The 244,796-nt window shown below is 37.5% G+C and overlaps 3 protein-coding genes across 7 annotated transcripts; 1 reads left to right on the top strand and 2 right to left on the bottom strand.

Moving 5' to 3' along the window:
* Positions 1 to 27,172: 27,172 nt before the first annotated feature.
* Positions 27,173 to 45,566, bottom strand: RNLS (renalase, FAD dependent amine oxidase; the record flags this gene model as incomplete). The annotated part of the gene is made up of 5 exons (XM_080622000.1): positions 27,173 to 27,622; positions 43,783 to 43,944; positions 44,239 to 44,381; positions 45,271 to 45,376; positions 45,455 to 45,566. The coding sequence occupies 5 exons, from the start codon at positions 45,564 to 45,566 to the stop codon at positions 27,561 to 27,563; spliced, it is 585 nt and encodes a 194-aa protein (XP_080478126.1). The 3' UTR covers positions 27,173 to 27,560.
* Positions 45,567 to 48,445: 2,879 nt separating this feature from the next.
* Positions 48,446 to 69,607, bottom strand: MARCHF7 (membrane associated ring-CH-type finger 7). 5 transcript variants are annotated; one of them, XM_080621430.1, is made up of 11 exons: positions 69,498 to 69,607; positions 67,101 to 67,257; positions 63,277 to 63,435; positions 61,065 to 61,236; positions 59,342 to 59,509; positions 55,405 to 56,521; positions 54,999 to 55,168; positions 53,726 to 53,835; positions 52,188 to 52,301; positions 50,368 to 50,416; positions 48,446 to 48,604 (listed from the first exon to the last, which is right to left on the bottom strand). In XM_080621430.1, exons 1-11 carry the CDS (start codon positions 69,515 to 69,517, stop codon positions 48,579 to 48,581), a joined length of 2,262 nt encoding a protein of 753 aa, XP_080477556.1. In that variant the 5' UTR covers positions 69,518 to 69,607; the 3' UTR covers positions 48,446 to 48,578. The 5 variants fall into 5 exon arrangements, 3 of the variants coding, with proteins under 3 accessions (XP_080477556.1, XP_080477555.1, XP_080477557.1); XR_013957222.1 differs by lacking the exon at positions 50,368 to 50,416 and having other exon boundaries at positions 48,463 to 48,604; positions 53,703 to 53,835; positions 69,498 to 69,606; XM_080621429.1 differs by lacking the exon at positions 48,446 to 48,604 and having other exon boundaries at positions 48,613 to 50,416.
* Positions 69,608 to 106,492: 36,885 nt separating this feature from the next.
* On the top strand, positions 106,493 to 243,116 carry BAZ2B (bromodomain adjacent to zinc finger domain 2B; the record flags this gene model as incomplete). The annotated part of the gene is made up of 36 exons (XM_080621999.1): positions 106,493 to 107,116; positions 185,786 to 185,825; positions 187,161 to 187,322; positions 188,974 to 189,167; positions 192,320 to 192,526; positions 193,254 to 193,652; positions 195,964 to 196,144; positions 197,813 to 198,109; positions 200,238 to 200,298; positions 200,765 to 200,873; positions 201,137 to 201,238; positions 207,190 to 207,400; positions 208,328 to 208,420; positions 208,543 to 208,604; positions 209,288 to 209,353; positions 210,085 to 210,150; positions 210,855 to 210,899; positions 211,143 to 211,169; positions 212,365 to 212,430; positions 217,563 to 217,703; positions 218,464 to 218,736; positions 219,481 to 219,695; positions 221,254 to 221,328; positions 227,030 to 227,273; positions 229,162 to 229,224; positions 230,466 to 230,610; positions 232,665 to 233,329; positions 233,867 to 234,143; positions 234,330 to 234,485; positions 234,910 to 235,070; positions 235,992 to 236,302; positions 236,689 to 236,824; positions 238,194 to 238,340; positions 239,430 to 239,689; positions 240,435 to 240,578; positions 241,357 to 243,116. 36 exons carry the CDS (start codon positions 106,493 to 106,495, stop codon positions 241,508 to 241,510), a joined length of 6,579 nt encoding a protein of 2,192 aa, XP_080478125.1. The 3' UTR covers positions 241,511 to 243,116.
* Between the last annotated feature and the right edge of the window lie 1,680 nt (positions 243,117 to 244,796).

Below are 244,796 nucleotides of genomic sequence, written 5' to 3'. Positions count from 1 at the left end.
ATGTACTTGTCACTGTAAGTCACAGATGCTGGGTACAGGGAGAAACCATGTTCAGAACTGCAGGTAAAGGCAGATGCTACAACGTAAGATGCATTTCAAATAATACTTGCTTTGGAAAGCTTTGTTATTCCTAATTTTGTACTTCTAAAAGCTTGTGGATACTTACATCTTTCAAGTCACCACAAGATTTCAGAGCTCAGCTGGGATGCTTGCATCCAGCTCTCGCATGCACATAAGGATGTGTAGGCAAACTTCGGTAAACAAATTGAGATCCTGGTTTGAAAGACTTCCAGGAATGGGAGGGAAAATGCTCTTATATTGGTTCACCATCCAGTCCTGATGGTACAGAGGATGTTGTATCCTGACAACCAGCAGCTCCAAAAAAGACAACAAACAGCCAGATATAGCTGGTGTTTTAATGCACACATCTATCACCTGATATGTTCAAAATCACTTACTAGGTATGGCCAAGGTAACTGTAAATCTAGAACTACCTAGACTTTACCAGCCACTGAACACTGAGAAAATAAAACTTATAGCAGTACTTTAAAAGAATGGTAGTGCTATAGTAGCAAAATATGAGGATGCTGGACTTGCAGGTTTTTCTTTCAGGAAAAGACTGCCCTTTTTAGTCTTAACTTTTTTTATTGGAAGCTCCTAATTCTTCTGACAGCTTCAGCTTTGGTTGTAATAGCATTAGAGCCTGGCTTGAGCTTTATGAGTTTTCCAGAGTATCCTCCCAATTCACTGTAACTCCAGCTCCTCGTGGGCCTGCTTTCAGCACTTCCTTAAGACATTCCTAGCAAGCAGTCTGACACAGGTGTGTATGATGGTGCTAGTAGTTTCTGCTAAGCACAACAGCCCTGCTGGGGCTGTAAGAAATCAGAAAAAATGAAAATACTCTGAAGGATACTGTGATTTGTATCACGGGATGCCACATCCCTCTGCATCTGTCCACAAGGACTACAGGAGGGAAAAGGTTCTTCTACAGTCACCCTGCGTTCTTCCTCCCTGCTCCACTTTTAGCAAGCAAAAACTTCAGCTAAAGCTTTGCCAGTGACCGTCGCTTATGCAGTGCCTCAGAACCAGCTCCCACTTTGTCATATTTGAAAAGGAAATATTCCTTTCATCCCTAGAAATGTTCACCATCAAGGTTGGATGGCAAGAAGTCCCTACAACCTGGGAGGAAACCATCTTTTATCACTGCCCAGCCACCCCAGTTTTCAGGGCCTTTGCTTCCCCTTCTGAAAATAAAATGAGCCCTGTACAACTCCAAGTGCCCACCTGCCATGGGATGACACAAAGAGAAATAAAATGTCCTGCCCATTTCCTCTTGTTCTCTCTCCCACCTTCTGGAAAATTCCATCAGACACACGGATTTAAGAAAATCTGACAAATTCATGATGGATCGTGGTAGGTGTTGCTTATCTTCTAGCCGATGGACAAGCTGGTGCACAAGCCCCCCTTTAACTCCTAGTACTCAACTCAGCCTTTGACTAGGAAGGTTTCCCTCCACCTCCTTCATTTTTTCCATAACATATTTCTGTGACCACATGCTTCTCTCACAGCTACATTCTCAGTAACCCTGCCACTGACTTTACCCTCCCAAGGGTTTCATTATTTCCTTAGACTGCTTTGCTTAAGATTTTATTTGCAGCATCTGACAGTGACACGCTAAGAGCGAGTCTAAATGCATCAATCAGATGATGTTGGTGACACAGTATTTGTAAGTGGCTAGTGATCACCATGAATTAAAAGTTCAAGAGGAAACTGTGGTTAAACTGCAACAAAGATATTTTTAGCCTAGATATCAAGTTAAGAGATTTTAACAAGACTCTCGCCCAGCAGAATAGGCAGCTCGGCTAGGTACTTGGAGATACAGTTTACTGTCACAGCTGACAGAGGGCTGCCATAGCTTTGTTCAGGAGATGAATTATTCAGGATGTCACATTATCATAACCTTCATGTAACAAAGCCTCCTTGGATGACAACCTCTTTTTCCTTAGCTGTCTTGTGGAGGCCTTTTCTACTGTTCTCTTGGGCAAGGCGGCACTGCCCTGAGCTCTCTCTAGTTGAGTGGTGACAAAGGACAGATTTCTCAGGCAATCCCCCTCTGCACAGTCATCAACCCTGACACTGCACCACAACACTGGCCCTCTGCCACCGTACTGTCCATTTCAAGATGCAGACTGTTCCTGCTTCTGCCTTTGCGTAGGAGGGAGCAGAGGTTATGAGAAAGGCTTCAGTTTTAAGTCCAGCTTCCTCATCAAACAGCTCAGGATTATTTTAAAAAGCAGCATAACAGCTAAATGCAGCCATGCCTATACCTGCATTAAAATACTCACTAAAAAAAGTTACATGATATGTTACTTTTCCTTTGCTTATTATGCTCACTTTTGTTTGAATAATCCTGCCTGGATGCAATGTGATGCTCCCTCCTGTGTGTATGCAACATCCAAACTAAAATTTATTTCAAATCACTGCAGTCCTGGCTGACTTGGCACAAATCTTTATCTAAAGTTTGTCACACATGAAGGTAAGGTGTGTTTAGAAACACAAATGATTAACTGGAAAAGAAAGATGCTGGTGAAAAAAAGACAAGTAATTTTTTATGAAGTTTATGATTTTGAGAACTAAGCTTGAATACCTGTCCACCAGCAGCTCTTGACAAGATGATTAACAATTCACTATGACACTAAAACCTTCGTCAATTTTCACATGAAACATTTACATTAGTCTCCTACACCACCATACACTCTGTTCAAGTCAACTTTTGCTGTCATCAGAGAAATGAAACTGCACCATTACTAGAACTGGGGAAAAAGCTGGCATGAGGATAGAGTATCACCATGTCCAGCCTCCTGGATGAAGGGCACGTGAGAAAAGAGGAGAGATAAGGAACGAGGGAAGATCTTGGCCAAACACTGGACTGTGCTGCAGCTGCTGTGCTAACATTCATTTAGCAGTTCTGAAAGGGCCATCCTGCTCTAAGACCTGATGCATTTGGGTGTGTGCACCCTGCCATCACCTTAAAGGCCAAGCCCAGTGCCTGCCTCTCCCAATCCAAACTGGCAAATAACTTGGAGTTTTGTTGTAGGAGACTGGTATAGGAGCATGCTGCAAAGCTATCTTTGCTTTCTCTGCTTTAACTACTTCTGCTCAGGTTGCACTTTTTACAAAAACAACCAACCTTGGTCCAAAGCAGTATTTGGTTTTTACTTTTAATATAGAATTCAATTTTTAAATTTAACAGTCTTCTGTCCTCTTTCCTCAATTCCACAGCTTACTCTTAACCTGTATGCTCAAGCAGACACAGCTGAGAAGCTCCATGCTGTTCTCTTCAGCATATATTCTCAGCATCCAATTTGCAGATGGCTTTAATATGTATGTTGACATTAGATACACAATTTTTGTGATTTTATTTATGGAGAACTTTTCAGACTCATTATTTGGATGACTGGGTTGTGAGTGCAGAAGCTGACAACCAAAAATCTAGTAATTTCTTTGGTGATGCCATTGGAAGCAACATAGCCCCTGAAGATGTGTACAATGACAGCACATAACTTTTTAGTCTCATGAAATTGAAGCATACGCAATGCTCACACACAACACACCACAGAAATTACACTCACTGTTATTTATTGTACATATGGTTTTGATTCAAAATTAATGACATCTTGGTTTAAAATACGAATCTCTGTTAAGCTTCCACCTTGGGAAGAACAGGATATGACATTATAAGCAAATAAAACTAAAGGAGAAGACAATAACTGATTTTTCACAATCCAAACTCTTCTTACAGTTACACCACCACTGGGGAAAGACAGTCTCACAATGGTTCAAAATGCCTATATTTTAGCTGGGAAATTTCTTCCAGTTTTGACTGGGAGTGAGCAGAGATACCTGACAGACTGGATGGGTCAAGACAGACTGACTCCTTTCAACAAAGGAATAAAACCACCCAGGATTATCCAGGGGATTTTGGACATGCTTGGAAATTAGAATCCCTTAAAAAGAACCCTAACAAATTAATCAGTAAAGTCCAAATAAAATATATAACACTCATGTACACTCCAGTTTCTAGTTTGCAATCATTCATAGGTAATGCTATAGAATATATATGACATGCTGTCATATAATGCTCAGTAGCATGACTGCAAATAGTTTCCATACTATAGGCAGAGCAACATTTATTATGTGTTACTCTTTTGCAAAGCTTGCTAGTTTCTGTGACTGGCACTGAAGTCAACAGAAGCTGAAGGCATCTTTGACAAAATCTGATTTTATCCTGAGACCTCTGTATAGATTTAAGATCCAGTCTTTGAGCTAAGAGACTTGGAAAATCTTAGCTAAAAAATTAGTAAAGCTCATTGTCACATTTCCTCTGGATTAATTTGCAAATTAATTTGCAAAAGTTACTTTGTAACTTGATGTAGGAAGGAAGCTCTTCTAAGTCCTCTGTAATGACATGGCACAGCAGGAAGATGAATCTGGATTAATTTGCAAATTAATTAGGACTTAGAAGAGCTTCCTTCCTACATCAAGTTACAAAGTACTACACACAGTTCTGTTACTCTCTGGTGCCAAAACGTAAAAGCTCATTATTTACATGATCGGCATCATAAAACATTTAGCAAATAACTTATGCACCTACTGTACACAGCACTGAGCTGAATAATTAAGTTGAGAGGATATATTTTATTTAAATATGACACTAGTTGCCAAAACAGCACTAAAAGCTTTTCAAGACAACAAAGAAAGATGTTGACTTACTGCTCTGTGTTTTGACTCGGACAGAATAAACACATAAATAAATTGAATTAGATCTACCTGACCTTTCTGGCTATTGGGCTGCAGCTCCCCACTAACTACAGTGGAAGACCCTAAAGGCATGCAAAGCTAAAGTGTGGCAATTGGAGGCTCATCCACAAGGTCTCAGTAGAGACTGACTCCTTGCAATACTTCCCTATTACTAAACTGAAGTTAATACCTGTATTGCAGTACTAACCAGTGATAACGCACACTCACAGAATCAAAACGCAGCTTTACACTAACGGACAACACAGTTATTTCAATTTAAATAAGTACTAGATAAAATGCTCTCGTCTTAATTATTGAGGAAGGATTCAGCTGACCACTGGAAATTTCTACTTAAGACAAAAAAATTAACATATTTTTCTCTTTTGGAACACATCTACTTCATTACCAGGAAAAGGCAAAAGGCAAAAAACACAACCGCACACAATATCAAAATTGCAGACACATGAAGAACATACCTAGCAGCATCATGATATCCCCCTCTTCTGCCCTCTATTTATTTAATTCTTGTTTAACATTCAGTTTTCTTTCTCAGTCCTAGGGAGAGATAAGTTTATATCTTCATCAGATCTCAAGTTCTCACTGAAGCTGGTCAAATCAAATGTCTACATCAGATATAGGAAGTTAGGATTGTTCTTTTCAATCACTTTAAATATTTACACTTCTGATCATAAAATGAAAGGGGGACAGAAAAAACCACTACCCTTCGCAAATAAAAATAGAACACATTATAGAGACTAGCATCTTAAACAGCATCTGAAGGGAAATGGTGGATCATGGTGAGAAGCAGCAGTGTTGGAAGCAGTGCACTGACATGAATTTTGGTAATGAGTGGAAGAATACCTCCAGAAGATGCTCCAATCGACTTGCATCTTACTTGAGCAGGCCAACTAGACAATCACATAACCAAGAGAAAAACACTAGAGAAAGAAGTATCTCCCTTCCCATCCCTTCTGCTAACACTTACCTAGCTTTCTGTCACAAGGAAGACCCAATGTCAGCTCTGAGTGCATCCCAGCCCACCATCAGCACTTTTGCTGGAAGTTATTTTGGTACTGCAAGTTTAATAATACCTTGTATTTCCACACATTTAGGTAAGGAATACAAAAATAGGAGGTGCTCAGCCTAATGAAACCTGAACAGTAGCCTGAGTGTTCAGTTCTGGTCTACATCCTCAACCTTTGACAATGACCTGTCTTGGGCAAGTCATGCAAGCTTCTTATACTGAGGTTTTTTAGTTCTAAAATGAAAATAATTAGAATGATCTTTTTTCATAATGTTGTGGGAATTAATCAAATTCCTTCACTGACAGTAGATGTAGAGGAACTGAAGTAGATGTAGATAAGAAGTGGCTTGCTGCCACTCCCTTCACCTGTAATAGTACAGCTATAGTTTCCATGTTTTTTATTGGTAAGGAAAAATTGTGTTAAATACTGGTGGATCTGTCTACGGTTTTAACTATTTAAGAAAAATGGTTATTGGGGAACTAAATGACCTTACCTGTCTGCAGGGAATCTTTGGACATCTTTTACTAGAATTAATTCTCTGTATTGTTTTGTTTTCTCAATTAATCATAAATATTCACAATTTTTTAATATTATTAATGGCTATGAATTTCTATCTGCCACATAGTTTAGCTTAAATGTTTCCAAGCTGCTCCTCTTCAGTTCATTAGTTTGGCCTGAAGCTGCCTATATATTTTATAATCCTCAGATAGATTATCTAACACCTCTGCTAATTTCTACTCTCTTCTACTGCAATAAACCTGGACCTACTGACAAGAACCTCACTGCATACATCTCTTGTAAAGGAGAGTGTTGGACCTAGCAAGAATAGTGTTCCTGCAGAATTACTCTCCTGGCACATGCCTAGGCACATCTCCAACCACACTGACCTTGTGTGGTCACTTCACTAAAGAAAGGTGAATTGCACTGTATTCAGATTTTGCAATACCTTGAAGTTGGACACCTGACTTCTCTAAGAGATTTAAGCCATGATTGTACAGTCAAACATGTACATAACTATGAATATCATGTGGTATGGGTGGGTGGTTTGTGTTTTTTGGGGGTTTTCTGGTTGGGGTTTGTTTTGGTTTTTTTGATCTGCAAAGAATGATTCCCTTATGGAGCAAATAGGAACCAGCTGCCTAATCTATTCTGCTTCCACCACAACAAAGCTGAGACCAGTATTAAAGCAAAGAAGCAAACAAAAAGCAGCGTAGAACCAATCCCAAAGTGAAAAGGGATTCTGAAGTTAGTTTTAGTAAGACAAGTCCTGAAACATCTTAGATGGTTCTGTCCTTTCCCTTAGATTGGTGAGCTGAAAATCACTAAGCAAGAAATATCGAATCCTACTGTTCATGTCACCATATAATGAGGAAAGTATCCACTAATTAAAAAGCAAAAGGATCATGATCAGAAAGCTACCAGTGAGAAGCAGAAGAATGGCACTGGCACAGAGTAATGCCAGTATTGAGGTGTTAGAAAATTCATGACAAATCACATACAAATATTTGCAGAAAAAAAAGACTAAATTGTATTTGGAGGAAGTCTGTGATTTTCTACTGTTGGGATAAATCTTCTCATCACAAGCTTAAACACTGAATACATTTAAATGTAATTTAAGCTTCCAAGTCGATGTTTTCAAAGGCATACAAATTATTTCAAAGGATGGGCTTGTATTCCACTAAGACAAGACGGAGAAAACTGTGCTTGGTTTGTCATTACACTTACTTGTAAGGCAAACAGTAGGAAGATGAAATGAGTTTCAAGGGAAGAGAAGAAGACATAAGGTAGAAAGTGAGAGACATTCAGAAAGATGACACAAGTCAAAGACACTTGTTTCTCACCTCACCCTATGCACACACCTGTGTGTGTAAACACAACGCCCATACCAGGGCCTACACTACCCTGCACTAGTAGATTTCCGGTTATCAGCCTTTTGCCTAATCACATCGAAATGCCCCCTGTATCAGAGGACTTTTATGAAGCCTTTAATTCACCCAAAATACTTTTTAAAAGCAGCCAACAAATGCACCTGCCTACCTTATTAGTATTTTAGGGGACTGTGGGAAAGCAAAGAAAAGCTGAAACTTTATTCTTTCTAAAGGAAAATAAAACTTTCCTGAATACCAAGTTTATTATAAAACATATCTAATGGGAAAGTTTATTTTTAGAACCTGTCTGCACTGTAATAATTAGTTCAACAGAATCTGGGACAAGCAGTTTCAGGAATCCATATCCTGAGATAAAGCTACATAATACTGGAGTGTCACAGGGCTGGTGATCTTTATAAATATGTCATTAATATCTACAGATCCAAATTTAGACACAATTTAAAGCTTAATATTCACAATATTGTGTACAAAATGTAAAAAAAAAAAAAAAAATCAAATCTATTTATTTTAATTTGAGAACTATCTAAGCAGTCTTGAAGGATACAGAAAATCCACTTCCTCGGAAGAAGAATCACACAGATTGTGGCTATATTTCTTTCTGGTTTCTATTTTGCCTTTTTTTTTTTTTTTTCCCCCAGCAGCTGAATTAGTCATATATAAAATTTATGGGGCTTTCCTCCCAGAAGTTCTAATAAAGCAAAGACTGAAAAGTTGAAACAGTTTTATCCTTTTACTATTTATAGAAGCATATTTGAATTCTTACGTGCATATTTCAGTAACTAAAAGGGCAGGGGAGTGAAGAAAACATTGTTTCCGACGTGTTCCAGCACTGCAAATAGAAGACTTTGATGCAGTGGATAGAAAGGGATAGGAAGGAGAGAAAAGGGAAGAAACCAGGGCTGGATAAAGAAACGTAGAAGAGCAGATGACAATCAAGGTACCAGGCAGTACGTACAGAAGTAAAACAACATGAAATACAAGGCAATAGGGCCTGAGAAGACAAAAACATTTACAAACAAAAAAGTTTAAGGAAAATCACTTTTCAAAAAGCAAGCAAAGGATGAACCAAGATAAATGTGAACTAAATGAGAAAAACTTAGAACTGAAATTAAGACAGAGGCAGACCAGAATGAAGGCTCACAGCTGAGGTTAAAAGACACTTTTGTGCATTTCCATGGCAGATGTTTCATCTCCCTAAATTTAGAACAGACAATGTGATGAATCCTTTTACTGAATGGGCAGGGTATTTCATTTTTCATTATGCGGTTCAAGAATTAAAGTTGCCTTCACGGGTACTAAATGCCTAAAAGCCTCGACCATATTCTGGTACCTTCACTGTAGGCAATGTGGGGTTTTGAGATACTGCTTCTGCTAAATTAATTTTACTGTTTTCTTCTTCAGCTGTCCAGTGTTTTGCAGCACATGCCAGTTGGAGGGTCTGCGTACTTTCTTCAGGTCCAGACCTTAGCCACATAAATAGGCAAGCTGTTTCACACTGAAATTTAAACATAAATTTAACATTGAAACAAGGCACACAAAAGATGCACTGGTGGAATAAATCTAGTTTGTTGAACACTGCTGAGATTGTTATTGATAGGAGTCCATCCAAATGGAGACATTTAAGTGAGGTTTACAGATGCCACTGGTTCCTTAAGAAAAAAAGATGATTGGAACTTATTTTGCTTTTGCAGTTGTCTTAGTCTAAAAAATCCATAGCATTTGCTTTTAAAATTTCTCACATAATTCAGGCAAGTTCAGTTGACCCCAGTGGACTCAACATTTAATGCAGGATTGCCTGCAACTGCAGAAAACTAGACATCGTGCTTCCAGTGGACCACAGCAGCCCACGCTGCTACTGCTAACATCAGTGCGTCTGACAAGGATTGCTTTGCTTCCCCAGACAGTTTTTGCTGCATCGCTTCATGTTTTAGAGCTCAAATGGGAAATACGTTTATGGAGCTTTATACTGGATGTCTCTTACCAACCACAGTTTAGTGCAGCAGCTGTCATAGTTATCTTTATAGTTCAGGGTTAAAACCGATGACTGTCTTAACAAATTAAAGGTTTCTGCTTACTGACGTAAACTTTAGAGGAAACCTGCAGTCTGCAGTTACCGACACTTTACTGAAGCAAAGACAGCTACCATTTTATAAGATTAAATTTTTTAAAGATTACTCTCCATAACTTAGCATTTAGTTGCCAAATGTAAATTAAAATTTCCACCCACCCACCCACCCATCCTCCAACAGGGAATACCTCAGGTTCTAGGAGACATTGTCAGAACTTTAAAACACCTCTTTCAAGATTTCCACTGTAACTGCTGAAAAGAATAATCTAGGGAGCTGCTTTTATTCCCTCAGATATGTGACATGAGTTGTGATTTACTCTTCTGAACTGCAGAACCGTGCCAGAACAGATCTATCATAAAGTACCTTAAAAAAAAGAATTATATTCTGTAATTGAATGTACAGTACCAATACCAGACCCAAACAAGTTTCAGTTTCATTCTACAATTTCAGAAAACAAACCAAAAGGCTAAGAGAATAAACAAATAAACCTGAATAATGTTTGAGGCCCACCAGTAGATGCAGTGGTAAAATACACTAAAATACAACAAATGCAGAAATGTTCATTTGTATTATTGTCCAAATATAGAACAGGAAGAAGACTTGTATCACGTAAGGACAGATGACAACGCATCTTCAAATACAGAAATACAGTACTGAAAAAGCTATTACTATTACAAGGACTTGACTAGCAACAAATAATAGTGGCCTCTGATGTAGATTTTTAACTTACCCTGGAATTTTAGGGAAATCAGAGATGTGGAAGAGTTTGAATATCATGCCAAAAAGAAGGGACTCAGGTAAGGGGCAAAAGCTGACATCAGTCCTCAAGCATAGCGAGTGAAATCTGATAAGGAGCTCACTTATTAGAAACAATAGAATTAATGGCAACATGACTCCAAAATAGGTCTTCCTGAACAAACCTAATGTCTCTTTGGAGGGACTGCCCACTTGGTTGATTAAAATAAGTCCATACAGGCAATACATGAATCTCTGTAAGGTATACAACTTAGCCCTTATGTCATAATGCTTAAAAGAGAGCACCATAATACAATGATAAAGCACACGCTAAACGGGTTAGGAACTGGTGGGCTTGACAGGTCTTGAGAAGCAGCTGTCAGTGGATCTCTGCAGAGACTGGTAAGAAGCTTAAAAGTATACAAACAATTTAATTGTTGAAAAATTAATGGCAATGAAATTTGCTAATGGCACAAAGTCTGTCTGAGTGGGCAGTCATGCATGATCTGTATCACCATGCAGGAAGCTAAAGCCGCAAGTAGGAGGAGAGCCTACATGTGTGTACACACTTATCAGATGCATACTGAAATGCTGTGTCCAATTTTGATCTTTAAAAGGATCTGGAAGAAAAAGATGTCTTAGGTGGGATAATTAAAGAAGCTCAGCACTTCTCTAGAGTGAGAATTGCCATCACTAGGAAGATCTGCAGCCAGCCCCATAAAAACACTTCAAGAGGCAACAACTAGAAAGAAAAGTTTTCAAAAGCACAGTTGGTTAACTAACAGGTGCTCCATCTTTGACTGTTTCTGCAAACCCAGAATGCTGATGTGCCAGAGGGAAACTTAAGTATGCTTTATTGTCATCTGTGTTACTGAGCTTTATATATGAAGTATCTGGATGAAAGATGATTGTGACATACCAGCAAACAGACACTGATCTAATGATCTGCTTGATCCTTTCAGACTTTAAGCAACTCATGAGACCTGTCTGGTATCAATCTGCAGTTTTCAATGAGTTTGAAACAATTTAATGTTTACTCCTAGGTATAACCCGCTCCTCATCAAAGCAGGGAATGAATTGTGGAAGGGCAAGCACTCAAAGTCTGGCTTTCCTTCCAAAGGCTTGGTTGATTTATGCACTGGAAGCATATAAAATGTGCTCTCACAAAGAAAGGGAACTCAGACGAGGAGCAGAGGGGAGTTTGCTGCACGAGTCTTTTCAACCACACCTTTAGACAGGAGCTGCTTCCTTCACTCTACTGCATCAGCCCATATGACTCATGTAAGTCAAGATCAAAACATGACTTCCGCACATACAACAACTGACTTTGTACCAAAGATATTACCTGGTTCTTAGTGATTCTGGTTCTTCATACTGTATGCAGTCTAACAGAGGAAACCCAGTACTCAATTACTGGCTAGATCTAATAGCTGCTATTATTTAGCAAAACAGCTTTCAAGAACAGTTATCAAACAGTCTCTCATTTCAAGAGAGTAACTGTCTGGCATTACTGAATAATTCTTAATGAATGGGCAGGCCAAGGAAACTTTCCATTTTGGCAACAGAGCCTTAGCTGAAAAGAAATCTTAAGTTTGTATAAAACTGTGTAAGAAGTGGGAGGGGGAAAGATGGGAGGAAATACCTTTAAAAAAAAAACCAATCCCAAAACACCCAAGTGTATCTCAGATTGCCTGCTTGGTAAGAAAATGTCTTAGGCTGTGAAGAGAGGAGGTGAACAGCAACTGCCATCTACCTGTTGTAGCCCTGCCACTTACTTCAGCTTGGCCCAATAGCATTCCTGCAGCCTCACTGCCCGGACAGCATGGCTCTCTCTTCTTCACCAGGACTGATTCACACAGCCCTTCTGCCTTACCACTTGCGACCTGGATGAGTGGCTATGAGGGGCCAGCGTACAGCCGTGCGCACAAAGCACTGGTAGCACCGCCATCTGCTGCAAGAGAGCTGAACGTCAGCCAAAGGCATCGCTGAAACACAAAGCCGTACAAATCACCTTCAGTCCTTAGGCATGAATGGTCACGTAGGAAGGTATTAAAGGCAACTGTCTTTGCTGTGTGAAGCATCAAACTTCAGCACCTGCAGCTCCCCAGTCAGGCATTGAAATTAAGTACAGGGCTCTGCCTTTTTGCTGAGTCTTTTTTTTTGTTTGTTTGGTTTTGTTCGGTTTTGTGTTTTGTTTTGGTTTTCTTTTTGTGGGGTTTTTTTGTTTGCGTGTTTGTTTTTCCATATTTGAAACTTCTCTCACAAGTTACACAAAGTATAAAAATAAATTTTCAGACATGGTCCAAGTAGTTTAGGCTGTAAGGTCTTTAACTCTGGATTTAGAGAACAAACCAAACCCAAACCCCCCCGTATGTTGCAGAATAAACTTGATACTGCTGTAACCACAAGAAAAAAGTACTACCATGGTAGCTGCAAAAACAATATTTCTATTTCTCAATAGCTGCATGATACAATCAAACTTCTCTGCCAATAACTGCCAGAGAGAAAACTCTTGCCACCCCACGCTCCCCCCAACAAACTCATGACAGGGAGAAAAAAGTTAAAAATATTAGTAGAACTATGTTGGGAGTTTTAAAAAACAAAACAAAACAAACCCAACAAAACCCAAAAAACATCTTCTGTGGAGTAGAATTACATTTCAAAAAAAGACCAAGCTCTTGATCACGCACTACAAATTTGGGAACCAATATCTTGACTTAAAGCAAAAATACCATTGATGCCCATGAGAAGTCTATCTGGGCCAAACTGTTTACTGAAAAACTATCTAGGTTGCAAAGTAACCGTGGCAATATGCACCACTTCATTGGAAGATATGATACTGATCATTTCCTGGGCAACATTTAAAAATGCCCTTTTATTATGTGTTGCATCATTGTTAGTTCAGATCTAGTAAGGAACAAAGGTTAAAAGGCCTTCAATTAACACACTTAAAGCTGAATAAAACTGCCACTAGATCTTCAGGGTACTGTTCAGAAGGTTCGCTCTCAATCACTAGGATTGGAAATTACTTATTTTTGGCAAATCCCTTCATTCTGTGGAACATGAACTTACCACAAAAGCAACAAAAGCCCATTAAGTGAGTGGTCCAGGCTTTGTGGAGTATTATGTCCCTTTCCTGGATCAACTTGTGTATGTTCAAATGTAATCCAGAATAAGCAGCTAAGTGTTATCACATTAATAGTAAATAACAGCAGTGCTTTTCAATTTAAACAGACAACCCAAAACAGGAAACTTCTTTTTGAAGAATAAATAGCCAGGAAAACTTTGTTATGTTTCAGAGCATTCTGATGAAAACCTACTGGCACAGGTTCTTGTCCAACAAGAATCTTGGAACAACCAACTTACCACTGGAAACTGATCCAGTATTTTCTCACCTAACTAACCAGAAATCAGAAAGACAAACAAACAAAACCAACACCACCACAAAGAAAACCTCTCCCATTATGTGGAAGCAATTCTTTCCAAAAATCATGTAATCATGTCTTGGACATTAACAGATGGTCTGCCCTGTTGGTTCATACATAATGCACCTGCTTAATTAAAACACATTATTCTAGGTTTCCTACTTACATCTTTGGCTAAAAACAAAGCAGAGCAAGTACATCCTAAACATGTAGAAGTTTCAATTTATCACTCACGCTCATTTGCTTAGCATTAACGCATGCCCCTGCTCTGTTTTAATTTATGAGAAGGGTAGTAAAGTACAGGAACCATCTCTTCCGGTGTTTGAAATCAATCTAGCACCTAAGGTCCAAGTCCTAAATGAGGCTTTTTATACCATCACACAAACAAGAAAAGAGACTTCAGTATTCAAATTACATCAAACCACAGAATGACCATAATGGATATTTCATTATAAGAAATACCCTAAGCAACAGCCAGTATCAACCACTTAAATATGTATTGTTTATAAAATGGAAAACTCTTCTTTTTATAAATAAAATATTTACCTATATGATTGAAATTTCTTTACAGCCATACTTAAAAAAAAGCTTTTTAAGTTAAGAAAACACTTTAAAGTTGAAGCTTTCCTAGTCCAAGTCTCAGCCTGCAGCAGATTTTGCAGTTGAGTAATAAACCCTTTTAAAATATGGTTTATTACAGAAATACTATCAGAGCCTTAATTAAAAGTAGGCGCCACAACAGTAGAGCTGCTTACACAACAAATGGATTCTGCTAAGAACATCTGGCACACGCTGACCGCTGCAGTTAAGTGCTTTTATTTAAGCTCACCGTTTCAAATGGCACTGTCGGTACAGTCATCTGAATGAGATCACTCATACATCCCGTTGCACAGCCCATGGAGCACTTGACAGAAACGAGAGAGATGAAACGGTTGCTAATGTCACCAGCAGCAGTTTGAAACCATGAATGTGCATATGTCCCCCACAACAAACAGTGTCTGGAAAATGAGAAACAACCTTTAAACCACACTTTCAGGTCTGATACTTAATTCAACTTTGGCTCAGATCTGGTGCATAGGTCACAAAGAATTGTGCTCCCATGTCAACAATATTTATTTTATTAAATTCTCATAAAAGGTCAAATCCTGGCCTCACTGAAGTCACAGGAAATTTTGCTAATGGCTTTAAAGCCCGAGTTTTACCCAAAGTTAATCAGACAATCACCTGCTCATTAGAAAAATCAAGGCTTTTAAAAAAAGATGCTTTATGATAGAAATTCACAATATGATGATGAAATGGATGAAGACTGACAGAGTCTGATAAATGCAAAGATAACCTCAGCATCCTTCTATCAAAGAAGTTCAGAGTCTGACTGTAAAAGTGTGCCTGTCCCAGGCAAGAACGTTCTCAGAGCACAGTGCCTCCCATCTTACTACAGCCTTCATTGCAACATGCACACCATGTGTCTAGGTTTAATCCCACAGTTCCTTATCCTGAGGCAAACAGGATTCTTTCCCAGTCAATTATGTTAATTGCAAAAGAACTTGTCTGTCCCTAGGGAAACTGTGGGAAGATCACCGCATCACCACGCCAGTGATTCTGGCCACATCCTCAGTAGCACTATAAAACTGCAGGGAAAGAGAGAGAAAAAAGGGCTTTTGCTTCCAGGCTTAACTAACGCTGTCAGCTGTGCAAGCTGACTAGTTTGAGGAGGATGCAGAAGGTTGTCTGAATAGATGGTGTCCTAGGGCACAGGCTTTTTGTTTGTTTGTTGGGTTTTTTTTTCCAGGGTACAATGCAGGCACACAGTCTCCCCTCAATTTTTGCAAATGTCACTCAGGCATCAGTACAAGTGTCCCCATTGCCAAATTGCTTTTGTATTTGGTCTTCCCCAAAAAAAAGGTGTTAGGTGTGTACAGGACACCACAATCATTTAAAGCATGCCTTGACATTCAGGTTTATTCAGTGAAAGAAATGCAGTGCTAGTACATGAAAGAAGCCCTGTTTAGGAATATATGAAGGCACAGGATTGAAAACCATGTCTGCTAACGAAAAGCTCACAGACTGTGCTCTATCCAGCCCACAAAGAGTAGGCCAAGGAATAACTTAATCCCACTGGGATTGCATAAGCATGGGAAACAAACATTTAATAGAGGACTTTACACTTTGCCATACACTAGCCTAATAAGATCTAATGGGTAGTTAAATCTAGACTCATTTCAAGGTATGACATAAAGGGAGAAATAAATCAATCAAAGGAAAGGAAAGGAAGACCTCTTGCCATTCCCAAAAGCTGAAAAATCACAAGCCAGAGAAAACCCCACTAAAACATACCAAGCATTGTTCGGATCCTCCATCACTGAAAGTGTTTATTCCAAGATTGCATGATTGTTTCTAGACTGGCCCCAATTAAAACAGTATTATGGCCTGCAGGGGACTGTTTTATCTGGTCATAGAGGTCCTTCTGGGCTTTCTAATCTGTAATCTGATTTTCAGTCACAGAATGGCACTATTATACACTCTTCGTTGGCTCCATCCTTGGAAGTGCCATGCTGTGCAGGATGTGGCAAATAAAAAACACATAGCACTTATCTTTAAACCTGGCTGGGATGAGATACGGTGGAAAGACTATCTGTGGGCGATTTAAATAAATGTACTATATTTAATTCACAACATACAGCAGGTAACACAGCAAAAGGTGCATAACAGGATCAAACAATTAAGATTTACTGAGAAAATACACTAATTTTAGTTTTTTAGAAGGAGTAAAGATGGCCTGCCCCTCAGACAGCCACTAGATTTTCATTTTCCATTCATCAGTTTCCCTCCAAAGCCTGGGACTGAAATAGGTATTTATTCATGTTGGGTTTAGTGACATCACATTTAAGAACATACTCATTCTCTGTCACACTGACAAGTATTGGTGTGTGAAACAAGAACAGAACCAGAGAATAAACATATCTGAGTACAGCCTTTATGTTCAGCATTTAACCAGCTCCAGCTTGCTTCTGATTACTTTTAATTCTTTGTGGATCTGTCAGAATGGAAGTGGCCAACTGGCTCTTCTACCTGCCCAAGACTGCTATGCTGCTCACTATTTCAACACACTTCACACTTGGCACAATAGGGGCTGGGCCAGGTCTGCCAAATGCTTGGGTAGATTTTTACAATAAATAATAAGCCTACTTGGCCCAAGAATGCATTTTATTCAGTAAGTGCACTATTCTGTCTCCAATTCTCAATGTGATCAACACAAAAAAAACCCTCTTATCTTGTATTTTGCTTTGAAAAGAATGTCTGTAATTAGAAAGAAATTTAACTGGTACAAAGTTAGCCCAGTGGAAAACTGCAGGAATGGTAAAATGATCAAAGTCATTTGTAAAAACAGACAAAAATAAACATTTGCTTTGTTTATCCAATGGGGCTCCGGAAAAGACATATTAAAGAACATTTGAAGAGTACATTTCACAGCCTAAATAAGCATGGAAAAAATTTAATTCCAAATCTTGAACAACTTATCTTTTGTGTATAACTTAAAAGATTCATTACTGCTTTGAAATCTGTAGCCTCCTACTTCTTGTATGATAAGCAGATCCCTGTTTATTAAATATCAAGTAGCCAATTTTAATTTCACAGGAGTTGTATATACAATTACTTTAAGTTTTTCTGGAAGGCAGCACTGGAGTGCTCTCAACAGTCATTCTTTTAATCCATTGATGTCTGTACTTCACGAGCTTATGAGTGGGAGCTCCTTTAAAATTAACATGAAAGAACTATACACACATAAAAAGCATATTCACAGCCAGACAAACAATAAATAGCTCAATGAGGTCAGACTGTAATATTATAGCAAAGACTTGCCTAGCATGCGTGCATGTTATTTAAAAGTTTGAAAAGTCACACACATTTTTAACAAACTGAAAACATACATTATGACCTGATTACCGTCAAGTCTTTGGAGCAATAGCTTAGTGGACTGGAGTAATAACCCAACTTAAAGTTATGATGTCCCATGTTTTTTTCCGCCCTAAAGGTTTAAGTCCCATGCAGCTCTGTAACAAGACAACAATACCCACCCTTTACTTATTCAACCTAGGATTCCTCTATACGACAAACTTCCTCCATTGTAACTAAGAGAAACTAAAACCAAGAATTATGCAAATATCTCCCCAACACATATCTGTCTGAGAAAAAGGAAAATGAAAATAATTACTCCACTGTAGTTTAAATTTTACGTAATTATTTTCTCTCACTTCATTTAGCATGAGAGAAACAGGAACACTCTGACTGCTTTGTTGTTAAGTCTCAATGCATTTAGCAAATTTCCATGGTCCCTGCAGTAGATTTAAGGCTCTTGGGCTCTGTTTCACATTATATCAGAAATTCCACAGTTTTGAAAAAATTAGTAACTCCTCAACACAGAGAAGTGCAAATGTAGCTATTTAACCACCCTGACGCCTTGTTTAAAATGAATGTTTCATTAAGTAAAGAAGTAAAAACGCCAGCATCACCCTTACTACATTTCCTCCGGAGTGCTGTGTGTGGGGAGCATGTCAGCATGAAAACCACATAGCGTTGTCAGCCCACAGACAGAACTGTGGGTATTTGCACCTCCAAAACCTGGGACTTGTGCACAGGGCCAGGCCCATCCTGGGTAAGCCAACACAGGGGTGGTCCTGCTGTCCCCAGTTTCCTGGAAGCCTCACTGAAAAGGGAATTTTTTTGTTGTCAGTTTGCAGGATTTGGGAAAGACCCTGGAGGGGGATTCACCATCAGACTATGCTAAAATGTTGAACAACCTCCCATGGGAAACTCAGCTGGTTAGGGCTCGTTTTGTCCTTCTGTTTCACAGATTTCATGTTCCTGAGATTTTGACAAAGACTTCTACAGTACAATCCTGCTGGCGGCCTCACCTCCCCCCTCCTTGTGCCAGCTGCACCTCTCAAATAGCCCTTGAAAGCTGACCCACTAAAGCCATCCCTATAGGTAGCTAGGTGGCTGAACTTTTCACAGGAGGAGCAAGCATAATGAAACTCCCCTACATTTGCAAAGGAAAAGTACCACCAAAACACAGTACATCCTCTGGGCCTCCATGACAGAAGCAAATGAGGAAAAGTAGAAGCTAATTTTTGTTTCCCCTAGGGCACACCTTTGTGCCATCTCTGGGAGCACACTTGCAGCTCTACGCATATCCATACTATAATACCTTCTCTCAGAATCACTGAGATGGAAAAGGTCAAAAATACCTCAGTACTAACTCCAAAACAGGAGGAACATGCTCCTCATTGAACCAAGTATCTCTAATGAACAAAAGTACAAAACCAGCTCACTAATTTTAAACTGATACAGTTACCAGCTTCAAAATCAAATATATCTCCAAACAAAATAACTGCTCACTTTTATAAAACCATTCAGAGAAATGCCCAGTGGTGTCTCTGTAAGATACAGTTACCCGTGGCAGAAGAGGAACCTCTTAAAACAGTGTTGCATCCTGTGTTTCACCAGTTGAAATTACAGTGATTTTCATTTCCAAGGGACCTAATCTGTACCTGAATTTAGATGTGCTTTCTCTGCTTGCTTTATTGTTTAACTTTGAGCTGGTGACACCCCTTGGCACAGGACAGAGCCAGCCATAAAACTACTGTCTACCTGAGTAATAAATCACTGCTTGCAGTACTCTCTATCGCTGCCATTCCATTTAAATCATAATTGAATTTTTGAAAATTGTTATCGATAATCCAAGAATACCTCTGTCCTGCATCAGTGATGAGATGCAAAGAGCTGCCTTTGGTTAATGGTTGGACTCGATGATCTTAGTCTTTTCTAACCTACATGATTCACTCATTCTGGCAAGTCCCTGATACCACTGACTTCCTGCACAGATGCTTCAGGATGTCTCAGTCTAACAAGCATTTCAGCCCAATGGGCCTGCAAAGGTCTGTTTGAACAACCCCCAGCCTCCAGAAGCTCCAGGATGTCTGCCAGACAGAGAAGCTGTCTGTCAAGTCAAACTGCCAGCCTCACTGTAGTTTGGAGGCCACCACTTCACTGCTCCCTTAAAACACAGTAGATGTAGAGTTTTCTGCTTAATTGGTTTGAAGGGTTTGAAGTATTTTCACATGCCCCCTTATTTTCACCTATATAAAATATCTGCATTTAAAGAGCAATAAATTAAAAAAAAAAAAAAAAACAAAAACCACCACACACACTGATTTTAAGGTTTTTATAAAAACTTGTACTCTGTCCCTCGATTTGTAAAATGTACACTCACACAGAGGGTGCCAGCGGGAAAAGTCTCAAATAGTTCATGCATTCACATTAACCAATGACAAATACGACCACCACTTACTAGAATTCCTTTTACCTTAAAAGGGGTGGAATTTAAGATACAGTTTTCAAACTGGCTATGAACAGGACTGCAGAAACACAAAACCAGGTAACTAGGAAGTTGATTCAGGCTACCTGAAACACCATGAGCTTCCCTCAACAGTTCTTCATGCAACTGATGGTACTATCATCAACTGAAAATTAAGTTTAAGGCCTGCACTCACAGATAACATTGCTGCACCTCAGCTTTGGCACTATCAGACTGAACATGCCAGCTGGCAATATCTCATCTGAAAGATCACAGGCATCACAGATAATTTTCACGTTAAAATCAAGTTGTGTACACATGATGGATGGAACAGTGAGGCAGTTTAGAGTTCAAAGCACTTGCCCAAACAGGCCTGTATTTAAAAGCTGCATGAAAAAGTCTCATGTACTGTGACTAGCAGCTTCTAAAACGAAACCTCCATCGTGACAGGATCTGATCACTGTATTGTTTAACCAGTCACACTGGATTCACTCCAAAATTTCAGGCAGTCTGTTCAAAATTATCTAAATTGAAGCTTGCTATAATCACATCTGATTTAGCCTACAGCTGTGTTTCACCAACTTGATTAAAAGAATGAAAACAAACGCCCAGCGAAAACTAAAGCCACAGGTAGACCTCACCTTCAACATACTAAGCTCAGCATTGTTCTTGTGCTACCCAGCAAAAGTCACTAATGTTGCTCATTTTAACAAGGGCGGATGTTAAGGCAGGACTTCATTTAAAATAGCCTACAAATGAGAAGCAACAGTCAGTTAGTATCTATCTGATCTAGTGAACAGCAAAACGCAAAACACTGTAGCCAAAACAGCTCATCCCCTCTGAGGGCTGAAGTTATTGCAAGCCTTACTTGCAAAAAAGTAGTAGTAGTTCCCATATCAAAACATGCAATAAAAAATAAAATTACCCTCCCCCCCAAAAAAACAAATCCAACAAGCAAACAAACACAAAACCCCCACACAACCAAAAACCAAATCAAACCTTCAAGACTGAAAGAATGTCTGAAAACACAGAGACAACAGAGATGTCCACTCCCATGCTCACAAATAAAGACTACTGAAACATTTCTTTATTCCCAAACCCCTGATATACTACTGCCTGGACACAAGCATATGCAAATGATCCCCGAAACAAGAATAAGCAAAAAAACCCAACAAAAAAAAACAAAATCAAAAAACCCAACTCAAACCACCACCAAAAAAAAAAAAACAAAAACAACCAAAAAAAAAGAGAAATAACCAGAAATTTGTATTTGCCTATCTTCCAGAATGCGTAATGCCCTATTATGCTTGTGCACATGAAGAACACACAACATTCTCTTCATCATGATTCTAAAAACAGACGAAGTTTCAAATCACACAGTGAACATCTTCAAACCTTGCACAAGATCTCTAATCCTAATACAGCTGATGACTCATGATTTGTAGCCTCAGCAAGTGAAACTGCTGACACCAAAATCATTGCCAACTGTGAGCTGGCAAGATAATTATGTTCACTTAACTGTCAGCTAGCCAAATGTCTCTCAGAAATAGAACCAGAGATATGAGGTCTAATTAGACGTGTCTGAATTACCAGGGTTCCTGTGTTACTAACAAATTAATAAATAAATAATTGAGGAGAATTCAGCAGGTTTCCACTCCACTACAAGCATGCTAGCAAATTATTTTCTTTACAGTATTCAGAGTATTAAAACTCCAGTTTAACGACTGGGCCCGTGAAAAACTTCTTGCCTGGCAGTTTAGTCCTTTGTTCAGAGTGGAAGATATACAACTAACTTTATTTTTTACTAGATGCACTGCAACTAAAGCACATCTCACTCATTGATCACAATGATCAGACATCTATAAAGAGAAGATACATACTATAAACTGTATTGAGAGCTTTTGAAGTAAATCCACTGTAAGCCTCAGCTGATAATGAACTATTAATTACCGTGCATTTATAAAAACATTTAAAATTTAGGGCTGGTCAGATTACACATAACCATCCACTATGAAAATGCTTCTACCACATGTGTGCACTACTGGATTACTTCCTACACTATTAGAAAGCATCCTCAGAAAGTGCAGAATTATACGTGAAATTGTAGCCCATATGTAGATGAGTCTTGGAGGTCAACACAAATCCAAACTAACTCCTTCAGCAAGGACCTCATCTTGCATCTATGCACTGGAGCCTTCTGCATTAAAGATGTTTAATTTAATCTCCTTAGTTTTCTTACATCCTCAGGACTCCCATTTCCAAAAGTCCACATCCCTTCTGCTACTGCCTGTTTTGGACAGTAATTAACAAGGGCTTACAATAGCTGGATATCAGCTGTCATTTTCACTACTTTTTATAGTATCTTCAAATGCTCTAGGATGAGCTACAGTTTGCGAAACATCATCAAGGCAGTAGTTTCCACTGTGCTCTAGATGAGGTATTGCTGTTTAAGCAGGACAAAGGCCTTCTAACTCAGAGCTCTGGTCCCTCTCTTTATGGTCTCCTTGTTCTACACCCCACACTGCTGATGCTACCATGCTCCACACCCCATATTCCCATCATGCTTATTTCTCTGAACTTCTCCCACCTTCCTGCCATTTCTCCCATCACACTGTTTAAGCAGAAACTTCTGGCAAGACACCCAGGACTCATCCTGCAGACACCTGCATGCACAGCTTCACTTTATACAAAGACAGTAGAGATAAGGGAAAAGCAAAACCTTTCATTTCCTAAAGGTGCCTGTTACAGCAGCCACTGTGCAAAATTCAGCAAACTTCAGTGAGCCATTTAACACTGCCTTAGAGATCACTGTTCTCTACCATAAATATCACCACCTTTGAAAAAATTCTCATAAAGTGCTAAAACTTAGTCAAGCCACAGAAAGCAATATTTGCACCACACTGAAACAAACATGCCAAAATGAAGCATTTTTGGTACCAACTGGATCCCACAGAAAGGGAACACTCACTCCAATTTCCCTAAACAGAAAAAAAAAAGCAAGGAAAGACATTTTTAGATTGTACAAAAATACAAAGAACTGATATAACCAACACGGAAGTGTGGCTTGCGTGTAACACTATTAATCTAACTTGACTGAACAATATGTATTTTTTCATTTCATTCTTCCGCCTCCACTTTTTGTTTGCTGTTGAGGACAGATAAGTGCTACTGTCTTGGCACAGGCATTTCACTAAACAGTAGGTATTGTAATAGCAAAAAAAATCTTAGTCCCGCAGATTCTGCAGAACTTTACGTCAGGTCTATTTGACTGAAAGATCTCAGTTCCAGGTTGACTCTAGAAAAACAACTATTTACAGAACAGCACAAATATTTCCTCTGTAGAAGGTGGTAACCCAGTCATATGAAGTATTCTTAATTCTGATTAAATTCTATAAGCTTCTGCCAATCATGTACCATAAGTAGCAATAATAACTGAGACAAAGAATACCACTTCTGGAAATCAAGTGGCACGTACAATCAGAAGTACAGCTGGTTGAGCAAGGCATGTAAGGAGACCTAGCACAGAAACAAAAGCACTATGGTCAAGTTGAAAGACTGGTTATTAAGCTGAAGACTGCTTAATAACCACAAATAGAAAGTAGTTTTGATCCAGGCTAGCGTTTAGGAGCAGCACATTTAGTACAGAGACAGAAACATTAACTGTAATTTTGACACTGAACAACAAAATGTTAGTAGCAAAAGTTGATCACATTTTCTAACCATGGAATTTTTATTTGTCTTCGTCTTGTGGTGGTGTAAAAGTTATCAGACACACAAAAACTTTTAGTAAAAGTAAGGTGAAGCAGGTTCTGCATGGAGAGAAAAACAAGTCCTGTGACTGAAAATGCCAAGGCCAGGCTAAAGGAAGAACAGCAACATCACTCTTTATGGAAACCTAAGTGCAGAAGATGCATCTTCTCGTTACTCTGCTTTGCAAGAGACAACTCAAAGTACATGGGAACCATATCTCTTGGTGCAATGGTGGCAGAGATGAAGATCCGTAGAACAAGTGCCACACTGTGATTCCAACATTGGCAGGAATGGACAGAAGAGCAGATGAAAATCCCAAACCATTCTGTAAACATCAAGTCATGGTACCTCAGCAGTGAGAGCATCAAATTAACCCTGGAAAGGAGAGTGTTTTAACAATCACAACCACTCAGCAGTAGTCTACTCCTAGATGAAATGTAGATGGCTCAATCTTGCAGAGCTATACTTTAGACCTGACAAGAGTGGTGCCCAAGAAAGCAAGACTGACATGCGGATAAGGCCTCTGGCTAGCTTCATGAACTTGGGAAGTCTCAGTCAACCATAGCACTCCATAAAGGCAAGATGACAGACATCTTGCTGGAGATGTTTTAGTTAGTCTTCCCTTGGGTGAGGCTACACTGAAGACTGATGATAAGATTATGAAATGGATGGGGAGCTCTCCACTCACCAATGTGAAAAACAAAAAAAGCCAATAAGCAGCAGGTGACACATGAGGAGTTTGCCTATGGAAAAAGACAGAAGGGACCCATTTGTTCTAGTAATTATTCAGAATTATAGTGTGTATCTGTTCTTTTTTAAGGGATTTTTCAAAATCAGTTCACAGCTGTATGATCTTTTGAACCAGCTTTGTCAGGCTACTAAGGTAGCTTTTTCTATTTACTCTGAAGTGTCTTTTTAGGGAAGATTTAAAACTGAGGCAAGAAATAAAAATGCTAAGTCTTCTTAGACATGGAAGTGTCTTAAATAACTGTCACTGTGCCTTTGATCATTTAAGGGCATAAGTTTGACACAAGCTGTAGAGAGAAGTCACAGCCTCTATTATAGTTCAGCAGATACAGCACAATAAAAAGCAGACATACTTCCAAGGCTCACTAAACTTACCTGCTTTTATCAAGTCTGAAATAGAAGCTGTAATTGTCAAACTAAATACTAATAGAGAGCAGTTGTTCTGACTGTAACTTGATTATGCTAATCTAGTAATAGTTTAGGTTAAAAAAAAATAAATAAATTGATAATTATTTTTCCTTTCTGCAAGACTAACGCATGCATCATCTTCCTCTTTGCTAACATCCTTTTACTACACAGGCATCTACTACGCTTTCTTTCATATTGTTTGACTGAAATACAGCTGTGCCTCCTTAGGCAGGATGTTACATAGGCAACGTTCAGGTTTGGGTTTAATTTTTCTAGTGTTCGGCCTGTAACAAACACTACCAAGTTCTTCAAGGCAGCCTGGGGATTTCAAACATACTTTCCATAGTGCAAAGTGGATGAATCCTGTAAACGGCACCAAGTGCCTCAGTCACATCTGAATCTGAACGGGATAACACAGCCTCTGGGCTATAATTTAGCCATTTGTTTCCTAGGAAAAGTCAAAAGCTTTTGTTGTCCCCACCTTGAGCTGGATTTATCCCTTTCCTGTTCTCAGCAGTTCTGCAAAACTCATCTTCTTAATTTTTGGCTTTTTTAGATAAAAGAGGCAATTGCATCCTTCAGTACTCAATATGATTGAAGAATGCAACCAAGGCAAAATCTAGTAATGATTAAAGAGTCAACAGAAATTGTGCTATCAGCTTTGACCAGGATGAGTTGAACAAACCGTCAGATTCTGTTACCCTCTTTTTTGCTCATTATTAACTTGTCACAGTACTATTTTTAAAGTAAATTTAGTTTTTCTATGTACTTTTACAGGATTTTCTTACCTCTGATTTATCACAGTTCTGAGAAAGCAGGCATTACTGCATATTCATATAAATATCCACCATGTTCTGGTAACTCCTTCTGGGTTTTTTCAGATGCTCAAATTTTCCATCAATTTTAATAACCAGCATTTCTTCTGCTGACTGCTGCTCAGTTCTTCCTTCTTTTCCTGAGTTCAGAGATTCCACAATTTATTTCCTCTTTTTCTTTCTGTTGGGACTTTTTTTTGTGTGTGGACAGTTCCTGAATTTTGTATTTTTTACATTTACAAAAGTTCCCCCAAGATAATTACCTAAACCCAGAAATTCATACTCAGTGAGTATTGCCTCCTATCAATTTCACCTCAAACATTCCATGTACAATTAAGGCAATTCAGTTTAAAATTACTTTTTGAGTAAAACAAATACATGTATCTGAATTGCAGCTAAAGATGTACCAAACCTGGCAGTGCATTTTTTCAGTGAAGGACATGCTATAAAGTGTGAAGAGGTGACAAAGACATAAGGAAGAGACTCAAGATACCTTCCCACAGGAATACACATCCCAGTTCTTTCCTGCAGTCTCAAATACACCTTCTCTTCTGATTCCAAGTGTTTCAATCATCTTAGCCTATCAGTATCATGGAAAGCTAGCAGTAACTCTTATTAAACTCCACCAATAATTTTAATGGGGAAAAAAAAACTCTCAAAGTATAGATTTTCCTAGAGCTAAACACATACTATTATAAAGCTGCTGTAACAAAAACAGAGGTGCCAGAAGTTTCAAAAAGAAATTGATAAAGCCTTCAAAAGTCCACTAAAATCTGCCCTGGGAATAATCTGCAATCTGCTTTACTTCATGCAAACACTGGATTAAGCATCTGAGTGTAAAACATAATCTAGGATTTTGTTTCACTATGTATTTCCTTCCCCTCACTCCCCCCATTTCAAGTGATTCAGCAGAAGCACTTTCTTCACACTACCAGCAGCCCTGTTACTCTGCAGAAGAAGGATTTAACTGATCACAGCATCACACAGATTTCACATAAGCCTGTGATCCTGTTGCTAGCATCAGTGCGCACTGCTCTCTAAAACCAAAGTTCGGACTCTGCAGCTTTAACAGATGGCAGGTCCTCCTATCTCACTATTATTTGGTGCAAAAGTGAGATGACACCTACAGGGTCCTTCCTTTTCCCCTTCCTTCACTTCCATCCCTTTTCACAATATCACGTTTACACACTTTTCCAACCTACTGTCATTTTCACTGGCTTTAATGCTAGACATTCTCACAACTAATTTCTAGCAGCACTGCAAAAGATTCAAATGGCATTCGCTCATGATGGCTCCAGGCATATTATAACATCTATGTTATACAGCCTTTTTCATAGATCATATCCTGTTATTACCATAACATCCTATTGGCTGTAAACCTGCATTGCTCAAATATGTTTCAACGAGTTGTCAGCTGCATTTCAAAGCAATCAAAGAGTGAATGAGGCACCTCAAAAATAACAATTTATTATTACTCATCACCTTGGGAGAGGATATGCTTTGGACTCATGAAAGCTGATGACTGTCTTCCACTTCCCTCTTTCATAAAGCAGCTTTATGTGAAATAGACAAAACCTGCAGGCTGCTGACAGTCAATGGGATTGCTGTAACAAAAAGGGAGAAATACAGTAGCAGAGTTCTGAGAAAATACATGCAGGAACATGCATGCTAAGTAATACTGCAACACTACCATTAAAAAAAAAAAAAAAAAAATTTAAAAAAACCCCAAACAAACAAAAAAACCAAACCAAAACACACTACCAAAAAAAGAGAGAAGCAAGAAGCAAGTACAGTGGAGAACTTCAAAGTCAAAACTGGAACTGGAAACAAAGTGTACCAATTTTCTATAGCTGTCTATTGTTCTGGAGTGTGACTCAGCAGAACAAGGGCTTTTGTCTTCTTTTAGAGTCTATATTGCACAGGAAGTGGCAAAGATCTGCTGTCTGGAATGTGACCGCAGTTCCATTTGTTTTCATGGGGATGTATCCTGAAAAGTCCCTAGCTTTATAGAAACAACATCATGACCCTGTTCTACATGAGCTGATCAGATCAGGATAAGGTCCTCTAGAAAACTCTAGTTTTCCTGTAAGCATGGAGAAGCAGTCAATGGAAAATAGAAATTCATAGGAAAAAAAAAAGATGACTGTGATGGTCATAGCCAAGAGAATTCAATTTCTTTTTTGCATTTAATGAATCTGCAAATACCTGTATTTTTAAATTAAAATAGAAAGAACACTCCAAGGAGAACACAGGTACAGGACAAAGTCTGTGCTGTTACTACAATCCAACACTGCATAACAGTCATCATGAAAAAAATGCCAGCAGGTTTAAGACTAACACTTGTATTTGAAATATTTGTACTTCCCTTTTTATATCCTATCCATCACAGACATAAATGTTGAAGGCGGCTGAAATGGGAACATGAAAATCAAATAGTTTTGAAATCATAAAAAAAAAACAACAACACGAAAACAAAACAAAAAACCAAACAAACTTGCTTTAGCAGTGCCAAGACATGTTGTTACTCACTTGGATGTGATCAGACAAAGAAGCTGTAGTTTATTAGTGTGTTTAAGTCAAACATAGAATCATAGAATAGTTAGGGTTGGAAAGGACCTTGAGATCATCTAGTTCCAACCCCCCTGCCATGGGCAGGGACACCCCACACTAAACCATGTCACCCAAGGCCTCATCCAACCTGGCCTTGAACACCGCCAAGGATGGAGCATTCACAACCTCCCTGGGCAACCCATTCCAGTGCCTCACCACCCTCTCAGTAAAGAATTTCTTCCTTATATCCAACCTAAACTTCCCCTGTTTAAGTTTTAACCCGTCACCCCCTGTCCTGTCACTGCAGTCCCTGATGAAGAGTCCCCCCCCAGCATCCTTGTAGGCCCCCTTCAGACACAGGAAGGCTGCTATGAGGTCTCCATGCAGCCTTCTCTTCTCCAGGCTGCATCATGCAGCAGAAAATGCAAGCAAGCAATATGTTAATTTAAGGACAGATTTTTTTTTATGTTCATACACACAAACTGTATTATCTGTGTTTGGACTAGTCTCTATCACTCTTCCTTCTTCTCTAAGCATTCCCATATCAGTCATCAGTGAATTTTCTGATGAAAACACAGCATTATTCCACAAGCAGAAATTACTTGCTAAAATGCAAAGCAGCATACTGTCACTTAAGAAGGGCATGTTTTTTCCACTAATAAAAGTTCATTTTCTTTACCTTAGTGAAGTAATGTGCACCCTCAGTTTGACACAATAAAGCTCCATGTACTTTCATGCACTTTTTTCGTTGCCGTTCTTCTTAAAAATGTGACTGCCCGTATTAGAAGTTTTTGTTTGCTTGCAAAGTGAACGAGTGGGAGTTTGGTACACAAGAAAGCTCTATGAATGTCACATTTGTGATACATGTTAAAACCATATGCTCTTAGATGAAATTTCAATCCTTCCCTTTGGTGCCTGCTGAAGGATGTGCTGGAGTAGACCTCAACGCAAGAGTGAGGACCTGCAAACACACACATACTAAGCTTTGCAGAGAAACTGACAACAGAATAATTTCTCTAGTTGTTCTGCAGGGTGAGTACATCACACAATTTTAACAAGAATGATATGCTTCGGTTTCCTCTTATTTTCTCACTTGAAACAATTATGAAATGGTGTTAACTGGTACCTGTGATAGATGCCTGATGTTTTAGTATCTAGTACTTCAATGATTTTCAGAGCACGTACCTGATGATGCAGAGAGAAAAGCATCAATCCACTGTGCTTGTTAAAATAAGTGAATTAATACCAGATTTAAACCAGAACTGGTTCAGAATTTTTGTAGTTCGACCTACCAGATACAAACCTTAATGATGCCCTGTGTAGCACTCTGCAGAAAAACTATGAAACCCAACAAACCATTTTGTTAATTCCTTGTAACACTTTGCAAAATATGCCTCTGACATGCCATGGTAATGGTTTCTTTTACTGAAACCATGTTCTTCTTTTTCCTTCCTTTTTTTTAAATAGGTACTCTCGTGACAGAGGAAGACGAACAGCGAACATGGTCAACAAAGATAAACTAGCTCATTTCTCTCTTGTAACATGAGTTCTTTTAGTGATCTAAAACATGACAAAGGGGAAGTCACATAATTCCTTTCAATCTATTTAATTTTCAATTCTGAGTTATGCAACTATCTCTCCTGTGCGCAGTTTTCTTTCTTTGGCTAATATTACGTAATATGCAGACATATAAAGCTATGTGTTACCATCATGTCAAGTTTCCTTCTATCCTTTTGTATCTCACCTACTATTAAGGTTGCCCTCAATAAAAGGGGCAACAATAAAAGCAACACTTCATAAATGCTGCAGTCTAGTGATGGAAAAATTAATACTGAGAACACAAACAGGCAAGCCTAAAAAGTCAGATTATTCAAATATGTGAGAGAGGTAGCGTAAAACACCTCGAGTCTGACAACAGTCACAGCATTATACAGGGGAAAGATTAATACAAATATATTTAGAAAACACTGTATTTTTTACTAAACATTATGCTGCATCTCCATGCTCATTACCATCTATAACTGAGTTTGTCTGCAGAGCTAGAGAGCGGAAAAGCACCAGACAGGCTTTCTTGTCTCAAAATTGAGTCTTAATTGAACCTTCCTATCCTACCTTCTGTGTTTATCTGTGTGGTAAGCATTAACCTCTACTTGCACAGGTTGAGATACGAATAAAGAGAAGTTAAGCTTTCCTCAAAGCTGCAAACAGCACTGGCACACAAACCACATTCACACTACAGAGTTAACAAGTGTTGTCAGAACATGGACCTATGAAGACTACTGTTCCATTAATAAGTGCTTTTTTTTGTTTTTCAAGCAACTTCCTTGACTTACAGACAAATATATCTAAAATATAATCACTAACAGAAAAGAGCAAGAAATGGAAAAAAAAATAAAGCTGTGTACATTTTAACACTTCACCCACAATCAGTACATTGTTTCATGTGGCTTCAACCATATCACACGTTCTGGATGTCTTACCCATTTTATTTCTTTTGTTTTTTCACACATTGTTTTATTTTACATCCTGTGTCTCATCTCAGACTTTTCAAAGGATTTAGACATGCTATCAAACACACAACTTAAAAACCTGGTTACCCAGTCTCTTCTTTTACTTGTAAGGTTATTACTGCTATAAAGTATTAATGCTCAAAATGTAACAGTGGAAAAAAGAAACTGGTTCTGTAAAAGTTCTTGACAGTTCAGCTGCAACCAACAAGGGGATTAAAAAAAAAAAAAAAATCCACACAAAACAAGACGGAATTAAAAAAAGTTAAAACAAAATAAAATCCCTGCCATTACTACCTCATACCAAATGCTGTATTGAAAAGTCAAATTCCCCCATCCTCCTGCCACAACAAACCATTGACTGGAAAACTGTTCATACCTTTTTCAACTATTAATGGTGACTATCGATTCTAACATCTAAATCGGACAAAGACTGCTTCCCAGACTTATCTCCCTCCAAATCCCATTAAAAAAGAAAATGCAGGTACTCACTGAAAATTGGACCTTAAACCCCACAAACTGTATCTTGGCATTTGACTTTATAGCAAAACACAAGTACTGCCAGGGTGACATCAAATAAAAAAATTAAATAGGGAGGTAACATTTATGGATAAAGGCAAATGGCAGAAAAGAACAAACATGAATTTAAAAGAAACCAATTATGCATCTCATTGCCTATAAGCACATGCATATCAGCAGCAGTTTTATTACCAGCATATTCATGAGGGTTTAAAACATACAAAGCCAAAGCCCCTAAAATTGGTATCAATACAAAACCCAGCTCAGGCCAGCAAGCCACCCAAAATTTCTGCTTAGATGAGTTCCAAAACCCTAGGCTACTTTAACAAACCTCAAACTGAAGCTGTTCACAAGGAGCTACCAGACATCTTTCCCATGGGATTACAACAGCATTTTACCACCTCCTATGTGTTTAAAAAACAAAAACGAAACAACCACCAAACAAACAAACAAAAAAAAAAAAAACCACAAAAACAAATGTGTTACAGCCATTTTCCAAATACCTGATGGTGCTTCTACTTTTTCCACTGTATCCAAAGCAGAAAACATGGCATTGTGAGTTACCATCAGAGAGGAAAGAGCTAGAAAAAACACATGCTTCTAAAGAACGAAGGGGTAAAAACTTTGAGGTACTGAAGTTTAAAAAGTGCTATCTCCTTTGCTTGCTAAAATTATGACCTTCCACAGCGTTTTAAGCAGTACACAAATTAAGACTAAAATGCCTTCCTGGAAGCATTTTGACAGCACCACAAATACATAATTTATTAGTCTACCTTTTCCCAACCTTACAGATGCTAACCATGCCAGGGTACTGTAGCACAAGCATGATTCAAACAGACTTACACTGACATGTAAAGGTATCTGTTATGTGATGCCTTATAAATACGATTGGGGAGTGCTATATAAGTGCCTATAAAGTGCTAACAATACAGAGATTTAGAAATGTTAATTCTTATACCCAGGAGAAATTTTCTTTTCAAACATGAGATACTTTAAAAAGTTCAAGTTTCCACACCGTACCACAAAGAGACAATAGCCCTCTGTAAATGCAAGGCAATATTGACATACAGAATACTAAAAGTTACCAGAAAATTGTATTTCTGAAGTTTAAGCAAGGATTTACTTGGTAAATTTACATAAGCTGAAATACAAGTATGGGAAAAGACACTGAAACCCTAGGAATCTCAAATCAGTCAGTATTTAATTCTTCCAGTGATCCTTTGCAGATAAACTAAAAATATTCAAAACCCAAATTTGAGGCAACTTTCATGTTTGCATAAGAACTACATAGCATTTCCTTCAGAGTAGAATATTAAGCTTTTACTCAGGCGATTCTGTCTTACAGAAACAACCAACCTTTTCAATTGAGCTAGGCATTCTAAATTCTGAAAGTAGTTCAGCTATTTCAAAAACAAGTTTCAAAGTTATTTTTTTCCTGTTTCTAATTTGCCTTTGAGCGTAACACATTATAAAATGCCAAAGTTGGTTTCAAACTTGCTTGCAACAAGCATGCCTTAATCAGAATGGATGAAATGGGGTTTGATCAATGTTCCAAAATACACTTTCTACTGTGCTGGTGAGAAAAGGATATGCAAACAGTCAGCAGATCTATTTCTTTTATGCTTTACCAAGTCATACAACACTTTCTTGTTCTGCAGTCACCTACTGTCTGCAAGATGCTTAAACCACTTGCTAACTGCACATAGCGAAATTAATTAAAATTTACTTTGCTAAGATTTCCACAAGCAGCTACCCTGTTTCACTTCAACTATAAACCCCAATGAGCAGAGATCAAGTAATCCTTTACATAGAGGTATATACTTATCCTTTACATAGAGGTATATACTTATCCTCTTGTACCTGTCTTCACAGAGGAGCACCAATCATCCACATATCAGTCCAGTTGTATTTTCAAAGCATTACTTTTGGAAATAGACTTGGAAGCTACTATTGGCCTGTCCCTTATTCTTTTAAATAAATAAAGTGAAAGGACAGCTTTGATCCCTTTAAATAAGGCAGTGAGTTCTTTACATCTTTAATAATTTGCAGCGAGACCATTGCTATAATATAGGGTGCTTTATCAACTCAGTTAATGAAGTCAACCAATCATATCTTCTTTTCTCACCTAGCCCATTCCATTTCCTAAATTAAATAATCTCTGGGACTGCAAGACTGCCTGCTTACTCTGTTTGCACTAGAATGGGAAAACCATCTACACACATGATGCTTCCTGAAACACAACAAACATTCAAGCCCTCCCTAATCACCCTAACAGCAAATCCTGATCAGTGAAATCCAAACACAATGACTCACCAGACAACTGCTAGTAAGCTACTAACTAGTGTTTTAAATCTTTTTTCTCTCATCTGTCGTGAGATAACTCAGCATTTCAAAGATTAAAACTTCATTTCAATAAAATAAGGTACAAAAGTAAAGCTTAACTCATCCTTGGGGCAAACAGGGTATTTTTGAAGTTTATTATATTCAACTGCTATATTTTCAGTATGCAGTCCAGGCATTACAAGCTATATGAATTTAAAAAACAAAACAAAACAAAAGAACAAAAAAACACAACTCACACACACAAAAAAAATAACACCACAAAACTCAACAATAATAAAAAATTAAGCCGTACTTAGAGCCGTTCTGCAAACCCCATGTGAAAAAAATTCAACCCCTCAAAAAACCAGGAGATGAAGAACTGATGGCAGATAGTAAAACTGCTGCAAAGGAAAACAGAAATTCAGATTAATTTACTTAAGACCCAAAGATCTTTGGGAAGTCTCACATGTGATGTTTATTATAAAGCTCAGGCAACATTTATGGTTTTCAAACACATTGTTAAGGTATATGACAAACACAAGAACTTAAGGCACACCATTTGATACAGCATGCTCGTTCACAGACTTTAACCTCTGCTCTTGATCATCTTATCTAGGCACAAGTGAACACCCCTGGTCATCTGCTAGCTCTCAGGAAACCCACGTGGGTCGGAACAGCAGAGTGGGTCTTATGATTACAAGTCTTGGAACAAGGTTTATTCTGTCAAACATACCACCAACATGCACCAACTTTTTAAAGACAACTCATGTTACAAAATACTGGAAACAACAGTTAACCTAGCAGGGAACTCAAATCCTAAGGAAGAGCAAGGCACCCACAGTAAATGCAACCGCAGCAAATGCAATTCTAAGGCAATGCAGGTAACTCCAAAACACCACACAGCTAAAATACTAACAAGCTACGATAATATCCTGGATGGAAATTATGAAAGAAAAGGGCAACTGTTCTCAGCTTCTCTGACAACATAAGCCACTGCCAGTGCTGTCTGGTCTTTTCTGCTACTACACCCCCCAGCCTAATTTCAGTTGGGTTGACACAGTTGCTTGCTGGCCACGCAGGGAAGAGGATTAAGGATCTGACCCAGATTTTAAGCTGGTAATGAACAAAGAACAGGCAAAAAGAGAGGGGACAAAGGAAACATGCCTGTATCCTGCATTTCACAGTCAGCTTCAACTGATGCAACCGCAAATTGCTAAATAGAAGGGTGTTCACATCTCTCAGGTTTGCTCAGCTTTAGAGGCCCTCACAGCCACAGACTAAACTCGACTGACCTGCTGACACAAACTCTTTTAGCTGTGGAATTTTTCTCCTAGTGCTAGTTTTCAGCTACATCAGTGAGCTGACACATCTGACACCTTTAAGGCTGAAAATGTGCATTGCAATGCTTTTGCAAAGTAAAAACCTTTACTATCTACATCATCTCACCTGGGGGCACATGAAAAGAAACAGAACTTAGTTTCTACAAAAAGTGCCTGAGGGTAAATTATTGTCGAGGGTTTTTTTAATACAAGAGCATACCATATATTCTTGGAAGTTATGATGCCAAATGTGAAAAGCTGACTGCAAACTCAATGCAAATTTAATGTTTGACTAAATGGAGCCAAAATCTCGTTAAGTTTAAAATTAATATTAATTTCTTTTTCCTGCTCTAATCCAGTCATGGACTGCGAAAATAACTTACAAGTTTGCATATGTATCCATGGGAGGTAAAGATAATCTTTATAAAGAACAGTCTCAACTACAGTGATGTCAGTGGCCAGCAACAATTAAAAAACCCTAAAAATCCACAAAACCCCATCCAGTCTAGGGGCACTGCCTAAGCTATAAGAACATAGCATCAAAAAAATGCATTTCAGTGAAGACTTCTCTCTGCCTGTTTGATTGCAGCACTAATTAAAAAAAAATAAATGCCAAAGCAAGCAATGAAACGTTGAAGTTGTGTGCAAACCTGCACCAGATTTCTTAAAGGTTTTGAACTCTATGAAAAGAATAGTTGCATATTTCACATCAAAACAAAGGCTATAAAGTCAAAGTTAACCCACGGTCACCTTCACACATTTCTTTCCCAAGTATGCTGAGCAGGTGTGGTAACAGAAAAGGACAAAGAGCTTTTCTAAATGCATTTTCCCCATCTTCTCTCCCTGCCCCAAAAACAAAACAACAAACCCAAAACATACCAAAACACAAGGGCAGAAGTTAAAACAAAAAAGAGTTCTACTCAAAGGGAGAAGCAAAATGTACATTATTATTGTTTCCCCAAGATCAACCATCAAAACTAGTTTAGATTCTGGATCTAAAAATTTAAGTCTGATACAAATGACTTAAGACTTAATGAAGAGTAAGTTTTTAGTAGCACATCCAAGCTTCTTAGAACACAGAAACCATCAGCTCATTAAATGCTTTTCCCATGAGACACAAATAAAGACGTTTCAGAATTGCTCAGTTTGGTCACATTTTTTGGCAGGGAACTTACACCACCCCACCCCCCAACTCATGGCAAAAAGCAGCTTTGGAAAGATTTCTCCCTCTAAATACAGTCCTTGGACAGTACCAAAGACTGTGCTGTTGGGAAAAACTGAGAGGTATCTGTGTTTATTGTTGAGATAAGTAAATTTTAGAACATTTATTTGTTCTGTTCCAAGTATGTCCTGTGTTCAAATACCATCACCTTTATTATTTAGAAAAGAAACCTAACATGTGCATACACACATGGGCTCATGTCTAGCTGATCCAATATTCCCGTGGTCCCATTCTCTATTTTGAGACACACTACTGGAATAACATAATGAGACAATACAAGCATCAAAGTTCTGTGATCAAGTCCCCTCATATTGAAGCACTCTGCCAACCAGCACAGGCACTAGGGACAGGAAGAAAAGCATGCCCAGGTAGCCAGATTAGGCTGAATTAAACGTGTTAACCCAGAAAAGCAGCACTGCCTTACACATCAGAAGTTAATGTTTCTTAAAACTTGGTTTAGCTAAATCAGCACAATCTTCTGCCAGTTTAATGTGCAGGTGCTCTGAATCTCTCCTGGGACTACACAGGAAACCTAAGTTTAGAATTCAAACCACAGATTCATGAGCATTTCTTCTCTCATATGGCTCGATCACTTGCACAGTCCCTGTGCTACTCTCCTGCTCTTGCTGAAAAATGCATAACAATGTGTAATGTGCCACTATGTCTGTGGGCCACATGGTGAACCGATTATCACACCACTGATCCTGCTAAAAATAACTCCCTCGCATTTTGGGGGGAAGGGGACGAGGGAGCTGCATTATTGTAGTCCCACTTGCTGGAGATAGGGTAGCACAAGTAATAGGGACTGCTGGAAGAAACATTTCTGCAACATCACTAGGCACAGAAAAGGAAAAAAAATTAAATAGAGGCTGTGATAGAGAGAAGACCCCCCCCATCTACAAGGTTTCTTTTTAAGGTCATCCTGGTCTGGCCAAAAAATCTAATGTAGGTTCCCCCTGGAGTGGGAAGCAGCTGCCACACTCCCTCCAAGTCTTAAGACAAGGCAGAATACTTCAGTTTAACAGCAATGTATCTTGCTTTATATCTTCTGTTTTACTCTGAGATCTGTCAAATCAAAGTTTCAGCTTTCCACCAAGGGCAGGAAGAGTCGACTGACAATAAAATGCAAAGTAGCTCTTTTTATAATAAACGTTCTGTTTCATGCTCCTTTTCAAACTTCTTATGCTCACACACACCAGGTTTAATCCTCACACTTCTCAGACAAGGAGAGCCACTGGAATCAGTGTGGTAGCCTGATTTTTGAGAGGCTTTCAATGTGTTCAACTAACAACTGCAGAACAAGTCTATTATAAGCACTCTAGATACAAAGAAACGCCTCAAAATGGGATAAGTCAAACACACTTTCACAAATACACACGCCTACTTCGTTTTTTCTCTACAATTCCAGCTCCAGTAACCATTTAGAAAAAATACTTCCTTAGAAGGAAGGCTATACCTTAGCTGCAGAATGCTTCTCACACGTTAACAACTGCAGCTGCTTTAGAGACTGACATAGTGGTTTCAGTGCAACTGAACAGACAAGTGTGTGCTGCTCTTCTTCCTTAGACTCTCCTGTTCCCAGATGTGCAGTTCCACCCTCTCCTTTCTGCCTGCGTTCTCATGCCTGCGAGACCATTCCACAAGCTAATCCAACTGCTTGACTGAGCAAAAACACCCCCAGAGAGACAGAGGGAGAGAGAGAGAGATCCTTGCTGGATGTGTGCATCGAGTCAACTCACAGGAAGGTACAAAACACCGCAGTGGAAGGTTAGAGGTGGAGCAGACACCAGCAGTGCAAGGTAGGGACAGGATGCCATTCACTGAATCACAGGTGAAATTCACAGCTAGAAGCAAAACAGAGAACAGCTCATCATAACTGTAACAGCTCTCCCAGGAACACGGACAGAGGGTTTCACTACTAAGAAAGACAACCCAGGTTTCTGCTGCAGCACTGATAATCCAGAGTGTATTGCCCAAATTTACCAACACAGATCCTTCCAACATCACAACCTCAGTCAGTACCAGGATGCTTCCATGACAAATGAGTGACAGGTTTTTAAAGACCACATTAATATCAACAGCTAGTCTAATGCAAAGCTAATAACTTATTTCCAGAAATCACAAATATTTGCAGTGTGTGACCTCAGCTCCTAAGGTCTGATAAGTAACTAACAAATCAGTGTACATGCTTACACTAGACGTTTCAGATATGTTAGGTAATGAGAGCAAACTCAAAGCCTGGAAAAGCCGTGTTAAGATTGGAAATGGAACTACAAAATTCAGAATTTGTCATCATGCTATCCAAAACCAAACACATACACTCAGGAAGAACATGGGACTTGTGAAAAATTATCAGTTGTGCTTTCCTAATTCATATTATAAAGCCTCCCTATGTAAATAACAGTCCTGCTTTGCTTGTATCTTCTTGTCAGCTTGCATTATTTCAAACATGTGGGACTTTCACAGAGATGGAAAAAAAAATAGGTCAGGCTTGAAACAGAAGCCAAGCCATTCTGTTTCATTAGCAGATTAAACATGGAGAACGGTAATTTTAAATTCCAAGTAAAGCAACTTAATGAAAACATTCTGAACACAGATAAAAACTACTGTAAATTGCTGCAATCTTTATTAGCCATGTTGCCAAATGTCATACTAGAAACAGAACCAATAAAAAAAGTTTGTCAATCAGATTCCAAAATGCACAGAAAATACACTGTTTAGTGATCATAAGGAATCTGGTATATAAATCTAGGATTTTCCTAACATCAGCAGCCAACAGTCCAGTATGTCTGAAATACTACTAGATGATGAACATTAGCAAAATCTAGTCCTTTCGTTTGCAAAGATCCTACTTTGAAGCAAACCTACTCCTTTCCCAACACCAAATTTGCATTACAAAACTCAAACATTTTCCTTTTACCTTCTGTGTAATCACAATACTTACTACTAAATACAAACAAGTACACTAAATTTAATTTATTTATTCGAGCTAGATGTCCTAAACATCATTTGATTGCTGCCACCTATTGCTGTTCCAAACATGTTGCAAGGAGCTAACCCTCACCCTTCTCCCCTTCTGCCTCTATCCTATACCCGTACTCTGCTATTTTAAAAGCTTTAAAAGTTACTAACTCTTCACATGCAGCATGTCACCTAAAGAAATGAAAGTGGTGGAAAATTAATCCATTTCAAAAAGATTTTTTTTTTTATTAATTTTGTTTCGTAATTCTGCTGTAACTTCAAGTAAACACAGGGCAAACATGATTTCTAAATGAAAACCAACCAAATCAAACCAGTGAAGGGTAATTTCATCAGATACCAGTGTCAAAGAACCCTAAGAAAGCCTGTTTCACAGACTACCAGTTCAACAACTTTACTAGTTTAAGATATTTCAAAGCTTAGGACTTCCAGCAACTGATGAGTTTATTTGAGCACAACAGCTATAGAAGAAATGAATACAGGTTGAAAAAGAAGAATAAAGATAAATAAATCTAAAAAGACTGGCCACAATAGTAAGATGTCCTAAAGACACTGAAATAAAGATACAAGTTAGCATCTGCAAATGGAAGAACAAATCAGCCACCATACCCAAAGACAGCTACCTTAAGAAAACTCAATTGCTTTAATGCCTTTCTTGAAGTATCTAACTACAAATATAGGAGCCTAAATTTCAGAAGACATCTCTGAAAACATAGTCATAGGTGTCCAAACTGGTTTGTTATTGAAGAAACATACTGCATGTTTATGGCAATTATCTATGGGACCACTGCGTAGAAATATTCAACTATTTAAATATTCTCAAGTGAGGGACCAGTACCAGTATGACAGAATTAATCTGAAGGCTTAAACAGGAAAATGGTGAATTCCTGCAAGAGGTGAACTACCACTTCTGGCTAGTCATTTGAACTCTCCAACTCAGGTTCTTTTATGCACAAATACCAAAGCCAATGGATCAAAGCATCACCTACTCCACACAGCTGTTCCTTTGCACCTTCACTTATTTTACAGCCTTTATCTATACATTAACGCTAACAATCCCTCATCATAATCCATTTAAAACTTCATTTGGCGTTGAACTGATAGATCCAATTATACACCTAAGTGGCTAAAATGGAACCTGGCACAGGTCCACAGTTTATAGTTCAATCTCTAGTGTGCAGCAAAACTGACCTGAAAATGCATCTCAGAGAACAATCTCAGATAGGGAAAGCAGAGGAAAATTGTGGCAGATATGGAATGTCTTTAAACTAGCTGTCTCTAATTGAGAAGCTGTCAAAGTAAGGATGATACACTGAAGTAAAGGAGGGCATGTAGTAAAGACGTCACAGTCAAAAACAGACTGCTGGGGAAACAGACAAAGCCTGTTCCATTGACGCTGCTCGTCACAAACCACAGCAGTGACAGAGACTAACACTACCACAAGGCACCAAGCCACACCTCATTTAGCTTCAGCATCTGTCTTTTATATAATAAAGGCCTGCAAGATCAGCAATTAAGGTAGCTGTGCTCCTAAATCCTGCCCCTCCTTCACTTTAAGCCCCTTGCCTACAGTCTCTGGCTAGTTACACGTGACCTCTGAGCTAGCCACACAGGCTGCTGTTGCCAGACAGAGAAAGCCCTCCCCTTCCTGCAACTCCGCACATCCCTCATTTTAGCTGCAGCATGAGCACAGCAGCGAAATGATTCCTCCCACCCTGAAGTGACAGCAAGGGGGAAGTCTGCAACAAGGAGCAGGAACCTCCCCTTCCAGGAGCAGCTGGAATTGCTAGTTTGTATACAATGAATGCACAAATATGTTTTTTATTAGAAACACCATTTTTGTCTCTGGATTTGGAAGACCAGAGCATACAGATGACTAAATTGCTTTAAAAGCAAGGAAGCAGCCTCAGCATATGTGCAGGCTAATACTACCAACCAGGGAGTCACCTGACGAGCCAGATCAGCTTGCACAGCCAAGTGAAAACTAACATTTCATCTGCACCAGAGTCGGTTTTGGGTCAAAACAGGGCGCACATCTGACTCCCAGCGTGGTACCCACACAGTACTGCTGACAGAACAGGCAAAAGGACAGTGTCATTGTGGAGGGGAGAGGACAACTATTCCTTTCAGTAGCTGCCCACAGTTAATTACCTTAAGCTCAATGTGAAATCTTAAATTCTGAAAGAGGTGGATCCGTGAAAGCACGGTTCTCTGTCAGCAAAACTCAGCTCTTCAACATGCAATTAATATAGGGTTAAGATTTAGAGATACAGTGATGTACCCTGACCCTGTGTAAGTCAAAAAGGACCAGACACCTATACCCTTTTCAAGCTCTGAAACACCTTCCTCATGTTTTCTCCTCACCTACTGTCCCACTCCTTTTTCCCCTCAAAGGAACAGTAGTACAGAAGTCAATAGCTCCAATGGTAAGGAGTCCCTTAGGATGACTGGGGAATCAGCCCTGTTGCCCAAGATAAAGAATTAACAATTGGCTGGGAATCTGGAAGCCAGTCTCACACACGGTACAGGCAGAAAGAGGGAGAGAAAATGGGAGGAGAGGAGGAAAAGATAAAACTTGCTCAGTTCCCTCAGATAAAAGTTAACCCTGAAATTATACAGAAGAAAAGTATGTCATGAAAAGCACCTGCTAGTTCCAGCACTCCACGAGCAAGTGAAATGAACTGTTCACCTTAATTACATCTTCTGAAGGGAACCTGCCCACTTCTTGAACATGAAAGGACTTAATCAGCCCAAGTAAAATAATCTGCAAAGGTGTCAGCTGACTGAGGAAGGCCTTGAGATGCATACTACAGGAACCTCAGGAAGACTTGGAGAAAACAGTACTACACTACCTCTCATTTTCTTCTGTTCCCAGGACATTCACTACTGACCACTGCTAGAAAGGACAGGACGGGACAGAGCCACTCCCTCAGTCATTTACCCCAGTAATGACACCACTGAGCAATCAGCCACCTCATTACACCTGACCCCACGTGCTTGTACAGTTTGGGCTGTTGAGGTTTCCCATTTGCGCTGAGCTGATGTCTCTTGCAAACAGGGCAATGGCCCAACCCATTGTAGTTGTTATACACCACACTCCTCTTAGTTTCCAATGCCTGCAAAACCATGCTTCAGTTACTGACCAATGTTTTTAACATTAATTTACAGTATCTTCATGTAGTGGAACAGTACACACGTGGCTATCAAAAGGAAAAATATGTAATTATGGAAAGGGTACCTATACATTTACCCTGCTCACATGATTCAGAGTATGAAGTGAAAGAGCACACTCACCAACCAAGAAAATTCAGTGGTGATATTGTTACTTTCCATGGTAAAGGGACAAGAAAAATGGGAGATCTTAGAAAACAATGAATGGCAGAGAAGTCCTGTTTTTACAGGATATTCACCTATCTAGGCACAAAGCTTAAAATATGAGGCTGTAATGAAAATGCTTCTCTCCATTACCACAATTAGACATCAATTTTCCCTTTGCTACCATAACACACTGTGCTGCATACGGTTCAACATCTGACTACCATCTATCCTTCTCTTCCCCTCCATCCTCTTCTCTGGTACAGGTCCTGGTTACTATGAAGCAGCTTTAGATAGACCCTGCTAGTCGCAGTACACTTAAGCTAGTAAAACATACTCGGATCTGACACTTCTTTCTCAGCAATAAGCTGCTCTAAGCCTCCATGGCACTGTTATATATACACCCCAATAAATCACCAAAGGATAACTGAAATTTACTCACATCTGAGGAATACAACCCCCATGAGACAGTCAGAAACAGCAAACAAGCCACAGGGTCTGAGAGGCTTTCATCTTATAAACTAGAGACCAAGAGCTCCAATCCAAGCTTTTTACTGCCCTGCATTTCATATGCTTTTAGGCTAATTCACTACAATGCCCTCACAATTTTCCCTACAGCACAGCTGCTATTCAAGTCTTACTCTCTGGGTCACCCCTACTGCAGACATACCAAAGGGAGCACTGAAAATCAGCATAACATGTAAACAAAGAGATAGTGACAAGGAAAGCAACACATGGAGACTAGCTGAAGCCCTTGTCCAATTTACTAAATATTTTCAAGTTACAGAAAGACAAGTCCTGTTTTAGAAGTAAAAAAATTAAAGATTAGATTAAAAACTGACTCATCTATTTAGATATTTCTGCTATCAAACTCATGCACCAGATATACAACCTTGAAATTATCCACCTCCTATCATTTTCAGATTCACCCTATTGACAGATGGCTGAGACTGATAAGTGCTTCTTTGCTATACAAGATGCTCAATTGCCATTTTAGGTTAGATACCGGTGATTCTGAGGTATTAACTTACTGTTTACAATGTCACCTTGCAGGTGAAGAATTTGTGGAACAGGCATTGTGAGAATAACTATATCAAATAATTCTGGTGGTCCCGTTTTCCTGGAGACTTCCCATTTCCCATCCCGGAGAGAGATGTGAGTTACATGCTGTTCATAAAAGACATCTGCACCTGCTTGGAAAAAGAATAAGTTAAATACATGTAACAGGGAATTCCACAGAGAATTCGTATAGAGATGCTTATATGCCAGCAGTGCAGCCTAAGTCAGTGAAGTGCTTGCAGGACTTGGAAATTTACAGAGCTCCCAGACATGTTTGTCCATATCAGCAACATATTCAAGACATATATAAACAAAGAAGGAACTTGAACTGGTTTTTGTATTTAAATCGCAAATGAGAATGTTCAAGAATACCATTAAAACCAGTCATTAAAACCTTTCATTTCATACAATGGCATCTAAAAAATTACCTGACTGCTTTAAATAATACTTGACAACTGATGAGATCCCCTGGGGTGCCACATAACTGCACGAGCCTTTTTTCACTACCATTCCTTCAATGGGTGCAGTCAGCTGCTGCAAGATGCCGTGAGACAGAAGTTCCTCGTAGAAGCTTAAATGGAGCAAACGACACAGAGATGAAGATACACTGCATGTAAACCCATAGCAGCTGTCATTATTTTTCACAACTAAGTTTAGGGACAACCTAACTTTCAGATTTAGAGAACAGTTTTTAATGACCCCATGCAACCTGCATTTCAAGCCAGGCTATGCAAGAATAAGAACCATAGCTATAAAACAGCAAACTAACTTGCCATCTTATTAGGGGCTGACCTTTTACACAAGACCAAGACTACCTACCATGCCTGTAACAGAAACTGTTAGCAGTCCGACCTGAAGGTTTCAGGACTAATTGTGGCAGGAGCACAAACGACAAGTACTTAAAGCACTGAATATCAGTACAAACCGCACTGCCACCATGGCAAGCAGGAATATTCCAGCAGCTGGATACAGGTACCTGAAACACACCTCTTTTTCCCCGATTTCCGCAAAAATTTTGACGTTTTACACTGTAACATTGTTATATCACTCATCCCCTGCCCCAGCTTGAGGCAAACAAGCCTGCACACCCAGCGAGCACAAGCATGCCCCGCCAATACAACCTTTCCCTATCACCGCAGACAGCCACCGCTGCTCTCCGGGACAGAGACCTCACGCTTCTTTCATAGCTAGCCTTCCAACACAACGCTTAGACAACTCTTTGCTCTTGAAAGCAAAGAGTCTGCTCTAAATTTAAGCAGAGGGACCATCAGCACTTGCGCTCCCCACGGAGCAGATCTGCACCACAGGTGAAAACAGTCGAGTCGCGACACCTGCGAGCAGGGCAGGGCGCTTGGCCACCGAACCCGCCCGACCCCGCGTACCGGCCCTCGCTTCCCCCACCCCACTTTGCACTCGAGACGGACGGGGTGCGGTGGGAGGCAGCCCGAGCCGGGTCTCACCTGCGGCGCGGCTCCGCGTGCTCCGCCTCGAGGGTGATGTACTGCGCGCCCAGGTCGGCGGTGCAGGCAGCGTCCCGCGTGCCGCGGCTCGTGCTCATGCGGCCCCCTGCGCGACAGCCAGTCAGACACCGCGACGTCACGCCGAGCTCGTCCCCCCCCGTGTCCCGCCGCCCACCGGACCGACCTGCGCCCCTCGCCTTATCCCAGATCTCGACGCGGCCCAGCGCCGCCCCCCGCAGCAGCGCTGCGCAGGCGCCGCCCGTCAGCCCCGCGCCCACCACCAGCACCCGCGACATGGCCTGGCCTGGTCCGCCCCACCGCCCGCCCGGGGGCGTCACCTCTGCAACGCCACGCCCCCCCAGGGGACGTATCCCGGCCGTGGGCAGCGCGGACACGGGTAACTGCAAACACCGTGCACAGAGCGTGGTTTGGGGACAGGGAGGAAAGGGGTAGTCTCTAATTTCCCCAATTATTCCACATGCTCCAACCCCGTGACCATAGGCACTCAAAAGTCATAATGCTCAATCTGATGTAGGAACGTCTCGTACATATGCACTCAGCAGAGGACGTCAATCAATTGCTTAATAATAATTCAGACTTTAATAACCAATACAATCACCAGAATAAAGAGCAAAACAGACAGTGTCAGCAAAGTGACAGCAGGGTGAAGAATCCTGTTAGGAACCAGGACCGTCACGCTGCGGCAGCACAGGCCCTGCTGCGCTCCTGTGCGGAGCGGACGCTACAGTATCGCACTTCGGCCACGAGGCGGCAGCACCAGCCAGCACCCGGAGGGAGGCTCCAGCCCAGGGGCAGCACCGGCGCGGTTCTTTGCTTAGCGCGCTGAGCGCTCTCCGGTAGCGCGTACATGGGGCGACAACAGAGTTTCACCAGCGGGAGGCATCACCTCGTAGGCACGGCAGCATAGTGTTACCGTTACCGTCAGCGCGGAGCCTACTGCAGTACCTCGTTTCTTTCGCCAGGCGGCAGCAGTGAGCAGATACTGGCGCCACACCTCGCATGGGCGGAGACCGAGCTGCAGTACCGAATCTCGCGACAGCAGCGAGCGTGGCACTGTGCATGCGCTCTCCAGGCACGGCCTTGACACGTGTCGCGATTACAGCCCCTGCTGCGGGCGGCTGTTTCTGTTCAACTTACCTAGTTAAGCGAAAGGACTAGTGTATCTCGGTAACAGATGCTTGCACACATCCTAAAGGCAGCCACAGCTCTAAGGGCTCAGAATGGCACCAAGCACCACCCTTGGTCCACACCAACTCTAGGATGAGATAAGGCAATCCACACCAGAGCATTCCCAACAGCATCATGATGCCACACCTGGAGCTCTGGACACAGCCCTGAGGATAAGATACGCACATCTGAGAACAGCTAGACCCAGCAACAAACTGTAGCCGTGCCCTCTGTCTCCAAACCCAGTGAGAAAACATGGTGCAAGAAGGAGACAGCATCACCAGAGCACACAAATGCTTCCACCACACTATTCCCCAATGTTACTCCTTCATTCACACTGGAGCCCAACAACGCTACCACAGTTGCTCACACATCCAGGGAACACTATTTGTTATAAACACAGAAAAAAAATTAGAAATATCCTCCATCAATTCATTAGACTAGCAGAGCTCATGTTGTAACTCTAAATCTACAGAGTGCGTATGAAATACTGTCTGCTTCAGTGTATGGTTTTATTAAGCTATACCAACTGACTCAAGGGATTAAACATTTTACTTTTATTAGAAACCCAAATTCACTTCCTTCAGAAATAGAAACATTTTCACATATAACCAGACCTTCAGTTTTCAAATGAAGGTCTGAAACAGAGCTGTATTTCAGCTAATTGCTAGAATTATACTTCCACATGTTGGCACTGAACCTTAGCCAATGCCTAAGGTTACCAGAATGAGCACAGAAAGGTGCACTTTCCTTAGCATTTCATTTTCTTTCAAGTTTAACAGTGACAGACCATCTCATGTAATGCTAACAAAGTTAACTCTAAAAATCACATGAGCTCATTCAAGCTGCTGAGGCACATTGTTTCTTCCATATAAATTAGTTTCATATGCTGCGACAATGAATTGAAGGTTATTTCAACATACTGCGCTCTTTACAGAGACATTGTTACTGTAGTAATTAAAAACCCCCAACAAATATACATAGCAAAACCAACCCCAATACACATGACAATTTATTGTACCACCATTCATATAAAGCATTTCAATCCAAAATGGTCAGAAACAATCTTAAATATCTGCATAAGAATTTATAAACATTAGTAAAGATATACCACAGACTATAGCTTTCTAAGTTTTCAAGTGTAAGTTCTGGTAGATATCCATGTTTAAATAAAATGGACAATACCAGTAGAGATGCATACCTCTATCATCTTTATTTATAAAGAAGTGACAACACTAGAAAAAACACATTGATAGCCAGTGCTTTGAACAGTGAAGGTGGGATCTAAAAAAGTCTGATTAAACTGAACAACCTTAGGTCTTTATCAAGTTGCATATCTGCCAGGAATGCTGAAATGCAAGAGTTTACACCTGCAATATTCCATAATGGAACAGCCACATAATATCAAATATAGTCTCCAATTTCCAAACCAATACATAAAAAAAAAAAAAAAAAAAAAGCCATCACTAAGTATGAGAAGACCTCTGCAAGTTCTTATTGCTTTGAGTTAAATAATAATCTTCAAATAAAACAAAACCAAACAATCTCTACAGTATCTTGCTCATCCCCCTGTTCATTCATTAACACTGGAAGCAATCCGTTATTATATAATGCAGCAACACAGGCATTTAAAAAACAAAAAAAAAAACCAAACCCAAAACCAAACAAAACCTTATTTAAGTACATGAACATCCCCACCCTCCCTGCCCACCCTCACCCTGAAACCCACTATAACCACTTACTGCCTGGAGAGGAGCAAAACTCAGTAGACAAAACCAGAAATCTGACTACAGGAAGAAGGAAACAGAGGGAGATATAGCTTCCTTAAATACTCAAAATCTGATGTCTTCCAAAACAAAGCACATCATCCTCATCATTTAAAAAGGGAAGTTGCTTTATATCTAATCCTTGCACATGCTGAGTAGTTCTCTGAGTCCACTGAGTTCCACTGTGCAGCAGTCGATTTTGAATTCAACAATGCTTCAAAAACTACAGTAATATTCAACGCACTTTTTACTAAGGAGAGGAAAAAAGCAAATGCATGTTGATGTTGTTCTTGCCAATTCAGCATTTCTGCAGCAATTCCATTTGTCTCTTGCAGTATTAAAGTTCTAACAGCATCAGTCTTCAGAATCATCCTCAGAAGCTGTTGGAATAATACAGTATAATCAGAAGCCTTGACAAATGTGACTTTTTTTCACTACTTTGAGTGGTAGAAATAAAGGTAATTTTATAATATTAAATAGCAGATTATAATACCTGCCTAAACCTTGTGTAATTACACAGCTTAATTTTTAAACACATCTCATGTCTGAGAATTACAGCATTTTCAAATCAAATCTTGGCATTATGAAATGCAGCGTCCTCCTGCTGTTCTTCCTCAAAATGGAAGGAAGAAAACTTAATTACGCCAGAGATTCAAGTTTTATGTAGTGTTTACAGTGGCTAATTCCAACAGTAGAGGAGAATATATTCAATCCATGACAGCAGCACCCAACACAAGGGAAAGAAATGACTCAAAGTTAACAATTTGGATACTAAAATACCTACAAAGATTCAGCAGTCTAACCAAACTTTTTTTGCTGTTGTTTTAATGTATGTATACTGCTTAACACAATTAAGTCAGGCCCAGCTGCAAACAGCTCCTCTCTCCAACCCCATTCTTTCAGCATGTGCAAAATGAACATAAAGCCCACCTATGCACAGAATTTTGTTGCTGCAAGGTGACTTATAAAACATACTTAAAAATCAGCACACATCTACAATAGGCTTGTAACATGTTAAGCTTGTCTGTAACAGGAATTTAATGTCCTCTTAAGCAGATTCTGTAGGCAATAAATTATTTATATTCAAGTAACTTGATCCATCTCTGTACACAAAAAAAAGCAAGGTAATGTCTGTCTGCTCACTTCTCCAGTTCTTCAAAGAGAAATGTAACCATTTGTACCATCAATGATAAATCTAAACCTCAGTATTCCTCAACTGCAAGTTAGATAAAGCCTGAATCAAACATAGATTAAATTACTGTGTAAAATGGCACACAGTAACATTAATTTTTACTCTAACAAGGATGCACGTAACTCAGGAATAAATTCCGAACTCAAGTCCACCTTTGTCTGCTTTGAACGCAGAAATAATCTTCAAATCATCTTCTGCTCCTTGAACTAAAACTGAAGACACACACAATATCCCTTATCTAAATCCAATGCATTGAAAATTCACATACAAGCTTTGCATGTTTTCAAACATTCACATGCACACTAGGGAAAAAGAAAAAAAGCAAGCAAGCAAACAATGGCAGATCAACTAGCTACCCTTCTACTGCCTATTATTCATTGTGCCCAGCATATAGTTCTGAATTCAAACACACTGGAGAAGCTATTTGGCAAAAAGTAAACTAGCCCTTTGCCAAAACTGGCAACTGTTAAATTTCATTCCTGAAGTAGATAGGCCAGACCAAGGAATACATACAGCTGTAAAGTGTGGATAGAAAAAAAAAAAAAGGGGGGAAGAAGAGGAAATGGCAAGAGAAGTATGGTAATTTAAGTGCAGTGAAACTCAACTTTAAATGTTTCTTTTCTACTAGGACTCATGTAAATGGCTACAACCCGGAGGTCACCACCAGTTCCATAACTGTGTAATCCTAGAATTACAATAACCAAACTGTAACTAGTGAGGAATCTTGTTATCACTTGCAGAAAACGCTTCTGTGGTCCAAACAGAATGCTGTTGGGAAATTAATCATGGAGAATTAAAACCCCAGAATAATTCTACTGATAATGGAAAAAGCACTGCTGGGTAAAATCAAGTTTTCAGTAATTAAGTTCAGTATTATGAATCTTGGCAAGGAGGATTGCACTCATTTAGGTCTGAGTTGATCTAATGGGAGGGGAGAGGAAGAGCACCTACTTTCAATATCTTCCATATGTGCCTGAAGAGTTCTTGCAAGGTTAATAAACTAGAAACAAGGCAGAGAGAAAGTAGTTTAAAAGTTGCAAAGTTAGCTGCAGAAATTTGCAACAAGTTAACAAAGTTTTCTTCAAGTTTTCTTTACTTTTCACATCCCAAAAGTAAAAAAAAAAATTAAAAAAAAAAATCAATGCAAAATTTTATATAAATCCCCATACATTAGGCTTCAAATTGCTATTTAAGTTATTTCAGTTTCCACTCTATGTCAAATGTTTGTGGTAGCAGTTAGTGGCATCATCTTCGTGTTCTACAGTCTGTAAAATACATCAATTTTGAAAGTAAAATACATAAACAAGTGCCAGTGTTATGAAAACTGTTCCTAGAAATTTTAATGTAAAAATAAATAAATAAATAAATAAAAACAACCACATAACCTGTAAGGACTGCATTATTTGGATTCATTTCATTTACTTCACTATTAATATGGCAAAACAGAGGCCTCCGACTGAGATTAATGAAAAATGCATAAATACATTTAAGATTTTACCTGCAAATAAGAAGTTTAAGAGCACAATTACTATTGGACAATGGTGGCAGCTTAACCTTTGAAGGATGTGGTATCAAAATCAAAGCCAAAATCCCTAGGAACACAAGTGCTTCAGGCAATTTGAATGTCTCAGCCACACTGTTTTTGGTTTTTTGGGTTTTTTTTTTTGTAAGTGACAATCTACATCACAGTTTCACAGTGACAGTCCAGATGTTGAGACACAGCAAACAAAATGAAACAAGAATATAATGCTACAGTTCCCATAGCTCAAGTTGTATGTTTGGCATCAAACAGGCATCGGTGTTCTCACTAGTTTAAAAATGCAGTGTCATGCAACCTGCGTAATGCTGCCTCCGACCAGTAAAAACATCTTATTTCTACAGTACACTCAAGCTAATAACCTGCACAGGATGCTTGCTAATATTAGATTATAGATCTCTAAACCTGTAGCAGAGTAAAACTAGACATTTTGTTTGTGGATCATGGAATACAAGCTCTACGTTACATGTGCATGGAAAAGAGAACCACTGTTCTAATACAGTAAGAGATTAGAGCACAGCCCTGCCTCTACCCTAGAAGGCTAGTACCCGATAGCAGCCATTCCAATAAGCCTTGGACAAGCTAAATATTTTAATATTGTCACTTTGTATGTAATAAAAAAAAAACTAACAAAAAGAGAAAAAAAAAAATCCAGCTTCTCAGGAGCTCAGTTGGCAAAGGGTACCAAATAATTATCTAGAATCAAACAAACATGTATAATACAGGATTTCTGAATGAGTCACCATGCAACAATAACTTCCTACGATGATCTCTTACTGGTAAAATGTGTACTTACCATATTTCTAAGTCAAGTCATTTAAGTAACAAGAATCCAGTCAAATACAATCAATAAAAGTCTAGACCTTTGCAGTGTAGACTGGCATAATAAGAAAAAACAATCAAATAAGGTAGTCTAACATTCTCAACTGCATGTTTTGTACAGAGGAAGGTTAACCTCCCAGTTTTGCATAAATTCACAATAACCATGATTACAAGCAAAGCAACGAACTACCAATAACCTTGACAAAAATAATTTTGCAACATAGTAACTGCAGTAAAGTAGTACCCTCAGTTTAAAATCAAAACATGGTGTTACTGCATCAACAAACCCAGACGTAAATTTGTTAAATAAGCATGCTTCTTGGGTATCTAGTTTCTAGGTTGCTCAAGGTAACAATCTAGTTCCAAGTTCTCTTTACAAGCAATTCCAGCCATAAAAACACTGCATACTTACTCTAACACGTGTGCTGGCCTCACTTGCTGTTCCTAGCATATCAGAAAAGCGCTGCTCACATAAGTGTAACAACACTACAAGGTAGAGACCAGAGCTGATAAATTCATAGTCTGCCTTGAAGGAGATAAAAAGAAACATTCAGAATATCAATAATGTCTGCACAGAGTATTCAAGAAGTAGAACAAGAAATAAATTTTACTGGAAACTTTATATATTTGATCAAGCAGTTCCAGGAAATACTAAAAAAAAAAAAAAAAAAAAAAAAAAAAAAGGAAAATTAAAGTACTGAAAAGCTACTTACATTTCTGGTTTTTCCCACCCACCCCAGACCTAACATGTTATCCTTGAAGATTATTTTTCTATTTTTCTAGAACTTTTTCTATTCAAGTCTTATTAGCGTGATTAGTTCACACGAAGAAATCTGAAAATCCAAGTATTGTATCATTGGGGAAAATAACAGCAACAAACTTTGCTGGTTTCTTTTCAGTGTTCCCCACACTTTACAGAAAGCCAAATTAAGGGAAATATTGTAGGAACTTTATGATGTTATAAATGTTTTGACAAATTATTTCCCCTGTTCAGATCAGCTTTGAAAATGCCACTGCTGATCATTTAGAATCAATTCTTTAAGTAAAAGTTTCAAAGTTCTTTTTCTATTGAAATACAGTGACTGTAACAGTCTGCAGTGCTAAAAATTAAGATGGTGGCACTCTTGAGACAAGACTTTTCAGAGTCTAGCCCAAGTGCTGGGAACTAAAGCAGCAGGGTTAGAGCTTCTGCTAAAGAGTAAAAAAAAAAATAAATTAGAGATTGATGTTTGCCCTCAAAACTGGTGTCACTATTTTCTTTCAACTTCTGAGGTAGGTAAATTTCATTAGTCTTTCTATAGTCATAGGGTAACTCAGAGAATACGAAAAACTCTCTGAATAAACTTAATTAAAATAACACCAGCTTTTTGTCATTTGCTCGTTTTCAAATACTACACAACCCAGTAGTTCTAAGATAATGTATTTTATATGACAAGAGTAACACTAATGGGCCTTTGATTAGTTTAGGAAAGGACCTGAAGGAGCACAGCAAGAAGCTGTTAGTAAAGAGATCGGTTTCTACCACTAATGAAAAAAAAAAAAAAAAGTTTTTATGTGATGTTATGTTTAAAAAGTGGTATGTTTAAAACAATTACCAAGGTGTGCTAAAAAGCAGCTAAAACCAAAGACAATGACTTAATTTAAAATTCAATCTAATCATACTAGTACTCCCACTGCACCCATGTGGCAGACACACTGGACTGCAAAGCTAAATGACAGATCTGCAACCAAGAAAAGGATAAGATATATTACACTTACTGAAAGCTCAGCTATAGGAAGCACAGCAGGAAGACAGAATTTGTCTGAATATTAAGGAGAAAAATTTGTTCCATGTTGACATTACTTTATATGCATAACAGTCCTTCTGAAAAGGAGATGCATTTGCCTTCTCTAAAGAGCACCCTCCCAGCACTAAACCAACACTTACCAAATTAGGCAAAATATACTAACTTGTTCATTTGCATGTGCCCTATAGAGTTCATGAATGTCAAAGTCTTCCAGATTCAGATGCAACTTCTCCTTGCACAGTTCACAAGTTGTTACTGCTTCCAAAGAAGAACCTGGTGGGGAGGAGCAGGGAAAAGTCAGTATCAAGTTACAACAATCTATGACATATGACAGAATTATACAAGCATGACAAACTGTAATTAAATCTTGACTTAATTTTGCAGAGCGAGGTTACAAGAAAGCTTCTAATACAAATAGAGCTACTACCTGCTAATGTCCGAATTTAAAAGCTATAGCATGTTTACTCTGTATCCAGCTCCACATATTCTGTTTCATGTTCATGCCTCTTACTGAAAGTCTGGCATAAAATTGTTGCTTGAGCTGCTTGAATTCTACAGTGTAATCCAATACACAAAAGTAATAATACATATACTGGAATACCTTAAAGTTATGGCCAGAGTAGCATTTTGTCTTCAAAGACCCAGGTTTAAAGCAAGCTGATCCATAGGCAACAAGATGAATAAAACAAGTTTATGGTAGATTTCATGTCTTATAAAGTTAAATACTTCAAGCTAATCTCTCCTACAGGCTGAGCCTTTCAATATATCCCTACTCTGATGTGGGTCCTCTAATAACAAGTAAAAAAGTAGAAAGATGCTAGCACCTTCCTGTGGGAAAAATATTCCACGATCTTCATGCCTTCAACCAAGCCAACTTTTTTTAGATCTTAATATTATTACAGATAACTTACATTATAAACCGGTCAATTAATTTATTAAAAACATTTGTAATATGTGCAATTTGTGAAGTGTTTCTTAAAATTCTACATGCACTTTGAAGTCATTTTTTTATTTTTTTTTTAAACAGTTTTAAATTGCCTTGAACAGGAGGCAGTAACATTTTTGGATTGTCAAAGCCCCACCACTCTGCTAGTCAGCCTGGCTATAAGCCTTAACAACTAGAACCACATCCACGAGAGAGTGGGGAACAAACTCACACAAAGTTGTAGAGTAGCCCTAGAGCTACGCTTCTGCAATGTTATATTTTGTCTAATTTCTTAGTAGACAATCCCAAAAATGCAAATGTCTAAATGACAGTTATTGGATCTACTCACATGAGAAGCTGCATAGACATACAATAAGCCTGTATGTGCCACTCTGTTGTGTGTCCCCAACTGTTTGTTTTTCAAATAAATACCTCAATACTAGAAGAGTAATTCTCCTGATAAGCCTCCCAGTGTAACTGGAAGTCTGTCCTGGTCTTGAGTCTGCTTTACCTGAATTAATCTTGGACTGCAGCCATTTTTTCATGCACTCCTGGTGAACATACTGCAGACTTCCTGTGCACTTGCATGGCTCTATTAAAAGGTTGTCGGAACTTGAAGAGGACATCTGACAGATTCTGCATAAGTCACCCTCTTCATCTTCAGAATCTTCTAAAAGCAGGCTGAATAGGAGTATCAACAAATAATGTGACACATTGTATGTAAGACTTTTTATAATCACAATTCCATTCAAACTTTTCTCAAACCAACAAGGACTAAAACAAATTTCTCTAAAGACAAGTGAGAACACAGGTGACACAGGACCGAGTTACCACTTAAAGTTTCCTCTTAACAAGATTACAGAAAACTCATGTTAAGTCAGGTACATTTCATTATCTCAAAGAACATACTAATTTACCTCTCTTTAATTTTCTGGAGTCTTTCTGGATCTCTTGATGGTGGTATTTTAGATTTGCCACTTTCTTGTCCTTCAGACTGATTCCAGCCAGAGGGAATAATATCTACAGTTATCATAAGATTGTCAGACAGATTGTTTCCTAATGTTGGAGGCACTGCAAAGCGAAAGAGAGAACCAGGCAGAATTCCAGAACTTCTCCTACTATGGGTTGAATCTGGTGGGGAGGCAGTAGCTGTAGGAATACCAGATACTGCAGGTGTTGGTGGTCTGTTAACAGAAGCCCAAGGAGGGCTAACTGATGCTTCAAGAGAGGTCTCCTCACCTGACTCTCTTCTTCTGAAGATACGTTGTGATCTAGCAGTTGTATCAGAGGTCGAGATCCTTGCGGATTCATCTCTCCCTTCTCTTCTTCTTCTGGAAAAGAGCGGTGTACATCTATTCCTCAAAGATGAGGATAACCAGGATCCTGTACTCCTGCTTTCAGAGTCTGGTCTGTAACTTTCCCCATCTGAATCAGAGTTATGATTTTGTGAAACTCCTGATAAACCCCATCTTCGTCTAAGAAAACTAAATCCCTGAGAAGCTTCAGATGTCTGAAGTCCTGGAACTTCTGGAGTTGCAGCTCCATTACTGCTCGACAGAGTAGAAGCTTGAACTCTTGGGACTACTGTTGACTCTTCAGAGCCTAATGATCTGGTATGCAACGAGTCTTGGCTAGACCTTCGAGAGAAAAATGTAGATGACATACTAGATGCTAAACGAGACAGAAGCTGTCTGGTTGTGCGCCTCCCTTCTCCATCAGCTGCAGGCTCATTCAATGACCTCTGAGAAGATAAAACCCTTTCAGAACCACTTGAGGAAGAAGTTTCATCTCTAATGGCTGTAAGAGAAAATGCTGGCTGCATGCTCCTCTGGGGAGATTCCAATTCATTTCTCCTTTGCCTTGAGGAATAGCTGAATCTTGAAGAGCTCATGTTAGAGTCTCTGTTGAAAAGAGATGGCTGATGATCAGAAGGCAACTGGCGGTTCATGGATGCATTCAGCCTCAAAGTGCTTAATGAGCTCTCTTTTGGTCTTGCTCCCTCTGCATATGAAGAGGCAGGCCTGTCTTGAAGATCTGTTGCAGAAAAGCAGAGGAAAACAGTATGACAAGATGTGCTCTAATTGCTACATTCTAGATGGGTAACTCTGCAGAGTTCCAATTATTACATTCCAGATGGGTAACTCTAAAGCATAAACACAAAAGACAGATTTTGTGCTCCTTAATCAAAACTCCTTCAAATTTGGCAGGTAAGATACCAGAGTAATATTAAGTTTAAATTTACTTATCAGAATTCTGAACTGAAACCTAGACTTATTTTACTATGGTAAATCCATTTGGAATTTAATATCCCCTCAAATCTTCAGATTATCTCACTTTCTTATATGCAAATATGAAATTCTGACCATCTGTCAGAAGTTACATAAGAACAGCATACGAATTACGAACAGCAAACTATATATACACTACTATTTAAAACTTAAAGGTCCATTCTGCCTATAGACTGAGAAAGATAAATCAAAATCTCAGCAATGCAGCAGACATGAGAGCACCCGAAACAAACGCATGGATAAAGCCAAGTATATTCCTCATCTATTACAACAAGCTACCCTTACTCTTCTCATCATAAAATCATTAACAGCTGCAGTTAAACACTTCTTAAAGGTAGCAGAAAATTATTGGCTTTGGATAACAGAAACTGAATAGTATCTAAATTAGATGTGTATCTTACTATAATAATGTTTTAACCAAGAACGCAAAAATAAAAAGAACACCCTAGAAATACTGTAATTTCACTGCTCCAGTCTAAAAGGGTTATCTAACTTCTAGCAAAGAAATGTAACAACTAAGTTAGCTCCCATGTTCAGCTATGCAACTGGCTTAAGCACAATCAGACTTAACCATTCCAGATTAGTAATTTCATCTGCTCTCCCAGTAACTTTGATTATCTATACTCAACTAGATAACTATCACCACACTTTTGTGTCCTACCCTGCTTATTAAGTGTGGACTTATAAGACAGATTGAGAACAGACTTCTTTTAACACGGCCTGTAGCAACAAGACAAGGTGTAATGGTTGTAATCTTAAAGAGAGTAGATTCAGACTAGATGTAAGGAAGAAATGTTTTACAATGAAGCTTGCTGAACACTGGCATAGGTTTCCTGGAGAGGTGGTAGATGTCCCATTCCTGGAAACATTCAATGTCAGGTTGGACAGGACTCTAAATAACCTGACGTAGTTGATGTCCCTGTTTATTGCAGGGCATTTGGAACTAGATGATCTTTGAAGGCCCCTTCCAACCTAAACCATTCCATGATTCTTATAAGCATATTTTCCATAAATTCTGTTAAGTACCTCAACACACTGAGAAGAATTCTACTGTAGCTGAACTGTAGTCAACCTTACATGAAGCAGCTGAGCAGGCTAACATCAGCTAGTCTCCTTCCTCAAATGGCTAGATTGGGGTGCAGGCGGAAGGCAGGGAGGGAAGAAAGCATCTGAAGCCCACTGACCTCATTAGAAGAAAATACTTCAACATTTTAACTACATAACAAGCATAGATAGATTAAGACAGGACGCAGAAGATTTCTCTATGTACTTTGGAATTTAAACCTTTCATGTTTGTAGCTTTGGTGTCGTTGCTTTTTTTGGTCAGGAGGGAGGGGTTGTTTGGGTTTTCTGGTTGGGTTTTTTGGGGGGGCTTTTCTTTGGTTTTCCTTTTTGTTTTTTGTTTGTTTGTTTTTAAATGGGCTGTGCATTGCAATCACTATTTATTGTTGAAACTATGTGGCAGATTCTAACTAAAGAAACATCTGCACAGATGCCAGGCATCTGCTGTATGGTTTTGATTACACAGCAGGGAACACAGTTGGGAGTTATTTTTATAGCACTTCACAGTGTCACTACTGCTAGAAAGGCAGCATGGACAGCACAAAGCAAGGGTCTCCATCCATCCATCTCTCCCATCAGGCTCTACCATGTAAACTCCCAACTGTCCACTTAGTAAAGTAGCGTAGAGTATGATGACATTAAATCATACCTTTGTGGTAAGGCAACACTGCAGAATGAAATCTGGAACTAGTTTTTATCTTTTCTGCTTATCTCCTATAATTGTAGGAATATTTTGGGTATTTTGGGGGGTGTGGGGGGAGTGTTTTTTCTTGTTAGGTAGGTTTTGTTGGTTTGTTTGGTTTTTTGGGAGGAGTTGCATTGGGTTTTTTTTCTTTTACTTGTTGGTGGCTTACTGTTGGGTTTGGCTTTTTTTTTTTAAATGACACATTATGAAGTACCACTAATGCATCTGCAAAAGGAAGCAGATCAAGACAGACAACAAGCTTCCTCAAAGACAGCTCTGAAAGGCCACAGGACTGAACAGAAAGTGAAAATGACAGTAAAGAAGTCAATACTAGTTCTAGCAGTTACTGTGGAACAAGCCTCTAACCTATGTATGTGTTTATTCATTATTTTCAGTGTTCTAGCAGCTTCCTCTAATAACTACTCAAAGAGAACCCAAATGGAAAGATATCATGCAATATGGGCAGCTTCATTAAAACCCCTTCCTGAGTCAAATTAACATAATTTTTTTCCCCATATGTAAATACAAAGAAATCTTACGATTAACAAGAAGCTTTCTGACTACTCACACTGCTACAGTGGCAAGCACCAACAGCATTTTCTTATAACTGAATGCATCTACAAGCTAGAACATTCATACATCCTTTGATGGTTCAGCCAACCCACTGAAAGTAGCCAGCCAACTTCATTTAAAAGGGTACCCTAAAATTAAACAGATATTTTGGCTTTGTGCTTTGAATAAAATATTCAAAGAACACATGAAGAAGCTAACGAGCATGCAACCTATGGGTTTACAGGCTTACAGTTGTACAATACATACATGTTGCAGATGAAAAGTCACTGTTTCTGTAGCTGTGATCCACCAGGTTATTAACAGACAGATCTGTTCTTCTTTCCAGCTCTCTTCGTTCTCTCACCAGCTCAGTTCCAAGGGAGCCAAGCATCACTGATGAAGATCTAGGAATCCTACTGCACCTCCAAGAAGAATCTATAAAGAAAAAAGTAAGCAAATCTCATGTTTCTGTAATCATTTAAACACCAATTAAACCTGCGACTTAGACATGCATACTGGTTATACCATATCAGGTGCAAATTTACAATGCCACTAAGCTGATCAAATGGACAAGAGTAAACAGCACTTACTTAATCTTGCTGTGAGTTAGTTCTGAAAACTAAACAGGAAAAAAGTAGTAACATTTTTGTGAAGAGTCAGACCATTTAAAGCTCATACAGGAGAGGAGGAGGAAGAGAAACAGCATCTTGCTTCTAATGGTAGCTAGTTATTAAATAGGCTTCGCAATATGGCAAAACAGCAGCATGAGACTTAGTAAGTGCTGCCATTCTAATGCTTCTTCTAAAATTCTTTTTCCAGAAAGACAGCCAAAGCTTAAATGCAGCTTAGACACAACTATGACTAATACTGGTTTTGCTCTTATTGCAGAATAAACACTTCAAAGGGGCACCTGTTTTTTGCTAACAGCTCCAACAATTGAATAGTGACCTGTACTTACTTCGACTGTGAAAAAAACTCTTGCTCCAAAAGAAGCGTTCTTCAATGGCTCTGAAAAATCCACCTTGATTTTGTTGTACTAACTTATAAATCCAAATTTAAACATTCATTGGTCAGCAGTACAAGGACCAACCAATCTAAAAACAGAAAGACACTATGGTCCTATACCATTATAAGAAATGTTAATGGTTTCTTACTTTTGGCTAATGACCGCCATCAGTAATACTGGGTTTTGAGCAAGAATTTTTTATTTTTTGTGGGGGATAGCTGTGTGGTTCCATAGGTGAATATAAAAAAAGAATATCCATGCATCTTTACAAGGGTAATCTGAATGAACTGAACAGTCTGCTTAGAATTTCCAATTAAGTTTTTGACTGTTATTTCCTGACTTTTAGACTTTGGTTTGCATATTGTTTAACCCACATCTATCCAAGTATAGCATACTTATTTAGAGCTTTAATGAAAATCTCACGTTTTCCTGAAAGAGCGCCTGGTGTAGAATGTTTCTTTTCACCTGGCCTACAGAATGAGTTTAGGCCCTGTTAAAAAAAAAGAATTCTTTCTTCTCTGACCCCTAACAACAGCGCTCTAACCAGCCATGACACTGTGCTTCTTGGAACAGAGTGTTAAGTAAAGTTAAAATTTCCTTTCTGCTGTCCCCGGCACACGTAGCTTACCAACACCTTATTACTCATGAAATCACAGTAGCTACACTCATTCTTTCCTCGAAATCTTAACCCACTAAGATACATTTAAACCACGAAGTTCAGCTTTAGTGCAAATGGAATAGGTACAGGTAACAGTTTTGAAGGAACATGAGTACAATTGGGTTTTCAAAAGACCACATTAGCAGCATTCTCAGAACTTCGGATACTGCCATCAGTGTGAGTATACTCTTCTGTTAGGCACAGTGTTTTAATATTTAAGAAAACTAAAAGCATAATATTTCAAAGCAAGTTTTTAAAACTTGAGAAAACCTGATCTTACTAAAGATAATTTTTATGTAACTGTGCTCTAGTAAGCAACCTCTCACCTGAAAAGGCAGTCAAGCCATTATTTCTCACAGAAGAGGTAGATGTGCAAGATAGCTTAGGTCTCTTTGAATCACTATCTTGCTGCTGGCCATGGAGTCTTGAATATGCTCCCTGAGTTCTCTCAGACTCACCATAACACCCAGATGTGAAATGAGAGGAAGATGATGTAGACTGAAATAAAAAAATTGACACATTATTTCAGATGTACTTCTACTGAACAAAAGCATACATAATGCAAGATTCACAAAAATAGTAAAGAATAATTTTAAGATACAAAGCCTTTTTTTATCTATAACGTAGGATTTATGCTTGAGCATAAACCACTATCCCCACGTTTATGCAATACAGTCTTGCAAAAAAACCCAAAACTTGTTTCTATTATAATTAGCATTATTTTTCCTTTATGTGATTTGCAGGGGAAAAAGATACTGCTGACTTGTAAGATGCTATAAACATGATCAAATACAACTTTGCAGATCTCCAAGTAACCATAATTTTGCTGTCCAGAAACAGCAAAAACTGATCACCTTCATTATTTTAACAGCTTAACTAATCAAGCTTATTTTTTTGCCAATCCAAAATATACTTAGCTAAGGCGTCAGGTCTAACTTCTTATATGCTGTTTAAACCACATATATTTTTATTATATTAAGCTCAAGTGTAACTGAAACAGTTCAGGGTAAAGAATGGGTACAAAACAATTTTTGCAGTCTACAGCACTGAAAGAAGGTTGTTTGGTAACTAGTACTAAATAAATAGAAAAAAAATGGGCTAGCTGTCTGATTACTTGTAGTGGAACATTTATTTTCTATTTGAAATATTTTTTTTTTTTATATATATAAGATTTGAGCTCAAAAAGCTCAGTTGAACTGTTTGTCTTCCTAGATAGTATCTACAACCAAGATCTTTTAAGGATCAGCCAGATGAAGTGTTATAGTTGTGTCTTATTTTTATTTTGTTACAGTTTTTACCAAGCTTATGCCAAAACTTTTTAGTCCTTAAAAACTAAAAAGTATTTCTCTTATCTCATCATAAAAGACAGATTGGAAGACACAGAAACTACATCAGCAAGTAAAAAGCCAGGTTCATTTCTCTCTTGAACACATAACTTCTCTTTTAATAATTTGCTATTTGATAAGCAAAGATTTCAGAGTGTCTTCAGCAATGTTGATCTGCATTAGAATCGAAGAGAAAAAACTAACCTTAATGGTAAAAAAAAGTAGAATTTTGAAAATTCTACAGCATTAACGTAACTAGATACATAGGCCACTTGCAACCACACACTCCATCTGCATTTCATCTATAGAGACCTACTGTGACTTCCTCCTTTGAAAGCCATCATCTCCACACTAGTTCCTCCCTCCCCTTGCTTATTTCAAACTGTTACCTTTAAGTGACAGTAAGAAAACAAACAGGTATTTAAGGTGGTAGCACTTGCAAGTACCCAAATATCTTTTGCAGTTTGAAAGTGAGCAGAATTTTCACTTGTCCAGTCTTCCCACCAAGCATCTTCACAGTTGTCTGTTTCTCTCATTTTAGTATTCCTTCTACAACTGGAAGTAGTTTTAAGCTCTACAGTGCTTAAGCATGTCAAAGAATCAAGCTAATTTATTTTTGGAGTTATGAAGGTACATTCCAGAGCGCAGCTAAGACAAGCTGTTAAGGCCCGAGTCTTGGATCACAGGTGACAGTTAAGCCTCCATTTTCTTCCACAATATGCTGTAAAAGCAGCATCTAAATAAGCACAGTCAGACTATGAACTCCATAACTAAGTTTTCTAAAGCAGATCTCCAAAACCATGGACTTATGTTAACTCACAAAGCTGATAATATGAAAAAAAAAAAAAAACCAGAAAAAACAACCCACACCTCCTAGAAATACCTGATAGAACAACCTGAGCATAAACAGTATTAATTTTGCCATCCGTAGGACTATAACATGTATCAGATACTAATAAACCCCTCATTTTTTTAAATAGATACTTGCAGAGCCATTCTCACTTCAAATTTATTTATTATTTTCACTCTCTAAATAATTTCTTAACACCACTATCATCTTGTTTTTCCTATATCTTGACTTAGTAAAGACGTTCTTATCCAGAAAGATTACAGTGAGCCCCTGCTAGCAGGTTTGTAGATAGAAAGCACCAAGGTAAAACCTTGTAAAAGAATTTTAAAAAAATAAAAAGTATAATACATTAACAATTCTCACCAGTCTGCTTCTGCTTCCCAAAAATCTTCCAGAATGTGGATGATCAAGTGTCCCTGAGTAGTGAGTTGGAGAGGATGTTGCAAGCTTCCAAGGAGTTTCGCAGGTGTCTCTTTCTCCAATACCCCAATCTCTACTGGAACTATTCAATACACTGGATTCCTGAAGAACAACATACCTATCATACATAACTTATAACTCAAAACTAACTTAATATCCGATTTGAATATTGAAAACACAGGGAAGTGGAGGTAATCACAAATCTGGAAACCCTGCATGAGAAACCCCAAGGCATACCCAAGAGGAAATTAAAGTCTTAAGAGACAACCACTGGCAAAAGAAGAGGTTTTTTAAATTACTTCCTAGCAATTATCATCTCCTTTATCCATCCTCTCATTTGACTGCAGACAGTAAAAAGTTGAAGTGTAAGGCTTTTGAAGCATTACCCCAACTTAAGATACTCCAGCAACAGGGCAGAATTAAGGACTTAAGATTTCAAGTGTTAAGTAAAAAAACCTACATGTGTAGAAAATGATTCTCTGTGAGAGCAAAAGTGGCTACTAATGAAACCGGGAACCGTTTAACACAGAAATCTGTCTGTCCTTAAGAGAACCTCAAGGAATGAGGTTCTACACTACTAGTTTCACTGAAAGTCAATGAATAGATGATAATTAAGGAAACAGATTGCAATTTAATTTGCTCCACAGAATAATCCCTAAAATTGGTAAAATCAATAGATTTAACAGAAATCAAACCTTTTTATTTTTTTTACAGCTAAGCAGAGTTTGTAAGTGATTACTTGTCCATCCTCTTTCTAGGAACTATTAATACTACAACTACAGCAATTTCTGTCACCATTTAAAAAGTTGAAGAAATAGTAATTCTCATCATTCTCACAAGCAAAATTAAATCTGAAAATAAAAGTATCAGCCAGTAAGTTCTGTCATATTTCAGAGTCTCAGTGGGATTCATCAGGTTTCTAAACTATTTCATATATGCATAAACTGCCATGGGTACAAGACTACAAAACTTTAAGATAAAAATAAAGCTCTCATAAAACACTCTTAATACAAGCCATACCTGCACTTAAGTGCTCTTGAAATACTTTCCTTTTTCTGTATCTGTTAGATACTGAAGATTTGAGAATTTCATTTAATTTTACACATCTAGATCACCACAGTAAAGACCATCTACTGCTCCAATGCCAGCACAGCATTAGAGCTGTGACAGGTAGCTGTGACACCTCTGGACTGTGTTCATAATTTCTTTGACAGATGTTCCAAAGCCAAAACAGAAAACAAGCAACATACTGGGAATCAAAAAAGTGGCTTTAGGACAAAGTAATTGATCTGTCATGGTGTCAGGGAAGCTCAACCTAACTGCTATATCTGGGAAAAAAAAAAATATATATATACACACATATATACATAAAAATTTAAAAAGAAAAAAAATCTCCATTTGCTTTCGTCCTTCAGTTCATCTTAACACTATTTAACATCTCTTGTCAGACCTTCACTATTAAAGCAACACACCAGATAGTCTATTTTTGGTGTCTACTTTCAGTAGCAGAAAAATGTGTTCAGGAGAACATTTCTACACATTACATTTGACCCTATCACTCCACCTGAAAAAAAAAAAAAAAAAAGAAAAAAAACGCGAAAAAGAAAACCAACAAAATAACACAACCAACAAACCACCTTAATTGTCTTGCAAAATGGTTAACAATATTGAATAATCAAGCACAGGATCTTAGGGTTTTTTTCTACATACCATTACAGTATTTTTGTAATGTAACTTGCCTAGAAACAATGCTGTCATTCAGTATTCATCAGATTCATTTACAATTAGCTTGCTTATTATGCCTCCTCAGATGAGAGGCTACCACCTAGACTGATCTCAGAAATGTGTGACATAGACACACACACACTCAAAGTTTGACAGCAGTCTCAAAAATTGTTTTGAGTTAAGTGATTATCAGGTATGGTCTCCAGCAGCAGAAATTACTTTGCATTAAAAAGCCAAGTCCCTACATTCTCTTTCCTCTATATAACCAAAGCACTACTGACAACCATACAGGTTTCTTCTTCCAAATGACAAATCTTTTAAATTACTTGGAACTGAAGCAGCTCTTAAAATATTAAGGTAGCTTCTTAAAGGATTAATCAAGCAACAAGGCCCAACCATTTCACTCCTATCTGACTGGACTTAACTTTATTTAGACTATTTGTATCTTCTTGCCCTAGCCACCTGCAATCTTCAACAGCTCTGTAAGTACCAAAGGTTAGTCAAGAAAAGGAGCTTCCCTATGCATTTATCACTAAGCACTAGTCTTGTGTAACAAGCTCTCAGACTACTTTACGAATTAGAAGGAATACAACATAATCTAAAAATCATTTTCTCCTCCAATTTAACTCCAAGTGTTACAAAGATCATTCCTCAGATTAGAAATATTTTGCTCATTCAGAAATAAATACACAGTGCAGTGAACATACTGCAGTTCACGTAATAAGAGAGGTAAAGTACATAAGTCTCCTGTGTTATAATTTTGTAACAGCAGTAACACATCTAACTTCACAGCACCAATTCAGCTCATCTTCTGATGAGCAGCTTCCAGTATGATATGTACACTGTGTGGGCCTATACAACACTGTAAAAGAGTAGGACTCTCTGACTCAACTTTGCTGAGCAGACAGTCAGTGAAAAGCACACAGGAATCCAAACCACAAAAATGACTCAATATTACCCTTATGCACTCTCTATTGCCTATTCTACTAATGACCACATATATGCCTAGTATGGCAAAATATAACACATATACATGTAAACTATGCTAAAAATAATTAGTGCTCTATTACTTGTAAAACTATTTCTGGGAAAGGCATTACATAATACAATGTCCCAGATAGCTTGTCAGCTGGGACCAAACTCATAACTATTTTATTAAAAAATATGAACATTTAATCATGGAGTTAAGTTTCTACTGTTTCTAAGACCAAGATGGGGTTACATTTCCAGACTCAAAGCTGAGGTGAAACTTGCCAACAGGAGCAGAATAAGAGATTTGAGCCAAACTGCCATCTGTTGTTTCCCAGTGCCCAAAATAATTTTTCAAGTAGTTTAATCTCTATTTCCCATAATACTCTTCCAGTGTGAAAGTGTTAGCTCTTACTCTTGAGCATGGCTGTTCTCCCCATAAAAGCAATTTAGTTAGTGAAAAATGTTGCATGTGAAATAGTAAATGCCTTTAGCCCAAACCTGTTTATTGCACAGAAAGCCTGGCTATATCAGCATATTGACGTGACAGTATGATATAAAAGCCATATAAAAGGTCATCTTCTTGCCTACTGTCAATTCTTAGAACCACAACACATTACTGTAACTTTTGCATCATCCACAAAAGTGTAACACCCTATAGAGATCAAAGTTCAAACAAAATCCTCACTTCTCCACAACAGAAAACCCCATTCACCCAGGTTTAAGACTGCAGTGCATAATGCAAAATAGATCCATGGTATCAGAATGCCCTTCATTCATAAAACAGCTGATTTTTAAAGGTGCAGCTACAAAAGTCACAAATGGCAAGCCTAGAACTATGAATTCACACTGCAGAATATTTTTACTGGCCTGGTTATTAGATCCTTGCATTTTAGAATTAAACTAAATGCAAGGCCCTGCATGGGACTTTTTCCTTTTTTTGGTTTTGTCTTTTTGGGGGGGTTGGGGGTTTTTTTTCACTTTTTTTGTTTTGTCTGGGGTTTAGGGTTTTTCTTGGTGAAAAACAGAATTAAATTAATTTATACTTTACAGGAAGAGACACAACACATTACCTGGTATCCAGATTCTAATCTCCATGAAGGTTCCCTTGCACTATATGCACCAGCTAAACTGTTTCCAGTCAATGTTCTAGACCCTAGTGAAGAGCCAGAGGCCTGAAGAGAGATCCTTCGAGGAATTCTTGAGGGTTTTGACTCCATTCTTTGTATCCTGTAGAAGGACACACCGATTATTTTTTCTTTTAAAAACACGGACCCACATGCAAAACATTCACAAGTCATTCTGAGTGTATCATAAATATGATGCACACATACAAATATTTACACAGCCCTTTGGTATGACTATGCATCAGCAAAACAGGGAAATGAGTTCTTACTCTAGCTTTTGTAACCTTTTCTTTACATGTTGTCCCGTTCCATGGTAGAAAACTTACAAAAACAGCAAAAGAGGCTATGTTACATTAAACATATTCTTGCTATTCTATGAGAAGTAGGAAACCCTTAAGAATTCTGCCGCACTAGTATTAACACAAAACAGGTCAGGAGTCAGTGAAAGAGTCACACAAACACACACACAAATATCAGTAAAACAACATTTTCAGTCTACCTGCCTCAATGAAGTATCTAACTTTTCTGAGACAACTCCCATGAAATTAACATACACAAAAGACCACCTGGTGTCCCATATGTATATGTAAATCTACCTTTGAGACACTGAGTGTTTATTTGCTCTTTTGTTATCTCTAGGCATTTCAAGACAAATGCTGGTGCTTTTTCTCTGTGAGAAGTGATCCTGTAGAAATTCCTGTCCTCGAAAGAATATTCTGACTTATTGTTGCTCAGAAACTCCAGATAGTTCGCTAACTGGCTTGCTAACATCCCCAGATTCTTCCTCCTCAGCATGGTACTGCCAGAATCAGACCACAAAAGGTAACTTTTAAATAAAAAACTTAGTAGAACTGCAGTATCCTCAGTGGTGTGGTGTGGGAAGAGTAGCAACTCTGAAACAGATGGCAGAGAACTCCATTCGTACAAGGTGATTCGCAGAAGAGGTACAATCTGTTCTATTTAACCACTCTTAATTCTGGCCTAACCTTCTGGGAATGGGAATAAGCTATATCAGGGGGAAAAAAAAAAGAAAAAAAAAAAAGTCACTCAGTAAAGCACGTTTTTTCCAACACATCAGCCATGGTCATCAGTAACACAATCTGTGAAAAGCTGCTGCATCAACCCTGACATACCTCATGTTCGAATGCAGTTTCAAGTTGAGTTCACATACTTGGGACTTTTAATCTTAGCTGAAAGTCATACTACATTACATAATCTACCTGGTAAAAGCTAGTTTGTACAGAACCCCATTGATTAAAAGCTGAGGTTAATTTCCTTAATGGAAGGCTTTTTAAACAACTGTTCTGGTGCATGTTCCATTGTGGGCTGTGTTGTAGAGCTATCAACAAAGTAGCCTTAATACTCAATTTTTCTTGCAAATAGAAATTTTGTGGGTTTGGGGTTTCTTTGCTTGTTTTTTTACCAAATAACCACCACCCTCATTCCCAAAAAAAACAGAACATAAAGCATACCAGCTTTAAGTGAACATTTATATTATTGTACAAAAGACCTACTGGGTTGTATTATGAAGAAGCACACCAGTTTTTAGACCATGCTTCAGACTTTAGCAACCCATTCATTTCTGCCAGAGACATGCTTGAGCTCTTGATCACTATTCCCAAGTTTACTCAATATAGTCCTACCAACAAAAGCTGGTTTCTATTACAATCAGTTAAACAAGACCAATTCAGGATCTGAAAATTCTCACTTGCCTAACTTTGGATTAGGAACCTGAAATAATTAATTCATTAAATTTCCCAGATCACATTTAAACCTCTAAATGGATATTGAGCAACTGTATGCAATTATAAAAGTTGTTAATATAGCCATATTGATAAGAATGCTCTAAGCAGTGCTCCAAAGTACAGAAGAACACTGTTCCATCATGAAAGTCTAAAAGAAATTTGGTAAGGACAAGCCTAATAATCTAAGCCACGTCACTTCAAGTGGATCACGTGTGCAATAAAATGTGACAAACATACTTCTTCACATTTGTAACATTAGATAAGACACTATAATGATGGTTAATTTAAGCTTTAGAATAACCTGCCATAATATGCACTGCCAAGTCTAGTTCTCATCTGATGCTTCTCTAAGTGTGAAAAAAGTAACAATTGCAAAGTAAATTTAAATTTTATTAATTAAAAGTAAATTGCAAAGTAAAGTTGCAAACTGTGAAGCTAAATTAATGTCACACTTAACATAGACCAGAGTGTATGCTGGACAGGACAGCAGTCTTGATGAGATCTGACATTGGGAGTCAGATGTTCATCTACATTTTACCCTGACACAAAAAAAAAAAGGGATGGACACACAGAATAATAGATCAAATTTTTTAAGTACCTGACAAAAAGCAGCAGCATGACCACTTTTGTTACATATCGTTCCGGATCACTTTGCTTCAGACAGGTATGGAACCAGATAAATTAAATAACATCGATAAAAAGAGTGAGACACAGACATGTAGCATACACAAAGGTTCTAGAAGGGATGGAAGCTCCTACAAGTAGAAATTCATGGCCAGATGAACAGGGGGAAGAGACACATGTAGAAAGTTACAAGAACTTCAACACTAACTTAGAGATCATCTCGTACTAACAAAATTGCTTAGGAACCATGCACAGATGAGACAAATTAAGAGCATTCAGATAGGAAAAGACAAGGTGAAAGACTGTGGACACCAGAAAACTGTCTCTAAAATCTGAAATAAGAGTCCAAAGTTCATAAATTGCTTCTACAAACACACATGAAAAGGCACAAGAGTAATTTTCTCCTCCAGAGGTAACCCCAAGAGGACAATAATACTGATCAGCTTAATCTTTTACATTAGCACAGGTTGCTATTTTGACCCAAGTATGTTAGGATGATACCATCTATACATTATTTTCTTTATCCAAGGAAAGAAATCTTGCAGAAACTATACACAAAGATGTTCAGTTAAAGGCAGCATGTTAGAAAACGCAAAATTTAATATGTTAGTTTATGCCTTCATATTATGATTGATTTAACACAACCATACACTTTTCCTGCAGTCCTGGCCTCAGCCAGCAGATGAGGTGCTAAAAGGATGAATCAGAGTTGGGTAAGAACAGACATTTGACAAGAGGAGCCCTGCCTTGTTTGATGCAGAGGTGGAAAGGAACTGAAGGAGGGGAAAAAGAGGAGGAAGCCTTACGGTCTAATCAAAGAATTTCTGCTCAAGGAAACTGGATTTTATCTTTGCATTTCAACAAAGATTCAGCGGCATGAAGCATGTCATTCATTTTTTTAAAAAAACATATGGATTACACTGATCATGGTAACACACAGAGGTGGGTCAAGATGAACATAGAATCTTAAGCTATTACAGAACACCAAACAAGAGAGTGGTCTCAAAAAAAAAATAAAATTCTATTATTAAAACCACAATAATACTTGTCTGCAAGGGGAATACTGTATTTTTATAGGGTATTTCAGAATGAGAATGGTTCCCTTTTACAGCATCAGCACCTTAAGGAGTTTTTTTGAATGATCACAAAGACACACAAATTAAAACCTTGAACATTTTGTTTACTCACACGGGAATTCAAAAAATCCCAAATGGTAATTAACATGCTGTAATGAGTTCTATAACAACAAAGCAGCCACCTCAATTTACACAAAAGGTACTGAAACAAAAAAAAGCCAACAAAAAAAATCAACAAAATAACAAAAAAACCAAACAACCCTTAAATAACTTCTGAGCAACAAAAATAATAAGAGCAACAACAAAAAAAACAACACCCACACAACTAAATCACGTTGCAATCTTAACTGATTTAAAAGCCTGTTATTGCCACAAAAGAAAGGAACACCTTACTCAAATATGACACCTACTGTGTCCTTCACTGAGCAACCTTAACACACAATCCTGACAAAACACACTTCTGGCTTCATCCTTTTGATGCTACTCACTCTAGCATCCAACAAATGAGAAGGGGAACAGTAGGGTGAGAAACGCTCTTCTCAAGTGCCTTATTTCATCCATTCATGCCATGTTACACAACTTATCAACCAAAAACTCATGGAAAAATATGGAAACAACTCTTGTGTCTCCTGGAAAAAGTGATAATATAGGATGCCTCTCAAGAGTTGGTAAAAAAACCGAGTTCTGAAATCAAGCCTTTAAAATTTAAAGGTGTACCTGGAAAACACACTGCCAAGTTGTAACAGGAGGTGGAGCTGAACAGCCTATTTTGAGCACACAGCTCAAATGTCCTACCCTTCTTGATCTGTCATCCCTCCAAATATGATATAAAAGATCAACTAGGCCTAACATAGCCACAGATAGAGATAACAAGAGAAAAAAGTCCAAGAGGTCTTTGTGGGAAAGCACAGTAATGTCAGAAGGCAAAAATAACACAGACAGCAAATACATAAAATAAAAACCTCTCATCCCTCCTCTATTTTGCCCTGACCCTTTATACCAAAAATTGAGGGGCAATTTGAGGTAGTCATGTCTACCAGTAAGGAAAGCTTTAACTAACTTCAACTCTTCCAGTAGTAGGTGAAAGTATTCTTGTACTCTAAATCAGAAAGAAGCACACACTTCACTCCCAGCTTCTAAATTAAAGTTTTCTATCTCAGAGATACCCAATGACACCTTTACCTAAGACTTACACTTTCACGTTTACAGATTTTCGTATGGTTTGATATAAAACTGTTGGTAAGTCCCCCCACGCAACTTGCGATCACGTGTCCTCCTCAGTGTTTACTCACAATCATGATCTTATGACAAACAAGATGGAATGCAGGGACAAGTCTCTCAGCCTGCGCAATTCTTTGTTGAGGGTATTTTCTCAACCTTTAATCAAGGAAGGCTGACAAAAAAAACTCAGCAGCCTCTCAGGAGTGCCAAGAGCAAGAAAAATATTTACAAATGCCGATCGTCTGCCTACGGTGCTGCCCCTGATGCCAAGAATGCTGAGCTATTCCCCGTATTGGAGCTAGTAGGCTCAACGCAGCGGGTGCTCCGCAAAGCCACTGAAAAGGGCACCATACACCTCCTCGGTGGACTGGGAGAGGCTCTGCCACCAAGGCTTAGGCCCCTACCGGAGCTCTCGACCGCACCCGCGCTGCAGGCCCACACCAGGCCGAACAGAAGCACCGACCGCTCTGCCCCAGCCCCACAGGGCAAAAGGCTCCTCAACGGGAGGAAAGGCACGGGAGGGCACAGGGCATCATACAGCTCCGCGGCCAGAGAAGGAGCGGAGGAGTAAAGCCATCAGAGGTGCTTTGCAGAAAGAAGGGTGGCGGAGCCAGGCGCCTGCCCAGACACAAAATGGTTTCCTCCAACCCTGGCGCGGAGCCGCCGGCCCCAGCCCCGCACACAGGCACAAGCTGGGCCGTACGAAGCCATCCTCCCCTCGCCAACACCGTAAGCGGTCGCTACTCACTCTCACAGCACAACCCTCGCGACGCAGACAGCCAGAAACTAAGGATGCACTGGAAGGGCCAAACCGGACTGGGCCCGCAGGATGCCACACCAAGCCGAGCCAACCCAGCCGCCTCTCTCTGCAACACAATGGCGACACGGCCGAGGCTGCGCAGCCGTCAGTCACAGCCCACGCCCCGCCCGAGCCCAGCGCTCGCGAGAAATGCTGCAGGAGCAGCGTGGGGCGGGGCGGGGTGGAGGTGGGTTGTGTTATTTGGCCGGGGGTGAGGGAGGGAGGTGTTGAGGTGTTACGGGGTTCTTTCAGCCCATCTCAGCTCATGTGTTAGCGGGTACAGTTGCGGTACGTCGTGAAATGAAGGTGGTCTGAATAATCTTTACATTAAAGATATAATTCCTTCTCTTTTCGTGAAGAAACACCCCAATAGCCACAGTTCAACATTCGGCCTTAAGACTACAAGTAGAGGTTTGAATTTCTTTCCTATGCTCCCTACTCTTCCTAGTGTTAATATTGCTTTATAAATACATACACAGTATCTCGTGAGCAGCAGCAGGTAGCCAGGATATGATTGCAGTTCCCTGAAGGACACGGTGGGATGAGGGTGTTGGAGGAAGCTGCCTCAGCTGCACACCGGTGGAAGTGCCATTCAGTTCATTTCAATTATATTCATACTAGTTCTATCCTTTGGAGTGTAATGGATATTAGCAGACCTTTCTACTTGATGGGAAGATTTTACATGACTTATGAAATCAGAAACCTTCACAAAATCTCCGTCAATCCTGAACAAATGATAGTTTCCAGTGTCCCTACTCAGCATGGCATAGATCTCACTCAAAGCAGAGATCTCACTAAGTTTAGTGTTTTCTGAACTAGGCTATGAATGAGTTGTGCTATTACAATGGAGTCTAGGCCTCTGTCACTGCAGTCACAAGTCTCAGTATTTCACTGATCCAATATCTGTCATCACTACAGCAGGGCTTTCCGGAATCCCAATGTAACAGTGAGTGTCCTGGATTGCATTGTTGCATGTCAGATAAAGGGGTGTGAAGTAGTAGCAGGCTGGCCATTCTTTAAGGAAGCGAGGGGGAAAGAAAAAAAAGAAGAAGAAAAACAACCCCCAAAAACCAGAAAACATGACCAGCCACCCTGGCATAGGGCTACAACAGATACAAATTCAATGTGTGCATGTCTAATAGCTCTGACAGATCTGGAACACATGTAAGACCAGCCAGGCTAGTTAGAAGCTAGCCAGGTGGCATCCCTAAATTATAGGACAGCCATATATTTAGCAGTATCCTTGATTCTGTTTCACATTTACGCTTTTAAATGTGTTTTTCCATATGTGTTCGAATTGTGACAGGTTTTCTTCACTGGTTCTCTTCCATAGAGAAATGGTGGGCAAAGTACCAGGGGAGAAAAGGACAAAGGGCTGGCAAGAGCTGTAAACAGAGAGAGAAGCAATTGAACAAAAACTGGTAGGAGAGAAAGGCTGATGGGCATGTTGCCTTTCACCAGCATGCCCAAAGTGGTGCTTATTGGACTTTGAAAAATCTTGTCTATAGCAGCCAGAAGCAGGCTGCTGCCCCTGCCAATACCATTTATTTGGCATATCTGTCTCCAGGGAAAGAGGACAGCTGGGAATGGACTTCCTGAATGATTTCAGCAGTAGCAGCTGCCTTTTTTCCTGGTTAGCAAACAAGAACACTTATAGAAAGAGTTAGATCTACATTAAATTAATAAAGAAGGCTTTCTGTCTTTTAGGCAAGCACAAACCAACTGCAGTTCACAGATCAAGTAAAACTTGTGAATGTAGAGAGAGCATACAGCCCTCCTGCAGCCAGAACAGATCATGGCTACCACTAAGCAAGTCCATTATGCTTCTTTTAAAAAAAAAACAAGTTGAAAGGTAAGTAAGGTAAGCTGTATTTAATACAAAACTTCAGAGCTCTTCAACTCAGTCTCGCTGTCATCAGAAGAGGATATACTGGGCTTGCTAAGATGTTATACTGTTCACTACATTAGCCCTGTCCAATGCAAGGCACAATTTTTATTATTTGAGGGTCAATGCAATACCCTTTTGTTAGCAATCTATGAGCCATTTGCTGGCCATACTCTTGCCACAACTTTGTTCCTCTTAGAATAAAAATCCCACTATCATCTGAGCTCATAGGCTTCCTTTTTTTTTTAATCTGCATAGTCATCAAAGATCTACCGTGCAGTAATGCAATACTGCATAACTAAATTAATTAGAAATATAGAAAATGGGTAAAGGTTGAGATACAATGATCAATATTGCCACATTGAACAAAGACTTCTCTGCATTGTGAATCATTGCTAAAATGTGCTTGTAAATGGCAAAGCAGCAGGTTTAGAGGACATCTGCTTCCTCATGTCCTTTAATCACATCAACAACATGGAAATAAGCAGATTCCAGTCAGATAATTATTATCAGAGTTACTATCTCTAACTGACCATCCTTGCAGAAAAGCTGTTTTTCCACAAATGACTGAACTTTTCACACAGCATGTCCCTATCTTCAGTAGATCATAGTATGAAATTTTAAAGTGATCTGAAATTGGTGTTGTCAAGTAGTCTAGTTTTAATCTACCCATCTACTAAGTCACTCTTAAGTAAAATTCACTTCTAAAAACCATCTGGAGATAGACACTTTCCAAAGAGTTTTCATGACATTTCTGACCAGACTGCAAGAATTTTATTAGAGCACTATTTTTTTTTCTAATGCCATTTAGATTGCATCTTAAATATTCATTTGTTATGAAGGACTTCAGGCAATATCCTAAGAATTGTGACCTGCTCCTTTTAGTGAGAAATGACAGCAAAAAGGTCCCAAATCAAGAAAAGATTTTTGGATGTGGCATGTCTTCACACAGATGGTCCCAAGCATTACAGCAATCATTCACATTTATAAAGCAGGGCACAGGTGGGAGGAAGACCTCCATTGAGGGTAGACATTGTGACCTAGAAAATGGAAAATGTATCCTTGAGTCAAAAATCAGTCCATTCAACACTCACTCTGAAACACAGGTTTTGGAATACACTACCTGCGGTGTATGTGTAGCTTAGGTTGCGGAAAAGGAATAGGTTGAAGAACTTGCAGACAGACAAAACAGGGCAATCTCAAATAATGTTTCTAATGGTGGGGTTTTTTTTCTGCAGTGATGAGCTAGTTTAAGTTATATGTGAACTTATTCTTTCTATTGTATCAACTAAAACAAGTACTATGGAGATGGTTCCTGTAGTTTATACAGATTGCGAGGGCTATATTCAGTTAGTATAACCCTTGCTTTTTCTTCTTTGTATTGTACTTTACCAACAGGCTGTCATGCGCACTATAGTTATTGAGCATGACACTAAATGTACTTCAGGTTCCCTGGCTTCCAGCTGGCCAGGAGAACTTGTGACGGTGCCCCTTCTTGACTTGCTAAACAATAACACTGCACCATAGAAGTAACCATAAAACACGTTAAGAGAGAAAACTGGGATGTGAGGAAAAGCAAAGTTCATATTAGAATGTCTGTGGTAAACATTGCACATGAAAGATTTTTGAAAGTGGACTGTGAATTAGGAAGTTCTCCTCAGAGGACAAATCCAAATCATAGTCCACAGCTTAAACAAACCTTGTAAGTATGGTGACTATGAAAGGCTCATCCTAACCATCCAAAATGCCAAGTACACAGTAGAGATACGAAAAAAAAGAAAAAAAATATGTATATTGTAGAGACAAAAGACTTTAGAACAGATAAAGCCATAGAAAAATTACTGTATTACTGCCAGTGAGAAACATTGTATAATTCTTAAAGAAATAAATAATGCAACAAAATTACAATACAGGCATTTTAAAGATAGTATTTTTCTTAAGGCAAGGTCAAAATCACTGCTTTTAAACTACTTGATATAGGAAATATATAAATAAAAGCTAATTTTGATATGGGAAACTTTGAAACTAAAAGACTTTTTAACTTTATTGAAATCAAACTGAAATAATTCTGGCCCATACAGATTCCAGTTTTGTGAGATAAAACACTCTGGTACATGCCCATTTTAAAACAGTTTTCCTCTTGTTACTTTACCTTATAAATCTATTCTTCCTTTTCAGTATCCAGAAAAAAAAAAAAAAAATCGTTGTCCAGTGTTCCTGATAATTAATTTTTATTTTTTTTTTTGCATAAAAGTATTTACTTCATTCTGTTACCAATTTATTTTAATCAAGAAAGTTTTGTGTGTTGGCTGGTTTATATTTGTTCTTGCTTTAAAAGAGTGTAAAGTAGAAGCCAATTAGACCATATTGATAGATTAAACTTGTCAGGTATATAACACTGCAGGTAGGTGGACCAAGTTTGTACCCATATCTTCTTTTAAAATTGTCATTTTTGGCTACAGATACATTTTGCAAGTAAAATAATGCATCTTAAAAATTACAGAAATATTTTAGACTTGATAAAAATTACTTAGTTTTGTTTTATAAAGGTGGATAGTTCTTTTTTACTGCACTTAATATTTCTGGAATTTTAATATTATAGGAAGTGTCAATGTTTTAAAATCTTTGTATAAAGTCTGCTTCCTTCCACTGCATACTGCAACTCAGAAAGATGTCTAAAGCTCTATGAGACACAAAATTCAACTTTTAGTAATGTTTTATTCACCAAGAATTTCTTACAGCTCATTTGAATTAAAAACATTGATCAAAACACTTCTAATGGTTTGTCTTCACAGAATACCTGTATTCATATTCATTTACGTGGAATAACTAGTCTTCTTTCTAAAGCCCAGGCAAATATTAACCAGAGATATATAAACTTAAAAAAATAATTCAGAACTAACATATTCTTCAGCAGACAACAGGAATTGCAACTGTTTCTCCCCTTTCCAATAGCTTTTATGATATGCTTTAAAAAACAAACAAACAAAACCACAACAAAGCAAAATGAAAAATCCCTGTATATTTTTGTACTTTGTATACAAAAATCCTAATGAATAGGAAGAATTCTTCACCTGAAATCACATATATGGTTTGATTCGCATTTTTTAATATATGAAGCTAATAGTGAAAAGTCACAAATCATTTTAGAGAAATCAGAATGTTTAGACAGCAATATTCTCTTCTGTATTCCTACCCAGTGTGATGTCTTCAGTTTAGGGATAGTGCTTGCAGATTTCAGAATACCTGATCTCTGCAGATGCAGAAAACCCTAGGTGGCAGTTAATTATTTTTTTGCTTAACCCAGACTAGAGGAGTGGAAATTTCTCCTATGAAGATGAAAATGTCTTTACTAATTGTCATTTAGGGAGAAATTTTTGCTTCTGAAAACTTGGATAGCCTGAAGATACCTTTCTATGTGTCTAAGTTATAAGAATCAAATAATTGTACAAAACTAACACATATATATGCAAAACCATATGTGGTTAAAAAAGTTTTTGAACAAGATGTAAGGTTTTATTGAAATCTATCTGAGCTCTGTTACTGAGGATAGTATACAAGTGAGGGTGGGGAGCACAGTATGTTTTACTACTGTGTTGATGAGAATGTACTGGAATCCAGGAACAGCATAATTATTGTTATTGTGTTATTGTGACTAATTTAGTGTTAAAGCAGAGAAGGAAGTAGGAGGAGCAAAGCATCACAAATTATTAGTCGTGTGTACACACAACATGGTGGTCATTGTGCTTTTCCTGTATTTGAAATACAGGCAGGAGGGTTTTCTTTCTCTCTCTGCCTCTCAAAATAACAACTTTAACTTATTTATTTATTTGTTTTCTTCATTTATATTATGTCCATCACTTTTATGGGTAGGAACAAATGACTGATTAAAACAGAAAACTTTTTCAACTCTTGGTGAAACTACAACTCTGTTGGTCTTGCTATATGGTTGAAAAGATTAATATCCCTTTTTTTGAGGTTCGACTAAGAAAAAGTCAAAATGAATAATTGTGGTTTTCTGTGTACTTAGTAAGAACAGAGTAAATCTCTTTTTCTTGTGCCTAACACATACAAGAAAATAAATATCAAGAAGATTTGACTTAATAAATCAAGTGTAGTATGTACTGTTGTATGTACTTAGAATTGTATTTCACCTGTGGAAAAGCCACTCAGCTACTCCTTGACTGCCTGACTTCCTTCTGCTTTACAGTGCAGATGTGGTAGATAAAGTAATGTAATTTTTAAAAAACACATAATTATTGATTTAAAGCAAAGAGGTTTATACATAAATACAACAAAAGCCTTATCAGACTTTACCTGATAACAAGTGACTTGCACTAAAACCCCCATATTTTCTATGAGATAAAGATATCTTAAGCTTAAAAAGATAGCTTAAAATAAAGAAATTGGAAGGAGAAAAGAATATGTTTTTGTTTTGACCAAGGATGGGGAACCACCAGTCAGAGAGATGGGAAGAGAGAAGAGAGGAGTTGAAGCCACACATCTGCTTTTGGTGTAAGTTATTTTTGGAGGTTTTCATTGAGGAAGCCCCTGTGGGCCTGAGACAACATATCTTCACCCTTGCCTCCCAGAGAGAGGATTGGAAATAACAAGAGGACAACATGGACAATGCTGGAAACAGATCAGGGAGTAAAGGTGCTTTTTGACTCGGTGGGATATGGGACAACTGAGGCATTTTTGTTGCCTTTTGTTGAGTTTGTCTCTGATGTGATGTTACACACTATCAGTGTTTCACAGACTGATAATGGACACTCACTGTGTTTGTGGGAAGAGTCACCAGAAATCAGGCTTGCAGCCCAGAGCTGTATGTCAAAACCACCTTTTCAGTCTTCATTTTTATGATGACTGGTTATTTTATCTTCACAGATATAGACTGATGCTACAAGATAGCTGTTCTTTTTCAGGTGCCTTTAAAGGTCAAGCAAAAAACAGAACTGGTTTTAATGCCTCATGCCTTTTTTTCTGAGAACATGCTATAGGCAAGTTACCTGAAGCAGGTTCTGCATTCATCTAATTTGCAGGAACTCAGGGGGTTCTCAGACAGCACACGAAGCTGTGTACTCCTGAGTTCAGTGTGTAGTCCCAGGAAGCAGGTCCAGCCTTTCTTTCTGCACTCTGCTACTCTTAGTGTGCTGAATCACACTAAGCTGTTCTGACCTCCATATAAATGTTCTCATTTATTTTTATGTCTCCCACTGGAACAGACTGCCTATAGCATACTGCTATTATTATATGCTGACTTTCAGGATCTGCTTTTTGCCAGTGCTTTATGTGAGGTCAATGTAATTTGCTTGTATTTGGTAGGAGAAAAAAAATGTTTTCACACTATACAACTCTAAAATATTTCCATACCTTATAATTTGTCTGTTTTCTGCATTCATCACTCTTTGTGAGAAAGATCAGCTTTTCTGATCCTTTCCACAATCCCACACTCTCCCTCATCAGAGCCCAAAGCTGCGGGCTGCTGCATGACTGTTAAAAGAAATCTCAGGGAGAAGGAGCTGGGGGGGGGGGGGTGGTGGTGGTGTGGAGTGTGTGTGCATGTGTTGGAAAGGACATTTATAAATAAGAGACGTGAGTGTTAATACAGTGACTAATGAATGGGAAATACTAAGCAGCAGCATACCTGTGCAATTATGTTCCACATTGCCGTAACTGGTAAAGCCCAGTATGCTTTGCATGTGAGCAGAGCTACACTTTTATCTGTTTCTAAAAATGAGTATGACTGAAATAAAAATGCAGTGTGTGTCCTTGCCCTGGCACAATTAGGCATACAGTGCTGCAGGGCTGACCTGATAGTTTTGAACAAAACCAGCCTCTGGCATAGGTTCCCACAGTCATACTGTAATAATGGACTTAGTACTAAAGTCTATCTGAGCTCATCATGGGCATTAGCTTCTAGGTAAGGATGTGGTCTTACAAAGAGGTGTACTGCTAGTCTGATTTAGCACTGTCTCTGGATCTAACATTACACAAGGATAGTTAGATAGCCTGTCCCACCACCACTTGCAAGCTTTTGATAGTTTCCATATAAGTGGATTTTCAAGGATAAAAATGTAGGAGTTGGTGCTACTTCTATTATCATTCTTTTATATTTATGGTGTTCCAGCTGTACTATTCTTAATAGTTTGTCACTTTTTAAATCTTCTAAGTGTGTGAAGAAAGCAGAGGTGGTTATTGTCTCTGTCTTCACCTAAAAATCAGTGTAACTAAGAAGCAAAAAAAGCTTGCAGATCTTGCAGTTCTTCAGCATTACCCCAACATGGAGCACACACAAGGAATTTCTACACTAATTCCAGTAGAGAAACACGTGTAAGTAATGTTTCCAATGCTGTTGTTCATTTATGTTCTACACTTTTTTTTTTTTTTCTGAGAGAAAGAAATGCATGTGAGTGTGCAAGATGGGAAAGATTCCTACAAATTGAATATTAGACTGCTGACATACTGTGATCAATTACTTTTTAAAATATGCTAAACACAAGTCTTCCAAGGGCATAAGCAAGACTAAATAATTTAGCAAATAATTTTCTTATTGATTTAGTGTTAATAAAATGTTAGCTGTTAGCTCTATCATAGGTCCTATGTATGGTCCTGTGTTTTGGATTTGTGATGAAAATAGTGTTGATAACGAGAATGTTTTATTGCTGAATAGCGCAATCTCCATTCACCATCCCTCTTGCACTGCTCACAAGGGAGGAGATAAAGAGTCAGAACAAAAGAGTAAAGTTGAGTGTGGGAAGAATGGGGGTGGATGGAGGGTGATTTTGGTATTGTCTTTGTTTCTCACCATCCTGCTCAATTTTAAATTGGCAATAAATTAAAGTTAATCTTCCCCCAGTCAGTTCTGTGTTGCCCTGATGGTAATTAATAAATGATCTCCGTGTCCTTATCTCAAGCTATGAGCTTTTCCATCTTATTTTCTCCCTTTGAGCTGCTGAGGAGAGGGAGTGAGACAGCAGCTTGATGGGTGTCCGGTAGCCAGCAAAGGTAACCTACCATATAGACACTGTTGGAAACAGGATACTGGCCTGGATATGCTCATTTTCTGACCCTGGATAGGCAGATTTGTGTGTTTATTCATATTCTTTGAATGTCCCATAAGTAGGAAAGGTGTCAAACTAAATCTCTGCCCATTACTGAGTTGTTCCTTTCTTGTAGTGCAAGTTTGATAGCTTTACTGGCAAGATGGCTCTAAAGCAACCGGAGGTGAGGTCTCTTAATTAGACTGGGTAGTTATTTGACAGAAGGAGAGTTAGAGACAAATAACACATAGCTGTCATGTAGCAAATATTTTTACTGTTTTCACTATCTCTGAGGCTATACAGCCGTTGGATATTTCAGGACAGCAAGTTAAAAACAATAAGCTATGGAACATGATGAACTCAAAATTGCAACTAATTTTGCTCAGGTCCATGTATAGAAACATTTAGGTGCTGAAGTGGAATTTAATTTTGTACACCTGGGAGTAGGACTCAGAAAAGCAAAATCAAACCAAAAAAACCCCAGACAGCTAACCTCTGTTTCGTCTGTGCATGGCTGAGTCTCTCTTTTCCTCTGGCCTTTTGCACGCACTTGCTGTTCTGCCACTGTACGTATCTAAAAACGTTGCCACATGTCTCCAAGACTCTTTGCATGCACAAAATAGGCATTTTTAAGTCCTCTAATGATGAAGATTTGACAGCGTACCTAGCACACACACAATACATTCAGTATAGAGCACATTAACAATTTAATTCAGCTGGAGAGAGAGGTAGTGATCTCTACTGCTTACAAAACAGCCAAATGAATAGTTAACTTTATTACTGCCATGTATGTGCCCCTAAATAAATCTGAATCTGCCTGGAAGGACTGAAACCAAAATCAGGACCTATAGTTAGTGACATATGGCTTTTTCATTTAAGGCAAGCTTGTGTGAACTTTGTAAAGTCTGAAACCAATTAATTAGATTATTTCCTTCCTAATAGTGTATCTAAAAACCATTGGGTATCTCATATGTAGTGGCTGACGTAAGAAGGGATTCATTTGGTATCATACTGCCTTGATCCAGAAAAAGAGAATTTATATGTGTTAATTTCTGTTCCAGTTACTGTAGTACATCTAGCCTTTATCCACATGCATAAAGGAAGTGGCAGCTGTTAATATCCTCCCCTTCTTTCTTTTTATATGCAATCTCAAAGGTGATTTTTGTCCTCTCTGGCATGCCAGAACAAGTGTGTGATCTGGAGAGGTCTTAAAAGCTTTGACCTAGTGCCTGATCAATGGTAGACAGGGGAGAGGGATAGCAGGGTTATCCAGGATGCGCTGTTACATGTGAGGTAGCATGTTCCCACTCTGCAGATACCATTTTCTTGAAGGTTTTGTTGGTTTTTTGTTGTTTTTTTTTTTTTGGCCAAAGTCCTAGGAGAAATACAGTCTTTACTGAATACAGGGCTTATTGCTTATTGTGTTCCATTTAGAGTCACATGCTAGTCTCTCAGAGGTCTATGTTCATCCTGGAAATCAAGACCTAATATTCAGGAATAATTAAATGCAGGCTCTTCCTATTTGATCATGCATCTTAACTGTATAATTTGTTTTTCAGGAAAATAAGAATGTCTTTGTCTCCCGTACTGTAATGTAATTTATTTTTGTTTCTTTCTTCATTTTAAATGTCAAATACAATATAAAAGGCTTCCATTTTGATGCTTTCTACATTTTTCTGTGTTGTAAAAAATTGTTTTATCCAAGCTTTATAGCCTGAATAACAAATATATAACATCACATTCATAAGACAGAATAAGAAAAATTAGGTCTTACACTTTAAATCATATTCTAAATATAGTTCTTTAGCACTTCTTAACGTTTTCATTATTAGAGTTTAAGACTACTAACAAATCTATTGCTTACTAAAGAAGTCAGGGGCGGGTTTGGCCACAAAGTGTGAAAATAAGAAATTATCACAGCTAGGAGTATCTGCTTTCTTTGTAAATGTTTGTCGGGTATATGGGAACTAAAATGTTTGTGAAACAATCACATTTTTAGAACCACTATTCATAGTATTGTTACCATAAAAACCTTAAGTGTTTTGACTGCTGATTTAGCTGTACTTGGCAGAAAGTCATAGAAAGAAAATGCCTGGCAGCATATTAACATTTTTACTTCTCATTAAAGATGTGAAGAATAAAAAATCTAAAAATGCAACCAGCAGCATTTTACTCCTAAAACAATGAAATGTGGGAGAAAAGGCTTTTACAATGGGAGCTGCTCTTACACACTGAATAGCAGCTGGTAGAGGCCTATTTAGAAGACTTTTGTGTGAATACTATGCTGAACAAAATGTGGAATTTAGGCTGTTGTTAAATGCAGATAAAGGTCAGAGATCATGATCTCCAGAAACGATTGTCTGCAATATTTCTAACTTCCTTTATGCACAAGAGGGATGTGCAATGCAAAACTCTAGACAGATCACTGCAAAATAAGGTTTTCTTGGCAACCAGGAGGAATTTACTGCTCCTAACAAAGACCAGCATACAAATGGATTTGAAATTCAGACACAGACAACTGCTGAAAAAGAAATGCAGAATAGTATTTGTCTTGCATCAGCTGGCTGCTAGAAAAAGGTTGTAATCTTGTCTTTTTTTCTAGGAAGTTTCCCCTTGGTTGCAGGAGCTCCTTCTTATGAGTTCATACTCAGAATTTATAACTTCATTTTTATTTGTAACCATTTACAGATGTAAATAATGTTACAAAAACTGTAGTTAATACGTATTAACAGTCCTATCACATTTACTTTTATTATAAACATGTGCGTAAGCATTCCTACCCACACTGCTGCAGAAATGGAATAGCACTTACTATATACCATAATATATTTATCATCTTATCTATTAAAAAATGAATATAAATTATGTTTTGGGTTTGTGTGTTTGTTTGTTATTCATATATGCTCCAATGAATCACAGATACATGTTTTGGTTTTGACCTGTTGTCATGGTTTAACCCCAGCCAGCAACTAAGTACAGGCAGCTGTTTGCACACAGCCCCACACCTGGTGGGATGGGGAGGAGAATCAGTAAAGAAGGTAAAACCTGGGTTGAGATAAAAGCAGTTTAATAATTGAAATTAAATAAATTATTATTATTATAGCATAATAATAATATTTTTTTAATTAAAAGGGAGACAACAAAGAGAGAAATAAAACCCAAGAAAAACGTGATGCACAACACAATTGCTCATCACCCACTGACTGATGATCAGCTCATTCCCGAGCAGTGATCAGTGCCTTATGACCAACTCTCCCCAGTTTCTATATGATCTATGGTATGGAATATCTCTTTGCCTAGTTCAGGTGAGCTGTCCTGGCTGTGCTCCCTCCCGTCTTCTTGTGCCCTTTCTCACTGGCAGGGTATGAGATACTGAAAAGTCCTTGATTAGGGTACGTGCTACTTAGCAACAGCTAAAACATTGGTGTGTTATCAGCATACTTAGATCTCTAGCTTGATGATCAAGCAGCTGTCCTTATATGCTGTGTGTGTTATGGAACTTCTCACAGACCCTAAAGGTTAGCATATGCAAATCTTTGTGATGCTAGAGGTTAAGGATAGCAAACTATAAAATTTCATCAATACAGAGATACTGGCTGTACCAGCAATGTGTTCATAAGTTTGCAACAGGAATTTGGTCTTGGACACCACTGCCACATATTAAAAAGTATATTTTATAGTTTATTGAAAACATACTCTGTTTTCTCTGGAAGCCATTTTGTGATAGCAGTTTTAAATAGTTTGGAAATGTAGCCGTGTTTTTACTCAATGATTACCTTGAGACCTTGCCACCCTACTAGACTAACTACAGCAATTTTTTTTGTCTTGCAAAGACTGAGAAGTCTACTGAATTTCTCTTTTTTAGTAAGACCTGCGAAAAATGAGAAAGCAGTTTAATTTCCTTTTTTCAAGTGTACATAGTCTTAATGTGTTTGTATAAATGTACTGTTCTAATTAATATCCATCTAATATATTTATGATCAAGAAAAATCAAGGATTCTAAGGCATCTTAAATGTTTTCAAAGAAAGTCAAGCTGCATAAGATTAACTTATGATTGTTATCATAATTTAAATAATTTTTTAAGCTGAAAATGCACATAAGAAGAACTTGATGTATGGGCACGCATGGAAAGGCTTGCAAACATTTCTGGTTATATTGCTTGCCTATGGAGCACACAGTAAATGTATTATTTAGCATAAAAGGCCAATCATATCTACTGGTAGCAAAATTACATAGCTTATTTTGTGTTTCAGGGAAGACAGAATTCATCATGTAAGCTGTTTCAGAATAGATATGTTTTAGTACAGGGCTATTTTACCCATTTTCATCTATGTTGCAGCAACTTAGAATTCTGTTTCATGTTTCCCTTCCAATGAAGCTCCCTGTACCTGCAACATAATGGGCTTTCACATTAATCAAAATAGACAGAAAGAAAGAAATTTTTATTCCCCACAAGTTCAGTTTTCTGCCAGTGAAGCTTTTCTAGTTTAAGGCAGCTATACAATGAAAGAATTACAGAATGTAAACTTGTTTCAGCAAACTAGAAATTCACACCTCTATGCTGAGTTTTCCTTTAGGGTAATTTTCAAGACTGCATGGGGAAGCAGCGGATGATGCTAACATACTTTTGCCCTAGAACAAATAGGATGATCAGTTCATGGCAACTGATGCAGTTTTGCTGATCTACCAACTTCTGCATAGTAGTATTGGACTTAATAACAGATGAGATAAAGTATCAGCCAGGTAATAATAAAATGGTAGATATCTTCAAAAGATATTGTACAGCTAACTCAGCTAAAAGGTTTAGAACAGAATAGAATATTTCAGTTGTAAGAGACCTGCAGTGATCATCTAGTCCAACTGCCAGACCAGTTGACGTATTCAGGGCTGACCAAGCTAAAGCATGTTATTAAGGGCATTGTCCAAATGCCCCTTAAACACTGACAAGCTTGAGGCATCGACCCCTTCTCTAGGAAGCCAGTTCCAGGGTTTGACCATCCTTTTGATAAAGAAATGCTTCATAATGTCCAGTCTGAACGTCCTTTGATGCAGCTTTAAACCATTCACAGGCTTCCCATCATTGTATTCCAGGGAGAAGAGCTCAACACCTTCCTTCCACCATTCTCTAACAGTGAGGTCACCACTCAGCCTCCTTTACTCCAAACTATGCAAGCCTGAAGTCCTCAGCCACTTCTCACAGGACATTGCTTTCAGCCCTGTCACCAGCTTTGTTGCCCTCATCTGGACACATTCAAGAACCTTCACATCCTCCTTAAACTGTGGGGCCCAGCACTGCACGCAGTATTTAAGCTGAGGCCACAGCAATGCTGAATAGAGCAGGATAGTCACCTCTCTGGCCATCTGGTTCTGCTGTGTTTCATGCACTCCAGGACACAGTTTGCTTTCTTAGCTGCCAGGGCACACGACTGGCTCACACTGAGCTGCAGCTCATCAGCACTCCCAATTTGCATAAGGCCTTTGTGAATAGCTTTGAAAGTATAACATAGACATTTATGCTGGAATACAAGAAGTAAATGAAGAACTGCGAATACTCAGTTGTGAATTCGGGAAACGTGCTATTTAGGCTAAACAGAAAAATGCCTGATCAGTCTTAAATAATGTTAGGTCATCAAAAATGCAAACTATGACTTGGATCTATAAGAGGAGCTAGGTATATAATAAAAGAATTGCATCTCTTTGTGGTCAGCTGACCCCTTGCCTAGGAGAGGTAAAAATTAAGTTCAGTCTCCTGGAGAAACCCTCTCATATCTTATATGAAATGTCCTTACATTACACTATTGGCTAAACTGTATAGATGAGAAAATGAGGAGAGTGGGTTCTGTTATTGGAAGCTGTTATGCAGAGAAAGGTAAAAAAATTCATTGCCAATGAAATGAGGAAATGAGATTATCCCTTCCAAAACATTATTGCCTTTACCACTAATAATCAGACATACGCATAATTGGTTTGTTTTCACAGAAACAAATTATTCTTCTGGATGAAAACAATAACTTTTACATATAGATTTTCACATCCAAGACATTTAAAAATTAAAGGGTCTATTTGGGGGAAAAAAAAAAAAAGAAAAATAAGATGATCTTAACCCCATTAACATGTAAAGTAAGTAGACAGGAAACAGGACACTAGACAAGGAGAGCTTATTTCTCACTAGATGGATGGTGGTCTTAGCAAAAGGTGATCATGTATTTAAAGACTGAATCCTAAACCATATGTACAGGAGACCGATGTAAAGACGATTAACACACAAGTGCTCAAAGATTTCTAAATGTAAGATTCTCTTTATCGGGTTGTCCTGGAAAATAAATTGCTTATGTACAATGGCAATTCAGCAGATGGCACCCTTTCCTCTGAGGAGCTTAAGTACAAATATCCTGTATTGTAATGGGAGACAGTGTTCTTCTACAGGTGATAGGCTATTTGTTTCTCAGTTTGGATATAAAATCAAGATCCTTGGTGTATAAAATTACATATTCTAGATCATTATTTGCAAGAGCTAAAATAGTGATACTTGTGTACTCCTTATATTCTCATTTAAGAACTATGAGCCTCTGTCTTCCTTTTGCACTTTCAGATTTAACACTATTCCTCTTCATTTTAAATGGTCTGTAATGCTGCTATATATTGTCAAATAGACGTTGAGTTCCACTTCAACAATGTTAGCACTGAGTGATAGGATCCTTATATGCAGTTTGCATCTTTGCTTGTTGTGTCGCAGTTATAAAATATTTGGACACTTCAGAATGAAAATTGCTACATATATGTAAAATAATTATAGCTATAAAAGAGATACTTCAAAGCCCGGTAAATAAAATGCATTTCGTTTTTAATTGAAACTTCAATAAAGTAAAAAGAAGAAGACTATAGTCAGCACCAAATAAGGAGAGAACTCTAAACATACAGGCTGTCAATCACATAAATCCATTGGAAATGGTTTAAGACCGCTAGGTGGGGTTGTAAACAATATTGTGTTGGTGTTACTTGTTCGATTTGCTAGATTTCACTGAAACTATATACTGCCAAAAAATGTAATCTCCAGGAAATAAAGAAAGCAATAGTATATCAACAAAACAGAAATAAGGCTTTCTTAGTATTTACCTTAAAATGCCAAATTCCTTATTCTAAAACATACGCTAGGCTCAATGACCCTATTGTGTAATTACACAATATCATGTTGTGCCTTTTTTTCTCCCCTTTTTGTATCTCAGTATCCATTTTCCTCACTGATGCAGCAGGCTTTTTCCCCCTTTGTTGTAGCAGTTTATTAGCACCAGTTGACACAGTAACAGTGACTGGTGAAATCAGAAACCTTGTATTGCAGTAAAAACTGATTTTGATGTAAACTTCCTATTTCTTTTTCCCCTTGTGAGGAAAAACATTCAGATGAGTAGATCTTGCTCTGAAAAGCTACATACTGAAGCAATTTTATAACTGAATTCTTATTGATTAACTGTATCTTAGTGATGTACAAAGAGGAGCAAGACCACACAGCAAGACAAGCTCCAATCCTAATACTCCCAACTGCTTTTAAATACCCTTTGAAAAATTGCTTTGTTGCTGCTTTGTTATGTAATTTATGCATACTTTTTTAACGTAATGTTAGACGGACAAGGTCACTTATTACATCACTGAAATGACTGAGTCTATATATTCTGGGGATAAGCTATCCTCTTTAATTTTTGAGCGTTCCATTGCATCTTTTAATAAATTTACCCCTTTTCTTTGTCTGCCTTACAAATAAGGCTTGCATTCATGTAAATGCATGCAAACACACCAGTCTTGTTTGTTTATATGTCATTAGCAATGTTAAAGATTCTTTTTATAATATATGAGAGACCTTCTATTCAGTTACAGTCATGAGGGTTTATATGATTTTCTTCTTGCCTTGAGTGTCAATCAGTTAAGCACTGGTCATCTCTGAAATCAGTCATGGATTTTTTAACTGTCTCCTGCTTCATCTTCAAGATCATCTGTCTTATTAGCTCAGGCTATAATAAGAGCTTAGCATATTGCTGAACAAGTAATATTGTCTGGAATTTAAATAATGTAGATCCAGTCAGAAAAATATTTGCATTCAAGAAAGAATGGATCAAATTATGTATCGTTGCTGATCTATGAAGATAAAAACTCTGGACTTGAATCTAGCTCCAGAGAGCAAACTAAGGGTCTGACAGAAAAAAAAGCTTATATCTTTTTTTTTTTTTATAACATAACTCCATCTACTTCTATTTACTGTGCAAAATTATAATATTCTTATGCTAATATGTATATATATTTCTGTGATTACACTTGACGTAATTCAGTTTAGAATATGTTGCGTGTGGATGGTGCATTTAGCCTCTGCATTATTGTCACCTAATAATATAAAGAAGAAATATGGTAGGAAATACTCATAATTTCTCATAATTTAGGGCACATTCACGGAATTTGTTAAATCAATTAATATCTTTTATTTGATATCAAAACCATAGGTTCTTTTGTTTGCCTTAATATATAAGCATGACTGGCAATTTCATACGAAGAGATAATGCAGGGGAAAAGATAACACACGATTTTAGTTCCATCACCAAGCTCTATGAGCTGCAAGAGGTGAAAATAAATACTCCTTTGAAGTAATCAGTCTGCATTTATCATTGTCAGCTCTAACATAACAAGTTAAGGATAATGTTTACTTTATGATAAACAGTCATGCAAGCAATTATCCAAAACAAACACATGCAATTAACGTTGATTACGGTCCTGAATCTGAATAGTTACTGACCTTAAAAAAAAAAAAAAAAAAAGAAAAAAAAGGGAAAAAGAAAAGGAAACAAAATTAAAAAAACCCAAAAAACCACAAACCACAAAATCAACCAATAAACCAAACCAGTCAACCAAACAAACCCCAAAAAAACCCAAAACCCAGGGGAACTGGGTTTGCATATTACATCCTTCTAGCAATTTTGTTGCATTTGGGCAACACTTCTAGAATTTTAAAAGCCTAGAGCCATCTGAAGATTCACATAGGATTTTTAAGTCTGGATTAAACTGATGTTCAAAGCCTTGGGCTCACAGGTGCCTATTTGATTGGTATAATACCAAGCACTTTACAAGAATACAAATTGCTGTTTTCTGTCTAAGACTAAAATAAAAATTACATTGTGGCTTTCCAAAGATCTGTTTACTAATAGGCTCAGTGCTTTTTGCAGTGTCTTTTCATCAGCTGGGCAGTTATTATCTGGTGTGATATATTGATGACAATGATCCCCAAAACCATTCATCAGTGGGACTTCCTGTGCTCACATTCACCTGTCATTACATGCTAGGACATGGCAGTTTTGACTGAAACAGCAGTTGGAAACAAGTCCTTCAGTGTGAGGTAAGTCCACTCTCTGTAGAAGGCTAATGTTTATGGTGCTATCAGGACTGCTTCTGAATGATGGAGGAAAAGATGACATACGACACAGGGAAAAGCTAACCACTAATATAGTAATTCACTTAATGTTAGTCTTCTTATTCCACCCAACTTGTGCTGCACATCTCTTTCTGAAGTTAGTAAAATTGAGAGTCCTCCAAACAGGAACTAGGGTAGCTTTTTTAACATTATACTTGGCCAACTTTTTGTTTTACTTTTTTGTCCACTTTTGCCAAATATATGCTTCTTTCCACTGGTACTTTATAATGGGAAAAAGGAGTATCCTGTAAGAGCCAACAACCCAAGACTCATAAGAAACCATCACTGTTGTGAAAGTAAAAAGAACAAGCATGAGGCACTTGTGTTCATCATGTGGAAAAAAAGCTAATGGAATAAAGTATAACAATAATGCAAAAAGCTGAAAAAAAGTAATATTTATTTTTAGGAAATGTCCTTAATTTTGTAGTAAAAATAATGTACAAAAAAAGAATCTATTCCAGCATCTTCTCCAATCCTCTGCAATAAAAAAATGAAGATAGCAATATACACACATTCTTGGAGGAGTCTGCAGTCAACCATATGCATCCATTAAGGACCCAGCAGAACAGCTAGTCCCATGCTGCAAGTGAAGGTCAGAATCAGTCTTAAGAATTTGTCTGAAAGAAATTTTAATAGAGATTCCTTTTCATTGCTTTAAGCCATTAATCTTTCTCCCTCAACATGCCTCTGGTTTATATTGATCTTTTGCAGATGTCAGGAACACATAGCTCCCCAAAAATACCCATGTGTTTTTGACTGCCTTCGTCCTTTCTCCTTGCACAGCTGCCTTCTGCTGCCTTTCCAGAATGGTTCACTTTCTGCTCCTCTGCCATTCCTGGTTATCACCTTCTTTTGGACTTGAAAAAGACAGGAATAATTGTGTAGTCATTTACTGGTTGCTTTTTCTTTCACACATATCTGTCTAATGTAAATATTAAGCATATGTATTCCAATGTTTTGTTAGAGACTTCTTGTAGAATCACAGGAGTGGATGTGTTCAGGCCTGATCGATGGACTATAATGGAGATGTGCTCTCAAAGGGGACAACTGTGTATCTCTGCTTACCCTGTAACTGGAGCCACTTTGAACTCTTCATAGGTTCCGTACTCTCACCAGCATGGTTGGGAGATGTAATTCCAGCATGCTTTCTCAAAGGCCTAAATGCTCTCTTAGTCAGATTGTTCAATGTCTTGAGTAATTTCAACCCATTTTGAAAGATGGATAGAAATCTCAAAGGTAACTGTGTTCCTGCAAGTTTTCTAAAAATCAGTGGCTGTACAAAGGTTACTGCCAAAATAACAGTAGCCATTTAGTGATAAACCCAGAATGCACAGGAGCAGAGATTTCTAGATCTGGGCGTGGACAGAGGGAAAGAGAAGTTGCTTGCTGAGACAGAGGTGCTTAGTGAAGATCCTGGGAAAGCGGTATAATCAGACAGCAAGAAAACTCACTCAAGGCCTGTCGTGGTTTAAACCCAGCCACACAGCTCGTTCACTCACTCTCCCCCTTCCTCCCCCCATTCCTGGAGAGATGGGGAGGAGAACCAAAAGAATGTAACTCCCATGGGTTGAGATAAGAACAGTCCAGTAACTAAGGTATAACACAAATCACTGCTGGTACCACCAATAATAATGATAAGGGGAATAACAAGGGAAGAGAATACAACCGCCCACCACCCGTCAAACAATACCTCGCCCCCACTCATCAGTGAACTAGCCCTTCCAGGTAACTCTCCATTACATCCCCCGGCATGACATGCTGTGGTATGGAATACCTCTTTGGCTAGTTTGGGTCAGGTGTCCTCTCCCTGCTTCCTCCCTGCTTCCCCTCCTCCCTGGCAGAGCATGAGACTCACAAAGTCCTTGGTCAGGCTAAACATTCAAGCAGCAACTAAAAACATTGGTGTTATCAGCGCTGCTTCCAGGCTGAAAGTCAAAACCACAACACTGCACCAGCTACTAAGAAGGAGAAAAACTGACTGCTACTGCTGAAACCAGGACCAGGACTCAGTGGCTGGATCTTTCCAGGCATGAAGGAGAGTAATATGAATTAATACTTTCATAGAGGAAAAGAATGGCAGGATGTACATGCCGCATGTTCTAGTTGGAACAAACCTCCTAGCTAGTCAAGACTCATACGGATTTACATTAGCATAACACATGTTATCTCCCGCCCTGGGAAGGATGTAACAGTTTTGCTTTAAGAACACCAATAAACACAAATTAAAGTAGCTCTACAACTAGTGAAACTAGCAAAGCCTAGCTTCCTTTCTGTCTTCCAGAAGGCCATATTACAGCTACCTCTGTAGGTAACAAAATGTTAATAGGAGATAGGACATGGAATCAATGCATAGGTATTTACATAGTTTTTTGACTAAAATCTCTATTGCTTTATTCAGTTTCCTTGAATAAGTTGAATTTTTAAATGAGGACTAAGCTCATGGAAAACCAAATGTTTAGCTTATGGAGATAAAAATACTCCTGAAATTAGTGACAAAATAAAATAAATTTGCCACCTTTTCACAAAGTGAAGACTTTGAGAAAATGCTTTTATTTAATTTGCCGTGCTTTCAAAGCAACAGCAATAAAAATCATCTTTGGATTGAGAGGCATGAGTAAAATCATTCTGTCAGAAATGCCAGCATTCTGAGAGCAGGAATCTTCAATGAAACTACCTTTACAGTTACAGGTCTCAAATTGCTACTGTGTAATTTTAGCAATGGCAGTACACATCAAATTAGAAGAAAATATTTTATACATGTTTGTATGTTAATGCATTGACTGTATATCAATTGCCCTGTTTGAAATCAACCAAAGTCAAACTACAATGCCAGGTATGTTGGCAATTGCTTGTTGTCCTGGGTTCAGCAGCAGCAGTCAGTTTTTCTCCTTCTTAGTAGCTGGTGCAGCGCTGTGGTTTTGACTTTTGGCCTGGGAATAATACTGATAAAGCCGATGTTTTCAGTTGCTGGTCAGAATGTTTACCCTGACCAAGGACTTTGTGAGTCTCATGCTCTGCCAGGGAGGAGGAGAAGCCGGGAGGAAGCAGGGACAGGACACCTGACCCAAACTAGCCAAAGAGGTATTCCGTACCACAGCACGTCATGCCGGGGGATGTAACTGGGAATTCACCGGAAGGGCACGTCCTCTTCTCTGTCAGGCTCATTTCCGGTGGGTGGTATCGTATTCTCTTCCCTTGTTATTCCCCTTATCATTACTATTATTGGTGGTAGCAGTAGTGATTTGTGTTATACCTTAGTTACTGGACTGTTCTTATTTCAACCTGTGGGAGTTACATTCTTCCGATTCTCCTCCCCCATCCCTCTGGGGTGGGGGAGTAGAAACTGCATGGCTGACTTGCCAACTGGCTTAAACCATGACACTTGTGTATACAAAATGAAGAAGAATAACAAGCTTCTACTTCTTGTACTGTAACAATGTACACACCAGAAAGGCATATGAGGAAATTATCAATTCAGAGGCAAGAAGCAGGCTACAAGTAATAATTTTTTTACAGGTGAAAATTAATCTGGAACAAGTGCAGACATTAAAGTATATTCTTTATAATATGGTGGTTAGGCCTTGAGTGAGACCTTTTTTACATGACAGTTTATTCTGGAATAAGTAGTCCTGATTTGGCATATGAGTTTATATGTATTAGGAATCATTTCCTCATTTTTCATATGTAGCATATTGAAATCCATATCTCCTAACTTTCCTTGACCTGTTTGGTTACTCAGATCAAGTACCTGTATTTGTGAAGATCTTTGCTCAAACAACAGCTCTAAACTTACGTCAGTTGCAGTTGTGAATTCCCTATACTTTCAGAAAACAGTGGTCAAACTGCATATTTAGGTAATGAAGGTTAATTACTGACCAGCTCTGAAAATTCTGCTTAAGAACTAATGTTTCTTGTCAGAGGTGAAGATAGAAAGTGTGCTCTCCTGTGTGGTGTTCATTTGCCTTAACTTAAAGACCAGCAACTCAGTGTTTTATTAATTCTGTTCTCCAACTTCTGTAGCAAGAGTCAGGAATTCAATAGATAACTGCCTCCTTTGTGTACAGCCCTGATACCCTACCAAACGACACTAGAATAATAAGCTCATGAGCACAAGGAAGCCAAACTCATGTCACACATACAGATTTAGTTCTGTTTGTTCTTAACTCAGAGAGCTTGTCTTTCGAGTCTTGACAATACTTTTTTATATAACAGCAAAATGTAAGGCCAATGAAGAGGTACAGGATTATTTCTATAATATATGTAGATTTTTGGTCCTTAGGCCTGCTCAGTTTATCTATGATTGCCGTGTAACAGCTGTCAACTTTTTAGTCCCTGCCAGGAAGCTAAATCTGAGATCTTTGTCTATGCAGTTTATAGAAAGATTTAAGCCGATGGAATAGGAATCAAAGTTGTCAGTTCCCAGTGCTCACCTCCAAAGTCTGTTCTTTCCTCTTTTACAGTTGCCACCCAGGTTTTAGGAATCCAGACACTTCTTCCTTGGCCATCCAAATCTCTATTGCATTGGAGTGTTATTATAGACATACAGATCAATATATAGTTGTCTTTTGTGATTAAGATCTTGTGCATATCAGCAGTCTCAGTACTGTCCTCTGGTATGGATTTTTGAGCATCCATGAAAGAGGGTATTTGGAATTTTGATTTTCTTGGGTCAAAAAACCCCACAATTCAAAAGATGATGAACAGTTGCATTTATTATTCTGTATACATTTAAATATATAAATATATGACTATGTGAATATTTTTATATATTATATAAATACATAAATGAAGCTACAAAATGCGAGGTCAGCATAGCTACACTTGTAGATCAGATTGAAAGGGCTGTCATGAATGCGATTTGTATTGCACTCAAATTAAGAACATATGGGCAGGTGCGGAAGAGAGAATTTCCAGGGCTGACTGCAAGAAGCCAGCCCTTCAAAGAGTAAGTTGTTGTTAGTGGGCTAGTTCTGCTGTGCTTTCAACCTAGCCCCAGTTGAAATACAACTAGTGAGACTTGAGAGCAAAAAGCCTCACTTCTCAGCTTTCTCAAATTGTGTATGAAGCTTTGTCTTGTTAAACCAAGGAGCATGCCCCCCAAATTATTTTGATTTCATGCACATAAAAGCCAAGAAATCTATAAATGCTGATGACTGCAAGGGAGAAGTTCCAGGTAAGTCTCAGACGACCTTAAGAGGTACCTTAATGGCTAATAGTAAATACCTACTGGTGTGCTTACAGAACTTGGACTTTCATGGAAGGACAAAGAAATCAAATTTCAGATTACTTTTGTCAATTCATTTGTCTTGAGACAAATTGGTTGAAGTTAGGATGGCTCAGAGAACTGAATTAACATTGGGAAAAATAAAAAACTGCCTATTTTTATCTGAACTCTTCAGTAGATGAATGGAAAAATATTAGTAAAAAGCAATACATAGCTCAAGGTCTTAGAGCAGAAGCATATGCTTTTGTACCCTGTAAGATGGAAAATTAATGGTTGGTAAGAACGGGTTCAGAAGTTCAGTGTTTCCTTAGTAAACACATTTTCTTAATAAACGCCCCATGGAAGCAAAGACAGACTATTGAGGGCTTGCTCAGTGATAAGTTTCAGATATAACTACAGGAATTTTTTGCTAACAGTTTCCTTGCCAGCACCTGGATCTCTTGACAGTAATGCTGGAATGGTACTATGAAGGTTAGCTATTAATGTTGTCTGAGATTTACCTTGATCTTCTCTCTTGCAGTCATCAGTATCTAAAGATTTCTTGGCTGTCTTCTATGTGTACTGAAGTATTTGGAATGAAATCATTTGAGGTTAGTCTGAAGTGGGAAAATTGCCTGTTGTTGGCAATTTGTCCTTACTCTTAAACAATGTTCAACACTGGACAAACTTGTTGAACTGCCTCTACTATCAACACTGATTTTTGACAGCAGATAATATGTCTAGTAGAGATCAAGCCTTTTTAATACTTCTTTGTCATTGGGATTCTTCATTCAATTTCCTCATTGGTATCTCATGGGAAGAACTATTTCTCTTTCTGGATGTATTGAGAAAAAAAGAGAAAAAGATCCAAACCTGGCTCAGGTTTCTTGGTTTCATAGTTCAGACTACATCTACACCCAAATACACATTTTTCAGGTTTAAGCTTACGTATTTGCCCTGGAATGATAAAAAATGCTTCCCTAGCCTCTTGCTCATATACTGTTAATGGAGATTAAGAAAATTTCCTGCCATAACCTTCAGTACTTTTACTGTAGTTACATGCTAGAGCTATGTCTAGCAGTGAAAAAAGGCTAATAAATATGCCTAGTTTAGCTTTTTCAAACTCCTTTCATAGAAGATAACGTCTTTTAAGAAGCAAGTACACCTACTCACCTCTGTGTAAGTGCTTTGAAAAATTAAAGAAAATAACTGAGTCTTTTGTTTTCCATCTAAACTATGTGCTTATGGATACTCCTTTCTTCCATTGTTGGCTTTCCTCTGTGTGCAAATCTGCTCTTGCCTACTCTAAACACTCACATATTTTACATTAAGCGTTTCTCGTTGTTGCCTAACACTTTTCATGTACCTAAATTGAGTAATTCAGAAGCACTGCTCTGTTTGACACCTGCACACATTTTAAACAAAAGAGCATAAACTGGATTTCACTGTATTTGGAAGAATTCTTGTCAGTGAGTGAGGTAGCTGAGAAAATTTAATTGTGCAATAAACCACTCCAGTTGAGGATGAAGTCTCCTCCTGTAGATCTTACACTAGCAAAACCAACTTCAAGCAGAGATTTGGTTTGATAACAAGGTGGGACATAGACCCAGTGTTTTCAGGTGCTCGGCAGCTGGTTTGGAATACAAACTCTGGAAAAGCAAGGGTGAGTCAAGTCCAGAGCTGTCTGTCAATGATGCCGCTGTGCCACACTGTGCAGCAAGGCCATGCCTCCCCGCTCACAGCCAGGACAGCCAGCATGGCTCTCTGACTTTAAATGAAGTTTTGCCAATCACTGTGAACGTTACTGGATGGCTAATCAAGCATACAAGGCACCTCTGCCCCACCATCTCAATCCCTCCACAGGGCTCTATGCTACACCTGGTAGGAAAAGAGTGCATGCTATGAGGGTGAGTGGATAGGCAAGGGCTGCCATGCAAGAGCTGCACGGCACCGCAGGTGTGAGAGATCCACACTATGGGCATAAGGTGCAGTGAGGGTCCTGTTTTCTTACATCACCAACTACATGAAACCCCTGTTGTTTTATGTGAGCTTAGAGCAGGCCATGTTTGGATATGCATGAGTGTAAGGGAAGAGGTGGACACTGGAAAACAGCCTTGGGGCTTCAGGAGTAATGAAGGTACTGAGATGCTCCTTGGCTTGATGCTTCACCTTGTGCTGGTGTAGGACTGTGAAACCCAGGTTGGCTTTAGTTTGTGTGCTGTCTTCAACAACTAGAAAACAAAAACATGGCTGAATGTCGACCAATGACTATTAATATGGTAAAATCAGAGAAAATGTGCGGTGTCTAGCAGTTAACTCTATAGGTATTCCACTATTTGCTCTAACTTCTTTTTTTAATAGCTGTTAAAAGCTTTTGATAAACTGATGAAGTATCACAGAAAAGGAGGTTAAAATTAGTATATAGAGGTTATTAAAAATGCTGGGGAAAGCATCAAGGTTATTTTTAACTCTTGCATTTCATGAATGTATGCAATCTTTTATATTATCTGTTATGCAGCTGTATTTATATTTGCTGAGTAAGATTTAATGTTGAAATTCAAGACTGGACACTTGGAAGGTTTTGGTTTGGGGTTGGGGTTCTTTTAGAATTTCTCTGTTTATGTTAAAAAAATAATGGCAGGACAAGCATCAAAGGAACCTCTACTGATTTCCTTGATCAGAATGTGACCAGAAAAATAATTTTTAGAAGCTAAAATTTGGATTGACATGCTTAATTTGAGAACAGTATCTATTATAGTCATAAAAAGTTCAAACATTATACACTTTTCCCACTTATGAGAATTCTTATGTGCTTTAACAGAACCACAAATTAGTTGTTTTACTATGCCAGCAAGTGCTTTAGGCAAGGTTTTGTCGTAGAGCTTTGCCAAAAGCTCTCTGTAGGGGATAGTAATGGATTTATGCCATTTTTACTCACAACAAAAGAAGACAGTATAATCTGGGGTGAAAGAAGAAGGGAAAAGGTAGCAAGAAAGCCAAGAATGTGAAAGTTTTGAGTTATCAGTATGTGTAGGTCAGCTTTCTCCTCTTCTTGTTACAGTAAGTAGCTTTTTGTTACAATTGTTTGCCTAAGATACCCCCAAATATATAAAAATAAACCTAGGATGTTTTAAATTTTCACTAGTAAGGAAAAGGCCCTTTTCATGCTTGCTTTCATATCAAGAAATGCTAGTTATCTGATGTACAAAACAGCGTAAAATTTCCTTACTACATGCTTCAATCCTTTCAGAAGCACTTTTGAAAAACGTTCAAGTTCTGATAGCTGCAATAATAATTTCTAGATCTGCAGTGCAGCACTCTGCCATCCTGAAAGAAGCCTGATCAGTATTTGGGTTATGTTGTGTCATGCATGGTGATGATGTTCTGAGGGTTCCAAGTGAGTGTGAAGAGTTGAGAAATCAAACTGATGATGTACAAAATGTGCTCAGATTAAGAAAGAGTGGATTAGCAAGAGTTCCTGAAGGCTTGGAGATAGGATAAACATTAAAGAAAAAAAAAAAAGGCAATAGTATTGCATTCAGAAAGAATACTTCTGAACTCTTCTACAAACTGTATAAACCAAAATAGCAGAAAACAGTTAGTTTACCAAGATGAACAGCTAGCCTTAGTACAAAACTCTTCCTAAGAAGTTTTTGCCTAGTGTTTGGAAGGTGGAACTTTGTAAGACTTAGAATCCCAAGCTTATAATTTCAGCTCTTAGTTCTGTCCACCTCAATCCTTATCTGTAAAAAGGACACTATCATTAGCATTTTTCAAATTTAAGGGTTACTGTTTGTGATGCAATGAAGAAAGAACAAGTAAACGTAACAGAGATCACTGTGTCATTTACTATTGAATCTACCTGTCATTTAAGAATAGCACTTATGATATAGGGGAAAAATTAAATATACTAATTGGTTGATTCTGTTATGCTAATGACATTCTTTAGACTAGTTTTAGACACATGTCTGTATTTCTTTCATTTAATGGTATTGTTGGAAAAGCCATTATCCCAATGGCTCAAGAAATGAGTCAGAGCACTTTGATATATTGCGTACTTTGTCTTAAATTACTTCACCAGTTACTGTGTCTGCCATATTTAATCAAATCAATAAAGTTATCTGCGATGATGCAGTATCAGAGTAAGTTAAATAATTTTCTGGGAAAAAGTAGTTAATAGTTACTTATGTAACTGGAAGTTAGAAGGGGTTAATTTAATCAAACATACATCTGTACATTGGATGAATGTTATTTTAGGATGTTGGTTTTTTTCTTTATGAACATGGTTTTGTGAATTCATGCAACTTTTCCTCTAGGTTAGCATTCTTGCAGTTATCCTTATTCTGTTTTACATATTTTCTATCTTATGGATGCATCAACAAGTTCTTAAAAGATAAAAGTGTGTTTATAATGTCTTTAGCAACATTATTTATCAACACAAGAAGGTTAGAGTAAGAGAAAAGCTAGAAGCCTAAGTATCTGGACTGATAAGCAAGTCTGAGCCTTAGAACTAAAGGTTTTGCAGGCACCACAGATTTTGCTGAACTTTCTGTAAGAGTTCTTAATCTTTGTGACCTGGCCAGACTCCAAGATGGCTAATTGCATAAGGTTATTTCCTGCATAGTTATAGTTTAATAAGAGATGCCATCACTTCCTGTCCTAAACTATTGTGTAGTCTTGTCTGCTGTGTAACAGCTGTTGTACTCCACCCCAAAAGAGCTTCTTTTCACTTGTGGGCGTAATTACTACAGATCCACACCAAATTCTGAGGTGGGCTTTTTTGAAACCTTGTGGTTAAAAATGCAACAGGCAGGGAAAAGCCCTAAGACACTACATCCTTTGATCAGAGAAAAGTCAGCTTTAATTTTGGTATAGAAAAAGGCATAAAGAAAATTAAGCAAAATATTTTATAAGGTATTTTGTAGATTTATACATGGAACGGGAAATGCCAAATATGTCTAAGTAGCAAAAAGCATCTGATTTTTGGAAGAAGATAAAAATGAACTGGACTTGCAAGTTAGTATTTCCCTGTCTTATTTCTTATTAGAGACTTAAAAAAAATATAGAAAAAACCCATCCTAATTTTGTCTCTTTCACAGTGAGATGTGTGGTAAGAGGAGTGCACTTTCTAGTAAGTGCATTTGTAAGCTGTCTGTTACATAGACTGATGCAGAAGGTCTTCACTAAAGATTTTTAGGCTTTGATAGTATGTGTGAAGTTGCAGCCTAGATTCCTTCCCATCCTTTGGAAGTTCTTATTTTGGCCCTTGTTCAGATCATCTTACTTCGAATCTGTATTTTCTGCAAAGGGCTGTTGTTGCTTTTCTGGGGTTTCATTTGGCTCAGCACCTTTGCAAAGCTTTGGATGAAAAGCTACCTACATACTGATTTTCAGCAATTAGACAGCATTTCTTAATGGAAGCAACTTAGTGGTACACATATCAATCTAGCTGTTACATTTGCTTTATGTTGCTTATAAACTTACTTGTGCTTTTAAAGATTACTTATCCTTTTGTACTTTCAACATCTTTTATTATAGTGAGAAGTAGATCCTTGTTTCAGCACTCTAGGATGACATAATAAAACCAGGGGTGTAACAGCACAAAGCCAGGAGTACTTAGACATGTTAACTTGTATAAATAGCCATCAGAGTGGTAGCATTAGGAATTTAGGGACTGTAGTGATAGGACAAGGGGTAACGGGTTCAAACTTAAACAGGGGAAGTCTAGGTTAGATATAAGCTATAAGTTCTTTACTGTGAGGGTGGCGAGGCACTGGAATGGGTTGCCCAAGGAAGCTGTGAATGCTCCATCCCTGGCAGTGTTTAAGGCCAGGTTGGAGAGAGCCTTGGGTGACATGGTCTAGTGTGAGGTGTCCCTGCCCATGGGAGGGGGGTTGGAACTTGATGATCTTAAGGTCCTTTCCAACCCTAACTATCCTATGATGCTATGATTCTATAGCCTCTGCAATGCCAACAAGTATCTGTGAGGAGAATAAGCCTCCTAAACACAGAGTAAATTCAGCAAAAAGGCTATGCTTTTAACTGGTTTACACTGTTACTACTTTTGAATGCAATGATTTAAAATATAGATTGCACATTAAAATTGAATTATATATAAATTTTTAATGAAAATTGGGCTTTATGCTTTTTTTTTATTAAAAGCATGCTTTAATGCTACCTGTTTCTAACCTTGATCAGAGGACTGCCTAGTCCTACTAACCTTGCAAAGTCTGAAATTTTTTCTTTGATGGTAATGTTCTTCTGGTCCTTACTGTGTGTCAAATCTGTCTTAATATATTTAATAAGATGAAAATACATGCGTTGCAAACACTATTCTAGGACACTATAACTGAAGTGTATAGTATGGTTTCTAGCCTCTAGTGAATACTGCAGCCTTTTAAAACACTTTGAAAGACCAAAAAGAAGGTCTGCCTAGAGTAGACCATGTTACAAGATCAGAGTCTGGAAATGTTTATGTGGGTTTTAACTTTACTCACTGGCCTTAGAGCGTAACCCCACAAACAGCTGAATTGCTACAAATGAAAGGTTGTAAACCTCTGCTGTTGACCTGTGAGTAGGGGTGGAGAAGAGACAAACCTCTTAAAATGGTTTTGCCTTTGGGGAGATCATTACAGTGAACTCCACCTATATAGTCCCATAGGAATTTTGGGCTTGATGTTACAGGCATTTATGTATAGTACGTAATGGTCCTAGTGACATCACTATGATTATTCAAATGTGAAGGTTACATGTCTGTAAATACGGAGATTATTTGGTTTTATTTCTGTTTTCTCCCAGTTTGGCAATTAAGTTTATGAATGCATTGGTGGGTGCACCTAGTTGAAGAAGTATTAATGATAGGGTCACTAAGCACAGCAGAAAAGACAAAAAGAACTACAAAACAATACTCTAACATTGTATATTTTTTTTTTCTGACACTTACATTGGAAGCCTGAAAAGAATACTGTTAACTGTAGAAAAGGTTAACTGTATTTGTGATTAATGAATCATACAAAGAAAGCAAAAGAAACAAGACCCCTGTTTTTGTAGTACACATACTGCAGTCTGAATTTGCATTTTTAAAAATTGAGAATTACAGATTTAATATTGCCTGGGGGAGAATAGCCAAATTTGAAGGCTAGGAACTCTTCTGATGTAATAGTTAATCACTTTAAATGCATCAGTACCATCCACTAACAATAGCTTCTGTTGAATAAGCATATTAAAATGAAGGAATTCTTAATACAATTTTAAAACCTTAGTAAGTTTTGCAGTAGTAGAACTGATTTGTTTGGGGCCAATGGAAAAACACTAACTTTTTAAGCATATATTAAAAAATACGATGTAGTTACCTAAAACTATTTCAAATAGTTTACTGAAGGCAATGAGAAAGATGTTCATATTTTGATGACAAGTATACCTCAGAGGTTTAAATTTAGATAGTTGACTGAACTTTGTGAGGAAAAGTATGTGTTGGGGCTTGTGGTTTTGTATTCAAGTTCATCAAATTCTGTCCTGCTGAGCACTACAGAAAATAAAGATTACTTAACATCGTCCAAAGATACACACATCTTTATTTTTCACAAGGTACTATGGTTTGGCTTATTAACAGCAAAAAATATATTTAGAATGGTTATTTAGAGTAGTTGTAATAATAATAGATACTAGAATTTATTTTAAATGTTACAAGCAGAGATATTTTAAATGTTACAAGCAGCAATATGTACATAATAGCTAGTGAATTATCTAACTCCATTGTTTGTTTGCACTTATAAAATCCTGTTATCTCCTGAGTGACAATATTGTTTTCTCAGAAAATGCGTGAGTTTTTGATGCATAACATTCTGAGCAAAACATCTTTTTATTGCACCCATACTCGTTCTTATCCCACACTTTTTTCAAGGCCATTATTAGTAAATTTTGAGGTTAGAGAGGTACTGACCCAATCAAACATGTACGGAGCTTGGCCTCTGAGTTAATTAAATATGGGTTAATAACATAAGGAAATCATTGTCCTTATTACAGTTATTAGGTAGTTAGTCAAATTATAGCTTCAAAGGAATGTGGAGCATGGAGAACTCAGGACTAAATTATGCATTTGAACCTTAGGCCAGCTTTTACTGTTGAGACAGTTTTCTGCTAAGAGAAATTGTGTGTCATTGAAATTAAATGCCTTTCTGGGGATGGAAGGTTCCATTTTTTAATGAAATTACTGAGTGTGGTGTAGTGAAATGATTAAAATCAGTATTCCGGGAATGTGGCAGACAAAAAAAATCAATAAATGCTAGCAAACCTTTACTGCTGGATGTGAATCCTGGGAATGAAATAAACTAGTGCTAAAATAATAATTAAAAACATATCGGCACATTAATGTATTTAGCATGAGTCTCTTGAGAGATCATCTTCACTAATTTTTAGCATACATTTTACTGTGTAATGAGAAGCTTTCTTTTTCTCATATCCGTATTAGGCAGCATTTTTGCCCTTCCCCCCATGTTCCTGCACTGCAATCATTGTGCTTGCACTTATTATGTTACAAATGACCGAGGTAAGGCTGACATTCTCATTGCATGCAAAAAGAGCTAGTCTGCCAAGGTTGTTTTTTTTTTTTTCCTAATGAAGCAGCTTTGTGAAATCTCCCCATGTGTTAATACTAATGAAGATCCTCCAGCACAATTAAAATCACAGCCAGTGGCTGAAGAGGAAACAAAAAACAATGGCATCTTTCTACATATGCATATTCCTTTATGCTGAGATCAGCTTTATTTAGAAATAATGTTGATCTAAAAAATGCTTGTATGTAACATTTAACAAACTGCACATGCTCTTGAATTCTACAAGTATGATTTTTACTAGATCACACTGAAATCATGTAGATTTTCTTCATTGCGCAGTGGTATAACTTTATAGGGTTAGGGTTTATGGGGAGTAATCGTTTGGCTCTTGAAGTGTACTTTAACCCTGGCTGAGTTTGAGGCTATGCCAGAGAGAAAAAAAGGAAGATACCGCGCATGTAGTTTGAAGGGTTGGTGTAGAGAAGCACAGCTTTATGTTTTTCCAAATAACCTGTGTACATTATTTCAGGCAAGGTGAGAATTTGGTTATTTAAAAGATTAACTGTATTAAAAAAAAATATTGTTAATAGTTTGTGAAATTAAATACTTCCCCATAACTTGCACTTAATTCCCCCACCCTTGTTGCCCCTTTTACTTGGATTTAACTTATCTAGTTCTTCAAAAGTTGAACGTTGCTTCCACTAGGAATTTCTGGTTTGCTGGGCTTCTTTCAAATGTCTGCTTTTTCGGAAACGGTTCGCCTTTTCTTTATTTTTATTTTTTTTTTCCTATTAGATGGATATTGTTTGCATCACAGACATTTTGTTGCTATTTTAAAACTTATTATTTTACTTGAATTTAATCTGTAGTCCAAGAATGAGATACTTAAGATGGGAAACTGCGTTCTCTCCCGGCCGATAAAGCCACGGTTAGAAATGGCCAAACGCAAATCTACATCCTTGTCGCAGTTTGTCAGACCGGGGCCGCTCACAACTTTCCCGGACGCGGAACGACTGCGCAGAGAGAGCGAGGGCTGCGCCCGCGGCACCACCCGCCCCGGCCCTTCCCGAGCCCACGGGCCATTTGTCACCGGGGCTGGAGCGACACGAAAGACTCCCTCGTCTCCCGCGCCGGTTCACACGAACGTGCGCTGCCCGGCTGGCTGACGTCACTCGAGCTGCCGAAACCGAACAAACCCGAGGAGAGGAGCGATAGGCTAGGCTCGGCCGGCGCGAGGCACCGAGCGCCGCCGCTGCCCCCGCCCCCTCCGCGAGCTGCGTCGGAGCCTGTCGAGCGGCGGGGAGGGCCGGCTGCCGGCACGCACACCCCGCCCGCCGCCACCTGAGACGCGGGCAGCGCTCTCCCTGAGCCGCGGAGGTGAGTTAAACCGCTCCCCCCGAGCTGCGCGTACAGAACTGGAAGGGGGCTGGTGGGGGGGAGTTTTTCCTCAGGATGAACGCCTGAAACGTTCCGGCGTTTTGCCACGCTGCGCTAGTGCCCGGGTTTCCCAGTTGAGCCTGTGTCTGCTGCGCTGACCGTTTCCCCGCCGGTGCGTGTCGCCCCTTTGTTGTGGCGGGCCGGCCGCGTCCCTGGGCGCGAGCGCCGGCCGTGCGGTGGGGCCCTGCCCGGGCAGGAGGCGGAGGGGCCGCGGGGAGGCGACTCCTGGGGAAGCGGCTGGGGCCGGGGTGTCTGCAGACGGGACGGCGCGGGTCCCAAGCGATATTAAACTTTACTCATGGCCGCAAGCCCGTCCCTTGGCCGGGCGGCGCCGGTCACGTCTCTGTCGGCGGCCGCCCGCAGCCTCTTGGGCGGCTCTTTTGTGTGGCGTGGCGCGGCGCGGTGCGGTGCGCTCCGCGCCGGCCCTCCCGCCCGTCTTGTCCCCCGCCTGCACTCCCGCTGCCCTCTCGCTCCGTCGCCGAGCTGCCGTGTTCCCCTCGTCCGGCACGAGCCGGGGCTGTCAGGGCGGCCGGTCTCCCCAGCCGGCAGTGCGCGGGCGCGGAGCGGCGTGAGGCGTTCCGCGGGGCTGCGCGGAGCGGGCGCCGGCTACTCACGGGCGTCTCCTGGCTCCGTGGCGCCGAGTGCGGGCGCGCAGGAGCGCGTCGCTCCGCGGTGTGCGGCGGGGCGGGCCGGGAGCGGGGCCCTCCGCCTTCATCTTTTGTGTTTCCTTGTGAAGAGGAACGAGCAGCTGCGGCCCTGGGCCGAGTTGTGGAAATTTATCCCTTTGTGTATATTACAATATCCTCCATTTTTCTGCCCTCTAAACAACGAGCCTTTCGCCATCTTGGGCAAATTTTTATTCCGAAGTCTGCCCGTCTTCTTTTTAGTAGGGGATGAGTGGAAATCCTGGGAGTCGTTTTGGGTAAGACTCAAAAGTTTAGGAAATGTTACAGGGACAGACAGTGACGTCATGTAAAGTTTAAGGGGAATTTTTCCAAGAGTGTGTGCTTTCCCGTGGAATTCCTGATCTAACGCGTTGTAAACCGTGCTTTAAAGAGAAAGGTTCCTAGCTTAGACTGCGCGTTCAGGGAACACTGAGAGTATGCTTATCTGGTGTCTGGTCTTGTAACAGGTAGGGAAATAGTTGTGCTTTTGGATTATAATACACCCCCACCAGCAGCAATTCCCCCCCCCCCCCCCTTTTTTTTTTTTTCCACCTGGCCCTCAACATTTACTGCGTAATGGTTGCTTAACTGTTTGGCCGTTTAAACAACATGCCAAAGTCCTTGGGTTAAATAAGGAATCATCTGGAGATTCGCATTATTTTTGTTTACAGAAAGTAGTAATATAATGTGAAGCGTACATGAAACACTGGGTACAGAATCTTCCCTGAGGAATAAACAGTTTCTGTTTGGAATAAGGAACATGGAAATACACAGTTGTTCCATTTTTAAACGACAGGTTTGGGGGACGTATTTGGAAGCAACAGACTTATTGAGCAATACTGTTAAAAGGTTCCACTTGGAAAGTACCTGTTTGTGTCTTACATGTAGTTCGGGTTATGTTCCAGATAGTATAATGTGGGTGGCAAAACCCAGTTACTATGCTAAACTCGTTAAAAAAAAAAAGAAAAAAGAAGTCTTTACCTCTAGCTATAAGCTCTGTGTCAGCTGCTGTGAAAAGGAAACAATAAAAGGTTCTGTTCTGTTAATTTACTTCTCAATTGCACTTTTTTTTTTTTTTTTTTAATCTCATAGAAGTTTTTCTGTTCACATGATACGACTTAGGGAAACACGGGGTACTTGATAAGGAACAACTATTGTAGGTAAGGTTCTGTTTTTCCGTTCTTTTTTCCTGTACTCATCTTACTTGCTGCATATTTACAGTCACACTGATGAGAACATGAAACTGCCTGTATTTAATTTGCATTTTCTTTGTCTTCAGGGTTGGGAAAAACGTTGACAACAGTAACACAGAAAGTAATATGAATAGCTGTTAGTACCTCAAGACTTTTTGCTATCCAAGTCAGTACCGAATGAGGTATCTAAAGTGTTCCTTAAGGTTATGTTGGAACAAATGCCAGATACTTACCTCGAAGGGGAGTGTGTGTTTTTTGGTTTTTTTTTTTTTTTTTTTGCTTTGTTTGTATGTTTGTTTTCCCCTAAATGCATCAGAAAGTGTGGTTGAATTATTTGCTAGCTACTGAATATTAGGTAGATGAAAATGTTTAAATAGTTGAAAACACATACAACAGATGGTTCTAAATTATATATGCAACAAAGGTCTAGAAGATTTGATGGATTATAAATGGTGAGCAACAGAGGATAAGTAGTTTCAGAAAATGATAGTACACTTGATGTCTCATACCTATAATAAGCTACATACATGTTTTTGTCACAATGCTGCAAAATCAGTAAACGCATGGTATTAAGAAAATGGTAGCCAAGGTAATTTTTGTAAAATGTGTATAGAGGAAGATTAGAATTTAAGGGATCTCTTTGATGTTCAAGAAATTTTATGTTCACTCCAAGCAGGGGGTATTTGTTTAATCATAGATTGTACCAATTCCTTGGAAGCAGTGGAGTAGTAATATCAGGCTGTGATGAATTTCTTCATAAATAGAACTCTCTGGAGAGTAAAAAATGTTTCTTCAAAGGATCAGGCAATGTTCCCTTTTCACTACTGACCCAAAGTCTGTTTTGAATGGCATTAAATAAGGTTTTGACATTAATGGATATAGAAAATACACTGCAATCGTGGTACTGGTGTTTCTCATCCTTTTCTTTTTTCTTTTCTTTTTTTATTTTATTTTATTTTTTTTTTTAATCTGAATGCCACTGTGCTGGATTCTGTACAAATCAGTGTTCCCACAAACTAATTGTTTTAAAGAGTCGCTCGTTTAGGTTAATGTAGGCTGTCAACTACATTGTAAAATTACTTGAATACTGTTAGGGGAAGGATAACTGAATACATGCTTTGTACCTTTTGGTGGGAAATGGTTGATTTTCATGAAGGTGTATATTAATTTCATGTAATAAGATGCTTTGCATTTTCAAAAAGTAAGTTAGCAATATTTTTATATTATGGAGGGAATAAACATTGGTTGACCACTGTACATATGTTTGATCTGTATACTGACCTTATGAGGAAAAGAAAGTGCTACAAGACTGGATTTTTTTTTTTTTTTTTTGTCTTTTTGGGAGATACTGAAAATGCAAATAAAGTAATGGAAATCTTTCTTACTAGGTCCTGTTGCCCTTCTTCTCATTTTCTTTGTTTGAATGTTTATTATAGAACTGCAGTGTAAAGGAGCAGATGTTTTGCAAAACATCCTGATGTGTTGTTTTTTCTTATGGGAGTGCATAACTGTTCCTTCTGATGCATCGACTTGACAGCTGGCTGATTTCATGGAACTGCTAAGAAGCCATTAGTGGTGTCATTGAATTGAAACAGAACAGTCACTCCCGGCTTGAACTGCAATTGTTAATGTCTTTGTTGCTACTTTTCTGTTCCTACACAAGATGGGGAATATCACAGCCGCAAAGAAAAGGAAGTTTGTGCTCCCTGTCTCATCTCTGTGAATTAGGGAAAGGAGGCATTAATATTTGACTGCTTTAATTTTGCAGTATTCTTAGAATGGCATATTTAGGATTCAGAGATCTTGGCTGTTGGGCTGTAGACTTAGCATAACCAAAAATGCAGTTTGCTACACACACCCTGACACGGTAAGTGTCCCACAGTCCAAATTACTTCATTGTGATGCCCAGCCCTGAGTCCCCCCCAGTGCCTAATATGGGTGTCTTTAAATAAAATCAGATAAGTTCGGTTTTGTTTTTTATTCTTTATTCTAATAGAATAGAGTATTCTAATAGGATATTCTTATTCTAATAGAGGATCACAGAAGAGTGGTACTTTGTGTTTTTATCACTTAGATAATCTGGTCCAACAGTGGTTTTGTGATTGTTGTATAGTTTACTGTATTTTGCCAATGCTCAGAATGTTGTAAATATGTGTTGGTCAAGATATTTCCAAGAAATTGAAATTTTGTGGTGAAGATAACATTGTGCAGAATTCAGAATTTAGGTACTGATGATCTTCCCCACCACATCAAAGAAGGAAATGAAACGTCCTCCTTTGTGACCGTCATTTACACTTTGAAAAAATTTTTGTTTCTAATACTACATTTTTGCTTTAAAATGATTTTTATTGTATTCTTTCTTTGCAGTGGTAGAATGAAAGTGCATCTTTAAGGAGTTTTTCGCTGATGAGGAACAGAAACAAGGATACTGTGTTAGTAAGACTGGAGAAAATAAATCCTTTCCCATCCTACTCTCCCAGTCTTTGCCTGTTTTAAAAAAAAGGAAGGAAAAAAGGCAAAACCAATTTAATGTGGAGTAACCAGAGGGTTTGCATAATTTTTTTGAGGGGGGGTGTGTGTGGTTTCTTGGTACTCTTATGAAGGTAAGAATGTATTAGTTTTGGTCTTACACAGATAAAGACTGATGTGCAGAAGGATTTAGTTGTTTACCAACGTAACAAGAAGTTGATGGTAGTGGTAGAAGGAGAAGCTGCCTTCGCTGACTTTAGTTTGTAGCATGCCCGGTGAATGTCTCCTTGAAAACTAAAATGTGTGGTTTGTTGCTCTGCAGAGAGTAATACTACTCAAATAGATAAGTAGAACGTACATTGTTGTTAAAAGAAATTGGGACCAGGTTTTCATCCAGCTTCTGCAGAAAGGCTAAGCAAGGTGTGGTGTTTGTTTGTTACTTTGTTTCTTAATCATAGGATTTTAAGAAAAAAAAATAAATTAAAATTTCAATCCAATTAGTACATGGTTTCATGTATTAGCTGTGTTAAGTTCTTGCTTACTCTTCCATCTCTTTACTGCCCTGAATTTACAGTTATATAATGCCATGGTCTTCAGCCATTCCTTAAAAAGAAAAAAAGTCAAGATAGTTTTAAAAGCCTGATACAGAAGTCCCTTTGAGATTTAAATGGAAATAACAACAACAAAAGTGCTAATTTTACAGTAACATTTTGGTTTTTTTGTTTCTTTTTGGGGGAGGGAAGAGAAATCGTGATTTATTTTATTGCAGTATTGGCATTTCATTAGATTACCAAGTGAAGGAAACACTTTCAGAGAGTGAGGAAGTCGTGCTTGTTTCAGTTTTTTAATGTAGCAACTAAGAAAAGCTGATGTGTGTTTTTTTTTTTCCTTGCTTAGTTTAGCAGAATTAATTTGTGCATTTGACAAAATTTGTAATACAAATCTCTTTTTTTATGTGAATTTTTTTCAGAATGGTGGAGAAAAGACAAATATAAAAGCAAGTATATTTTTTTAAACCTTGGCTAGTCACAGATGAGCTCTCAGATGAAAGTCTGTGAAATTATGGTCTTATAAAAAGATGTGCTGGGCTTGTCAGTGTCCATTCCCTTCTTTCAGGATGATGCCTGTTGCCATTAATGTGAAATCTCTCCCATTGCCTTCCTACTCACGCCCAGTCAGGGCCTCACGAATGTCTTGTTTTCTCTGTGTATAGGACATAAGACTCTCTTTTCACTTGATGTAGGTCAGGCATTGTAAAGAGCTGAATGGGTTAAGCCTTGGTAGTTTGCAAAAAGAGATTGCAGAGATTTTTGTAGCCCTGAAGGAGGAATCACACAAAACTTTCACATTCAAGCTACTAAAAATGTAAAGGCACCATCTGAAAAACTGTCTACCTGATGGACTGTTTACATTAGTAATGGTCGCATTGAAATCGGTGGTATAAAGCCTTGTCTCAGGTATTGTTTGCAGTATAAAACATTAGGTTTAGAAATAATGCGGCGACCATCAGATATTGGGAGGCTCACACAGAACTTGCTTCTGCTTTGGAATTGTTGGAAGGGATAATGAAGGATTTTTTTTGATAATGGAGAACTCTGCCAGTGTTTTCTTGCAACTTACAGGAAGTGTAAGCTAAGTTTTGTTCAGGATATCTATTAAATATGATGATTTTAAGACACAAAGTACTCTGTCTAGCTGTTCTTGAGCTTGAATCTGAGTTGTGAGACTTGGACAAGAAAGTAAAAGTTTGAAATCTTCTAGGGAGCATTTTTTCCTTCACTTTGAATATGTAGCTGTTTTTTTGGCTTGTGATGCTATTAATCGATTTGTATTAGTGAATTAATGTTTTCTTAACCTTGAAAGATCATTTAATAAACAATGCATTGCATTTTATCAGAAACTTACGTTAGAACAGTGGTGTGTATTGTCCAAATATAATCAGCAAGATAACCCACAACCCCCTCCTCAGGCTTTTCTTGCACGAAAGGAAACCAGTTTGCCAAAAATTATTGCAGTGGTCTGTCACGATAGGGACATAATTGCGTGGATTTTGCCCTATTTTCTATTCTTACACTTTTCCACAAGCATGTGCTCATTAATCAAAGACACCGTACTTCTGCTGAGGGCAGAGAAGTTCATCAAATTGGCAGCCAGTTTGGTGTAAAGAACAGTGTACTGATGCTCTTAACATGCTAGGACATAAATAAATCTCAGGTCTTTGTATGCAAACCCTGGAGGTTAATACTGTATAATTCAATGTCCTGTCTTTGTTTTTATGATTGATGCTTTTAAGTGTTTGAAGCTTGATGCAAGCCTTCAAGCAGGTCAGGACTGACCATCTGATTGGCTGAAGCAGAAAAGCATTAGCTTAGCAGAGGGGTTTTCGTCTATGCTGTGGAGGGTTTTTTTTTCTTTTTTTGGCTGAGAGATCATTGTTGTATTGCTTGAGCTGTTATAGGAAAGTTCTAGAGATTGACAACCCCTGCTGTGCTAATGGACTGAGTGCATGAAACGCCGATAGTTTGGTCCTGTGTGTTCTGAAGCTTACTGCTATTTGTATCCTTAACAGAGCTAACATGTAGAACAAGCGAAAACTACTGGGATTTCCCTGTAGAAATAGTACTGGGATTTGGCTTTAACATGAATTGGTTGCATATTCATAATTTAAGAACAGCTGGTTACGGCAAGCACACAGTCATTTGCAAGCTATTATAAACCATTCTACTCACACATGGAGGCTGTGCTTAAGGTTTTTTTGGTTTTGTTTTTTTTCTTTTTTTTTTTTGTGATCTACCTACATTTGAAATGTAGTCACTGCGGCCACACAGGCCTTTCATTTTAGTTGTAATTGCATCATAGAACAGCTTCAGTATTAAATATTTAGTTTTAACTAAATGCTGAATAAAATGATAAACTGTGGGCTTAGAAGAAACAAAGTGTAAGGGTGAGCAGCAACATACATCTTAAATACAAATGTTTAAAACATCTTAAATACAATCTGGTTATGTAAAGCAGCCTAAAAAAGTAACATCTACCAACCTTTGTAGTCTTTTGGTAGCTTTTGTTGTTCTGAGTAAGAAATCTTTTCGAGATTTACCCAGGGTTACCTTGTAATAGTTGCTGAAATTTGTAGGGTTTTTTTGTGTATTGTATGCCCAGTGCTTTTGGAAGAAAACTTGGAAGTGTAGCATGTGATTATATTACACAAAAGGATGGTGTATTAAGATAGTAGTAAGCACAGTCTTGCTGAGCATCATATGTGAAAATAGTGGATGTATTAGAAATGACTGTACTCTTACATGGAGAAGTCATCTGTCATTATAATGTGAAAAATACATACTTGGAAATATTAGTTAGTAATACATATAGGGTGTGTTATTAAAGTTGACACCTCTCATCCCCCTTTTCAGTTTTGCTTTTCCAGGTTAGAAATAAAGTGAGCATTTCCACTAGTTTATACACTTACTTTGGTAACTTTTCCTTTATCTTTGTTTGCTCTAGTGACTGGAACTTCTAAAAGGAGAATTATACTTTTTACTATGAAAATCAGCTTTCTGAACATCCTGTGGGAATAAAAGTGAGCCCAAAATGCCCACTCTCACGGATCTTTTGATCCAGTATGTTGTAAGTTACTACCTCATAGCCTGGCAAAAGGAAAATTGTAAATAAATTCTTACTTCGTATATATGGATCCAGAAGATGGGAAGCCATTAAAGAAAGTTCCTTACTATGTTAGTTGTCAAGTTAAAAATATAAGTCATATATGTGTGAGGGTTTTTTTTTTTTTCCCCAAGCTGTATCAGTTGATTTAATAAAAGATACTATCACTCCCTACAGCTGTGGTCTTTTCTAAGTAGTTACAGCAACTGTAAGAAATGCAAACCAGTGTTTTTCCGTTGCAGCTCTGATGATTTTTCATCCTTGGAGTTACCCTTAAGCACTTCACTACTTTTCAGTGTTGATGAAAGAGCTAGATCAGAGATGATAGTTGAGACTACAACTGTGTGGTTTAGGAGAAAAGTGAGGCAGAAGAAGAGAGCTCAGTAGTTAGATCTTCTGAGGACACAACCTCTACAACAGCTACAATGCCAGAAACATACACAGTTACAGGAGGTAAAGAGAATTAAAAGCAAAGCAAAGAGAATTCCATTTTCACTTTCCAAGCTAATATTAGAGACCATAGAGAGTCCGATTTGGCTCTTTCAGGGAGACAACTTTTAAGTGAGAATCTAAAGAAGTAACTTGTAACACCCCCATACCCCCAGCACTGAAGGGGCATAGTCTGCTTAGTAATCATTGACAGCATCAGACAACAGCAGACAGTGATTGAATTTTTTTTCATCATATTGTCAAGATACAATATAGACCATGTTAAAAAGCTACTGTTCCAAAGAAAGCCTGAGAAATGGGAAGAAACTTGAGATTCAGAGTCTTGATAAAAGGCAAAGGGTGTAGATTACTGGGGGGAAAGGAAAACATTCCATCAGTTCTTTATCTTTCTGGCAACTTAGTAGAGGAAACACTTGGATTTAGTCATAGTCATACCTTGAAAGTGTCGGAGAAGGATTTGGAGGTTAAGGATTTTTTTTATTTTTTTTTTTATTTTTTTTATTTTTTCACTTGCCAATTGCTACCAAATAAAAACAGTACTGCTTTTCATAACTTACTTGCTACTTAATGCATGTAAGAGTCTTTGGAGAAGTACATTTTAGGAAAAAATAAAAAGCTTAAGGGGAGAACAGGCTTCCCAGAGAAGTGATAGAGTCACTGTCCCGGAAGTGTTGAAAAACCATTTAACATGGTTTAGTGGTGGTCTTGGCAGTCCTGGGGTAACAGTTGGACTTGATAATCTTAAAGGTCTTTTCCAACCTAGCTGATTCTATGATTCTAAGAATATATTTCTAAAATGATGACCAACTGTTACTGAAGGTGCTTTATTGTTTGGCATGTAAGTGTGATATTAGCACTATATTTTTCTGTAGTTGTCATCTTTGTTTTCTTTTCTAGAAGTGCTTTTCAAGCCTTATTTTCCCCCGTAAGGTTTAAATGTTAAAAGTTGTCTTTACTGAACGAGATGTGTTTTTGAACAGGAGTGGGAAGTATTCCATTGTTGAGCCTTGTCCACAGGGTTAGTTTTGGACTAGTCTTTTATGGCTGCATGAAGAAGTTCCTAAGAAGGAACTCACTTATTTTAGGTTAAAATTAGTGTTAAGTGCAATCAGTTAGAAAATGCCTGTTTTCTTCTGGCATTAGGAACTGAAAGGAACAGATTATGCTAGGTCATTTTTTTTATTTATATGTTATAGTGATACAGAGCAGCTTGAAATACTTTCCTGGTTTTTTTTGAGAGATGTTTTCTATGTGTCAAGCTGGTTTTGATTATCATTGAGGTAAATTTATAATCTTTCGACTCTTGAAGTTGCCATAAATTTTAGTGTTAACAATTGTGATGTAATGGATACACAGCATATTGCAAAGTTTATTGTGTTGATATAAGTGGTTTATACAGAGTATCATTTAAATGTAGCTTACAGTCTTTTTGCAGTCATGGAAATGAATTATGTATTGTGAGAGATCTGTTAATAGTGTAAAGACTTTCTAATAAAACAGGCATGTAGGGGGGACAGTCACTTTTTCTTTTCCTCTGAATACTTAATTTATATAATTATTGTAGTTTTGGTATCTTGTGAAGTGCTTAAATAAATGAGCAATCATCTTATGAAATGTTCTGTATTATATGTTCGTAGAATGACATAACAGTTTGGGTTGGAATGGACCTTAAAGACCATCTAGTTCCACCCTCTCTGCCATGGGAAGGGACACCTTCCACTAGACCAGGTTGCTCCAAGCCCGTCCAAGCTGGCCTTGAACCATTCCAGGGGTGCGTCAGCCACACCTTCTTGGGCAACCTGTTCCAGTGCCTCATCACCTGCACAGTAAACTCCCAATGCCTAGTCTAAATCTCCCCTCTGTGAGTTTATAAGCCGTTCCCCTTTGTCCTATCAGTACAGGCCTTTGTAAGCAGTTGTAAAATGCTGTAGGAGACATTTAGAATGCAGGCAAGTGGCATTTCCCAATATGCTTGGTAAAGCCAAGTTACTTTTTTTTTTTTTCCCCTTAATCTATTGCCCTCAACAGAACTGGCCTGTATTCTGTTAATTTTATAAAACTTGAACTGGGAGAAGGGTTCATTCTTCAGTGTTTGTTATCCCTGTTGTGTCTAGTAGCATAAGCAATAATATAGATAATTAGGATAGTTAGGTGATGTGTGTAAATCTTGATATTCATTGTATTATAGTTATATTTATACACAGAATCTTGTTCTGTAGTTTAGCAGACCCTTACAAGTGTCTGTTTCTATATATAATTTGAGTGATGTATAACTCAATAATCTGTAGTTTTCTGCAAAATTTTGCTTAATTTTTCAAGATCTATTTGAGTGCCAGATTTCAAGTCTGATTCTTTATAATAGTCACTTCAGATTTTTTAGGAAAATACCATATGCTAACTTCTGGGGGAGACCCATGACAGAGAAGGTGATCCAGAAATAGTAAATCAGTATTCCTGGTCAAAAATAGCACTGCAAGTTGTAATATGTTGTTTAGCAAGAACTGCTGATTGTGGAAAGCAGTGACAAACCCTTAAACATGCTTGGGTCTGTTTTTTTTTTTTTGTCAAAGGTGTTTCAGAAGAATGTTTGAGGTATGCAATATTTGATGCTTAGATGTAAAAGCTGCATTTTATTGTGTTAGGACTTAGCCAGCCTGGAGACGCACAGTTACCCCTGTTTGAGTACAGCATTAGATGGGTAGATAGTTCTTGCCAGCCTAATGGAAATAAAGGAACAGTTTGGAGAAGTGACCTGTGTTAGTTGTGTTACTTACAGTCTCAGAATGTTAATGGTAGAAATCAAGATTCATGTGTCATTTTGGATGTGCACTGATCTAGTACTGTATTGAAAGGTTTCTCTGGCTTGATAAGAAGGGATAGTTGCTGGTATGACTTACTGTCACATTTTTTAATTGGTATTTTTTAATTCTAAATTTGATGATGGTCTGCTTGGAGAAAAATGTAGGATGACAAGATGTAAATGACTGGTACCTATGAGTTGTTTGCTTGTCTTGCTAGCCGTGGAAAGACATTCACAGAATCAGTTAATGCCCATTTTTCAGGTCAAAACTATTCAAACTTAACCTGTTGCCCTGAAAAAAGGGCATAATGGGCCTTTCATTTTGTGTTTCTTCAATTTCTTTTGCAGTTGGTGTGGTGATCAGGTCTGTCTAGACCTGAGTCCATTTGCTATAACCTTGCAGTATAATAATAAAAGTTTATTGAATATACATATTAGTGTTTATGAACAGAAAAATGCAAAACTGACTCTAAAATATTTCATTATGTAGGCAGAAGGGCATCAGATTACTTCATGTATATGCGCAGTTTTGTAAAAAATTAATATTTCACCAAATGCTTTGTAGATTTTGGTTAGCTGAAAATTTGACTTACTAAATTTTATTCTGAAAATGCAGCAACCACATGCAGATTAGAAGTAAGTTAAGACCTCACACTAGTTAAGACCTTTTGAGCTGTTGCCAACAATGTACTTCAAATTCGTGAAACATGTTGATTTCTGCTGTTGGGTAGTTTGTCTTTACAATGAGTGATGTCACATTTTTTGATTGCTTGGTTATGTTGCAGGATTTTTTAAATTATTTTAATAGGATGTGATTTGAAAGGAGCTTATAGGGTACGGGCTGAGTTTATCTGTTAAAGAAAAACCACCATGTTTATAAAAGATCAAACTGTGTCTTGGAAAGTAAGTGGCTGTATGAAATTAATCACTGATGAGTTTGAAGTAATGCACATGGAGCAGAGAGGAGCAGGGAGAATAGCATGAAATAAACATATACTGTAATGGGTTCTAAATTAATTACCTGCCATCATGTAGAGATATTGGAGTCATAATGCATAGTTCTGTTAAAAACATCCGTTCAGCAGCAGTCACAATGCAAGTTTGACGTATTACTGGGGGAGGAAAAATAAAAAGACAAACCAGAAAACATTGAGGACATATTAATTCAGGTCACCTTGTCAAGTAGAATAAAAAGCAAATAAAACTGGAAGTAATCATCAATTTTGGAACACTTTCCATTATGAGATGAGAGTATATAGAAGTCTTCAGCTTGGGCCATGACCGAGTGCTGTGAATTTATATTTGGAATAGTAACGTAAATAGAAAACAAATTTTTCTTGCATCTCAGATATGACTGAAATGTAATGTTGGAACTAACAAAACCCATTTGCTTTATTAACATAAAGTAAGAAGTAGCCCTTTTCACTTTCTGGTGGGCTGCACTGTGGAATGATGCTTGGATGCCGTGGAGAGCAAAATTACAACACGGTTCAAATGGTTAGATATATTAATAGAAGATGTGTTTATCAGTGGCTCCTGAGTGTGGTGATTGAAATGCAGTGTTAGTTTATTAAATTTCATATTTCTGCTTTCTTAGAGGAGGATATATACCTCTATTCTTTCTCAAAATGTTTATTACTTGTGTAGATGGTCCTTTTTTCTGAATTAGTTGGTGTTAATTTAATTTCTGTTAGTATTTGATGTTTTGCGTCTTTGATATGTAGGTGGAATAATAAGGATGCCAAAAATACGAACATTCTTCTAAGACTTGAATTAATATAGAGTTATGTGAGGGATTGAAAAGTAATCAGCTTTAGTTTGTGATTGTTCGTCACAGTTTTTTCAGTCATCACTGATTATCCTGTCCTTTATTCTTGGATCCTTAAGGTGCTCTTTTTGCATTGAGTTTGTTAATATGCGTTCTTCCATTAACATAATGCAATAGAGAATAATTTTATGTACTGTAATTTCAGCCTTACAGATTTTTCCCATATCCCTTTCCTTCCCTCTCTCTGCATGTGTACATTTAGTCTTTGGGTATATAATGTGTGATATTTGCAAATTCAGTTTTCACCCCATCCCTGCCATTTAAATATTTCTTTACCTTCTCTCCAGCTCTAGGAAATTCTGGGGAAGAAGGTATTTTTGTTCTGCTTCTTGAATAAATTCTCCTAATGCCTTAGCTGATAAAATGAGCCTCATGCATTTCTAAAATAGTCTGGATCTCAAAATATTGTCAAAATTGGAAGGGGAGGGATGAAGATAGCACATTCCATACCTAGTCCCTAGTCCTAATGTGTGTATTTTACATGGATCAGAAACAGCCTTGAACAGCATGTTGTGGTGTTGCTAATATTCAGTAAATATTGGTATATGCAATCCTCTCTAAAGCTAGAGTTTCTAGCTGGAAACATGGTGGGAAAAAATAGAATCCTGGAAGGTTGTAGGCCAGAAGTAGGGCGGAATTTCCAGGGTTAAAGGAGAAAAGCATTCAGAAGAAATGCTTTAGACCAAATGCATAGACCAAAGGGATCCCTTAATTTTGCTGTGTTTTACTGGCAGAGACATGATTAAAGTTTTGTCCGATCAGCAACCTCTCTGTTTTCTCTCAGTTGAGACAGTAGCCAGGTGTAACTGTGACTGGGTAGTACTTGCTGAAAATACTTTGGATTTAATCTCTGCTGCTTGTGGCAATTCAGGTCTGAGCTTCTTAGAAACAAAACAAAAAAAAGACCCAGAGAAAACAGAAGCTATTTCTGTTCTAAAGTAAGCGTGGGACAAGCTCATTTGTTATGGTGCCAGATGTGCATGATCAAGTAAGTGGCAACTATGTGTATGGGAGTGTATATATATATATATATATGTTCTTACATATGAAGGGGGAAGAAGGAAGAAGGATTTTGCTGGATGAAGAGTTTTCATGCTGTGCAGGCTCTTTTATAAATGAAGAGTTCGATGCTTCAGAGCATACTTCTGTGGTTATTTTCACAGACTTGTTTTTGACTTCTAACACAGGACCTCTAACATTGTAATTTATGTGTATTAGCTTTTTTTCTTATTGTGAAATAACACTTCTGTTCTCAGTTGTTGATCCTTTTTATTTTATTTGTTTTTCCTGATGCCACATTGGTTACCATGGGAGCAAAAACAGAACTGGACAGCTAGCAGTCAGCAACTGAACTGTCTGACTTAAGTTTCTCCTTCTCTTTCCAAGGGAGCAGATGATTTATAGGGAAGGATAAAGTAAATACTTAAATTACTCTGGCAACTTCCGCTTTACCTTTTTGTTACTTATTTGACTTGGAAAAAAAACCACTTGTGAATGGACTGGGATCCTGCAGGCCTCAACTGTTAACCCTAGACTGATTTTATTAATTCATTTCAGTGCTCTAAGAGCACTGACTACACTGTTCTGTTGTAGGCTTCTTTTGTTTGTTTTGTTTTGGAGAACTTTGGAAAGTATACACTGTTCGCTTTGGTGCATTTGAATAGCTGTTACATTTGAATATTTCTCTTTGACAACTGGAACCGAGCCTTCGTTTAAGCTTTGGATAGTGTGTAGGTGTTTGTGTATTGCCACATATAGAAATTTAAATATTTGGACCACAGAATTACAAAATACAACATTTTCAGTGTGGATAATGCATATCATAGCTATGATGTAACAATTTACATATTAGAGGTAGAAATTAAAGCACATACTTGAAAAATAACAAGAAAATCCAGTTCTGTAGATTTGGAATCCTGAATTTTCCTCACAAGAGTTAAAGTCTCATCTGAAACAATGTCAGAAGTGCTGGAATGAATTTTTTACAAGAGAGTTTTCATTAAGACTTTGCAGCATGTTGTTAGGATTTTGGTTTAAAAAGGAGGGTTTTTTTATATACAAGAAGCTCTTTTAAAATAAGGCTTTATGTCTTGTATGTGTGTTAAATATGTTTTTATGTGAACTTTCTTTATGAACTTTCCGAAAAGGTATTCAACACTGAACAGAATTTTAGAAATGGAAATATGTGAAACTACCAGTAAAAACGTCACAAATTGCACATATTCCAGAGGAGGGCCATGAGGATGATCAGGGGACTGGAGCACCTCCTGTATGAAGACAGGCTGAGAAAGTTGGGGCTGTTCAGCCTGGAGAAGAGAAGGCTGCGTGGAGACCTCATAGCAGCCTTCCAGTATCTGAAGGGGGCCTACAAGGATGCTGGGGATGGACTCTTCATCAGGGACTGTAGTGACAGGACAAGGGGAAATGGGTTCAAACTTAAAGAGGGGAAGTTTAGATTGGATCTAAGGAAGAAATTCTTTACTGAGAGGGTGGTGAGGCACTGGAATGGGTTGCCCAGGGAGGTTGTGAATGCTCCATCCCTGGCGGTGTTCAAGGCCAGGTTGGATGAGGCCTTGGGTGGCATGGTTTAGTGTGAGGTGTCCCTGCCCATGGCAGGGGGGTTGGAACTAGATGATCTTAAGGCCCTTTCCAACCCTAACTATTCTATGATTCTATGATATAGGTTACTTACTCGGCCAATAGAAGTTATTTTCATTGGGAAAACATTATGATAGCAGTGTAGTAAACAACAAAAAGGTGAGAAGTAGCGATTTCCTATAGATCTAAAAATCACCAAAAGACAAACCACTATAGGTGTCAACTCAAGAGCATGCTGCTAGCGTTATATTAAATGGAAATGAAAAATGTCCTATCCTGAAGACTTTACACAACATTGCTAGTAAGTTGGAGTTAAATTTGAGCTAACATGTTTGGTTGGAGTAATAAATAAAAATGTTGAAGCTGCTCGTGTCCCATGGGGCTTACAGTAGCTGAGGCATAGAGTTTGCATCGGGGTTAGAGGAGGCCTGTTCTAACTTGTTCTTAAGAAAAGGCTAAAAGAGGCCACCTGCTATATACTGTTCTCAGCCTGTTTTCCTTGTGGTTCACCTGTGAAAGGAGAACATTAAAACATGTCAGAAACTAGTGTAAACATGTTGCTCTGTGTTGTCTTTTTTTTTGAGTGTGGCAGGTAACCTATCAGTGCTGTCAATGTGAACAACATGGTACTAACAAACAGAGCATGTTTTTGGGATAATTGTTTTCTGAAATGCAGTTTTTAAAAGAAAAATACCTCAGAATTATACTTGCTATGATATTGATCCTTGATTCAACGAGAGGGTATGCATTTATTCCCGAATTGCGTTTCAGTAAAGGAGATAAACTAGGGAAGGCTCCTGCTGGACCTGTTTTTCATGAACAGAGAAGGACATGTGGGTGATGTGGTGGTTGGAGGCCATCTTGGGCATAGCAACTGTAAGTAATAGGTAGTTTTCAGTTCTTGCAGAACTAAGGATGGGCAGTCAGCAGAACTGCTGAGTTGGCCTTGCGGAGGACAGGCTTTGGCCTGTTGAGGAGACTGGTTGACAGAGTCCATTGGGAAGCACTCCTGAAAGGCGTAGGAGTCCAGGAAGTGCAGGAGCAGGCTGTCCCCATGTGCTGAAAGATGAGCCAGCAGGGAAGATGTCCGGCCTGGCTGAACTGGTGAACAGAGAGCTTTGGCTGGAACTCAGGAAAAAGAAAAAAAAAAAAATAAAAGAGTTTATGACCTTTGGGAGAAGGGGCAGATAACTCAGGAGGATTGCAAGGATGCTGTGAGTTTATGTGGGGAGAAAATCAGAAGGGCCAAAGCCCTTAATCTGGCTACTGCTGTAAAAGACAATTAAAAATGTTTGTATAAATAAGTTAGTAACAAAAGGAAAGCTAAGGGCGTCTCCATCCTTTACTGGATGTGGGGGGAAACATAGTTATAAAGGCTGAGGTACTTAATGCCTTTGTTACCTCAGTCTTTAATAGTATCCAGCCCCCTGAGCTGGAAGACAGGGACAGGGAGCAGAATGAAGCCCCCATAGTCCAAGGAAAGATGGTTAGTGACCTGCTACACCACACACAAGTCTATAGGGCAGATTGTTGTCCACCCAGAAGTACTGCAGGAACTGGCAGAAGTGCTCACTGAGCCACTTTGAATCATTTATCAGCAATCCTGGCTAACTGGACAGGTCCCAGTTGACTAGAGGCTAGTAAATATGATGACCATTTGTAAGAATGTCTGGAAGGAGTATCCAGGGACCTACAGGCCTGTCAGTATGACCTTAGTGCTGGTTACGGAGCACTTGAGTGTCATCATGCAGCATGTACAGGACAACCAGGTGATCAGACCCAGTCAGCACAGGTTTATGAAAGGCATGTCCTGCTTGACTAACCTGATTGCCTTCCATAACAGGGTGACCTGCTTTGTGAATGAGGGGAAACTTGTGGATGTTGTTTACCTGGATTTCAGTAAAGTCTTCAGCAGCATTTCCGACAGCATTCTTCTGGAGAAACTGGTTGCTCATGGCTTGATCATGACACTTGATATTATATTATTGTATATATTGTAATATATATTAATACTTGATATTATATTAATACTTGATATTACATTATACTTGATACTTTGGTGAATGAAGTTAAATCCCATTCCCATTGGCAGCTGGTCAGACATAAGTGGTGGTCCCTAGGGCTCAGTCAGTTCTGTTTAATGTATTTGTTGATGATCTGGATGAGGGGATTGAGTGCACCCTCAGTCAGTTTTCAGATTACACCAAGATAGGCAGGAGTGTTGATCTGATGAGTGTAGGAAGGCTTCACAGAGGGATATGGTCAGGCTGAGTTTATGGGCTGAGGCCAATTGTAGGAGGTTCAACAAGGCTGTGCCAGATCCGCATGTAATAACTCCATGCAACAACCCCATGCAATGCTCCATGTTTGGGGAAGAGTGGCTGGAAAGCTGCTTGATGGAAAAGGGCCTAGAGATGTTGGTCAGCAGCAGCTGGACATGAGCCAGCTTGTGGCCATGTGGCCAAGAAGGCAAATGGCATCCTGGCCTGTGTCAACTAGTGTAGTGATCATCCCCCTCTGTAAACCTTGAATACTGTGTTCAGTTTTGGTACCCTAACTCCAAGAAAGATGTTGAGGTGCTGGAGCGGGTCTAGAGGAGGGCGGTGGAGCTGGTGAAGGGTCTGGAGCACAAGTCCTGTGAGGAGCAGCTGAGGGAACTGGGGTTGTTCAGCCTGGAGAAAAGGAGGCTTAGAGGAGACCTCGCTCTGTACAGCTACCAGAAAGGAGATTGTACTGAAGTGCGGGTTGGTCTCTTCTCCCAAGTAACAAGTGATAGGACAAGAGGAAATGGCCTCAAGTTGTTCCAGGGGAGGTTTAGATGGGATATTAGGAAAAGTGTCTCCCTCAGAATGGTTGCCCAGCACTGGAGCAGGCTGCTGAGGGCAGTGGTGGAAATCACCATCCCTGGAGGGATTTAAAGGACATGTACATGTGGCGCTTAGGAACATGGTTTAGTGTGGATGTGGTCGTGCTGGGTTAACGGTTCAACTCTGCGATCTTCAGGGTCTTTTCCAACCTAAATAATTCTGTGACTCTTAAAGATGCTTTTTCAGTTGTCATTTATATTCCTTGACTTGGAGTGTGCATCTGCTAGAATAAAAGCCATATATATAGATCTCGGGTGACCCCACTGCACAAGTTTACCATTAGGTGTAGGGCACCTGTCATAACTCAGATGCAGCCAGATTAAGCCAGTGCATCTTAATTCTGAAGATTTAAGTGCGTGTCTGTGTTCATGAACAGGCATTGACCTGTGACACTTAAAGGAGCTAAGCGTGTAAAATTGTTTGGCAGAATTTCAGCCTAAAATTGGTCAGTGACTGAGCTCTTTCCATGATTCAGTAGTAACACAAATGCTATTTTAATTACTAAAGGTATTTTTTTTTCTTCAAAACATAATACTTACACTTTTCTCATTAAAAATCATTTATCAGATTATTTGTCAGATCACTGGCTGATATTTTCTTTACTATGACAAACATACTTAAGCTGAGCCACAGTCAGAATGTAGGCTGTAAAAAAATTTTAGGCACATTCCAAGTTTGAGCATTTTTGGTTAAGTGTTTTAAATGTAACTACCTTTTATAGACACAATTGTTAGAGAAAGAAGTAGTATATGTGGCTGTACATCCAGTAAATGCGATAGTGTTTTGAATAGGGTAATACTAAAGCTAATAAGCTTTGTACTTAAAAGTTTGGCTTGGGTGCATGTATGCTATTGACATTTTGGTTCTTAATGATGTGGTACCATCCCAATTGAAAAGCTGCCCATGATGCATGGAATGGCATTAGTTAAAAATCGAAACACACTTCTGAATACTGTTTCTATGTAATGTTGATTTTTGAGAAACCTGAAATAGTTATTGTCATGGACACAGAGCCTCGTTAGCCTTGGAGTTGCAGGTTGACTTGTATTTGCACACTATTATAAACAGAGATTGAACTCAAATGCTGTTTATGAAATGGAACAAGTAATTTCTGATAAAACTCAACTGCTTCTATAATGCTTCTGGTTACTGCTAATTATGAAGGAGGGTCCTTTGTGGCTCTTTCCTTTTTAAGTACCTGTTGTCAACACGTGTAATTTTATGATCACACCGTGTCTGTTCACCTATTTGCCGTGTGCCTGTCCATTCCATGCAGTAACCTTTGTTTGCCATTATTTTCCAGCCATAATTGAGACTATGCTAGACATTCAAAGATAAACTACTACATTTTGTGAAAATCAATTACAGTATTGAAGAAGATGGACAGTTTAGAGCCGCCAGCTGAGGAAATGCTAGGCAGTGTTAGCATTACCTCACCCCTGCCTCAGGCAGTTCTCAGGTGCCTCAGTGTGTGTGCACGCTGTCCAGCAAGTATATCTCCACTGTCGTCACTGTCCTTGCCAAGTGGGAAGTGGGTTTCTCAAGTGGGCTTGTATTTCCTGGGGAGGATCAGGTTTATGGCAGTAGGAAAATGAAAAGACCATCACAATGCTGCTTACAAGAGAATTTTTTTCTGCCATCTCAAAAGTAGCATGAATGTAAGGAAACCTGTAGTAAAAAGCTTTTGTGTGGTACCTTCTTACGTATGTTGTGGGTATAACGAACCGAATGTGGATTCCAGATACTAAGGTTTACTTTTTGGATCAAAATTATGTTTTCAAAATGAATTTGGTATGATTTCAATTAGAAAATGTTGGTCACTTTTAAGTAACAAGAATAGAACAATGTTTATGTATGTAACTATGAACAATAAGCAGTCCAGTTATTTCTGTTGGTGAAAATACCTTTGAATCATTCCCATGTGCACACGTAAGTATTTCTTACTGAGAGTGCAGATATGCTAATGTGTGACATGCTAATTTGTTATCTTTTCATTCCAGTATTACAGGAGAGAACAAAAATTTGCATTGATGTATGAAACAAAACCTTGTCCTTCTGAAATACTTGCACATAAGAGACAGTTTTCCAGAGCTTTCGTTTTAGTGGGGCATTTTTCAGAACCGAAGTCTGTGTGCTTAGTGGTGTTGTGTGAAATGGATTGTGTGGATGGTTAGCTTATGGAGAACGGATCGCAGTTTCATCAATAAAAGCAGGACTTGCCATTTTATTTAGTCACATGTAAATGGAAACCATAGGGTTTCAAAAAGTATAGTCATAGCTATTTTTTAATGTGAGTGAAGGGTTTTTTCCCTTTTTTTTTTAAGTATTGTGGATTGGATCTCAGTGATGCATTAGGTCACTGATTCACTTCCATACTGTAAACTAGATTACCAAGAGTCAGACTTGTTTGTCAGATATTAAAAAGCCTGCACAAATGGCTGGTTTATTGTTACATAAATCACACTGGTTTGTGCATGTGGCAGTAATTAACTTCTGCTTGTGTTAGAAAAGTTGTCATATCATTACTGAAAAACAGGTTTCAATATGGTTTTCTTACTCAGCTAGCAAGTTAGGTGCCATTAGATCAGTATAAATTTAACTGATTTTGAACAGCAAAAGTTTGGGACAATTTTTGTGGGACTTGGAGAACTTTTTTTTTCTTTTTTTTTAACAATACATTTAAGTTCCTTTTTTTCTTTAACGGACTGTGTTGCACAGAAATCACATCTTTTAAAGAGTGTGGTCTCTGATTGATTAATTTTGAACTTCCCTATGGCTTCCTTTCCTTGTTATTTTTAATAGGCCATCAAGAATCAGTCAGGGGTTAGGTTACCTGGGGTCGTCGGTAAATTGCAAACTGGAAGCAAGTATGTTAAGTTTAAAACAAATGTATATCTTTACCATCTTTTCTTTTAAATAAAAAATAGTTTGTTAATGAAAGTATTCCAGAATGGATTAACACTAATTTGCTTTAGTGTTGTTTTTTTGTGTTTCCCCCCTCCCAAGGTATTCAGATATTCATTGATAAATCAAGCAATATTTAAAAAAGCTTAGCCTTTTTTAGCTCTCTTAGCTACTGATACTCTGGCTAGATGTTCTTTGGAATTGATCAGTAGCAGAGTTAAATTAGTGCTAAGCAGTGGTGGAAGTTTCATTCTTAAGCTCAAGCACCAGTCCTTAAGAAATGAAGACAGGGATATTCTAGTAACAAGAAACACTTGCTATATTCAGACTTCAGCTAGCTTGTGGCCTCTTGCCCCATAGTGATTTGCGGTGGTCCCTTCCACCTGGGTTTTAGTGCCCTTTCTTTATGGTATTTTCTCTTTCAATCATCGGGCAGAAAACTTTCTCCTACAGGTTCATAAGTTATCTTGTCAACCTTCGTCTTAGCAGAAACCCAAGACAAAACTGTGTTCTTACCCTGAACCTGAAAACTCACAAGCTTATTTTTGCCCAGAAAGAGAAGGGAAGCAGAAGGCAAACAACCTGAAACACAAAGCCATAGTTATTTTCAGTAGGTAGCTATTGAAAAAATCTTCATGCTTACTGTAATTCATGCTACTGTTCGCTTACCATCGTCATCAGAAGCTGTTGTACTAGGTTGATTTCTAGGAGAATGAATTTAATATATATAAATGGTTTGAAGTGAAAGAATTATGACTACCGCTAGTTACTTTCTTTAGACTTATTTTCTGTGCATATTTTTTTTTAATTTTAAGTTTTTTGTTTTATTTTGTTTTCCTTATATATGGCCAAGATACACATCATCACTGCAGCAAGACTTGGCTCATAGGAAAGAAAGGGCAGTATAGAGAAAACACTGTCACTCCTGGCATCAGAGTCCATCACTCCTACCTAATTCCCAATTTTCTTCTAACTAGTAAGAGGTTAAATTGCCAGCTTGCTTTATGCTTCAACTTCCAGTGATGTCTTGTAGTCAGTTATTTTGGTACTGCAACACTGTCAAGTCTTTCATTAATATAATGGAACTGTGTTTTCCAGTAGTATGGAGAAACATCTGCATTGAGCTTGTATCTTTGAACCAGCTGCTATCATAATTCTTTTTCCCATAAGAATTAACATAATTCATAAGCTGTTACCATAATTCTTTATCCCATTTCACTGTTCGAAATACAGTTAAATACATGCTGAAGGATAGAGGTGAAATTTGTCAGAAGTGTAGAGTTCTGTGTCAGGTTCTGAGCCCCTCATTGTGGGGAAGAGATGGAGCTACCAAGAACCACTAAATGGCTGTTAGGATGTTGAAGGGGTTGTAGCATCTTTCCTGTGAGGAAAGGCGGAAGAGTTAGGAGTCTTTGGCCTGGAGAAAAAGAGGCTCAAGGGGTTCTCTCCAATGTGTATAAATACCTGCAGAGAGGGCAAAGAGGAGAGAGCCAGGCTCTTCTCAGAGATGCCCAGTAACAGGAGGCAACAGGCACAAACTGGAACATAAGAGGTTCCCCCTGAACATCAGGAAACACTTTTTCACTGTGAGTGTGACTGAGTGCTGACACAGGTTCCCCAGGGAGGTTTGTGAAGTCTTCGCCCTTGGAGATGCTCCTCAGTTGTCTGTTCTATACTGACACAGTACTGGACCTCTGTCTGTAGTGGGCTCTGCTTGAGCAAGGGCATTAGATGAGATGACCTCCCTTTCAGTCTCCACCACTCTGTGTGTTACTTGTTTTATATTTTAGGATGTTTTGGTGAATTTAGTTTTGTGTCAGAATGATACTAGGAGTGTATGCAGAGTTGCAAGTTTTGACTAGAGGAGTAGGATTTTGCTACAGTCTTGAAGTAATGTTTTCTAAAATTCAGAGGTCTTTAAGTTTCATTGGACTGAGGTGCTTGAGGATTGAAGTACAGTCTACCCAATGTGATCTTTAAAAAATAACTTCGTTGTTCTGTTATTTCTTAGTTTATACTCTTTTGACAGTTAATGCACAATGTTCTGAGAATTGAGGACTTCATATAAGTGTACCTTAAAAAAATTGACATGTGGAAATTACAAAATGGCTTTTCTTGTTCTGTTGTTAGATTGTGGTATGAGAGATCACAACACAGGTGATCTTAGTAACTTTGTGATAAACTGTGTGAGTGAGTACAGTGAAACCTGAGCATTATAGGTTAACCTTTCTTTTTGTTCTTTTTGTGCTTTTCCTCAGAGTAACAAAAATGTTGTAGGTTGGCAGAATGGAGCTACAGACAAGAAAGTTGTGTATTTAGTTTAGGCACGGATAAAGTTGAACAGAATTAATCATCTGTTTTCAGGGGAAAACAAAGGAGCTAATTTTAATAAAAGAAAATCAACCCATCTCTCCCTCTCACCTCAGGTTTTGGGTAAGGGAGAATGTGCAATTTAAATACATGCAATGATCCATCAAAGACAGAACTGAAGAAATTGTTACTAAGCTTATAATACAATAATTGCCAAGTCCCACTACATGTAAATCGCTTGTATCTGCTTTTTTTCCTTAACCAGACATTACAGAGCTATGGTATAAATGACACTATTGGCATAAATTAAAACAGTACTTACCTTCTCTTTGAGAGAAAATATTTTCCTCTTACTGGGAATATAGTTGTTGGCATATCTCTCAATGCTTCTGCAGTGTGTGAGACTTCTTCATCTGACAGCAGTCTTATATTTGCTTTGTGGCTTTCTCAATGCCTTTATTCTGCATGCTAGCAGGGAGCAACAAAACAACTCTGTTCTGGAGTTTTGTGTGGTAGTGTCAGCTTCAGGGAAATGATCTTTCTGTAGTTCTGTGTTTAGGAAACTCTGTGGAACAGTCTTCATCCAACCAGTGGGTTGTTAGCATGTTTTATACCTGTACGTCTGGTGTGATATGATAAATCAACTATATATGCCTGTCATATGGCTCATGTAGTGTGTCTTGGCAGTTGAGGGATAAAAAATGAAAGAATGAGTGTGTCCATTGTACCATTGTTTTTCTATGATGTAGGCTTTTATATTGCCTTTAATATAATCATTTGCACATTGTTCAATTGAACTTTTATTGCTCCAGAATGTAATAAGTTACTTTAAAGTAACTGCTTTAATTTGTTAAAGTATGTTCACTAGCTTAAGTTTTTTACAGTTATAAGTTGACCTTTTAGTAGTCACTCCCCACTTCTGCAAACATGAAGACATTAAGGGTAATATGTAAACATACTGTGATTTTGAAAATTAGAAAAATCTGTGTTTCCCCATGTTCTTTGCTGTGCTAGAGTTAGCTTTCCAACTTCAGTGCCTTTTTTTGGTAAGGCAATAAACTTAAGAAATTAAACAAATACTTGAAAAAAAGCCCAAACAAAAAACCCCTGTACATAATAACAAACTTAATTTTTGCATCTTTTGTTGGTTACTTAGAAAAGTAATGCTGCCTTCACTATACATATAACTAGGAAACATACTTTGTGATCCATTATCTTGTAATTTTTGCTGTGCTTAATAAGAACAGTGTTCCAATCTAAATGTAGTGGAGTGATGTAAACCAGTTAAGTTTACTGCAAGATTTTTAATTAAAATATTTTACTAAACACAATTAAATGGGAATGAAGATGCAGCATTTGAACTAGAAATGGTGTTTGTTATTATCACAGCTTCTTCATACCCTGATACATTTTTCTTACATGTTACTGCTACTTGCCTTACTTTACTAGGTATTTTTTAATGGCATCTCGCAATACAAGGCTATATAACTCAGATTTGAATATGTGCTGCTTCTCTAGTAGCCTAAAAGCAGCAGACTGTATCATTCTCAAGGACAGAATTGAGGAGCATACATTGTGAAATACAGAAGAGAGGATGTGATATTACTGAAGGTGTAAAATAAGTATTACTCTGATCTGTTTTTTATGACAGATGCCAGTACACAAGCCTGTGATAGTTATCTTTGAACAAAAAGCAAGAGCTGTAAACCGTAGGTGTTTGGCCTACTGAGGGGTATGTGCATGTGTTTGAACACATTGTATTATGGTGAGTTGGTTTGTGGATAGATGGAAACTGTTGGTCCCTGTGAGCAGAATATTCTAGTGCCTAAAAGTGTTACACATTTATGCTTAAAGACGATAATGTTATCTTGGGCAGGAGTGAATTAGAATTACAATTTTTATAATGCTCTTACTGTTAAATCTATTCTTGTTTTTTTTTTGTGATGTATCTATAAAATATATGTACTGATACATAGTAAAAATACTATAATCTTAGCATGTGTAAGATTGTTTTTTCTGGAAGTGTTTTTGTTCTTGGGTTCTTCAGTAGTCCCCTGCCAAATAAGCTTTCAAATACACTGCACAGGATTTATTCCTTTCACCCTCCCAAATGTGTGCTTGTGACTTGTTTTATGAAAACATGTTATGTCCTACCTTCTTCAGGTCACGTGATTTCTTGTGTATTTTAATCTGCAAAATTATTTTTTTTTTAATGTGTTGCACATCAAGAGAACAGTTACAAGTAATGGTAAAAAGTACCCATGCTTCTGCATCTAAAATAGTACTTCTGCATTGGGTCTAAATTAACTCTTCAGTGTCACACGTTATGGGTGTTCTTTTTCTCCTATCATATCTCAGGTTCTAAATGGCAGGTGGCTGGTAGGGTAGGTTTAGAGTAGTTATTAGGAAGAAGTTCTTCACTGTGAGGGTGATGAGGCACTGGCACAGGTTGCTCAGAGAAACTGTGGCTGCCCCATCCCTGGCAGTGTTCCAAGGCCAGGTTGGATGGGGCTTGGAGCAACCTGGTCTAGTGGAAGGTGTCCCTGCCTGTGGCAGGAGAGTGGAACTAGGTGATTTTTTTATTAAAAAAAAAAAAATTATTAAAAAAGCCCAAAACCCACAACCTTTTCCTCTTTTTCATAGGTTTGTGTTTTTCTCATTTTCTTCCCCTGATTGGCTTTTTAATCCTTATTTTCTGTCTCTTTTTCTCAACTATGTTTTGTCTGTCTTTCATACTGTGCATGTTTCCCCAAGTCATGCAAAATGCAGTGGATTTTCATTTGTGACTGGGGTTTCTGGCTGATAGGGCAATATGTGAGACAGTTACTGTGTATTTTTGGCAAACAGGAGCAGCAATGAGAATGCTAAAGTCACATCTTGCTGCTCTCTCCTTTGCTAGAGGTTACAACATACAGAGAAATATGTAGTCTCAAGGTAATGGTCAGTCTAAACAGAGGATGAAGATGAAGATTCAATGCAGTAATATTCAGACTTTCTGTTGTTCAGCTTGGAATGGGTGTTAAGGGATTAAATGGGGCTGCCTTCGCTGGAACGAAAACTAGTAATTTTCACATTTTTCTTTCATCTCCCACTGACGATGATGGCAGAAGGAGGAACAGTATTGTATTTTTACTGACAGTGTTCCTTTCCTCAATTTATAATGGCATGATAAAGTTGTTAATCAACATGTCCCCACTTGTTAGAGAATGTTCTTGACATCATTCTTATTTATCAAATGTACAGAAGTGACACACAGGAGAGGCTATATAGAATGGCCAGTGCTTTTTAGTCATAAATGTGCTTGCTGATCCCTGGAAGTGCTGAGTCAGAGAAAAATTCTGTCATGTCTGAGAACGTGGGAGTCGATGAAAACTAATTAAGTGATGCAAAAACCTTTCAGCCCTTTTAGTCAAGCTTTGCCAAAAGATTGTTTTTTTCACAAGTCTTGAATCTTGATCAAAATACCTAATCATGATGTAGACGTTCTTGTCACTGCTGACATCACTGCTTTCATCCATCATAACAGGGAACGGTCCTGATGTAGAAAGGTTCATGGCGCAAGTGTCTGATGTGCTGACAGAGCTTTGGCGATCCGTGCAGCTTTTGTTTCTGCCAAAGGATTTTTTTTTTAACTTAGTAGCTGAGTCTAGGAATCTCACCTTGTCAAGCCGCATGAAATGGTCAGCAGTGTGAATGAAAAACCCTGCCTCAGCGTTCTGAAGTCTCACTTTTTAGCTTGAATTCGATTTCGGTGGGGGGAAAACATTACAAAACTGACATGTTTCACATGAAAAAACACCAAAAAATGACTTGAAGTAGGATTCTTTTTTACTACTACTGAACTAAAAATAAAGCCTCACATCAGTAGTTAAGCTTTTGTGGCCTGTTGTACTGAAGGAGAAATAAGTGTGAAGGAGGGTACACTTTGTTCTTCACACAGTGTGTATGAGATTTTCAGCATTTGGAAATCAGATTATGTGTGATCTAGTATGAGAATAATAGTATTTTTAAAAATATTTGAAAATGGTCAAAAAAGCAAATCTAAATTAATGAAGATTTGGGGGAAGGGATGTCATTATCAGACATCCTTGCACCATGGGAAGTTTAGATTGGGTATTAGGAAAACTGTTCACCAAAAGGGATGTCAAGCACTGGAATAGGCTGCCCAGGGAAGTGGTGGAGTTGCCATTCCTGGGGGTATTTAAAAGGCATGTAGACGTGGCATTTGTTTAATGGTGGGCTTGGCAGTGTAAGGCTTATGGTTGGACTCAATCTTCAAGGTCTTTCCAACCTGAACTATTCTGTGATTCTGTGTAAGTGGATCCCTATACCTAGAGAACTGAATACAAGAGAAGTCTTAAGGTGCATAGATCAAATTACTTGAATAGAAGAATACAGAGGAACTGTAGGCTAGAAGCCTCAGTCTTGCAGTTTGGGGCCATCTCATAGTTCCTATATGCAGTGTTCTAGTATCTGACTACTCCTGTATTACCTCTACAACAGAGAGGTATTGTCTGCCCACTGAAGAAAGCAGGTACTGCAACTGATTAAAGGTGTGTGTGGCTTGTGCTTTCATGAATCAGTGCTGGCATACTCACAATAAAAATTCCTGAGTTTAGGACAGTTGTCATAAAAATGAATAACTCACATTTTCTGCTGCTCAAAAGGTGATTTCTTAGTACAATAAAACTGAATTAACATTTCTTACCTTCCTTCTGTTCTTACAAAGTTAAGATGTTAAATGTCTCGGTTTCCTGCCACCTCTAGAATTTCGTTAAATGTAGGTGAAAAATGGTTAGTTATTTGAGCAATGGTATAAAGTACTACAGTAAGTGAGAAAACAGGGTATTGTGGGGGAGACAAGTTATGTTTGGTTTTCTCCTTTCAAATACTTCATAGAGTGAGGAACATACAATTGCAAATGAGTGGAAAAAACAAAATGAACTTGAATTTTTTGTTCTTAAGCTAAAATTAAGAGACACAGTGGAGCTCGATAATATTCAAGACAGGTTAATGTGTTGGGTTTTGGGTTTTCTGGTTTTTGTTTTTGTTTTTGTTCTGGTTTTTTTTTTTTTTAGTATACCTCCCTCCTCCAGTTGCATTGTTCCTGTTTAGAAGGTACAGCAAGGGCTGTAAAGAGCTTAACCAATATACAGCTGTGCATGGCAGCAGATGAGTGACTGATACAGGTGACTGCTGTATCTGTGTTGGCTAATAGTCTAATGATTCACTGGGGTGAATGTGGCATCTCTGAGTGGGAGGCGTTTTGTGCAGTGGCTTTAATGATTCTCTTACATCGTTGTTGCATTGGGAATCTCCTGCTAAGGCCTCATCTGAAATACTGTGTATTTCTGTTTTGTTCCAGAATGATTATTCATGTTCAAGGAACTTGAAACTAAGATAGGTGAGAGGAACTAGGATCCTGAGGGTAATTTGGGGACTTACAGAATGGTCTGAAAGAACTTGGACTAGATTAGCTTAATAAAATGAAAAACTGAGAGCTTACTTACTCCTGCCCTATAGGGCCACAAACTCCAAGAAGATCAGCATAAAGAATACAAAAACTGTGGGATTCAAATGAATGGGATTAAACTGATAAAGAGCATGTTTTGTTTTGTTTTGTTTTTTTGGCTGGAAACCTGAGGAGTGTAAAGATGGGAGAAGGAAGCCAGATTTTAAGGTGACATTATGAGAAGGATCCTTTATGAGAAGGATTGCATGATGCGTGATGAGAAGGAAGGAGACTTGATGTGAGAAGTCTTTTCCAGTTGTGTGCATTTTTTAGTATTAGTACACTGGTTTATAGAACACCAGGTTGGAAGGAGCCTCAAGGATCATCTGGTCCAACCTTTCTTGATAAAGGATGACCTAGACTAGACGGCCCAGCACCTTGTCTAGCAGAATCTTAAAATTGCTCAACGCTGGGGAGGCCACTGCTTCCCTGTAGAGGTTATTCCAATGGTGTATTGTTCTCAGGATATGGGGGAAGAATTGCAAGCAGGCAGAACCCAACTACATAAATCTTCTAGAAGAAATTAAACCCAGAACCTAAACCCTTGGGGAAAGCATTTGATTACTGGTACTTAAATATTACACATACTGCCTGATGCCCAGTCTTACTAGCAGTAATATGAACATTGCTGAGATATGCTGCTGAAATTCGAAACTCTTGGGGAGCTACCAGTTTCCAAAATTGTAAGTGGGCAGATCTGCTTGGGCAGATTAAAATGTTTATGCAAGTGCATCACATATTTACACAAAGCTTTTATTGTGAGCTGTACTGTCACAGTGGAGATTTTTTTTTTTTTTGTCAATCTTTTGTTCTAAATCCGTATTTTTAATCTGTTCTCCACACATCAATTTCTTAAAGAACGTAAAACCCTTACTTTCCTAAACTGTGTATTTTAGGGCCATGACTTCTCTATTCTGTTCAGCTATTCTGGTTGAATGGTTTTCCAAGAAGCAGATTGTCATGTGTTAGTCTTCAATGACTTTTCTGCTAAAACCTTTGAAAGTATCAGTAATGATGTGTCTTGTCTTTCAGGGAGAAAGTTGCATCAGATTTTTCAAATATTTATGTAAGTTTTAGGGAACTAGTGCCCCCAATTTATCAAATGTTCTTTCTATCATGTTTTTGAGAACTACTAGTTATAAATGTTAACAGAAGTATGAAACAGTTGGGCAAAGTTCCGTAATCTCACTTTTTCAGTCTTTTATAATGCCATGACTTCGTTAGCTCTCCCATCTCAGTAAACTTCCAGAACAGACAAGTCCTGAATTACTAATGAAAACCAGGAAGAATATAACTTGAAGACTCATGTTCTTTCAACCTTTGTTTGCAATATAATTAAAAAGGGCACCAAGTCGTTTTTTTGAAAGACAAGCGTATCTTTTGTAGCATGTTTGCATTGGAGAAAGAAGCAAATTGCAGTCAAGAAAGAAATCGTCTTGCCTCATAGCTTTATGAAAATGGTGCAGTTTTTGCTGCATTCTGCAGTGCTTTCAGATTCTAAGTTTTGATTTAATTGAGAAGATGCCATTGCGAGAATGTAAACTAGTTATTCTAGTCTTGCTTAAAAAAACATCTTGCAAAATGATAACAGTAACAAAGGTGGGAATTCACCCCGCCCTGTCTTCCCACTTAAGTCAAGCCTCAAATAGCTCCATTAGCTCCATTTATATGCTAATACTAAGTACAGGAAACTTCCTTTTTCTTTACTTTGTACACAATAAGGAAATAATGCAGGAAGAAAAGATAAGGTTACCTTAGCGTTGTGTAATTAATAGTGAAATCTGAAAATAAAAAGAATACAGTCTTTTGTGTCCACATTAGCTGTCCTGTTTGTCAACTGAGAAGCAACCATGACACCCCTGTGCCTGTATAATGCAGTGCAACTCAGCACTTTGCCTGTGCTGCGTTGATACTGAGAAATACAAACATAAAAAGCTTATGCTCTCCTCTTCCAGGCACTCTGTTTTCTGTTCTTTCTGTTCTTTTAAATATTCAGCTTCCACCTGCATCCGTTGAGTGTGGAATGTTGGCTGTTTCTGGCTTTTTAGTTTCAAATTGCATTAGGATTTTGTTTGTGTTTAAGGATACTTTGTTTTACGCTTCATAATAATTAGTTCTAAAAAATCTAATCACAATAAAATGCTTTTCTGTTGGGCTTTATTACTGGAATATCTCAGTCCTGAAAGTGAAAAGAAGCTACTTGCAGGGACTTAGTTTTTTGCACAATTTAATGGTAAGTCTGGAGCTCTCTGTGTTTGTATGTATGTGCAGTTCTGTCAAGGAATAGAATATTTAGTGTAAAAACAGTGTTCTTTGGTCGTTCTTATTTTTTTTTTTTTTTAATGGAGAAGTTTGTGTTGTGTAACTTGAAGTTCATGTCAAATCATCTTTGAGGTTGAGTTCTAGCTTAGTTTTCCACTTAGTACAGTGTTTCTATACCTGAAGCACCTGTTTACCCTCTACTTTGGATGCTGGACTGTGTGCTTCTAATCAGGGAGAAGAAAAATACTGAAATGCGTAAGGAACCATATTACTTGTAAAAGCAGATGCTTCCTTTGGTTTTAGTTTTAAAATTTGAAGGCTTTAGTCTTTGTATATACATATCTTCAGGAAATAGTATGATTTTTGAAATCTCACAGTCTCTTGTTGTAGTCATGTTTTTCCTAGTTTTACCCTATAAATTAAAGTTGGATCTTTTTGTAGGTGTCTTTTTATTTGTTCGTTTTTTTGTTTATTTGCTTGTTTTTTCTTTTACACTTCTAAAAAACTTCCTGTAAGCATAGAAATCTGGATTATTCCTTGACCTTGCTTCTAAAAATAGTTTTTACATGTCAATTTTATACCTGTAGTACAAACCATTACATGGTCAGCTAATGCAAATTAAATTGTGAGCAAAGCAAACATGAGGATGGACCCTAGAGGAACTCACAATCAGAATCACATTTGCCATGATATGTGTGCCTTTTAGTTGTTAGTTCATCTATGTTGGTGATCCAGTTGGATCTGTCAGTAAGTTGTAAAGTGAATGGTAGAAATGTGCACTAGGCATCTGTAAGGTACTGAAGCCCCACAGTTATCAAAAGGATGTGCTGTTATTTCCACCTGAATACTTACCTTTGTTTGCACCATCTGATCCATTCTGGTTGTGATGATCAAAATTCTTGTTTTACACTTTTGTTAGAAAAAGCAATTTATAGTCAGTACTGCTTCCATGTAGTCGGTACAATTTTCTGTCATGCCTTACTTGGTCTTACTTATGCTGAGGTGTTGCTGTGAGGAGCAGTCCCACTGCTATGGCTGCATCCTTACCCTGTTTTACATTGGCTTGTACTGCTTGCTCAGCTCAGTGAGGTGAATTGATCTGTTGGAAGATGTCTGTGTGTGTCAATAGACTGCAGGTTGCTTTACTGCAGCATGTCTCAAACTCTGTTACAACAGGCTGTTCAGGAGCAGTATTGCTGAAATCCTGAGCATTTCAGAAGTACATCGAGACAGGTTTTGATAGTTTCAGAATAGGCAGTTTATTTAGGAGTTGCAGACAGAAGCAATGGGATGAGAAGGAGAAAATGAGTATTTTAAACTGGAGTACTGTCTGTTAAAAACTATAAATGGACAAGAGAATAATTTTGGAAGATGTAGTATCTGTTTCCTGGAAACTTGGTACAGATCTCTGGAGGCTAACACATTCACAATGGAAGTAGATTACACAGAATCCTGAACCAGCTTTGGACTGGTTAACTATGTTTTAGCTAACAGTGTAGAGGCAGTAGTATGTAGCTGTTCATGGACTGAAGGGAAAAGCAGTAAATACTTGAAAATGAGCTGCACTGTGTTGTGTGCTGTAAGAAAATAGCAGTATTGTTTAGCTTAGCTTAACCTTGGCTGAAAACCTGTTAAGCAGTCACAGTGGGATAGTATTGTGCATATATCCTATTTACAGGAGGGTCTTTTGCCTCTTAAGAATCTTATCAAGTGCTGTGGTAGATCTGTTTCTTTCTACCATTGATTTTATGAGTTAGAAGTCTCACTATAATTAAATTCTATACAAAGCAGCCTGAACATTTGGTTTCTGATAGCCCAGTTTAAGCTTATAGGGTACAGACTTTGAGGGTTTCACGGTGCCCCACACTATGAGCATTTCTTACATTGTCTTATTTAATGTTCTTTGTTATACTAAGGTCCTCTACCTTTTCTTCACCACTTCCTCATGTATTTGCTTATACAATGCAAATGTCCAATTAGGTGTTAGTTTGTTAACCAGAAAATTATCTTGCTCTTGAGTGCTACTTCCCTTTAGGAAGAAATGCACAACTGCATTTACTTGGAGTGAAGAGTCATTTCCTTCAAGCAAAGAAGGTTTATTATTTACAAATTTCCAAGATCAAGTGTGAAATAATGGGTTTGCACCACTGATAATCGTTGTTTGAGTCTCTTGGGAGCACCAAATACATGCTGCTGGAAAGAGGGGAAGACATGAATTCTGCTTCATGTGTAACCTTCAGATAATTTTTAAAGTCAAGCTAACTGAATGTGTGATGTGTGTATCTTGCAGACAGGTGGAACATAAAGATGATGGCAAATGTAAGGTTCCTCTGTTTAAAATAAAATAATTATTAGAGTTGCAAAAGTTCATCTTCTGCAGCTGCTGTGAAGGGAGAGAAGGTACGTGTTTTTTTTGTTAATGTGTTACAGGAAGGTGAAATTCCATTGTTGGAATGGACAGTGTGTGGCTGAGATTCGCTAAGGTAATAAAGGGAGGTAGTTTAGAAGTCACACGGAAACTGAATAGGAAGTGATAAAATAAGCGACACTAGCCATTCTTTGTGCTTTCATGATGGCGTGTTTAAGAGAATACTGTAACCATTTTGAAATGAACTGTATGTTTAAACCCAGAAAGAAGAGTTTCAAAATAAGGAATGCATTTTATATAACATTGATTTAATCTTGTGATAGAAATACAAAACATGCAGCCTAAATGACACTGTTGAATCTTGGGACTCAGAGGGTTTGAATGGCACCCATCTTGTTTTAAAAAAAGAAGTATAGAGTTAGTCTGAGGATAAAGTGGAGGTTAGCTCTGTCTATATAAAGTGCCATTGTATTTAAGAAAAATTTATGAGACAAATTCCAAACTATTCCAACACAAAATTTTAACATTTCTTTGGTGGCAGGGAAGGCGGGGTGTGGTGGGAGAGATTTCTTCAACATACAAGTTTTTTCTCCCCTTCAAAAGAAAAATTAGTTGCTATGTCTATTTTAGACGTCTTGGACATTTACTGACTGTGGTGAGTGCTCCTAATGTATTGTATTAAGTAACGTAGTAAGCGAATAAAACTCTGTACAATTAAATCTTTGGTCTTTGGGAAGAGAACAACCAACCTCAGTAGTCCAAGACCATGCATTAAATAACCTTTATTAATAAAGAATAGACAGTGGTCTTTGATTAACTTGGTTGTTTGTTTATTGTAAATATGTACAGCTTATGGGAGAAGGAACCAGAACAGTGTGTGATGCATTTTGTACCTGTTGCATTGTATGTGCGTTTGTTTACTTGAGTAAGAAATGGGAAGTTAGATTTGTTCTTGCATAAATATAATAGACAAGTATTTTTGTTCTTAAAATCTGGATTTTTTTAGTCAGGTTTATAGCAGTTGCATTGAGATGCGCTTTTTTTTTTTCTCTTGGAGAGTGTTAGATACACAGGACTTTTCCAGTTAATTCTGTGTGATACAAAATTGCCCAACTAAAGTTAGTTTTGGCTTATCAAAAGATAGTATTTAAGTTTGCGTGCATACATCCAGCCAGATTTACTTTCCCAAGCTATAAAATTCTTGGATTTAAACCTTCACTGAAATCTTCACTATGTGCAGTTGACACTGTTTAGGAGAATAACATTTGACTGCTGCATTAGATTAATTCAGTGCTAGTTTTATTACCTGTAATTTTGAATGTACTAAAGTTTTCCTGCTGAATGTGGACTTTTTATTTAGCCTAACAAAAGTACATGATACTTGTATGTTCATGCTGGGTTTTTTATATAATACTATATGATATTTTAATGAAAGGCTCTACTCTTGTATTTATGTTCAATATTTCAAGGAAGGGATTAAGAAATTACCCAGTTCACATACCCTAGCACCTGCTGGTGGTATTGCACTATTGCGTCTTTTCTGATGGCTTCCTCTCCTGGTTTTTCATCCTGACATCTCGTAGACGTTTCCTGACACCTCTGCTTATCTGTCTCAAACTCTGATTTCATGTTCTAGCACCAATTCCAAGCTCAGATTTGACAATGCTCTACCCTACCCCTTCCCTCAGGTGCAGTCAACTTCATGCCTCAACCGCCTACAGAAAGGTATTTGCCTTTTAGCTCACATAAGCACTCAGATACTCGGGGTAGCAATGGACATAGAACATGACCTCTACTAACATGAGTATCAGAGTATAGAAGGCTGAAAATTTGCACAGGCAGCAGATCTTGAGGTCTTCTATGAGTTTTGAAGGTGGACTGAAATGTTCATTGCACCATTTGAGATTAAGGACTGATTTTAGTAGGTTTTCTGTTGAAGAAAGCTAAGAAAATATGAATGTAATTTGTTGAAACATTTTGTATTACTATCTGAAGTAATTTGTGCAATATGAAACTGTGAGGTAGCCATGTGCATAAGCAAAATCACTTCGTACTGTCTGGAGCTAATGTTGAAATTTTTTGCTTTGGGAATAATTCTTAACATATGCAGACCTTGAAGCATTGGAGCCATAGTAAAGCCTGTTTTTAAGTGTTACCTGTTTTTACTTGCAGCTGTGCAGTCTTTTGTATTACAGTTTCTTAAGTACCTATTCCAGTCTATTGTGGAAACTTGTATTTACTTCTTTTTTGTGTGTGTGTGTGTTTCCAGCAAGTATTTAGATGATTTTCCAAGTGGTGACCCTTTTTGTGTACTAAGGATAGAGAATAGATGAAAAAATCACCCTTCTCTCCTTCTTTCCTAACTCCTTGGTTTACAAACTTGCATTCAGTCAGAGCAGATGAAGAATAGAGAAGTCAGCAGTGTGGTGAAACACAATTGTCAGAGAGCATCAGGCTGAATCTACTATTCAACGTCTCCTCCCAGTCTTTTCTTCTCTTGGAAGTGTTGTTACTCTTGGGAAAGAAATAGGCTATTTTCCAGTGTGGCTAGGCCCTTAGGGATCTGGGATTTTCTATAGAGAAAATTTTCTTCTCATTGGACAGTATTCAGGGCTGAGGAAGCTGTGACTGTGTCGTGTGTTCTGCCTGGCAGGTGGTAAGGTAGGTAGCTGGTTATCGTTCCTTGCCAAGTGGCAAGCTGGAACTTCAAGAGCTGTTTTTACTATCCTCAACTCTTAACAGACCTCTAAATGTTTGTCCCAAGGTTGAGCTTTTGGTAGGCTATTCAGTGCCTTCAGGATTGATACCAAAACCAAAACTTAGCAGTGGCACAGCTATAGATGAGGCTACAAGTAGAATGTGTATGTGAAATTATTACAGGCAGCAAGTATTTGAGCTTCAGCTAGTACAGGAAATACCATGTACCCAAATTAGAAGAAGAAATAGGACTTTGTCTTCTGCCTCCTGAAGGACAGCTCAGGGTTCTAGTCAGCCGGCACAATGGTTGTTGGGAGAGTAGAAAAAGGCATACTTTCTTAAGCTTTTCCTCTCAAAACCTTTGTTCCCACTTTTTAAATGGCTAGTTTCCATGTCGCATCTCCTTCCATCGATTTTTCTTTCTTGTTTCTGGTCTAGCAGGTTGGGGTTTTCTTTTGGTATTGTCAAAGCATGGCAGTAGGATAGAGAAGGTAAACAATAATGTTTTGTTTTCTCCTTGGGAAAACAGGTGATTCCTTTCTTGTATAGGTTGATGATGATTCCACTGACCAGGGAGGTTGTGAATGCTCCATCCCTGGCGGTGTTCAAGGCCAGGTTGGATGAGGCCTTGGGTGACATGGTTTAGTGTGGGGTGTCCCTGCCCATGGCAGGGGGGTTGGAACTAGATGATCTTAAGGTCCTTTCCAACCCTAACTATTCTATGATTCTATGATTATGAGGAATGACTTTTTTCCTGGCTGCCCTTTGACAAGGGAGAAAAATGACTTTCCCTGATAGGCCTGGGAGTCTAGTGTGACAGTAGTGACTGTAACAAACAAAAATTGTTGGTGTTAATGCCCACACGTTTACAGGTTTTAATTTAAAAACAATGGCTGTTGTTGATGTAATTACCTACCTAGACTTAAATTGTTACTCCGCTTACCTAACTCTGTAAGAAGTTCTTGCTCGTGTAGGTGCCTGAAGTTCTGTTTGTGTGAGTTTATTGGTATGCTTTTGTCAAGAAAGCTGTTTCGTCACTGCTCCACTGTGAGATAAGCCAGCTTTACGCTCCCGTAACTGTGATACTGTAGAAAAAAATTCCAGAGTAAACCCATCCGTGTTTCTACACATTCGCCTTTTTTTTTTTAAAAAAAAAAACCCTAAAAACCTCAAACAAACCAAGAAGTCTCTCTCCCCGTTCCCATTCTACCATGGCGTTTTCTGTTACGTAGGCAAGTATGCTTAAATGAAATTGTCTGTCAGTGTAGCTGAAGAAAGCATCTGCAAACTTTGTATAGCAAATGTACGTTTAATGCTGCAAAACACATTTTTAAAACATCAAACTGTGAAATTTCACTGACTCTTTATTAAATTAGAAAATCCCAGCATTATCAGATTTATACTACTATAGCAAGTAAGAAAATTGTTGTATTCCAAATGTTATGTCTGTTACGCTGGTTTTCTTCCTACGCAGTGTATGTGAACTCTGTGTTTAGAAAAACTTGATCTTCTCAGGGAAAAAAGATCTTGGAAGAAGACAGTCCACTCAAGTGTTCAAAAATTATTTTTAGCTTTAAATTTTCAGTGAAATACATGTGGAGTTTGTACTGACAAAGAGATGCTTCTGAATTCTCATAGCATGAGGAGAATTTGAAATACTCATGCAAAAGAGCATCTGTAATTGAATGAAACTCTGGTTCTGTATAATAAAAATTGAAAATTCACATTGATTTCTGGGAGGTCTGAATTCTTTTTGCATTTTAACAGAAAGATTCCTTTGATTTACTGTGTACATCAAAGGGGAACATATTGTACTATATAATTCACAATTTAGTAAGGGTAAAATGGGTATGTGTATGTAAACAGCTGGTTGGAAACAAAAATGTGATTATGTAACATTTGGCTTAAACTATTCTTGTTTTAATAGCTTCGTATCTGGCTGTGGGAAACAGTGTTTTCACTACACTAGAAATAATTCACTGCTGTGTTTGGTGAGGTTTCTTTTTGAGAAATGTTGCTGTTCTGCTTGATTCGTCTTTGCCTTGTAAAAGTTACTTGATGAAAGGATGATTCAAGTGATCATTAATTTGTTTTGTGTTTGCAGCTTGCAAAACAGCAATGTCACAGAACTGACCACATTCATCACAGTAAGTAAACCATAGCAATAAGCATTCTGATAATTTTCTGAGAAGCATGAATCGTATAGGGAAAAGGAAAATGTTATCTGCTGTATGACTTAGTGCTAAATTCTGCATCCAGGTCCTGATTTCAGCAAGACATTAAGCATAGGCCTAAGACTTCTAGGTTCATTAGTCCACATGTGAAACTCTTCACTAGGTCTGTAACAATTAATACTGTTGTAATTATTTCTAGATTTCTTTGTTGGCTTGAAATATAAATATTATAAAATGTAGTTTTAATGTGTTGCACATTTTCAATATACTGTTAGTGGGTTGATGCCTGACATTATGCAGTTTAGGAAATACTTTAAATGAACTGAGAGATTGTGCAGAGAGTTTTGATTCCAAAAGCAGTAATAGCAACTTCGAAAGGTACTTTGAATAGTCAAAGAATATGTGATATTTTGCTATGTGATGAGCGTGAATTACCTTACTTTACTAATATAGTTTACTAGACTTTTAGGAAATGAAGAATTCTGGATTCACATCAATCTGCTTGGTGTTTTTCGGATAACTAAAGAAAAAAAAGTGTTTGCGTATTACTCCAGTACTTTGCTTTGGACAAAGTTAACAGTGAAAACTGAAATAAGGGATTTCAAACAGAAAGCTTGACTGGCTTTGCTTAGCTCACAGATGCAACTTACAGGCACACTTTTTAACGTTTATTGTACTTACTGTCTGACAGGTACATAAAATAAGAGAGGAAAATCTGAAACAGATTTGAAATGGTTTTTCAAGTTTATTAGTATTGGTGCTACTCATATTAACCATCAGTTCTTTATAGAAGTGTGATAATATTGCCCTGAAAATAGCAAATAACATACTTAAATTTGTAAATTACATATTGTAAGTTTATGTACAGTAATGAGATATATTTTGGTTAACAAGAGCCTTGGTTAGGTCCGGGACAGGATACTGTGTGATACATCGGAGTCTTGCGTTTTGGTAGGGACCTTAGTGTCCTCACCCCAGAGGTAACTTTACAATCAGTAAAGATAAAATTTGCACTGACAGTGGGGGCGAAGAAAGGCTAAATCAATCATTTTTGCATGCTGATTAAAATATTTTTGAAGATTGAACTTAAAAGGCTCAAATTTTAGAAGCACTTCAAGTGTATAGTTGCATGCTTTCTGCACAGCACAAATAGAAGCTGTTTAAACCACTGCATGTGATTTAATACAGTATTTACGGGAATGGTAAGAGCACCAACATCTGAATTCAGAGAATGAATAGGCTCATATGGAGAGAGCAGACCTACTAAATAGGAGGGGCTCAAGTGAATTAAAAGTCAAAAGAACAGTTTTCTAGTGAACACATTGCTTGGCAGGTGGTGATACGAGAGCAGGTAAGGGTGGGAGGTGGGACAGCCTGTTATTTTGAAGTGAAGAGCAGCAATCTGAATTAAAAAAAAAAAGGCAGAACTAGGAAGGTCATTATGTAATTTGCAATAGTAGACAAAAATGAGAACTGTATTTAGGATTTAGCATTTACTGTAGGCATCAGACATTGTGAAACTTTTTGTATTACAATAATATACTGTCAGCTTCTGGAAGGTTAGCCAGTTTTAATGAAAAAGCTTTCTTTTCATAAAAGCTCAACCCTGTTGCTACTGTGTTAATGAGGTAATGTATTTTCTGGGGTGTATTGAAACTGAGAGACTGGTACCTTCTTACTGTGTATGTCTGACAACAGATACGGAAACTTCCTAGAAGAAGCTTCCAGTTTTGTTGGGGATAGGGGGCTCTATAGTATCCAGTTAGTTTTAAACATTACCACTATGTTGGGCTTTAAAAATCTAAACCTGCTAACTTCCTGTATAAATCCTACTTTGAGGGGCAGTTTTCCTTAGAACTACAACTACAGAATGAGACCTGCCAGCTGGCTGCTGCTGACCTCTCTTACTTGGTGGAAGAATTGGGATGAATGCTGAACAAAAAAGTGCCTTACTCAGTAGAATGAGAAGAATACTCCAGAAATGGTCAAGTTGCCATGCATAACTTTTCTCCCTTTAAATATGCAATTGGAGAAGAATAGGAAGAATTTATAGAAAGATTTGTTCCTTTTGATCAGTTTTCCTGTAGGCCTTAAGAAAAATGCAGGGGAAATAATAGCCAAGTGTAGATCTCTTTTCTCGCAACGAGCTTATTTTAAGGTTAGCTAACTCAGTGTACCAGTTTATTCTGCTTGTGTGCTTATGGCCAACTATAAGTTTAAGTTACTTTGCTTTTGTGAGGGATTAAAATTGTCCAGTCTCTGAAAAAGAAGAAATAACATATCTATAGTCATTTATAGTCATATATGTACACATTTTTGTGGGTGCAGCCAATTCTTTAGCCTACACAATATATTTTCTTTGTTAAGAAGCAATAACAATCCTTCCATCCAAACAAAGAAATGGCACTTCAGTATGCATTCTGTTGTAACAAATAGGTTGCTTAAGGGAGAACTTGAAAAGATCAGGAAAAACAGCAAGTAATAATTCCTTGTACTTTGTGAGTTGTTGGGGTTTTTTCTTGGTCTGACTTCATGTTAAAGTCATGCCATTTTGGATAAGAGCTTCTTGAGGATACTAATTTCTACTCCCAAAATACAAAATTCTTCTCATTCCTAATGATAGCTGTTTTTGTTTGTTCCAAAAGCTGGTGGTGGTGAGTTCTAACAGTGCTGCCTTACCCGTGGAAACAGAAATAGTGTAGAATGTTGACACAGTACTTGAAAATTATGCAAATAATGTTTTCTATAAATTTTCTATATGGCTGTAACTAAACAGTTTATTATTAATGGCTATACTTAAATAAGTAATTTAGAAGATCAGCTGAGCAGAAGGCTGAACAAAATTTTCTGGAGAGTTAAGGTGAAGTTAAGAAGAGAGGCCTTGCCTCAGAATTTGGCCAAAATTGTGATTACAAGTTACATTTGTGAGAAATGTTGCCATTACAGGAATACTGGAATTGGTGAATGCTGTGGTTAGCAAAAGAATCTTGTAGGTGTGATCTACACTCAAATTTTTCCATTTTTTTGTGGGGGGAGAATGGAGGAGAAAATTAAATCTTGAGCAAAGGATAGGAAGATGTTAAAGGATTTGTCAATAGCACTTTCTACAGAAAACAGAAGTAAGGATTTGACAGGTTTGAAAACTGCTCAGTTTCTTTTCACTGTAATGAAGTATACATTGACATACTTTGAATTGGTGACTAGAAGTGTGAAGGTGAACAACAAAAATGTGAGTTTTTGCTGTCAGACCGAGGAAAGAATTTGTATTTTTGAGTTACTGGTTCTAAAATACAGAAGCAAGTTGCCAGGAGAAGCCCTTCCCTTACATGAAACTTAAGTGTGTGTAAATCGTAGCCTCATTGCAAACTAAATAAAAAGACGGCAGACTTGCAGAAATGTGCAGATTAGGCCAACATTTTTTAATCTTCATATTTGTTTTTTGTTTTGGTTTTGTTTTGTTAACCCATGTGCTTTATCACTTGTCATCTGCTATGTCTCAGGAAAAAAGAAATTACACAAAAAGATGTGATTGTTGAACCGTAAGTGAAATTTAATAAGAAGTCTGGGTACTGGCAGCTAAGGAAACACACTGTACTGAGAGGTAAGGGAAAAAGAAAGAAAATACTGGGTGAATTTGGGTTTAAAAAAAAAAGTTTGATGCTTTTGTGGCAATTTAAGTTAGATCCTTTCCCAGAACTGTTCAAATTCTTCTTGTCAGAAGTTAGCTTAAGCATCTAGATACATAGCTGTATTTGCCTTTTCAATTATGCAGAGATTTAATGTGAAGGTACATTTGATTGTGGAACAGGAACCTTTTTATATTTCCCTGAAACCTTCTGAGGCCTACAGTACAAGAAAGACACAGACCTGTAAGAGCAAGTCCAGAGGAGTGCACAGCAGTGCTCAGAGGGCTGTAATCCCTCTCCTGTGAAGAAAGGCTGAGAACATTCACGTGTTTCCTCCTGAAGAAGGGAAGATTCCAGGGATACCTGACTGTGTCCTTTCAATATATAAAGGAGGATCATAAGAAAAGTGGATATATAGATAGATAGATAGATAGATAGATTTTTTTTTTTTTTTTTTTTTTTTTTTTTTTTTTTTTTACCAGGGCCTGTAGTGATAGGACAAGGGGGAATGGCTTTAAACTGACAGAGGGGAGATTTAGACTAGATATTTGGAGGAAGTTCTTCCCTTTGAGGATGATGAGGCAGTGTCACAGGTTGCCCAGAGAAGCTGTGGCTGCCCCCTCCTTGAAAGTGTTCAAGACCAGTTTGGATAGGGCTATGAGCAACCTGGTCTACTGGAAAGTGTCCCTGCCCATGGCACGGGGGGTTAGATTAGATCATCTTTAAGCTCCCTTCCATACTGAACCATTCTGTAAGTCTATGGAATCATGAAATCGTTCTCCTAATTTCTTATAGTAATAATATTTGAAAAGTAGCAGTTTGATTTTTTTTTTTTTTGACAGTGTAGGTGGATGTACATTTAGCAAGCTCAGAAAAAACATAAAAGCTTCCTAAAGAGCCCATCCCCCAAAGAACGTGAGAATTTACTTTGTTCATACGTGTCTAACACCTGCAGATTTAATTATATCTTTACTTCAGTATAATAACAACAATTAACATTGACTAAGAGACTAAAAATAATACTATTTTAAGTTTTATGTGCTTACAGTAATTATACAGAGTGTAAATAAAAGACAGAAGGCAATTACGCTTTTTTCTTAGTTTTGCGTCTTAGTTATTTTGAGAAAATAATCTCATTAAAAATTGAAATAAAGGTAGTTTATGGCTACATGTTTCTAATTTGTCTGCAAATATGGTCATTGCATGTGTAGGTCTATATGCTTGTATGTGTTTGGACTTATTAATCAATGAAAACAAATTAACATGCAACATAAAGCAATTATGGGATTGAAATTACAAAATGACTGAAAATTTCAAGGAAATAATAAACTGTGTAATGCTCTGTGAAATACCTAGTTTTATTGCAATTTTGTTTTAAAATAACAGACTACATTTGATATATTGTATTTTATAATAGGAAGTCCATTTAAAAAAACAACCAAGCAACCAAAAAGCAGCCGCTACTGACAAAACATCTGGAGGAGTTACTCCCAGCTCTTTCAGTGCTGCTGCTGCAAACCAGATTTAATAATGGTTATTTATTGAAAGGGTTAAAGAGCAGATTTTGATTATGTATTGTCAATCCATGATTAGCATCTGTTAGGAGGAATAAATGGTTTGTTAAGCTTTACTGTACAGATGGCAACTGGAGGAGCTCAGATGTGAATTGAGGTTTTGGTAGTATCACTGTATTGTTAAGGTAAATTGATTTTATCTTTGCAATAGCAGTGATCTGTTTTCACAAAAAACAGTGTTGGTTTTGTTTACAGTTCCTTCAAAAGTTTAAAAGTTGAGAAATGTGTCAGAGTACATATGATAAAATAAGAGTTTCCACTTTGCTTTGGATTTCTTACAGAAAGCAGTGTTCTTAGCATTTAAATACAAAGCTTTGGCCACTTACGGGAAATAAATATTTTTTTCCACTTGAATTTCACAGTCTTAATATAAAGTAGCTCTGTAATATAGATGCATAGGTTAAGAAGATATATCTAGTCAGCCATCGAAAAGATAGTTTTCCATATGTAGGTTGTTGCAACCTTACCTTTTGAATCTAAGTCTTCAGGGACTTTTCTCCTGGTAGGTAATCTGAGCACTGTGTTCCTTTTTCAACTTGAAAGTTGCTTTTAGTATGACTTCGCTGCAGGAAAGCTGCAGAAAGTGTGGTTTGGGTAAGGGTTGCAGGCTCAAGGAGGGAGGTGCATTGTACATGGTTTATTTTTATTTTGCTGTTACCAGAATTTGTAATATTACTGTGAGTCATTTGATATTTGATTCTATTGTTGAAGTCTTAAAAGACCTTAGGCAAAACTAAATTTTCTTTATTTTCTGAGAAAGTTAGTAAATCCTGATATGGTAATAAAGAAGAAATAGTGGAATTAAAAAGAGTCAAAACTGAGCAGGCAACTGGGACCCTTAATTAAACAAACAATGAGAGTTCTTTTATTTTAAACTTGACAACTGGAAGAGGTTAGATGGCTGTTATGTGAGAAACTGATGTGAAAACAGAGCAGCTTGTAATGGAGCAGCATATTGATCAGCACCTCTCTTCAACCATGTGTGAAAGGCACAAGGTCTTGGTTTATTCTTGATTTGTGGTTCAAGCTCTCTTCTTTCATTGCTTGTAGTATCGGTAGGCCATAAACAGTTTACAAATCTATCTTAGCAGTAAGTGAATAAGAATAAAATAACTTTTTCAGAAACTTTTGTGGAGCAGGACAGACTGGGAGCAATAGCAGAAAGGCCTTTGGGGTTTTGGTAGACAGCAAGCTGAACATTAGTTAGCCATACGCTCTTGCAGCAAAATAAGCTGACTGCATTATGGAGAGTATTAGCGAGAGTGTAGGCAGCAGTGTGGGGGAACTGAGTCCCACTGCCCTGTTTAGCCCTTGTGAGACCACATCTAGAGAGCTGTATCCCAGTGTTGGGGTCCTCAGTACAAGAAAGATAGTGACATACTTTAGTGAGTCTTAGATTGGCTACCAAGAGGAATGGGGAACAAGAGTGCATGACATAATACAGATGTGTGAGAGAATTGGAATCATCAGGCTTGAGAAGGCTTAGGGAAGCTAGTGGTTATCTTGAGGCACTTAAAAGGTGTTAGAAGAAAAGTCAGATTCTTCTTGAAGTGTACAATGAAAAGAGAAGAGGCAAATGACACAAATTATGCAGAGGTTAAATTTGATTAGATAAAAGGGAAAATTTCCTGACAATGAGAGCCATCAAACTTCATGAACTGGCAATTTGCACTTCCAAGTGCAGAAGATGAGTTGTATCCTGGACTGCATCAAAAGAAGGGTGGCTGGCAGGTCAAAGGAGGTGATTCTTCCCTTTCACCTGCTCTGTTGAGATCCCCCCTGGAGCATTGCATCCATTTCTGGGGTTCCCAGTGCCAGAAAGACATAGTCCTATCAGAGTGAGTCCACAAGAGACCACAACAGTGATCATAGGGCTGGATCTCCTCTCCTATGGAGACAGGCTAAGAGAGTTGGGATTGTTCAGCCTGGAGAAGAGAAGGCTTCAGGGAGACCTGACTGTGGCCTTTCAATATATAAAGTGGGATCACAAGAAAGATGGAAAGAGCCTTTTTATCAGGGTCTGTAGTGACAGGACAAGAGGCAAAATGGTTTTGAACCAAGACAGTAGATTTAGATTGTACACAGGGAAAAAAATCTTTGCAGTGATGGTGGTGAGATGCTTTGAGCAGGAGATGGGACAACTTTGTTTTTTTGTTCTGAGGATTTTTAAGGGAGAAAGGTAGAATTAGAGTAGCATCAAGGAACTGCTGAGTCAAGTCAGTACGTCATAGCTGGGAATATGTGGTATAAGACAGCTGCTGTTTTGTAAGACTGTGAGAGTATTGGATTTCTAAGAGTGATTGGCTCTTGGTTTTTTGCACTGCCCTTCCACATCCTTGGTGAGATCTTTCTTACAGTGTTGTCTCCCAGATCTGATGCTGAATACCTCATCTTGGTCACCTTCTTAGCCCTGCTGCATTGCAGTACATCCTGTCTAAGATGTGTTTGCTTTTCTATTGTGCCTGTTTTTTCCCAGTTTGGGAAAAATTGTCTTAAATTTGGATGCACATTGGCGCTGCTCTTCAGGTTTGACTCTTGGGTGCAAAAAATAGTGAAGAAGGAATTTCTGTTCCGTATCTGACTTGAGACAATTATGTTTCGTGTAGGTGCTCCCTTGTATTCTGTAGTTTGCCGACCCACTTTAACACCACTAAAACCCCAAAGTAATTAGCTAGTGGTAATGAGGAGATGGGTAGGGGCTAGTTGAATTGCAGATGAGGTAAGAAATGACTGAAATGTATATTGATAGTAGGTGTAAAGCTGAACTAGTTTGGTGGGGTTTGTTTTGGTGGTTTTTTTTGGGTTTTTTTGGTTGGTTGGTTTGGGGTTTTTTTTGTTGGGTTTTGGTTTGTTTTTTTTTTTTTTTGTGAGAGATGTGATATGAGAGTGTCAGGTGGATGGTTGTAACTCATAAAATAAACATGTTGGATATGTATCTGTGTATATTTGATCCAACCCTTTCTAAAGCAAGCACAAAGGTAATGCCTGAACTTGTACAACCTTATACTGCAGTCTACCCAAGCCCCAGTGTGATTTAGCCAGAGAAATTCTCAGGGCCAGTGTATTTTGGGGGATGAGCAGACCTTTTTTTTTTTTTTTTTTCCCCTATAGGTTTAAAAAAATATTCTTGGCTTTAATTGTGGTTATGTTTGGAATACAAAGAATAGCCTGAACAAAGTGAATAGTGGGCAGAGAGCATGTAAAATGGAACAGATTAAATTTATCAAATGTCTGCTACTGTTACTTCTGCAACAGGAAGAAGTAAAGATAGACAATGAGAAGAAAGGATGGGAGGCAAAGTTGAGGTTGTGAAATATTTACTTTACAGGTTCGTGAAGTAAATTTTCATAAAGTTAGTTGCAAGCTTTGTTTAGTGTTCAAATATTTTCCTCCTATTTATTTAACATCAGGGAGGGTTGTACAGCAATAGTTGGACATCTAGCTATGCAATTTATGTATGTGTTTACATACATATTTGTAACACAAAATTGTTCCTCCTGTGATCCAGTTTCACTTTAAAATCAAGCCACAAGTTTGCACCTTTAAAAATTATTCTGGAGTACCAACATCTACCTGAATTTCAAGACCCCAGAAGATGTTATCAAAGCGTACATTCAGTGAAGTCCTGTTGTTATGAGCCTGATGGACTGTATTCTCATACTTGATGGAGAGCATGTATGTGCATATATTTGTGTGTGTACATGAATATATATATTTAAATATGTAAAAATTGGTTTTACTGATCCATGTATAATCTTTTTAATCTGAGAACCTAATTCTTTCAAGTATTCATTCAGCAAAACAAGATTCTCTCTTCTTTTTTGTTTCCACCTCTAACCTGGAATTTTTATTTATTTTTTTTTTAAAAATCAGTTTGTGTATGTATCGAGCAATGTAAAGCTGAATGTAGTTTTGTTAGTTTTAATGAAGCTGTGATAGTTTATTCTGCATGGCAGTCTCTAATGAGGATCTTCCTAGGCATGTTTTGTTTATTTGGAAAAGCAAAAATAGAGATTGTGTGCCTGTATATTATGTAAATACAGAGTTTAGAATGATCAGATGTTTTCTAACTGTTTTCACATGTTTTGTTAATATTTGAAAGGTTTTCTTTATAGGTTTTCTGAAGGTAATTTGTTTAAAACAAACACAGCAATGAAAAAGATGTAGAATTTAGAGTTTTAGTATTCTTGCACCGTTCTGACAAAGTAAAGAAATGGTACGTTACAGCACAGCTTAAATGCGTATCAGTTGAATAAAGCATGGGCTTAGAGCTTGTAGAGAGGTTCTATGTATCATCTGGTTTAGATGTATTACAGAGGTGATGTCAAGGTGAAAGCAGACTTGCAGAATGGTTGGAAATCATTGATATTCTGACTCTGAGGCTGTAAATGGCTCTGTGGCAGATGGAGTCTTTGTCAAGGAAGAAAAATGGCAGCTCTGGAACATCATAGATGTTTTTGCTTAGCAGCTCAGCACATAGGCTGTGACCTTCCAGTGCTGAGGAGTTCCTCCTGTGCTTTAATAAATTGTCCTGCACTTTTATTCCTAAAAGTAGATAAATAGTAGTCATCATAATTCAGTGTAATTTGGGGTATTTCATGATGAGAAAACATAAGCACACCTGATTGCTGTATTTTTTAAAAGTAAACTTTGAAGCATGCTTGCAATTTCTGCATGAAGTGCTAGAAATAGCTTTTAACTAAGCATTGTGTTACTGAAAATAAAGGCATGTGTGTTTATGTGCATAGATACAACTACTAGTGCAGCACTATACTAAAATTGTATAGGTGAACTGTTAATACTTTGGAATATGATTTTAAGCCACAACAAAAAAACATGGTCAAATGGAGAGTTAATTTTTAGAATATGGTCATACTGTGGACATCTGTATTTATTTTATTCAGCAAAATGCAGCATTTTGGACTATACATTGAAGAAGCTATTTCTGATTAGCTCAGAGAGGATAAATATGGGTGATAAATTCAGCCTTACTTCTGGGTTCATGTTTTTTCTTCATTGATAAGTATTCGAGTGTACATCTTTTAGTACCTGGCAGGATCTGATTCTGCGTACTGTTAATATGGTTTCATCTGTGTTTTGTTATGAGGTTGAATTTATATTTATGGAATGAGAGTTCACTTCTATCTGGTAACTTGTTTCTATATTCTCATTCCTATTAACACAGTTTATGCCAGGTTGTGTCAAGTTTTGATGTCCTGTACTGAAGATATATGCTTGTGCAAAGCCTTTGACACTGTCCCACATGACATCCTTGTCTCTAAATTGGAGAGACATCAATTTGATGGGTGGACCACTCAGTGGATAAAGAACTGGCTGGATGGCCGCACGCAAAGAGTTGTGGTCAATGGCTCGATGTCCGGCTGGAGACCGGTAACGAGTGGTGTCCCTCAGGGATCAGTGTTGGGACCGGTCTTGTTCAACATCTTTGTCGGTGACATGGACAGTGGGATTGAGTGCGCCCTCAGCAAGTTTGCCGATGACACCAAGCTGTGTGGTTCGGTTGAGATGCTGGAGGGAAGGGATGCCATCCAGAGGGACCTTGACACGCTTGTGAGGTGGGCTGATGCCAACCTTATGCAGTTTAACCATGCCAAGTGCAAGGTCCTACACCTGGGTCGGAGCAATCCCAGGCACAGCTATAGGTTGGGCAGAGAAGAGATTCAGAGCAGCCCTGTGGAGAAGGACTTGGGGGTGTTGGTTGATGAGAAACTGGACATGAGCCGGCTTCAGTGTGCATTCGCAGCCCAGAAAGCCAACCGTATCCTGGGCTGCATCAAAAGGAGCGTGACCAGCAGGTCGAAGGAGGTGATCCTGCCCCTCTACTCTGCTCTCATGAGACCTCACTTGGTTTATTGTGTGCAGTTCTGGTGTCCTCAACATAAAAAGGACATGGAACTGTTGGAACAAGTCCAGAGGAGGGCCACAAGGATGATCAGGGGACTGGAGCACCTCCCGTATGAAGACAGGCTGAGAAAGTTGGGGCTGTTCAGCCTGGAGAAGAGAAGGGTGCGTGGAGACCTCATAGCAGCCTTCCAGTATCTGAAGGGGACCTACAAGGATGCTGGGGATGGACTCTTCATCAGGGACTGTAGTGACAGGACAAAGGGAAATGGGTTCAAACTTAAAGAGGGGAAGTTTAGATTGGATCTAAGGAAGAAATTCTTTACTGAGAGGGTGGTGAGGCACTGGAATGGGTTGCCCAGGGAGGTTGTGAATGCTCCATCCCTGGCGGTGTTCAAGGCCAGGTTGGATGAGGCCTTGGGTGACATGGTTTAGTGTGAGGTGTCCCTGCCCATGGCAGGGGGGTTGGAACTAGATGATCTCAAGGTCCTTTCCAACCCTAACTATTCTATGATTCTATGATTGTCTAGTGTCAGCAGTTATGTACCAGAAATCACATATTTCATACGTATAGTAGGTGTGGATATCTTGAAGATTTTCTTGTTTAATAATTTGAATTAAGGCTATATCCTTTAACAATTCTCTATTCATAGGATCCCTAGTAAAACCATTGTTGTCAGTTGTTTGTAGTATATAGCTTCAAGAGCCTACAGCACCTTGCAGAAGATGCTCAATTGGAGAGTTGACCTGTATTACAGGGTAATAAGTCATTGTTAAAAGTGCAGGCATTTCACAACTGTCACGTGCCAGCCATACTCTTTAGCCTACTTGACAATTGTTAGAATTACAGAAAGCAATCACTGTTTATCACAGAAGGAAACGACCCAGCACTCAAGGGTCAAGGTTGTTGCATTGGAGTGTCTCTTTTCCAAACTCTGGAGGTTGTGTAGTCTTTTCTTTTAAAGGTGAGCACACTGTAATTAACTATGCCTCAATCTATTCAGTTTCAGTCATTTTGAGGTGTAACATGGATGGCTTTTTGACAGAAGGACAAATGCTTTGTAATTGAACCAGAAGCATTTTTGTTAGCATGTGATTGAAAATAGTCTTCCTGCATCTTTTTGTTAGGACCTTATAATGGACGAATGAGAGTAAGACCACTTCATGTGACATATGCCTCGATGTTTATATCATGTAGCTGCATATATTTAAAAGTGAGAGAAATAGAATTAAAAATAAGGCCATGTGTTACATGCTTTCAGCTTTCATAGCTCTTGATGGCATAAGTGCTTGTTAACTTAGAATCGGAGCACATATGAAGAGAGTTTATGGAAATTTTTATGCTTTCTGTTACTTACGTAGCTCATTACGTCCAGTACCTTGATGGTATTTTTCCTGGGTTGTGTACTGATGATTTGATGTGACTGGCTCTGGGGATGTTTAAATCCATTTTCAGACATTTCATGATTTTTCTCCTCTTATTTTTAAATGGTCTCTTGTGCCTTCTGTTTCTTCTGTTTTCTGTTGTGATGGCCATCATAACTATAGAATGAATGACTGAATGACTTCCTTATGTTGTCAAGATAAAATGGGAAAATAAATTACAAATTACTTTTATTTATTCCAAAGGAGTTTTGTATGCAGTTTTGCTATACTGAAACTAACAAATTGGCAGTTTGTCTTCATGGAATTAGGGTTTTGGTGTGTTAATTGAAAAAGAGAGAAGAAAAACCAAATAACACAACCCTACCAAAGAAACCAGCAAAGATTTATTTTCTACTGTTTTGTATTTTTTGGTATGACTTTGGAACTTACCAACAATAAAGCTATCTTGATAGTGGCATTATAGTAACAAACTCTTCAAAATGAGAACAGTGGAAAAAACTAGTAGGTTTTATTATTAGTTTTTATAGTCTAGGGGTGAATTCAAAACATAGTTTTGATGCTGTTGTAGCTAGGGCTGTAAATAGGTTGCTTTTTCTACGAAACCTAAGGCAGCATATATCCCATAAAGGCAAAATAAGGTATTAGGATAATGAGAAAAAAGGTTTTTTGAAAGACTTTTGTAATGTTTTAGTTTTTATGGTCAGCTCTGAGTAGTAGAATAAGTAATTCCATTCAGTATTCATCCCTTTTTCACTAAAGTGTTTTGTATACCTGCATATACTGCATGCTTATACGTACTGATACTGAACTTGCTGGATTGTTTTACTTGGTTTCATGATGATTTTGCGTGTTTATGTAAAGCAATTGCGCTTTTATTCATGTAATGGTTTTAAATTCTGTTTCTGTTTAACCATTAGATAAATGTAGAGAAGATTATTTTAAATGTGTTGTTCCTGTATTAAATTCTTGTATTAATTGATGTGCTCTGAAAGTATAGTTTGTCCATGTGACACACAATTTTTATTAGATATTCCTCCTGTTTCCGCAGAGAAATGAAACTCCTTTGTCTCCTTAGCACCCATTGATTTTTCTTTCAAGGCTATGTTAACAATACTGTAGAACCTATGCAATTAGAATCTACATTTAGCAATAAACAGAGAAATAAATTTTGTAAAATAAAGTGTTGTACATATGGTGCTAACAAAATATTTTGCAATATTGCTGTACTTGAGTCAGTGAAACCAGGAGGAGGAGAAGATAGTGAAAGGTCGAGGCAAAATGAGAAAAAGAACAAACGACGCAAAAAGAAAATGACACTGAGGTCTTGGTTTGATACATATGTATTCCAGGTTGATGGCTGATTTCATTAGCAAATCTCATTGTTATGCAATGCCTGTTCTTCTGCAGCAAAATGAATATTGTATTCTCAGAGGGTCTGCGAGTGTGTGTATGTGTATCATGATGATAGATAAAGAATATATATTTATAGTTCTACCATTTCAGAACTTCTGAAGTATCCTTATATTTTCAAAACATTGTTATATTTCAGTTTCCTGAGAAAATGGCAAAGTAATTGTTATTTTTATGGAAAAAAGCAGTTTTACCCTGTATTTCTTTGCCATACTTGCTACCTTTATCTTTCCCCCCAAACCTTCAGTTTGACTAAATAATAGTTAATACTGAATTCACCATATCAAAAATTAAAATTTAACTATAAGATTACTAGTCTCTGTAATGCTTTTTAAAATGAATGTTCAGTAATGCACATAGAACATTGAAACAAATGTCACCTTGGTCTCAAATCTCATCAAACGCAAATCTTTGCATTTAATTAGAATATACTGAAAAATATTAAAAACCTGTTTATTGTAAGATGTCATTTCATAATAAATTTCATAGTAATTGTTATCTTTTGGTACATACAACAATGGAGTACTTAAGATATTGAGGTGCTTTAGTTTCTTTTGTTTCCAAGTTGCTAGTAGATACTGAGGTGCTTTAGTTTCTTTTGTTTCCAAGTTGCTAGTTAAAACTACTGTTTCAGTAATATTAAGACATTTTGATGAACACTGTTCAAAATGAGAAGGAACATAGGAGAAGATTTTGATGCAGGAAAATGAAAATGCACTGAAATTATATAACTCAGGCATTTGCCTATGCTCTTCCAGAATATTCCCTATATAAACTGTGTGGGGTCAAAATCTAGTAGCATATATAATATGCTACTAAAGAAATAATGACTTAGGATTTTGAGTAGTTTTGTGATTAGTTCTAGGTAGTGACCAGCATAAAGAATGCTTTTGGACAGTGTAGTAATGTAAAGAACAGACTAGTTCTTTTTTGGTCTTTTTTGGTTACATGCATTTGAATGACTATGGCTGCCTCTTTCTCAGTGATATTTCTGTAGTGGCTACTGTCTTTATTCCATTTCCAAGGTACTATTTTAAGGATCAGATTGATGGATGAAGGGTCTTTGCTTTAGGCAGATAGTTCAATGAGGACCAAAGGGCCTTTAAAATGAAGCTAAATCATGAGCAGTATGACCAATATATGTGAGCAGACCATGGAGGCAGTAGAACAAAGGCAGGATAGCTGCCTCTCTTTCCCGTTGGGAAAGCAAGCCTCTTGCCTCTGCTTTGGTAGGGTGATAATCACTATAAAGATGTAAATTACTTAGTGTCAGCTGAGGGCTTTTAAAGATTAGTTGGTTTAGTTGTTTTTTGATAGTGAGAAACTAACTGAAATAAAATAATCTGTCTCTTTATGTGTCTTAATGTTTCCAGACGTGGAAACCAGTTTCAACATCCGGTGTTTCTCTGTGTAACAGTGGAACCCAAGAATGGTCTCTGCAGTAACATATGTGGCAAAAAAATGATAACTGAGGCTTGTGAATGTTGTCAGAATCAAATTTATAGGGACACAAATAGGACTTGCTTTGGTATGCTGTTGTGTAAAAGGCTTTCAGGAGTAAAAAGTCTTTCGGCACAAGCTGCGTATGAGGAGGAAAGTTGGTTGTTGTGTGTGCCCCCCTGCCCTCTGCTCCCTTTGTAGTTTAGTTGGAGTTCACCTCTATCAACTTGATAGCATTTCTTGAGTAAAAAGATGATTTAGAACTTCTAGTGTCCCACCCCAGGAGTTCTGGTGTCCCCCACTATTTCTGTAAGTAATGAATTACCCTTTTTGTCCCCTCCTCATTTGTCCTTGCAGCTAGTGTCTGCATGTTAAACTTTTAGAAATAAATTTATTATTTAATGCACTACAAAGATGACTGCAGGGAGTTAATATTCTCTGAAGCTATTGCTGCAGGTTATATTCACAGGTGATGCTGTTTTTAACGTCTTGCACAGATTATAGTTTAGCTAGGGTCTTACCCTAGAGTTCAGAAACTAAGTATGGGCCTTCTGCTTGGCTGTTTCCAATGTAATATTTTTATTTCCCTTTCCTTCATTGCTATCTCAATGCAAAACAGCTGTTCCACAGTAAATATTTTTCCCATTATGAGCCATATGGGTTGAAATAACTTCAGAAAAATCATTTGTGAGCTAGTATTTTAACTATTGTACATGAATCTCCCTGAGTCTCGTAAGACTCAAAGTCATGGTGGCTGTTATTTCAGTGTGCAGGTTTCTGGAATTTAAAAGCAGTTCCTAGACTGAGACTTCAGATCATCATTTCCTAAATCTTGCTGTGAGAGCCTGGTTGTAGTGATACTAGTACCAAGCTTGTCCTCATTATATACAACATACATTGCTTTTTAAAACTAAAACTACTGAGAAGAGTCTGTTGATATTCCGTGTCTTTGCAGAAGGCTTCTCATTTGGTGGTTTGGATTTTCACTGTTTTCTTCAGAAGCACTGAATATTGTTTGATAAGACTGCTTTCTCTTTTTTGTGAAGATGGGTAGCAGTCAAAAACAAGATGAGTGAATTGCTGAAGTTTTGATGTGGTTTTACGTAACAGAATGCGTGATATCCAGGTGTTTGATTAGGAAATTGTGGCTGTACTACTTACAACAGGCACAGCTTGCAAAAGTTATACTTTGGGTATTGTTTTGGTTGCAGAGATCCCTCTTGTTAATATATTTACCTTGTTTGGGAGTTTGTGGTGGCACAAGCTGCATCTTCAGTAGCAGGGTTTGCTGATGGAGATACACCTTTTCATATTTCATAATCTTTCCATTAATGATTTATTTTTTTTCTCACAGCTTTCCTTTGTTCCTTTCTTAAGCTTAATGTGAAAAATAGCTGCAATGTATTTATGTCATCCTTATTTAGAAACTTCATTGTTCTGTTTCTCAGTTTGTTTCTTCAGACATGTTACTTTGGTGTGTTCCCTGGGTCGCTTTGTTTCATGCTGCTGATTTTCAGAGAGGAAGAATTAATCAGTTGATTGATCCACACCCTTCCCCATCTTTGCATATTTCCTCTAGTATGCAAGTAATCTTTTATCTTACTTCATGCTAAAGTTCAAGCCCTTGTGCTGTTGTTTCACAGGCACTGTAGCATTTTCACTTGCGTCAGCCTGTTGTGTATGTAAGTTGATTGTATTTATCCCGTAAAGAAATTCCGTCTTCTGTCAGTGGACCACGTGCTTTATTCTAGTTGCTTAGGAGTTGCAAGATTATAGGTAGGAAACAACTAGCTTTTCTTACTGCCATGTATTTAGTTTGTGTGTGATTATTTTTCTTGAGGCGGAAAAGTGTCAAGCACTTTTAAAAAAAGGAGGTTTTTTTTTTTTTTTTTTTTGTCCCCTTTAAAAATTATGTTCAGTAAGTCAGTTTTGATAATTCCTGAATATTGTTAGTACATTTCTTCAGTTGTGCTTTTTGGAGATTGATGCTTAAATTCTGAGTGCAGCATTTGTTTTTTTCAGTTTCAGGTTTTTCAAGGGTTGATTCAGGTTACCAACCCTAGCACTTTCTCTTACCAAAACAGTTTTGTGAGCAGTTTGCTCTGGGGGTGTGTTTGTGTGTCTACATAAGCATCATTTAAAAGAAAATAAAATATTTCTCTTGGGCTTGGTTTAAAAAAGAAAGCAACCAAGTACGGCACTGATGAGTATGGAAAGAATGTCCTTCATGGTTCAGTTATTTTTATGTTTTTTGCTACCTTGTTGCCTCACGTAATTACAGAGCAGCTAAAGCTGCCTGCCTGCTTGCGCTGGCTTTGGTGATTCGTGCGGGAGTGTTCACTGGTGATCTGAGTGCTCCACCTGCCTTGCAGTTTGTTTACCAGGAAATAAAGATGTGTAAACTGCAGGAAGTACTGTTTGACCCTCTCCGACAGTATCTCATTACAATAATTGCTAATCTCTGAATAAGACAGCCATGTTTTGTGTGTAACACAGAGGGGAGGTTGTGGTGGATTTTAGATGCTTCCTCAAATACAGCTTTGAAATGCTTGCTTGCGTTTCGTTCTCAGGGTAGCTTTTGACAATAAACGTCTGGCGACCTTTGGGCTCAGCAAAGCTCCGGCACGATAGCATGTGCTTTCTTCCTTCTTGAAGGGAGGAAAAAAGCAACAAACCAACACCAAAACCCCGGCTTGTTGTTTTGGAGTGCTGTCTCTAGCGACAGGATAATGGCTACTTCCTGATTAAACCACTCTCCACAGTAAGCTGTTAATGTTCTGTATCTGTTCTTCTGTCATGCCAAGTGTTCAGTGCTTTTCTTCTGTGCTTCCTTCCCTCTCCCTCCCTCTTCCCCAGGTTAATAGTTTGAAATGTTTACAGATTGAAGAGGAATATATAGAGTTGCAACTTTCAATTTTTCAGTATTCTGAGACAGACATACTGCTTCTTTGTAATGTTTATCTGATAGCAGTGATGAGCAAATACATCTGATTTTCATGAGAGTAAAAAAACCCAAACCATAAAGTCTATTAGGTGCTAGACAACTGGTATTAACTTTAAGAAGAATTCTGATGAATACTCACTGGACAATTACAGTGACATAAATTGCATGTGTTTTATGCACATGCTGAAGTATTGGTATTTCATAGCTTATTTTTATCACTTGCAGAATTGTTTAATGTCTGACAAACTTGTTTTTCAAGCAAAACAAAACAAAACAGCCTTTTTGTTAGCTTTCCTTATAGGCAGAGGAAATGTGCTGTTTCTGTATTTATTACAGTCAATGTGTTATTTTTACTGAAAGTAATCTGTCGGCTCTTGCTGATGAGGACTAGGTGGGTGTGACAGCTATCACTCAGTGCACAAGTCCGGTTTTATTTTGCTCCATAGTATCAGTCTGACAGATTTGTTATTGTAATTGATGGTTGCAGTGCATTTGTGGTCTTACTGTGCTCGGTTAAATGGGTTTACAATGATTTTTTTTTTTTTTTTTTAAATGTTCGTCTTATCATACGCTAGTAGAAATGACATAGAATTTGCAATAAGTGGCACTGTATGCACAGTGATTAATGTTACAGAACCAATGCACGTTCTTGGTTATTTCATGAAAGTTTATGAAGGTGCTAAGTAAAATTTCTCAGTAACAATATAAATTCATATTAAAGTAATATTGTGTCTTTTTTTTTTTTTTTTTTTGTAAGCTAGTTAAAGTATGAAAAAACCTGTACTGAATTCTTAACCAAAATCATTGTTGTTCAAAGTGTCCACCTTTTCTATTGCCATACCTTATGAATCTTATTTTACTATGGAAAGAGGATTATGTATAGTTTCATTTAGTAACAGGAGGTATTCACTATGTTGATAGATACTGGAACTGAAAATGAAATCTAGAGAAAAATACGATTCAGTTAAAAGAAATAGGTATTTTCGTAATAGGTAAAATATATTTTCAAATTGAATAGCCATTATTAAAGAACTTGTAAAGTAGACAGCATATATGAGAAATACATGTTTGTTCACGCTGAGAAGAATGAGTAGGTAAGGAAGGGACAGTGTTTATCCAGCTTGGTGTACAAAGAGGTTTTTGGAGATGCTTGACCTATTAGTTCACCTGGATTGTTCTATATAGAGAAAAGGGTGTGGACAATAGAGTGTCTAGAACGTGTAGATACAGGTCTGCTTTGAGGGGAACGAGGCAGTAAAATGCCATGGAGAAGAAAAGAAGAGGGATACAACCTACATTAACTTGTGAAAGGGCTCCTCTTCGCAAGTGGTGGTAAAGACCTGATATTTCAAAACTCTGCTACAAAACAAGAGTGTTACATTTTTTAACAAAATACTGAACTTCTCCTGTTACTAGATACAATTCTATGTAACTTCATGTTCTAAGTAAGTAAGAATGCTCGATACTGAAAGTGTCTAAGAAATGTCCTAATTTGGGTTCCAGTGAAACGTGTGTTGTCTTCTGGCAGGCTTGCAATTGGCTTCTTGTACCCCTGTCAGTTTTTTTCAGCATAATACACACAATCCTGGCGTTTTAAAAACATTTCCCTTTCTATTTTTATTTTTTGCATGCTCTGCCTCTATAAATTGTCTTAAACTCAAAGCTCAGTGCGTCACAGCTGAACGTGTTGGCTCAAAGCTTCAGCTTAGCTTACTTAACCAAACTGGATTCCTGTAAAACAGGAGGGGCAGCCCTGATGGGTGCTGCCTTTCTGTGCCTGTCAGTTCTGTGTCCCGCAGAGAGGGAAGTGGTGGGGGCAGCTGCAGTGGAGGATGCAGCTGCCCTTGCTGCACAGGAAAGGACAGATCCTACTCCAGTGTGCAGCCACAGGCTGTCACTTATGCACTTGGTGTTGCTATCCTCAGAAGTGAGTTCTCTGAGGCAAGAGTTCTCTGAGGCTGCTTAGGCTTCTTCTTCCCCATCTTGCCAAAGAGGCAAGCTATGGTTTTAACTTTTAGTCGAATATGACCACGATGTACCAGCTTGCCTTTGCAGAGTGCCTTTAAATTCTGAAAGAATGGTTTATGGAAATACTGTGTACCACTGTTAATCTTTAAATTATTACCAAGCTTTGCTAAGAAGACAACACCTGATATAGCTGAAATGGACTCTTGTATTTAATCTAGTATTCTTTAATAATGCAGGAAAATGTGATGTTTACCATTGGCTTTGGTAGAAGCCTGAGATCTAGATACATATTCTGACAGTACTTTTGTTTTTTTTAGATGGAAATATGGACAGTTGATTATCTTATTTCTCACCAGTATGTGGAAATAAAAATGCAATCTGTCAGGTTCTTTATGCTTAACCACTTCCTTCAAGTGTGGAAATAACTTTTAGATGTCAGATCTGCATCTGCTTGGTTTGTAAGAACAATATTGTGAATGGAGTCAGCAAGGATAGTGTTCTGACGTGGTAATAACTGGTGTGGCTCCTGTTGAGGCTTGGTTTTATTTTGTTGTATCTCAAGAACCCCCTTATTATTCCTTCTAGTTACTCTTTTAAGGTAAGCTTCAGTTTCAGTGGACTCCCTTCTCCCTTGTTGTTAGGTTTGTTTTACTTAAATGTCTCAGTTATTGTAAAGATCATAATGCCTTAAAGAAACAATGAACAAATCAGAAAGCTATTTTGGAAATGGGGGTGGATGCCAGTGATGAAGCTGATGTAAATCAATGGGTAGTACAGAACACTTCCTTCTAGAACTGGTTCTGGGTTTCAAAAGAACCACGTGAGTGGAATAATGTTAATGTGGAAACCATTTATCTCTGTCTCAGACTTGCTGCCTCAGACTTTTAGTGGGAACCATTGCATTCCTGCTAGATGACACCACAAGGTGCTTTAAGAGTTTGAAGCTGAGGAATTAGCATTCCTCAATGATAAAGTTCTTTAATCAAGGTGCCAGAAGTCACTTAATGACATGAGAAGCTGATAGACTTCTTCACTATCATATAGGCTAAAAGTAGTCTTTGCTGGCATTGGAGAACTGAATGTAGAATTTAGATGTTTGGATTTTTCTCGTTTAAATGTAAAACTATTAATATTAGAATAATGAGGCTGAAGTTTGATGCTACTGTAAAACAAAATCAGGACCCAGCACAAAGCCTGGGACTGGTACAGGTAGACATTCAAAAGATTTTTTCTCCTGATTGCTTTTCTGGAACTCTGATTTAGCATCCAAGAACACATTTCTCATCAGAGTATGCTGGTTGTTTTAGTTTTAGCAGTTTTGTAGGTGTAAAATAGTATCTTAAATTGTTAATGATGAAAAACCTCTAAAAAAAGTAGCAACTAATGCAGACTTCTGACTGTTTAGTATAGAGTTGATTGACATCCTTGCACCTTCCTACTTGTTGAAATACATGAGTTGTTATGGTAGTCTGTAAGTTTAGGACTGCAAGGTAAAAAAGAATCCTTTTCTCTGCATCTTTATTGTTTGAAAGATTTACAGGAGTGTGCCCATGAAGTAGTTCCAAGTTGGTTACTTTGACTAATGTGGATTTATACATACACATGGATATCTGGGCTTGTAGTTACTTCTTCCCCAAATTATCTTTCACTTAGGTTATGCCTTTAAAGTTTAACCGTTTCAATTGACATTTTCACGTTTTCTCTGCCCATTTTTTTTTTTTTTTTTAGTGTGTGCTTTTTTTTTCCCTCAACATGTAGCAAAATAACACCAAAATGAGAAAATGTGTTTTGTGTTTTGTAGTGAGTTTTTTGTATATGTATGTTAAAACAGATATGTTAAGTTTCACAAAGATACGCAAAGTTCAGTTATGGAAATACTGACCAGTATGTTTGGCACAAGTATTAATTTTAGGACTTCAGAATTTGAACAATTACCAGACAAACCCATGCCAGCTTTTGCCATCAAAGGTTCAGCAAGACACTTCCTCTGTTAGTTCTTTTTCTTGAGCTCTGTTGGCACCTGTAATTGGAGCTAAGCCTGGAGTTTGAGCTTGAGGAGTTGAAGTCTGGCTTTTGAACAATGGGGAGAGGTTTACAATACGATGGCTAATCTGGCACCAAGTTTGAGTGACAAAAAGTCAGCAAAAAAGCAGAAACTGTACTGCTGACAGATGGAAAGTCAGGTTTTGGAAAAGCATTTACAAAAAAAAAAGGCATTGACTTCAGCTGTCCCAGTTTTGAACTTCTTGGCCACAGTGTGTATTTCTCTTTTGTATTATATTTCCCATTTAGTTCTGTATCTTCTCAAGAGGCATTTCTTAGAGAGTTAAAATGCTTTACATGACTGTCTTGTGGAAATGCACTGCTTTATGTTTATTGGTGGGAGATGAAGAAGCAAGTTCTGAGACTGAAAAGATTTCCTGAGCTGTTAAGCAGAATTTTTTAAAATAAATATACAACCATCTTTCTGTCAAAGCATGTTTTTTAGAGATTTTTTTCTTAATGTAGGCTGAGTTTTAACAGATACTTGGAACACTATTCAATTAATATAATCTTTTTGAGACTTTCTGTTTTTCATAAACTACAATGCTTAATAAAGCATTTATTGAATTTATTAAATTTATTTAATAAATAATTTAAAATAATAATTTAATTTATTTAATTTAGCATAAACTACAATGCTTTTTTCATAAACTGCAATTCTTAATAAAGAATTCAGAAATGAATTAGAACTGTAGACGAATTGTACAGTGGTCAAGAATACCCAGCTGCGAAGCAACACTGCTTCATCCTGTTTGTTGACTCTTTAATAATAAATGCCATTACATAATATTAAAGGAAGTTAATGTTGAGAGCTACATACATAAACAGTTGGTTTCAGAATATAACTATTGAGTTGATTTACAAAACAGTCTGCATAGATTGCTTTTCTGTATTTTATCATGTTGATTTGGTGCTGATATGCAGTTGTTCAGAGAATTTATTTAAATATAGCTGAGCTGGAAGTTTCTTATAATTGTAGGAGTTCTAAAAATATTAGAAGAGACAGTATTTTGTGTTTCAAACTTGACTCTTACTCATGTTTAATCAAAATAATATGTTTGAGAATGTACTGGCCACTCCATCCCTCTCAGTCCATATCCTGTAGCACCACCATCCTCTTTTGGAGTATTAGTCTGAAAGTTTAAGTTTTTCCCTTGTGCCATTTCTTAGAGTAGTCATTTGACAATAGGCTTTCAGAACTCATTAGAAGAAATCTAAGCTTGTGTTCTTGAAGGTTCCCATTAAGTTATCTGTTATTTGAACTCCTTTCAGTTGAGCATAACAATGTAACATTTGGATATTTTCACTGGGTGTTAAACTTTTTGTGTGGATAATGGACTATTAGGTAATAAATAGTCTGTTGTATACCATGCACACAGCTTTATAAACACTGAGAACAAAAGAAGAATTAAAAACAGAAGAACACTAATTCAGCTCAGTAGATCACTTACAGTAGCTAGCTACCTTAAATACTTGTTTCTACTTGCATATAAAAATAAAACACTTAGGTTTCAGTCAAGTGTCGGTAGTATTTAGAATTACATGTAAAGACTTCAGAGGTCAATTCTGTGTTTATTTAGTAATGGCTTATTCTGCTAAGATAGTCAGGTTTAATTAAAGTGCTTTGCTGAAAGAAGAGGGCTTGCTTTAGCATCGCAGTCCTTGGACAGCTGTTCTTTTGCTGTACAAATACTGTCAGATAAAATAAAATGGAACAAAATGTTGGTTACTTTCTGCTTGTTTGGGGTTGGATTTGGGTGGTTGTTTTTTGTTAACTCCTTTCTTGAAAAGCATATACAAAATAGCTACTAGAAATCATTCCTACCTATTTAGACAGTGCAAGAAATTACCATTGCTTATTTAAGTAGCATCTTGTTAGATGATGTGCCTATAGAGAGGAGTTGGAAAAGCCAAATCCAGCTGTTGTTATATGGAGAGCTTTCTAGCACCTGAATGATCCCGTGTTCTCAGGCAAGTTAGGAAAGGAGGTAGCGTCACTGTGATCCAGTACAGTGGACCACAATGACTTTAAAATAGTGTTAGTTCAGTAGAATTTAGACATCTTAAGCTAGTATATGACCTTGCTAAACTGGCTTGCTTTGCGACGGAAACGCTTCTTGGTGTTTTTTGCTGTTCAGACAGCTGGGCTTTTTTTTTTTTTCACAGCTGGCCTGATGTATCCTATGGAAAATGAACACTTCAGGAGCATCTGCTGGTGTTAATGAAACAAGACAAAGCATTTACCTCAAGGCAATGTTCTTCCCTTTATTCTTCCTGGACCATGATTTTATTGGAAACTTGAAGTTGGAGGGAAAACAGTAGCAAAGGAGTTCGGTTAGCTGTTTTCATGTTAAACTACAAAATGACTCATTAATGCAGTTCTTGGTGGCAAGTCCAGGTCTTTAGTTACGTGAGACCCAGGAGCTTTCACCTAGAGCTGCCAGGACACCATGTCTGTCTTCTACTGTTAGAACGTCTGATGTCTTTAAAGCAAGGGCGGTGAGAATTTGAAACAGATAAATAAAAGTATCCATTTTTATTTCACACTCCTGATTTTAATGGATTTGTCTGCCACAGGACTGTTCAGACAACTTTTTCCTCTTCCTTCCTGTTAAAGCCCAGTCAAAGCAATTCTTTGTGGAATTATTTTGGCACTCAAGTTTTCCTGCTTTAAAGACCTGCTCAAGAAGTGTGTTGGAAAAGACTCTGCTGCTGCACTTCACTTAGTGTTACGGTATCTTAGTTTATATAATGATGCTACTCTTTTTTGTCCCTTCTTGGTAGCTGAGGAAAAGGGTAATAATATAAATGTGCATTTATACTTTCATGAGTTCTAAATTAATTTCTTTACCTCTGTGAAGTATCTAGGTATTTTGTGCATAAGTAGTGCACAGTTGAATGGAAAGATTAACTTGATTAGATAGACATCAGCAGGCAAAAAGTTTGGATGCATAATAAGGAGTAAACAAGATAGTTTGGGTAATTATACGCAGAAATACTTGCTGCAGATATAACATAAAGCTTTAGATATGAGAAGGGAAGACAACCAAGTGATTCTCAGGAAAAGAACCTGAAAAAGTCCAGTTATTTAGAGAGGTGAGTAGGAGAACAGGATACAGGTATCCGCAGAAGTAGGTGACGTGCTTGATCTCAGTCATAGAGTGCTAGACTAGGTAGTGGCCAGACAATGTATTGCCAACTAGTCCTCCTACTAATGTTTGGAAAATGGGGAGCCTGATGTTCATAGTACTGGGAGCCCTAGCACACAATTATGTTTGTAAGACTGTAGAACAAAGTGTAATTCTTTTGAGTCCTTAAAACATAAATGATGCTAACTTCTCAAGGAATACATTGTAAGGGTGCTTAGCCCTCCTCCCTGTCAGTTACTTTCTTGAGATTTCCTATAGGAAACCTACTTACATGTCTATTTATGGATTTAGTTCAGTTTCCTGTATTGTAAGCTGCAATGAAACAGGCATATCCAGAAAGCATTGCCAACAAGGAAGCAATGCATTGTCTCTTTAGCTCAGTGTTAAAAATTACCTGATTATAAAATGACTGGATAAATTGGGAACAAATCTATTGTGTATCTCAAAATGAGAGGAAATAGAATGTTTAACATCTTATTCTTGAATACAATAAAAAAGGAATAAAAATGTGGGCTTTTGAATACCTGAAGTACTACAGATAATCTTTATGCTTCCTAATATTCTGATTGTTTTTTCAGCTAACCTTAAAAATTGGTATTTTGTGTGAAAGAGCCAAATAGTAATTTCTGTAAAAAGCATGCTAGTGAAATCACATGCTTCTAGTTTATTTTCCATATTCCTTCAACATTTAGTGACTGATTTTTCAAAGTACTGTTGGAATAGGATTTCTAATGTGGGTTCCTGGTAGCTATTTCAGAGTTACCCTAAGAAAAAAAATTTGCAATATATTTAAAAAATGTTGTATTGAGTATTAGTATGCAAAGATTGAATAATATTTTGATTTTTGAAATCATAGAGGTAGGTTTAGATACAGTTTGCTCAGTGTCCTTGCAAACTTAAGTAATAGTATAAAATGCTATCTATCTTGCTTCTGTAGAGTAAGATGTAGTAGTTGTATTAGAATCTAGTGCAGATGAACAAAGTATCAAAGTCTTGTAATCAGTATATAAAAAAAATAGTTGTGTAGAGAATGAAAGATTAACTTTTTACAGAGAACTTGAAACAGGCTTTTAACTTGCCTAAGTTGAATCATCACGCACAAAAATACAATCCTTAAAAACTGATATTCATCCTAAGTCAGTATAAAATATTGCAGTGATTGAATTATTATTGTTGTTATTATTGTTATTATTTCCATCCCCCCTTAGAACAGGAAAAGTTTGTGAAATGTCAGTTCTGAAATGATGAAACATTAATTTGATTACATAATGGCCGAATTGACTCTTCCGGGCACTTCCCAAACTCAGGGTAAGTGCCCAATCTTTACATTTGAATGTTCTACAGATATTATTATTTCAGCCTCTGCAGTCATGACAGAGTCCAGGCTCTGCATCAATTGTACGCAGTGCCAATACTTACTTGCTGTTTAGAATCTGCTTGGAAGTGTTACAGTACAGGTATCTAGTGCTGTTATCTCCACTCTATGAGCTAAGTCTCTGTGAGCCTTAATGTGGTCTCCACAGAATTGTACTGTACCATTCTCATCCTGCTATCTAAAGCATGAGCACTCATCTCCTTCAGCTGGACGAATTGCACCTTTGCATTGGTAAAAGTGAATTATATGATGGGGTCCTTGTCACCTGGTTGAAATTTGCTGCTCTGCAAGGAGTGGTTTGTGCAGATTAACTGTATTAGCAGGCTGCTTTTGCAGGGTGAGCATTCCTGATTGTGTTTACATCTGTGTAAGAAGCTATCTCCAGTAATCTATTTTTGTGTTTTAAGGCCGGTGGTGTCAGCTTTTCCTGTCCTAACGCAGCATAGAAATGAAAACAACAGAGGATGAAGGGGTGCTTATTTAAAATAAAAGCGGGGACTGCAAAACATACATGGGTAAAGATGTTAATCTCATACAGAATAACAGATAATAAATAGATTTATGTGTGGGAGTTTAATTTTTTTTTATTTTTACTTATTTTGATCAGGCTCTCAGTATTGATATTTAGGGTTTGAAGTGTTTCTTTTAAGTAGACTTGGGTCATTTCAACATTAAGTGACTCCAGCAGTGCTGTGTTGCCTGATGGGTACCTGGTGTGGCCATTCACTTTTTGTGGTACAAATCAGATAGATTGTATTCCATGCCACCATTATGCAGCTTTCAGGAATATGTTCTAAGGTTTATCAAGAAGTGAGGATCATTGGGGATTGTAATTTAACCTGACCTGTGTGCCCCTCCTTCTTGCATGGAATGTAAAGCAACTGAATCATGTAGTTTGTCATTCGTAAGTGGTTTTTTCCTTAACATAATCATGGAATACACAAATGCAGAATTATTCAAAGTGAGGTTTATTTCTAACTAAAAATAACACAATTACTTACAAAGTAGGAGAGAATACGATCTTGAGTTGCAGTTTAATTTGCATGTGTCATTTAGCGATGAGTTTATCTTGTTAGATGGAGTCAAAACAGATGCACATTTTTAAAATGTCATATTTTATCCTGAGTCTACTTAAAATGGCCATCCATTGCAGGGACTTTTCACAAGGATTTGCAGGATTAGGTCAAGGGGGAATGACTTTAAACTGATAGAGAGGAGATTTAGATTAGGTAATTGTGAAGATGTTCTTCCCTGTGAAGGTGGTGGGGCACTGGCACAGGTTGCCCAAAGAAGCTGTGGTGGCCCCATCCCTGGAAGTGTTCAAGGCCAGGTTGGACGGGGCTTTGAGCAACCTGGTCTAGTGGGAAGTTACCCTGCCCATAGCAGAGGGTCGGATTAGATGATCTCTAAGGTCCCTTCCAACCCAAACCACTCTTATTCTGTGGTTTCAGTAGATGAGCAACTGATTCCCTTCTCTGTTTCCATTTTTGCCCAGCCAGTCCTGAATCAGTTATGTCAAACATAAGACTTGGATCTACTTTTAAATGGTTTTCAGTAAGTCACCTTATGTGAGTAAAATTTGTAGAACTGTGATGTGATATTTTATGAATATTTTCACTGCTATGGATTCTGTTGCAATCAACAGTGTGTTGTTATACCACTAATTGAATATGGCCTGATATGAGAAAGGGGAGGGCTGCAAAGAGCTTAGAGCATGGTGCAGGAATGCACTAGGTGCTTTGTACAGAGTAACTGACAGTAACATATTAAGGTAATTTGTGGATAGAAGTGTCTTTGTAGTTGATATGACACCCATGAACACAAGCCAGTAATGCTGCTAATTTACTAAAAAAAAGTTTTATTGTGGTGGCTTTTTTCCCTAGAGAGTTTTATGTGAAGTGCTTAGAGTAAATTATCAAAAGTGACATAATAACAATGAAGTTCTGCAAAACTTGAAATATTTAGCACTTGACCCTGCCTTTAAAGCTTGTACGGCATCTGAGACACATAAAAGGGAATCTCATTAGTTATATTGAGACTTTTAGTTGAGTTTAAAAATCTCAGATGTCTAAAACATTGTAGCAGTAGTAGACTGTGTGTTGCAAGGTGTGTAACCAGACTTTGTCACTAGAGCAGGGAGCATCTCTGGGAGCCTCCTGTGACCGTAGCTTGCCTGTAATGAACTGCACCAGTTTCTGTGAGCACTGCACTTAGTTCTCTGTGCGGCTTTGGTCAGGGTACTTGCTTGCTTGTACTTTTGGGCATACCACGACATTTACACCCACTCTTTCTTGGTTCTGCAGCCTCTGTGACATCATGGTGCAGAAGCCATGGGTGCTGCTTGGCCTGCTGGGTCACCTCTGGGGCCAGCACTCATAGTCTGCATTTACTTTTTGTGTGCTGACCTTTTTGGGCTCTGCCCCACTTTGAAGGAAAAGAACGAGATCTTTAGTTTTACTTCCTAAAATGAACCTGCATTTCAGATTTGCGATGAACTGTGCTGTGCTGGACTCTGAATTCTGAGACACTATCGTGTGCTTCCATTCAGGTGCATTATGATTAAATAACTTGCTGTAAGACAAGAGGACACCAAATGCTGTGGGACTCTTCTCCAGTTGACGGTCAAATAATTGTTACAAGTTTTCACTTTGTCATTAAGGAAGACTGAAGGGTGTTTTTACACTTCCACTTTCAACTTCTTTTTTCACTGTATTAAAGGTAATTTTACAATAATGAAGCAATACATGTGAGTGGAGAGGTTAAACTGGAAGTTGGAGTTATGCCTACTCTTCAGGTTTTTTTCAAGACCCTCTATACTATACTATAGTATATAGTATATACTATTTACTATAGTATTCGCACATCCCAACTAACATTGACGGTATATGCTTATATCTGTGATAGTACCCCATGAAGGGAGTTACTATCTGTTTAAGAATATGGGTGTTTTTTCTATGTTAGTATACATTTCAGCAAAGATTTTGAGCATGGATTTGGTAGGTAATTTAAACAAGTCTTACCTTTTTAAATGTGAAAATGATTTGAATGTTGTTTCCTTTAGTAAACCCCCTCATATTTTTAGTGCTCTTGTTTTTATTAAGCATCAGTAGTTTTTCCTTTGTGTTTTCTTTTTTTTTTTTTTTCCCCCCTCCAGGGGAAAAAAAATTTTTGTTGTGTGAAGCTGCACATACTTCCTGCTTTATTCCACTTTAATGAGAGCTTGCTTTCTGTTTTCATTGTGTTCAGTTGCATTCATTATTATTATTCACTATGGAAAAGTCTGGGAATATAACTGGAGTTTTCAGGCAAAGCATTGACACAAATCAGTACACATGGAAAATAAAAAAAATGTCCACCCCAATTTCTCTTTTACAAACATGAGAGTTCATATAAGTATTGACTGGTAAAGTACACTAAAGTGAAACAAACAACTAATATATACTTGAGGTTAAAAAGAATATGGATCTGCTGTAGCTGGGATGGACTTTCTGAGTCACAGAACACATTAGGTCTACAATGTGATTATTACTGATCCTGACTAATGACTGTTTTGGGGATTATCTCTTTTGGTGTCAGCCATCTGCTGTGGTTAGAGTAATTAACTAAACATAATTAAGGGTTGACTTAGTTCGAAAGCAGAAGTATGTATGTCTTTAAGAAAAGAATATGATTTCTTCAGTTCAGAATCATTCAGAAACACCAATATTCTAGTTTTCTATTTATGACTTTAAACAAGCAGCTGAATGAAAGGTTGAAAATGCAATCCCCTCAAAAACAACCTCCAACCCCATGCAAACTGAAAGAAAAAAAAAGAAAAAGAGCGGGAAGGGGGTGAGGAAGGAGGGGGGCCTTAAAAGGGCAGTTTATTACTGTTCTCCTAGTTCTTATTTGATGCTGTATTACCAGTTCAAGCAGATGGCTTAGGCTGGTTAAAAACTTGCAAGTGTAGCTAAATTTACATTTCTGTATTTAAAAAGGTATTGATTTACCAAGGATATCTTCCCATTCATGACAGCAGTGCGGCTTGCTTATAGGTGGTTTTTAACTATGCTTATTTACAGATTGTAAAGACTTATTTTAATGCTTTTTTTTTTTTTTTTTTTGCCTTCTTTTTTTGAATAAATTGGAGAGTTCTGAATGTTTTGTCAGGAAGCATAAGCAAAATACCAAATTTCAATCCTGAGTTTTTAATGCAGTGCATTAAAGCTTAGAAATACGTTCCCTTTTAAAAGTGGTTACTGTAATAATATAATTAGGGTGTGTTTATAATTTCTCTTATGCCATCCATATCTGCAGTAGATTCGCTGTGGACATCCTTACAAAAATGAATACCAAAATAGAACAAAAAAAGCATACTTTTTAATACAAGAACTGCTTGTTGGCCTCACCTATATTAAGTCATTCATAATGTCTAAATGAAATGTACTTTGTTATATTAATTTGTATATTTGTAGATCTCTGTATACTAAAGATAGATTTTTATTTATTTATTTATTTTTTTGGTAGTGTGAAATCATGTGTTTGCAAATACTCAGACTGAAATCTGTAGTAGACTTAAATCATAATCCCTTATGAAAGGGATTTCTATTAATTATTATCCGTAGGAATAATTACAAAATTGATTCGACGCAATGCAACATCTAAAGTCTACAGTATGCGTGGCGTTTTTCAGGGGCCTGCTTCCACTGAGTAGCAGTTTAGCTGAATTATAGTCGAAGATTACTGAAAATCAATGAGGTATTCTTTAGCCGTGGATAGAAAATGTTTAATTGGAGAAAAGTGTGCATTTAGGAGTCCTGAATTAAAAATTTAAAATATTTAATAATATTTTGCCTTGATAAATTGTCTGTAGGAAACAGTTTCTGTATTTTCTACTATTGTTCTGAAGAAAAAATTCATAGCCCTCATATTCAGTGTAGCAGTAGATACTCTTCTGTACCATATCTGTGTAAGTAGTTGATTTTTCTGTATTTGCAGAAAAAAAATGTTTCTTCTACAGGAAAATTGCATGTGATAAATGGAGCTGTAAAGAACAAAAGTAATGAAGTCTTTCAGTGCTGTTTTCTGCAGGATGGTTGGTTGTAGTTTGTGTAAAGGGTAGGCAGTTCTATATGATAAGCCATAGTTCTCTTGTAGCAGAATTGCCAGTTTTGATAGAGGGAAGAGTCTGGAGACTTTAGCTGGTACATAGAAATTGCCACATATGAAAACTATTTGTGATAAGGAATTAATGACTTAGTTAAGATAGGTACGGTGTATCTTCCAGATATTTTGTGTGTTTCTCTATGAGTTTTGCTTTTTTACTTCCTCCGGCTTTCTAAGATTCATTTTTTGTGGCTGAGAGGAAGCAAGGATGCTGCATCTGTCTTGAGAAGTAGGTAACAGCTCTTACGCTGGTTTTCCAAATGAGTATTTGGGAAGTCGCTGTTTTAACATAACTTGGATCACAAGTGCTGTTTAACACATCAGTTTTCTGAATTGATTAAAATTTGTGAAAGTGTGTCCCTGTGTAGCTGGCATTCTGTTTTGCAGAGTCTGGGAGTGAGATTTTACAGCAGTTGACTTCCGCTTATCATCTGGCCTCATCACATTTCCAGTGATAGGTCTGAGAAAGGGTATTGCTTCTGTAGCTGAAGGGGAACTCCAGGATAGGTACCAGTTTCTCAGGAGCTTCCCTGTTAGAACTTAACTCTGCCTAGTCTTGTTTCTGTTATAGATCTCTTCCCCACCTTTTATATTGACTCAGGTCAACTGCGGTCCTGGCAGATTGAGCCAGATAGTCTTTTGACTTTGCTACCACTGTACTTAGACATCATTTGCATGGTTGGAACTTTAAAGTATTTGAGAAGCTACTTCTCAACAAGTAGCATTATTTTTAGTAACAACTTTATTGTGTGATTTTATTTTTGAAATACAGATGCTTGTTCAGTGAAGTAAGTCTGGTAACTTGTGATGCTATATTTTATATAAAAAGCTTATCTCACCATAATTGCTGAATCTGTCAGGCCTGGGGTCTACAGTCTGATCAGGAGTAGAGAAGGTAGGAGCTGATGCAGGCCTTGGGGCCTAGCCAGGAGGCGTGGGCACAGCCCAGGATGTCCTGATTCAGGCAAGGGCTGAAGGTGCCAGCCTGAGCTGAAATGGAGCTCTTGAGGAGTGGGTATGATGATCTCAGGTGAGGCTGTTTGTGTTCAAATCAAAATACGACGTAGCTCTTGATAGCAGTACCTAATTCCCTTACTGTGCTGGATTCCCCTGATGGCCGAGTGCTGTTCATGTGATGCAGCTCTCATGTGAACATCGTGTAGGAACTATACCACAGTTGAGTGCAGATCCTGAGACATGATCAGCACAGGTACTCCTGTAGTCCGCTTGTGAATTTAATTTCCTGCCATAGAAGACATTTATGTTCTCTCTTACAGATATGGAGTCTGGAGAGCGGTTAACGTCATCATCAGTCTCCTCTACTGCAGCTGCTTCGACTCCAGCATCTTCTACACCATCTGTAGCTTCAGCTGTATCGAAAGGTGGCCTTTCCACTGGAGCTGCGTCACTCAGTTCCACAATCAACACATGTGGTAAAAATGACTCAATTATATATTGCAATGTGATTTTTAGTGTTTGTCAACACTTGTAATTATTATTACAAGTCAAATGTAAAGAGGTTGAACAGATGCATCGAACAAAAATGTTGAGTTGTGGTTTTCCTTATTTTCTAAGCGACATTAATATCATGTGAATAAATTTTACATAGTACTTGTTTACTAAAGGAATGAAATTAATTTGAAATTGTATATTTCAAATGTAATCCTCAGAAGCAAGGATCAAATTAAGGATTGCCCTGTCAAACTTTGTGCCACTTTCAGATTAAGATCTAATAATCAACTTCTTGAATATGTCATGTTCTCAACAGTCAAACCTAACCCTTATTGTGTTTTTATATCTGGAGAACAGCTTCTTGTAATGGAACTTGAGATTGAAAGGGTGAATTTCAAAATGTCATAGTCTTAGATAAGTCTTGACTAGAGTGAAACATCTTGCCTTGAATCAGAAAGTTACATGGAAGATTTCTCCATGCAAGAATCTCATTTTTGTGAATTAGACTCATATTTCAATTGCTCGGTTGCATATTTCATCAACAGAACAAGAAATAGAAAATAACTCTTCCCTGCTGTTTCTTTCTTCACTTTGAAGAACAGATCATAGACATTCTTCTTTTTTTTTTTTTTTTTTTAGTCTAAGTGCTACTGGTTCTTATAAGGTATACAGTAAATAGGAAGTTTTTAGTCTTAAATTCATGGTAATCCACTACTTTCAGATCAAATTTTGTTCTTGCAGTAGAGTTTGCAAGTGTGCAGTCTCCAAACTGAAAATCTATTCTGCCTTGATACTGTAGAACCACTGGATTCTGAGTGCCCTACCACAGCCTGCATTTGTTAATTTGCTGCTTCTTTGGAAAGAAAAAGAGAATTCAGAACATCAGCATACCTAGAATTATGCCTCAACTATTTATTTTAATTAACTTTCAAATCAGCCAGAAAAGTTCTTAACTAAAACTGATCCAGAGAAAATAATGTGGTTTATTTTTCAATAAAAATAAATTTTTACTTTGCTACAAATTCAACTCCAAAAGACTTCTGTGTCTGCGTTCATTAGCTTCTGTCACTCAAAATGGTTCTCTGTGGTGGTTCCCAGAATGCAGTAGGAGTTAATTTACACGTGGCTATAGATGTACAGCCCCAAACTGAGGATTTATGTGACTAGTTTACCTGTCCTTGCTGCCTTCGCTTTGTAGATACTACAGCATGTAATTTTGTGTCTCCTGTAACATTGTCTGTACATAATAGGGTATATATTTGGTCTGTTGTAATACAATAAGACTAAAGCTGATGAATAATGTAATAAAGATACTAAACCATCAGTTTCTTCATTACAAAATCCAGGTACTCCTTCAGTAGTTTTCAAAATTTTATTTAAAAAGCTTAATTTCTGTCTGATAATAGGGACTCATAGTAATTGCAACTATTCATGGTTTCCTTTTTGATTTTTTTAATGTCATATTCTTTGCCTGACTGCATCTGGTCTTTAATAATGTATATATTTTCTCAAGGATACTTCAGATTCCTAAAAACAAGCTGGAATGTAGTTTACTCTCAGTATGCTCCCATCAGTTTTATTTATGAGTATATCCATTTCTCTATCTGACACAGTACACTATGGTTACTATTGCATCCACTCTGAAAAGGTATACACTGTCCTAGGGAAACTTGACTTAAGTGTTACGCTCTCAACCTGCCGCAGACTTGTTTACCAATGAATGACCTGTGACTGGAAGAGCAACTTCACTGAGTCAAAACTTTCTTGAATTTACAAGATTCTGTGTAGTCAAGGCAGACCAATACTGTAGCCTGTTCCTGAACTGAGATGTTATTCACTTCTGTGATGTCAAAAAAGAAAAAAAAACCCCAACCCTGATGTCTGTCAATTAAATTATATTCACGTTAAAAAATGCATTTTTCTACCATCTAATAAAATAGTTTAAGAATGAACAACGCATCTTAATCTATGCATTAGATTAGAGAGGTTCTTTTTGTTCTAATTAATCTATTTATTTTCCTTTCAGTAATCAGTAGTCTATTAAGTAGTCTCTACAATAAACTTGATTTGCATACCATGTCAGGTTCCAGCGATGCATGGTGAGTTAGGACTGGGAGTCTTTATGCTTTCCAGGGAGATTACACTACAAATAAATTATTTTGGCATATTCCCAGGTCAAATACACAAAGCACCTGTGTGAAACCATTATGAAATATATCACATACTGTTAGTATAATCGGTTAATACAACACTAGTTCCTGAATAATTAAAGCATTCCAGTCAAGTAAAGAGATACTTTACTTGCTTTTGTCTTATTTGCCCATTGCTGAAAATAAGAAGGTGCATTGTAAAAGAAAATTGGCTCTGGGAAAAGATTTCAGTTCATTCTTGTGAGAGTGTTAGCAACTTTGGAAAAATATAAATCAACAGCTTTTTCTCACATGAGTAATTGATACCATAATTCCATGTTTTGTCTTCATGAGGAGTAATAATACCAAAGTGTGAAACTGTTCAGAGGTGAGCAATCAAGTCTTATTGTTTTGATATTTTCAGACTTGAAGGGATTTTTATTTTAAAGTTTCAAAGAGGAGGAAGTTCATTAACTTTTTATATAAAAATAAATAAAAAAAAATCCCAAACCAGATGCTGCTTCTATCAAAGCAAAAATCTTCAGCCAAAGGGTTGCTTTAATTGAAAAAGTCTCTGAATTTCCACTAAATTTTCAGATTTTTTTTACATGCCAACTATTATTTTGTGTTTCAGGCTTTCTATAAAAATGGCATTCTGGCTTCTGAAAAAATGTTGAGAAAGATCAGATTTAGTGCCTGTATTGTAAAACTGTATAAACAAATGTCTTTTGTGGTATTTTTTTGTAGTCCTTGGTTTTGTCAGAATTTTCATATGAGGCTTGTAAATATTTATTGACTTGATTTTTAAGGATTCTTAATGCTAAGTGACAATAGCAAAATTGAAATGAGTACTTAAAAACAAAGTGGTGATTTACAGTTTGTGGAATTTTACAACAGTTGCAAATGTTGAGGGAGAATGTGATGGTAATAGCATTTTACACTGAGGGACATTCACCAGTACTATAAAATCTTGCATAGAAGTTCTTTGAAAGACTTCCTGTTGCTGGGAGGAATGTAGAAGGCAAACTTTGCTAGCACTGTAATGATTAAAGAACAACACAGAAAGGAGGAAAATACACATTAATTTCTGTCACCCTAAGCAGTTCTCTAGGTTTGCTGTGTAAGTTGGAATGTCCTTAACATTGTTAGGAATACCATCTTATTATTGTATTTCTGCTGGTTGTGCATTGATGCTTTGTATTATAAGGCATTTATTTAATTCATTTAAGCATTTTTTCCTTTTTAGCTCTTTCAAAAATGTCATATAGCACTGTGACGTTCATTAATATTAACAAAGGCATTCACAGTTATCATTCCTTGTTACTAAGAGACCAGCATTGTTGAACTGTATGTTGCCCTTTGGAGTAATGCTTTCAATCATTTATTTGTGTTAGTGGTTAACAGAATTTCAAAAGCTGTGCTGAAAAATATTTAACCTATTTAAAGTAAGTCAATAATTTTAAGGAGTGTGGTTTAATATAAAATTTTGCAAGGCAGAGAGTGTTTATGGTAAGTTAGTAACTTGAGGAGTAAACACTAAAATAGGAAATACTAGAATTAATTGTGAGACAGACTGTTGGTGTTTTTAACAAGTAAGAAAGAGGAAAAATGTCATTACAGGTAAGTTTATTGTTAAAAAACTTTGTTTCCATTTTTCCTTTGTCTTCTTCCATGTTTCTAAATGCTTATTTAAAAATTAATGGCTTAGGCAGCACACAGTGCAGCTGTTTTCTTTTAAAGGCCAAGGTGATGCGTAATATTGTGTAAAGTCACCTTCTCTTTTTTTTGTTGCATGATGAAGAAAGTTGATAAACTTCAGCTCAAGGATATTTTAACGTGACTTGTCTTAAAAGTCTTATGAAACATTACAGTGCATTACTACTCATCAGCATCATTGTCATGTTTCCTAATTGAACTGTGTAGCAGATGGTAACTAACATGTAGTGTTACTAGTTCAGTATGGACATCACTTGTATTCAGTATGTATCACTTATACCTTGGAAGAAGGTGCATAAATGGGGTTTGTTTTTGTTTTGCTTTTTTTTCTTTAAATGCACTAATTAATTAACTGAAGTTGAAGACATTTGAACTAAGTTCAGCAAAGTGAAATACAGTGTTTCTAAACTTGGGCTGAAAGTATGAAGAAATACTCCCTGTATACATCCCAAAAACCCCAGAAATTTGAAATTTATGAGAGGAATTTCTCTACATTGTGTATGCAATATTGGCATTATGTTGCCTTGTAGGTGCTAATAAATGAAAAATCATAGGGAATGCACCTGTGTTCATAACAATTAACATGATGAGATACTGCAGTCAGGAGATCACTCCAAAATTATTGTATATAGTAACACAATAAGATAATTCAAAAAATCTAGGAGGAGGAAAAGAATTGGCAGACACGGTCAAGTAATGGTCTCTGCGTACAAAGTCCCCCAAAACTGCATTGTGCAGATGCTTTTGGTGGTAAAGTGAGTTCCTTGGGAAACATGGAATGCTTGGTCATTTGGATATTGTCTTGAGTTTACATGGAGAAGCGCTCGTAAGTTTGTAGGATCATAGGAAAGTGCAGGTTGAAGGCCTCTATCTAGGCCTCTTCAGGAGGCCTCTAGTCTGAAGAGCAGAATCCATCTACGGGATGAGACCATGTCATCCAGGGCCTCACCTGGTTTGGTCTTGGAAGCTTTCAAGACTGGCACTGCATACTGGCTTGGGACAACCTGTTCCACTTCAAATAAATGCACAAAGAAGAGAATCAGAAATTGAAAGCAATACTGAGAAGTCAGTTTCTTTGGTGGCATCTTGTAAAGTCAGTAGTCTCTCACCCTTTAAAATATTAACAGATTGCACAGGAGAGATGAATACAAAATGGTGCATCTTACTTCCACTGTAAGACGTCGGTTAGCTAGTGTTTTCTGTACTCTGTAAATCTAACCTCTGAGAATAAAGCTTTATAAAGTAAACTAAATACCGTAATGCATTCTCCAAAGTATGCAGTTAAGTCAAAATGCTTCTTAATTAAATTTTTCTGTAGTTTGAAGAAAAGATAAATCTGCCAAGAAGTGAGACTCTTGAAGAAACCGCTCCTTTTCTTGCCTGGTCAGGCCCTGCATGTCCATCTTATCCCTCCAGTACCCTCCTGATGGAATTTAGGCCTGTGGGATTTCACCACCAGTAGGGTTTAGGAGTGTTGGATTAAATACTGGTACAATCCCACAGCAAATACTGCAAAGAGATCTTGAGGTATTTTAAAAATTTTGTGTGATATAAATAAGACAGCTTTGGCTTATTATTACTACTAACAATTAGTTATTAATAGTAATTAGTTATTAATGCCAGAGGAGTAAAAGCAGATATACCTGCAAAAAGCAAACGCATCTGAAAGAAAAGCATGTAGAGGTGAAATAAGGAGGGGTTAAATACATTACAAAGCAGTGAATACTGATTAATTTGTAATGTTCTCATTTAGTATTTTTTTTAAGTTGTATGAAAGATTGATTCAGTTGTAACAGCCATCTAATAACATCTTAGTACAGCAGAGTTAATAAGTGCTGATTTTAAGCTTTGTTGTAAGGGATGGCAGTTGTTTATCATAGCTTCCATTGACTTTATTCCATTTTGCAAGGGACTTTTCTACATTATAAAGATTTTATTTCTGTTGAAGAAGGAATGAAAGAACTCTGCACCTGACCTTAGACCATTTTCTGACCTTCTCTTGATGCTCTTAGAAGTTTTAACTAAAGTTGAGTCACTCATGTCTGTAAAGGCAGCTTTTTATTTTCATGTACCTGGTTAAATAAGTGTGTGTGTGTGTGTGTGAAATTAATAATCTTAATTTGGTTCTTCTGTCTCACTTGAAGGACGGTATTTTCCATAGGTCATGATAATCTAGTAAGTAGCTCGGAAGTTATCTTAGGCAGTCTGGCTGTATGTAGTTACAATCTTGCTTAAGCCCTTGAACAGCACTTTTGTCATTAATGTTGTTGCAATTTGTCTGCATGCGTACTGTCTCATATATTGTTCAGTGACCATTGTTTTTACATTTCTTGGCTAGTACATTTCAAGGCAATAATTCTGTAAATTTGTGGGACCACTCAGAATGCATGCAAAACTACTATATATAGCAATATATGATCAAGTTCCAAATTCAAGTTAATGTGAAGTTTTTCCAGATCAGCTACAGACTGCTTACCATACCATGCTGAAAGTTTTGGAATTGTTGTTCTGACGTGTCCAGTCATCTGTTTTCATAGCTGGTGTTCTAGCCATATTTTGGGTTTTTTAGCAATTAAAATCTTTAATTTATAACATTTTAAAATCACTGTGATGTATGCTCTTACTACAGTTTCAGTGTCTGTTGACACTGGCAGGTTAAAATTTATTAGTGTTTTTCAAATTTCGTTTATATATTTATTGAGAGTCTCAATTACCTGGTAGTTTTTTCTTACTTTCCTTAGTGACTTAATGTATTTCATAGCAATATGAAAAAAATATTGAAAAATGCATTAGGCTAAATCCTGCTCAGCTATATGGTTTAATTCCTTTAATTACACTGGTAATTTATGCGTGTAAAGTGGCAGAAGTTCTATACGTACAGCACAGTTATTGTCCATGAAATGTATGATAAAAAACCTAGATTTTTTTATTTCTGTTTGTTTGTTTGTGTGTGGGTTTGTTTTGTTTTTTTTTTTTTTTTTTTGGTCTTTTTTTTTTTTTTTTTTTTTTTTTTTTAAGAAGTGAAGCATGCCGGTGAGCCAAACCACAGATTTTGCTCTCAGCTCTTCACAGGGATGTTATGCAAAACTGTTTTTGTCCTGAATGTATGCCACAACTTCAGCTATATTTCAGGGTTTAAAAATTAAAAAAATAAATCATAATTGCACTTTAAGCCCTAAAGAAATAATTTTGAAGCAGAAGAAAAGCAGTCAATCACAGAAGTCAGAAAAGACTTGCTTACCACATAGTCCATCCTATTACTTGTGTAGATTGCAACTTCTGATTTATTTCTAGTGTTTGGTGTTGCATAAGGAAATTTTCACTATAAAACTGAAAAGTATATGCACAGATCTGATATTTTAAGCATAAAAAAAGCACTGTGTCTTGACAGCTTTTTTGTATAAATTGACTGTAGCAAACCACTTATCATTAATACCCTTTTAATACCTTCACAGATTTGTATGCCCAGTATAGGACCTGGCCAAGACATAACCATCTCTTGCATGAGTTGAATTATTTTATGTGCACTTGCTTGTTAGATTTAGATTTTACATTTCTAGCCCTTGTCACAAGGGCATTTATGTGTCATGTTTCTGATTTTTCTTCTTTTTGTAGTGTGATATCATTTCTGCTTTCATTGGTGGTGGTGGAGAGAGTTAGTTTTAAGAGAAGTTTGGAAGAGATTTTTCTTTCCTGAGAAAATATGACTGCATCTTTTTTCAATGACACACATTTTCCTTTCTCATCTCTATAACTTTAACGTAAGATCTTCTTTCTAAAGTTTCTATCCCATCAGAGGGATATGAAAGGTTCTTCCTTAATTCTGCTTTGTAGGGTTTTTTTCAGTTGTTGACTAATAAATGTGTTACAATATGTTGTAGCTGTTATTGCAGCAGATATAAAAGATGATCCAGACACTTCTAAGGGATTCCTCTGTGCAGATATGCACACTGTTTCTGGGCTCTTGTTTACACACAGAAACCATTATGACAAGAGCATTGTATTGGATATTTGTTTCTTACAGGGCTGGTTAGGCTTAGCAGTGCCTTATTAAAAACAAAACAAAAACCCTAAACCAATTTGGTCTTGCAGAGTTTCAAGAATTTTCAGAAAAGGATTGCGTAAGGGTTGCATAAATATTTTAGAATAGTTTCTGCTATAGTCAAGAATGTTAAAATTTCAAAGTTGTAGGGACAGCGTCAACTCATTTGAGTTCATTTTCCTAGAAAAAGGAAATAAATTACCATTTAAGATGGAAGCTTAAAATAGTGACAAAACAAAAAAGAATGTTAGATTTTTTTTTTTAAATAAGAAACCTTTATTTCTTGCTAACCCACTTAATTTGTGCAACAAGCAGCACAGAGTAGCGTTGTTTCTTGTTGTGAAACAACCATTTTAATAGGGATGTTCCAGAAAAATACAGACTGCTTTTTTCCAGTCCAGGGTAGAAACCTCTTAGGGTCAGTATAGCGTTACTGTTGTAACTACTATTTTAGCTAGAAAATCTGATATTAAGTATGTCATTTCTTGGGGAACTGTTTCAGATGTGTATTTGTGGTGGAGGTCTTGGAATGTTCCAAGACTGGGATTACAGAAGTGATTTCAACCTGTTGTGCTTTTTCATAGCTCTGATATAGAAAGACTGCTGAGGTAATAATGTTCAAGAGTGACCTGTGAATATTGATCCCATTAAAGACAAGCTGTTTTATTTTTGGGTGATCGCTGTCGCATAGCCTTCTATGCAGCATTTATTTTCAGATTATATTTAAATTAAAAATGCATTGAAATCTGTACCAGAGTGACTTCAGTGGCTTAAGACAAGAATTGCAGGAAATTCATGTCACTTAAAAAGTTCCTGAGTGTTGTGTTTTCTTCTTACTCCTGGATTTAGTAAGTCTGCTCTAGATTCTGCACAGCAACATGCTTGCAGAAGTATTTAAATATATTATTAGAACAACTAAAGTTTGTTTTTATTTCCTTTGTGGTGCAGAATGGTGGCGAACAGTGGACACGCACTCTCGTCCCGGGGCAGCTTTTTTCCCACCACTCTTGGGAATTCCACCACTGTTTGCACCTCCTGCACAGAATCATGATTCTTCTTCATTCCACTCAAGAGCTACAGGAAAAAATAGTCGGAGCAGTACAGAAAAAGGTAATGGCTAAAGTTGGAGAGGGAATAATAGCATTCAACTTCTGCATAGGCAGAAAGATGTGGAATTTGAGTTTTACACCTCATCATTCTTCCCATTCCTAAACAGTTTTGTGAAAATAGATTCTGTCAGCTAGTCATGAGCCATACAGTTATGGGCTTTCAATAAAGACCATAAAAATGCTCTTTCTACTAATACTAACCCCTTCCCCCCCCCCCCATTTTTTTTTTTCTTCCATAGTTGTCTGGGACTGAGTAGTAGGGAAAAATTCTCTTTAAAAGTTTATGGTTTGGTTTAGGAGGCATTTTACTTCTCTAGTGAATGCTATTCCTCTGCATATAAGCAGCAGACATCAGGCAGTAGTTTATGGGAGGCGTGGAGGGAGGGATGGCTACAGTTACAGGATCTCAGTGAAAACAGCCCAGTTATATTAGAACAATTTTCCTGCATTTCAGACTGTATTTTTATGTGGTGGTGTTGCACGCTTTTTGAAGATGTAAGATACATTTGTTTGATACTAGGTTTGTTCAGCTTAGAGGAGGCTGAGGGGTGACCTTGTTACCTTCTGGTTTCCTCATGAAGGTGGTGGAGAGGAAGACGCTAGTCTCTCCTCTCTGGGGTCTTATGACAGGACACAAGGAGGTGGCGTAAAGCTGCATTGGAGGAGTTCATGTTAGGTATTAGAAGGATGATGTTCACTGAGAGAACGAGCAAGCTTTCCAGGGAAGCAGTCATGGCCCCAAGTCTGTCTGTGTTGGAGAACCATTTGGATGGTGCTCTTAGAGCTGTGGTTCAACTTCTAGGTTGTCCTGTGCACTGCAAAGTCAGAAGTTGGGTTTGATGATCCTTGTGGATCGCTTCCAACTTTGGATGTTCTGTTCTTTATGATTTTTTTTTTTTTTTTTGTTTGGTTTGCTGGTTTTTTTTTTTAATACAGTTTTTGTATGGTCTAGGACATGATGTGTGTTTCAGAATCAATCTGATAATAGCCTTGGGATTGCAGAGTAATAAGTTTTTGTGGTTAGGGGTATTCTCTTAGAAAACAGCAGTTGTCATGACAGATACGTAGGCAAGCTTGAACGTGGATGTTATTTCAAATAGCATTCCCCAACTTTCTACCAGCCTCATTTTACACATTGCGAAACTCATATCTTGGGCTTCATGTTGTTTTCTTTGGAGCTTATTGATCCTTCAAAGTTGCAAACAAATTATTCTGTGAAATATTTCCTGGAATGTATGTTTTTATATACATTATGCATTCCTTCTGTATATATCCTCTTCCTTCAATATCTTATTTTTTGGACCCTGACTAAACTCAAGGATAGTTTGCACTTAAAAATGAGCAACTTCAGATCTAATATTTTTGTCTTTGTCCTTTTTTTTGTTTTATTTCTCCTTACGGTGTTAAATGTGTTTGTCCTTTAAATCATGGGAGCTCTGTATGTTTTAATTAAAATAACTCATGAGCACATCAAAGTGACTCTTGGATGGCAAATTTTTAATGTATGTGTGGGGTAACCTCTAAATAGTCAAATATCTTCCTAATGTGTTTATGGAAGCTGGATTACTGTGACTGCAACATCTCAAAGAAAGTATCTGCTACTTCAGCTTTTTCTTTTTTTAAGTGTTGCTTTCTAAATCTGTCATCATAAGGTATAAATGGATCACTGAATGGGAACAGTACCACTGCAGTATCTGGTATCAGCACATCTGTACTATCCACTAGCATTGCAACATCTGCAGGACAAGTGAAAGCTATAACCTCAGGAGCGGGAGGCCGCAAATACAACCAGGAGCAAAGCAAAGTTCAGCTTTTGGACACCAGGGCTGATAAAATCAAAGATAAGGTAAATATACAGGGGAAAAAAATTAAAATTTGGACAAAATATTGGCACGGTAAGTGTTCTGTCTGTGCACACAGCAGCGTCATTTCTAAATGTTCTCTTCCAGTACAGAATGTTTCTATGTCTGTTGACCCAAGCACTCCTGAAGAACTTTGCTAGTCAAAACTACTTTGTCAAAACTGGAAATGGGATACTGGGAAATTGATTACTGTTAGACTAGAAGCTAAGGGAATCACTTGCCTAGTGGCAGCCGTCTAGGCTAAAATACTTTTGTTTCTTGACTGTCCCATTGGGTTATTAAGGTCTTTTGTTGGTACTTACATTCAGTCTAGATTATTGCTTTCTGAACTATGGACATTTTCAATTAGCATAACTATCCAGCAGATTTTCTAAAGTCAGTGAACCAAAATCAAATATGAACTTTATTTTAATTGAACTCACTTCAACTTTTATAACTATGTTGTTGCCAGTAAAGGAACTAGTCAAAGTGAAATTTGCTCTTTTGATGCAACTTACTTTTTATTAATGGAGTGTGTTTCTTGAAGAGTCTTTTATTATCTCTTTCTAAAGAATACATTTTTTGAATACTCTATATGTGCTTGGTCTTACATATTTCATCAAAAATCTATTTCAGATGGGTAAAACAGTACCTAGTTTTTGGTCTGTACTTTTCCTTCTCTTTCTTATTTTGTGTCAGTAAGGTATTAGAATTTCAAGTATTTTTTGTTGTTGTAGATGTCTTTACAGAGAGCCTTTTCTTTAGTCTTCTCTTTCTCATTCTGTCTTACATTATTTCATTTAGTCTGAATTATTTCTTCTCTATGCAGTTTACTTCCTTCCCTTCCCTCCAGGTGCTTTATCTTTTTTGCGGATTTGGTAGAAGTTTCTCCATCAAGATTAATCCTTTTATATCCACTAAATGCATGAGTTTAAATTTTCTCCATTACTACATTTTCTCTAAGCTACTAATTTGCCGTCCCTGCTTGTGGAATCCCACTAATCCAACTTCTTTCTATTGGTTTTATCGGTGTCAAAAGATTCTATTTGTTTATGAAGTAAAAGCTCCCCAGGAAGCAGTTGTGTTTCACAGTGTAGTTAAGTACCTGATTTGTTTTGAAGCATTTGATTGCTTACAAGTTATACTACATTTCATGCCAAAATTAGCTGTCCCTCTTCTTACTTGAAGTAGTTCTTTGTGAATCAGACTTACGTGTCAGATGTTGCTTGGCACTCACTGTCTGCATTTTTTTGCAAGAAAGTTCCTGACTCTGTTCTTTGTATTGTAAATTTCTTATGTTCTTGTTTACAGTATGGAAAGATAGATTTTTAAGATTTTGTAAAGGAGGTGGACAGCAAAAGTTTTACGTGTTGATGAGTGGAAATAAACTCTATCACTAAATAAGCCTATCTGACATACTCTTCTTTTTCCAGACCGTTCCATTAATCTCTTAAGAAGCTGATGTTAGAAATACGTATTTCATTACCATTGTGAATAAACAGGGTATTTGTGATTTTAAAATTACTGTAGTGTTTGGGGGGGGTGTTTCGTTTTCCACATAAAGAGGTAAATAGAGAACCATGAAGGGGAAAAACTAGAATAGAATCCTAGAGATGTGATTCCCAGAGGCTTTGTTAATTTCACTGCTTCAGATCATGGTCTTGTATTTCATTTTATAATCTCAACCTTCATGAAGAAATATTCTGCATCTATGCCAAATATTAGACAGGAAGATACTTAAAAATGATGTAAAGGACATCAGCAATAAAACATGTAAAACATGCCATAGACTGGCACAGTTATTTAGATTGGTTGTTTTTTAAGTGTCTGCATACATTCAGATTGTTGTCTTTCATGTGAAGTATCAACTGACACCTCTCTGAATTGAGAAGTGAAACAATAAATCCCAATAAAAACTTAATTCTTATGATTTCCCAACATTGAAGCAATGCATGTGACTTATGCGTAAAATATGATGATATGAAGTATTACTGTGTTCATCATAGCAAATAAAGAGAGCGTAGTTCAGAAAAACAAGATACAGATACCAGCCAATTGATAAATAGACAGACTTAATCCGCCTACACATTCTATGTTTTGTAGCTATTTCACAAAGTTAATGGAATCCCATTCCAAGGCAGCTGATCATTTGCTCCCCTCCAGTGGGATGGGAAGAAAATTTGAAAAGTAAACTTTTATGGAAAGTTTTGTTAAGAAGGCCTATATTTATAAAGAACTGCTTCTCTGTTGCTCCTGTCTGCGTTGTTATCTGGAACTGCTACAACTTTTTTGCCCTGCAGTCACCTGCTGTTGCTGTACACCTGTCTTCGTTTTGACTAATTTTAACCTTACAGTTCCCTCAGTGACTCCACATACCCTTTTTAGATGCTGTATAAGACTTTCCTGCTGCTGCCTGACAGCTGTAATCCTGTTTCACATGTTTCTCTACCTTCCAACATCATTCTGCATACTCTCTTTAATGATTAAATATACTTTAATGCAGTAATACATATTTTCATGTCTCTCCCACATAGCGCATCATAACACTGGAGTCCACTTGTACCTTTTTCTGATGTATTTGTAGAATACACGTTCGTTTTAGTTAGCTAAGTTAGAAGCTTAGCTAGCTAAATTGTTTTAGTTAGGAAGTTAGAAGCAAACTTTCCTCATCTGTTGCCCTTCAAAATCTGGTCTTGCAGTGTCAGTATTTTGGAGTTCCTGTGGTTTTTTTACACCTTTCTTCTCTTTCTACAAGAATCTAATATGTGGTGTTCTTTCTGTGTTGGTTTGCAAAAAAACTTTTGGCTTTAAATTTTTTGGAAGCAGTACATTCTGTGTACTTCGCTAGACCTGAATTCCAGGCCAGTTTTCTAAGCCTAAATTTGTTCTGTTGCTTTGAAAGGTAGTGATGCCAACTGTTCTGTCAGTGTGTGTGGTCAGAAAAATGGCAGAGACTTGTGACCAGTTTTTAATTTTCATAATCTTGTGAAGTCTTCTTTCTGGTCAGTTTTCTGCAGATAGAGTTGCTTGTGTTCAAGGGTTGCAGAACACTTTACTCCAAAGTCTCACTGGTTTTGTTTTAAAGATTATGCATAATAAAAAGATGATATAACAGATTAAGCCTAAACCATTAATAGAGCATTCTTTTTCCTGGTAGAAGCCCAGAAAAAAAGCAGTGGAAAGCTCTAGCAATAGTGACAGTGATTCAGGCTCCTCTTCAGACACCTCAAGTGAAGGCATAAGTAGTAGTGACTCTGATGATTTAGAGGAGGATGAAGAAGAGGAGGAGGACCAGAGTGCTGAAGAGAGTGAAGATGATGAATCAGATTCTGAAAATGAAGCACATCACAAAAACAAGAACAAGGTATAAGACCATGCTCTGCTGCTCACAGTCTTGTTACTGAAAGCTGTTAATGAAACATTGACGTGTTCATGGTTGTACCAGTGAGCCATTATTTAACTACATGTTAATGAATGATAAGAATACTCTTTCTGGTTTTGCTTCAGGGTTTTCGGGGGGTTTGTGGGGGTTTTTTTTGGTGGGTTTTTTTTTTTTTTTTTAATTCCTTTCTGTGCATGCGTGTGTTTTGTTGTTCTTTATGGGCTAGAAGTTTAACTGTTGATAGACTGTTCATCTCGTTATAAAGTGGGAAATATAAAGAAATTAAATGCTGTGGCTTGATAGTGTATTGGAAATATAACTTTCTATGGATATCATTTTGGCAGTTGCTTTATTCCTAGAAGAGTGGTTACTTTCCCTAGTTGCCAATAGAAGAACAAGGTTGTAATCTTGGGTATCCTGTTAGATTTACAGTCAAAAATACATAAAAAACCAACCATGGTTTAGTTTTTTTCGTTCCTATTAAGCATTGTCTTGACATACTGAAACTATCCGGAGAAAAAATCCCCCTCAAAATAATAAATATATGACAAGATTGATTTTATAATTATTATTGTTCATTCTCTGCCAAGAATAGTATAATTGTTCCATGGGGACTGATGATGCACTACTTTTTTTTTTTTTTTTTTTTTTTTTTTTTAAGGATCTTTAACTGATCTAATGTAAACAGTCAAAAATACGTATTTTGCAGGTGCTAATGCATAGTGGCGTAACAGACACGAAAACCGATGGACAAAAATCACATGAAAAGGCCCAAGAAAAAAGAACACACCAGCAGATACCTCTTGTGTCTGATTCCCAGACTCACTCATCATTCCAGTCCCAGCAGAAGCAGCCTCAGGTTTTGTCACAGCAGCTTCCGTTTATTTTCCAAAGCTCTCAGGCAAAGGAGGAATCTGTGAACAAACACACAAGTGTAATACAGTCTACGGGATTGGTTCCCAATGTGAAACCTTTGTCTCTGGTACATCAAGCCAAAAAGGAAACCTATTTAAAACTCATAGTTCCTTCCCCTGATCTACTTAAAGCAGGGAATAAAAATACCTCTGAAGAATCTATTTCTTTGACCAGCGATGTAAGATCAAAACGGGTGAGTGAAAATTCACTGGGTTTTTTGATTATTTGTAACCTGCATTGCCTGCCTAAGAAGATGCAATATTGTGCTATCGAGCTCTTTTTAACATAATGCTTTAAAATTGTATATATATTTATTTTCATACCTTTGTTTTTTTTAGAGTTGATAGGGGTTTCTGAATGATGTAAATGAAATTGTGTGGTAGTTTGTTTTAAAGAGCAGCACAAATGCTTTAATTTTAAAGATGTTTCGCTATACGTTGCAAGTGTCTTGAACTATTCACTTCATCTCAGAGAAACACTTTATCTCAGAGAAAAGTCATGTTGTTGGTACATGTGCCTGTATGCATACCCTGATGCATACATCATGTAATTTTATACACAACGTAATGTCATATAATGCCAAATTTGAGTTTCATGCTCATCACATAGCAGAACTTTGCAGCTCTGCTGAAAGCAATCGGTGTACTGGTGAGAGTAATGGGTACAAAGAAAACAAAGAATTTTCTCATGCATCCATCTCTTAAGGAAAATAAGCAGCTAAAATCAGTATCAAAATAAGAGAAGAACTCACGAGCAAATTGGGGTATTTTTCCTTCGCTTTTAGTTTTAGTCAGAATGCTGATTTAATACTTTCCATATCTAGTACGTAAGCATGGCTTCACTTTGTTTCAAGTTGGGTAATTGTAAGTCAAAGTAATTAAAATTGCCTATTTTAATCATGATTTTAAACAAAGTAGCTGAAAGCCTTTTTAAAAAAATGTTCAACTTAATCTTGGGTTTTGTTTGCTTTTTAAAGAGAGAAGAATATTCGTGCATTGAGCTATTAAAACTCAGTATGACCACAGCAGTAAATTTGATCTTCCTTTTTGCTAGTCATGAGTCTACAATATGTTTACATGTGTCTTAACAATTCTTAACAATTGTCTTAACAATTCCATACCTTACAAAAATTTCTTTTAGTTTATTTTGTCAATAGTGATTATGGTCAGTAGTTTGTAATTTCTATTCAGTTAGATCTGAATGGGGATTAGAAGAGAATAAAAATCTAATGTTTTAGAATTGTTGAGGTTTATATATACATATATATATATATGTAAATTTACCAAGGTAAGGTTCATTATGAAAACAAAATTTGTTTCAAACTAAGTAGTACTGGTGAAGAGAAAACTGAACTCTGATTCACAGCTAACTCAGAGTCCTTGGTGAGGACTGAAAAATATTTGTATCACATAGGTTTTTATTCCTAGACCAGATGGAAAACATGATTTTTACTTTCAACTCCCAGTTACTTCGTAAAATTCAAATAAGCTAGTAATTTACCTGGAATGGTTAAATAAGTTTTAATGATGAAAACATAAGTCTTTGCCATTGGAAGAGGCTTCTGCTGTCAAATTTAGGTTATGAGTCTCTGGCTAATGATACATCACCTGTTTAGTGGTTTGATTTCTTTCAAACTTTTACTGGAGATGTGTGCTATGTGAATATTTTGTAGGCTTTTATAATTTCATATTCAGTTTTAAATACTAGTGATTTCAGAAGTTTATTGTATTTGACTTAGTATTTAAAAATTGATTTTAAATTTACTGTCTTTATCCATTTGATTATTTTTTTTCCCATCAAAGATGATGCATTTTCTTTTTCTTTGCAAGAGTCTTGAAACTAAAAACAATGTAAGCCTTACATGGATTTCTGCGCCACTACTGAATAAGTTTTACTAGAAGATCTTTCAAGTACTACTTCTTCAGAGTTAAAAGAAATCGTAGCATATCACAGTACTTCTGAGTAATGCCTTTTTCCTCATGTTTTTTTGATAGAGTTTTTCTATGCCAAAAGCTTTCTCTTGGTTTTCTTCTGGTATTGTAGCCATTACTGTGTTGTATGAACAAATTAATAACGCTACTTTTACATTCATTAATGAGACTTTTATATGCTGAAATGAGTAAAAAGGTGTTTTTTGCTATACCAAGACATGCATAGTCTTTTTAAAAATTTCTTTTTTCAAGATGTTTAATATCTTTATGAAAATCAGTCTAGAGCAATGTAGCAAGTGAAAAAGCTTTCCTACATAATTTAAAACAGCTTCATCTTGGGTTCAATTTGTCTTTTCCTACCTTGATTTATAGTGAAAATCACAAGATTTGCATAACTTGTAGTTACTCAACCGTTCTGTTGTAGCTAGCACCTACTTTTGACCTACTAAAAATAGCTTAGCAGATGTTTGACTCATAGAGTTCACCAGCCTGAATCCAGGGAAAAAAAAAAAACAAACAACAAAATAATCCCCACCCACCACATTTCATTCCTTTGTCTTCTGCTTTCTTTAGGAACAATATAAACAGACATTCCCAGCAGCACAGCTAAAGAAACAGGAGTCGTCTAAGAACCTGAAGAAGGTTATTGCAGCTTTGTCAAGCCCCAAACCAACATCTAATTCACCAGCTCATCAAAAACTCACATCCCTGGAAAACAACCATTCTAATCCATTCCTGACAAATGCACTTTTAGGTAATCACCAACCCAATGGAGTTACTCAGAGCGTCATCCAGGAGGTTCCTCTTGCGCTTACTACGAAACTGAAATCCCAGACCAAGATCAATGAAAGTGTAGCCATTTCTAGTAGTGCCCCCTTTTCTTTGCCAGTAAACTTGAGTGCTTGTGGGAAAAAAACAACTTGTAACCGGACACCTGTTGTGGCCTCTACCTCTCCTGTGTTACCTGGTTCAGGAAAGGATAAAACAGTCAGCAATAATGCAGTAAATACAGTAAAAACACAACACCGCCTTCACTCAGCAAAACTGGTGGTGGAGCAGTTCAGAGGGGTAGACTCAGATGCCCCCAGCAGTAAGGACTCTGACGACTCAAATGATGATGACGACGATGATGAAGATGAAGATGAGGATGATGAAGATGATGATTCTGATGATAGCCAATCAGGTGGTTTAACCTTTTTAATAGGAAAAGCAGAAACTTTATTTTTTGAGTGTTGAAAACATGCATTTCCCACCATATTTTATCATAGGGGTAGGAAATTTTGGGGCAGCATGGCCCACAGAGTGTCCTGCAGATATCATGGAAAGTAGCACATATCTCACACTCCCCCATTGTGTCATATCCAAAATCATATTTACTTTCAGCTGTCCTGGTAAGACTGCTCCACAGGCTTCTGGAAAGTCTGTCAAGAGACCTGCCTTCCAGATCAGTCACCCCGCCTGCAGCTTGTATACTGCTTGTGTGGTGAGGTGCCCGGGAGGAGGATGAGATAATAGGCTGGTTTATATTTTAATTATTTTGGCAAGTAGAGCCCATCTGCAAGTGTGCTTTCCCAGCCAGAGGGGGACTAAGCAAAGGCCTTCAAATTGTCAAGTGGCAAGAACAGCATGTTTCTAGGCTTCATTCAGGAGCACAGTAGTCAATGAGCAAGATTAGAGAAAAGTACCAGGACAGTTTTAAGGGCTGCAGTGTTCATAGCTAGCATTCAGACTACTATTTTAAGGGCTCTTAAGCTATTCAGAAAGGCAAGGCCTTTAAAGAGTCAGTTGTATGCCCAGCCACTCCCTTCTCCTCCTTTGTGTGCTGATATCCCTTGGGTCCAGCTCCACCTTCATCTTTCTCTTTCCCCTCTCTCATCCACACACCTTGTACTAATCCTCTTTTTGTCTCAGCTGTAGTCCGTCTTCGTTTCCTTATCCTGTTTGCCCCTTACTCTCTAACTCTTCCTTTGCCCAGATTGCCATACTGGTAATTCTGACACTTTTCAATCTGTACCCAGTTTCATTGTTTGCTTCCTCTTCATGCTAGATTTCACATCCTGTGAAGTGCCCTTCCTGGCTCACAGGGGATGTCTTAGCTGTAGCTCATTCTAGGGTAAACAGTCTCTTAAAATGCTGCAGTGTCTGTCTCTCATCTCCTCATGAAAAAAAATTCCATCCGAAACAACAGTGCATTAGCATGCGGAATTACTTTATGCCGTCATATTTGTAGTAATTTTAAAGTTTAGTTAGTTAATTATAACCTTCTATTTATACTCAAGGGATATTATTAATAAAGAATTTCAGTCAGAGAAGCCTCTTACGTAATAAAGACAAAAGACTTTGCAAGTGTTAGAACTTAAATGTATTTGCCATTAGTTATCAAGTCATAATGTGCCTTTTGCCACACTTTTTTTTTAAACAGAGTCTGACAGTAATTCTGAGTCAGATACGGAAGGGTCTGAGGATGAAGATGATGAGGATGATAAAGATCAAGATGAATCGGATACAGACACTGAGGGAGAAAAAACTCCACTGAAACTGAATAAAACTTCATCCTCTGTGAAGAGCTCTTCCATTGGTCTTGCAGCTCATTCTACCCCGCTTAATCTCCAAGTAGCAAAGGCCCCAAGCTGTGCACCAGCTGCCTTATGTCCTGAGTCCCAGCCTGCAGTTTTTCTTGGGACAGCACCATCTTCTCTTACACCAAGTACACACTGTGGTATCTGAATGTCTTTTGTTATAGTATAGTGTAACATCTAATTGGCATGTGTTGTAAAAGTAGTTATAAAAGTAGTTTAGACACTGTTATTAGTGATAGACATTAGAAAAATATTTTTCACAGTAAGAACAAGCATTCATTGGGACAAACTCCCCAGGAATCTGGTACCCCGTCACTGGAGGTTTTCAAGATGTAGTTGGTCAGGGTGCTAGATAATCTTATCTAAGCTCCTTTTCCCATGAAAGGTTGGGCCAGGTGATCTTTTTTAGGTCCCTTCCTGGGGACCTAAAACAGCCTGGTCTGTTCTGTGATCTTTTCATGGGCTTTTGCAAGAGACATTAAAATCAGTAAGCAGAACTGCAAGTTCTCAAGACCTGAACATTACACTTAGTCCAGGACATTTTAGCTCATACAGTTATTTGAGAGAAGGTAGGATGAAATAGCCAAAATTGATACTTATTACATAAAAACTTTGTTATTTAGTCTTTGTTATTTACCATTTTATTGTAAACTAGTTATTTATTTTTAATTTCTATGCATTATAGTTTTCATTCTGAATCTTCTATTTCTGTCCCTGGGCAAATTTAATGACAGTATTTAGTTAAAATATAACTTTATTCTTTCAAAAATCTCAGTGGAATTTATGGATTGCATGCAAGGAATTATTTTTAAAAGGTTCATGAAAAGTACATTGCCTGCTGTTATATAGTGTTTATTATCCTTCATTTGATTACTAGTTTGTAAGATCTAGTAATCACTACTGCTACAGAAAAGAATGCATTTTTGAAATAACACTCCTCAATTTGCATGGTAACAATTAAGTTGTATATTTATTACTTTGATTTAGAATCTTGATATTTAATGGACATACAAGTAAATAGATTGTAATCCAAATTGTTGAAATAGAAAGTTAATTTTTGCTCAGGAGTCTGTGTTGCTTTATGATGCCTTGGAAAGGCTGATAGATTTTGCCTGTTTATGGAGGTGGGAAGTAGAATTTTACTTTGTGTCCTTGTTTTAGGTGTAGTATTTCCTCCCAGTAATAATCACCATAATACAATTAACATAGTTTTGTGTCCATTTTGCCTAAAGCTGGAAAGTCACTGAAGAGGTCTTGTGTCTCTTCTCTGTATCTGTTTTTCACTGGGCAGCTTCCCCCCATCCCATCCACCCTCCTTTTATTTGGACAAGCAGTTTTCCTCCCTCCACTGTGACTATTAGAGGTAGCAAAATAGTCAGTCATGTTAGTTTAAGACTGCAGATGTGTCCGACAAATTTGGCATCCAGGCATGGGCAGTGTCTGTGCTTTCTGTAGAGGATTATTGACAGTTGCTTCCAAATCATCAGGCATCTCAGTTGGAAACCTGTAGGAGGTTGGAGTTAGTTTCAAGTATTCAGTTTGATAATGGTACTCATGTCCATTTCCACTGGAAGAGAAACTACACAAGGTCCAAACTACCTTTTTGAGAAAGGCATCTTCCAAAAAAGTCTCTGTTTGTAGTTCCTGTCCTACAGTTCTTGGAGGCCTGAGAAAAGCATGAGCTTTTGGCACTCCCATGGTTTACCCACATTTGAGTAAAATCCCACATTTGGCATTTGTCTCTATCATATTATTGATTCAGTCTTCTGACTAGCACCAAACACATCTGTTTGAAAAGCTGGAATTCTGAAAACTTTCTGCATTGGCAGTTGACTGCAATCAGTACACAGTGCTCTTTGAAGGCTGAGCCTATTGTAATGTATGGATTTTTAAGTCACTCATATTTAATACACTCTGGTAAAGAAAACCAGATCTGCAAGGAATTAGTTTGGCAACATCTAAAGAGACTGTATTTTAGCAATATCTAAATAGAGTGCCAAACAAGGCAAGCAGTTAAGTATGGCATAATTAGGAGGGTTTTTTGTTTACAATTTTAGAAGAAGAGGTTAAAAGAAACTTAGAGGAAAATGTATTTCAGAAAGAGAACAGTTACATTAATTTTCTTGCTACTTGAGGTATGTAGTGGCTAGAATGAAAAACTGATTTATCTTTTTGGGTTGGGGATATAAGGATGAAAAGGATATTTTAGGTACGTGTTATTTTCATTTTGTACATTCTCTTAGGCGTTAATAAGAAATTCTGTTTCAGGTATTTCAAAAAGACGAAAAGTAGCAGATGAACGGGAGCTGCGTGTTCCTCTCGAATACGGGTAGGTTATGTATGTACTTGATATTCCTTTAAAGAAGGTAATACCTTCAGAAGTCAGTTGGTAAAGAAATGACAATTTAAATATTTTTGAGGCTATTTAATAAGTAAGGGTTTCAGTGATTTAGATTTCCAGCTCACAGTGACTGGATTTTTTTAAAGTGTAAACATATTCTATATGTTAGATCTGAACTAGTATAGACTCCACATAACTCCCTGAATTGTAGTACTAAGCTGTTTAAAATGTAGTGATATGTAAGTAGCTTGATATAAGTAAATCCATATATAGTCAGTTTGGACAAACTACATAATAACAACTTTTTTTGTCTATTTGATGTATGATATTCTTGACACATTTTACATATGTGCCATTTTCCTTTCTTTGTAAAAATTTTTAGTTGACATTAATTGCTTGATTTAAAAATACCCACAAATGTATTGTTGTATGCAACTATTTCATATTACTGTAGCTGGCAAAGAGAAACTCGAATCAGAAACTTCAGTGGTCGTCTTCAAGGAGAAGTAGCGTATTTTGCACCTTGCGGAAAGAAGCTGAGACAGTATCCAGAAGTAGTAAAGGTACATTCCTTTTTTTAACTTCTGTGTTCTAATGCTACTAAGCATGCTTGCAATTAAAAAAAAATGCTTTTTTCCCCTCCAATATTTCAAAATATCCTGTGATGAGAGGTGTAATGTATCTCAGTTTGTTACTGATTTGATCTCCTATAAATGCATATCCCTTTTATAGAATATTCGAAACATTACAATCACAGTTAGCTGTACATCAAAGCTGGGTTGTAATTATTTACAAGCTGAAGTGGAAAAATATGTGATTTTTTCAGTATCTCAGCAGAAATGGAATAATGGATATCTCAAGGGACAATTTCAGCTTCAGTGCAAAAATAGGAGTGGGTGACTTCTATGAAGCCAGAGATGGACCGCAGGTATCCACTTTTTAAAAAGTAAAGTCTTTGATCCAAGGAACATTAACTTACATTTAGGTGAAGTAATTTTTGCCACGATCTGAAGCATTACCTGTTTTTTAGCTAATTCTTTCTAAAAATTGTGTGTATTTCTTAATAGTAGTTATATTGAGATGCCGAGAGCTTGATCCTGGGCAGTGTTGAAAACCACTCCTTTCAGAGATTTTATTAGGAGGTTGCAGGAGTTTGGCGTGCCTTATGATCAGCTCTGAGCCTGGATTTATCTGGGATGAAAGAACTCTGAGCTACATATTTTATCATAGTGTTCAGATTTTTCTGACTAAAATGCTATTTCTTCCTTTACTGTATAAACTTAATATTGATAGTAATTTATGTGTATGCCTCAAATCATACTGTTTTCATGTTTTCACGTGCGTAGTATATATATGTGTGTGTGTGTGTATAAATACGTGTTTAGATACAAGTGTTTCCTTTATCGCTAGTATCATCTGAGCTTCCTGAAGCATATTTTTACAGGAAGTAAAATGCTGGGTTATGCCAGTTACTCTTTACATTAGTAGAACTGTTACACTTTGTGTAGATAAACCACACAAGGATAAATAAAATAAGAATTTTAAGGAAATGAGTGCTGAGTTTTTGCCGTGCTATGTTACTGTGTTTTAGTCATGTTGCCGTTACTTCAGGATGTGCATGAAAGTTTTTGTACTTCTGTCAGTGAATATATTTGCTTCTTTAAAGTATGAGTATTTTGTCGCTACAGGAATGTGGACAGACATCATTCTCTCAGCAAGCTTGAATTCAGGCTCTAGTTAAGCCTTATGTCCTTGTGATGCTCTGTAGAAATACATAATATTTACATAGTATAGATTTGAAAGCTGGGTTCATAGTAATCAGCTACTTCCTAGACAGTGTTTCATGATTCCTGGATTACCAGGAGTAAAACCTTGCTAAACCTTCTTCATGTTTGGCCTTTATAATACAACAGTTACAAGTTCATGTGATGTGAACTTCATTATATACCTGAATGGCTTGATAAAAATAATTCCTTTAATTAATAATTCCTTATACTGTGAACACAATGTAATGTCAGGGTGTCTGCTGGCTTTTTACCTTGTTACCTTTTCTGTGTCTGTTGCCCAGATTGCTTCATTAGTCTTGTCCCCTTCTCTAGCTATATTCATGAGCTGATTTGCAGATTTTTCCCTTCAGTACTAACACACTTCACAATAAAGGCATTGGGAGGGCAGGTTTCTGTACAGAGTTGGCAATATGAATATTAAATTGCTGTACAACTCACTAGAGTTTCTACTTGTCCGGTTTGTGGTAGACTCCACTGAGAATTGGCTAGACAAAGGAAAAGTTGGTGGTTTTTTTTTGTTTTGTTCTTGTGGTGTTTTTTGTGGTGTGGTTTTGTTGTTGTTGTTGTTGTTGTTGTTGTTGTTGATGTGTTTTTTAAGAAAAAAAGCCTGAGAGTAGCTGTTTCAGATGTGCTAAAATGATATGTATGATGTTTCAAATGAGGATATTATAATGTAAACAGTTGAACTACACTCAGGCTGATAGTACACACTTAGTAACACAGTATGTGATAGTGATACTTCCATGAAGAGAATTTGCACCCTTTTTACTGAAGATTTTTGAATTGTCCGGCTGCAAAACAAGATGGGATAATAATATCTTCATACATGTCTGGAGATGACTCCAGGAATTTTATTTCTGTTTTTGTTGTAATTTCAATTATTGCATATAGCCTTTCATGGTTACTGTTCCCTTTCTTCGTTATGTATTTATGTCATCTTTTGGGACATGCAGCATGCATCCAGATTGACTGGGTAAGTTTCATAAAGCTCAAAGGTGGAAAAAGATGCAAAGAAAACTATTTAAGGGTTAAATCAGTTATAGTGAAGAATTTACCCATAGCAAGCCAAAAATGTATGGATTACCCACTTCTGATGGTGCCTGTAAAAAAGTACTTGTGCTTAAATAAAGCAACCAGATATTAGAGGTTATTCAAAGCAGTGATTAACTGCTTTAAAGAAGAAGCATATCTGGCACAAGCGGGCCATGAAATATTAGGGTTAGAGGAATGTTTGGCAAATGTGGAAATTCAGTGACCCGGCCTGGAGGCTTTAACCTGCTGTGGTTTACAGAGATCAGTGTGAATGTGATTTGGGGTGATGGTGAGAGCACACAGATCCTTATGAATTTGAGTAATACGGATAGGAATACCGAACCACGTAATACTGAGCTGTGCCGTAAGATTGCATCTTGCTGGCTTTGATTAATGTACGACAGCAAGAGTATCCATCATAGAGTGTTTGATGTTGGAAGGGACCTCTGGAAGTCACGTTATCCAAACCACCTGCTCAGGAGGGGTCACCTAGAGCCAGTTACCCATGAATGTGTCCAGACAGCTGTTGAAAATCTCTAAGGTGGTAGACTCCACAGCTTCCCTAGGCCACCTGTTCCAGTTCTTCATCACTGCCCCAGTCACAAAGCATTCCCTAATTTTCAGAGGGAACCTCCTGTGTTTCAGTTTGTGCCAGTTACCTCTTATCCTGTCACTGGGCACCTCTGAAAAGAGCCTGGCTCTGTTCTCTTTGTACTCTCCCTCCAGGTATTATACGCATTGGTGAGATCCCTCTGAGTCTTCTTTCTCCAGGCTGAGGCAAGCTCAGCTTTCTCAACCTTCCCTTTCCATGGTCATTATGTAGTTAGAGAAAACTTGACTCAATGCAGCTCCATTCAGGTCCATTTTAGTTTAAGATGAAGTATCAGTAATGGCAAAATACAGAAATTTTTAACCTGGATTTAACTCTTTTGGAGTAATCATTCAGTCATGGTAAACATGGCATGAACTTTTTTTCCTAATAAGATTTTGCATAAAGCTGGGAAAATAATGTTTTTTTGGTTGGTTGGTTCTTGGTTTCAGTTTTTCCCAATGAGTCTGAATGCTTGCCAGAAAGGCATCTGAATTCAGGAACAGGAAAGGAAGAAAGTGCTTGAAGTACTTTCTGCATCTCCTTAGTGTCATGTAACTCCGATGTACAGTAGTCTTTCTCAGAGTGTGCAATTGTGGTGCTACCTCAGAACAAATACAGTGCATCTTTATAAGGTGTGAAGTCTACTTCTTTTAAGCCAATTTATTAAGCTTACTGTTCTTTACTTGTAAGACTTATTCTGTGAATAAGTATTTAGAAGTCTTAAATGTTTATTACAGATGCAAAGGAAATACCATACAGAATAGCCAACTACAAAATCAGCTGTCATAAGCATTTGTTATGTAGTAATAATTACTTGCTTCCTATTCTAGAAACTGCAATTTAAAATATCCTGTTTTGACTTCTGCAGTAAGAAAACTTTGTTGTTAGCTTTTTTTGTCACAAATCTAAACTGAAATTAATGAGAATGAGGATATCTGCTTCTTGCAAAGTGCCTGTGGTTTTGTTCATTAGTTTGGTTAACAGACTTTGAGCTTGATTATGCTCGCATGAGTTATCTGGTCCCGTTTTTGGGAAATGTCCCGAGTACAGTACAGTATTGCAACAGATGGTAGATGTCTGAAGGTGAGAAATTGAATTTGGTTTTTATTTTGGTTAGTTTCAGCAATAAAACCCAACATTTCACAATGTTCCATTTTTTCTCCTAATGTTTGTGTAGCGAAGCATAGATCTTTATGGAAGCCCGTGATTTTCTTGTGTTGGGACACAATCCCCATATGTTTTCTTAGGAATATTGAAAATCCATGGAGTATCAGATTGTACATGCTTTTAATAGAAATGTATTTTGAGTCACATTTTGAAAGGTACCTAAGCACAAAATACAGATGGTCAATTAACTCTTGTGTAATCCTTAATGGATCTGTTCTGGACTACTTCTGTCGTGTCCTCTCTTAAACTTGTGGAAACTTGTTGCATCACAGTGTTCTTTGACAGGACATTAAGCAGTCTTCTCCACGTTTCTTGAAATGCCAACTCCTTTTGCTTATTAAACCTTCTACTACATAATATACATCCATGGTCTCTGTGGCACTAACAGTCTTGTAGACCTCTTGATCCTACTTTTTCCCTGCATATTTGTCATCATTAGTACTGTTAACTATGGCAGTACAGAGCAAGAGCAATTGCCATTGCATGTTCTAAGGTGCTTCTTGAGATACAGTGGCCTCTCCCTATTCCTCCCTGTGGGGTAATCCTATTTCTCCCACCTCCGGTACTTGTGGTTTATGTGATAAGATTTCCTAAGTTGAAGGCTGGTGTAGGTGATAAGTACTATATTCAATCTAGCTTACTTTGCTCAACAAACTGAACTGTGATAAGTTGTAAGATATAACCTAGTGAATTGAAAGTGCTCACTTGTGTGTGCTAACCCGCTCTGTTGAAGTGGTAGAGGTAACTATCTGCATTAAAAAGTCATTAGTGATGATGGATTGTACACATACTGTCATGATTCTGAAGAACTTGTTTTTAGGAACAACGCTAATAACAAAGCCCTTTGGAATATCTATAAACTAAGCGTGAGGCGTACTCTTGGGATGGTCTTAACTGGGAGCCATTCAGGCTTCAGAAAAGGTTACTCTGCAGATACAGATAGCTTCCTTGGAATCTGAATGCGTGATAGCAAAACACCATTTCTTTTTTTGACTCTTAGGAATCATTTGTAATTATGGAGAAGGAGCAGAAAGAATTAAAAGAAATTGTCACAATAAGCAAATATGAATGTGGTTTATGGTACAGAAAATGATATTTCAGTATCTGTGTACATATAAATGTGAAAACTTTGGTAATGAAAATGTATTTTTTCTGAACAGATATTTAATTAGTGTGTTTTATAAGTTACCAATTTTCATTTTTGCTTTAGCAGACATATTGAACATGTTTTGCAAACCTTTTTAAGGCAAATGATGAAATAGTCCTGAATTACACCAAGCTTATATTTTTTTTCTCCACATTTTTAAAAAACTTGGAAAAATGGTAGGAGATATTACAATTCTGAAGTACTTGTGTTCAGTCAAACAGGATCAGACAGACTATGCTCCTGTTCTGCTCAGTATGCACAATAAACTACTTCTTATCGGTTAAATTAAAGCTATTTCCATGTGAGGACTAACTTTGGTATTTGTATTAACCAAATATTTCAGTATCTATTTCTGATATTCCACAAAAAACCCAGAAGTAACAGTGGAAGAGAGAGTTGGCTATATTGTTGCATAGCTTGTTTAGTTAGTATAGTCAACATAACTTTGAGTTTAGATAGATTTTTTTTTAAAATGTATAAACTTCTGATTGCATCAAGTTAGTGCAGAAATTAATTTTCTTGCAGTGGATGATGGAGAACTAAATTGTGCTAAAAAAACCTTCAGGATTAAAATGAGTCTGTGTTTTTTCAACTCAGCTGTTGAGATCTACAGCACTTCTGTGTGTCTGAAAACATGCTCCTGCAGTTGCTTGCTATGCATGTCAAAATTTCTGTAAACACTAACAGTTGGAAGACAGTGACTTGTAGCTTGACACATTTTTTCATTCACGTTGAGCAGTGGGTTGTGTGAAAGCAGAGTAGTTGTTTTTTAGTTTACATAATAAGGGGAAATTTATTTCACCTTTTAAGAAGGGTTGAGCAATTTTATTCGGTGAGAAATAACCAAAAATAATGCAGTAGTGACATACTTGCTAGGTAGTAACTGTGTACGTCACTGAGTAGTTTTAAAAATGTTGCATAGCAGTACAGTTTACAAAAGGTCATAATGATAAGCTCTCAGTATATAGCTTCGGTGCATCATCAGAGCATTTACTGTGATTGTACCACACAAAGGTAACATCACAGCTCTCACAATTTATATATAAAATTATGAAAAAAAATCTCTTGCTGTATATGTTCTCAAGTATCTTAGATTTATTTTTCCTTTTTTTTTATGTTTATAATACCTGTTTGTGAAATGTGTCCATTAAAAGGGTGTGCAGTGGTGTCTTCTGAAGGAAGAGGAGGTCATTCCCCGTATCAGAGCTATGGAAGGGCGTAGAGGACGACCACCAAATCCAGACAGACAGCACTCTAGAGAGGAGTCAAGAATGAGACGACGCAAAGGCCGACCTCCAAATGTTGGTAGCACTGAATTTCTAGACAACACTGATGCAAAGCTTTTAAGAAAGCTTCAGGCTCAAGGTAATTATGTTACTGTTTTCACAAAGGGTATCAGTATGTAGAGAGTTAATGACTCTTCCGAAGAGGAGCAGTGTGTTTCACTAGGATAGTAGTATGCAACACTTTATTTTGGAAATTTATCACATGCTTTTGTTGAAGCCTTTTTCTTGAGATCCGTAGATGTATGTATGATAGAAAGGGAAAAGTGTCTCAAGAGCTTACTCTTTAGTTACTTTATTTAGATTTGTAAAATATAAAAAAGCAGACATCCAATAATCTGATTACCACTGATACATTTTTAAATTGGCAAAAATTAACAGATCTTTATTTTTCCTTGTATCAAGTCAAGCAACAATGGACTTAAAAATTGAGAACACTGAAGTTAGCATTTCTATGAAGGTTTTGGCTGTTTCAGGGAAAATGCTGTCCTTATGAAATCCCTGTAATAATTAGTACCAATGCTGAGAGTAGAACTTCAATGTTATCATGTACTGCTGTGTATCAACGGCATGAGGGCCTGGTTTTAAATAAACATCAGGTACATGACTTTTGAATTTCAGTTCTTTAGTCCATAAGTGTATCAGATTTTCTGAATGCATCTAATTCAATATGAACAATTCTTACAGCCCAGAAGTCAGGATCTTTGTTTTAACTTAAGACTTAACTTGCCTTTCATGTGCTGACTGTGGACGTGTCTGGGTAGCTACCTTGTATTTTGTGTTTTGAATGAAACAGTATTACTGCTCTGATGCTATGACTTAGACACTTTTTTCCTCCAAAAATAGTATTTTCTTTTAAGTAGCAAATATCCATGTTAATTTCTGCTGTTCTGTTCTGATATCTTTTAAGTCATGCAAATGTCTGGAATATGAGCTGCACTTTTATTGTGTGATGGCACTGTTTTATGAACTCTACTTTTTTTTTTTTTTTTTTTTTTTTTTAAACCAGAAATAGCTAGGCAAGCAGCTCAAATAAAGCTACTGAGAAAACTCCAGAAGCAGGAACAAGCTCGAGCTGCCAAAGAAGCGAAAAAACAGCAGGGTAAGTATTAGTTGTGAAAGTTTGTGCATGCCGGCAGATTATTTTGAAAAGTATTAATGAAAAGTTACCTGCCTCTTGTCATGTTCTGCTGATACTAAATTTTGCTTGCTTTTGTTTGTTAGCTATTATGGCAGCTGAAGAAAAGCGAAAGCAAAAGGAGCAGATTAAGATAATGAAGCAGCAGGTAAACTTTGTGATTGCTAACTCAGGTCTTAAATACGCTAATTACAAAGTGAGTGTTTTAAATCTAGTTTTAAAGAGCACATGGCATATATACTTAAAATTCTAAACTCCATAGTTGTGTCAGGACATCCCAATTTTGTCTTGTCTTGATTTAAGCCACCCAACATAAGTAACTGCTTACCAATATCAGTAAGAAATTAAAAAGCTGTTACTGAAGCACAGTGATGCCGTCTTCCTTTATTTGATTCTGTGAAAACAAACAGCGTTAAGTCTGTTTATGTAAATACTAGAATAGTGTAAGTAGCTTATTGGGTGATTCTGGCTCACTGAGAGGTTTTAGGTTGTGCATGAAGGATTGTATCTCTGTGTGCCAGTGAATTAATATGTGCTTTTAAACATACAAGTATGGTTAAATGCTGTCATAGCAAATACTTCCAACAACTTAAACATGAGCACCTGTGCATAACTGTTGGTTCCTTCAGTGATATACCAGACATCATCTAATACTAGTAAAAATGCTTAACATACATTATTAAATGAAAACAAATGACTACGTGGGGTGTGAGACTTGATGATAAAAATATATGTATAAACTTGGTCATTTTTTATAAATATAAATTTACTTTCTCAATATTGTTGTTGTGTTGTTTTTTTTTTTAATAAATAACTTTCTTCCTCTTATAGGAAAAAATAAAGCGAATCCAACAAATCAGAATGGAGAAAGAACTTCGAGCTCAGCAGATTTTAGAGGTAAAAATAATGGCTCAGATAGAATGTTGACATTTTAAAGGATGTTGTATTTCAATAATCACTCATGCTATTAGGAATGTAACTGAATATAACACGTCTGACAATCTGGACTTCCAAAGGGTAGTTCAAAACTGTGTCTTAAAGATATTTTTCTTAAAAAAGTCTATATTAACTGTGACCTTTTAACTTGTAAGTGCTCACTTGAGTTCCCAACTTTCTACACAGGTAGTCTTGTATTTACTAAAGTTAATAGCATGTTGGAAAACAAGTTTGCAGTAATAGGTTATTAAAGTAGTAGCACACACTGCTCTGTGAAGTGCAGTGGATTTAAAATACTATGTTTATATATATATATATATATATGCTAGAATGTATTGGTATACTATTCTAGTTTGCTAATGTATTAGCAAAGATAGATGGCTAATTTTCAAGTCTCCATTCATGGAAAGATTAATGGTGATCTTTTTGTGATTTATGTTGTTTCTGTGTATACTTAGTTAATAGCCCGTTGAAGTTATTTTTGAGTGGAACTTGAAATTCTGTCTTAATTTTTAAAAAGGGAATTGTGGATTGATGGATTGATTATGAAAGCTGCTTTGAGGAAAAAACCTGTTCCAATGTACATGATATGTAATGATGTTTTGAACTTTTAAAGGCACATAACTGTATTTCTAGTCAGATTATTTTCAAGTTGTGATGGTGCTGTTGTGTGACCTGTTTTGCATGCACAGGCAAAAAAGAAAAAGAAGGAAGAAGCAGCAAATGCCAAATTATTGGAGGCCGAAAAACGAATAAAGGTTAGTTTAGAGGAGCTCTAAAAAAAAGAACTGTGTTACTGTGCATAATACACATTCATGAATAAAAGCAGTAAATTTGGAATACGATTAGTAGATAATGAAACATAAGTTGAAACAGCATATGAATAACGTATGATAATAGAAATCGTTAGACATATGATAACATACGTATGATAGTAGAAATATGTGAATCATACATGAAGAGAAGTTTGTGCACGACATACGTACATTCATACATACAGACAATATGTCGGGAGACAGTAATTTTTGATGTGCCATTATGATGAGTTTTGCTTTCATGACACTTGGTTTGCATAACTTACAGTCCTTACACAGTAAAATTATTCACAGTATTCTTTTAAGCATGCCATATTAAAAAACTTTGTTCCTTCTTAACAAGCGTAGTCTTTTGTAGGCTATATGCATATAAGACTACAGAACTCTTACAAATGTTGGAAAATACAGTATATATATGTAATTCTTCTACTGCTTTGGCATTCCTGGTACATTTTAACATGGAACTCCCAACTCAATAGACTTGCTTTCGTATATACTATGAGTACTTCTTTGTGGTCAGTTTAGGGGTGAGTGGGAATTAAGAATTTTAATTTAGATGTGCATGTTTTAGTGTGGTAGAAATATACAATTTGGCAAGTAAATTTTGATAGGTATTTTAAATATTTTTTTCTGTTCTTTTGTTTAAGGAAAAAGAGATGCGAAGGCAACAAGCTGTTCTTCTGAAACACCAGGTTTGTATATGTTCAGTTGACCAAACGGAATGCCAGTTGTGAACTACTACTTAAGCTGTATGGGGGGGTGGAATCTTCAAAATATGCCCTTTTTAAATTTCTGGGTTTGATTCCTGCACAGATTTTCTTTCGCCTTATGATTTGTTGCTTTGCTTTGGTATTGGGGTCTTTTGGGGGATTATAAAGTGGTTTTGTGACTTTGTGATTTCTGTTTCATAATGTTGTGCCAACTCTTTCTACCAGGAGTTGGAGAGGCATAGACTAGATATGGTATGGGTATGTTTATTTTTGTACATCTAACACCGCATTGTGATTTGGTTGTGATATGGTTGTCATAGCAATGCATAAAATGTAGCACTGGCTGCTGTCATATTACATACTGCTGCATGGCTTTACAGCACAGTGCATTGCATACATCTGCTTGTCTTGTCTGTTAAGGAAAAAAAAAAAAAAGACATGTCTTGAACATGTATATAAATTGAACATGGCAATAAATGAATGAGGTTTTTAACCAGAAATCTATGTTACTGATGTCCCAATAGAAATTGGACTACTGTATAGAATCAGGGATTATTAAATGCAAAATTAATAGGTAGTCATTTGGATAATTTTTGCAAGCCTTGTCCCATTCACTGGGAATGAATCCAAACATTTTAAATACAATTTTAATTAACCTGTTTTGGAAATCAGAATGATGTCTTTCCTAAGTTTGTAAGGCACTGAGGAAATCAGCTTTCAGACGGTGGTAAATTCATAAGTATACAATGAAACATTAGAATGTAATCCTAGCCTCACTGAATTATATGATGAAATTTCTCTAGCCTTTACTGGGCCCAAGATTTATCCCACAGCTTTTCAGGCAAAATCCCCATACTTAATCCTCTATGGTACAACTCCTTAATGCATTTGGAGTTACTGACGTAATTTATTGAGGGACAGCCATCAGTAAATGCAAGTGTTGTTGCATATGTATGTGCGCCATCACTAGCTTGGTTGAAACTGATCTAGAGCTGAGAAAATTAATCATATTAATTTGTTGCTAGTTACAAAAATGTTAGTATTTGCAGTGTTTGAAAATGACCAGTTTAAAATTTCTGCTGAATTGGCTGTTGAAGAAATAAATTGCAAGTTCCCTAATAGCAGATGTAAGGTAACTGACCTGTTCCAGCCAACCATTATGCTTTTTGTTCTGCCAGCTTATGAAGGAGCATCACAACTGACCATAAGTAAATCTGTATGCTTCTTTTTTACACTGTCTCCATGTTCATTGCTTTACCTTTTTGCTTTTGATTGTTCCTGTATTTGCTTTCTAAACCTGAACTAAAACATGCACAGACTTGGCCATTCTTGTCCTATATTTAGTATTTATTGTGACTTGTCTATTAATGCTAAATTTGTTACTCAGCTTTTTTACTGATTTGAAAATGTGGATTAGTTTTTTTTCTAATATTACCTGCTTCAATAGGAGCGAGAAAGGAGAAGACAGCATATGATGCTTATGAAAGCCATGGAAGCCCGTAAAAAAGCTGAAGTGAGTATTAATCTCTGAAAGTTTCAACTTTTCATGGTTGCAGTCTGCTGTGATCTGTGAAAGTGTCTTCAATGCACCTGTGCATATAATTTCATTCCTATACGTGGCAGTGGCTGGATGAGAAGTAATAGGCACAAACTGAAATACATGAAATTCTGTTTAAACTCAAGAAAGCCTTTTTTACTTTGAGGGTAATGGTTGAATGGCACAGATTGCCCAGGTAGGTTGTGGAGCTGCGACCTGCTGTAGCTAATGCTGCTGGTGGGGGTGATGGCAGGAGAATGATGTGACAGCACACATAAGGGGATGGGAGCTGCGTGATTTCAAGAGGTCCCTTCTCTCATCATTGATTCTGAGCAAGAAGCCGATAGTTGCATAGTCACTTTGGAGTCCTTAGGATTTCCTGGAAAAAAAAGCTTTATTTTCTTTTCTTCATGCTGTTCATGTGTATAAGACTAAGGACTTTATCATACTGACTTGTCACATTATCTAAAAAAAAGTACATAATGGAATAGCATTGATGATGAATCCAGAACTGTACTGTATGATTGATGAAACTTTCATTAGACCGTGATAAACTAATTTACATCTTAATTAATCCAGAGGCTGTCTTAATTTTTAACCCTGATATTATCTTTAGGGGGACTATCAGTGCTAGGATATAATTGCTAACTTCGTAAACCTTACTTTATACGTATCTCTGTATCCTGAGACACTTTTAATCTCTGTATCCTGAGACTTTTCTAAACAAAGATAGCTAAGAAATTGAAATAAAATAACCATCATTATAGCATATAGTTGTCAAATAAATTGTTTTCTTTGACAGCTTTTTTTCTTAGGTATGCTCCTAATATTAAATGAAAGTGACAGTCCAAAAGAAAAAAATGAATAATACTTCAATGCAAGGAAGATTTTCAGGGTTAATTCTTAAGCTGACTAAAAAAGGTTCCCACCTAGATTTCTTGTTTGTAAAGAGAGAGGGACTCATGGGTGAGTGATGATTGGGGGCTGTCTTGGTGTCCTGGGTTCAGCAGTAGCAGTTATTTTTCTCCTTCTTAGTAGCTGGTGCAGTTCTGTGTTTTTGGCTTTCAGCCTGGGAACAACGCTGATAACACTGATGTTTTTAGTTGTTGCTCAGTAATGTTTACTCTGACCAAGGACTTTGTGAGTCTCATGCTGTGCCAGAGAGGAGGGGAAGCCAGGAGGAAGCAGAGACAGGACACCTGACCCAAACTAGCCAAAGGGGTATTCCATATCACAGCACGTCATGACCACTATATAAACTGGGGGCAGTTACCTGGAAGGGCTAGATCGCTGCTCAGGTCAGGCTGGGTGTTGGTTGGCGGGTGGTGAGCTGTTGTATTCTCTTCCCTTGTTATTTCCCTTATCATTATTATTATTGGTGGTAGCAGCAGTGGTTTTGTGTTATATCTTAGTTACTGGACTGTTCTTATCTCAACCCATGGAAGTTACATTCTTTCAGTTCTCCTCCACATCCTTCTGGGAGTGGAAGCGGGGAGGGAGGCAGAAGGGAGGGGAGTGAGTTAGCGGCTGTGTGGTCAAATTACCAGCTGCGCTTAAACCATGACACTTGGGCACAGCAATGACGAACTAGTTAAGTTTCAAATCATTAGTGATAGGAGAAAAAGCACCTGCAAAACTTCAACCCAGGCTATGGGAATAGCAGACTTATGGCTGCTGAAGGAGCTAGTCAGGAAGGTCCCTGTGGAATCTGCTTTTGATGGTAGTGGGATACATGGATGCTGGTCAGTTTTTAAGAGCCATCACTTAAGAGCGCAGGAGCAGGCAACTCTAAATTGTGGGCAGTCAAGCAAGGAGGGCAGAAGACCGGCTTGGCTCCAGAAATCTTATAGAACTTAGGTTCTAGAAGAAGGATATGCGACATGGGAGGACTATTGGGATGCTGTTTGCCACTGTAGGAAGAAAAGTTGGGTGACCAAAGCTCAATTAAAGTTCAGGCTGGCTAGTACTGTGAAGGACAATGAAAAGGGCTTTCTAAAAGATGTTAACAGCAAAAAGGAGGAACAGAGATAACATTGGTTCATTACTTGATGTGGTTGGTCACTTCAGAAATAGGGACGTAGAAAAAGCAGAGACGTTGTGTTTATCTTTAACACCATGATGTGCCCTGGGATCCTTGGAGCCCAGTGACAGAAGGCCATGACTGGGGTGGGGGTGTGATACAGTCCCAGCTGACTCTGAGCATGTTGGAGACTTGCCATTCCAGCTGGGTGCATGTAAATCTATGTCACGTGATGCAATTCATCCCAGGATACTGAAATGTTACTGCTGATTTTTCAGTGACACTGGAAATCTGGAGAGGCCCCAATCGACTAGAAGCTGGCAAATGATGTCCCAGTTTTTAAGAAGGGAGAGAAGGCAGATCCTGATCTCACTTCAGTGCCTGGTGAAAGGTTATTCTGGGAGTTACTGAAAAACATATCAGAGACAGTACAGTCATTGGCCATAGTCAGCATGGGTTCATGGAGGGAAAGACCTGCTTAACTGGCTGAATTTCCTCTTATGACAAGAACACATCTAGTTGACAAACAGATGTCAGTATATGTGTATGCGGGTTTTAATTTTTAGCAAAGCTTTTGATGCTGTCTCTCACAGTATCCTTCTGGACAACATGTCCAACGTACAGCTGAACAAGTGCATAATACGTTGGGTGAACAATTGTCTCACGAATGGGGTTCTAAGAATTCTAATAAATGAGGTCACATCGCACTGGTGGCCAGTCACCAGTGGGGAACCCCAGGGCTCAATTTTAGGGCCAGTGCTCTTTAATGTTCTCATAAATTGTCTGGATGCAGGAGTTGAATATACATTAACTACATTTGCTGATGATACTAAACTAGAAGGAGCTGTGGACTCCCTTGATGGTACAGACACCTTACAGAGTGTTCTGGACAGACTAGAGAGCTGGGCAATCACCTACCGTATGAAATTTAACAAAAGCAAGTGTCAGATTCTCCACCTGGGATGTGGTAGTCCTGGTTATATGTACAAATTGGGGGTGGAGAGGCTGGGGAGCAGCCCTGCAGAAAGAAATCTAGGAGTTTGGGTTGATGGCAGTTTGAATATGTACCAGCAGTGTGCCTTGGCAGCCCAAAAGAGTCAACCATGTCGTGGCGTGTATCAGCCACAGATTCTCTAGCCTGTTGATTGTCCCACTCTACACTGTAGTGGTGCAGCCCCACATTTTGTACTGTGTGCAGGTTTTAGGCACCTCAATATAAGAAGGACATAAAACCATTAGAGTGTGTCTAGAAGAGGGTGAGCAAGGTGGTGAAGGATCTCGAGGGCAAGACTTCTTAGGACTGGCTGAGGTCACTTGGTTTGTTCAGCCTGGAGAAGAAAAGGCTGAGGGGGGACCTAATCACAATGTACAACTTCCTTGAGGGGAGCAGCAGGCTGAATGGCTGATAGTCTGATCCAGTGTTGTAATGATATTCTTACTCTGTTATAAATCGAATAGTAAATATTTATTGCAGCTAGTAAACTTAGCAGGGTTAAGGTTTGGTTTTTATATTGTAACTGTAAATTAGTATGTTGGCACTTAAATATCCATATGTACTTCTCTTGTTTCTGTCTGACATAGAATTTCTGTTTGTCAAAAAGAAGTTGTAGGTAATGCCAGTTGTCTTTGAGACCTTGACATAGGTTAAGACGCAAGGCAATGAACCATTTAAAAAGCAAGTCAGGGAGTATTTTCCATTTTAAAATAAATTTACTGATTTTGTGTGCTGCTTCAGAGTATTTTGATTTTTCCATACAAGGTATATGCTGGTAAAGAGAGAAAACCATGGTTAAGCTGTGTCCCCCTTATGAAATCATCACGTATATGAGAACCTTCATTGTCAATACAGAGAGTGCTTGCACAGCCACAAAGCAGCCGTTGGGCAGATGGGTAATTCTGTACATGACTGCTTTTTTTTGGTTTTTTTGCCAGTTAATGCCATTCTGCAAATGCAGATGAGTCCTGACTTGGAGTTATGCAAAGTTTGGTAGTAATAAACTGAAGAGACTGGAGTGACCTCTTAAACTGACAGAGTAATTGGGAGTGATTCTGCATAACATGCATCAGCTTACTTTGGATCTTTAGCTCTTCTGTGTCCACAGGTGGAAAGCACCTGTAGTGTCTTCACCTATTGCGTCAGGTTCTTAGGTCATGACAATCACACTCACATAGGTCTGTGTATATGCACACGGTTCTGTGATCTAGAAAGGCAGCATTGGTATATGACAGATTCCATGCGTGGTTTCTTAATACTTTGCTTTCGATATCAGTTTCATAGAGGTGTGCAATGAGTTATGTAAGCAGGACAGCATATCAACACCAGGCATGTAACAGCAGAACCCCAGGAGTCAGGGATGGGAAAGGCAATGGGAGCTCCAAATTCAGCAGCAGCCCTAGCAGGGTCGAAGGACAGAGTTCATATAGTGTTCTGTAGGACATCAGTGTAGAGGGTGTTGAGAGAGAAGAGTAATGAATGCTTGGCTTCTCACTTGATTATCCCTGTATTCCTGTTGTACAGAGTAAGATATTAATGACTGTTTGATTTTCATATGGCATGCTAAGTATGTGGTAGTTCAAGGCCGGAAGCTATGTGTCGTGAAAAGATCAGTTGTGTTTTGTGAGCTGTTCATATCCACAATATGTCTAATGGGAGTTCTTAAACCATGAGTTGTCTAGAGAGGTTTTTCCAACTGCTGCTTTCTTGAGTGGTCTCTACTTTTAGCCAGATGACTATTGATGATACTAGCGTGTAAGTGAGGCCTTTAAAATTGGATGTCTTGAGTGTATGGCAGCTCTTTACCATATTTTCACTCAGTCATCTTTGTGAAATGGTTTTCCACAGAATCTTATGTAATACCTGTTTCCATGTGGACAGGAGGGAAAAAAAAAGTGGATCTTAGATTTGCTCACAAATTCTATGATTTTGTTCTATTTCTGTAGTTTTCCCTTTCCCTTTACTTGAATGCAGGTTCCTTAATGCTGTGGTAATTATTAAGATTACGTAAGTAGTGCTTTTCACATTCTTAAATTGTTCCATTGTAAGTACAAGACTTGTATTTTATTTTCTACCCTATTAATTCTATTTAAGGAAAAAGAGCGGTTAAAGCAAGAGAAACGCGATGAAAAAAGATTAAATAAGGAACGTAAACTGGAACAACGCAGGTTGGAATTAGAAATGGCAAAGGAACTAAAGAAACCTAATGAAGATATGTGCTTAGCAGACCAGAAGGTAATCGTAATAATGTAAACTTATTTTCTTGCTTCTTGTTTTTGTGTTATGCCATTGTGACAGTAACTTTTTTTCTCTTGCAGCCACTCCAAAGCATTCAAGTCTTGGTCTAGATAACTATTTAAAATATATGCAAATACAAGATACTACAAACACTGAAGTAGAATACGTTTTGTTAATTAAAAGTGATTTGTTGAAAAGTGACCTGCTTCCCAAAAAGTACTTGCATTGATTGCTTAAAAAATAAAACAGTTACACTATAACTTGTTTTTACAGAGGAACATGCATCATGTCTCAGTTCATAGGCACTAGATAGAGTTTTCTCATATGTGCAACTATTCTAAACTGCTACACAAAACAGTTACTGTCCCAGTCTTCTGTGTTCTTAGTTCTTGTCCTTCAGGACTTTACATACCTCAGCTTCGAGCTCTCTCTGTTCCAGAGAATTCCCCCTCCATATGTCCCTCAAGTATTTTTATACCACCTTACATAGTATTTTAGCTCAGAATAGAGCCTGAGAGCGTCTCCTGGTCAAAAAGTATTTACTAGTATCTTCCTTCCTGTAATTTATGAAAAGGTAAGCATGCTTCAGCTTTAACTTAAATTTACTGATGGGAATGTGAGGGAGCAGCTTCTCTATAGCCTTTACCTTTTAGCATTGTCATGCTGTAGGGCACATGGAAGTATCAGCCAATTTTTTTAGCTAGTATCAAAAAAGTTTTGAAAGATTTTGAAATAAGTGCTACTGAATCTTTCATAGTTTTTCTTTACTTTTCAGCCTTTGCCAGAGTTGCCTCGCATCCCAGGCCTTGTTCTCAATGGAAGCACATTTTCCGATTGCCTCATGGTAGTGCAGTTCCTACGTAACTTTGGTAAAGTTCTTGGCTTTGATGTGAATGTGGATGTCCCTTCCCTGAGCGTTCTTCAAGAGGGTTTGCTAAACATAGGGGACAGCATGGGAGAAGTACAAGACTTGCTTGTAAAACTTGTCTCTGCGGCTGTTTGTGATCCAGGACTTGTTACAGGTTATAAGGTAAAAAAAAAAAAAAAAAAAAAATATCTGTAGTAAACACACTGTGTTTATGAATGCATTCTTCATAATGCATCTTTGGCACCCCTCTGTTTGCATTTAGATTCTCTTTCATAATTCTTCTCTTTGGTGTCACTGTTCTAATGTTATTCAAAGACTGTCTATGCCCTGTCAGCCTTCCGAGAAGTTACATATTTCTGGGCATTTTCTCTACCCACACCATTTTTATTTGGACCTCTTGGAGGGTAGTATCACATCTGTGGCCACGTCTTTTATGCCACCTCCACCCCCTTTTTTTTCTCCCCTTTCATTCTTACCCTTGTGTTATATTCTCAGTGAATCTTGCTGTTTCTTTCTCCAACGTCTGCTGTCTACATCAAAACTCTGATGTATTCATGATTCTCTTTCTTTGTTATGCTTTTTTGAGCCAACATAGCTCTTGTCTACTCCAGAATGCTAAACAGCATGATTGTACAAAACAGTATTCATCAAGTTCCAGTGCACCTTTTTTCATTTAACTTATTTCATTAATATTATCTCTGTTCTTAAAAACTTAGTGGTAAAGACAGTTTATTACTGTAATCAAGATTTACATTTGAATAATTTTAAAGAAAAAATTCTGTTTTACAGTTTTTTATGTGAAAATGCAAACAAATCCACCCCACTGTTTTATAAACAATAATATAGCTTGCAGAGGAAAATAATACCTTAAGATGTGATTGCTTGAAATGTCTTTATTCTTTTTAGGCTAAAACTATTCTTGGGGAACACTTACTGAATGTTGGTATCAATCGAGATAATGTGTCTGAGATTCTGCAGATATTCATGGAGGCTCAGTGTGGGCAAACTGAGCTGACGGAGAGCTTGAAGACAAAAGCTTTTCAGGCACATACTCCAGCTCAGAAAGCATCAGTATTTGCTTTTCTTGTCAATGAGTTAGCATGCAGCAAAAGTGTAGTAAGGTAAGATTTTTCAGAAACAGGTCTGTAAAAACTATAAAAATGTTATAGTTCAAAATTACTGTATACACTGTGTTCTGTTTCTTGATGTTCTTGTAAGGAAAGCTGAAGTTTTCTGTGTTACTGTACTGCTTCTTACCATTATGTACTTCTGATATGATGGAAGAGTGGAGCTTTTCCATGTTTGATCTGTAAGTTTATTTTCAAAGCTTGCACCAAAATTTTTCCAGCTATTTTGGGAGGAGGAGATGAGATTGACTGCAAAGAAATTTACTAGAGATTCTAAGGCAGAATAATTTAGAAGAGTTGTAAAAGTCTTCTACAATACTATTTTTCTTGGTTGGTTGGTGGTGGTGTGTTTGGTTTGGTGTTTGTTTTGTTGTTGGTTTTTTTTTTTTGTTTGCTTTTTGTTTGTTTTTTTTTGTTGTGTTTTTTTTTGTGTGTGTTTTGGTTTTTTTTTTTTTGTGAGGGGGTGTTCTTTTTTTGTTTGGGTTTTTTTTTGTTTTTGTTTTTTTTAAAGATCTCTTTTGTCCAGATACTTTAGGGTCATAAGCTGATATGGCAAGCCTGATCTATCATAGTAGTAATTCGAGCAAACTCATACCTCATTTGTGGTCAGTAATATATAGCATTTGATAACTTTAAAAACCACTATGTTCAACAACTTTTTAAAACCCGACAATGTGCAATAAAAATTTGGGAAGTGCCTGTCTTTCGGATACCTATACTTCGATATACTTACTGTGGTAAAGTCTTTTATCATTTAATTGTGCTGTTTTGTTTCCTGGTGATTTCTGCTGCTTTTGTTATATTGTGCTGCAAAAGCAATCAGGGTTGTTGTATAACCAAGAGTGAAAGAGATGCTTCATTTTTTGCAAAATTGAAGAATAGCAGAAGTGGGCAGTGGAAGTGCAGTGAATGTACTGTGCAAGAGGGTTGATGTGCATTAATCGAATCCCTCATAGTAAGAAACTTTATCTTATTACAAGTTATGAAGTGTTAAGTCAGATTTGTAGAAATGATTATTCAGAACTTTAGTTTCTATATTTTCATCATAAAAACAACTATGACCTGTTAAATTGTTGAGACTGGGATGTTTCAGAAGTGGATGGTCACTGCAATGAAGCACTTTTTTGTGTTCTTCAGTGTCTTCAGTGGAAGGTGAACATTAGTTTGTAGATCATGTGGATCCTAGTTAGAATACCATAGATGTACCAGTGATAACTTTGCAGCTGAGGGCTAGCTGCTTGGTAGCAAATACTGCTTCGTGGAGGCTTGACATTGAATTAGAGCTATTGAAAGAAATGTCAAATTCTTTGAATGACATGCTTCTTATGGAAGGAAAGCTTATGTGATACTGTGAATAAAGGTCGCCTCACGTATGTACAGCAGTACACTACATTGCATTCCTAGTATTGGAATTTCCTGGCTTTAAAAATATTTATTTTGAATTTTAAACATTTCTCTAACATAGTTCTTTGAGACAAAGTATCTGTACCTAAATGTCTGTCAGAAAAAGGTATGTAAGCTCACCATTGATGGATTATTTTGTCTTTGACAGTGAAATTGATAAAAACATTGATTACATGTCAAACTTAAGGAGAGATAAATGGATGGTTGAAGGCAAACTTCGGAAGTAAGTTTTGTTTCGTTAAATATTATGATATATTGCTTTTTTGCATTTAGATATGCTGCTGTATAGGCAATTGATTCAGAGGATGAAGTTAGCTCACGCAATTACAGGTTCACCGAGAAATTGGTAACTGAACTATTTAATTAAGGTGGATGCAGATTTAGAATGTGCAGCACCAGTCTTTGACAATCTGTGAAAGATCTGTGAGACTCAGAGGGTTAGTGTCCCTCAGAATTGAAGCAAAGTCAAGTCCATTTTGTATTCCTTGCTAGAAGGTAAAGATTTTTTAATTGGAGTATTACAGGAGCTCTCAAATCACTGCTGATGTTATCAGAGTTTATTTGGAGCTACCATAATTACCAATGTTCATTCTATAAGGCATTTTAAGATGATGTGATTTTCATGCAACAGTTACCAATCAACTTTTGTTAATTTATATTATGTAATCATAGTATTTCCCATCTGTCAGTGTTGCATTGTTCCCTATAACTAGAGATCATACGTAGAATGCAAACTTTGAGATATTTTTTTATATTTCTGTTTAAGGTGAAATTGGAAATTTTAAAGGGTTGTCAGTTTCATACCCACTGTTCCCCAATCCTACAAGACAAAATTCCATACAGCAAGCATACTGGCTCCAACTACCAGGAAGCTAGAAGGCATAAAGTTGATGAATCACAGGGGGTAAAAATACATGGCCAGACTCTATTTTCTTTTTTTTTTTTTTTTTTTTAAGTCATCTTTACTTCTTACTAGGAATGGTAAATCCTTTCTTAGTCCTTGCTTTAGGTACTTGTGTTTCTAATCTCATGTCTCCCTTTTTTCCCTTTAATATATCTCAGAAGGAAGAAGTAAAGAAGAAGGACAAGAGGGAGGTAGAGTTAAAAATTAGACCAGTAAAAAGAAATTCTCTACTAATACTATAGATCACGATCTGCACAGGGTTAATGTATTTTATCTTTTAGGAGAATCCAAATACCTTTTCCTGTCTTCATCTGTGTCCCCTCTAAAGGATATAGTTTAAAAAGTGTTTCTGAAGTTCTAATGTAGCCAACTGTCTATTAGTGGAATGGAACCCTTACCTGTCTGTCTCATTAGGGACTGCTTAGTCTTTCTCTGCCTCCGTCAAACTGTAAGTACTTGTAGATCAAGGATCCTCCCTTTTCCTCATGCTCTCTTTTCTTCCCTTTCAAATAGTGGGCATAAATACCCTGAAGTCCCAAGCCCTCCTCTTCCTTCCTACAGTCATTTCTCCATATCATGGGTTTCCTTCAAATGTGTGGGTTTCAGATTGCAGTAGTGCTGTCTTTATTTTCAAGTATAAGTAATGCAGAAGTGCCTCAGCAGCATTATTCTTCTGCTGCTTTGAATTCACTGGACTTGATTCAATCATCTTTCACCTTTGCTTCAAAATCTTCTGATTTTCCACAGTTTTTCTGATGAACTCTAAGAAGCTTTTTGGAAGAGCTTTCTTTAATCAATTTTAAACAATGCTTTCTTCCTGTTATGTCAGTTGGTGTTTGACATGAACTCTCAGAACTGTTCTGGGGCTTCTCTGAAAAGAATCTGTCAATTTCAGTCTTCTGTTTGGTCTTTTTTTTTTCTGCATCCAGAATTTATTCTTTCCCATGTTACTATCACATCTGGAATATTGTGTCCAGTTCTGGGCCCCTCAGTTCAAGAAGGACAGGGACCTGCTGGAGAAAGTCCAGTGCAGGGCAACTAAGATGATTAAGGGAGTGGAGCATCTCCCTTATGAGGAAAGGCTGAGGGAGCTGCGTCTCTATAGTTTGGAGAAGAGGAGACTGAGGGGTGACCTTATTAGTGTATATAAATATATAAAGGGGGAGTGTCACGAGGATGGAGCCAGGCTCTTCTCAGTGGCAAACAATGATAGGACAAGGGGTAATGGGTACAAACTGGAACACAAGAGGTTCCACTTAAACTTGAGAAGAAACTTCTTCTCAATGAGGGTGATGGAACACTGGAACAGGCTGCCTAGGGGGGTTGTGGAGTCTGCTTCTCTGGAGACATTCAAAACCTGCCTGGACACATTCCTGTGTAACCTCATCTAGGTGTTCCTGCTCTGGCAGGGGGATTGGACTAGATGATCTTTTGAGGTCCCTTCCAATCTCTAGCATACTGTGATACTGTGATCATCCCCATCCATGTAAAAACTCAGTCTAGTTTTTAAGCATCCAAGTCCCAAACAGTTTTGCATAGGAGTATCTGGACTACTTGCCATTTACTTAACAGATGTGTGTTCTTTTCACATACCTACAGACCTTGACAAGACCCTCAGCACCAAGCCCATCATCTGTGGGAAGTGCATAGTGGTAGAACAATGGATGCAGAGGAATGGGTTTATTTCTTCTCATTTTGCCAGTGTTTCTTGTGGTAAATCTTCATGCCACTGTGTCCAGACTGTCTTGAACTCTTTATGAGTTTTTTTACAAGATCCTCAACTGGATTTCAGGGACAGGGAAAGGGAAGAGGATTAAAAAAACACCCCAAAACAAACCACCTGTGTTTGTAAGATAGAAAAAGCAACATTAAAACCCCAGATTGGAAAAAGGAATCATTGTGTAAAAGCCTATAGGGATGCCCTTTTTTTAAACAAATAACTCTGTTTGGTTTTCTTTTTTGTTGTGTTTTTTTTTGTTTGTTTGTTTGTTTTTAATTTATTTTGTTTTTTGGGGGGTTGGTGTTGGTTTTGGGTTTTTTGGGGGTGTTTTGTCCCTCTTGAGGACAGTGAACCAACATTCTTTGATAAGTGTAATATATGCGGTTGGAAACTGAATTCTGAGTTGCCAGGATTGTTTCTGCTAGGCTTGATGGTTTGTGATAGGTTGCATCTTATTCCTTCTCTATCACATCTAGATGTGATTCTTGATACTAATCACCATTTTTGTAAAGGCACCTGTCTCATACAATCAAGTCTTCTTTCTTTGTGCTTTCTGTATCACAGTTATTGTCAGAAGGCTCACCTGAGATGATTCAGTTTTTGGGTTTTTTTTTTTAACTAGGTAATCATAATCTCAGCATCTCCTTTTCCAGTATGTGTCTTCTCCTTGGCATTTTTTTTTTTTTTTTTTTGTAGTTTGATCAGTATAAAAAGGGATAAAATGAAATATAGCTACTTGAAGGATTAGGCACTATCTGTTTCTTTAAAAGACTTGCAGTAATGCAGAACAAGGTTTTTCACTGTGACGGTAATCTTTTTAAGATGCCAGTATTATGGCATGCTCCTTGTAAGTTGGTTTCTTTCCAATAAGGCCATCTCAACTGTAAATGATGATGGTATATGAAAAGCAGTGTTACATAAGGGGACAAATTTACACCCCACGTTTGGGCAGGTGGTTGTAATGTTGATTTGGGAAGCTTTTATTTTTTGAGATGCAGGCTGAAGTTAAAGTTGCTTAATATTTGTGTGCAAAAATTATAAGGAAGGCATGAGAATTAAGTCAAAAGTTGAATTTTTTTGTGTGGATTAAGCCACACATCTGATTATCTGATGGGCCACCCACTCTTCTTATAAGCCAGTAGACTTTATAATTTTCTCAACAGTTGCAGATATCACTTTAGTGTATACGTGAAAGTGAGAAAGATGAAACAGTTTTCTGAGTGAAAGTTTTCTTCTCTCAATGAGCCATATGTCTAAGTAGCAGCAGGAAAAGTATGCTACCCCTTGAAATACCTGGACAGATTTAAGTTACTCTCTTACTGGCTTCCGCCTCTACACTTGTTTTCATACAGACTGCTGCCTTCTTATACTTATGGTGCTATTAAAAGAGAGCATCTTTGATTCATCTACATCCTTGCAATTTGTCATGCAGGCTTCCTTTAGTGCTTGACAGCATTATGTCTCTTGTTTTTGCTTTCAGCAAAAGTAGCCTTTTTCTCCTCATTTATTTTAGATATATGAAAGATGTGTTTGCTGGTTGTTGCACTTCCACCTGCCAGCTTTATTATTGAATTGTCTTCAAGATAATTTTAGTTTAACTTGTCTCCAAAATTGTCTTGCAGCAGTCAATCCAATCATTGACTAGTGGCTTTGTTGGGGACTTAATTCCTGTATATAGACAGGAATTTCTAGTCCAGATGAAGCGGATTTGATGGTTTGAAGTTGTCCTCATAAAAAGGAAATTTTTGTCTAGAAAACTTAACTCGGTGGAAGCCTGAGTAGTAGTTATGCTCAGCCATACTAAGGCTCTTTGCACCAGACCTGAAAATGTTACTTGCTTCAAATTCACCAGAAGGCCTGAGAATTATTTTTTTTAATTAAAAACAACAGCAACAAAAAATTGGTTGCTAAAATAGCTAAAAATCTGTTTGTATTAGAAAAATAACATAAATCTTTCTAAATTCTCCAGTGGATTAGCCACTGCATATAAAACAAGCAACCAACCAAAAAAATACCCAAACCACAAAAAAACCCCCCCCAAAATAACAAACCACACACAAAAAAAAGCCCCAGGCCAACTGTTTTCAAGCAAACGAAGTCCCCTTGATGATTTCTTGCTACCAGTCTTTTTAAAAAGTGCTGCTACCAATGGAGCAGTGACAGCTTCATTTAAATCTGTGCTGTTGAGTACTGGCTTTGTATGTCGGTATTTAGAAGGCTGGTAACGTTTGTCTGTATGTCCAGAAGCCAATACTTCTACAGCACTTGCCATACTTGTAGCCACTTGCTGTATGGAATATTGTTTTGTAGGATGGGAAGAGAGAGAAGTAAGACAAGGAAAAATTACGTACTGGTAATTGTGTTTGTCGTTACTGTTCTACTTTTCCCATCCTACCTTCTTCCAATCATCTCTTCCAAAAATCTGTCTTTTCTACACATTTATGAATCTCTTCTGAGACAGTTGCATTTTTGATCTGCATTACAAGTGACTGGTTAGGGCTGGCTATTTACTTACACCTCCTGTGGTTCAGCATGTTTGCCTGCTAGCTCCCCGATAGGTGGAACTATAATTTTTGCTGTGTGGAATCTTGTCTTATAGGGGTTTTATAGAAGAAGAAGGTCTACTACAACCATAATTACTGGTATGTAAGTTTCCCTTTTCTTTTATAAAAGGAAAAATGAGAGTTTGAGTTATCTCCTAGTAGTTTAGGTAGCTCAGATTTCTCACAGAAGAAAGTATGTCCTAGAAAAAGAGGTCAGCCAAGGGACTAAAGTCAAATAATAATACTAAATTAAAAATGCGTAAGACTATGAAAAGGAAAATAAATAGTTTAAACCAACCTTGCTGTTGCTATGCAAATGTAAACAATTTCATTTTTCCAGTTGACGATTTTTGCCTTTCTCCCTTTCACCACCCCAGACACAGATATTTTATGATCAAATTCTTAAATGCATTAAACCAAAGATAAAGAAGTTGAAATGGTTCTTCCTTCTAATTGTCTTTCTGACTCTTCAGAATCCCTCTCCTGTTTCATTTCTTCTAAACAGTTGTGCAGTAAAATTCACCTTGGAGAAACAGAAATTATACTCAGAACTGAGTAAAAAGTTTAAGGGGTTTCATTTCGTGAATTTTTCTTACTGACTAATGGCAATAAATACTGAGAAAATATGATGTCATATTAGAACAGAAGAGCTAATTTGAATCTAAAATGTATGATTTACTTTCAGTCATGTAGGAAGAAAGGTATGTTTATGCTAGAGACATACTCCATAATTTCACCCCTTGTCTTGTGTTTCAAGGCTTAGAATCATTCATGCAAAAAAAACTGGCAAAAGAGATGCTACAGGAGGTGGAGACATAGGAGAGGAGCAGCACTCTTTGGAAACACCAGCACCAGGCCGTAAACGCAGACGAAAGGGAGGGGACAGTGATTATGATGATGATGATGATGACGACAGTGATGATCAGGCAGATGAGGATGATGAGGATGAAGAGGACAAAGAAGATAAAAAAGGAAAGAAGGCAGAAGTTTGTGAGGATGAGGTGGGGGATTTTAAATATAGTGAAACTTAACTAGTAAATGAAAACTTGGCTTCCTTCTGTTTCTCTGCAGTATGGCACTGCTTCCCCAAAAATCTCACAATAAAAAGGAAGAATAACTTATCTCTAGTATTTTTGGATTTGTGGAATAAGTTTATTTTCCGGATTATTTTTTTTCCACCTTTTTGGGGGAGCTATTATAGTATGGGTCGTGGTGGTTTTGTTGTGGTGGGGTTTTTTTTCCTGCTTACTTGTCTTAATTTTTTTGAAGTTCTAAAGGATTGTACCAGATCCAGAGAGCTACACTTTTGTTAGCAAATAAACATAACTGTTGTTTTCTCTTAGGAGAATAAACGTCTATTATTATTAGACTAGTTAACAAAGTATGAAAGAAGTGTAAAGTTATCTATTATAAAGCTTACCTTTGACCTTCCTGTGTCGGTTTTTTTCCATGACTTATATAGAGTAGTCACTGCCGAACTGCATTTGATCACAAGATGATAAATTTTACTAGTCAGTATCGGATAAGATACAGGAAGGATCACTGAAACTTCTTTAGTTTGTTAAGCTAAATTGTATCTACAATAGTAAGAAATTTATTTATTTTTTTTCTTTTAATATAGAAGTGTTACAGGCCTGTAAGATGCACTGTAGAATTCTCTACTGAATGAAACCTGATAAAGGAGTCAAGCAATACTGAGCACTAGATTTTAGTGCACTGAGTGTTGGATTATTTGTTAGAAAATAATCCATTTATACAGGGTTATTGAAGTTCAGAGTAACATTTTATGGGTGTGGCGGATGTGGCTGCTTGAGCAATGCATCTATACAATATGGTATGTGAACTCCAGTCTTCAGAAACACTCTTCATTAGACACAACTAATTTCTAGGGTAGGAACAGCCCTTTGTGCTGTCTTTCTGGATTTATTTTACATACTGTAATGTGTATGAATTTAAGAGAATACCTTAGAGGCAGAACACAAAGCTCTTAAAAAAAATCATATTTCAAAATTAAAAATAAGTAATTTTTTGGTTCCATTTAGTACAGTCTCCTGTTTTGGTGCACTGGGCATTTTGTAGACGAAAGTCCTGGAACTCCAGTGGAAACAGAAGTTCATTGCATTCATGCTGTATGTGTATGTTATTTCAGAAGACTTCACTCTGGTATACTCTTACAGAGCCAAAAAATACAACACCAGTATCTTCTGGTGCAAGCGACTGGTAGCTCCTAGGATTTTGGTTTTATTCTTTTGGAAGCTTAATGTTACCCTCAAAGACTTTCTTGAGCTAAATTAAAACTCTCTTTATGGAAATGACTGTAATTTTTAAACTGTGTCCAGAAGGAGGACACTAGACTTAATCATGGGTGCATTTCTCTTCAGAGATTAGCAAGATTAATACTGGAACTTCTATAGGAGACTTGTAATTTAAAATGGCTTTACAGTTTCTTGTAGACATTGGAATAAAATGAACAAAGACTAATAAGGTTTTAACAGATTCTGTTATTTCATGCATGAAAACCATGTACAAATTAATTTGAATATCCAAAAAGCTTCCTAGAAACTAAAGATCTGATATGATAGTCCTAAGTGTTCATGCAGAAACTGAATTATTTCTTCCAGAAAAAGAATGTTTTCAAGTGAACATTTGGCCACAAGCTTTCTCCTTTGTATGCATCTGGGATGGTTTGGAAAGATTCAGTATATATGTTTTTCCAGTTATGTTGTTCCTAGTCAAATATATTGAAGAAGTACAAAATTTGAAGTTTTTTACCCTTAGAATTTACCTCTCATTTTCTGTTACATCTTTTAAGTGTAATAGTAGTAAGACATGGCAGTGTGATTTTATCCTGAAATAAATTTGGCATGATAATATATTTGGTGCTTACAGGATGATGGGGACCAGACAGCAAGTGTTGAAGAACTAGAGAAGCAGATTGAAAAACTGGCAAAGGTGAGGGCCATTTGTCTTTACACTATGGCTTTGATCACTGGGTATCGTCAGTTAGAATGTTATCAGTAATTTTCAGTGCTCCAACTTAATTGAAATAAGGGTCAGCTTTTGTTTCATGAACATACGAATAATGCTACTGAATTATGAATTTAGTCTAGTGGCACTAAGTTGTTATGACCCGAAAGACAATTAGAAAGTTCTTGATAATGTATTTGCACAACTCAGAATAAAAAGTAATATAGTTTTTATCTAGACCTAATTGATGTACTTTTGTTTGTTGATCTTAGAAAGTGATTTTTGTAATGATTTTGTGTGATGTTTTGATTTGGTGAATTTTTTGCACTAGAAGCAATGACTTATGTGTTATACAAATGATTGCAGTTCTCATTCCCTCCTACAGTTGGCTAACTTCTGCAACCATGTTCCAAGCCGACACAGAGAGCTAACTTTGCTTCAGATTTTGAAAGAAGAAACAGTGCAATAGGAAGATAAATGTAAATGAGAGAGAAAGAGAATGTAGTAGATGGGGTACTCATGGCCCATGCTTTTACTCTTGTTACTAGAAAATTTGTCACTTAAGGCTTTGTTTCCTGTTTTTTTTTCACATTGCAAATTGCAATAAATTAACAATTCAGATTTGGACCTGACTTCCAGCAGTGTCAATTTAGCAGAGCAAGAATTGAGTAAACAAACTGAAATTCTTGTTGGCCCCCTTCAGAGAACTGTTTGTGTTTGAATACAGAATTTATTTTCAGACATTATTGTTCTCACTCTTTGATGAACCAGTTAAAATATCTCACTAGTTTCCCATCAGAAGCTGCAGTGTCAGCTGTCTTCAGTGCTCTGTGTACCATTTGCTGTTATTGTATAATTGAGAGGATTTCAGTGGTTCTTATGCAGTGAAATCTTTGATCCTTTTATTCTTTGAGAGTCAGTGTTAATAAGATAGCCTACATTGCAAAATACATTTTTAAAGGAAGACTGATAAACTTAAGCTGAACCAGGAAGTGATTGAACTGATGTTTGGTTTGGTTTTGGTTTTTAAGGGAGCTTTATAAGTAAAATCAAGGCAGCAATTAGAGTAGAATTTCACATAACACAGAGAGAAAATATTTCTTATGAGAGCTTCATCATATGACTCTTGAACTTCTGTTCAGTCTGGCAGCCAGGACATGTTTTCTGTTATACCAATTTCCCTCTTCCCCCCATTGAATTATAATACTTTACCTTTTTCAAAACAGCAACAAAGCCAGTACAGAAAGAAGTTATTTGAAGCTTCGCACTCTTTGCGTTCAATGATGTTTGGTCAAGATCGTTACAGGCGCCGATACTGGATTCTGCCCCAGTGTGGTGGTATTTTTGTAGAAGGCATGGAAAGTGGTGAAGGTAAGAAACATAGAGGGATAATATCACACCAAGGCATACTTTGCCAGGGTGTCCTGTGCATCTGTGTAGGCTGTAATTTTGTGCAGCAAGGTCTTTAGGCTTCACCTTCAACCAGAGGCTAAACAGGCTGCTGTTAGTAGATGTGTCTATTCATATGGTGTTCTCTGCTCTTTCTGATAATGAAACATCAGCTAATACCTTTCAAATTGAAGATTAATATTTTGGAAGTTTTCAGCTGTTACAGTTCTGTATGTTATGATTTTTAATTTTTTAAACATGCGATTTTTTTTTTTGGCTCTTTCTAAACTATTTACATTTCCCCATGGTGGTGAACTCTGCATATGAAAACTAGGATGACCATAGAATGCAAAAACCCCCAAACCTTTTCATCCTCAATTTTGGTATTTTCTGCAAATATACAGGCTATTGTGTGCTTAAAGATTTGATACATGTCTGGAAAAAAATACGAAAATTATTTTCACTCATTGGAGTACTGTGTTTTCTAATGAAAAGTATGGTTTAATCTCTTTATTTTACCAAGTGATCTTTCCTCCAGTCCAGCAAATACTGAAAGTCTGTTGTTTTTTGGTTTGTTTTTTTTTTGTTGTTGTTGTTTTTTCTAAAATTAATATGTAATTTTGTGGTTGTGACAGTTGTATACTAACTGTGATTGAACTTTTTCCACACACTTTAAATTGGATAGATGCATAAAATATGTATTAATCTGACCTTTTAGTAGGTATTAGCATTTTTAAACATAAGCATTCATTTGGTCACAGAAAAATCCTTTCTAATTCTGATATTGATGAGGCAAAGCTCCATTACTCTCACAATTTCACCGGAATAACAAAATAAGTAAAATCTGATACACATCAGAATAGCGTAGTCTCATGAGAATTGCATATTCTACAGAGCTATTTAATTAAAATAACTGTAACATTACAGAATGGAATGAAATCTGAGCCCTATTTTTGCCCCTCCAAAGTAAGCCATAGAACTTTGCCTAGATCTAACCTTGATTTTCAAGTTACCTTGCAAAAATGGGAAACATAAAAATTAATTTGTCTTTTGTTCTGCATTATTTTATGCTGTATGTTACGAACTGTTCTGCTATCATGAATAGCTGGTTACAGAAGGTAAATTGTTATATGTTGTGCTGCTTGCATTCCTTTTTTTCACTGTATTTTATTTATTATATTTCAAGCAGATGAATCCCCAAATGCTTCAGAAGTTGTACACAAAGAAAAATCTTTGAAATACAACTCTGTCTTAAGACAGTAAAAACAAACAAAAGAACACACAAAAGTTTTAGCCAAAAACTATTGTACAAACCCATATTTTTTAATGTATTGTCTTAATGAAAGTTTAGTTTCCCTGAATAACAAAATGGACATACTCTTAAGTTCTCAACTAACTCCCTCTTCCTCTCAGCTCTTAGTTTGCCTGTCTACAGTTTATCCACTCCTAAATTCTTTATCTAAACATTGGAATTGTGATATAAAATGTTGGATGATCTGTCCATTTAAAAAAAATAATTCTCCTTCCCTCGTCTTGTAGTCATTTTGGTCCTTGCGCTGATACTCAAATTGTTTCTATCTTGACATATGCCACAGTTGTGGACACGTTCTGAAGTTTTAATGGAAGCTGATCCAGGCTGCCCAGAGGGACCTTGACAGGCTTGAGAGGTGGGCTAGTGTGAACCTCATGGAAGTTCAGCAAGGCCAAGTGCAAGGTCCTACACTTGTGTCAGGGTGATCCCGAGCACAAATACAGGCTGGGCAGAGAACGGATTCAGAGCAGCCCTGAGGAGAAGGACTTGGGGTTTTGGTTGATGACCTGGCAGTGTCTGTGCTTGCAGCCAGAAAACCACCCATGTCATGGGCTGCATCACCAACAGCATGGCCAGTAGGTTAAGGGAGGTGACCAAAAAAAAGGAAATAATTGATCTAGCATGTGTTGAGCCAAAAATGAAAAGATTCTTTAATGATTGTAATAAAAATGGTCTAAATTAGTTGATCTGTTACATTTCATCTGTGTTTCTTGGACATTTTTAGGCCTAGAAGAAATTGCAAAGGAAAAAGAGAAGTTAAAAAAGGAGGAAAGCCTGCATATCAAGGAAGAAGAATTTGAGGCAGAAGAAAAATTACACTGCTTGAATACAACTCACTGTGAGCAAAAGGAAGATCTGAAAGAGAAGGACAACACTAATTTGTTTTTACAGAAGCCTGGGTCTTTTTCAAAACTAAGCAAACTGTTAGAGGTAGCAAAAATGCCACCTGAATCTGACATTATGTCCCCTAAACCTAATGGCAGTGCAGCAAATGGCTGCATGTTACCTTATCCAGGTAGCTCAAAGAACTCTCTCTGCAGTCTTCAGCCTACTATATCACAAAGCACCATTGAGAAGTCTGATTCTAATAATCTTTTCAGTCCTAATGCAAGTGGGACAGGAAAGTTTTATGGTTCTCCACTAATTCCAAATGATCAGTTGTTAAAGACTCTTACTGAAAAGAGTAGACAGTGGTTCAGTCTTTTACCAAGAACACCCTGTGATGATATGTCTGTTACCCATGTAGATACACCAGCTACTACAACTTCAGTTACTCCTCAATCACATCCACCATCAAAGTCACCTTCACCTGTTCCATCCCCTCTTCTGGGCTCAACTTCTGCACAGAGTCCAATGGGATTAAGTCCTTTTGCATTGTCACCACTGCAGGTAAGGAAATAAATACATTTTTGAACAGTCTGAATTTGCTATGCTTATTTGGGCAGAATTTCTGTTTAGACAAATCACTTCACAGAAGTGCTATAATTTTATTTTAATTTCTTTTTTTCTTCTAATACCTAATTCCATGTTAAAGAAGTTTTACAATATTGTATGTTTTTTGATTAAAAAAAGATTACGATAGGTAAAATTAGGTGAGCCAATGTATGATATTTTGTATTTGTGGTTCAGTAATCTAATTTTGCTTTTAGGAGGTTGGCAACTGGTATTAAATCAAAAGCAATCTAGTTTTCAGAAATGTGACACACCACACCCTCCCTTTAAAAGCTGTTATTTTTTAATCGTTAACAGGACCATAATAAGTATTATACATTAGCATTACATTAGTTTTTATTAAACTAATCAAAGTACTGTGTAACGGCTTCCTTTATGTTTTTATTATTGTTAAACGTAAAGCATCCTAATCACAATTCAGCTTTCTTGGTAATGATAATGGTAGTTGTGATTGTGGTAACATATTCTATATAGCAGGTGAAGACTGGACTACCTATGATGGGACTTCAGTTTTGTGGATGGCCTACAGGAGTTCTTACTTCAAATGTTCCATTTCCATCTCCTTTACCTGCTCTTGGATCAGGGTTGGGATTATCAGAAGTGAATGGTAACTCATTCTTGGCATCTAGTGTTCCTGCAAGTAAAAGTGAATCACCAGCACTACAGACTGAAAAAATAGCTTCTGCCCCTTCTATGACAACTGAAGTAGCCAAGCCAGTAGATTATCCTAACCCAAAACCTATACCAGAAGGTAAGTACACAACAGTGAGATGGAATTACATGAAGGGTAGTCTCTACAGTGCCACTACAATGTTACAATTCAGTTTATTTTTTTTTAAATAATTTGCCTGTTGAATTTGGCTGGGTGATTTCTCTAATCTGATTGTGTGTGATCACATAAAAAATGCCTCCAATGTATATGCTTGTCTTGATTTAGAAATGCAGTATGGGTGGTGGAGGATTACTGATCCAGAGGACCTAAAGTCTTTGCTTAAAGTGCTGCATCTCAGGGGAATAAGAGAAAAGGCCTTACAAAAGCAAATACAGAAACACATGGATTATATCACTCTGGCCTGCATCAAAAATAAGGATGGTATGTAACTCATATTTATGTTACACATGTTGGGGCACAAGACGACTGGCATGGAGCTCTTAGAGTAGCGGCTGGAGAGAAAAGATAAAGGTCTCATTGTCTGTAGCTGCTTTTCTACCAGCCTTGTTCCGGAAGGTTACGGAACTGGAGAAATCCTGTTTAATATAAATCACGTTAGTGGCAGAAGCATCATTAACTTCTTTAAGCTCTTTCCATCTCTGTAAGTGCAGCTTCTCCTTCCCCTTCTTGCCTTTAAATTTTGAGTTTGAAAACTTGCAGAATTTGTTATCCCTATTTGGTATCTTAAGAGTAGTACACTTTTACAACAGTTCTTCAACGTTTGACTGGAGTGACAGGAAAATCAGTTTGAATTTACTCTGAGAAGTTATAATGCTAATAAAAATAATGTGATTCTCAAATACAGTTGCAATTATTGATATCAATGAAAATGAAGATAACCAGGTAACTCGAGATGTTGTGGAAAACTGGTCAGTAGAAGAACAAGCAATGGAGATGGATCTTGCTATTCTTCAGCAGGTGGAAGATCTAGAGAGGAGAGTTGCATCAGCTAGTTTACAAGTTAAGGTAAAACCAACTTTTAGTAAAATGTCTCTTTAAGTGGTAAGAATATAAAGTAGATAGTAGCAGTCCTTTTGCTGTTGGTAAGTGTCTTCTTATTCCATCTCTACTTGTCTGCAAATAAACCAAATACACTGCAGCAGTATCATGGATATTTGTGTTTGAAACATTTTTACTGCGCTTAAATCTTCAGCTGAAGATGCTCAGAATGGCAGTTCCTGGAGAGTTCTTGTACAGTGTGCAGTTCCCTGCACATTTTGTTAACCTGTGAATGTAATAAAATTTTATTGCATGTAGACTGCTTAATTATAGTGCTTAATGATAGGTTTGCCACACTTCTGCCTGTCTTGCATGATTGTTGCTGTTAATGCTTTCAGAAAAGCCTTCAAGTACATCATAATACTTTGCTTGAATACTGTAAAGTCATGGAAAACATGGGATGGTTGTGAGTGTGAAAAAGTTAGGAATTCATTGGCTGTCATTATGATTTGGAATTTTTTGGTGGTATAAGGATATCAAATTGCATATATTTATGCATAGTACAGATGTAGTAGTATCTGGGATCTAGTGTGTTCCAGGGGTGGATGTTATTTCTGTGACCAGTTAATACTTTTTCTTGAGCCAGTTGGACAGATAAACCTATTCTCATGTTTTCGGCCAGTAGAACAGGATACTTCAAAAGGAGATAAAAATGCAGACTGTTGCAGAAAGGTCCCTTCAGAAAGTCTGGTAATGTTTGTGTTTTTTGATTAATTATTTTAGTTCTCTGGATATTTTGGAAACTGTCTCTACAGATGGATTACAAGTAACCAAGATCTACTGGAAACAGCGCTTCAGTTACTTAGTTTGATTCCATAAACCAGTTCCTCTGTTTACACACTAAGTTAACAGCAACCAATAAATGCACAAACCTTTCTATTAACATAGGGTTGGCTGTGTCCTGAACCTGCATCAGAGAGAGACGACTTGGTATATCGTGAACATAAGTCAATTACTAGATTGCACAAGAAGCACGATGGAGATTGTGCTGGAGGCGGAGAAGGCAGTACAAGCTCTCTAGAGCGGAAGAGTGACAACCCTCTAGATATAGCTGTAACCAGGCTTGCTGACTTGGAGCGGAACATAGAGCGAAGGTATCTGAAGAGCCCCTTAAGTACCACCATTCAGATCAAACTGGATAATGTGGGCACAGTTACTGTCCCTGCTCCTGCACCATCCATTAGTGGTGATGGTGACGGGTAGGTTATTGAGATTAACTTGAAAAATTATTGTGCTTCTTTGCTAATTGGAGCCTATTTTCTTATTGCCTGTTATCTATGTACTTTCTTGTATGTCTGTGATCCATATGGATCATGTTATTCTGCATGGTGCTTTGTAAAGATATTTTTTGTTATGTTTGTTGATAATCTCGCAAAGTTATCTTACATTTAACTGGTTGTCACTAAGCTTTGAGGCACGTAGCCACAGTCTGTGCACTACATGAAATTTAGTTGCTTAAACCTTATACTTATTGGCTGTGTATGTTTTGTCATTGCTTGGCTTTCAATGTGATAATGATTGTTCCACATTTAAACATAAGCAAACACAGATGTGACCTACTTAATTACTGTGTATTTCAATGCAGAACTGAAGAGGATATTGCTCCAGGGCTAAGAGTATGGAGAAGGGCATTATCAGAAGCGCGCAGTGCTGCACAGGTAGCTCTGTGCATTCAGCAGCTACAGAAATCAATAGCATGGGAAAAATCTATTATGAAAGTTGTAAGTGTTTTTAATTTAAAAAAATAATACTGTATCTTGTTTTCCCACTTAAGGCATCAAGATACCATAGTTGTTAATGCATTTCTTATTACTGTTCGTAAAACTTAATACAGTTTAACTACATTGTGCATAGAAAAATGTAAGCCTAATGGAAGAAATTGTCTCTTGCTTAGCAAGTTCAGCATCCTGGACTTTTTAAGATAAAAAGCCCTGTAACTGGTTACTTTATTTAAGATGGTAATTACTCTTTGTTGTTAATATTTAGGTAAAAAAGAGTCATATCTGCTCTATCTGATGGAATATTTCTGATCTCATCTGTGACATAAACTTTATGGAGGTTCAGCATCACATACCTCAATTAAGGACTTAATTTTTCAGAAAGTTGAGATGTTCCAAATGTGTGGCTTCTTTGCATGTGCACTTCTTGCAACTGAACATACAAACTGGGCGAATAGGCTGAAATACCTGTTTCCTAGTACACTTAACAGGTAGATCTGTGTTAACTGTATATACATAGAAGGCATGCAAAATGCATGTATCAGAATTTTCATGGACCTCTGAATCTCAAATTTTGAAAACAAAAGTACTACTACAGCAGTAGTGATTCTGAGGTGGTTAAGAATGGCCAGTGCTATGTACAGGGTGACTAAAGTGATTCTTCCATTAGTGGTCTTTTCCCTAATTTTTTAATTTTTGCCAATCCTGTAATTTCTAATTACGTCTGGACAATTAAAGGATTTTTAAATAAAAACTAGTGTAAGGCTGTATGTGTGAGTTTATATAGCTCTAAGTTGAAAGCTGTATCTTTAGAGCAAAAAGTTTATGAATTTAGTAGGAGCAACTGAAAAGGCATTTGAATGTTTCAACGTAGTATTTTGTTATCCAGAAAAAATGTACAGTGTCATGCTCAATTTGAATGAAATGTTCTATGCATTTAGTTACACATTAAATATTCGGTGAAAACACATGGAGGTCTTTAAATTCCTGAAAAAGAAGTCCAGATATAGAAGAGTATCAAAATAACACAATGTATATAAGAAAATCGGTAAGTCATAGAATCATAGAATTAGTGTGAATTCTGGGAACTGCTAGGACCATTTATTTTGCCTTTCTGAATTTGTTCATGGTGGCCTTTGGATAAGATCCTTACTGATTATTATTTGAAAATACTGTTATGAAATACAAATTATTTTTATGAAAAAGCAACTTGTATATTGCATATACAATATTCAGATGTGTTCCCAAATGCAGCCTTTAGATTAGTTCTTTACATATATTCTTTTACAAATGTGATCATTAGTAGACTGCTAAAGTGAAAATAATTTTGAGAGTGAAAAACTGAATTAAAGCAATTTTTAATGTATTATAGTACTGCCAAATTTGTCGAAAGGGAGATAATGAGGAACTGCTGCTCCTTTGTGATGGTTGTGATAAAGGCTGTCACACCTATTGCCACAGACCCAAGATAACTACCATACCAGATGGTGACTGGTTCTGTCCTGCCTGCATAGCAAAGGTAATACTAACCATAAAGGTGAAGTAACCTTTGTATAGTTACAGGTAGTTATAGGTCTACCAGTGCTTTTTTCAATGAAAATTGTGTGTGTGTTTTATGTTGGGCTGCCGTTAAATAGAGATTAATAGTTTTATTCAACTTGGGTGCTAATTACAGTCAGTGCCAAATGCTTAACAAAGTTATTGATGACATTTGTGAAACAAAGGAATTGTGTTGCAGTGGTTTACAGTAGGTAGTGAAATCTGCATATTCTTAACCTGGAAAAATACAATGCAAAAATACAGGTTTAGACAACTTTAAAACCAAAGAGTATTTTGATAGAAGAATATAAAATGTTAGGTTTAAAAATTGTTCAAGCTATCTAATGTAGTCTTAGTAGCACAGGCAGAGTTTATTGCTTTTGATGATGCTGCTCTTTCTTCATGAAATTTTTTTCTATATTTTCATTCTTTGACTCTCAGTGAGTCTTTTCAGTGGCATCATGTGCTTGACTTGACATGCCGCAGAGTTCCTATTCTAATGATTAGAAGGATTACTTCAAATACTGTGCTGTGTTATGATGCTGTCAATACCCATAATCGTAATTTCATTTAAATGTACCCTTTAGTTTCATTTTACCGCCTACATGTGGTTCTCTATTAAATAATGTTCCTTTTCCCTGTTTCTTCTGTTGTGATACTCAGGTTATGTTCTGTAGTTGTCTTGTAGCCAAGCTATCTATATCTTCAATATCAAACTTTCTATATCAGTTGATTCCATCCAAGACTTTTGAAAAACTCTTTTCCAGTTTTCTGTATGTTGCAAATAATACAGCTGTGGTTATATCAGTCTTTTAGGAATAGACAAACATTTGTCTAAAACTATGCCAGCCTGGTTTGTTAGGAGATGCTTTTTTACCAGTCTGAAGATCAGGTGCCTAAAGCACACCACTACTTGCCTTTAGAGAAGAGCAAAAAGTGAATAGTCTCTGATATTAAATATTTGTTGGTTTGGTGCTTCTGTTTGTCTCTGATCTTCATTGCTGTCTATCAGTAATAACAGATTTCGTAATTTCTTGGTTATTGCTTATTTCAGTTCTCTCTATTGCAGGCAAGTGGTCAAACTCTTAAAATAAAAAAACTTCAAATCAAAGGGAAAAAAAGTAATGAACAAAAGAGAAGCAGGAAATTAGCAGGAGATACAGAGGATGAAGACACAGCAACTACAAGTGCCTCCTTAAAAAGAGGAAAAACAGAACCTAAAAAAAGAAAAATGGATGAAAATGTTTCTGTAAGCCAATTAAAGCAAGAAAACTTCACTGCTATTAAGAAACCTAAAAGAGATGACTCCAAAGACCTGGCTATATGCAGGTAAAGTAAAAAATTATAAACTTGGGTAAATGCTGTTGAAATAAGTAGTGCCTGATTCTTTTTGTTTGTGTTTTGGGGAACAGGAACTTACTCTTTGTCGTGTATCCATACAGATTGTGATAATTTGTGTGTATATATAATGGATTAATGTGTGCATGATGGGAGTAATTGCTGTATTTGGTAGTGAAGCCCAAGAGGGAATGTACCAAATGTTAGAATGTGGTCTGTGAAATTAGTAGCACTGATGGCTGACAGCATTCAAGTGATGATTATCTGCCATGTCCAAAAGGCATTGCATTTCAGAGGAAGACACAGCAATAGAAATGCATCTTCCTTTGTAGTATTGCTGGTCACTGAAAAGTGGCACATTTTAGCCTTATCATAGTTTTGGGAAGCCAGTATTTTTTACTGAGAAGTATTTTATTTCAGTATTTTACTGGAAACCCAGTAAACCCGGTTTTACTAGTTTGCAAATGGTTTACATTGAGGTTCAAAGTATTCAAGTTGCAGGGCCAATTTTTTCTTTTAGAATGTTGAGAATTTCATCTTACATAGGTTGCCTGGCGAGAACTTAATGCTATTTTAGATACTCAGTTGTCTGTCTGTTCTCAGCCTTACACAGGGCACAGAATAAAGTGCTTTCCTTTTATAAAGTGGATAGGTTCGTGAATTTATGGAACAGTGAAAAACCTCTGTAAATACGTGAATAACTTAAGATACTGATTTAAAACCTTATTTTATTCAGCGTGATTCTCTCAGAATTGGAAACTCATGAAGATGCCTGGCCTTTCTTACTCCCTGTAAACTTGAAACTTGTTCCTGGTTATAAGAAAGTTATTAAAAAGCCTATGGACTTTTCCACCATTAGAGACAAACTAAGTAGTGGACAGTAAGTAAACCTATTGTAAATTTTACTTTACATGTAAAAAAATATTTAAACATTGAAATACTCTTTTTTTCAAAATGAGTTAAACTATTTTTACCTGCCTGCTCTGGCACCTCTATGATTACTTTTACAGTCAAAGTAAAACTTCATATCTAAGTGAAATAGCATGTGAGGGGGGAGAATCTGTGGAACTTGTTGCAGAACAATAAAGCTGACAGGTTAAACGTACAAAATCAATCAGCAGAAAAAACTTCTTTTCCTCATCCTGTCTCATGGAGACAGCTCAGTGTTACTACATGTAAGCAAGAACCAACTGTGTGGGCTTTAAGCTGATGGAGACCCTGTAAATAATGTAGCTGCGGAGTTAATTGGTTGTGAGAGGCCAGGTAACATTCCAGTAATGGTGGTTAATAATTTTTTTAGTCCTAGAATTAGACTGCACAACTTTTTGAAAAAGACACTATATGCTTCTGTTCCCCTTTCCTCCTTGTTACATCCCTGTGCTCTAACAACAGCCTGCCACCACAGAAAATTCTGTCCTTAATTGTCAAGACTGACCCACTTGAGTGTCTGTCAGCTTCACACAAAGCAAGTTCTGTAGGATATTTCCTGTTAATATTTAAATTAGAATTTAAAAACTTAAAGTATAACATGTAAAGCATTCATTGAATATTTTGTGGCTGGCTGTAAATTCACTGATGTTAACGTAGTTCATTCTCATGTAGTTAGTGTTTTTTGATTCTCCATGTTCCAGAAATCATTCACCTTTTTCTTCTTTCAGGTACCCTAATCTTGAAGCATTTTCGCTAGATGTCAGGCTTGTTTTTGACAACTGTGAAACCTTTAATGAAGATGATTCTGACATAGGCAGGGCTGGCCACAACATGAGGAAGTATTTTGAAAAAAAATGGACAGAGATTTTCAAAGTGAGCTGAAGTTACCAGAACTTTTTTTTCTTTTTTTTCCCTATTGTTTTTTTGTCATTAAATGAGGACTGATGAGACCAGCAATGTGAACTGTATTTACATGAAAGTGCAAGGCACATGCATAACTAATGACTGTTTTTTTCCTTTAAAATATCACAATTGTGATACTAGTTCTAAAGGCTTCACTCCTACAGCAACCATGGCCCCTTGGTTATTGGTTTGTGTGTTTTAACAAACTAATTTAGGTAGAACAGGGAAGCACACCCAAAGAATTTCAAAGAAAGGGGTGTTATAGTGCAATAGCAATTTAAAATATATCAAAACGCACTGAATATTCAACCACCAGAGCTCTACTAGGGGAAATGGTTCTTTTCCCTTTCAATAAATATCTATTTTTCATTTTTTTACTTTGTAGTTTATTTTTTAGTGAATGTATTTAATTTTATGAATTATTTATGATTATACAGCATTCAGAATCTTCGTTTTCTGTGAAAAGGAAGAACTAGAAAAATTGCTTTAAATCTTGAAAATACAACAAGGAATGTTTTAAAATATAAAACAAAGCCAAGTAAAACTGTTTACACTGATGTGCTGTAAAAGCACTAAAAATTAAACTTTACTGTAGAGTTACAAGTACATTTATATATATGTTGCTGCATCACTTGTGTAGTTAAATTGTATTTCAAGACAGTGAAGAAGAAATGAGACATGTACATACTGTTCATTATTGTTTATATTAAGTCTTGTTTTAAATATGTATGATGTGTACATATTGTTTGCAGACATTATTGTTTATGCCTTAGGAGGACGGTAGCATTTTATTTTAGTCTTAAGGTAATTATAGCTATATGGGTTGTACAGTAATTATCCTCTACCAACACTGTGGAGTCTCCTTAATCTTGGTAGTGCCTGCCTTTAAAACAGGGTGTAGGGGATATTAGTTTTCCATTTTTCTATTTTGTTATATGATTTCAAGCCACCACGGCCTCAAATTCAAGTATAATCATTTGTATCCATGTGGAATAAAATTGTGACCAATTTCCTACGCACACAGTATTTTTTCATAGAAACATTTCCCTCCATTTGCCTTGCCACAGAAATAAGAAAAAAGACATTTGTAACCACTGTGTTTTATCTACTGTGTGTTGTGGTGGCCTGTTGGGCAGATAGATGAGATTTCTTTTTTTTTTTTTTTTGTACTAATGTAAGAGTACTTGAAGTTTTATTTAAAGAAATGTTGTGGAAAGGTAGCATTCTTTTTCTTTTCCTTTTTTAGGAGTGTTATTTTTCACTAGTATGTGTGGCACGGATACAATAAAAGACTGTTTTGCAAACCAGATTTTCTTGGCGATTTTAATACTTCAGATCCTGTATATACAGGAATTTTTTAAATAATATCTTGGAAGTCTTGCATTTAACATTCAGTTCTTATTATGATACTTCTAATTCTCCTGGCCATTTAATGGTAATTCTAAAAGAAGCAATGCCAAGCAGTCAGAGTGCAGTTCAACTGTTAGAATGCAGTTAAGCCTGTTAGAATGAGCATAAATAACATTAGCTGAGGCCTTCAGGTGTACTTGGGCTGCCTAGCATTTGACCAGTTTCTACCAGTCCTGTTCACTGTTACAGTCTGAATGCAGGTGATAATGTAAACACATGCCACATGTAATGTTTCTTAAAACCACTGACCATGTAAAGGTTTTGCCCCTTTTTTTTTGGCCTGCAGAAGGGTGGAAGTCATAATCCTTGCTGTGACTGAAGAAAATAAAAGAATTACAAATGAATACTGTGGAACCCAAATACCTATAGCTCCCTCCCCAAGTAATATTTTGGAGTTTTGGGTGTTGAGGTGTTTTTTGCTTTTAAACTAGAGTTTAAAAACTCTGTTCTATATATGCACTTGCTGTCACGCTTCTTGTCTCTGTGGAGAAAGAACAGTCAGTGTTCGGTTTTTAGTAAAATACTTGTTTCCGTTGCCCTCTCCAGAATATCTGGTTCAATAATAGTTTTATTTTCTAAAGTCCTGCTGAATAATTTGTGCTACCTAGAGTAAAACAGTTCTCATTTGGCTGTCAGGCAGTCTTGCATTCTAACATTAGCTCCACCACTGATTGCTTCACGCCTTTCCTTCCTTTTTCTGAAGACTTCAATAAAAAGTTTGCCTACGTGTTCCAGAGGTGTGAAGATTAATCAGTGTTTTGAGCATATGATGATGGTAGGCTTGTAAGAGTGTTAAAAGTATGCTTAGATTATTGGGAGAACAATTTCTTTGATGCAAAACAGTTGATTTTTTTTTTTTTTTTCCTCCCTCAGATTCTGTACTGGTTAATGCTTTATCTGCCATACCAGAGCTAGCACTAGTTCTCACACAAGTCAGAACATTACCAGCTACACTATGTACATAGCTGCATTTTTTCAGCCTGTATCCTAATTCAGTCGAACAGCTGGGAGAGTTAAGGTGATAGCAGCTACTGTAGCTGCAGCAGTGAGACGAGCATCACCTCTCTTGACATTGCTTTGCTCACTAGGAGACCATGCCTGCATTACTATTTCAGTAAAATTAAATTTACAGCGGTTATTATATTTGAATGGCAAGCTTGAATCATATACATGCCATCATCTGTCTCCAACAAAAAGAGCAGGGATTTAACCATTTAACCACTACAAAAATGTGCTTAACTCTTCTTCTTTGCTGACTTTGTCTCCTGTTGATGTTTCTGTCTGTCTGTTTTCTTAGAGGAAAAGTTTTCCAGTGTGCTCTCTTTCTTTCTGAATGAAGTGTGCAGGTCTTAATGTAGAGAATTCATTAATGAGCTTCCAAACTATTTTAGTACCCTTAATGGTGCTTAATGAAGAGCGTTCTGGTTTGTGAGTATGGGTTCTCTTTTGTCTATTGGCATCTCTTTGAAAAAAAAAATGGATGATATAAAAGCAGCAGAAAATCGGAAGTTGAGGTGTCTTGATCAAAATACCTTTTAAAAGAAGTCTGAAGATTTTTCTTTAATCTTTTCACATGATTTTGGTAGTTTCCCTATGACAATTAGAAGGGCAGAGGTGTTCTGTAAACTGTGAATGGGCACAGAGACCTGAGAAACAGTCATTTTATATGCTGAATGGGTGGCCTAAAGACTTCGTTTATCAAACCTGTATCATTCCTGAATGTTTTACTTCCCAAAATGTGCCTGCAAACTGAGGGCTAAAAATTGAAATCAGGAACAGCACAATTATGTTACTTGATGATGTAACTCTTCTTGAGCTACCCTGAATTCAGACTTTCAGTGTTAACCAGAAATGT

Source organism: Psittacula echo (genome assembly GCF_963264785.1).
Source record: "Psittacula echo genome assembly, chromosome: 6".
Taxonomy (NCBI): Eukaryota; Metazoa; Chordata; class Aves; order Psittaciformes; family Psittacidae; genus Psittacula; species Psittacula echo.
This window is presented reverse-complemented; position numbering and strand designations above follow the sequence as displayed.

What these genes read in the sequence shown, in the direction of transcription:
- MARCHF7 (XM_080621429.1), bottom strand. Translation starts at nt 69,517, where the DNA reads ATGCTGCTGCTTTTTGTCAG. An exon ending in TGGGAAGCAGAAGCAGACTG is followed by an intron (nt 61,237 to 63,276) that starts GTGAGAATTGTT and finishes TTTTTATTTCAG; the next exon opens with TCTACATCATCTTCCTCTCA. An exon ending in GGGCACATGCAAATGAACAA is followed by an intron (nt 52,302 to 53,725) that starts GTTAGTATATTT and finishes ATCTCCTTCAAG; the next exon opens with GCAGACTATGAATTTATCAG.